The sequence below is a fragment of the Lutjanus erythropterus genome, chromosome 9, assembly GCF_056507025.1.
Source record: "Lutjanus erythropterus isolate fLutEry1 chromosome 9, fLutEry1.hap2, whole genome shotgun sequence".
NCBI lineage: Eukaryota > Metazoa > Chordata > Actinopteri > Lutjaniformes > Lutjanidae > Lutjanus > Lutjanus erythropterus.
The window spans coordinates 5,085,727-5,374,084 of NC_139325.1; the positions used below are offsets into that span (position 1 = coordinate 5,085,727).

The 288,358-nt window shown below is 39.6% G+C and overlaps 1 protein-coding gene and 1 non-coding gene across 8 annotated transcripts; one reads left to right on the forward strand and one right to left on the reverse strand.

The window, feature by feature from the left end:
* Positions 1–2,235: 2,235 nt before the first annotated feature.
* On the forward strand, positions 2,236–239,891 carry adgrb1a (adhesion G protein-coupled receptor B1a). 7 transcript variants are annotated; one of them, XM_084725977.1, is made up of 32 exons: positions 2,236–2,793; positions 61,998–62,928; positions 121,568–121,726; positions 123,915–124,019; positions 126,408–126,575; positions 127,018–127,182; positions 129,983–130,147; positions 133,078–133,242; positions 133,386–133,487; positions 133,604–133,710; positions 134,035–134,229; positions 135,428–135,496; positions 139,638–139,746; positions 145,128–145,271; positions 154,778–154,853; positions 160,354–160,456; positions 160,569–160,612; positions 178,659–178,785; positions 196,986–197,089; positions 200,729–200,831; positions 201,793–201,943; positions 202,033–202,102; positions 202,418–202,484; positions 205,432–205,517; positions 208,272–208,352; positions 225,675–225,846; positions 227,326–227,421; positions 227,527–227,566; positions 230,144–230,805; positions 233,669–233,704; positions 233,943–234,101; positions 238,693–239,891. In XM_084725977.1, the coding sequence occupies exons 2-32, from the start codon at positions 62,208–62,210 to the stop codon at positions 238,885–238,887; spliced, it is 4,746 nt and encodes a 1,581-aa protein (XP_084582103.1). In that variant the 5' UTR covers positions 2,236–2,793; positions 61,998–62,207; the 3' UTR covers positions 238,888–239,891. The 7 variants fall into 7 exon arrangements, with proteins under 7 accessions (XP_084582103.1, XP_084582101.1, XP_084582102.1 ...); XM_084725975.1 differs by lacking the exon at positions 208,272–208,352 and adding an exon at positions 219,996–220,094; XM_084725976.1 differs by lacking the exon at positions 208,272–208,352 and adding an exon at positions 219,996–220,094 and having other exon boundaries at positions 126,411–126,575.
* A 40,293-nt stretch (positions 239,892–280,184) lies between these two features.
* On the reverse strand, positions 280,185–280,266 carry trnas-aga (transfer RNA serine (anticodon AGA)). The gene has a single exon. It is a non-coding gene; the product is annotated as a tRNA-Ser (tRNA).
* Positions 280,267–288,358: the final 8,092 nt, after the last annotated feature.

Genomic DNA, 288,358 nt, shown 5'->3' on the forward strand with positions numbered 1-288,358 from the left:
CCCTGTGGGAGGCAGAACATGATAAAGTGCCCTCTGGGGTGACCTTCAAGTGGAGAAAATGTGATGCAGGGACATATAGGCCACCCAGCTGTTAGAAAATTAGTTGGTCTCTATGAACCTTTAAATATTTAAAGACCCCCTCCAGTGAAAATCACATTTTTAATTTTAATTTAATTTGATTGTTAGCATGCCCATGTGGTGTTTTCCATGTGCTACAAGACATATCAAGAGCAAAATAAACAGTAATGTCAGGATCTCTGAGCATTTATTGTTTTGAAACTCCAGTGAGCAAGAGCAGTCTCAAAAAACAGATTCAGTCAGGCTGGGTATGTGACATCATAAACATAAGGAACCAATCCTATTAAATGAGAGAGTGGAGCTGTACATATCATAGGTGGCAATGCCCAGCCCACATAAGAAGCTAGATGTAGCTACTTACTGTGATAAGACAGCAAAACAGAGAAGAAGTTAGGTGCAGCTACTGAGGGGGAGGGGTGGGGTTAGTGAGTGTTGAATGTGTGGAGAGGGCAGGGACTATTTGCATATTCATGATCACTGAATACTAAGTGAAGATAAGGTATAGAGCTATATGTAAGCTATTTTAATAAGGTATTTAAACTTATTTTGTTTTACATATTATATAAAACAAAACATTATATATATCATATTTATTTAATTAGTATTTGCAGAGCATTCTATATTGTTTGAAACATGACTTGGGGTAGAATTTAAATTGATAGTCCCCTGTATGTTTTTTATTATAGAGATACTTTGAGTTCCCATGATAACATTATTTTAATCTAAACTGGTGCCCCACTGCATATAATTGGTGCCCATTTTATTTTATTCACCCCTGACCCTCAGGCAGCCTGAGTACACCCCTGCCTCTCAGCACCACCTCATTTCTCCAAGACATTTTGAACTTGCAACCAAAACAATCTCTTAAATTTTTTGAACATTTTTTTCTTCGATAATACATCCTATTTATGCTCCAGGATTTTACCCCAAGGAAATCCCTTTTATTTTCCATTCATTTCTTTGTCTAAAATCAATCAGACCTAAAGATATTTAGTCTAAAATTTCAGTCTCTGAAATCTACCATTAGTAATTTGCATTTGAAGGCAGTTATAATCTCCAAATTCTTACTGAGGACATGACTTCATATGTCTTTAGTAGTACACACAGCCCTGTATGACCCTATTTGACTGAATCTCCTCATTAGTGAGGTATGACTTTTACAATGAAGCACTGGCTGATGTTTCTCCCACACAAGCTGCTGCATCACTGAATGAGCCACGTTCCCTGAATGCCTTCCTATAACCTGTAAAACACCCCGTGTTGTGGCTATTTATTCTGAACGTTTCCCTCTTTGTGTGGTAAATGTAGGTGGTGCCACAGACCTGACACAACATCCAATTGACGCTGTTTGACTCCAGAAGAGGGGGCTGCTGGGTGAATTTTCTATTGAGAGGAACCCCCTCAGCTTTGAACACAATAAAGGCAGAATCTGGCAGGAAATTAGGCGATTTTGCCTTCAAAATAAAAGCTGTCCCAAGGGAGAAACCTCTATCTTTTTGGATGATGTTTCATTTCTGTTTTTTAGCACCACCATAAATAGAACAGAAACAAATGCTGTGCCAAAAAGTTAGAATTACACGTTTTATAAAACGTTAATTACAATTTTTGCAAAAGAGATGGGATATTTTGAACTACAGTTTGCCTGTGTGTACTGTATATCATACAGGTTTCTGTGATTATAAATACATAAATATGAAAGGTTTACTGCTAAAATATACAAAACACAACACAATACTTATTTACTTGTAATTTTTTTTTATTGGAATCATTAATCTTCACTTATACATATCCACTATTTTAAAATTTTCTGAGATTAACAGGCTTTTCAAAATGAAAAAGATAAAAAAAAAAAAAGGAACGATCTAAAATAAAAATAAAAATATGTAGATAAAATGTTTTAATTTGTTCTTCATTTTTAAATATTTTTCTGAATTATATCCTTGTATAAATGTGAATATGGTTAATTGGAAACTGATATTATTGTCCTTTCGAAATACTGTTTAATGAAGAGCTCCTCGAGTCTTCCAATTAATGTTTTTTATTTTGAAGGATCCAGTTGGAAGTCATTTTGGTGTAACTTGACTCTCTTGACAGTAGCGCGAGCCCCGGGCTTCCAAATAAGGAATCTGGCTGTTGCTGCGCGCGGACACACAGACAGACAGGACGCTCAGAGCCGCGAGCTGCGGACGGCGGCTTCCGAGATGCGCGCGAGCCCTCTTTGATTTGTCGCTCCGTTAAACGTTCACACACACCTGGAGGACTGTGTACCCGGAGGAGCAGGAGGATTTCAGACCTGGAGATTAACTTTTTGACACAAATGTGAGATTTTCTGGAATAACAAACACAACAACTGTTTTAAAAAGGAATTTCTATAAACGTTAATTAAAGAGGAGCGGTCCGGAGGACGTTTTCACCCTGGAACAATGTAAGAAAATAAGTCCGTGAATACATTCGGGATTTTCTGAACCCTCTTTACGCACTGGAAGCACAGTCGGAACTAACGGAACTCCTCTCCGAGTTTTCCCTCACCTTCTTCTCCCGCAAAACGGCACATTATCCTGCGCATGTAAGGCGGAATTCCCGTTGATAATTATGCGTTTTGTGGACTTATCCTAGGACTTATCTCCAGGCTTTTGGAATTGCTGAATGCCCCGTGAACGCACCGAGCTCTGACCACTGACAGCATGCGTCAAAGGGACCGCTAACTTACTCAGGGTAAATTCTCATTTTTATATGAATCATATTCACTCTCATTGACCCCTCACTGACACCTTCAAGTTTACAGCACACACATGTCATGAACGCAGCTTGTTGTGTTGCCTCTGCATGTTGTTTTGGAGAGGTGCGTGTCGATTTTTATCACTGTTAGTCGCCGGTTTGGGGCAAAATTTGCAAATAAATAAATAAACAAAAAGAGACAAGTACATTTTCTGGAGAGTTTTTCTGCTTGGTGTGGTCCCCCTCATCTCCAGGCTGAGGGGAGCAGCGCTGTCTGTATGTTCAAGTCTCACACACCCAAACGGTCTGTGCTCAGGGAGTCGCACCGCTGGTGGACAGTCGGGCTCCTCAGTCAGCCCCTGAGAATAGCAGGAGGCTCGCATCTCTGGGGAGGCAGTGTCGAACAAACTTAATTTAAAAATCATGTCATTTAATGAGCATTTGGGCGTTCGCGCAGGTTAAACATCAGCTAGAAAGCAATTTAAGACATTTTCAGAATGAATAAGCACGACTCTTTAAATCGGCACCGGTGAAACCCACCCAGCAGAATTTCTTCCACTAAATATATACATTTTAACTTTTTTTTTTCATGCGGTTCCTCACATTTATTGCTGCGGTTTTAATTTCATTTAGCACCTTTGTTTTTTTAACCCCTATAGATGATGAGATTTTTTTTTTTAAATATCAGCGGTTGTGCAACTCGTAGAATCCCCCTTCAAAGCAGCGTGTTGCTTTGGCAGTGGCCGTATTTAAATGCAATGTATTTTGAATAGAGTTTGCTGTTTGGGTTCTCCAGCCAGGAGAAAGCGCTGCGTATCTGGGCAAACCTGGTGCATGACTTACCGGAGTTTGCCATATTTTGATGAACTAAAGTCTACATATTTTTTATTTGAAGTGCGATGAAATTCAAATCTAGTGAAAGAAAACTTCACAGTAATAAAATGTTGTTTGTAACTGGGTATTTAAGGACTCTTTTTTTAAAAAACAAAAATTGTATCCACCAGCCTTTGCTTGAAGGTGCGACAAAGCTTATACAGTTTAAATATAGAATATGTTCTCCAGTGGTGTCTTAAGACATGATGATGAGGCGGGGTGAAATGATGCCCAGTGAGGAACCAGAGGCACGTAGCTGATGTCTTCGCAGTGGAGTAGGCAGATGAACGCTCTGAGCCTCTCGCTGTGGCGCACTTTCAGTCAGCTTGGTATCACTCACTGATGGCCAGCAGTCTTCTTCGCAACAAAATGGGTTGTCATTCACTGTCCCCTTCTGGTGCAAGGAGCCTCCCTCATCTCTGCCTGTGCTGCAGAGACACTCACTGATGTCCAATATGTGGCATCATGCTGCATGAGCACACACACACACAAAATGATGAGAGACAGAGACAGACAGGGGAGGCTGCTGTTTTTGACAAACTTTCAAGACAGTATTTTTATTAAAAGGTTATCTAGGGTTAGGCTGAGAAGCTGCTTCTGTGTGCATTTTCCTTGTCTGGTATGAAAAAAAAATATCCTTGACAGAATTAAATCCAACCTCAGACCTTTTCATGTTACCAGATCATACTATTGGGGGCGCTGTAAAAACACACAAGCCAGTCCCTTGGGTAAGTCAGGTTAAATTTCCATTTGCTTATGCGCTGTACCGATCATTGCTGATTTATTGCAGCGTAATATTGTTTTCTTTTACAAGGGGACAGAGCTGAAAATGCAGGGTCATACTGTCTATTTATATAAAAACATGCAATATCTCAACAGGTGACGATATTGTCTGTTAAAAAACACCCACTTTGATATAGGAATACTTGCCTGTCCACCGCCAATGAAGCAAAAGCAAATTTAAGATATCAGGAATGACTGATAGAGTGTGAAGGAGGTAGTTCCACCCTTTTCCCCTTTTACTGATTCATCCTCTGCAGGGGCGTAAATATAGAAAGTGTGGGCAGTGCGGTTGCACTGGCCCATGGGGTGGTGCTGGGGGCATGCAGATGGAGTAGGCCCTCCAACAAATGTTGAAAACGGGCCCTTGCAAGTGATTCAGATCACCGCCTTAGAAATAAAAGCCTGTGTTCAGAAAAGAACTTACATTAAACATAAAAGCAAACCCACCTCTGTCATTCTTTTCTTTCTTTTTTCATAGACAGTTATTGTCAACACTGGCACACTGCAATATCCCTAGTTTATTTATAGTTTATGTAGAATATGATTTTTTTATACAGTGCTACTGTGATATAAAAAAATGAAATATTAATACGTGATAATATCATGTAAATAATCCATCACCTCTTAAACACACTGTATGCTCTTTTCATATGAGCATACAGTCAGTTACAGGTATGGTTACAGACTCTCTCTTCACCTCCCTACACATATTTTCATATTTTGAGTGTTTTGATTTGCCAATACAAAAATACAAAATGCACAACTGGTATAATTTTTCCTTTTTTTTTTTTTTTTTTTTTTACAGATTATTATTTAATTCTTTGGCCAGTGAAAATCTGACATGATAAATAAACTATAAAAAGTACAAATGAATAATTTCTCATTTTCTTTGGTATTGTTTCATATACAGATATGCAGTGAAGATTGCTGGGTAATCTGCACGTTGACTTGTCCAATGTCAGGTCTCTATTTGATCATGTGATCATTTTGACTGTCGGGGCACTATCCATGGTCCTGAAAGAGGTGTCAGAAAATACTGATACACTTGAGTATCGCAGTACTACGTTTTGTGATACTGTATTTATTCTGACTGTACGGTGATATCATGATAAATGCAAAGATTTGTGGCAGTGGTTAAATTTTTTGTTGTGTTTAAACCCAGACCATTAAATAGCAGTGTTGTTAACTAGCTTCACTGTTAATCAGTTGATGATTTTCTGGATTAATCGATTAATACATGTTTAAGAATGTCAGAAAATGGTGAAAAATATCAATCAGTAATTCACAATGACATAATTAAATGTCTTGTTTCACTCACAACCCAAAGATATGAAGTTTACTGTAAAGAAACCAGAGAATTTGGTGAAATCAGGGAATTTTCTATTCTGAAAAAAATTACTCAATCAACAACTATTTTGATATTGATTAATCTGTTTAACTTAATAATTGAGAAATAATCAATTAATCATTGCAGCTCTAGTTCTGATTGCATAAAATACTTAGAATGCACTTAGAATAGAGAACAAACCACCATATGATTAAAATCTATGACAGTTTTCCTCAAATAAGATAAAGGTTTTCCCTTTGACCTCTCTGCTTTCCCACTACAATAGCCGAGGTAACTCATTTGACTGTAAAATCCAACATATTGTTGGTAAAATATAGACGTGTATATAAAAACCTCCATCAGAGGTTTTGTCTCCAGGCAACACAGCCGGACCTTCCCATCATATAAAACCCTGCAGCTCTACCTTTGACCTCTGTCACTGCGGCTTATGATGCCTGCAAAAACAAATATTGTTTGCATTCCCCAAAGTGTTGCGGTTGCGGTCCAGTGGTCTGAACTTATTTTTGACCTCTCATCAATATTAAAAAATGCTGAAAACAAGGCGTTTAACCCTCATCAACATTGTGTGTATTATATTAATGCCGGAAACCACAGAGAATTAACCCTACTTCTAACCCTGCCACAGACCTTTATAGTGTTTTGTTGCAAGAAAAGTACATTTTTTCACTAAACTCAGGCCTGACACAAGACTCTACGGAGAGTCAAGTGTGCAGGAGTTGTCTGCTCTCATGACAAAACATGCATTTCTGGGGCATGTGCCAGGTTTTCGGGGTCTGAGAGGCACCCCCTCAACCCCACCCCCCAGGTGCGGATATTAGCAGTCAACTGTTTTATCCACAAGAAAGAGAGCAGATAACAGAAATAGACTCAACAGTAGTGCCCTGACAGGCACGGCTGGCTCAGAGTCACAGGGATGAGACAAGCCGGCAATACAGCACAACACAGGCCTTTTCAGAGGCATCCATGCATGTTTTTTTTAACCTAGATGTCCTCCTTTGTTTCTGCGTCTTACATCCTCCTGCTGCCTCGGAAAATACCCGCGCCGTTGACTCACTCGCCTTTTTCTCTCCATCTTCTCGTCCTCTGATCGCTCCCCTCTCCGAACAAGGCCGCAGTGTCCAAGGCTGCGTGCCATCACAGAACCTCATATCTGAATTTGTGACATCAGAGGGAGGGAGAGGAGACAGTGAGGCGGGGGAAACAGAGGGAGTCATTGAAAGAGGGGAGATGAATAGATGGGTGACGAGGAGACAGTCAGCGGGACGATAGAAGATGGATTAAAGGCGAGATAGAGGGGGACTGTAGACACAGGGCTGTGTGACATAGACAGACAGAGCTATTCTGCTGCCGCCGAGCTCCGTGGATCGCTTTGTGTGTGACACCCACCATTCTCTGGACTAAACACACAGCAATCAGTCAGCACAGACAGGCAAGGCACACACACACACACTTTGAAACACTTTAAAGGTGAAACATGCCAACATCACATGTCCAGAAAGTTCTTAACGGCTCCTTGACAAGTGCTGTGGGGTAAATATCCTCGCCCGGAGCAACTTGGAGGTTGACCAGATCCTGCAACACCATTGGCTCTCCTAATTAGGGACTAAACAAGGAGCTTGGGAAGGGTGTTTAATGAGGCTTGGCCAATGTGCGGAGTGAGACAGGAACTTAGGCTGACAACCATGTAGCAGCCACAAAGCTTCACCACGAAGAGCCTCAATGGTTACATCCACCCCTCCGAGCCCTCGTGCTCAGTTCTGCATCACTGTGTAGCTGTTTAGTAATTGCTTTAAATGATCATTCATAGCCTATAATTCTTGTCTGATGCCAATATGAATTAATGTAGGTGTTGAAACAGACATGCAGAATACCTGTGACAATCTGGAGCCCCTAACTGCAAAGCTAGTCATCTCACTAGCACAGGGATTTTTTTTTCTTTTACTTTTAATGATGAATTTCAATCGGTGAAGAGTTCACCAACCAATACCAAGTCCATCAATCAAGCTGACAATGTCAGTTTCAGTCTGCTCTTTTCTCTTGTCACTGTAATTCTGTCCTCCCAAGAAAAACAGCAGCTTCAGTTATTTGCTGCAATACCCATATACAAGAACCCTTCATGCCAAAGAACCCTTCTGGCATCAGTTTTGCATGTGCCAGACTCCATGGTCAAGTTAACAGTAATATGTGTGCAAGGTCTAGGTGGACTGTCAAAATAAAGGTGCAGGAACTACTTGGTTAGGTTTAGGGAAAGATCATTATTTGGGTTAAAATAAGCATGTAAGTTATGTAGTAGACTAAAGTTAATTGTCATGTTTAATCTAGGGCTGCAATGTCAATGTCTTTTGGACACAATCTGACTGGCCAACCCCTGGTTTAAAAGCTAGTGCATGGAAGTATTTTGGCTGGGACCTGGACTGGAAGTAGCTCGTAGTCAAACAGAGAAAAAAGAAATCATGTATAGAAAACAAGACGCATTGATAATCATTTCCCTAACCTTTCCAGCTTGAGTCCCAAAAGAGAAATCTGATATCTGCCCACAACCGAAACTTTTCACATTATAGACAATCCTGCAAGTCGGTGATTAAATATTGGAAATGTCGGTCACAGCTAGCAAGATAATTTCAGCCATCACTAAAACTGACAAGTCATGTTAGCTAGCTAACAACACACCAGTGATCAACCAAAAGACACACAAAACAAAAACTTTCATGTAGCTTGGTGGAAGAGTGTAGCATGGGCCGAGGAAGAACGATAGATCAGGCATTTGGCCTTGGTAGACGTCTGTGCTCTCTGAGTGCCCTTCTAGTTTGTGATACTTCTGGGAGGCATCAACAAACGGTGTCATGTTGCCAATGGAAGCGTCCAGTCAGATGCTAACAAGGGTCATTTTTAACTGCAGTAGGAATTGGCATATTTTGTCGTTTACCTGAAAAGTTGAATTTATGCTTGGTCTCTTTATAAGAACTATACATTTGCTTTTAACAGATAACAGATAAAATATATATTTTACCTCTGTTTATTTCTTTGCTCATTCATGAATGAAATGGCAGCAGTCTTGAGAGCTGAAAATGTAGAAGAAACTGTGATCACTTAATCATTCTTGTTGCAGGAGGTATAAAAAAAACAGGCGAGGTGCTTCATGCTGCCTTTTGTCTGGAGACAACTGTCAAGAGAGCAGCCAAGCGTAAACTGAGTTTAATGCTCGCCGCATGACAAAGGCATAATAAGCATTAAAATAGAAATCCTGTGTACAGTAGATTGAACTCTAGATCAAACTGTACCATGTCGTAACTCAAATCACAACTGTAGAGATATACTTTGTGAATGTATGTGTTTAAAAAGAATATACTATATATACGGCATAACAAAAATCCAGAAGTCTTGTCTTGCACCAGCCTACAAAAATAAAATGACTTTATTGATCCTCCAGGCACTGAACCACCCACTGAAATAATTGATAACCCATTTCTGAACACTTCGCAGGCGACTGGCCAAAATGTAGAGACCCAGGGAGTGAGCTGAAACCATCATGAGTGGTATAATTAAGTCTCTTGTAAGGAAGCCATGTTGTGCAGCCCTGGTTATTGATTTACCTAAAGCAATTGACACAGAAGACCAGTGTGAACTAAGAAGGTTTCAAAGTATTAAGTTGTCTGAAGAAGCAGTCAATGGTGTCACCGCTACATGTCTGTTGTCAGAACTCATTAAAGTCACCTAAGTGTCCATCACATTGGCAATTAAAATTACATGCCTCATAATTTTTAAATTCTTGCTGTCTATAATATATGGTTAGAGGAGGAAGACTGAGTCTACAGCTAAAGTTGCTCTGATCAGGATTTTTGGGCCCATCACAGATCGCTTGAAGCCGTATCAGAAGATACTGATCGCAGGGTTTACATGAAGACTTCTATTAAGTAGAGCTACACAATTAATTGCAATATTATCGAAATCGTAATATGGCCAAGTGTGGTGTCCAAATCGCAGAACCAGAACCAAATCGCAATTGCCAGAAAAAGGAAAAAAACAGCATTATAATGAAGTACTGTACTGTTGAAAAGATGGCCTAAAATTCAGACCCCAACAAATATCACATCATCACAATTTTAATAATTTTTTTCTCAGTTTAAATTAAAATTGTAAGGCAGAAATGATCATTCCAACTAATTGTATCACATATCACAATCACAATTTCAGTCAAAATAATTGCAGTTGGACTTTTGTACCATACTGTGCAACCCTTATATTGAAAAAAAAAAACATGAAAATGATCACAGAAGAACTTTAGGACCTGTTGCACATGGATATGCTGACTTTGCTGATAATAATTTCACAATATTTCTTTTGATATAATTTTTTAAAATCATGGGATATTGAGAGACTCTCATCGTAGTATTTAATTGCATTACTATTTTGGTGCAAAAAGTAGCAGATAGCCCTCTGAGATTTCTGTGCCAAAAAAACAAAAAAAATCTACTGGCATTTTGCACTGACTGGTGTTAATGTCACACCATGCCGATGCCTATCTGATCGACTCTTCTGATTGGCCTTTATAGAGGTCACTAAGGCTAAGGTTAGGCAACTAAATAGGGAAAGGTTGGGCTGGAGGTGTACCACATGGATCTATACATGGTTCTCTTTAATTTATTATGTTTATTAATAACACTGATCATGATAGAGAAGACACCATCATGTACTGCTCAGCCAAAGTTACATATTAAACAAGTTCAGTCTCAGCTAAGCTGTCCTTGCATCATGACAAAAGAAAGTAAATGCTGTTCCCATGAAACAGGGACAGGCTCCTGCATAAAAGGCTAATTGTAACATCTCAAGGCAATAAAATTGAGCTTGCTTGCTTTGGTAAATACTTGAGCATTTTCACTAACAATTGTCCATTTTATCCTGCGTGTAGATAGTCTGGAAACTTTGTTAAATCAGACACAAGTACACCCCCTCCTCTCCTCGCTGTCTGAAATCCTCAGGCTCATTTTTTCACACAGTGCCCTGGGATTTGACACTGGTAGCAAATTTATGACACATCACTGTGATTTGTATGCTGTGGTTGGATGGTCATCTCTTTATATGCAGAGATCAATTCACCGCCTGACATTTATTTATAAGGCCATCCTAAGGTTGTCTCCATCTTACTTACGGTCTTTATGGCTCCAGTCTGTGGGCTTTTGTGGGTTTAAGGTCAAAAGACTCTTCTTTTCTCTTAAGTAAGATTTGAACTGAAATAGGAAAAGAAAAAAACATTAAGGTACACTGTAACAGGTATTCTCTTACAAAAAGATTTAGATCAAAAGAACAGGGCAGCACAGGGTAAATGCAAGTATAGCACTCTGGCTTGAAAGTGAAAAATTAACTTTTAGTTGCCCCTAAATTCTATCTTGCTTTATTTCTTTTTAAATTCTTGTGCGATACTGTGTATCATTGTGTCCTGCCCTTGTAATTGGGGGCTCATGTTGGGCAGATCTCACCTGTAAATGAGGTCGGAATCTCAGTGGAAACTTTCCTGGTTTTAGGCATTAGACTCTCTTTAAACATTTAAACCAGCTCCAAAAATAAACTTGTTCTCAGGCAAAGGTGGAGCCTTCGGGTGACTTTCAGTGTCTCTGGCCAAAAATATATGCTGGTCATAAATACTGGAGCCCTTTTGGAATAAACGGGTCATTCTTGTCATGAGTGTAGAAAGATTCTCCTTTTGTTCCTGTCAGACCAGGGCTAAAATCTCAGATGAAGACCTGCTATACTCTGTGTCCATTTGCGCCTTTGAAATGATGCCACTGGCAAAAATGTCAGTAAAGGTGTGTGGCTTTAGGAGCACATGTTGGTGGAACACTTACGTAGTAGCAGTTGCAGTATGTTAGGATCTGAGCTGCGCTGCTGTGAGTCAAGGTCTTCAATTAGCAGGATTCTCTTGCCTGTTTGCTATTTTTATCTTCATGTTAGCAAGTGTGTGAGAGAAGCAGAGGAAACACCTTCACACCTCAGTCTGCTCCTCTGGAAGCCTCGGAAGAAAAAGAGGAGGTGGAGCCAATGGATTAAACCACGTGAACACAGGCATATATATAGTTTAATGCCAATTATGGAACAACAGAGATCAAAACATATTTAACACCTTCTGTGATGCATTTGTCTGTGGAGCTTTTCCTCCAGATCACTTACTCCATACTGTGGTAGCTCTGTCTTCATGTTTTGCTATTACTTGTTGTTTCTGTTACAGAATTAATCATTGTCTGTCTGAGCTTTTTTCAAATTGTTTTTTTAATGATACAAAAAGTTTTGTAAAGGTTCTCACGTCCTTAAGAATAACAGGCACATGAAGCACATGAAGGAAAATGTAGTCTGTCAATACCAGTAACTGAAAGTTTCTCATTTTGATATGTGCAGGGATGGAAGTAACAAACTACAAATACTCAAGTTAGTGTAATTAAGTCGATTTTTGGCTACCTAAGTATACATTTCACTATGTAATCTACTTAGTTACTTTTAAAATCATATTTGAGCACTGAGTACAATTTGAAGTGATATCTAAACCTTTCATCTGTGTTTTTCTAGCCATTAATGCTATCTGATCACAAGTAACAAAAACAGGACATGAAGACAAAAAACATCCCCAAAATGCTGCAGCAGATACAGGTTTGTAGTGGTGACAGTTGTCACCAATCAGAACAGGAATTGGCTGATTGATCAGGTTTTTTGCGGGGGATATTGTTTTGATCTAAAAAACCTGATTTCATGGCAGCTTTTCTAAAAAGTTGTAATGCATGTTGCGATGTTTTTAGGAATTTTTTGCAATGAAACTGCAAGACTGAGTGAAAATTGCGAAAAGGATTTGAAAAATTCTAACAAAATATGTTTTATTGATCAATGCGCATGCTATTGGAGGCATTTCACAAAGAAGCCAAAATATATTTGGAGCTCAAACTCAAAACAGCACAAAATTATAAAAGTGCACATAGCATTGATGTCAATAACAGTGACAAACATTGCCCACCTGTGACAAATTAAAAAAATAAAAATACAAAAAATTATAAATAATTAAACAATAAGTGGGTTCATTGAGGCCGACACGTATGGGAGCTTCTATGATTGGTGAAATTCATGGGAAGCTAAAATGATTGGTCAAATTTGCAGGAACGTTGCGGTGATTGGACAAAAATTGCAGTCAAATTGAACTTGAGCAGTTAAAAAGTGTTAGGAAAAGTACAAAGTATGTTCTCAAAGTAAATATTTTAAGTAACATTACAGTAATATAACAGTATTTACACTTGAGTACAGATTTTCAGTACTCTTTCCACCACTGGATATGTGTAGTACAGTGTATTGTTTATATAGATTTAGTTTTGTGGTTATGCTACTTGCAAATTTGTGTGATGAATTCTGGAATTGTATCAACTTGAGCACAGGTTTGTGAGTACAAACAAATTTAAATGCATACAGTTTCTACGTGCAGAAAATAATGGACTTAGGAAGCTTAATGGAAATGACAAGTGAACCTGTGAGCCTTGGATCAAGGCCTAAAACCTAAAATACAAACTTAACACCACCCTGAAATTCTTGTTTTTCTGCCCTCCAGTGGTTTCAGTTCCCACCTTGCTGCAGTGATGTACAGGTGTACTCCAGGACACCATGACATCACTGTTGGGTGTGAGTATACTGATTATATACTGATATCAATGACTTACAGATAAAGTTCAGTTGCTTGTAGTTTGATCTGAAACTCAAACATACATTTAGCAGCATTTTCATTGGTCACACCTGAAGGAGGGTTTGCACTGTATTCGCAGGATGCACTGAGGAACTGTGAAAGACAATGGAATCAGATGATACCAGCTAATACTGTCTGCTTCATAATTATCATTACACCAGTCATGAGTTACAGTAGGGAGTGTTAAATTACACAAATTAAAACCTCTGTACTGCCAGCGATTGGCAAAAACAAACAAACAAAAAAAAAAGGCAGCCCATTGTTCTGAAAACTGTTAAAATAATAATATTGGACATTTGTGGTTTCACAGCTGGTTATTTCTTCAGTGATCCAAAAAAAAAAAAAAAAAAAAATCTAAATTCCAGCACACACCAGGATACTAGCATTGATACCATTTCATAAACACATTACATTAAAATCAAAAACTGGAATGAAGTACGTGTTTCAAATGTTGCCTCATCAGTTTAGCTCTGTGCTTGATTGCCATCAGTTGTGTCTTTAAATATTCAAGTGCTGATTAGCAGAGAATTCAACAGGTTCACATTCCACAGTATGAATGCACTTCAAAATGTCAATAACATGCAATAGCTACTATAATTCTACTGTACAAAACTGGATGTAAATACAACATTTCCATTTTTCAGAGCACAAAATCTGGCCATTCCATCTCCTAATAGTACAGCGGATGAGAAAACCCAGTATGCATACATTTCCATAAGATACCATATAAATATAGAGCCACCAAAATGCCTCCTGGCACAACCCCCCCACCCTTCCCCTCCCATTTAAGACAGATAAATTTAATATCTACTCAGTAAACAGTGTGCACTTCTTCCAACTTTTATGTATCGTAATGTATTATGTATTTTTATACCTTCTTTCATCTTATATATATTCTTTTACTTTTCTCTAGTAGTTTTTGATATGTATTTTATGACATACTTTGTGCTCCATGATATGTTATCTTATGGAAATGTAAACATGGCACAAAACCTCTGTAGTACTGGATAGCCAGATTTTGTACTCTGACATAATCTCATTATTTTATGGAAATATAAATGTGATATTTCTAATTTTGTACAGTGTAAATGTAGTTGCTCTTACTTGCTGCTGAATGAGAAGCTGTTGGGTTCTCTGTGATGACCAACACCTGATGATTTAATCACCCAGCTGATGGAAATCAAACACAAAGCAAATCTGATGAAGTAATGTTTGAAAAGCATAGTTTGCATCATTTCTTGTTTTTAATGTAATCTGTTATTAAAATTGTTGTGTCAGTTCTAGTATCACGGCAACTGCTGGAGTGCTTGCGCAGTTTGTACAGTTGTAGTTTACCCTGCAGCACCTGGCACCCAGGAAAGAAGCACTGCTGTCCATGGGGTATCTTTAGGGCTGTTGCAGTGTCCACAGTTTTTATTTGTTCTTACACTTCAAGTCCTGCGCATTGAATGAATCATGCATCAATTTTGCTGTCTGATGCAACTTAAAACATAAAGGTTTGCCATGTTTAATGCTGTTTGAATGTTTATTTTGTAGGTTAGCATGTTATGTGGCTAATGTGGCTAACAGGCCTGGGTGATGTTGGACTAATGCGATGATATTGAGGGACAATCAAGAGAAACTGTGAACATTAAGACTCATTTGAAGCCAACTAAATAATGAAAGTGGAAGGCCTGATGCAGGTAAATGTTTTTTTCTCATACTGCACTAAGGTTAGCTCAGCTAGTCTTAGCTTTGTTGTTATATGGAAGCCTGTTCTGCTGCACACTGGTGTGTTTTGTACTGCTGCTGTATGTAAATTCACTTGATAGACATGCCCTGAAGGTAATAATAGCAACAAGTGACAAAGAAATGGTCAAACAGCAGGAAGTAATTTTCTTTGCGACGTCGTGTAACTATGACTAGCACCCAACAGTTAGCCTGCTCAGACCATGAAGTTGCCCACTGTGTAGCATTTTGCATTTCTTCACCAAATTACTTCATTTATCACAAAGAAGTAATTTGCAAAAACAAACAAGAAAAGGTGCTAATACTGCATACTGTGCTGTTGAGCCAATCTAAATCACTGCAGGGGACATTCCTTCCCCACGACAACCAATCTTTTGTTGTTTTTCTTATGTCTTCATTTAGCCTTCAAGTGTTGAATTCAAATACATCTAACACATAGCCTTAAAATGTCTGTTTTGTTTCTTTAGCATACTGAGACCCTAAAGAAAGCGGTGTGATCTTGCGTGGGGAAAGGTATGCTGTGTTCAAATCTGTACACTTTGGCTGAGCGGTGACTTAAATTTCTCTCCACGACCACGTCGGCTCTTTCACTCTGACGTGCTGCGAGTTGATGAAATGCCACTGAAATTAGTCACACGCATGTAGGCATGTTCATGGCATCCCCCCCCCCCACGCACACACTCTACATAGACACCTTGCTTGAGAAATCACAGATGGTTCACTCTGCTTCCTCCACAGCTTTCTCAGCAGTGTCGTGACCCTCTTTCTGGCTGAAAATTTGAGTTCCTATTAACACTGTAATTTCTTGCACTTTTTTTTTCATAAAAACTCCTGGCACTTCATTAATTAATTCATTAAATAATCATAACTCCATGCATAGTGTAATAACCATTTCCAGAGGCATTTTGTTTTATAAATCAGCTCAGTGGTTCAGTTTGTCATGATGACCGTATGTGCATCGATCTGCACATATGTAGATTCATGCTGCATCCATTTGACAGCATTTTGTTTTTTTCAAATGCAGCCCTGCTGCTCTTTTTAGAGCATCTCAATAAAACAGACACAGGTAGCTTCACGGTGCAGGGTGAAATGATCTTTTCTTTATCCTGTGTGATGAGACTGAGGGGAATCTTTGATCTGGAGTGGCTAGATAATCATCCGTAGCTGAGCCCTGATTTCCATCTCTATTCAACTCTCCCCTGGAAGCTCCATAAGCAGCCATCAACACTGGAACTAATCAGGGTTATTACCACTCTCCCCACTGAACGGCACACTTCTCCAGATGTGGGAGAAGCAGCTCCACCGCTGCTGCTGCTGCCGCTGCTGATGCTCTTCATGTTGATGTTGTACAGCACTTTGATTCCGATCTGTTTGCTGATGCATCAGGCTGATAGTGGAATTTTATTAAACACAAAGTTGGAGCTCTTCTGACATATTTTAAGCACAATTTTATGAACATTTGTGTCAGAGTTCATTACAGTGAAATGTTGCCTTAAGAAGCTTCAAAAGCAGAGAAGAAGAATAAAAGAAATGAGATGCTATCATCTGGCCTTTTCTTAAACATGTATTATGTCCTTGGAGGGCTGAAGGTCACAAAATTACAAAAGTATTTTAAATTTCTAAGATTGCTATCTTACTCTTATACTGCATACTGTGAACTTTAGCACATTCTCCAGTGAATACTCTACCAACTCCTGCACAAAACTGTACAGCACTTTAATTTTAAAAAAACATATTGTACATAGTTTTCCATATTTTATTTTCAATTTTCTTTTTATGCCTCTCGACTTAGAGTGCTGGCTTTTTAATCTTTTTTCAAGAGGGTTGAATTAAAAATAAATACATGTTTCAGTCACATTATGATTTAGTGTTTGTGATATCCACCTGTCGTATTTGTGATTTGGCAGGGGAGACCTGGACAAACGAAAAGGAAAAGGTGACCCTCTCAACCGTGGTTCAGATCAGAGCTGTCTTTAGGGCTTTTGGGGCCAGTCCAAGTCCAGTCAGAGGTCTGTGGCACTCTGCCAAGTGGTCCATGAAAAGTTGATTTCTTTCTAAATCTGTATGTATTTGTCCAAAATCTTCATAGTCATATTCTAAAATAGTTCATAGATTACATTCTGATCGAACTATCTATAATTCTTAATAAATAGGCTTTTATATGATGTGTTTACACCACATGCATCACCCATTAATAGTGGAAACCGGCTCTGTCCACAGGGAAAATACATGAGGGGCCTCTGGCCCTTCAAATTTGAAACAAACATCCACTTGGACCAAAATATGAGCAGCTTAGATTTTGCTGGTTAAAGGTGAGTGACCCCACAAAACCCTGTTTTGTACATAACTGAAGATTTAATACGGTAATTTTAACACAGTTTCACACCGCTATCTCAAAGGATAAAATGATGAGGTGATGACATTTTATATTGAAAAGGTCAAAGGTCAACTTCTCTGTGACATCATAATGTTCAGCTCTCACTGGAAATTACTTACTATAATCACACTTGTCAATATAGTCAGATAATACACTGAATAAAATTCATCAAAGTCACTACATACATTATATAAGTCTGGACAGACATGGATGTAAACTGCCACTTGATTGGTTGGTGGTGGTGGACAACTTGTCTTATCTGTCTTGTAAGTTGTCCTTGGCTAAGAAAAAAAGAGCTTCTGCTTTAGGTCAGGTCAGATTTAAGTCACAAATCTGTCAAGACAAGTTTAAGTCAACTCTGGAGTCAGAGCAACGTTCAAATCAAGTCTTGGGGGCTGAAGTACAGTTCAAGTCAATTCTCAAGTTCTAATTTTTGTTACTCAACTTACTGGAGCCCTGTACTTTACTTTCTTAGGCATCATTAGCATAAGCATCAGCTGTTCTTCCTGTGTCTACCACACATGCAGTCAGACACACAACAAACAAACAAACAGCTCACCTCATTAAATTAACAATCGAGTACATACGGAGAAACAAACACAGAATGATATAAAATTAAATCTAAATCACAATAAATCACAATCCCTCAAGAAATCATAATAAACCTGATTTGTTTCATACATACCAGTAAATATTACCTCCCAGTAAACATAAATCACTGTTTGTATGACATTTTAAAGTGATTTATTTATCCATCCTACTCTTTCACACTTTTAATTCAAAGAAAATAGATACAAAAATACATTTGTCATTCTCGTCTCTTACATTTTATCTTACACAGTTTCTCTGGTTTACAAACACACCATGCTGTTTTAACTGAAGTTTGAATCAGACTTTAATATTCTCATGATAAATCTGTACTGACGATGTATCCCGCTCGACCATGGCTCTGTACATGACTGTTTTCTGCATCAAACTTGTTTTCTCTTCAGGTAGCATGAACCTTCTCTCTGTTGTGTGTTATGTTTGATAATTGTCTTGTGCAAAGCAAGCCAAGAGAAGAACCCTTCATATAATGTCTTTGGTGTAATTAGAACATTTCTGACAAAATATAACAAAGCATATATCAGATGCATACATATATATACATATATGACTCAGCATAAACCACAACATGCTGCTTTATTTTGAGCTTAATGTAATTTTAAAAAAAATTCCTTCATTGATGCACAACACCAAATCACCAAACAGCACAGGTGGAACCAAAGTCATTGTTTTGCAAGTCACCATGAAGTCTGAAGTCTTTGCATTCAAGTCCCAAGTCAAGTGTCATTCTTACTTTATTTTATAGTCCTGGGTCTCCCACATCTGTCTTGACTTTACTTCATGTCTTTGTTCTTTTCCCATCCTTTTTGATGAGCATTTGTTTTCACCCGTGTCTGATCAGCTCCTTGCTTATTTGGTCCTTGTATTTCTCTGTCTCTGTGTCAGTCCGTTGTGGCCCTTGTGTGTCGGCCCCTGTACTCCTGATCTCGCTGTCATTAGTTGAACTTTGGATTGTTTTTCATGGACTTTGTGTTCCTCATTTTGCCCTGTTTTGGTTTGTTTCGTGGACTCTGGTCTGCCTATATGTTAGCTTTTTGTTCATCCAGTGTCTTTGGTAAAAAACATTTGAGCAGTTTCTGCTTCGCCTGTCTGCATTTTTGGGTCCACCACTGCATTTTATTTTGACACACCATGATATTAAGTCTCAATTTTTAATATTGAGTTTTGAATGCAAGTCATAAAGCACTCTTCACCAAATGTAATGTTTTGTTGACCACTGCACATAATTTTCAACAAACAAAGTGGATCTGGAGTTGAGATTCAGGAAATGAAAGGAATGAATAAGTTTGTGGCACACTTTTTAAATAACATACCTTTTCGTTTTGGAGAGTTTGGAAAGGTATCAAGTATGTTCAAGTCGAAAGTGTTAAGTCCAACGAATCATTGGTGTTTAAGTCCAAGTCTTTTTTTTTTTTCTATTTTGTCATCATATTTGTGACTAGAGTCTGAATGACTGAGTGACTTTATTTAAAAGAAAACTTAAAAAGACAACAAACAAAACAAGAGTAACAATGTCTGAAAAGGAGCGTGTATACTTCTGCAAAACAGTAATCAAGGTGTGACTGAACTGAAGTATTTTGAACTTGTCTGGTCTCATAACTTTTACTGACATGCCCCTTCATCATTGTGCATATCAATGTGTTTACACTGGGGCTGCAACTAATGATTATTTTCAAGAGGGATTAAAATTTGTTGATTATTTTCTTTATTAAAATAGCGAAAAGTGCTGATCATCATTTTCCAAAGCCCAAGTCAATGTCCTCCAATGTATTTTTTCCAGAACACAAAAATATTCAGTTTACTGTCATAAGAATCACTGAATATCAAAAAAGTTATTGATTTATTTAATAACTGATTAATTGTTGCAGCTCAAGTTTAGACCTTAACAACTGATGATGTGAGAGGCATTGTCTCTTCTATTTGTTGAATATATTTCATGTCAGTATTGGTTCAGTTTTTAACTGATAACATACAGTTGCAGAGTTCTGGAGAGGTTGTATCCAGATGTCATGTGTTGACAGATGATCCACAGTTTAAGACGATGGTGAGGAGATAAAGTTTGTGTTGCAGTGAAGTGTTGATCAGCAGTGCTGATCTACTGTAATACAATACAGGCCATGTTCATTGTGCTTCTCTTGCAGTCAGACTCTCCCTAAACATCTGTTTGTGAGGGTCTAGCTGTCACTGTCACTGTCATAAAAAAAAAAAAAAGCTCAGGATTTCTCCGAACAGAGATCTGTATACCCACAACGCATCTGGTGGCAATTTGTCTTCCGTTAGATAAACGTCTTCTTAAACTTTTTGTCTTCGGGAAAAAAAAAGGAAAAACATGTGGCCCCGAAGTGCTGACTTTCCAATCTGCCGTTGTCAGCTGTGTTGTACAACAGCTCTGCTGAAGTGAAGCATTTATTTGTGACCCCTCCGTGTTCCACCTCATTACATCTACAATGTTGTTTTTCTCCACTTAGAGGACACTGCAGCTGGATACTGAGCTCGGCATATTTTGTCTACTTGAGCACTTGTTAATTTGCTGTTATGCTCTGTCGTGTGGAGCTAATGGTGGGCAAAGAAAGAAATTACAAAAAACAAGCAAGTGCAATTTGAGAGATCTTCATTTTACTTTTTCCTTAACAGAGCCCAACCGAAACTGGATTTTAGGGACTGATGCCAATATTAAGGAGTAAATAAATTCAACATTGATGCATTAGCTGATATTCTTTTCTTCAAGTTACTATAAATTATCATTTTAGAAATCCTAAAAATTCTGTATTTCTTAAAGTTGTTCACAGCAAGCTGTGGAATTGGTTATTATTTGGGTGCTTGAAAATTAAATGGTTGCAATTGAAAATATTACATTTATTAACCATTATTCACTTTCATGAGTTTACTCAACAATTAATTTTTTTCTGTTTGTAAAACTCAGTCAAGTTTTTCTCAGAAGAAAGGTAAATTAAACAATATTTTTTATTTGCAGATAATTATAAATGAATCAAACCCAAACACATAAAATGATGCCTGTAAAACTAATAAAAAAAATATCACTGTAAAAAAAAAAAAAAAAGAGTTACGAAAACTCAGAATATCAAAGCAGCTGTCTTCACTGTATTTTTTTTATAATTTTAAGTCAAATTGAAACACTTATGTTTTGAAATAAAATCAAAAAAGTTTTGATATCCTATAAACTTTTGTTGAGGTATTTTACATCTTTATTTTTTTAGATAAACTTCTTGCAATCCACTAGGAGAACCCAAATGCAGAACACAGACTCAAAAGGCAGAGTGACAACGAGGGGTTTTATGGCAAAATAGTGAGTGTGGCTGTAGGGGAGAAAGTCCAGGGGAAAGAGGCTGAGGGCAGAGGGCTGATGGCAGGGGAGCAGACGAGGCTGGAGGGGTTTGGCTGGCTGAAAGCGTGGCGGAAGGACGGGCAGGCAGGCGGTGATCCTGTGTCAGCAGAAAAAAACAGGGTAAGAATCCACATAAACTTCACTATTATATAGTGAATGTATATATAGATATTTTACTTCTTTCTCCTTTAGATAAACTTGAATCTTTGAGTTGTAGAACCCCTAACAATTGTGTATTTCAAAAACTGTTCACAGCGAGCTGTTGTTTCTAAAACTTTTCTAGGGTAAGTAAATTATCTCAAGAAAAGATTATAGGTCGGCAAAACTTTTAAAAAGTTTATTTCAAAACGTAAGAGTTTTTTTTTTTACAGTGTATATTTATTAAAAATGCGTTATATTCTGTAAAAAAAAACAAAACTAAAATATTGGCATATATTGGACCAATAAAGCTGTGATAGGCCAGAATTGGGCCGACCCATATATCTGTCTATTCCTCACCCAACTGGGAGCCCCCAAATACCTGACCACTCTTATATCATTTTCCCATTTACTTTTATATATTCTACTTTCTCCTCTTATTTCTTTTCTTCTACATCAACTTCTGCTCTTAAATTTCTCCTCGCAAATATCTCATCTCTCCTCCTCCTCTCCTGTCTTCTTAAATCTCTGCCCTCCTTTGTCTCACTTCTGCTCTCACCTCCTCCATCCTGCCCCTCACCCGTTTTCCTCTCCGATCCGTCCTGCTCTCCCTCTCTTTCATCATCTCTCCCCTCATCCTCTCGTGTGATCTCTTCTCAAATTTCATCTCCTGTGCTCTTTTCCGCTAAGCTCTGACGTTTTAACTCCGCTCTCCCATCCTCCCCTGACCTTTCATCCTCATCCTCATCCTCTCCTCTCCTCTCCTCTCCTCTCCTCTCCTCTCCTCTCCTCTCCTCTCCTGTACGTGATGGATGGCGTGGGTCAGTGTGCAGCCTCTGACAGTGATAGCCTCTGTCACTGTTCACAGTCTGTGGCTGTTAGTGTTATCTCTTCCCCCTCCCCAGCTTTATCGGCAGTCTTCTCAGGTCATTGACTCAAGTCTGCAGGAGAAGTGGGAGAGGAGGTTTTTTTTTGGTTGCTTCTGGCTCCTGAAGCAACAGGAGGCTTGATACTGACGGAGGGAACAGGCAGCCAGCGGTTATGGATTTAGACTCTGTTAAAAGCTGCTTGTTACAACATTATGCATGAAATTATCCACCATTTTCTCCGAACCTTTAACATAAACCCAATAGTATGCAAAAGTGGTGATATGATTTCAATAAAATATGCATGTATTTAAGAAACAAATGGTCAGGATTAATGTAAGAGTTTTTTTTTTTTTTGCTATGTGCTGATTTCCATCCAGTGGATTTGATTTTACCAGTGACATGACACTGCAGCTTTGGTTCATGATAGTAAATAGTAAACTATTTTAACAAACGGATCCATTTTACTTCACATACTTAAACATTTCCCTTAAAAAATAATGTATGGACTCATATTACATTATCCCTTTCAATAATCATGTATGACCCAGGACAAATCCTGCTGACCTTGTCTTTAACATAAAACAACACGTATCCTCATACTTTAAGGCAGAAATATCCTGTTCTCTGTTGAAACATGTTAATAGCTGCTTACTTCTACTGTGGCCTTGAAGGGTCAAAACTTAAACTCAAAATACAGCTACTGCTTGGAAGAGACATTGTGTGCCAGTAGAGGGCAGCACATATATCTATATTTTATTTATTGTTCACTATTGATAAGCACGAACAGCCAGATTAACCTTTTATTTATTTTGTTGTACATTTTATTTACATTTTATATACTTTCTTTATTAGCTGTGGTCAAGTCCAGGGATTTTAAAGGACAGTTTTCAAGTTTAATTTCATATGTGAAGAATGTTCATTTAAATGCTCACATTGTGCTGTATGCAGTTTTCAGGGGCTCTATTCATTATGGCCTAACATTTCATTATTTTATGGTGCCAACTTGAGTAGGAACAGCTGGAGTTTACATCAAAAAGTATTGAATTTTCTACTTTTATATTGAGTATAGCAAACCACAAAATCAATCAAACAAAAGTTGTAATAAATCATAATACTGGATCACAATACTTAGAATTATATTTGTAATACTTAAGAATTGCTATCATGGCAGTATTGAATCTGGAGGTATGAGTAGCCCAAACAGCAACCCAACCCTAAAATCACTTAGACAAATAAAATGCTCCTATTGGTAAATGAAATACAGTGGAAACTGCTCTCTGGAAACTGTTTATAGTCCATTTACAGTGTTAATTTTGGTCTATTTATAGACAATATATGGAAAACAATTTTAAAGCTATGGTAGGCTAATTCTATTTTTTTTTTTTTACTTCCATGAAACTTTGCTTTGTGGTAACTCGGGTCAGGTACCATTCACATTTGAACCTATATGACACCGATACCTCTACCTAGAATTCAGTACTCTGTACTTTAATCTAGCTGTAATTAAAAAAAATGTAATTTCTATCATAGAAAATAAATGATCCAAACCTCTCAATTTATTTTGAATAATTTGCTATTATTTAGAGCATTTTACACACCACACGAAATAAGATCCTTCCCTGTCCCCTCTCAAACCTGTTCCTTGAACCTGCAGCCTGTCAGTCTGTCACCAGGGCAACACTGTTGTTTATACTGCAGAAGAAACACCTAACATCCTCCCTGCACTTGTAACTGGCACTCTGTGGTATCAATGTAATTTGGTCAGTACCATTGAAAGTACTGTGTTCAGCACCCAATCCTGCTGCTAACCCATCTGCTTCTGCTGCTGCCTCCACGTGCGCCTTGAAATCACGATGGGAAAAGGAAAGTAATTTCCCCTCAATGAAAACGTAATCTCTCCGAAACTTATGACAAACTGCCAAGAATGAGCCAACAAGATGCAGCAGCAAAACTTGTCGCTCCTCAGGCTACCTGGTCTACTCAAACAACGTATTCTAGTGATGGAGGCAGAAATCGCCTGTGGTTGAAGTCGCCCTCGTCAAGTGGATTGATAATCACGGTCACGTAACACCCCCTTGAGCGGGCCCTCGGTGAGGGAGAAAGCATAAGAATTGGCAGCTACCCATGGAGAGGACAGTTTTCATAGGCTGGTCTGAGCAATTTAAAAAGAGAGAACACCATTTTTAAAAAATGCATGGAAGGCTGCCGACAGTGTTTGACACAGCTGTGACACATTTTGAAACAGTGAAACAACAGCTGTATGTTGTCTTTACTTTATATTCATGTGATGAATATGCAAATGTAAATTAGATGGTTATCTGCTTGACAAATAAAGAGAAAAAAAATATTACGGTAATAATCATCCGCTTACAGTGATCAGTTTGATCTCGACAGACTTGATCACCTTCATCCATATGTTGCTGTCATGCACATAAACTACAGCATGTGAGTAATTTTAAAGTAGTCTCATATTCACTGTATGTAATGGAGCGAAAAGGTCACATTGACTTTGCCTCAGCATCTTGCCTGTCGCTGGGGTGAGGCCAGATGTTTTCATGTTTGCCAGCCTGCAGGGTCTGACACTGAAATATGATCAAATAGATAAAATACTATAATTGATACATTACCTCTTAAATTTAAGCTTGTCCGGATGGAGATATATAGTAAACGACTAGATTAATTTGAAAAACGGCCAAACTTTTTTGGCCACTTGGGAGCAGCAGAGCCGTAGATATAGCATTGACATATTATCACCTTGTCAAGTTCATATGAGAAAGTATATGGGCCAAACAACGCATCAAATACTGCGGTTTCGTCAGTGCTTGAGCCGCTTTAAAGTATGACTTTGCAGTTATCAGTGTAGTGTTATTTCTGGAGGTGTCCTCTGGTGATTTGATATGTCATCAAAGTCAAGTGATGTAGTAAAAATAGTGAGAAAAACCGTCAGACTTCTGCACAGGATGCTGGGATTTGTGTCCCGTGTGAAACCACTTGTTGATCTGGACTTCTTTTAACAACGAAACTTAAGTACTTATATATGTTATGCTACATATGTACCTAACCTGCATGTTATGTTATATTTATAGACTTACAAACATCATGTGACAGTCATGGGCTTGCGTAGGTTATATTATGTATGAACTTGTATATAACATATGTGAACTTAGAGCCGTTACACTTTGTATGTTAATTTAGGTAAATCATATTATTACACAGTCTTACATAGGTATCCTGAAGTAGTTTTATTACCCAAATACATTATGATTTCATATGGTGTCAAAGTTAAATGATGTAGTATAAAGAATGAGAAAGTCTGCATATAGCTGGATGGGTACATACGTGAATGTATGTTATGTTACATACTTAAACTTACATGCATTTTGTACATAAACTTTTTACGTTATATTACATTACGTACGTGACCTTCTGTTTTTTACATTTCACACATGAACTTACATGTGTAACATTTCATAAGTGAACTTACTTAAGTATCCGAAAACTACCAAAGTAGTCTTGTTTCCCAAATGCATTATGATTCGATATGCCATCAAAGTCAAGGGATGTAAAGAGTGAGAAGGTTTGCATATGGTAGAGGATGGGGTGGGATGGTGAAAATACCCTTTTACACAAGAGACCGAGATTTGTGTTCATGTGAAGCCAATTGTCAATATTGACTTTCTTTAAGATTTAAGTTAAGCACTTATGTATGCTACATTACAAATGTACCTAACTAGGTTCTCAGTCAGCCAGGTCATGGTATTCATAGCAAAGGTTGTCGTAGGCACCTGGAATTGGTAGAGCTCTTGAAGACGTTTCACCTCTCATCCGAGAAGCTTCCTCAGTTCATTGAACTGAACTGAAGAACTGAAGAAGCTTCAGTCCAGTCCAGTCGCCTACGACAACCTTTCCTACAGACTAACTTATATATGTTACATTATGTTTATAGACTTATGTATGTTATGTTATACATGAACATCTCATGTATGTAAACTTACATAAGTATCCTAAAACTACCCAAGTAGTTTTGTTACCCAACCCCATCCAACTAGTTTTTATGCTGGTATTTTTAAAGTCTACCGAGATGTAGATGTAAATGACCAAGTTGCTGCATTTGACAAGTTGAGAGTGAGAACGTGTGACCACCTAATGATTTTTAGTCCATAATTCATTCACCTTTTAGCTCCGTTTTGGTCTCCAAGTCCTGAGGAAAAAATGTCTCACTCACCCCCCTCCCCCCCAGTATCTTCAGCGGCTAGTCTCTGACTGTGTCTGTCAAAAAACAGCTCCCTGCTGTTGGTGGTCATGGCATTGATGAGATTAGGCCAGAAAACCAAAACACTGAGCTAAAATAGGCTGAAAAGTGGACTGAGGCTGAGCTGAGGGGACCTGCAGAGAGAGTTCTCTGTGGGTATTTCATTATGAGTGCCATCAATAAGTTATGCCTTGCGACACTCACCACAGTTTTCTGATTTCCATTAGCACATGCTGTAATTTGCCAGTCTTGTTAGCGTTCCCACTGATTGGGTTGTCATTCTGTTTCAATAGCAATGTGGCAGCTGCTGCTGTATAAATCTGCATTTTACATTTACAGGTGAAAAGTGCTAATGGATCTGTTGAAAGAAGCCCTCTTTTTTTGAGCATAAAGGTTTAGAAGGTTATGTTGACACAGTGTCAGCAACATCGGGTCTGCTAGATCCCCAGGCAACACAGAGAGACCCAAGTTTCTGACTTTGTGTAGAGCTGAATACCACGCTGCCAATCGGGAGGCCATTTGAAACAGAGCCATTGTTTTGTTTTGGCTCAGGGTCAAAGAGTGAGCAGTGTACAAAAACTGACAACAGGCAAATACCAAATCAAGTGTCTCTTGCCCCAGCTCCCCCTCCCCGGTGTCTAATGAAGAAGCTAAACACGCTGGAAGTGATTTTTGTTGCTGGCCTTTAATTTGCACTCTCCACCATCTGCCCTCTCTGGAACCTCCGAAAGCTTTATCTCCGCCTGTGCTGGAAGGACAGATTAGACTTTCTGTCGATGAAGTTTGAGTTTCTGCAGCTGGCACTGTTTTCATTGTCTGCTCAGCCACTGCTCATGCTAACTACCCAAGTCTTCCATTTCTGCCAAACGAATGGGAAACTCAACATGCCTCACTTGCTGTGCACCCAGTGCTTTCTCTTAGTAAAGACCCCACAAACACCAAATGTTCAAACTTTTATGAACTAGCTAAACTTTTATTTCCATCAGTATGAGAGCAGCAAAACAGACATTAATTTAAATGAAAATGCCACAGCCCATTACTTTAATGTAGGGTTACACAGTGGAAATAAAATGTGGATGAAAATATCTGCTTTATAAGAATGTATAACCAAAATGTTTGCATGAGACGAATCAAAAGAAAGCTGAATGTAGAGACTAAATGTATTGTTGGGGGGGGGGCAGGTAGCTGCCACAGGCTCAGTGTGCAGTGATGAAGCGGGCCTGTCCATGTGTGTAATCAGCCATGTACACAGTGGCCAGCCACCAGGGATACACACACACCGTCTGTCTCTCACAGTGACACAGCACACACCCCCAATAACTTACTTAAGATGTTCATGTGCATCCTGTTTTATGAGTGTGTTTACAGTTATTAGTACATCATCATCAACCAAAACACACATGATAAAACCACAACCATAGCTAGAGGTTCACACACACACACACACACCTTCCTTCCCATAATACTAATTTATACTTTGTAAAAATGTCATTTCCCAACATGAAATCAAAAAGCCATTTCAAAGCTGTTTGTTGGCCTCAAAGAAGTCAAATTAACAGCATCATCAACATATTGTGCCTCAAAATACTGAACTTTTTGTACATGCAGGACTCCACAGACTAATTAGCTATAATAAGATATGCAGCATCCAGGTAGACTTTCAAAATAAAGCTTACAGAGAAACTTGTTTAGCTTTTTATGAGTTTTGGACATGTAGGAAAGGACAAAGTCATCATGGTAATAATTGTTATGTGACCTTTGTCAAGGTAACAATAATAACCATGTGGTTAACATTGTAGTTAAACCAAAGATAGTCTGGCTAAACTAGCTGTACTACAGAATTACAGCTTGGTGATTGGCTGGCTCTTGGGACAATGCATGATGTGATTTGTAGCTGACAGGGCAGGCACTTTCAAAAACACTCGGCAGCTGATTGGGTGAATCATCTAACACAAGCTAACTTGAACCAATCAGATTAACGCTTCCTGCTGTAGTCACACCTAAAACCACGCCCATAGCTGCCAGTAGTCCCTCCTGAGACGTTGACGGGCTGCATCACTTTTGGTGTGGACATAAATGGACAACTTGAAGCCTGGCTTCAAGATTATGGTTTGTGTTAAAATAAGAATGTTAGCTACTCAAGTTAACATACGTAATGTAAGCTAAACGTAACTTAACATACTGAATGTAAGTTAAAAAAGAAGTCAGTGTTTAGCAGTCTTTATACTTCACTTCACTTCACTGACTTATAGCAGGCAAATCAAACCATAATGCTAGAGTGTTGCCTCCAGACATGACACTAGAGGAGTACCTACAGCACCATATTTTGAAACATAGAGGCACTGACCAAGCAGCTGTATTTGACCTGTTAGGAGTGAGTTGCTCATCGCATTACAGCCATAGGGTTCATGTAGTCCCTCTCTTAGTTAAGCTAACTGGCTAGCCTAGTTAGGTTGCCTCATATCACTTTGAACACACAACATAGTTTCAGTGTGACATTTTAACGTTAGTGGTTACTGCAAAATTAAGCAAGAATTACCAATTAATGGGTGCAAATAAATACTGGCCTGGTTGAGATGAAAAATCAAGCCTCTTTTTTTTCATGCCATGTAGATCATTAACCCTGGAAAAGAACACTGCTCGCTGAGATTGGTTGAGAAATAAACATTACAGTGCTTTTTATCCGGAAAAAAATGTAGCTCCCCCATTTACATGTAATTATTCACAATCTTGTAATAGGACTTGTAATCCAAAGGCCAGTGCGGCATCTATGTATATGTCAATTGTCATATTGCCCAACCCTACGTGAGTTCTATGGGGATTAACGAAGTGCATTATGGGAAATGCTGGAAAGCCTTAATAGAGGCAGACATGGCAAGTTAATGATACATCATAAAGTCAATCATATCACTAAATTGCAAGAAATCCTGGAATGAATCACTCTGATGTACAGCAGTATAATGATCCGAGGGTGTATTCTCCTTGTTAAGCATCTTACAGATTGTTTTCTCTCTGTCAGTCTTAATCCTTACACAATGCATTATAAAAAGTGTGTGCCTGCCCCCGTACAGAAAAATGCATACATGCTTCAGGACAGGTTTAGTTGAATAACTCAGTGAGTTATGAGCATATGGCTGCAGTGACGTGAAATGCTCACAGGATGTGTGAGTTGTTTATGTTTATGTGGCCGATGGCTCCATATGGAGAGGGGGATATCATAAATCCATTACTCAGGGGGGTAGGGAGATGCTGTGTGGGCTCCGTGGCCCCTTCCCTCAGGGAATGATTGTAGAGGAACCACAGTAATAGTGGCTGGCATCGGGTAATTGTGCCCTAAAGGCATGTCATGTTTTTTCACTTCTGCACTGAGGAATCACACCAACACCCCACAGGCGTTTAAATGAGTGTGGCATGGACGACAACTGTGGGGGGATAGATAGAGGGAAGAGAGAAAGAGATGACAAAGATAGAAAAGAAAGAGATACTGAGCATCTCATGTCACGTTGGGTTTACAGGGAAACTTAGCTGAGGACTTAGGAGAAACATTCAGTTCAGCCTCCTAGTGGTAATTACAAGTAGGACATGTGGGGATTTTTCAGCTCTGAAGTCTGCAATTTGGCATTATGAACTGTGGGAACCCTGTCAGAGGATGTAATTTCCCCTGAGGATCGGGAGACATGTCCCCTGCACTTTTGAAAATCCACATTTTTACCCCATGTAGTTATTTTTACAGTTTTGCAGTTCCAGCTCGACTGCTAAAACGTCTGTGTGCAGTGTCATCTTACCGTCCAACAAATGTTCATACTACTAATAAAAAAAAAATCCTACTTGATTTACTTCAAATCATAAGTTATCTCAGGATGCTTTTAAAACAGAGAATGTCTAGAGTTTACTCTTTGCAAAGCCAGCGGTTCCCACCACGAGCAAGCACTGAGGTGACTGTGGTGAGGAAACTTCCTTTTGACAGGAAGAAACCTCAAGTAAATTTTTTATTATGTATATTAAACAAGGCTAAACTTTGTACAAAAAAATAAAATACATTTGCAGGTAAAGTCAACTTTGTTGCAGCATTTCTGTAGTCTTCACTTGAGAATAGCTCTTGTCATGGAGTGATGTCATCTTCTTAATTTTAAGCATTTCAAATGTCTATAATTCAAACCTACTTATTTATTCAACTCACATTTTCTAGCAAGTGTTTTTTTTTAATATTCTACTGAAAATATCAATTCAAACAGCTGACTATTTACTTTGGTAAAAAGAAAATTGTGTGTGCCCTCCACAAAAAAAAAGGGTCATGTATTCACTAAGTAGGTTAAGGTCAGGGTTTTCAACACGTGGATGGACGTGAAACTCTCTCAGTTGAATCATCACCTGATTTAGAATAATCTAAGAAAAGCCAAAGGTACAAGACCGTGCACATAAACGCATTAGAAGCTAAATCAACTACAAATCACATCATACAACTTTCAAAATAGTGAGTTGGAGCCACTGACTGTATATTTAATATATGATCTATGGTTGACATGAGTTGTTCTCCCCCTGTCCCCCCTCCTCACGCATAGCGAAGTTTGGTCTGGCTGTAGGAGCACCGTGAGAACGCAGGACATGCACAGCATCATACACTGACAATAATGTCTCACTGCCTGCCAAACTCCATTAACATATTGCTCAATTTAACGATTATAAACAACTACGCCTTCTACAGGATTGTAAATGATTTCTTATGATTGGTAAACAGACACTTACTCATTCGGTGAACATTCAGCATTAATTTGATCTCTAATTATTGTGAAACGGGTAAACTAAAGATGCTTTCAGCCTTGCAGAATAGAAATTTCCAAGGAGGACACTGGGGCTGGAACTTTGTCAGAGTGACCAATATTTCAACTTAACATGTCTGAGGCCAATTTATGAATTTAATTACAGTACATAACAGATTTCTCACCCAAATCATTACACATGCTGTGTGTCTCTGTGCTGTCGCTGAAGAACTACACTGCTTGGCATGAAAAAATGTATTTATTAACAATCAAATATTGCATATTTTGTTGCTGTGTGCTGATTTTATGAAACCTTGCCAGTTATATTAGGTAACGCTTTGAGTTGTACCTAATGACGCCTCTTAGCTATTCTAAAATCACTGACTTATTGCTTTATTGAAACACAATTAAAAACACATCAGCAGACAGGAGGGAGGCTGATTTGCTGTGGTTTGTGTTTGTACCAGTTAGTCGCAGTACAAGCTGCAGCAAGGAGATGACATCCTGCTCCTCCTTTTTTCCCCACATGTGACACGAGATGTATGAAGTGCATAAAAGTACAAAGATGGAATGAGGAACACACACTCTCTTACACAGACACACACACACACACAGATCAAATCCATCCCAGTCATTTATTCTTTTGTGCGTATGCGAGCCAGTCGCAATCTTGAGTCCACAGGTGCCAACCATAAATTTCCCCCCATTGATTTGTAGTATATATGGATTTTCTCCCCCGCCCTAAAGCCCCAGACTAAAATAAGCTTTGTTTGGCAGCTCATGCACTTGTAAATCTCTCTGTGACATTTTGATAGCGGGTGACACACTGGGGGGAGAGCAAATATCATTAGAATGGGACAGGATTAAAATCTGTCACTCAAAGAATCTATTATCGACCAAACCAGTGTAAGACGCTCGGAGCCAGCGCGGGTAGGAAGCTCAGACAGAGGAGGAGGAAAGGAGGGATGAAGTTTTAGGTAAAGAGAAGGAGGCGCTCGGGGGGCCGGGCCTGTCAGTCAGGACGTCCCCGGTAAACAGAGTGGTAAATATTTCAGCCGTCACGGCCGAGTGTAGGCAGCTGGTCCCCTTTGCATGGCAATGAGAGGAAAGGAGGAGAGCCCGTCTCAATGGAGCCCTTCAACCCTGGGAAACCTCCACACACACACTCACACACACACACACACACAGCTGAGTGACGACCACAGGACAGTGCAGGTCTGTGCTGCCTCGCTGGCTTCTGTCTTTATTCCCAGAGTCAGACTCCACTGCTGCTCCTTATCAAAGCACTCAAATATTGTCTAGTCAGTTTCAATTCAGCTCTTTTTCTGATACACAAATACATCAAGTGATTTCACTAGGACTACAACTAATGATTATTTTCATAGTTGATTAATAGGTCGATTATTTTCCCGATTAATCAATTAATTGTTGTTTGATTTATTGTGTCAGAAAATTGTGAAAAATGTCGATCAGTGTTTCCCAAAGCCTAAGATGATGTCCTGAAATGTTTTGAAGTGTTTTACTCACAACCCAGAAGTTCACAGCTCACTGTGACCTAAAACTCAAAGAGTCAAGTTTATCTAAAGAAGAAAAGTAAATTATCTCAACTAAAGATTGGAAGTCAGCAAAACTTTTTAAATTTTTATTTCAAAACTTCAGAGTTTGAGTTTGGCTCAAAACACAAAAATCTATTGCAGTGCATTGCCTTGAAATTTTAAGTCATCTAAACTACTGTTTTACAGTGTAAACTCAGAATATTTTACTGTTCTTAAAGAAAAATCAAAAACAATTATTCAATATAAAAATATTTGGCGATTAATTTAATTATGGATTAATGATCGATTAATCATTGCAGCTCTATTTCACGTCTGAATTTACATGTCCAATTGAGAAAGTATTTAAATCAGCCCACCAAATGTCAAAGTTCATGTAATGGAGAAAAACTTGGGAGTTGTGTTGTTTTGTCAAAAATGTCTGTGTCAGAATTGAGCTTTTGACCATTTTCTTCTGTGTCAGTGAATAAAAGCATGAGTTTGTCATCTTTTCTCAACCTATTCAACATCTTCTTTTGTGAATTATCTGAGGTCAACGTGACTGTAAGCTGTCAAATTAAGACTCAAGAGTCTTCATGTGTATTCGTTGGGTAGGGTAGGGTGCCGCTTTACTTTTAGGAATCGAGGGCTGTTTTCACATGCAGCTCCAACGTCTGGATTATTTTCATTAACTTTCATTAACTTCATATGTGGACATGAACTGTAACATTAAGTTACTGTCATTCACAAATGTTTTAATTTACACAGAGTACTATTGGTACTAGAGATAAAGGAAAGGTGTTAAAAGTTGAAATACTCACTTTTCTGACAACAGAGCAGCTGGAATAACTGTTTTTGTTTGCGTTCAAATGAATGCAGAATATTGAACATTGAATATAATACTAAGTGAGTAAGTGTCTGTTTACAAGTTGTGAAAAATCATTAATAATCTTGTAAATGGCGTAGATGTTTGTAATTAGCAAAATGTTAATGGAGTTTGGCAGGCAGAGAGACAGGAACTCATTATCCAGAGTGTTATTTCAGAGCAGTGGGCTTCTGTTTTCAGGATAACAGGCTGAACTTTACAACTTGACAGACAGCTGACAGTTATAAACAGCTGATCAACTTACAGTGGAGGACTTGTTGACGCTTGTTATGGTTGGTTCACACTACGTGCTTGAGCGGCATATGTGCAAAGCGTTACCTGTGTTTTTTTATTTCGATGTCCATATTAACAGGTTACAGTAACATATCACCTCTCACTACAGTTTCATTGTCTTCATCTGTAGAATATGTCAGGTCAGGCATGCTTAAAGGTTGTGCAACACTGACTACCACTAGATGTCGCACTAAAGCGACGTCCTAATACAGTAATTTTGCCTTGCATCTTAAAACACGCTTTGTTCAAACTCAACAGAACCAAAATATAAGTCTTAAAAACATCTTTTTTTAATGTTCCCACTTTAGTGATGGTTGTTTAACAGTGAAGACAACAACTCCCATGATCCCATTCAAAGTCTTTGATCATTGTTTTGATGGAGAAACCCCATACTGTGCATTTAAATGTAGAATCAGTAGGATTTGTCTGAGCTGTTCCTAAACACATCAGAACCCAGTTTGGGAAACACTGGAATCATCACATATTAATTGATTATTAAATTAATCATCAACTATTTTGATCATCAATTTAAAAAAATGTCAAAATTCTCTGATTCTTGGTCCTTAAAATGTGGATATTTTCTGGTTTCGTGGACTTTGGGAAACACTGATCGACATTTTTCACCTTTTTCTCAACCAAACAACTAATCAGTTAATCAAGAAAATGATCGACAGATTAAATATCGATTAATTGAAAATAATCATTACAGGAAAGACCTGAAAAAAGGTCCAAATATGTGGACCACACAGATGTCCATGTACTCCACATGTCTGGATCTATTCATCGAGTGACAAGATTTAGACAGGATTAATTAATCAAGAATCGAGCAAAACGACAAGAGCCGATGTTTGTGAAGTTAAGGGAACGGATCAGGACAGAAGTGCTAGTCTACTATGACAAGCATGTGTTTCTGAGTGTGTGTGTGTGTGTGTGTGTGTGTGTGTGTGTGTGTGTGTGTGTGTGTTTACATGGCTGCTAATTTAGTGCAGTCGCTGAACCTGCTTCCCAGGCCGTTAACGAGCTGATTGTGTGTGACAGGCTTCCTCCGCCGTCTATCAGTGAATTACAGTGATTCATCCCCAACCCAAAATAGACGGGAGCTTTTCGGAAACCCCAGGAACAACCTGTGAAATCTGATTTTAGTCCGTGAAGCCGTCTGAGGAGGAATTTAGCCAGAGTGTCTGCTCGCTCTCGACACATTTTTGTTCTCACAGCCTCTTTCATACGGTTCCGAGCGTTTTGACGTGTAATGGTGTGAAGGCACATTTTGAATCTCGCAGACTCACAAAGACACACAGTCTGTTGATTCCGCTATTAGTCTTTCTCTCACTCTCAGTGACTTCTTTTGCTCTCTGTTACAGAGTCTTTTGGTTAATGGCGTTCTGAAGGCCTCCACTGAGACACATGCTTTCAGAATCACACTGATGGTCGCTGGTATTTTAGAGCTGTTGCAGTCAGGTCATTCAAAATACTTCTAAAAACGTATCACTCACTTATCTTAACATGCATATTCCCTCCAGTGATCACAGTGCAGACTAAAATTAGAAAACCTCAGTACATAAAATGGTCTCATACTCTTGAAGTTTGGATTTTTAGACACTGTTAGATTTCCTTGGTCTGAGATCCCAGATGTCCTGAAGTCTTATTTACTTTGTCAGTGTACCCACTTTACCTCACCCTGCCTCGTCTGCTCCTGTCAACTTACTGTCTAATTATTTGTTGGTGGATTTTTTTTTTTCAGAGTGAGTTTTACCAGCTGCCAGAGCAGCCCGTTCTCACTCCTAACACATCAAATATGGCAGCTCAATGCGTTCTCATCCCAACTCATCACTTACAGAGGAAATATCACTGCTCCTCTGTGTCTGACACTGAGAAAAAAGGTGCCCTTTAGTGGTCAGAAATATGGTTTTAACACATAATTAAAAGCATGAAATGGCCTTTCAACATGTGAAAGGGTCACAGTTTGGTTAGGTTTAGGCACAAAAACTACTTGGTTAGGTAAGTCATGTGACAAAAGTCATGTGTCACTGAAGCAACTCACAACATGAAAATTACGTGACATGTAGCTCCTGTGTCACTCCAAGCTCGCAATACAAAAGTCATGTGACACACATAGCTACTGTGTCACTCCATGTTCATGAAACAAAAGTCATGTGACATACGTGGCTCCTGTGTCGCTCCATGTTTGCGACATAAAAGTGACGTGACATATGTGGCCCCTGTGTCACTCCATGAATGCGACACAAATGTCACGTGACACACATAACTCCTGTGTCACTCCATGCTGATGACATGGAAATCACGTGACATATGTAGCTCCTGTCTCGCTCTATGTTTGCGACACAAAAGTCATGTGACACTCATAGCTCCTGTGTCACTCCAAGCTTGTGTCATGAAATTCAAGTGACATATGTAGCTCATGTGTCACTCTATGTATGTGACATGAAAGTCACATGATGCACATATCATTGTACCTTACAGCTTTTAAGAACATTTTAGTTTCAGACGGGACATGATCTCTGGTTTCCTGTGTTTGTTTGAGCATCCATCCACTACACCTCCTCCATGTGTGGACTTAGTCTTAGTCTCTTTATACCGTGTCAGCCTGGGGCGTCTTATACAGCCACAGATGGGTTTACATTGAAGTTAGAGAGTTAGAGAGCTTCTTAGAGCATCATAGTTTGAAGTGTAGGATCACTAACCAAGCTGCTGTATGTAACCAGCTGGGAGTGAGAACATGTTGGCAAGAGCAGGGGTTTGATCTTGTTGCAACACAACCCTATCACCAGACAGAACACTGATATAATAGATGATTCTGCAAGAAAAACAACCCTGTCCATTGCCAATGTTTTTTCTTTCTACAATATCTGCACACGGCAGCTTGGGGATGGTTAAGCAAATAAACTATGGTTAAGCTTAAGGAAATATCATAGGACTAAAGGCCCTATTTTAATAACGCAAGTGCAACAACAAGTGCAGAGTGGGAGGTGTTTGGCGCACAAACTGTGTCAAAGGCTTTTCCAGGAAATCATGTTGAGTGGATGGTGCAGAGTGGCATGATGTGAGAGCACAGCTCCACAAATCTACAGCCAGAGGCAGATGATGTGGGTGTTTTTTAAACATTTAATTAGTAAAAGCATGTTAGAAACAAATGGGGCGGCAGTCGCTCAGGGACTTGGTTTTGGAACCGGAGGGTGGCTGGTTTGAGTCCAGCATGGACCAGTTAATATGGAGTGTGGACTGGTAGCTGGAAGGGTGCCCTTGAGCAAAGCACCTAACCCCTAACTCCTCTCCACACACTGACATCTCTCCACATCAATCATCATGTGTCGCCTATAGCTTTCTGTGTGTGCTCAGACCTGTGTGTGTGTGTGTAAAATTAGTAACAGAGTGGAAAAATGAATTTCCCCAAGGGGACAAATAAAGCAAGTGTTTCAAGAATAAAACATGGAAAGCTGAACTTTTTTCTTTAAGTTTGAAAGGAGGTCATGATGCACAGGATTAATGAGCTCTGGTAATCTGGCATTTACCATAAACAGCAACTTATAAACTAGCACTCAAGTTAGCCAGCTTTTTTACCGATAGTAGTCTTGCACATGATGCCCAAAATGTACAGTGGTAAATATGACATCTAAAATATCTAAAATAGAAATAACAGAGCTGTAGTGAATTACTAGTGATTATTTTTTATTCAATACTGATGTTTGCTGCAAAGATCTGAAATAAACTGTGACTTGCAAAAATGCCTTAAAGAGTGTTGAGTAACCTCGTAAGATGGTGACATCAAATGCCAACTGTTTTTTCCACAACCCAAAGATATTCAGCTTTCTGTCAGAAAGGAGTAATAAACCATAAAATAAAAAAAAAAATACTGAAAATAGTTTGGGATTAATTTAATAATCAATTAACTGTGCAGTGTTTATTTAAACTACTATTCAACTGAATGCAATTAAGACAAAAAAATAATTTAAAAAATGTAATGTATGTGTGTGTATTTCTGAAGGGTTGCATGTTTCAATTTGTGGATTTTCTATGTCTTTCTATGTCTACAGAAAAAAATAGCTTGTTCAGTAATATTTTCTTATTGGCAAAGACAGTGGCAGGGCAGATTAAGAAGTTATTAAGTGACATTTATGATCCGTTCTGTGTCAAAGCTGCAGTTATCACTGTGTACTCTGTGGCATTTGATGAAAGCACAGAAAAAAACGACAGTGCTCACCTGGCTGTAGCTGAGTCTGTGTCCAATGCACAGCTAACTAATGTAAATAAAAATGTATAGAAACTGACATTCACATTGTTTTTGTAGTATGACAAGTATGACAAAAATATGTTAGTAATGGAAACAAATAAGCAAGAAAATCAGAAATTCCGCACTTTCTTGCAGTACTTGAACACTGAAATAACACTGTCAGCGGCCCCAAGCCAAGAGACACATGGGCTAAAGATGGCCTATAAAGTTGCCCAACAATACTGGTGCTTTCACAGTTTGACATGATTCCACTGATCAACAGTTGGTGCAAAGGCACTGAAGAGGTTAGCAACATGCATGGATGTAAACAATGCAATATGTTCATTAGGCCTGCAGGAAGCACACAATGAATTGTGATGAGTAACAGCGTAAACATAAGTTTGTTTACAAAAACTCCACAGGGTACCTTTAATATTTATAGGGAGTATACTTTGTAATTTTTCAGTACTGATTAGATATCAGAGGATAATTCAGCAGAAAATAAGGAAGTGATGCAGAACACAGAGCCCAAGGTGACATCTTCAGACATCTTGTTTTAGACTTACAGTCTCAAACTGAAGGATATTCAGTCCTCATGCTAGAGAAACTGCAGTTAGGGGACAGTTTTGGTCGATAAATAATTAAATAAATGGATTAATCAACAATCAGAATCAGAAATACTAAAGTAATTAAATTGTTTCAGCAGCACTTACTGTAGTGGCTAAAATAAAATACAGTATAGCATGAATAGAATTATGATCATGAAATTAGAATTAACCCTAGAACAGCCAAGGTGGTCATTTTAACTGTTTTCAAATGAACATGTGCAATAACTGAATTAAAAAATACAATGCTGCTGGTATTTGACTTTTCCTAAAAGCATCTGCATTTTGTTTTAAAATGTTTTTTATGTAAATGAATGAAAAAGTGATCATTTTTACCCATTTCAGCCATATTGACCAAAACTGACACTGTTATATTGTCACTTTCGGCACAGTCGGAGATGCATCTTGGTTGCTTAGCAACAGCAGCATCATTGTATCTGTGTCAATAAAACTTCAAAAGTGGTCTCGAGATTCAATTTCCCGGCATTAAAATACAAATACATAATTAAATAGACTCAATACAAAATAAAGTAGGGGAGACCAGGGATGGTTGCAACACTTTTCATCTCAGCTCCTATAACTCACTGAATTTTTGTGTTAAAGCTCTCAAATTTTGAAACAAAGTACCGTTACTTATTATAAATAACAATGCCCTGACTATTTTGTGTTTTTTTTTTTTTTGTAGTCGTTTCCAGCCTTTTCCCATAGGCTGTGATTACTTGTTGTGATGGTTCTAGATGGAAATTGGTTATTATTGTTAATAATCTCATAGAATACATTTAATTGTTTCTTGCGCTGAGTAATTCTAAATTAATCAAAAATTTTAATTGGACCCCGATGTTTTTTTTATCCTTTTTAAAAAAGATAAACTAACAGAATAAATGCATTAAACTCTTAGTCTGGTATTTATCATGAGTGATAATAGAGTTTGGAAGTCAAAGGTCATGGCTTATGGTTTGTTCTAGTAGTTATGAAATTCTGGCACTTCTGGCGTTAAAAGCAGAAAATCTTTTATGAAGACCTTAGCTTCATCCCCAGCACCCATGCAGAGCTGAGTGCTGAGGTGCTGAGCTGTTGTCAGGATTATTGAGGCGTCTGTTAGAGTCTTTATCAGACGATGAGGCCATGTGTGGATGATGGGTAGCCACGTCATCCTCTGAGGTCGTTTTCACAAATGGCTATTATATTGAGTCATTGCTGCCCTTTATAGGCCTGTGTGTGAGTGTGTGTGTCATGCACACCCACTAACACTCACTTTGGATGCGTGTGTGTGCATACAGGCCTAATTGTGCATATGTTTGCACTGGGAAGTGATTAATTATATGCATTTGGCACAAACAGGCTTATCGTGTAATTCTCCCTCCATACGTTGTTAATGATGGTGTAATGGATAGAATCATTTTCATGCTGCTCCTCCACTCGACAGTACTTAACCTGCTGCTGGTCAGGAATCTGCTCTCTATTGATGTGGAAGCAGCCATGAAAAGGACACTTTACTTATGGAGATGCACAAGGAGGTTGTAAATGCAAATGGATTTTATATTGAATTAGAAAATCTGAATAGAAACAGCAACGTCGCTAAAAATGTCTTTAACAGAATAGAAAGGACTTCAGTTAAGGCAGAGATTCATTTGTTAAGAATTATTTTAAGAAATTCTAAACTGAAAAGCTGGCAGAGTTGTAGCAGGCAGCCAGAACTCCATTTTTAGATAATTTTGGACGGGCTGGAATTCTCCTGATTGAATCATTAGTACAAATAATGAGCCCCTACATCAAAAAATGTGCTTCACTTAAAACACATGGACATAAAATCATAGACAGATGTTTCAAGTTTGGATTACAGATCAATCATTATGGATCAATTTCACCACAGTGTTTTGTTACTGATCACATTTACTAAGAGCTCCATATATGCTGGACCATGATGTACAGATGGGTGACAAATTGAAAAGGGAAAAAAAAGGCATTAGGTCTTGGCATAGATTCTCAGCCTGGTTGACATTTCACTAGATTTTTCAGTCTGAAACTGTGTTCATTTAAGGCCATTTCTATTCAGGGAGGAGGGGGGCTCATTTTGTTTTTGGTCCGACCAATCAACAGCGACTGATTTTCACCTTACTGACATCATTTTCAGTTGATATAAAAGCTGCAGCTGTGATAGCTATGAGCAGTTAATGTAACACATTTTACGACCACAGAAATATGCAGATTTAAGAGCTGGTTTAGGCACAGCTGCTTCTACCTCTTCCACACTTGTTGCCAATTTTCTGACCTAAAAATTACATTTATAGAGCCTACAAATAAGAGCATTACATTTTGGAAGGAACATAATATAATAATTATAATTATTAACATGAGGAAATGCTTTTAACACCACAGAAAAGCCGCAAAATGTTCAGCATGAAGTCACTCAGTAGAGTGCAGATCCCCACCAGGCAACATATGGTGAAGCACCTGCTGCAATGTCACCACCCCTGACAGACACAATCAGCGGAGATTTGCAAAGTCACGCCAACATTAACATGACTGGAGCCATGGCTCTTGCTCCTACTTACAGTACAGAAGTTTTCCTCATTATCTTAACAAAAAATGCAATTTTGTGAGCATTAAGTTAGTTTATTGTGACTTTTTTTGCAATTAGCAGTTGACATGAGCCCCTGTGGATTTGTCACCCTTGACCTGTCCTTGCAGTTGTTGGGTCAACAGGAGGATTAAGATCAGCAGTGAACTGATCTTTCTTTCTCCCCAATTTGTATTTTGTTTGTCTTTTGTTCATTTTCTCTTTTAGTTAAGTCAACTTAACCCATCTTAATTAATTAATCATTAATCATGTGCTGTGTTCCCTCTGTTTAACCTTGAGCCAGACAGTGACACGGTGCATGGTTAGAATTTTTAGAGGACAGGTTTGAGTTCCTCCCAGTGTGTAGAGACACATGCACGGGTCCAGTTTTGCGAGCCTGCACCGAGACCTACCAGTACCAGACCCGACCTGTTACCTGACCTGTAAACACACATACAGTCACTCAGTTCAATCCACTTCAATATACTTTCCAATATTCCAAAGTGTTAATGATTCTGAGTAGTCCATATTAATTTAATTCAATAATGATATGTAAGAAATATGAAAAACACAGTTAATGAAAAAAAAGATTCATTCAGTATGTAACTTGTCAGTGAAGCAGTGTCTGTGCTTCTGCAGACAGCTAATACCTTTTGGCACTTTTTTGCAAGCAGCAAAGCCAGTGACAACGTTATCCTCAGCCTCTGATCACTCCAAATTACTCACAAATGTCCGACTCAGCCTTTGACAACACATTGTCCATACTTCGGCATTCTCCACTGACCTGTCTGCCTTTATGCCTATATAGCTCAGCAATACCCCATTATTTGGCAGGATGTTGGGTCAAAGGTTGTGTCACAGGCTTTCTGTTATAAGGTTGGTTTGTTTAGGACCCAAAATGCGGACAACACGGGAGAACCAGTTAAAAAAAAAAGTTTAATGAAATGAAACAAACGAAACAAAGGTTTACACAAACACAGGAGGGGAACATCCAGGGTCCAAAGAACCAAAAGAATCCACGAGAGGACAAAACTCAAAAAACAGTCCAAACACAGGAGGGTTACACATGAGACACAGGATGACAGGCATGGATAACAAACGAACCGACAAAACACAGGGACTAAATAGACCAACCAAATAAACCAAATTAGAGACAGGTGGACAGACAGGTGAAACCAATGATCATCAAAAAGAGCGGGAAAAGAACAAAGACAGGGAGTAAAGACGCATGAGGGAGGACCAGGACTACTCTTGGCACCTAATTAGGTTTGACATTCACTCATTCTTCAGAATTGGGACAAAACTGTATTTTCATGGTGTTTTGACTTTCAGTCTTTTATTATGCTGGAAAATATATTCCAAAAGATGAAACTCTTGGCTATTGAACCTTGTAACAGGCCAACATCCGAGAAGTTACAGTTTTTATTAAATGTAGACGTCAACTCCACCAGATGGGAAATCTGATGGTTGGTCAGAGTTCACTTAAAGCTAATCAAAATATACATTTTTAAACCGTAATTCTTATTTAGCTTTGATTTAGAAGGGCTAAAAAGTTGATATGTTATGGTTGAGATCTGATAGCAATATTATTTAATGAAAGTCGGGGAAATCTGGGACACAACGTTAAAGGGCCAACATTTTGATTAAAAAAAGAGATTTAAAAACAAAGATGATTATAATAGCACATTTTTATACCTATATTATCAGAGGGTATTGCTAGTTTTAGATTTTAAAGGTTTTTAACACATTTTTAAATGTTTTAAGTTGTGAATTCTTGTCTGGAACGAGGATGTTTTCTGCTCCTGAGCCGTTTAGAAATAAATAAAGCAAATCAAAACATTTCATGTACATTTCATGTGTATATACTTTCACTTCACCTTCACTTCACTTTCAGGAAAATTTTGTCTCTCACAATTGTCTTTTCTTTGTCTTAAGAGAAATAAATAAGATTCTTATTTTGAGCTCACTGAAGTCAACCACTGAGACGCATTTAAGATCTCATTTGAGACAACAAAGGTTTTCTTTAGATCTCACCGTTTAATCACTGATCTCAAGAGCTGATTATTTAAGACAAATTTAAGATCAGTGCAGTGAAACAAAAAAAGAACATTTCAGTTGGGCTCAAATTAGTCTTGGACTCACAAAGAAGCCAAATTTAAGAAGTATAAGAAAATGGTCAAAGTCAAAGTTAGGTCTTAAATTGATGTCTTGGAGACCCAGACTAGACAAACTTCCTTTCCTCTGGGTAGTTTTTTTGGCAGGACATGATTTGTCACAATTCTCAAGAATGATTATATTACCAGTGGATTTAAACATCAAAAATTCTGGACAATGGTTTTTATTTATGATTTCTCCAGGAAAAAGACATATTTTGTATTGTTTGTGATATATTATTGTTCTCAATGCACTGCTCATCCACTATTACTGAATTTCTATAAATTTACTATATGTTACACTGCCTCTTTGTTGGTTACCCGGCTAGTAACCCTGTACAGGACTCTGGTGTGAAGCTCTGCTGGAGGGATGAACAGCATTTTTCTAAACATATTTCCTCAGTTAGTGTTTTGATGATGGTGATGGTCTCCTATAGGTGCTGAGCTGGTGACTGTGCAGGCCGCAGCATCTGATTCACATCATTTTCATACTCATGAAAGCATTCAGTGAACCCTTTTTGAACTGTATGGAAGTATCTGCATTCATTACATTCCTCTGTTCTTTATTCAGGCTCTGCCACCTGTATGTCTGCATCTCTATAGAGTTGTATGGTTTAATTATCCAGAAAGGTCCCCTGTTGTGTCTCAAATATACACAGTAGGTCATCCTGGTGATGATAGATGCAGATGTTCCAATAATTGGAACATCTTTCACAGAGATTTATAATCAAGACTAATACATCCTTTGGCGAGCTGTGATGAAAACTGGCACTAAATGTAAATTGCGGCCTGTGGTGGGCTTAATATAATGGACTGTGGGAGCAGGCTGGTTAGAAAAACAGATCAGCGCGGCGCTCTAATACAAATCAATCCTAACAAATTCTTCAAATACCATTTCAGCCTCCCTTGTGGATGCAAATTTTGAACATCAGAGGAGAGAATAAAGCAACTGTCTTTAGTCCAGCTGATGCAAGCATGTTGAATTCCCATCATTTAGACTTTCAAAGGTTCGCATAAAATGTATTTTACAGTTGGATGGAACAGAGCAGAAATGACATTTGAAAGCAGCCAGTTGCATATGATGTCCTCTTTCAGTTTTAATCCCCTTCCCTTTGTGCAAACACATAGCTTTTCTGATTAACTCATTTTCATCTGAATGTGATCTGGCTTGATTTGATTTGCTTTCCAGAGCAATTGCCTTTCATATTAATGCGATTACGTCGTAGAACAAAGCGGCCATTATACAGAGACTTATGGCGCTAGTGGAAAAAAGGACCATCACATTGCCATCAGTAACATCCCTACTGAGAGATATGGGCATTAGGAGGGGGAGATAACACACACACACACACACGGAGGCACATGCATCATGACGCTAATCTTGTTTTGCTTTTTTCTTCTGGCTCGGGCGGAGCACCGCTGCGACCACAGCCACGAGTGTCTGGAGTGAGAATCCGACAAAGCCGAGGATCTGTTTGTCATTATCAGCCCATTAATGTGTTTGTAAAAGCACTTGCACTGTTTGCCCCGCATGTTGCAAGACCGTAATCTGAGGCTACACATGTCATAAATTCTCATCTCGGTCGAAATCCAATTAAGAGCGTATTTAACTCTGGATCCACTTCAGTACAGCCGCGGCCTGGTGTGTATAGAATAATTGCTCGGCGTGTTTTTTCTTTCATTTCAGAGTCAAGTACGGAGCAGCACAGCTGACGCTCCTACAGTACACACAGTCTGTACAGTAAACTAATAATAGACATGTTCAATTACACTCACGGTGCTTTACAGTCTCAAGTGTTACAGTGCTGTAAACAATGCTGACGCCTGTTTGCTGCCTGCGCCCGGCGCGCTGCGGGCTCTGACTGATACACACTGACTGCAGAGCGTTTCTTTTTTCTGCTCCACTAGCAGCCCAGCATGAGCATGACAGTGTCACTTTGTCAGTTGGTCTGTCTGTCCGACACTTTAGACTGGAGAAATATAACATGACAACAGACCACAGGCCAGACTGTCATGAAACTGTGCACATCATGCTCCCCGACTGAGGGTTCAGAATAACTTTGCTGGCCTCTTTGGTTTGTGTTGCACTCTCATCAGGTCCTCGACTAAAATTAAGGCCGCACAAATAATCACATTTTTATAGAAGTCGCAGTTTGTCCAAATTGCAGAATCAGAAGCAAATTGCAATTTTCTGAAAAAAAAAAATGTGTGAGAAAACAACATTAAAATGAGGTACTGTAGTGCTGCAGAGATGCCCTGTCTTAAAAATGTAGTTCTTCAGATGTAGGAAAACATGTTTGTTTGGTACAGACCCCAACAAATATCACATTATCACATTTTTTTTCCCCTTTCCCTTTGCGTCAAGTTCTCCAAAGGACGCAGAGCAGATATGTGTGATATCCACATGTCTATACTGGAGTCAGTCCATGCTGTCCAATATGCACTTATATAAAAACAGAATATACTGTGCATTTTTACATCCTAATATTAGCATCTGCCTCAAAAATCTAGTATCAGTCCAGTTCTACAATCATTCCACAGGCTGTTACAGGCAACAGTTCCTTCACACATCGACAATAAAAGTGATAAATGCATCTGTAAAGATATGTGTAAAGGTTTTTAAAATTCACTCCAACAGTTTTGTAACTTTAACTTTTGGAGGCGCTTTAACACTATATCTATTGAAAAACTGTATTTCGTGCTGACATTCAGTAAAATTTCTGTTCCATTCCCAAATTTTCCATTGTTCAGTATTTCATCCAAAATCTGCACTCCTGTAACAGTGAGTTAAACCTTGAGGATATGTTTAAAGCTTTTTAAAATTCATTCCAACACTTTGATATTGCGGCGATAAAAAACTTGGCTCGGCAGCTTTCGGAGGCACTTTTAACACCCTCTTTTAACACCAGTTGCATCTACCCATAACCTGTATTTTGAGTGCTATTACTGTTTCATTCTAAAATCTACAATTGTTCAGTATTTCAGCTGTATTGCCACATCAGTTAAAAGTGTAACAGCATGCAAAAACTTTTGTAGAATTTCGTTTTAGGAGCGTTATTGCCCCCTTAATGCAAGAGACAGGCTGTGTTGCAGATTTCAAGTCAATTCCTCCCACACTCACGCACACATACACACATCTGTAAAGCCTACAAGCATTTTTTTCTACTGATATAAGACTGAGGAGAAAAGTTATGGGGACAAACATATTCTTTGACATAAAACTGTTTTTTTTCACAATCCACTCCTGTTTAATACTTTATTCTAAGTCAGTTCTCATCAATTAAACATTCCCCACTTCCATTGTAAGACTTCCCATTGAGCTCTGTGGGAGCTGTAATGAAATGTGTATCCGAATAATGGTGAGCATGTTCGTGTGTGTGTGTGTGTGCGTGTGTGTGATGTCTTCCCTCTGCTTATTAGAAAGGCTTTGACATTTAGCATGGTAAACACATTCATCAGCAGAGACAGATGATTATCTGTTTAATTTTGGAGCCTTGCAAGACGTCGCAGGTTTTGTTGTTGCAGCCATCAGGGTGCAGCTGTATAGAAAAAGCGGCCGAGTGTTTGTGGAGAAAAAAAGACCCCGCCGCGTTTCCTCCGGCTTGTTTCTCCATTAACCCTCCAGCTCGGGGTCAATCCAGGATTCCATTCATGTATTTTGGAAGGGGAGGAAAATGGATGGGAGTGGGTGGATTCAAGACAATTGTCAAGAAGGAGAAATTTGCTTTGCAGGATTTACACTGAATCCAGAGCAGGGGTTACTACTGATGTGATGCATTCATACACACAAGACAAACCTTGAAAGAATCCACGGAAAATCATATTTTGAGTATCAAACACTTTCTGCCTGTGTTGTTTCTCCAGATAATTTTATCTTCCTATTCATTGGCCTCCCTTTGATATGTCTTGCGTTTCTACAAGTATTACAAGATATTACCATTTATTGTGATTCTTGTTTGTTTTTTTGAGAGTCAACAGAGGAAATTTATGCCTTTAAGACTGAGCACACATTTTACATTAGGCATGTGAAAATGGATCCACTTGTTAAAATATTTTTTGTGATATCAATGTTAATTTCCATTATCACATCAATAGGAATACCATTAAATGTTAGCATCAAGCTAGACTAATTAGATCTGAATTAGGGGTGCAACTAACGATTATTTTCATTTGATTAATCGATTAATCACCAATTATTTACATGATTAAATGTCCAGTGTGTTAGATTTGCAGGGATTTATTGGCAAAATATGGCAGATGTGCCGCTCGCCTATATTCTTAAGTAAGTTTTTATCCGTGGATAAGAACTGTTCTGTTTTTGTAACCTGACCTTGTTACCTCTTACCTACCATGTTACACTGTCTTGTTTCTATTGTAGCCCAGGACTGAAAAACCAAACAGGACCTTTCATGTTTTTGGAAGGGGAGGGTGAGGTGGGAGAGAGGTCCTTCAAATCTGTAAGGTCACCATTAGATACTACTAAATCCCACACACTGGTCCTTTAATCAGTGAATCATTTCATAACAAAGATGTGAAAAATGCCCAACACAATTTCTCAAGGCTCAGAGCATCTTCAAATTGCTTTGCTTTTGTCCAACCAACTGTCTAAAACCTGCTTCATTTACTGTCATAAATAACAAAGAAAAGCAGCAAATCCTTAAATCCAACAAGCTGGAACCAGGAAATGTTTGATATTGTTGCTAGAGACAATTAACTGATTATCAACCAATTGTTTAATTGATTAATTGTTGCAGCTCTAATCTATAGTCCACAAAGCACGGCACAGACTAACTTTTAATAATTTACTCTTATACCTGTTTGATTTGAATACTTTCCACACATCTAAAATTAGAATAGCATAAACTTGTTCAGCGTTAAGAGGGACATCTTTTTACCCTTAATATCAGTCTACATCTCAGTTTTGTGAAAGAAATATTATAGTAAAAACAATTGCATAACCCATATGAGGATGCATTCGTCAGGGTGTCCTGGTGGCCTTGTGTTTATGAATCATACAATACTCCAACACTCCCAGTTTGTGTGTCTACCTGAGGACCTTTAGTTGGCATATTTTTTTTTCTCCCTCTGCACGCCTCTACACTGTACGAACGTCTCTTTTTAAAAAAAAAAGCACTTATCAGACAAACAAAATTTTTGTTGGATGTCAATTTAATTTTATATAACTTTGAATGGATTTTTACAGAAGTGCTACGTTTTTGATGTTTACTGCGTATTTTAGCTCTCAGTCACAAGATAAATTGTTCTGATTTGTATAAAAAATACGAAATGAATACGTCACATCAAATTCCTGTAAAACTTCACCTTGCACACTTTGCACCGTTTTTTTTTTCTTTTTCAGTGCAGTGAGTGAATTGCAGTGATTTAGGCATCTTAAAAGCCAGAAGAATGAATGATTACCTGAATATTTTGCTCTTAGTTTGTAAAGGTTGCCAACCTCGTTAATTCAACTAAAGGTTAAAAGTGACACGGAAGCTGTTGTTTTTACAAACTGAGTCAGTATCGTCCTCAACCTCCGGTTCAGCACCGCAGCTAAACATCTGTAGATGTCCATTAGCTCAGCCTCTGTCTCTGCAGAAAGAATGTGACAAGAAGCAGGAGGTGACCTTCAGAAATCAATGGCTGTGTTCTTCAATACATTTATTGAAGAGGAAGGACATTTTAGATTTGGTAACCACTTACCAAGCTCCTCTTGCTGTAAAAGACTCGAGTTTACTTAATCTTCTGCACTCTTTCAATCTAAAGAAATGATATGAATGATGATGTTTTACAGCATTCATCTTATTTCATCTTTTCTTTGGATTTTCAAGTCTCCCTTTTTCACTGATGAACCAGCCCAGTCTCACATCACCAGGATACTTGTCTTGTGTTTTGGGTCACCTCTACATAAAAAGTACAAAGTGTATACAGGTGCACTTCCAGCAGGGGGTGTTAATGACGAGAGCAGTGGATGGATAGGGAGTTGGGCTTGGTTCCCAGACCCAACCAGCATTCAAGGTTGATTGTTTTAAGGAAGTAGGTTATGAGGTTTTCCCAAAACGTGCCAAACTGCAACCATCATTTGAAATGTTTTTCAGCAAATATTATTTTGAAAGTCTAACCTGACCTTTTAGATGGATTGGCACTAAACTGAATGCAGAATGAAAAAACATGTACTTTTGATCCCTATGCGATCTTAAACGTGACACTAGGGCTGGGTATCAGTACTTCATACTGACTGAAATAACCCTGTACCAAATGGCATTGAAACATGTTATCAAAATTGCGACATGGCTTTCTATAAAATAAAAACATCTTTATTTGGTACAGATTCCTGCAAAAACAAAATCACACCAAACATGTTTTTCAGTCAAAATTGTCACAATTAGATATTTTTTTCAAAATCGTTCAGCCCTAATGAACGATCTGTGGTGGAGGTTTAGGATTATTTCAGGAATGCTAACATTCACATGAGGGGTATAGAATGAAATAGAGAAAAGGAATCAAATGAAGTGGGTATGGGCCAGTAGAGGGTACTTTTATCAGTCTTTTAAATGATACCCAGCCCCGGTTAAACAGCAAGTGGTTGTTTTTTATTTGGTTATGTATCCTCTGCCTCATTCTAAGGTTAATATTGTTACATATTGTAGAGGGTTCAATAACAGTGGTTATGTGCTCATTCTGAAGACTAGTAATTTACTGGAAGACGTGATTTTGAAACAAAAAGGTCCCTATATGTCCCTCTTCCTATATCAGGCTAACCTACTGTGTGGAATGGACTCTTTCATCTTCTGTCATTCTTTTTTCTCTCATTTGTCCTCGTGTGTCTCTGATTGCTCACCTGAGCACTGCGCGTATGGACTGAATAGCCTCCATGATCAATGTCCAACGCCGCAAACTGCCGTAAGTGATGTCCCTGCCAAATTATTTTGCTTGTGAAAGAATTTGATGACACAGAGGAGCAATTTTACACAATATGTACTTCAGAGGAGAGGGAATCCGTCTGCATCTCACAGCCCCTTGGCTTTTTGCCTTGTAGTTTATACGGTGGAGTGTGGCAGCAGGTCCCCGTGTTGCTCTGCTAATCAGCCTGTAATCCCTGTGCTGCTGATGTGAGAAGTGATGCTCCATGCGACTCTATCATTTTCTCATCAGTGCTCTCTTTGTCTCTGTCTCTATCTCTCTCGTCCTCTACGTCTCTGTCTGAGGGACTGTTGCTTCTCTGTGATTGGGCCATTGTTCTGACTCGCTCACAGAGCCAGCCTGTTGGGCTTGTTTACATGGATTCATGCTTCTAGGCTGCTGGCTAATGCAACACCTTTGTTCTTTTAATTGCTTGCTGTTCCAGCCACAGGCTGAAAGGAATGAATAATTCCACAGCTACGGAATACTAAAATTTCCACCCAGTGAAGAACTTCCTCTCTCTGAATATGAATGTGCGCAGGCAGCTCACTATATAGAAGCTCAGTGAACAGGAACTGCTGTCCTGTGATCGGCTCATCACTCAAATTTTGGCATTGCTCATGTTTTTAAAAAATACTACCTGCATTAATATCAATAAATTTTGAAGACAATCATTTGGTAAACAAACAGGACATTCACAAGAGAATTCATGAGAGAATCGTCCGCTTCCACATGGAATTAAGGTCCAGTGTGTATGATTTATGGCTATTTATTAGCAGAATCTGGCAGCAATTTAATATAATATTCAAATATGTTTTCATTGGTGTACAATCACCTGAAAATAAGAATCGTTGTGTTTTCTTAACCCAAGAACAGTGGTTCCCAAACTTTTTCCTGACATGCCCAACTTCAGAAGCCGAAAAAGTTCACACATCTTCACTCATCAGTTATTATTAACCATTAACAACAATTGGAGATGCAACTGATAAAAAAGGGTTCAAGTTAAATTTTAGTGAAATAAAAGTTAGCCTTATTGTCTTAGCTATCTCCCCTACATAAATCATATTTATTCAGCTTAGGAACCACTGTCTTAGAATGAGCCCAGACTCAGGCTAATGTTAATGTATTTAACATGTAGTTTGACATTTTAGTTTGGCTCATCTCCAGAATTTATGACCTGTACTGCAGCCTGGCACAAGGGGGTGATCACAATGTTATTAGGTTGCATTCTGGGAAGTAAAAGATCCAGTGTTTTTGATGTGCGACCGTAGATTGCGTAATAATTGTCGGATGGCTCCGGGTATGAAAAGTGAAGCAACTGTCAACAGTTTCCTAATGAGTTTATCTTATGTCTCAATCTAGTCTTCTTCAATAGCATTATTTTGTAAACTATGGTCACATTTAGAGTCAAACAACCTATAAATCAGGTAATTTTGAAAAATAAAAATATGTATATGTTGCAATATGCAATTTTTTTGATTGATATTGCAACTGCGATATGATTTGCAGTACAGAAGGAAGTGATCATTTCTACATCATTATTCTCATTTTCACTGATAAATGATTTATTTTGCAGGGACCTGTACCAAACAAAGATGTTTTTTTAAGTCTGTAGAATATGACGTGTTGGAAAGCACATCTCTGCAGCACAAAATTTAATTAAATTTTGCTTTTAACAAATATTCCCCCTCCTGCAGTTTGAAAATTGCAGTAGGCCAAATTGCGACTTCACTAAAATTTGAATTAATCGTTCAGGGTGGCACAAGTGCTACCTTATGAATGACAAACTATTCTCAGTGAGTATATACAGCGCAGCACACCAGACTCACAAAACTCAGATCAAACTGTCAAACTAGAGGAGGGGTGCGCGACCTTTACTATCAAAAGAGCCATTTTTGGCCAAAAAAGGAAAGACCAATCTGTCTTGAGACACAGCTATTAAATTCTCTACCCTTCCTTTTTTTTTTTTTTTTTTTTTGCAGTTGGCATCCATAGGTAGCCAAGACGAGTGAAGCAAAATGTATAAGAAAAGGCACTGAGCCACAGACATAGATGCAGATTTTAGTTGATGAAATTAAAAAAAACTTTTCTTTATTATTTAGGATGTTGGCTACACATTTGTAAGGAGTGTAAGAAGACTTAGCCCAACAACAATGATGAATGAATATTAAAATAAAAATAATAATAATAATTTATTCATTTCTATATAAAGTCAAAGGGAGCCAAATGCGGCTCAGAAACATATTTAAGTAACTGTTTAGCTGTGATATGAGGAACTTTGTGACCAGGCATACAAAACTCTGGCTCTCTAAAACTCTAGCTTCAAGTCCACAACCCAGTGGTTGACGTCATGCTGGGTTCTACTTGAGAGTGACCCTCAGACCCTCAGTTATATGAAAATACTGAATCACTGAAGAACTCCTTAATTATCACCTAACTCAGGGACACAGAGTGAATAGGCTGGAGCAGCACACACTAAACCACTTATCACTGAATTACCTCGTTTTTTCCACAAACACAAAGCAACAGAAATAAATTAAAGATGCTAATTAGGCTCAAACTTTACACATAGCAATATGTGTGCCTTCAGATATGCCAGCCACCCTCGCTGAATTCTGTGCTTCATCAAACAAAAAAAAAAAAAAAAAGCCTGGCATCACCAGCTCTCAGTGTTATTCTGCAAGTTGAGAAAATCGTGCTGCCCTGATAGCCTTTCAAAAACCATGATACAAAATGTAACAGCAGAGATTCGGAGAGAATCGCATTGATTAATTGACAGAGAACATTGAGTTTAATCTCGGGGTCAGATTTCATTCAGCCGGTGGCCACTGTGCACCTCTGGCTCGAATCTCTTCTTTCACTGCCGTATCCTATTCTCCTCTGATGCAGAGTAGATGAAAGTATGTTAATAGCTGCTCTCCATCTGTTAGCTTCTCAAACATCATTGATCGATGGAGGACGGCGGGGGTGTCTGTGTGTTTCGGAGTTGGAGGTAGGGAGGTGGGGGGGGGCTGCTGCGCCCGGGGTTGGCAGAGAGGGGAGGCTTGACATGAACAGGAAGCTCCAATAGAGCGCTGCATATTGGGCGATCAGACTCCCTGGCGGCAGGTTAGGAGGAGGAGGAGGTGTGGTGTGTGTGTGGGGGGGGAGCTGGAGATAAATGAGGCGGAGCTGTCAATAAAGAGCAGCTCTTTATCCTCTGTTAAAGCTCTATTCATTTCATTACTGTCAGGCTCGTGTGGTGGAAGAGGCCGAGGTGGTTTTCCCCCCGGACGCGTTTTGGCGAGGGGTGAAGTTAGAGGGCTGCCAGGACGAGGCGGGGTGAAACAGGCCGGGGCAGAGTGACACGTGAGGCGGGAGGAGATAAAACTGAGGCACTGTAACACGCTGGGGAGTGATATTAGATACAGGGGATTTGCCAAAGCTTAGAGTTTGGAGAATTGGCACCCCTGAATTGAACAGGGGTTATTTCAGCCTCACAAAGGAGGAGTTCTGTTGTTGTGAGGGAACAGTTTTACTGTACCCCCCCACCCCAAGAGGACTGCAGAGCTGGATGGACTCCTGAGGGAGGGTGGATACTATCAGAGCCACACATATCAATTCAGTAACACACAAAAGTCACAGACTTGCTTAATTCAAAGTATTTACGAAGAGCTTTGGGTCTTTAAGTGACTCACTAAATGTTTCTACAAAACCTTGAGCTTTCTGGATGAAGCACACATTGTGATCATTGTTTCCTAAGCCTCTATGGCCTTTTACACTCACACAGTATATCCTCCATTATGGTGAAATACCTTAAAAAAAGAGGCATGACTCTAAAGAAACTAATTTGTGTTTTTATTTGTCACATGACTCTCAGGAGATCATGGTGATTTTCCTGTTTGCAGCCTTCATCACGTGATTCAGCTCCATTATCTCTCACCACAAATCTGGTCTGAAAACATCTGTTTCTGTTATTTTAATTGTTTAATGTACTTTATTTGATAATTAAGTTATGGAAAGCGGTATTTGTATTGGGTATTTAGGTTTATATGCTGTTCAACCAATATAAAATGCATTGATATATATTTTATTGAAACTTGTACGCACTGAATCAAAGGCGGCACCGTCTGTAAGCAAAGACACACAACTTTAAATAAGCATTCAAATGTAACACAGATGATCCAACACTGACATGTGACTCACTCTTGTTTTTCATATAAAGTTTGCTAAAATATGCTGACAGTCATTTATCTCCACAGGCTGTGCCACAATGGTAAATTTTAAAATGAAGAGGCAATTGAATATTTTACACAATAACAATAATATTGTTTTCATTCCTTACCATTATGGTACGGTGTTGCTCTAAGAAACTGCACCTTAAAGTTTACCCTGAAAAATTTCTTCAAATTATGATTATTTGGCTTATTTTATGGCACAGAAATACAAGAAAAATTGTACCCACTGGCATCATAATGTGTATCATAGAGGGCTAAACCCAAATGATGTTTTGCCCCTGGTCTTGGAGAACATCCACCTGATGTATGTGACCATGTCCATGTGGGTCTGCACGGATCATCTGCAGCTCAAGATTTATGACAGTGCACATGCAAACACTTAATGTATATTATAGTGTAAACAGGACCTGTTCTGTGTCTGTTTAAGTTGGTGACGCATTAAGGTTTATAATGTAATGTAATCTGCAAAAAAAAGAAAAGAAAAGAAAAAAAAAAAAAAATAAATAAATAAATAAATATATATATATATATAAATATATATATATATATATATATATATATATATATATATATATATTGCCATTGTTTGTGATAGATGTGATAGCACCATGAGTCACAATTTTAGTGGAAATGGTAATTTCTGCATTTGTTTTCACTGATGAAAATCTAAAAATGATGATGATATGAATTTTGCTGGGCTCTGGACTTAATAAGCACATTCCTTAATGTCTGGAGAATATCATTTGTAGGCCGCAGCATTTGTGTGGCACCATAATGCTTTATTTATAATAATATGTTGTGACACATTTTTCCTTTTTAAAAAACATTCAGCCTCTGAGATTTGGATATTGCACTTGGCCATATTGCAGTTTTGATGGACTCTTTTGTTATGATTATGATGTGGATCTGATTTAGGTGTTATGACTGATGAGACCAAATTGGACTGAGTGCGTTCCACACTTATTCAGTTGGTGTTGTTGGTCAGAATACAAAATGTGTTGTGTGTTGTGTTGAAAGATTCCAATCTTCTGCATTCTGATCAAGTCGCTGCATGTCATCCTCACAAAAGTTGTTATAACATGTTTGAATTTTGGGACTGGATGCAAAAAGCAATTTGCGAGCACTTGTCACATGCAGATTGCAGAAGAAAAAGCACTTCATTGGGGAAATTCATGTTTCTGATTACATACACATAGGTCTGAAATACACACACAGCCACACACAAGACCTACAGACATGCATAAGTGGAGACATGTCAGAAGGATGGGGCTGCCAAATGCTCAACATTCAAAGCACTTAGGGTTTCAGTGCCTTTACTCAAGGGCACATTGGCTTGGTTTAGAAGCTGGCCATCCTCTGGTTTCGGAGCCAAGTCCCTACAGACTGAGTTTCACAAGTGACCAGCAAAATGCAGATGAATTTATCCAAGATGCAAATATGGGAGGGAGGAAATTATCAAAGTAAAATCTTCAAAGTAAAAAGGATGTATGTAATATAAAGAGCAAGAAAGTCCACATAGAGAATATGTTGGAGTGGATGGGTAGGTCAAACAGGACATTTACCCAAGAGACCAGGATTTGGGTCCCTTGTGAAACTAATAATCAATGTTGATTGTTTTAATAACTCAAACTAGTAATTTTGGTGCCTAAATCTACCCAAGACCTTTATTTTCAAAGTGTAACAAGATGTTGCATATTCATCATTGCTAATTCGACAGCTGAGAACGATGGTGGATGATACAGTGCGTGCTGCGAGAGAAAAAAAAGAGAATTTGTGTACACAGGTAGATTAAAATTTGTGATTATTTCATGAAGCTCCAATAGAGACTGTTCAACAGTACATAGTGGGAAGAAAAAATGTGTCATCAGTGAGAATTCTTTTAGGAGCAGGAACAGTTAGGAATTTGTGTCTTTGCAGGATTTTGAATGCTGTGTAGTGACACAAAAGCCTACAGGTGATCCAGTGTGTTGTCTTCAGTGGTTTATGCTTCTCTTTTACTGTCTGGACTAAAACATTCCTGTATATTCATGAAAATTGTCCTTTTTTGTGAGGTGTCAGGTCTGTAGGTCCAAAAGTTTTAAAAAAGGCAGGTCACCCCAAAATCAGAAATACATATTAACAAAAATGCATACTTTAGGCAGCAGAATCTTCTTTCTTTCTACTAGAAAGAAAGTAGTTCCTACATAAAGCTGCTCACAACAAGGTCTATGGATTATCTTGCATGACTGGGTAATGTTTTTTGGAAAGAGATACTGCTTTTGAATTATTAAAATGCATGTATTGATAATTTGGGCTCCACAGGACTAGTGCCATTTGGTCCCATTATACTGGAGAGAAGGCAGACTTCTCTATGGCTGATATCTCCAAAAATCTGCAACTCACACCAGAAAAATTGAGATGGAAAAATAGCACTACAGGCCAGGGGGAAAAGTGAACTGTTCCTTCAACTTAAAGTAAAAGAAAAGATTGTCATACATGTGTAAACAAACCATTAAATGTAATTGTTGATAGGTGTAACTTAAAGAAACAACTACCAGAATATAGACCAAAAGGCATAAAGTTTTACATTTTTCCCACATATAAAAATAACAATCTATGTATTTACTGTTCTGATTTGAGATGTGTGAGGTTTTTGAGTTGTTTGAAGTGGCTTCCTGATTTATCATTAAAGAAAAAAAAGTCTTGTTGACAAGGCCAGATGCACAGTTTGATTAAAGTTTGCTTAATTAAGTTTGTTTGATGAGGACGCGTCATTCTGTAGAGACAATACAGTGCACTTTTCCCTAAAGGCATGCTTGAGAGTGATTTTCTGTTTTGGCTGTGTTTTATTGGTTCTGACGACCTGTCTTTATTGGTCTCTGACAACTTATCTTGAACTCCATCCCACTCCCACACCTCCCCACAAAAAACACACTCAGACACACAAACGTGATTATTCCAGACTTTCTTTCTGTCAGACCTGCAGATCATTGTGATTGATCAGTGGGTGGTTTTGCTATGCAAGTGTCCTTGGCCCACTGTGGCTGTCAGCTTCTTTCCATCTGAAATCTATAAGAAAGAGCTGGACAGGGATCCAGTGGTGCCTGTTGTCAAAGCTACCGCCACATTTGCCTCATTGTCATTTGATTTTGTGGCAAGGTGGAACTAATTTTAAGGGTTGTTTCAGCCAGGAGAACAGACTTATAGTCTGCCTGTGTTTTAGTGTCAATAGAACAAGATGCCAACGTTCTTCAAGAACTGGATTGTGGACTGCAAGTCCTCTGAACTCTGATTATTTGTAAGGTTACATGAGGCTGAAACTGAACTTCAGTTCAGTGGTGTCAATTGACGCTGATGGACTGTGTTTGGGTTCACAACCAGTTAGAGTTTTCACTATCTGGAGAGCTTGTGTAGTGTTCATGTTGCTGAACTCATGCCCCAGAGTCTTAGACTTGTGTGATCGCGTCCTCCGACCACTGTGGGGCGCTAAAGGATCGCGGCTTGTGACATTCACGTTACTTCGTGAGATCGCTAGTCTTGCCAGGCTTCAAGTTATCCATTTATGTCCACACCAAAAGTGGTGCAACCAGTCAGCATCCTAGGAGGGACTACTGGTGGTTTTAGGTGTGATGACAACGAGAAGCGTCCAAGGAAATGACTCGTCTTGAACAAACAATGGCGGCTCCTGAAAAAATTAGCATAGATACTGTGAAAGCATCAGTTATATCAGAACTGGAGAGTATTTCTTCATTGAAAGAAGAGCGAAGAATGGCACTGAAGGCTTTTCTCGACGCAAGATGTTTTCACTCTTCCCCTGACTGATCTGATAGGCCGAAGTTAACCCGTGTCAGACGTGATTGACAGATAGTTCATCCAGTCACAAGTGTTTTTTGAAAGTGCTTGCCTTTCAAACAGTTTCGAAGCACAACTTCCCAGATGGTTCTGTGTAACAAACCATCTGGCATGCCAGGTTAATTCACATGTGCTTATACAAAGCCCTCATTTCCCATCATGCATCACTCAGTATTTTGTTTTAAAATGTGTGTTATTTCTGTGTACTTTGCTGTGTTTTGGAGTGGAGGTTGCTGTCTGGTTCTCATTTTGCGCTAGGATGATCTATATTCATAATTCGAAGAAAATATTCAATTTGAATCTATACATGCATCTGTGATGACAGTCATCCAATGAGTGAATTACATCAGTATTGTCCTCTGATACAATACTGGATAGGATCCAACTCTATAAATAAATATTACTTGTTAGTCATAGGTGGCTGACTCACTTTTATGTGTTATGAATATTTGCTGGGGAGTCAGAGCCACCATTCTGCCACCACTAAATGACCCTTATTTTTTGACTCATTCATGTAAACAGCATGTTTTAAAGTAGCATATTTTAATTGATCAGTAGTACTTTTAGACTCCTGCACTGCAACATTTTTAGAATGTCGTAAGCTTTAGAATTGAATTGATGTTTTAGCCACTAGGGGGCAGCACAACAAGCTGTAAACACAGCACTGACATATTATAAATTATCTCTGTGTCTCTATATCTCATCATGCAGAACTTAACTGAATCATTAGTAAATGTGTAACTGGATGAGATCAAGGATGCTGTAGCTGTTAAAGTTGAATAGGTGGCCTGTTTTGACTGAATTAATGTCATTGTCAGGGACCAGGCTTCAGGATTTGGATGAAAAAACTGAGGTTTTTATTCACCACAAAAATGCAAAAACAATATAAATCAAAAATTAATAACTATACTCAATATAACATCAGTTAAAAAGGGGTGTTAACTGAAGAAAATGAGCTCACAAAATGACATACAAAAACAAATAACTAACTTAACCCAAAACCCCCCATGGCTTGGCAGCACATGGTTTAGTCCAGTGAGCTGGCTCCAGGATTTAAGAGTCCTCAGGCCTTGGCTCCGCCTTTTGCTACACCAGGAAGAGACCTCCCCCAACGCACAACTCAAAGACAAAGAAACAGATGATTAATGTAACAGAAAATTGCTTGTAAGTAACTGTGTGTCAGCTTAGAGTGTTAAAATATGTGCACTCCATTAAAACATGTAGGACTGAAACAAATAGAATCGTCTGAATCAACCAAACTGTGTGATGGGAATTGTTTGGGCGTAGCTGACTGCAAATGAAATTAACTTGTGTAGGTAGCAAACTAATACGGTGGGAGAGAGTGAATGGGATGATATTACCATGTGTGGCTGTGACCATTACAGTAATTGATAGTGGGAAAAACTAAATTCACATAGAAACAAACAAACTGTATCAGTTATGTCATGGCATGGAGTTCAACATTAATGTCTTTATGTCTTTCATGGGCAAGTTGGTCAAAAATGTACTTGTCCCAGTACAAACTGGCTTATTTATTTGGGGTGATGTCTTTAAAAGTCTTGTTTTGTCAGCCCATAACCAAAAATATCCACTTTAATATGATAATAAGCAGAGAAAGGCTGGAAATCTCCATGTGAGCGAGACTGAAAACATTTTCTGCCAGTTTTCCATGAATAATTCCTTTAACAATTAATCAATAATCAAAATAGTTTAACAGTTCAATTCTCTTTTGACCACTTGTCCAGTCAGGCAAGTGAGTGGCTACATTTACTATGCCAACATGGCTTTTTACTTGCCACAGGCAAGCGGGCAGGCCTTATTGTTGAGCCTCGGGGCAAATACCTGATTTGCTACTGGGACTTATATCAATCAGATGTTCTGTATTAATGTATTCCTGACCTCCACAAACTCCTCAGAGCGATATCTGGCTGCCAAACGCTCCACTAACTTTGCCAGCTAATTGCTGACTTTGCCTGTCTGCTGTGTAGGTAGCAGAGAGCAGGTTTATCTGACATTCTTCTGTGAAAACAGCTTGTTGCAACTAGAAAGGAAATGATTAACCAAAACAGGAAGGCTTTGGACTGTAAAACAAACAGCAATAACAATTTGACTCTAATACTCTGCAGACCTGAGAGGAGCTGCAGAGTTTGTGTTAATTGTGAGTTTATCATTATGAGTGACATCATCTAAAAACAAAAAATTAATGCAGCTTTAAATCAAATAAATATTGTATTTTAATGTTGCAGTTTGTAGCTTCTTTGTTCCGCGGAACTTCTCAATTTAGTTGTGGTATGCAATTGAATGTTACATTACACGCTGCTTCTCATTACATTGTGTTATTTTTCATTCAAACCTGCACTAAACATTCTGACAGACGTACTTGTAAATGTTCCTCAGCGCTGCCAACCAAGCAGCCTTTGTTTTCATACAATAACTTTTAACAACGGATGACAATTTGCCTTAAAAAAAGCACTCATTTCAAATCAATCAGTGCTTTCAGCTGAAACTATGCAATTGTAACTACAAGAGCAAACCAGAAGTGTGCATTTGAATGATTTTGTTTACCATTCTAAAACTATTTTCCACACCGTAGCTTTTCAATAAAGAAACATTGATTAGAACAACTTAAAAACGGCAAAGCCACTGAAGGGGAAACGGCTCTGCATATAATATATACATGTAATAGAGGAAATGGTAGAAACTAAAATATGTTGCTATCATCTTTTGAATATGTGCTTAAAAGCAAAAACCAGCTAATTGTTTGGCTTCAATAAGCATAAACAAAGAGGACTATTGATCACGATGTTGCTGTCTGTGGCTCATCCCTGACAAAGTGGAGTAATGAATGACTGCAGGTGTTGCCTTTTTTGTAATTAATAGTCTTATAATTGGACAAATTAATGAGCTGGCAGATGAAATATGGGAGCAGACATGTGAGGAAAACAGTTGTCTCTCAGGAAGAGACCAATCTGAACTCGTGTAATGAAGAAAAACTTAACTAAACCACCAGCTCTCTCCCTCCCTCCCTCCCTCCCTCCGTCTGCTTCTGTTCAACCTGTTGTTGTTCTCTGAGGCCCGAGTCGCTGCAGTCGCTCTCAGTTTACAGTGCAAACAGTAACAGCTGATAGAGATTTCTCCTCGCCGAGATAAATAGAATCAGTGTAATCCCGCTCCGTGTGATCAGATACGAAGTCTAATTCATATCTTGTCTCCTCCATTTCACAGGTTCTTGTGAATCTCGGGGTCGACTGATGCAGCCATGGGCCGATTGCTGGGTCTTTGAGAGCAACCTTCCTCCCCCTCCTCCTCCACTGCCACGTCCTCTCCCCCTCCGCCTCCTCCTCTTCTTCCTTTGCCCTTTACAGAAGGAAGTTGAGTCCTCTGAAGCCAGAGACCAGCCGTCAGCGTGTGACCCCTTCTCTTCATCTTCAAACCATGACAAGTGTCGTTTCTTGGATCTGTGGCCGAGCGAGGTGGCCTCTCCCTGTGCTGCTCCTGCTGCTGATAGACGGTTGGTGCCACGCAGCACCATCAGGCCCAGAGTCTGACTCCTGCTCTACCTTAGTCCAGAGCCGCTTCTTCGGCTTCTTTCTGTCTTCATCGGTGTTCCCCTCCATTCCGTGCTCCTGGACCTTGCAGAACCCCGACCCTCGGCGCTACACCATCTTCATAAAGGTCACCAAACCTACAGAGGACTGCGTGCCGTCGCAGTTCCGCACCTTCCAGTACGACTCCTTCCTGGAGACCACGCGTACCTACCTGGGCATGGAGAGCTTTAACGAGGTGGTGAGGCTGTGCGATACCTCCGCCCCGGTGGCCTTCCTGGAGGCCGGGAAGCAGTTCCTCCAAATGAGGAAGGGGCCTCCTCGGGCGGGCACGCCCCTCACCGAGGGCAACAGGGATTTCAAAACAGAGTTCCTGGTGGTGGGAAAGCGCAACCCCAGCATGGCAGCCTGTCAGATGCTGTGCCAGTGGCTGGAGGACTGTCTGGCCTCGAGCACGTCGAATAGGCCCTGCGGCATCATGCAGACACCGTGTTTGTGCTGGGAGCCGCCACCGCAGCTCAGCGAGGGGGATAGCTGTTATCACAATGGAGTTTACCTGGAAAACTGTTTACCCAGTGTGAAAGAGAGCGGAAAAGATGCAGAGATAAATGGTGAGTAGAGAGATTTACGGTTGTTTAACTTGAAAAAAGTTGTCTTCTAAAATCTTACTTGCAAAAAAAGTCATTGTTCATGTTCATCATTGTTGAGACTCTTGTAGAAATAAGCTGCTACCTAGAATCATAAAGGGTTCTTTGGCTTGTCCCCAAAAGAGAACCCTTTTTGGTTCCTGGTAGAACCTTTTATAGAGGTTTCACAATCCTTTCAGAGAGTTCCACCGAGAATCTAACATAAAAGACTCTACCTACCTACTTCTACAGACAACCCTTCCATTCTGTACTGGCTCTACCCAGAACCCTCTCTGGGGACTTTCCACTTTGTAAGCATACTAATAAGGGTTTTCTACTACTAGAACCCACCCAAGGAGGTTCTACTGACAACCTTTGTATATTCCAAGGGTTTCATCTTATTAGTACCCACCAAGGGGTTTCTACAGAGAACACTTTTTATATCATACTACAAAGAATCCTTGACAAAAGAGTTCTTCAAGCATCTCAACAATCCTTGAAGAACTATTTCTTCCTAAAATGGTTCTTTGGATGAAAAGGGGTTTTAATGGAACCCTCAGTCTTACAAAGAACCCCTGATGAATCTTGTGCTTCCTCACAAGCACATAGTTCTGGTTAAAACCTCAACTCCTCAGGAAGAATCCTTATTTGTGTGTACATCCACTGCACAGGTTCTAAAAGCCCTTTAGTTCGAAAAATGAACAATTCTGTTTTTCTGTAAGACAATAGGGAAAGACAAGCCCTGTTTTCAAGAAAAATAGATTTATTTTCGCTTTGTCTGACCTCAGAGGGTCACCCTCGGAGTTTAGCTTGCTCTCAGCAAAATGACAGAGAAATGGCATCTTCAGTAGCAATCAAGCCGTGAAAATGTGTATGATTTGTGAAAAGTGAGGATAATTGGGTGACATTGGCTCAAAAGCAAGTGGAGTGGTCTGGCTGAAGTAGAAGAGAGAAAGAGGCACAGAAAAGAGGCAAATGGAAGGTTTAGGGTTTCATCTGATGGAAGCGAGCTTGGTGACCTTGCGAGGTCGGCACCATATTCTGTCTGTTCTGCGGTCCGGAGAGGGACACTCGATCGGCCTCCAGGAAGCCTGTGGAAACAGAGGAGAATCGAGTGCTGATATTGGATAGCTCTAGGGATGCTCAGGACGGGTATGGGGGCTGGGGAAGAGATGTAAAGAGAGACAAAAGAGGAAGATAAAAGGAGAGAGGCAGAAATGCGGTTGGCTAAGGGCCTGTGGCTTGAAGTCTAATTGTTTGCTGCTTGATCCCAGCTCCCCTTCCCTTCCCTCGGCAGACAGGATGTGGCCTGACATCTCTATCCTGGCTTCGTCAGGACTATGGCCAGAGGGATGGAACATTTCTCGGCTCCCCTTTCTCCCCCTAACCTTTCCACCATCTATCTCTCCCTCCTTCCTCTTGCTACTCTCAGTCCGCTAATCAGCCTGTGGTCTTATTCTCTCGGTCCTCCTCCTCCTCCTCCTCCTCTGAGCCACCATCGCTGCCTCCCCATCTTTCCATCCCCGGGCTGATAGTGGGCTGATACTGAGCCAGTCGTGGGAAGCCAACCAAGCAGAGAAGATGTTGCGGTGGGTATCTCCTGCCTTATCCTCCTCCAGTCTCCAGAGCCGCTAATATCCCCTCGCCGCCCCGGCCTCCTCTCCGCTAGTTATCACACTTATGTAATCCCGCTTATGGTGCTCAACAGCGGGGTGTGGGCTGTTTGTGCCTCAAGGTGTGAAAAATAAAAAAGAAATATACCATCCAGTGTTGGCTTGTGTAGTGATAGGAAGAGAAGGACGCATTATAGCTTTTCTTCTCCCTCCGTGTGCTTCAACCCACACAGGCGAAGCATCTCCTAGATGATAATCCCAGGTTCAGAGTGAGCGATGGAACCCTGTGATGAGCTCAAATGGAATAGGCAGGCAGTCTGTGAATATTTGGCTGGATGGGCGACTGGATGGATTGAATTGGTGGATGAAGATAAAAAGAGGACGGGGAGACGTAATGGATTCTGTGTGGAAATAGGTCGGGCAGTTTTGGCAGCGAAGAGGGGAATAGAGAGGTGACAGTTGTGAGCGATGAATGAAGTGAAGACAATAGATACAGAGGCGAGAGTGGGAGGAGGGGGGGGTAAAGGAGAGTGAAGAGGCTGACAAGAGCTGAGAGGAGGAGTTGTTTGAGATGGACCGGACTTGATGAGGATAGATGGTTGCTGCTTGGGTTGGGCGATACCCAGCTGGACCCGTTTGGTCTCAATACCATCAGTAACAGAAGAGTTCATAGATTACAGGCTGTCTCCCAGCCTCCTTCACTCCCTCTCTGCAGCGGGGACTGGAGGTCCCGCCCAGCAGCAGATGGAGGGGTGAGACCTGCTGTCAGCACTCAAGCTCTGCTCTTGTCCAGCTCATCGGGGCTTGATGAGGAGTTTGGCTCATCATATGCAGTGTGGGAGTTCTGCCTTGTGGTCTCTGATATGGCCTAAAAGTCAGTGGAAATCTAACTTAGAAAGGAAGATATAATGACAATTTCTGAGCCCAGTATTTCTGGTCATACATCCATAGTCACAATTTACCTCCAGTGCCCGTGTTTGGTCACGCTGTGCCCTTTTTGTGTAGAAGGCAGTCCCTAAATGTCTATCCCTCAAGTTTCCCTAAAGTCAAAGTCGATGTTTAAGTGTTTATTTCACATATGTATCACTATACGCCATCCACACATGAGCATCTGTCAAGAAAATGTAATTTTGCAGGTATTATCAGGTTTTTTACTGGTATTTTAGAGTTTGTCATTTGCTGTAAAATGATTTGAAAATGTTGATGACTCATCCTGCACTCAGGGGGCCTATACTAAGAAACACTCCAGAGCCAAGTGTTTCATGTGGCTGGACCTCACTGTACACAACTTTATTCAACGATTTTGGGTGAAACTGGATCATATTTTATGGAGAAAATATTTTCTGTTTTTCCCTCTCAAATCCTCTGGCTCCTCAGCTTCAACACTCTGTGATTTAATTACAGTTTCCTGAGGAGCTTTAGCTTTAGCTTACTAGTTGCTAGCCAAGATATACTTGCTTTTAACTCTGTATTTGCAAACACATCATGGCTGCCTTGTGTGTCCTGCATCCATTTGGAGCAATGGTTGTGTGCACCCTAAGAAATTAACGCTACACATTAATGAACACAAACGTGTGGTTAAACAGCAAATAGATCTCTAGCCTTAGCTGCAATGGAACCAGGGTTAGCAAACTCCCTCTGAGCATTGCCATACCAGAATTTAACACAGCCTCAGACACCAACAGGGAATAAAGTACCAAGGGCATTTTCAGAAACTCCTGATGCAAAGATAGCTTTACTTGTTGCTAAAGTAGTTATCCACTAACTCCTGTTAGCTTGGTTAGCCGTGCAGCTACCTCACTCAATCCCAGTTTAGAGAGAAAAATCTCTCAAAAAATCCACCTTGGTACTGTATTCCATGTCATCAGACTGGATCTTGGAGGCTGTTTTGGTCCTGGTCTGGCTGTGTTCACTGGAAGCTCCAAGTCCGACAACAGTCAGGTAATAGAGCCATTCTCGTACATCCATAGACCACTATAGCTGCATGGTGGGAGCGCTATTAGCTATTATTACTAACTCCCTGCTTGTACGGGAAACACATAAGCTATAAGCACTCTGCTAGCCATTTAATGGGAACTTAAACGCTGGAATAAAAATATCAACATTCCCTAACCTGTACCATACTTTTCAACTGCAGATATTGCAGAAAGGAAGAACTGACATTTGAGTGAAAAACATATCATGGTAGAATATAATCCAGGGTAGTTTAGAATCACCCAATATCACCATTCTTCTCTGGCAACTGAATTGTTTTTTCTGTCATTATTTCATGTACCCTGTCATTTTCAGTCTACATCAAAGTTGCAGTTGAGGTGGAGAGGAGTCTTACAACGACTGGTACAGCCTGTAAATCTCTTTCTTATTTTCTGTTCTTTCAGTTATGGTAGGAATGTGGGGTAAACTAGACGTCCTGAAAAATTCAGGACATTTCTGAACTTCTGCCAAATCCCTTGAAGGCAAAAACAACTGAGGTGTAGTTACAGTAATATGCCACACAGAACATACTGTATATTTTGGAGCGCTGCTTAATTGCCATGAATAATTAATAACATAACAGAGACATGCTCAACAAGGTGCTGCATAGACCTCTTCAAATGATAGCATTGTAATATGTTTGCTTGGTTAGAGCCCACCCTGAGGAGCCAAGGGTCATCTAGACTGGGCATTGAACCTAGAACTTCTTAAACCATGGTATCTGGTCAGCTCAAGGAGTCAGGCCTGCTAGCGAGCATGCGTGCAGCTGTATTTCTGTGTTACAGTATTCTCGATGCATCTTCACTTGTTGAATAGACTCATAAATAACACATTTTCAATGGTGACATCAGCAGGTGGGGTCGGGGGGGTGAACGGCTAGATTAATATATTGACTTTCAGTCAACGTTGGCCAGTGACTGTGGTCGACCTCTGTCATGATAGATATGGCACAACTTGATTATCTGTTTTAACCTGTCAATGGTGTCATCAATAGGAAGAGCTTAACCTGCATTGATTCTAATGTGACCTTTTGATCAAATCTAAAGGATGAAAGACACCATATGTTTTCTAAGAGTTTTAGTCAATATCACTCTGGTGGCAATGAAGAGTCTCAGTAACCCTTGGTAGGTTGGGGGATGTAAATACAAATTCTATATTAAAAAATATATATTTTTTTAAAAATATCATTAAATTGATATGGTAATTAGAGAAGCAGGAGTCTGTGTTTGATATGTCCTCCCTGAGAACACAGCTCCTGTGCTGTGTGAGAAATCTTTAACCTTTAAGTTGAGAGGACTGGTGATTTCAGGGCTATTTTTGGACTGTTCTGACATTCAAACGGTCAAAGCTAAAGGTTTTGGGACTAAATATTGGCTGTTGGTAGCTTCCGTATAGAAATTTTGTCCATGAAAAATCAATTTTGAGAGTGTATGTGTGTGTGTACGTGTGTGATGTGGTGTGATTTGTGTCACGAAATGTGGTGTGGCACGGAGCAGGGGAAGGATTCATTTGTTAGCCGTCATAGGACAGCAGGGGAGGCAGTGAGTGATTAAAGGATGGATCAGAGAGATGCGAGGAGATGAGGAGGCACATGACTCAATCTGAACAAAAGAGGCACGATCGTGAGAGCTGTGAGAAGGCGCCAGAAATGACTGACGAAGTAAAGGTGAAGGAGGACGGATACAACCTACCCACAATGCCATGGGATCATTTGGGCTGTGTCCTTGGTTGCACATCAGGCACTCTCACTTTCAGCTTTGCAGTCATTTTCTAGTGTGGAATATTTAATAAAGCTTGGAAAATAACCAACAAGGACACAGTGACACAGACTAAAAGCACTCTGCACTGAGATACAGAGGGAAGGATCAGTCTTCAGCTGTTAGTAAAATATAAATTACTAGCGTTTAGTCTGTTAGCTAAACGCTAAAACATAATGGGTCAAGACTAGTAAAGCTTGACGTTTCCTTTCTGACTTCCCTTGAATCCTTGAGGGATGCAGAATCATTGGTATGTTTCTACGTTATGTTTAAAGCTATTTGTTAGCAGAGTTCAAGTGATTAGCAACGTGATAGCTGATAGTGAATGTTGCTTATAGTCCTCTAAGTAATGGATGAGGTGAGCATTCGTGTTTGTGAGACATTTGTTTTAATGGCTGTTTTCATTGAGAACGCTCTGTTCTGTACTGGACTCATTTCATGATTCATGTATTTTTTTTTTTTATATCTAGGTTTCAGAGCATGTTTGAAAGCATGGATGTGCAAATAAATGCCTGTAATGAAAAGAACACTTTGTCTTCCCAGTTTAAAGTGTTGGGAGCTCCACTCACGCTCCAACATTTTATTGTGCACTGGTCAGTTTTTCATGGAACCTTCACACAGAGTCTTTAATTGGTCAGCAGTCACTGGTAAGTCATGCATGTGAAGTAGACCAATGAAAAAGCCACTGAGCCTGGGTGATATGGAAGCATATATAGTGTTAATTGTTCTGTAGGTGAAGAAGGGCTTAAAACATTATGATGAAAGGATATGATGGATATTATCATGCTCTGTCAGGTCACTGAAGTTGTTGCAGCAGTTCTGAGGTTGATACCATTTATTACACGTATTTGGTGCAAAATTGAGGGACACCACATTCAAATTCATGTTGTGATTTGGCATCAAAAATTTTTGACATTTGGAGATTTCTGTGAGAATTGCACTTTGCGGTGATTGGATGGTGAAAAGTCCTCTGGCTCACTGCACGCTGGGATAAGACCCATGATGAGCAGATATAGAAAACGGTGGGCTGGAGGGACCCGTCTCTGCTGTCTGTCTGTTTGTGCCAATTGTGGTTCCTCAAGGGACTGTTTGCTATAGTTACTGGTGCTTGAACAAAGATGATCATGTCTAGTCTGCCTTTGACAGGAACTGCCAGCTCACCACACAGTATATCTATTTTTCTATCATCATGTTGGACCATGGGGAATATACCATTTCATGAAGCACTGAATATTCTATTTCTCTTTTTTTCTCTGAGCTCTCTGTTTGTTGCTTCCAGTTTAGTCAAATCCTGATTCAGGACAGTGACAGTGACACAGCTGCCAACAAGCTATGACCAGTTGGTGTATGTGTGTCTATGTGTGTGTATAAAGGTCCCTGTCATTGGTAGTTGGGTGTCAGGTCCAAGAGAGATGCACTGATAGCAACTAATATGTCTGCTGATACAATCGGTGAGCTTTGAGTACTGTCCCAATATGTGGAGTGTCACTGATACCTCAGCTTGACACACGCACACACACAGAAAAAAACACACAACTCAACAGAAGCATGGTTTCAACTTGAACTAACCCCAAATTAACAAAATATGGAATCATTAAATTAACTGACAGCTATTTTCATTATTGATTAATCAGTTTGACTAACTTTTTAAGAAAAAAATGTCCAAGGTCTCTGCTTCCAGCTCCTTAAATGTGAATATTATCTGGTTTCTTTAGTCCTTTATGACAGTAAACTGAATATCTTTGAGTTGTGGACAAAACAAAACATTTGAGGAAGTCATCCTGGGCTTTGGGAAACACTGGTCAACATGTTGACGTTTTATAGGCAAGAAACTATATATTGATTAATTGAGAAACTAGTCTTATGATTAATCGACTATCTAATCATTAGCTTCAGCCTTAAATGCAAGATAAAATGATATTTTGTGATCAAATATTGTATCATGTTCAATATAAAATGGTCCACCTGAATCAATTAAATTGTTGTTTTTGTTGAAACGTTTTCATAAACTCATTGAACCAAACCAGCTATTGTTATGTCAGGCTAGCATTAAGTCATGCTAACATTAGAAATTATATCAGACTAATATATCAGACTATAACAGAGGGCACCTTGTAGTACAATTCCCCATAAACACAAGAAACCCAAGAGGGAAGAACCCCAGAAGGACCCTTGTTATTCTGACATTTATGGATAAGTTTAATATTAGTTCTACCCTTGTGAGGGTCATATAGTTTTTCATTGTCAGTGTTTTATTGATATAAATGTGTTGGTTTGGACAAAATATTAGAATAACATAAGCATAAACTGTAGCCTTAAAGACACAATGGATCAAAAATCACTTTTCAAATTTTCATATTAGAATCCCTCTTCTTCCTCTTGACCGTTGGCTTGTGGGTCACGGTAGCTAGGAGAGTTCTATCTTAGTGGGAGGTGTGTGTTTGTTGTTAAAAATGTTGTTTATGTTTTCAAAAGAAGCCCACTTGAAGTCTAATATATGCATTTATTCATAATTTATGCATCACCCTCGTCCTCTTCCTCCTGATCTTACAAAACAGGTGAGGAGGTGTGGGTGGAGGCCAGCAGTCCTCCACAGCTTTGCATCTCCCTGTTTAGTGCTGTGTGAGCTAATCCACACTCATGTCTGAACCAAGACATCCAAGACATTTTGTTCTAAGTCCCACTCATAACTATAACTTGTCTGTTTATTCTATTTTACTCAGAAGTACGTCACACTGTGGCTGGAAGATTTCAAATCCCCTGGAACTTCAAAAGAAAGACTTTGCATAGTGTCCATGGTAAACCAACGCAGGTGGTTTTCCTTAAATTGCCTGATGAGACCTCTTCTCAGGCCTGTATGGGGGTGTGCAGACTGTGGCTGTATTCAGAACCACCTACTACACGGCCTACAGCAGGTACTGTAGTGTGAAACCATTTAATTGATGTGCTTTACAGTATACCAGGCCAGGCAGTTTCTGGTTTTGGAAAGTGGAATTAAACATTAGCATGCCTAAAAAAAAAAAAAAAAAAAAAAAAAAAAAAGAATTAAATGAGGATTTTCATGATTTTCCAAACCTGAGAGATGGGTAGATGATCAGATCAGAGATGTTTAGAGATGGTCAGATCACTGGAAGGAACCAGAGTCAGTGGTTTGTCATATTGCTTCACTGCAAGTCTGTGTGTTGGAGCTAAAGTTCATTCATTCATTGTCCGTAACCGCTTATTCTTGAAGGGTCACAGGGGGCTGGAGACTATCCCAGCTGACAATGGGTGAGAGACGGGGTTCACCCTGGGCAAGTCACCAGTTCATCACAGGGGGAGCTAAAGTTGGTTCTGCTAGTATTTCTCTTGCTCTGGAAGTCAGCCTCATCTTTGTTATCCTTGCTTCAGTCAAACTGGATGCATTTTCATGGAAATTGCTGACTGATGGTGTATTTGTTAATGGTAATGCCCATGTTTGGTCATACTGTGAAAATCTTTGACAACAGTTGCGTAATTTCAATTAAGTCCATCAAAATGCTATTACAGAATAACAGCAGTATGAAACTTAAATATACCTTACAGTTGTGGGTTTTTTCTGCAGTTGTTGCTGCATGAGGTGAGAGTACATTTTTGATTAGTATCAATTTTTGTAAATCTGCCAACACTCAAAATCTACCCAGTTGTCTTCTTGCCTCAGGAGTAAATTTAGTGATGAAATAACACACAAAATTTATACAAAAAAAAAAGTTCCATTAATTTGCAATTTTGCTATCTTATTTGCTATTTTTGGCATACCATTGATTTAGCTTGTGTTTGCACACTGCAGACCACATGCTACATTTTGGCCAAATCAGCAGGTACTGCTAGTATAGTATGCGGTTTCAAATGCAGCCTTAGTTTGATGAACATTTGCCTCACGCGCCTGTTAGCTTTGGGACACTTGTTATTGGTAGATGGTGACCTCATATGACTCCGGCATAGCTCCTTCACCTTAGCTAGCTCCTCCTCCACCTTCAAACTGAGTGGAGTTTAAATCAGAATTTTCTGAGGTCAGGTAAATGTCAGGCAAGTAAATCTGGCAACTGGTTTGCCTGATGGGGCAAGTGGTAAAAAAAAAAATATGAAACTAATCGTTCGTTTAAGTAATTTTTCATGTAAAATGGCAGAAAACAGCCCTGAAATGTGGAGATTTCCTGAGAATCTTTGAGTTTTAGACACAACAAGACATTTAAATACATCACCATCGACTTCAAAAAACTGTAATGGGCCTTTTTTGCTAGTTTATGCATGTTGGAGCCCTACATTAAACATGACAATTAACTTTAGTCTTTGTTGGAAAGTGACAGAAAATATTAATGTCATCGAACCACAACAAAACTCAGCAACAACAATCCATTATCATCTGGGCTTTACCCACTTGTCTTTATGCTGGCTTCAGACCAGCTGGATTCCCATTTTGCTGGTAGTTCTAAAACGGAGCGCTGTAATGAACTGACATTCAAACTGACTTTTTTTTTCCGTCTGAGCTGTAACTGTACTGCCTCCGCTGTGTCTGTCCAGCACAGTGTTGAGATACATCATTTCATGACTGTGATCATGGGCTAATCAGTGCTGTGTGACACACTGATTGTGATGGAGGGCATAAGAAATAATAAAAGACCAGACTGATACATGGTCTGAAAATGTGACAGAGGAAGGAGGAAATACTGCTAAACCTTCCTGACTTGCACTTTTTCCTGCCGTTGCTGGCAGCTGGCCGCGGTGAGGAAGATGAATGCGAGCGCTGCGTCTCTCCCTGCGAGCTTCTGCCTGGCTGGACCACATTGTTGCTAAACTAAGGGATTTCCAACCCGCCTCCATAAGGAGCACTGAGGAATCCTAAAGCAAGTCTAATGCATTAGCTCCTCTTCACACTCGCATGCGTGGATGCACGCACCTGCACGCACGCCCGCACGCACTGCATGCAGCGCCGGCGCGCACACACGGTGAAATGTCACACCAGAAAATGGCACATACACTGGTGCAACCACGCACTGCTCCCTCGTGACTGAGTGTGGGTGGCTGACTGAGGGAGAGAATAAAGCTGATTTGTGTGGTGTGTGTGTATGTGTGTGTGTGTGTGTGTGTGTGAGCAAGAGAACGAGGTGTGGTGATCACCACAGGGGGCGCTGTGTGGGCAGGAATGAAGTGAAGAGAGATGGCAGTGTGCTGGTGTAGAGGTCGCTCCTCCTGCAGGGAGCCTCGCAGCCTGTCTGGGAAGTTCTCATATGGAGTCGGTTCTTCTGGGATGGAGGCAGGAAAAACAATTAACATGTTCACCTCATTAATGAGCAGTGTAATCATCAGAGATCGTTGGCTGTGATTACAAGCATCACATTCATTTCTTCCCAAGTCAAATCAATCTGATACTTCTCACTGATGTATTTAAATAAATGTTAAATAACGATGAGAGAAGGTTTCTGGCATGTGCAATGTATCAAGTCCACTGCACCGTGGGTAAACTTTTTAAAAGGATGGAGCTGTGTTGAGCATTTGGCATCATTACTGCTTTACTGCTGTGCTTCCTGTTAAAAAAACTGATTGATTGGAATACAGGGCTGTTGTTATTAGCTGTTACACAGCAGAAGGTGACGGATGTGAGGATGAAACGGGCGAGCATCCAGCCTGTAGCCACACATGTGGGCTCACACCAGCAGAAGCTGCAGATAAGACTAAAGACACAGTCAGGCAACGATTTAGCCACAGTATATGCATCTATTTTCTATATGTCATGCTTTATTTTTTTCATTTTACATTTTAACTTAAAAGGATAGCTCTGTTCCAGTGTTTTAATAACTGTTTTGGAGGGAGGGGGGATGTTAGGCTGCAGGGAGGGGCTCTGGTCAGACAACAGAACCATCAGAGATCTTTGCAACATGACTGTGACTTGTTACTGACAGCCAGCATTACATAAAAGCATTTAAAGACTGTAAAATGAGATTAGAACTGTTTGTTCACAGTAATATTAGGCAAATTAGCCTTGCTAAGTGATAAATTAAGTAGGCTAGCCACATGCTGGCTAGTCTATACCGATATTACAGTGAATAAATACAGTTAACATCGACCGGATAGTGCAGCATCATAAAATACAGAGGGGAGAACAGGACATGGAAATAAATGTGTAACTTCAAAATAAAATTGAACTGAACATAACTGAACATATTGAACATAAATGTCTGAATTTTGACCTGATAGGACCCCCCGGGTCTCTCCATAGTCAGTGAATCACCTACGGTTGCAAGAAGTGCACTTCTGTGGACATGCAGGATGAGCAGCAAAATGTGTTTTCGATGCCTAAAATAATCAATATGAGTTAAAATGTACATTATATTTAGAATATTTTCACCACTTTATTTTGCTGTCAGTGATGGGGAAACACTGGTATATGACCCCAATGTTGGTCTCTACAAAGAAATCAAACTCCTTTAACAAAAATAGCTATTTTAGCTCTTGGATTACAGGAGTTGCTGGTCTACCGTTGCCTGTTTCCTGTACGCCTGTACCTCTCTCTGCTCCTCCAAACTGCCACATGCTGGTATATCACTGAAAAAAAATGCATAAGTTTTCTTATCATTCAATGACAAGATTTGCACCTACCCTGCCCAAAACATCACATCTCAGAAATGACATAAAACACTCTTTGACCTGATCAGATGTGTTTATTTAACATTCATTTCAGCTACAGCTGTTTCCAGCAGAACTTAAAGCAGCATAACAGCTACAGTATCATCTGCAGTATAAAGCTGCCAGAGGCGCTTGGTAGCATCTGTTTTTCACAAGGCTGTCTATGCTGATAAGACAACAAACATTTAGCAGAAAATTCTGCTCTTTAGCAGAACACTGATGCTAATATACACCTAATATACTCCTTTCAAATCCCAGACTTCATTGAGTATTAAGATATTTTCTCACTGTGATTTTTTTTCTCCTCACAAAATTGATGATATCTGCATCAAAATTCAAATCCAAACACCCAAACATAATGCACCATGCCAGAATCAGCTGAACTCACTCTTTTCAGTGACGGCAGTGCATAAATTATAGCATGTTTAGGAGAAAAGACCATAAATATGCATCATGTAAAAATTGTGTTTCACATTGTTAGAGTCAACTACAAGGCTTGTATCTTTCAGTTCTCATTCTTTCTGAGTTTGGTGGTGTTACTCTCTTGATTGGCCAATAAAGACAGTGAAACATCTCAGCGAGGCATTTCTTACACTGAAATAACAATTTTCATTTTAGTCAAAAACATAATCAGTCCCTGTGAAGTTTTAGGCATCAGAGAACTTTTTTTAATTACTCAAACTGATGAATTGATTATCCAAACAGTTGGTGATTAGGCAAAGGCAAGATCAGAAGATTGTTTTTATCCATGTATCCACATACAGATCCATTTTAATACCAGGTGTAAATGGGGGATGAATGTCCCGTATATATGGCAGAATTGACAAGTTGACACTGACTTTGAATAATGAACATTTAAAGTGCACTGACATGCCATTCGATATGGCCGTTTTGAGTAGCCTACAGCACTGGCGGTCTCAAGGAGGGGCGATCGCTCCCCTTGGTGGCCCCATGTTTGAAAACATTATGCATAAGTGCCCTCTTTGGTGCCCTTTTAGTGATCAAAAGTATTAAATTGCCTCTAGGGTGATAAAGTTCTCTCTTGGATGCCCTTAGAGTGACAAAATGTGACCAAGTGCCCTGTAGGGTGTCCTAATACTGGTAAAAAATGATAAAGTGCCCACTACAATGCCCATCCAGTGGAGGAAATATGATAAAGTGTCCTCTAAGGTGATCCTCCAGTGGAAAATTTGCCTTTTAGGGCGCCCTGCTCATGGAAAAAACATGATGAAGTGCCTTTTAGGGTGTCTTTCTAGTAAAAAACATGATAAGGAGCTCTCTAGGGTACCTCTCCAGTGGACAAAATGTGAAGTATTGCCTTTTAGGGTGCCTTCCAGTAACAAAATGTGATAAATTGTCCTCTAGGGAGCCCTTCCAGTGGATAAAATGTAATAAATTGCCTTTTATGGTGCCTTTCTAGTAAAGAAAACATGATAAAGTTCCCCCTTCCACTGGACAAAGCATAATGCAGTGCTATACAGGTTGGAACAGTCAGAACAGTTTCGCTACAAATGTATCGTGACTTTCTTTGCACTGGTGCCCCACCGTGTACAGGTGGTGTTCTTTAATTTTTTTTCACCCTTTTCCCCACAGACAGCCAGAGACTCATCCCTAAAATGCCAATATGGTACCTAGTTAGCGCCTAAGCCTGTATGCAAAGGCAATGAAAGTAAAGCCGAAGCAGCCTGAGGTTAAGGTTACAGAATTAGCTGTGAGCTGACACTCTGAGCCTCGACAGAAGTGAACAACTTAACATTTGAAAACTGTTGGAGGCAGTGACCTGGCTGCTCATGAAGTTTCTGGCCTTTGCCAGCTCCGCCTGTTCTCTGTCAGAGGACTCACTTGAACTGAAGCGAGCTGAGGGATGGTCTGTCTCCTTCCTCCGGGCTGCCCATCAATGGACGGCCTATCTCAGGTCCCCTCTCCACGCAAAGGCCCCGGGGTTTATTAAACATTCATGCTTTAATTAAGCAATTTTACCGCTGCTACTTACCGGGTGATGATAAAAGCACCGCTCCAGGATGAGCACGGCGAGCTGACAAATGTACGAGTGTGTGTGTGTGTGTGTGTGTGTGAGAGAGAGTGTCCTGCGCGAGAGGCCATTAATTTCCTGCCATAAAGAAAAGTGCGAGGATTAGAGAAAAGACAAGTTGGACTTTTTTTACCGGCCTCATCAGTCATGTGTGACTGCAGGAGAATGGTTGGCGGATGTGATAGGGATCCCTCTGTTTTCTGACAGGCACCTTGTCACTGTTTGCCTGCTCGCTGCTGCGCCGTCTCACCGTCCTCTTCTCTATTTTACACTTCATCACACACTTTTTTGGGGAGGAATCAGGGAGTCTGGGAGATTTGAAACCCTTTTTTTTCCCCCTCGGTAAAGTGCTCTATTACTGAGAGACTGCGTTGTGTCTTCGAAGGGTGAAATTGTGTGTGTGTGTGTGTGTGTGTGTGTGTGTGTGTGTGTGTGTGCGCGTGTGCGTGTGTTCATGTTGCCACTCTCCTTGGCTGTGAGGACATTTAAAGCTAGTCCGACTGTCGTTCTTCAGATTTGATGACTTGGACAATGAAGATGAATTACTCTGAGCACACTGAAACTTTACTGCTGCCGTGCACCGGAGCTGGATGGAAAAACTGTCAATATGTGTGTGTGTGTCTTGAGTGCGTGTGTGTGTGTGTGTTGTTGCATCTGCGTGCGTCTGTGTCCTTGTTAAGAGCAGGCGGTGGCTCTGCGGGACGGCTGTAAAGGCTGCTCTCCTTGGCGGTATCACCTGGAATGACACCCAGAGGTGACACACTGTCAGAACATGCTCACCCACACAAGACGCAGGACACACACCTACACACACACACACACACACACACACACACACACACACACACTCACAATAAGCTGAGCGGATCTTGGCCAAAGCCTGCCAGGTCCAAGAAAAGAACTCATTAGTGCAGACATGTTCCATGTGCTCTTCTAACAACTGACACACACACACAAGCAGAAAATATACAGACAACACACACCCATCAGACACATTAATGGATCAATGTCCCCAGCTAAAGTCTACCTTAAATCACAGTAAGGCTATTAAAATGAGATGTAATGGATGCATCTCACAGTTCAGGGTTCTGGCTGCTGTTTTTGAAAATTCTCTAATAATAGACCAATCACAGACAGCAAGATGTCTCTCTGAGGTGTGTCTGCAACAACAAGATATTTTTCCATCTAAACTATCAGCAGAGGTCAGTTTGTAGAACTTCAAATAAAGATTATTTTCATAATTGATAAATCCGCTGATTATTTTCATCTGTGATATTTAAAGAAAAAAATAGCTCCTAAGTGTTCCCTCTGTCCAACCAACAGTCTAAAACTCAAAGACTCTTCATATGCTGTCATAGATGACAAGATTACTGTCTCACAGGCCTGTGCTCTGGCACCTGTTTTCTTTTTTGGAAATTACCTGATAATTGGCCAATCACAGGCGGCGAGACGTCTCCGAGGTGTTTCTTACACAGCTGCATTAACGTAGCGCTAATGAGATCTTCTTCCATCTTAAACATCAGCAGACGTCAGGTTGTAGGGATGCAAATGAAGATCATTTTCATAATTCACTAAGCGGCTGATTATTTTCATGATGGACTGTTTGGTTTATGAAATGTAAAAAAAACAACAGCAAAAAATGAGTCCAAAGTGTCCAAAACAGCCCACAACTTAAATACTCTCGATTGAAGCAAATGTTTGACATTTTTGCTTTAAAAAATGAGTAATGACTAATTGTTTATGACAATATTGGGCAATTTATTTTCTTCATTAATAAGCTAACGTATTCGATCAGACTGAATCGAATATTAAATTCACATTATTTGTGCATGAGTTTATCACTGCACTGTTTTTTGAGTTATAAAATAAAATCACTGTGTAGAACTTGTAGTGCAGTATGTAGCATGCTGTGACTGTGTGTGTGTGTGTGTGTGTGTGTGTGTGTGTGTGTGTGATGATCAGCTCCTGACTGATTTTAAAATCCACCTGGGTCCTGTTCTTCGCACATGGGTAACCAGGGTGTTCAGATCTGAATGCTGATGACTTCACTTGAGTCTGGAACACTTGGTTCCTCAGAGCTGATTAAAGTACATTTGGAGCTGTTGTCAGAGCAACAAGCCCTTAAAAGAATACTTATCATACTTACCCATAGTCTGTGTGTAGTATCACCTACAGTAGTTTTACCTCACAGAACTCAGGAGTCGCTGGTCTACCACTGCCTCGATCAGTTGTGCGACTTTAGTGTTTAGAAGGGTTCGTTCAGAACCAGCAGTAAATGTGCAGGATCAAGGTGTTTTATGATCAACCCCATGTATTAATTCATTATTGAGAAATCGGAGGCTTATACATGATGAAATATAAAACGAAATAAAGTTTTGTAGGTTAAAAAAGAATCAAAGGTAGTTACCGCTGAGATACTGTCAGCAAAAAGACCAAAAATCAGCTTGATTCTGCCGGTAAAGGGACAGTTAATTTGGAATTTGTGGAATGTGGACACAAAAATTTTAATATATGAAATAATTAACTGCAGAACTCACTTTGCTTTGCTTTGCTCACTTTAGTATTTTGACTTCATTAAGGGTTCATTTTCATAGCAGGGCTGTAATTAACAGGCAAAAGTCAACATTCACTGGTCATATCTAATTATTTAAGAATGACCAAAGTGTGCAAACTGGAAACACTGTGGAGCACATGTGAGACTTAAAAGGATCCTTTTTAGGGGGGTTTTATGCCGTTGATAGGACAGCTGAAGTGAGGACGCAGAAGTGAGTGGGAGGAGACCCCACAGCCTTAGAACATGGGGCGCACGCTGTACCAGCTGACTCACCAGGGCGTCCCTAAAAGCATCATTTTAGCCTGATAACCACATATTAGCATAAATTACTCAGGCTCCATTTGTAGAACAGTCCTGTCTCTGCAGAGCCCTCTCTCTTTCTTATCATCCTGCATTGAGCCATAAGGTTTGGGATAAATGCAAACTTGTTTTTCAAGTAAACAAATTTATGGGAATATGTCTTAGTCACATCTTTGCACCACCGTTGCACACCACCCCGCATTTAAAAATTCGTTACGAGTTTATTGAACAATTAACGAGGTTCACATCCTCAGAAGCATGAAATTCATCAGCTAATTTCATCTTGTGTCAGATGGTCATAGAGCGATCCAAGGTCACAGAGTCAGCACAGACACTGAGATTCTGATTCTGGGGACAGTAAATATCCACAGTAAATTTAATGACAATCTGGCCACTAGTTTATAAGATTTCAGACCAAAGCTTTGGCACGTGGAACTCTTGTCCTCTAGAGAAAAGGTTAGGAGATCGTTCAAATCATTTGGAGCCAGTGAAGTCCTAAGAGACTGGACTGTTAGTTGTTGAGATATATCTGAGCATGATGGACGCACTTTATTCATTGCTTTTTAATTTATTGTAGATGGAAACCAAATATCCAACATCGCAGTTGATGCCTGAAGATTGTCTCAGGGCATTTTGGAAATCACTAAGTGAAAAATATATAGACAGGACCACTCTGTAGCGCAAAATAACACAAAAGAGGAGTATCCAAGCATTTATCCTTTACAGTAACATTTTGTACCTTTTCTCTGTGGTACATCAGGTGTGTGTGTGTTGGTCTTTTGTCATTCTTATCAGTAAGCTGTAATGCAGCGTGAGGCTAAGCTCATTGGTATTCACAGTGTCCACAGGCGATGAACACAGAGATGAGAAACAAACAAACCCCGTTGGTCAGTGTGTTTTTGAATATTTAGCTCCTCTGCTCCTCCTGCTTTTCTACGCTGCTGCTGCTGCGACTTCTCTGACACCGATCACTGCTGCTGGTCAACAGGCTGCTGAGACGTACACGCCCAGAAACATAAATGAAAAGCCGGTATCAGGCTGATGAGGCCACTAAATACACAGCTGGAGACACGCTGCTAATTCATAAGTTATTTGATATGATGTAACAACTGAAGCAACGGTTTGTAGATTTCAGGATCAGAGTTGTTGTGGAAGGCAGCATGATGAATTCACAGCTGTGATTCTGTGTCATCAATCAAATCTCAGGATATACTTTTAGCAAAGCTAACATCATGGCTCCAGAGAGAGCAGTATTAATCTGTTAGACCATCACTGTGGTCCTCATAAAATTGTCTTGACAATTATTGAATGGATTTACATTTATGGTTCCCAGATGAAGAATCCAGATCACTTTAGTGAAACCCTGACTTTTCCTATCGCACTACCAAAGTGTTCAAATATCTCGTAAAATATATCAACATCTCCTGAATGAATTACCATGAAAAATGTTTAAACATCCATGATTTTCCAGAGGATAATGACTTTCATCTCATCAACTCATCTGGTCAAATTTCTACATGGAGCTGCAAAGATTAATCGGTTAATGAGTTAACAAACAACTATTAAATTAATTGTAAATCTTTTGGTAATCAATTAATTGTTTTGACATATTTTAAGAAAATGTCCAAATTCACTGTTTTCAGCTTCTCAAATCTGAATATTTTCTGGTTTCTTTAGTCCTCTGAGACTGAAAGTAAGCAAAGTAAACTAAGTAAATTGAATATTTTAACTATTAATCAGTTAATCAAAAAAAATAATCTTCTGATTAATCAACTATGAAAATATTCATTAGTTGCAGCCCTAAATACAAGTCAAAAATTGATTTTTTGGTTATCTTTCTACATTTTTTGGACATTTCATAGATCAACTAACTAAACAATTAATTGAAAAAACTAATCAACATATTCATTGATAATGACATTAATCGTTTCTTAATCTATTTCTAAGTGGCCATGGAGAATTTTATGACCAAACGGCTGCAAAACTGAGGTTTTGTCACCACCTCAGGGTCTCACACAGGCCCACAAACTCCCCTTTAGTCTTTTTAACAGATGGTTTACATTGTGAAATGGTTGCAGTTCAAGTAGGCACAAAAATTACTTGGGTAGGTGTAGGACGAGACCATGTGTGGGGTTACGATAACTACATTACCTTATGTACATCATGTGAAGTCACTGAAGCGTCTCACAAGACAAAAGTCACATTACACAACTAACATGACACATGTTATGTTGTGTACTTTTACAGCTTGCAGGCTGAAAGTGACGTGATGCACAGAACGAAAGATATGTGCCTCAACATTTTCAATAAGGTTTTGGTTTTCACGTGGGACATGAAAGCCTGGTTTCCTGGGTGAAAGTCCTGTGTTAGTTTGAGCCATCCATCCACTCCACCTCCTTCGGAAGCAAACTTCTCCCTCTTCATACCTTGTCAAAAGCCCAGTGTGTCTCACATAGTCACAACTGAATTTACACTGGAGTCATCTGAAAGTCCAGTGCGTCTCTTTCACCGTGTCTGTATGAGTTGCAGAGGGTCGGTGACAGAAAGTCAGTTTATTACCAGTTGGGAATGAGAACATGCTGTATCTTCTCATCATCCAGAGCTGTACTTTATGGTTGGTGCTGATCAGTGCACATGCTAACATGCTACACTGAGATAGTGAACACGCAAAACATTACACCTGCTAAACACCAACATGTTCGCGTGCGTCTTACAAAAATATATCATGAATAACCTTAACGTCTGCATTTATTTATTACTGAGAAATAACACAACAAACCATGATTTTATAAAATATGTGAGATATGTTCATTATAAGATATCACAGCAACAATCATCTCAAATATCTATGCAGTAACTTTAACAGGACAGACAGGAGCAGTCACTTTCCCATCATGCCTAGTGCTGGACTGAGTAGTCTAAATTAGCAGTTTTATGTTCCAAAGTACTGATGTTATTTTTCTGAGTGTTTGTAAAGTGTCTGTTCAGACCACGGTGGTTTATGCTGGTAGCCTGATGGTCCTGTTTGTGTTGGTTTACAGTGTTTTATAGTGTTATCCATTAGTGAGGTGGCTGTTACATTAATTGACCCCAGCTGTATTTTACTACTGCTGCTTCCTGGCTCTCAGTCTGCGCTGTCTGCCACAATATGACTAATTACACTTATCAAACACGGGGAATTAGAAATAAATGGCTGCTGCTGACGCTGGTCCGCTGCAGCTGAAGGCCTGTTACCTTCTGCAGCTGAGGTAAATAAAGGCAAGGGTCACTGTTAGAGGAAAAACAGTGTGCATTTTACTGAGCCAACTGCTCATGGCTCATTTTAGGTCAGGACCCAGTTTGAGAAACACTGCAGATTCTTATACATAAATGCATCACTCATGAATATTTATTTCTAAATATTATATATTAAATATCCTAATTTAACAAGTCTCAATACCATATCAAACTCTGATACCAGAAGAACTTTAAGTTAAAAAGAAACCCAAATTTTATATGAACAAAAAATTCTGTAAACATCAGATTTATTATTTAATAAAGAACATTTTTCTAATTTTTATTTGATTTTAATATTCTGGACTTTTTATTGTGGCTATTATCATACCACACCATAAGTTTTGAGTATTGCTACATTCCTGCTATACATTAAGAACTGCTCTGTCATACTGCAGTATTAGGATAGAGTAGGAAATATAGTATTCCCAATATAATAATGATTATTATTATTGAAGAACTGGTATTGACTGTTGCATTGTTTTTGTTTTGCAATACATAATTCAAGCATTCACTGACAAAGACAATTCATGCTAGTTGTTTGCACATACACAGGTCACAGCTGCCTACTGTGGCACAAACAAAAAAAATGCTCTAAACGTCAGATATATTATTTAATAAAGAACATTTCAAGCCTTGTTTTTCTTTGTTGTTAATATCCGATAAATATATTGTGGACTTTAATTGTGGTTTATTATCTTACCATGAGTTTTTGGTATTTCTACATCCCTACTAAATACATTAAAAACTGCTCTGTCATACTGCAGCAACATCAGAAACAGAATCAGAAAGATGTTTGTTGGCATTATACTCAGGTAGAATATAATTATGAATGGCTTCTCTCCATGCATCAGAAAAATATACACATATTAAGATATAAATCAGAAATAAAAGCAGAAACAGACAAGCAGCAGTAATAGTTTTAAAAACGATTAAAGGTATGTACATTGTGCAGATCTTTGCATTTTGCAGGTTATTTAGAGCTATATTGAGTATTATTCAATAAATAGATGCAAGAACTACTATTTACAAATTGTGCAAATTGTGTGTGCAGATTCAGTCTCTGAGTGAGGGGTGTGTGTGTGTTAGTTAATATTAAGAAAGAGAAGGAAATATAGTATTCCCAATATAATAATGATTATTTTTTAAAACACTTTTTGTGCCATTTTGCCGTTAGTTAAAACAGGGAATGTTGTGTTTGTGTACAATCTTAATCACTTTTTACTCACCATTATTTTTACATCAGATGGAGCCATGCCTCTGTAATACTAGTCAAACTTAATTACAAAAAAAACAGTGGAACAAAATCATTATAAGCAATGTTCTGCATGTATCTTAACTCTCTCTGTGTAATGCAATGAGTTTGTAATCAACTTCTGCTCGTCTTTTCTTCTTCTTCGTTTAGATTGATTTATTTACTCTCATTTATTTCTCATCAAAGCATCACAACATGATTAGGGTGTGCCTTTTCACAGTTTCTCATTTACAGGCTTGATAGACTTCTTATCTTTTCATTGCTTTCATATCTGCTAAAGATTATTTTGCTCAATCTAATCTCAAACGAAAATTACAATTAATTATTTTCGGGCATTCCAAAGAACACATTCTTTTATTGCGGCTCCTACGCCCAGAGGCTCGACTGAGAGTAAATCTTTTTTCAGTCTGCTTCAGCTAAATCAAATCCTGCCCCCCCCCCTTCCAGATTTGAGCTCTTCTGTTCTCTCAGTGTAGTCTGGCAGAAAGATCACTGATGAATTATCTCTATCTGTGGTGTTAGCACTGTTGTTTTGTGCTAATGCTTCTGCTTTCAATTTCGGAGATAAATTTGGTTTTAATGCTTTGATAGTTTGATTGCTGAAGGTTAAAAACTATCCTTGGACGCAGCTCTGTGGCTGCTGACATCAGCCAAAATCCATCATCTGTGCTCAGTTCAGCTCAGAGGAGGAGGTCAATGAAAAGGAGGGTGAAATATGAGCTGAAGACGGGGAGCATCTTAAGGCACACATCCGGTCAAGGTAAAATTCTGGTACGGTTACTTAAGGAAAGTATGAATTCATGCTCTTCTAATGCTCAGGGTTTGGGGTTAATTCTCCTAAAATAAAGTGTGCCTCAAGGTTTGTGGGAACAGTTTGAGTTTTCCCGTAACAATAAATAACAGAACAGGCTCAATTAAAGCAGTCACATGCAGGCGTGTAAATGACTGTAAAAAGTGACTCAAAGAGTCAAAGAAACTACTTTCTTTCTGCAGTAGAATCCACCAGAACTACAACAGAATCTGCCCAAACTACTTTTTCTACTAGAAAGAGAGCACTTCCTACCTGAATCTGCTCGCGACAAGGAAATGGACACTGGTGTTTAATTTTACAAGTATATTTTTTGGTGCTTTGGGCGCCACAATCTGAGTACCATTTAGTCCCATTATGTTGAAGAAAAGGCAGAGATCTCTATGGCTCCAAAACTCTGCTTCAAAGATGTAATCCAAGGGACAGAAAAACTGGTACGGAAATCCCATTTCTCCCAGTCCTCTTACATTGTGTAGATTGCTTTGTAAATAATAATGAGTCTGTGGTAACTGGATTAAAGACATTATTATTTTTTTTTATTACAGAGAGAATAAGTGCTGAAAAAGGTACCTTTGGGTACTGGCACTAAATTACAGGTACCAGTACCGGAACAGTATCAATTCAAATGTGGTACCCAACAGCCCGGGGTCATTCCCAACTTGTTACAGACGATTTGTGACTGCCCCTCAGCAGTTCATACAGACATACATGGTGCCTGTTAGAAGCTGAAAGACATGCACTGGGCTTTTCAAGTGATTTTGATGTAAACCCATCCATGGCTGTATGAGACACACCGGGCTGTCAATATAAGATAACATAAGACCAGGGTTCATGTTCCATGTGAAACTGAAACATTATTAAAGGTTCTAAGGGAGATATTGTTATGTGCGTCATGTGACTTTAGTTTTGCAAGTCGCTTCACTGATGTGACGCAACACTTTTGTAGTAGACTGTACCCAGTCCTGCTCAGGACACCTTGACAAGTTGGGGGCCTCAAGATGAGGTATTAATATAGATGTTTACATTGTGCTTTAGTGGTTCATAGAGTATCATCAAACCATTCTTCAATTAATCAAACTAATTATGCCAAAGTCCCTTAGTCATCAAGTGCTTCTGAGGGTCTGTGGCCTCTGCAAGAGTGAGGTGATGCTGCACTGATCCAGTAGGTTACTATTTAAGACAGAATGCAGAGTGCAAAAAAACTGAGCTTTAATGCAGTGTGTTGTCTGTATACGTCTCAGCATGTTCATATTATAATCTCATCACACTTAAGTAACCATTTGTAACATCTCCCATCAGATAAAATGATCTCCTCATTGCATTGCATTTCCTTAATGGGTCTTTTTATTGTGACTTGGAGACCTTTGTCATAAGAGTCTGTCACTGCAGCTGACATCAACTATATAATACATTTGCCTTTCCCTCGGGTTTGTTGACTTGCGCTGTCTGATGCCAAAATCTAAAGTGTTGATTTCCTGCCACGAAACTGACAGAGGGAATTCTGTGCTTGCTTTTCATTTTCTATTTTGTAGCATTTTATATCATCCAGTGGAAAAAGATAATAGTTTGTTTGAAGAACGAAGACTGAAATCAAATACAAACACTCAAAGGCCATCATAGATGTGCTCAGTCTTCTGAGCTATTACATCGAAGTTTTTTGACTTACCATGCAGAAATGTATTGTTGCAGAACACGTTCAACCTCAAACAAAGTCAAAACTCTAATTTATAAAGTAGTTTAGCTACACACAGAGACAGGAGGGCTCATCATTGTGCATCATGGACCCACAATGACTCCAGACAACTGTGATTTAAAGCAGGTCAATCAGCATTTACAAGCCTGCGTGTGTCTGAAAGACTCCTCTAATAATCCCACTTATTTCATACATTTTAAAGGCTTACATTCAGTGCCATCACAGGTTCTGCTCTGAGGATCTGGCTCGGGACTTGTTGCAGATATTAAATTCCTCACAAATGAATGGAAATGTTCCACATGCAGGAGGATACAAAGCTTTGCATTGGTTTCAGATTCAGAGGTGTGAAGTCTAGCCAAATTTTTTCACACACCAGCCTCCAATTATTACTAAAAAGATTCTTATAAATATAGAAGAACTGTTTCCAGCATTTTCTTTATACCACTTTGGGGGTAGAGTAGGCTGGTTTTTGCTATTTTTATTGAGCACCGGTGACATTTTTAAAAAGCGCTTTTAGCACATTCCCACCTAATGAAGATGTAAATCTTTAAAAACAGGTCACCTTTTCAAAAGGTTCAGTAATTTCCTAAAACAGCTTCACACTGTAGCTAAAAATATGGCGCTCCAACAGGAGAAAATAGATGTTTAGACATTTTTTGAGAACTGTGTTCAGCTACAGATGACTACACATTTGGTAAGATAATGAGTATTTATGACATCAGGATGGTGAACATTGCAGCCATATATATGATAGTTTAACATCTAATTTGAAAACTATGGCCATTAGTGTGCTGCTATAACAGTGCCCACTCTTCTGGTTTCAGTATTTCCACCAGATTATTAGCCACAAGAGCATTAGTGAGGTCCAACTGTGATGCTGGGTGATAAGGCCCTGATCACAGTTGGTGTCCCAGCTCATCACAAAACTGCTGGATGGTGTAACAGAAAACGGACAAACACAAACTGTTGACAAAGAGTTGGAAGCATGGTATTGTCCAAAGAAGGAGTGTCAAACTCAATCATGTGCACAGAAAATTAAAGAATACATATTGTCACAGGAGGCAGTGTTTGGTGTCCAAGCAGGATGTGAGCGTTCAGATGCTTGTTACTTACTTAGTTGACAAGAAGCTCTTAAACACACAATAGCAACATTGTTTGCAAGTAAGACTTTGCCACCTGGGGATTCAAATCCTGGATCTGGTCTTCCACACACCTTCACACAAGCGGAGGTAAAACTGGGTTATTAAAACACTTACAACAGTTAAAATTCATTCATTCGTCCTTTCATTCATTCATTGTCTATAGCCACTTATTTTTAATGGGTCGCAGGAGGCTGGAGTCTATCCCAGCTGACATTGGGTGAGAGGCAGGGTTCACCCTGGACAAGTCACCAGTTGATCACAGGGCTGACACATAGTGACAGACAACCACTCACACTCACACTTATGAGCAATTTTCAAACATTTGGTGCAATCAAATGTTGTGCATACAGTACTAATTACAGTAAGACACTTTATGTCACTGTGGACTCATGGTTTAACTGATCTGACCACCATTTGAATCGTGAAATGTAGCATCCATACATGTAGTGCTGCTGTGGTGCAACTGTTTCATTAAGTGAAGAAATACCATATTTGTATTGCATCTTCTACAAATAATTATTTAAGCAGTTGAATATTGAGTATCACTAAAATGTGTGGCCCTGACCAAACAGAGCAGTCTTTGCAGAGAGAGGCATTTTTTTTCCAGCTGTTTTTCATATAGATAAGAAAACATGCAGACTGGCAGTCCCCAGGGCGAGAGACAGAGAGACACCACTTGTGTGTGGATTGACTGCTGCTTAATACTCTCAACAAACTATTCATGAAGTCAGATCACATGGTCAGTTATTAGTTGTCTAATGCAGTGTCTCTCAGCCCTGGTCCTCAGGGACCACTGTCCTGCATGTTTTAGATGTTTCTCTGCTCCAACACACTGATTCAAATGATCAGGTTGTTTTCAGGCTTCTGCAGAGGCTTGATGATGAGTGTGGAACAGGGACACATCTAAAACATGCAGGACAGTGAGCTCTGAGAACCAGGGTTGGGAAACACTGGTCTAATGTATGTGCTAACACAGGAGCAGTGCTTACATGACCTAAAATGAGACACAATTTAAGCGTGTGCCTTAATGACACGTGGCTGAGTTTATCCAAATCTGCATCCATGTATCATCAACTGATTTCTGCAGGGTATATTACGTTTTAAATGTTGTTGAGCAGCTTAAGCTTCACAGATGGTTTCTTTATTGTGTGTTGTATTGATATGAATGATTTATTAGAGAGGCTGCTTTCAGTTTCATTTCTGTGCACACAGTGATGTCACTGCAGCAAATATGTGACATTTAAGCTGCAAAACTAAGAACTGTAATAAACTGAACTTGCTCTAACTTGACAGGACAGAAGAAACTGTACAGTTGAAACTACATTAAATAATCAGTTGCACATCAGTGCCTCATGTGTAAATGTGCACACAGTGTCAATTTTGTTAGCATTTGAATGAAGTTAGAGAAACACAATATACAGTACATTGTTATGACCTGGCTCAAAATGGCCACAACAAATGAGAGACACAGCCTCGTAATGTTAAACAAAGGACTTTTTATTTAATCAAACTAAATTAAACCAAATTAAAAGGTAAAATATCTACATTATGGTATTGTGGAATGAATGGAAATGGCTGGTGGTGGTATTGAAGGGTTCAAAACACAACATAAGGTTACCTAAAACAGCATAACTAAACCAAAGCGAGGAGGTTTCTATGCAGAAAGAGACAGAGAGAGAGATGTTAGATGTTCTTAAAAACCCTGGAAGCACCAGGTGCCACTGGTCTTACCAATCTCCTGATCACCCTCTAGATGACAGGGGTCATTGCAAGTAGATGTTAATTGATTTTGCATATTTTGAAAAATGTGACAGACTTGCACGGTGAGGCAAACTTTTGTCACGACTCAGTGGATGTGCTGAAACTATCTCAGCAATTAGGGGTCCAATTATGGGTCCAAGCAGCTTCATTAACTATCCTCTGTGGAATACCCGAAGTTATCTAAAGGTGCACGTCTCGTCTGATGTTGCTCTCTGTGAGAAACTGTTTGTGTGGGTAGAGAGAATCTAGAAAACGTAAGAGGGTCTGGGAGCATGCTGACCTGGCGGTGTGAAAATAACCTTTTAAATGCTTATGTGTAATTAATTTTTTTAGGTCTGTGTTTTCATCTACTGTACTTCTCTTGACCTCCATAAAGCTCACAACACACAGTGCTTAGAAAGGAAGTGAGATGTAATACCTGAACTTGCATAATGTCTTAAATACATTTCAATTTGAACTCTTATGGCATTACAAAGAAATAAAGGGGGATGTAAGTTGATGCAAGTTATACATCTTATGTTACTTAGGCCTACTCCTGTAAGGCTTTCTATAACTCAGACAACAAATTATAGGCCAGTTGCTGCATGCAATATTCAAAATAATGAGAGCAACAGTAGGAATATCAATCAGCAATATGAACAATAACAATCAACAATACAATTAACTGCACAAATAAATGTCTGTTCATATTCCCACCTCAGGAGGTCTGTACATCCTCCGGGCCTTCCTATTTGCTTGAGCTACACACCTGGCATCTTTCTTTGCGATGAGTTCTCTGTCAGTGAGACGAGCCCTGCGAGATGTTTTGTTGTTCTTCATTACAGAGAACAGCTGCTCGCACAGGTACGTGCTAACAAACGCGCAGAGCACCCGGGGCGGCCCGAAGGTGGGGTTTGGACATAGTCTTCAGGATGAAATGAGACGGCTGGCCTGGTCCGATAAGACTGTACTCAGTCCTCGATGCACTGTTACAAGAGAGTTCTGTGACTACCATCTGCATGTTCACTGGAACGCTGTCCACCAGTAAATGGATTAAGTGGAAAACTCCTGGGGCTCAAAGTCAGCAAAACATAAAATATGAAGGGTAAAAAAAAAGTCTGCACTTCCTGGACTCAAGTGGTGCTAGGTAGGGACACAAGTACTCAAAAATCACGAAAAACTCCAAGGCACCCTCTTGATGTTAGACCCTATGACAAACAAACACATTAAATTTATATTGGTCTTCCACCAATAGGAATCTTCCACTTGGAGTTTTGGCCATGAGAGGGTGTGGACATAAATCCTCCAGCACATGGCGTTGTTTAACCCACAATATTCATCAAATCTGGATTAAAGAGCAACGTGGTTAATACAAACACTGGGAATCATTACGTGATACAAAAAACATAAATATTACAAAAACAGCAGTAAAATCTAGGTCCTCTTTTAGACCTGGATGTTTAGTAGCCTGTAATTTATACATCCAAACAGCAAGACAGGATTTGGTCAATGCAAAACACTTGTAAAGTGGATGGGTTACTGTTACAGAAGTCCAGATATTGTCTTGCCATGGTGTAGTTCACATCCCCTGTAGCAAATATGACGTTTGTTCAATTTCTTAACAAAAAAAAAAAAATCACATGGGAAAGCACTGCTAGTGAGCTCCTTTGTGATTGTTTGGCTGGATGGAAAGTGGCCCAAGTTGCATTTGATTTTCCCACAAACACAATTTGGTTTGAAAGGCTTTCAGAGCATCGTACATGTCTGTGATCACAGGCAGAGAACCAGTGAATTCAAAAGGTTTATTATGTACCACAAAAAAGCCAAGTCAAACAGCCACCTCTCATCTCAGAGTTCAGTTTCCGTAAAATGGCATATTTCCTTGAGCAAATAAAAAACCTTGTCCCGGCTCTGCCATTGCACCTCTGTCTCGTAGGGCACATCTTCTGAATATACCACTTCAAAAAAAAAAAAAAAAAAAGACTGAAACTGTTGGTGGTCCAACCTCCAGGACCAGATGAAGTTCGCCCAGAGGAAAATGGTGTTTCACACAATCGTCACTGCGATCTTCAATTGGGCTTAAATTAGTTTCGGGCAGAGCCGAGACAAAGGCTATTTCTCAGGAGCTGAATTTAATAATTATGAGAAAATGTAAAGAAAAGAAAATGGTCTGTCTCATGTTAGTCTTAAATTGAGCTCATTTATGTCTCAGACACACAGGCTAGACAAAGACAAGATCTTATTTTGAACTTTTCCTTTCCTGTGGGCAGTGTCTTTGTTTCCGTGCTCATCACATTATACTGTATGAACAGTATTTTACTATAAAGTGTCTACAGGTGCCATGGTATGCGCCACTGTCAGCAAACCGGAGCAGTTCTCCTCATGCATCTTTTCTCCAATCATTCCTACAGCTCATTCGCGTCACAGCACATCGCTGGTGCCCCATCCATCAGAGGTCCCATGAGTTTGTCCCAATGCATGTTATTTCTGTATTATTGCAATGAAACCTGACAATAAGCAGTTGTAAAAGGCCCACTTGTCATGGTTTTGTTTGGAGGTTGCGGTGTGCACGATCCAACTCAGGCAGCCCTGAGAGGAAATCTTTCAGCAGGGTAGAGAACACCATTAAGTCATTGCAGGCATCTTTTACCTCTATATTTTCTGGCATTTTGGCATTTTAGCTTCCTCACGTCACTTTGCAGCTGCGTTATCCTGTCGTTGTGGTCAGACAGGCTAGTCTCCATCTCTCTCAAAGTAGAAGCTTGATTTGCCAAAGTCAGCTGAAACGATTCAACTGAGCACTGGGTGGTTTCTAAGGAACTGTTCAGTAGAGCTGTGAGTTCACTGGTCATACTTTCTCTCAGCTTGCAAGCTCTTGCGCAAGTGTCTCTGTTGTCAGTGGGGATGAGGGATCCTCTGCCATGTTGCTGCAGACTTTCCACCTGCTTTCCCCACTTTACTCATTATAAGTAAAGTACTTTGTTCCACAGTAAAACCAAGTAATTGCCTTAAGACGAGGGCAGTGTGTGAAGGTAAATGCTATTTAATGGACACATTCTGCTGAAAGGATTTGGGGTTGGACAGTGTGCGTCTTCATCTTTTCTTGACTTGTCAGAACTGTTTTTTAAAAGGGGTAACCGAGGCAATGTCAAGCACAGAGCCCACACATTCTGCTGTTCATCGTCTGGTTGGTTTAGAAAGCAGAATTCCTGAGGTTTGTTGGGCAGGACATTGTGAATAATGTGGAAATAGGCACTGGAGCCTATAGACCCTTTTTGGGCTGACATCTTGGTTATGTCACATTGTTAGAGTCAAAATAAAGGAAAAACACAGAGTAGCAGGCCACATAACCAAGCTAAAATGTGTGGCCCAATTCATAATGGCTCAAAATTGAAGTTTTATCACATACCAGCTGCCAGTCAAAAACAAAAAAGAAAAAAAATGAAGACAACAGTTGTGAAAATGAGAAGATAAAAGCTGCAAGATGCTTGCAAGCCATGACAAAAATAAACAAAATAAACTCACAACATGTCAAGAAAGGAAATACTCGCACACTGATTTTCCTTATTAAACAGAAAAATATAACCAATCACCTTCTAAATTCCCAAGTTAAGACAAGCTTTATTTGCCTCATTAACTCTTTAAAACTCTTACACTCAACAGACAGGAACAAAATAAAACTCACCAAAACCTTCTTGTCCAGCACACACACACACACACACACACACACACACACACACACACACACACACACACACACACTACTAGCGTACGAACTAGCAGGAATAACAACAACCCTCCCACATCAAGCCTCTGCCAATCACAGGCGGGTATCTCACACAGATCACTGTCATAGGTGCTGGTATTGACTGACAGGCTTCACAGCTCCTAAAAGCACACAACTTCATCGGAAAAGAACACGTTCACTGACATTACGGAAAACTCAGTAACTTTCATAACAAACCTTTTAACTGTAGCTGAACATAACACATTCTTAACAGTGACAGAAACACACGTCACCCCATCCATTATAATGTTTAAATGTTTTTTTGTGTTTTTTGAATTTTTCTGCCTCCAGCTAAGCACCACCAACAAAAAATGTCAGTGTTCAATGACAGAAAAGGGGTCTATAGGCCTTTAACGTGATAGAAAATAATAGAAAGTCATCTCGCAGGCCAGAAAACATGGTGTCTTGAGTTTGTCACATGTGGTCTAAGCTTCACAATGTAAAATAGTTTGTATTTTTTTTATTTCCATTACTTATTATTTATTCACAAAAGTTTATTTTCATGAGTAGCAAAAAAGGGAATTACATCCTGATCTTGTTATACAATACAGTTTTGTAAAAGGATGAATAAATCTACCTTGCACAGTACAAATGAGCCCCATACACTACATGAACCACTCTTACAGACACATTCATTGTTCACATACAAAAGAGAAATGGTTCAATTCACCAATTTTCTCATATTTACATTTTTTTTCTGAAGTACTAATAAAAGAAGTGGTTCAGACTTATATGAATCACGCAGAAATGTTTTGCCTTTCTCCACTTGAGGAACAACACTTGTTAATAATTGTGAGTCATAACAGTTGTAGTTTGCCTTGTTCCAGATCTGCAAGTCGCTGCCCAGGTGAGCGCCCATTATAACCACCAACAGTGTACCATCAGTTGTAATGGAACGTATTCTGTAGCCCATCTGTCACGTCTCCTTGACCACCTCCTAACCAAGCCATGGATGTTTTTTCTTTGACTTGATATTTTGGCTTGACTATGAGCCCGTTCTTTCTTTCTTTCTCTCCTGGCCTTCACTCTTGTGGTAATATTTTATCATTTGTTTGGGTGTCCTGCTGTAATACCACCGCTGATGCTGCCAAATCTGTTTCTGTCTTTCCCTGCTGATTTCAGCCTGCAAAATATGATTTTCACAGTATGCAGTTTTTCTTTTTACTCTTTGGTAACACTTTTGTGAATGAAAGCTGCCCACAAATGGAGCGGAAAAAGGAAACCTTATGTAGTCATTTTGGAGCATCAGTAAGACGCTTAGGATCCAACATGCATTGGACAGTGGAGAAGTTTAATGCTCTGAAGAGAGTTCCACAGCTGGGGGTGTCTCACATTAATACAATACAAAACACATAGTCTGATGGTGTTGTGAAGTGATGTGGGATCATGGGAGTTGTTATCCTCATTTTGAAACAGCCACCATAGCTGATGACTTTGGCAAAAAATCAGGCTCATGGTTGAGGTGATTTATTAAGGTTTTATTCCTGTTAAGGCGTCAACACATGATCAGCAATAAAAACACTTTGTGCGGGCTGTCCCATTATCGCCCGACCAAGCGGCACTGCTACCCCCGGCATGGCGCACCTCTCGGATCTGCCGCTGACCGCTGCACTCAAAGTTCAAATTATTTGAACTTTGACCTTGTTTGCTGCTGACCTTTCAAAGAGCAACCAATGAGATGACAGCTGAATGTGACGATGCAGGAAGAAGAGACCACAGATGTGTCAAAGTGACACAAGCAGAGGAGACAGTGACTGATGGTCAAGTCTTGAAGGGAACCGCAGAAGATCTCGCCAGAGTGATCATTTTAACATCACAATGAAGGGACGACATAGAAAAATCTTGCAAGAACTTTGCAAATCAAGGGTTCCATTCCAGACATGACCTTAATTTCGTAAGTGTTTCAGGGTTCCCCAAACTCTGTAACACAACATTAAAAACAGACTATGATCTTGCCATTAAACACCTGACGAAATGTGAACAGTCAGGTTGGGTTATAAGATTTCTGAATCATATCATTTATGAACTTAGCTACATCCAGAGCTAAAGTTAGCTCAGCCGTTTGTATACCTGGCAGACAGGACGTAGCGGCTGTAGCGCTGTGCTTTGCCTCTTTGCACCCTACCTCGCAGTGAGTCTGGAACAAATTTCTTATCATGTGAAGGCCTCCTTTAATGTTTAGCCATGTGCGACAACCTCTTTCCTCACTCTCTGACCCTACATATCCTGTGTTTTCCCATAAGTTATAGCAACCAGCAATAGCTAGCAACGGCTTGCAGGGAACACACTGTTACCTTGAATAAACTATGAATTTCTCTGTGTTTTAACATTGTTGGAAAGATTTGGAATAATGTAAGCACACAACTCCACAAAATATAGAACATATATCTAGTGTTAATAGACATTTTAAGGCAGAAATGTTACATATTATAACTAGGTGTGGAAAAAAAACATTTTAGAATGAATTTTTTTTTCCTCGCCAATGTCACCTTAGTGTCTGCTCTTGGAGGGAATTGTGGGGTCTTTGTAAATAATATTATATAGTGTTGTCTAAACTTGCTCTACTTGAAATAGGGTTGAGAAATAGGTTCAGATTTTCCAACCAACCACTGTCAGCCCAGTTACTAGCGATGGACGATACATTCGTCTCTCCCTCCCACCTCCTCCTGAGTCTTACCTGGGAAATGTGTGAGAGAGGCGAGTTCACCACGTCCAGTAAACATAAACTTAAATATAAAGTTTTAAGAAATAGAAACAGAAAAATACAACCATATACCTTGTGAGTTCAGGTTCCTCTCTTTAAACAAACTAAGGTGAGTTTAATTAGCTTGTTAAGTCCTTGTAAAACACAGTTCATTCAAACTCGGCAGAAAAACACAACACAAAACAATCTTTGTTAGTCTTTCCACTCTTCCAGCAATCACCAACTCTGGTTTAGTCAAAACAAATCCTCAAGTCACTGTTTTAGATGTGAAAAGAGCCTGGATATACAGGCTGTTTACCTCTCACTCCTCACCCAGCTCAGTGCACTCTGCTCTGGCTGAGTGTGTGTGTACTAGAGCTGCAACTAATGAGTATTTTCATAGTCAATTAACTACCCAGCCCTAATGTGAAAGTGCTAGTAACTTTTGTTATTATTTGGTGCTATATGAGTACAATTCATTTAATTACTCATAAAACTAACTAAAATAACATAGAAAAAACATACAGGAAATGTGTTTAGTTTTAGTCTTTGTCAATTTTGCCAAACAACAAGCATGAAGAGGTGTCAGTGCATAAGCAGGAATGTCTGCATGACTGAGAGTCAACTGCCTTTACAAAGTTTGTTTGTGTTGTAATACTTATTCTGAATGTCTTCAGTCATGACCCTGACAAATACCCTCCACATTATAATGACATAAATAAAATGAAATGAAAAAATAAAAACTACTACCGAACTGTAACTCTGCTTACAAAGCTTGTCCAGCAAACCTAATAGAAAATTTCACTGCTTTCGAACTTAGGCGCCAAACCATCAAAGACAGGTGCGTGAGTGTGTGTGTGTGGGTGCCAATATATATTTGTCCATATGTACCCTGACATGTGTAAAGAACATGTGGAACTACAAACGTCTAACTTTATCAGGAGGGCGGTTCATAGCTGTGCCCACCCAAGTGTAGGTGGGTGCTGTGAACCGTGTGTATGAATCTCCACATCTACATACATCACCCACAGTGACCTGCGAGGCTCTTCCTTCACGGCCCAACCCCCCAGCAGCCCCCTGCCACCTCCTCATCCTCCTGCCTCTCTGTTTCTCTCACTCTGTGTCTCTGTCTCTGAGTCACAATGCAGTCACCATCCCACACTGTGTGGGGAGACAAGGGCTTCTGATGTATGAGAGTGTTATAAAGCGTGGGAAGAGTAAACCGCATTGCTCAGAGATCTGTACGTGTGTGTGCGCTCTCGCATCTGTTTGTATGTGTGCCAGTGGATCCGAGGCTTACAGGTTAGCGATCCCTGGACGCCTCTGAATATATTTCATATACTGTAGCATGCCGTATGGGTTTTAAATGGAGCAGTTAAATGCGCTCCCAAAGTAACTTTGAGAAACACTGAGAAGAAAAACAATGACGCATTCATCATCTGCGGAGTGAATGAAGAAGCAGCAGAGAACTAAGGACACACCAGAGCACAGCGGGGGCGATTTTCAGTCTTAATAGCCATGTGGGGGAAGGTTGAGGGGGTGGGGAATCCACTCAAGTCCATGGAGGAAATAGACACAGAGACTCTGGCAGTTCCCATAGGAACACTTAAGCCTGATGCCCGGCGCATTGGGGGCACTGAGAGGAAGACAACCTGTAAACAACATCCAGCTGAAGTGAAAGTACTTCTCAGCAGCTCTTTACTGCTGAGGAAATCAACAGAGACACACAAAAACAATGCTGAACGCGGAGCACGGCACCAAAATAATTGCACCGACAAGCAAACAAACACGTGCAACCATGCGCCGGCACGCGCCATCTCTCTCCGAGCACGCAGGCTTTATCAGCGCTCGTCTCCACTGAAGATGGATGTGTGTTGAGAGGGACAAAAACCAGTAAAAAGCCCCACTTCTGTGAGCTGTCAGTCAGGCTGGAGAAAAAGTAAGAAAAGCATCTGATCCCTGCGGTGAAAGACCTTTTGAGCCTTTTCTTATCGTTCCCTCTGAAATGGGGCATCCATCTTCGGAATTGAAATGTCTGGTTGGCTGACCTGCACCTGAAACCAAAGAGCGGCCCGCATGATATGTATTTATAGACAATGGGTTTGGGCAGAGTGTTTCACAGATGGGGCTGCCGCGGAGGGTGAGGGGTGTAATGGTGTGTGCTCCTCGGCTGATAGGGTTAAAGAGATGGCACAGCATTACGCTGAATCAACAATCAGAAGGAGCGTGTGGGGTTAATAGTCCGATTGGTTTTATATTTTCACAGCATGGATTTGACTGATGCATGGGTTTTAATATAGCCCCTTTCTGACACACACTTCAGTGAAAAGTGCTGGCAGTTTGACACGTCGGTCTCATATTTAAGTAGGCGTCTGAGTCACATTTCTGTAAAAATCAAAACAGCAATCTGACTGGGTCGGACCGCAGAACATTTCTGAAACACTTTCAGCATGACTCGACTTTGAATTGAATGCCATCGTATTATCACAGAGACCAAAGCAGCAGGTGGCTTTGTGCTGACAGATATAGCTGAACGTCTTATTCTGCCTTTTCAAGAGCACTGTCTTACTGAACATTTCTCGTTTAAATCATTTCTTATCCGCAAAGAAAATGAAATCACCTTAACAAATGACAAAAAAAATGTTTCTGGATTAAAAAAAAATGTTCACAAAGCATGCCTCAAAGGGCTCTATGTATAGTAAAAACAGCAGTAAACACAAAAATGCATGAGATAAACAATTGGAAATCATCTTCAAACCATCAGGCTCCCTGTGATTTCAAATTTCATTCATGACCACAGATTACAAAAATAAATATCCAGCAAGATCTTTTACGTACAGAAAGGGGTGAACCCCAGTGTACTTCTGAACTAGGTCCATGGCCTTCTGATGTCCCTGAAAGGATGGCCTGCCTGACCTCATGTTGGATCTTATTTGGCAGGGAACGCTGTCTGTTCATGACCCATTCAAAAGGAGTCTTTACACATTTTTTTCTGTTGAGTTTGAATGAAGTGTGTTTTCCAAGGAGTTAACGAGCCATGTAAGGTCGTCTTAGTTCGGTAAAAGAGAGAAACTTGAATTCAGAAGGTGAACAGTTGTATTTCTCCATTTGAAATGGAAAATAAGTGTGAGAACATGTAATTTGTAGACATTTTGTGAGTTCATTTTGTCTACTGGACGTAGTGAGTGCATGCAACATGCATAACATAGTGAATTTGCCACCCAGCTGAGACTGGAAAGGATGGGATGAAGATATCGACAATTGCTGGGCTGTCCATGATTGTTTGGAAAATTTTAACATATCACCCAACTCTAGCTGGAACAATACATTTATGTCCTGATTCTATACTATCACAATACCTGGTTGTCAATTTATATTTATTGTGATTTTACAAGTACTGCAATTCAATATTACAATTTATTATTTATTTTCATTTCCCCTTTTTAACATTAGACCATGAGAAAAAGTTAGATCATACACTTTGAGTGTTTGTATATCATGTTCCATATTCCAAAAACACAGCAGCATCGAGCTAAAGGGATAAGTACTCGTCATTTCTAGATATATTTAAAAAATCAATTCAGAAATTTAGAAATGGACTTTTTTTTAAGTGAATAGTTTTTTTTCCTCCCTCCCCTAGAAAAAAGCTCTAGTATCAACTTCTCCAGGAACATAATGGGAAACAGTCCATGCACCGTCCATTTTGCAGCACTTCCTTGTTGTTCTTGTATCCTGCAGCACTGGTACTCAGAGCCTTTGCTCAGGCTGCAAGCAAATCAGATTTGTTTCTCAAATTAGATCTTAAATACAGACTTTCCACCCTGTTATTTGCAAGTTATCAGATCATGTTTGTGTGTTCTCACATCACCAACATATCTGCATTGCTGGGTTGCTGTGGTAACTATGTAGGCGTCAGTAACTACGTACACAGGTGACGCTTGTTCCGGTAGGTTCCATCCTGCTTTGCCTGCACAGAAGCCTCCGCCCCAAAGTGCCAGCAGACAATTCATCTCAGCATCTGTCCACAGACTGTTGTTCTCTGTGTTATCTTCCATACAGCTCTGCTAGTAGCTGCATGAATTCTGTTCAGCTGCTCTGATGCACTTCCATGAGTCTGGATGTGGCGTCTTGTGCCATGTTGAGAGCCAGAGCCAGAGCAGCTGGACTTCGCATTTCAAATCACCTCCAAATGTGGCTTGGATTAGATTTGCAAATTACATTTTCCTTTTTTTTCTTTTTTTTGCCGTGCAGATTTTCTAAAATCAATCTCAATACAATAAAGATAGGCCAAAAAAGGATTTGGGCTGGCAATGTAAAACAAGAGCCATCAGTAGTTTTTTGAGCAAATTTTGGCAAATTCTGAAATCCTGGATGTGGATGCTTGAATATGGCTGTGCAGCATCTATATCATTTGGTCAAGATTTACAATAAACAGCACGTAAAAACATGGAATTCATACATCACAGCCTAATGTCGTATAGAATACATCCACCCATCTGCTTATCTGAAGCCAGGTTGTGGTGGCAGCCGGCTAAAAAAACGACACATGGTCAGCAGTAACTGGCAACCAACTAAGTGGGACTGCTATCCTTGGTAGGGCGCACTGCTCAACTCTGTTTTTATTTGAACTTTTACCTTGTTTGCTGCTGACCTTATAAAGCGCAACCAATGAGATAATTGGTTTCAGAATTCTCCAAACTCTATAGCACAACATTAAAGCACACCACAGTCTTGCTGGTAAACGTAATGCATGGCGAAATGTCAACCGTCAGATCAGTCTTTGAGATTCGTGAATCATACAGTTTATGAACTAAGCTAAATCCCATGCTAAAGTTAGCGTAGCCGCTTGTATACCAGGCAGACCCTTTCTTATCATATGAAGGCCCCTTCAGCGAGGTATTCCAAACATCCCTCAGCTCCTTCAGCTCCTCCAAGGGGATCCTGGAGGATCCTGTTCCCAGGCCATATACATATGAGTACATAATCCCTCGAGTCACTTCTGGATGGTGACATCCTAATCAGATGCCCAAACCACCTCAGCTGGCCCCTTTCAACACGACGGAGCAGCGGCTGTACTCCAAGCTCCCTCTGGATGTCTGAGCTCCTCACCCTATCTCTGAGGCTGAGCCCAGACGCCCTACAGAGGTCACTCGGCCGCTTGTATCCACGATTTTATTCTTTCAGACACTACCAAAAGCTCATGACCTCCGGGTTAGGGTTGGACGGTAGCGCAGCTCAGCTCCCTCTTCACCACGGTTGAATATAACGCCCCACATTACCGTTGACACCCCTGCAATCTGTCTGTCCATTCTACACTGAGGGGGCAAAAGCATCCCTCACAGTTATGGACATTAATTAAGGCTTTAAAAGTAAAATAAGTTTTAGACTCCATTATTGATGTCGACTGTACTACTGTGAACACTCTACTTCCTTTATGTCATTGCTTTCCAACTCATTACTGTCAACCTGCGGTGTCACCACTCCTTCCCAGCTGCCAAATTTTGCACCTCTTGCTGTAAAAGTGGAGTCTTGCCTTTACAGATCATTTGTATTGTGGACACTTATGCTTCAAAGCCCAAAATCTATTACCTCCACTGTTGCATATTCCATGTCTGAGGCATATGTGTGTTGATATTCAGCTGATGTTCCTCCCTGATTTCAGCTAGTCACTGTGTTATGATATTATTTGAATATGTCTGACCAGAGAAATGATTCCAGTGTGGTGGGAGGATTCTGTGTTAAACCTGAAATGAAAGCTGCCTCATCCTGCCTGAAGGAACTGTTAACCTGCCTAAAAGAATTTCAGCGTTCAATGGAGAGATTTAGTGTCCCATGATGTTCTAAATGCTGTTTCACAAGCTTTTTTTTCCTGCCTGACAGGAATAAAATAGTGCAGGAAACTGGCTGAGAACTTGTCATCTTTTTATGTGTTGTCTGGAGCATTTCCACTCTGTTAGACAGGAGAGGGAGGTATGTAACAAAGACTGTGGATTGGACATGGCATTTTATTGAAGGGCTGTATTTTCATAGTCCTGGCCACTGTTCCTATGGGTAATAAAAAGATTGTAGTCAATGTTATCAAGACTAATATTGTAGTTGTAATATTGCAGGGTTGATGGTCCAGTGTGATGTTGCTGTGAACTAATCACACCAGGGTTTCCCTGCCTTTCAAACTCAAAGGTTGGCCACATTAGTATTTTTGGCCAACGCCTTAACCTAAAGGCTTTTTTGTAACGTCAAAACTATTGTGCCTTTTATCAGAAACTGCTTGTGTGTGTTTTATACAAAGTGTGTGCACATTATGCACAGGTGCATAATGAGTGTGGAGGCAATGGTGCATTTGCATTTTCTGCTAGATCAAGGTAATCATGAGGCAAACTAATATGTATTTGTAATGAAAGCTAGGATAGTCTTAAGTTAATGATGGAAATAGGACTGGATATGGAACCTCAGACAACTCTTTTTGTGCATCTTGTACTTAGATGTACTAGATCATTTAGAAAATAGAAATGCACAGCGCAAATATTTCACCTGACCAATAGACCAATGTTGTTTGTATCCTGCAACACTTACTATGAATTTACGTATTACTTATTAATGAGTTATTAAACTAATTGTCTACTCTTTTGATAATTAATCAATCAATTTGAGTATTTCTTTTAAAAAAAAAGTCAAAATTCTCTGATTCCAGCTTGTTAAATGTGAATATTTTCTGGTTTCTTTACTCCTTTATGACAGTAACCTGAATATGTTTGGGTTGTGGGCAAACAAGACATTTGAGGACGTCATCCTGTGCTTAGGAAGATAATGATCAACATTGTTTTACCATTTAGTGTAATTTTATAAACCAAACAACCATTATCAAATTACTCGCCCTACTCCAGGGGTACTTTGTCCATTCAGTCCATTAAAAAGCGATGGCGATCCCTCAGTAATTAAACCTCCTGTCTATAAATTATCATTTGAATGACACAAAACCAAAGTTCTTCATTTTATAAAGGAGGTCAATTGCAGTTTTTTTTTAAATAGCTTCCATGTCATGTGACCCAGTGACTCCAAATCAGTACTGACTTGTGTTACTACACTGGATAATTTTATTTAAGCATCAGTCTATGTGTGCTTTAGTCTGTTTTCTCTACAGTTTTTTTTTTTTTTTTTTTGCCAAAACAAAAAGGAACATCATGATTCTTATTTTATTTTTTTCACATAAGTGTAGGGCACTCTATAGGTGCAAAAACACTGTGTACACTGTGCATGCCATGCAAATTCTCCAACCTTTGCCACATTTGTGTTAAAAAAGTCCAGGGAAAAGCAGATCAACTGTCTCTATTTTGATCACCATTTGTGTCCAATAGGCAACCTTGTATACTTTGATCCAGCAGTAGTAGAAAACCGGTCAGTTATAGCTTCAGTTACTACATTACTTTATACTGTTTCACAAGGTTCAGTTTCCTCCATTATAGTGAATTTCTGACATTGAAATACACTCTGCTCTTTGTGGTCTTTCGAGTGGACAGCCTGTTTAATCAAATTCCATTCTAAAAGCATTTTTTTTTTACGGCACAGCCATATTTTTTCACTATAAAAACTTAAATTACACCATCACTAAGACTGTTTTCTTATTCACTTCTATCTACAGGCGCAGTTGGCACACACGTCATTTACTCAGTAACATCACTGACTAACTCGTGATGAAGTGTTTGCCACAGGCACACAATAATGACTGGCTGGGACCCACAGTTCGCCCATCATCCTCTCTTTTAAAATGCCCCGAAGCCACAGAGCTCTTCTTTTACTGTCCTTCGCTCTTTGGGGAAGTAAAGAAAATCATAAACTGGGTTTTAAACTGAGTGCCATAGTGTATGTAATTTGGCAGGGGAGCTCAACAAGTTAATTTCAGGAAGTAAAAGAAGCAACCGGTCTTATTGTCGGGCTGCTTGTTTCTTCTTGCGTCAAACTTCAATGTCACCTTCTTCCCACACCTCTGCAATTATTTTTGCAATTACAGTGTTACCATAGGGATTATGTTTTGATTTTTTGAATTTCATTAGATAGGGATGATGGAATGTAGCATAGTTCCAATACAGAGTATGAAACTGAAGTACTATACAGAGAATTTATAGCTATTGTTAATTTGCAACTTGTCCCTAGTTTGGCATGTACAACATAAAAAAAATACAGCTTCCAGTATCACAAAGGCACTACAGATATGGAAAATACAACAACATACACACAACAGGCAGCAGTGCTGGGTAGATCTGGAGTGAGCGGCTGAATCTCACTGTCTAATTGTACCCTGTATAACTGTACATGTCACAATAAAGATGACCTTTACCTATAATTTAAAGTACAATTAGATAAAATGGGTGCAGCTCTGGTTTGCTTTTAGCCAGCACTTAACCTTTGTTGTAAAGAATTTTATACGCAGAAATGATTTGATTTTAATCTGTAATGTGTTCCAGAGTTGACAGCCACTTATGGAGGTAGCTGATTGTCTTTATTTAGATCTACAGTGTGGTGTTTTATAGTTCACCATTCACCATGCTGCTAGTCACTGTCTCGTCGTTGTCTGAAAAGAGCCTCTGGGGCGAGATGATTTCAAAACTGTATCGGAGTGATGGCCAAAATTCTACAAAAAATAGGTCCCAATTTGTAATAAACCAGAATTATCCTTCATTTCAAAATTAGTCTGGCATTCTGACTCAATTACATAAACAGTCCTGCCACCCAAAATACTCATCAGTGTATATATATCAAATGTGGATTAATCTGCTAGTGGAAATAGTCCCCAGTAGTCCCTCCTGCTTGAGTAAGATTTGTGAACGACTACAGTGTCCAGCTGTTATTAAATTACTGGTTCTATTTATATAGTTTTTTAATGAAACCTGTTTTTAAAGGAGAGATCTGTAATATATTTACTACGGCTGCTATGTATGGGAAACAAAAAAAAGTCATACATACATATTTTGACCCAAATTGCAATTGAGATATGCAGGAATGGTCATTTTTGCATTACTATTTCCATTTTTGCTGGGAAAAAATAATAATTTGTGATGTTGTGGTATTTGTTGGGGTCTGTACCAAACATACATGGTGTCTTTCATCTGGAAGACTTGTAGAACAGGACATCTCTGCAGCACTACAGTTCATTTAGTTTCCTTTCTGTTCCTAAGATTTGAATATTGCAATTCTGGTTATTATCAAGATATTTCGATAATATTGATTGAAGTGTGCAGCCTTAATATTGATTGTGATAAATCATAAAATGACCATGATATGTAACCAGAGATCAAGGAAGCATGTTAAAATACTCACTACTCACTACATGATGTACCCACTAGAAATTCTATTCCGGGCCGGAATAACATTTTGTTTGCCTGTTTCACATTAACCAGAGTTCAAATTAATGCCGAATTTTTGCTGAATGACTAAATGTCTGTTTACAAGTCATAAGAAATCATTAAGAATCTTGTAGAAGGAGTAGATTTTTATAACAGTTAAACTGAGCAAAATGTTAATGGGGTTTGGCAGGCAGTGAGATAAGCAGCCACTTAACTCATCATCCAGAGTGTGTATTTTCAGAGCAGTGGGCTTTTGTTTTCAGGATAACAGGCTTCACTTTACATTGACAGACGACTGACAGTTATAAACAGCTGATCAACTTACAGTGGAGGACTCATCGTTGCTTGTAATTGTCAATTTACGATGTTACGCGCGTCTTGTGCTCCTGCTGTGTTCCTGCAGCCAGCCCGAGCTCGAGCCTGAGGGGAGGAGGGGACACGGAGAAATAACTCACTTCAACCATAAATTGTATATTAAATAGGATCTCAACCTGTTTAATATAGCATCTGTGGCTCCAACTTACTGTTTGGACTGCAGGACTCATTTTTCCGTGTACAATTTGCTACATATTGCCCCTTTAAATGTACATCTTCTGTAAGAGCTGATTGGTTTGGGGCTGAGAGCCAGTGACAGACAGATACATTGTCAGATTTGTTGTGTAATGGATTTGTTGACAACACAAATATTGAATAAGAAAAGACAACTCTTCCACAATGACACTCCTGGTCCACATTTTCCGTTTTGTTCCAATTTATTTGGCATGAAAATCTGGCAGCTTTAATCTAGAAACGCTGAAAAAAGCAACAGCATGAAACGAGCGCCTCTAATGAACTGAAGGTGAGACAGAGAATCAGGTGTTACATCCAGAGGCACAATCGTGGCGTGATGTGTTGGCGACTGCTTGCTTAATGTCACCAACGACCTGACAGGAGAAGCTGATTGGGCGCTGGGTGCTCAGTGGCGGGTTCACCCACAGGTTAAGCTTCCCGCTCCACAGGAGGCGACAGATCAATGAGACACAGTTGTGTAGAGGTGCTTTTGTTTTTTTATTTATTATTTTATTTATTTATCTGTTATATGAAGATACATTTCTCACATATTTTCAACATATTTTCTTCCAGAAATATCATATTCTGAATATTATCTCTCAGTGCTGAAAATAAAATGACAGAACAATAATCTTTTGTGCAGACACTCACATGTGAGCATTTTCATTGATGCGGGATTCTAACGTTCTCTTCAGTTTGGTATAAGCCTGCGTTTTTTTCCTCTCTTTTCATTTCCCCCTCTCCTCTTATCTGTCCTAACATTTTTCCCTCTTTCTGTTCCTGTCTCCCTTCATCTCCCTCTGCCCTCCCCCCCTCTCTTTTCACCGCCTGTTATCTCCACCATGCAGTTGACTGCTTCTGTCCTCTGGGTGTCAGCACTCGCCTTATCCTTCATTCAGCCATTCAGCCTTGTGTGAACCGATCGCCCCGTTTCTGCCTGCATTTCATGTTTTCATGATTATTTCCTTCACTCCTCTTGTCTCTGTCTTTATTACATTCTTCCTCACCCTCCTCTCCTCTCTCCGTCCTCCCTGGCTGCCTGCTTGCCGTCACAATAGTTGTCAACTCCAACATCATATTTCAGCAGTCCGTTTCTCCAGGTCTTGACGCACACACTTTCTCAATCAATAAATCTGCAGTAACCTTACCTATAAGAGCTCTGTGTGTGTGTGCTTCGGTGTGTGTGATTCAGAATGGGTGGGGTGTTGTTAGTGGCAGCTATTGATGATTTCAAAGCTGCAGAAACTGGAGCTGTAACAGGAGATGCCCATCCACTCATCCCACCGCTCCAAATAGGTGGTGAAGGTGACTTTCAGGAAGTTCATTACAGACACACACATACACACACACACAAAATGCACCATGCACATGCATGCACCCACGCTGAAAAATAAAAAAGATATGCTGAATTTACTTGATTTCATTATGTCAAGTGGTTGTACAAAATAAATCCAGTTTTTTTATGTTGACTGCACTTGTATTAATTTTTAAAATATTTTTAGAGCAACTATTTTGAGTAAAATGTACTTTGTTTTTTATGTTTTACATACTAAATTGCATAGATTATATGATTCAAAACAATTTAATTCTTTAACGCTACACATAAGCCAACATCGTGAATGCACCAACACAAAAACAGAATTTACTTACTTTTATTATGTCAAGTTGTTGCATGAAATAAATGTATATAAATCCAAATATATTTTTAACATTGAGTGTACTTATTTTCAGTAGTTTCAGTTTAAATATATTTATACTTTTCGCTCAACTATTCTCAGTTATTTTCTTTTTAAAACTGGGTATACTTAACTGAATTACATTCATTCAAAGCATTTCATGTTTCAATTTTACATGTTAAAAGTAAATTTGATTTATTTTCTTGTCTTAGTTTCTTAACTTTCCAAAAATGTACAGTTCAGACAAATAAAGCAAACCACAAGCACACAAACTGAATAAAACAAACGTGATGTTGATTTCACTATTATCATGTAAAACATGGAATGTAACATGAAATAAATATCTAAATCCAGATACATGTTGAATGTACTCACATTTTTTAATTTGACTGTATGTATTATTTATCAGTTCAGATTACATATATTCATAATTTTGGCTAAACTGTATTGAGTACAGTTTACTCTATTTTTTACTTTAAATTAAGTAAATGGATTTAAAACATTTAATAGTTGAATTCTACACACTACAATTAAGTTTAACGCTACTTAAATATTTTAGCTATCATAAGTATTTCAATCAGTTTTTAATATTCAGACAAATAAAGCAAACCACATGCATGCACTCACACCAAAAAAACAAAAAAAAAACAAAACAAAAAAAAAAACAGTTATGCTGAATTTACTTAATTGTATTATTTCAAGTGGCAGCATGGAAAAAAAATGTATCTAAATCCAAATACGTTATTTAAGTTGAGTGTATTTATAATTTTTAATTCAGTTCAGAATAAATATAATTTAACTACTGTAGAATTAAGTTTACTCTAAAATTTTGTACATTCAAAACATTTTAATGGTTTAATTATACTCACTAAAATTAAGTTGAACCTAATTAACTGTTCTTAGATTGTATCCTATTCGTTAAATTTAATATTCAGACAAATAAATTAATAACCAAATATTTTTAACTGTTACATTATTTTCATGATGAAGATTTTTGCCCCCCAGACAAGTCATGTGTCACTCAGTTTAGCCCGTTTGTGAGTTGTTTAACATCTTATAATGAAATGTACCAGCAGTTATAGCTTTTTTTTTTAAGTACCACTATTAACAGAAAAAGCGACAATGCACTGATACCATTCATAACAAAAGAAAACAGAAACTTACCTAAACCTTCTGACGATAGAAAACAGCACTGAGGACTTGATGGTGAAATTACAATACACTTAGTCTACATTGAAAGAACAGATTGAGTGAATATAATATCAACATTTTTCATGAAATATTCCACAAAATCCTTTGTACAGCTTTAAATATTCACAGCAGTGGTTAATACTATAGTCCACCACTGGCTTTGTTCTCCAGGATTGTCATGTCAAGGTGCAGTAAGGGAACGTGATAATGTCTAATGAGGCAATGTTGTCGTGCAGCAGTGAAGTGTGAGGCCATGCACACACGCGTAACTGAAGGAGAATCTGAGTGTGTTTTTGAAAAAAGCTGAAGGTCAAAGTAAAGCAGGGATTTTGGGAGGTGAAGGAGGAAGGATGAGTCTAAGGATTATCGAGGTGACTCGGACTCTGCAGCCGCTCCCGCTACCAGGGGTGTTCTGACAAAAGACCCCCTTCTGAATTATTGAGAACATAATAAAATGCCCTTGCAGAGGGAGAAAGAAAGACAACACTGCGTTACCCTCCTCCCATTTCTCCCCTCCTCCCTGGTGTCTGATTATTGGGCAGGAAAGAAATAAAAAAAAGTTCATAGTCTTGTCATTACGTCTTTTTTTTCCCCCCTGCAGAAGAATGAATCTTATCTGTAAATGGACCCACCCCCCTCTTTTTCTCTCGCCTTGCCAAAGCCTTCATTTGACAGAAGGAGCTTCTGTCCTTTGCTCTAAACTGCAGTTAATCTTCCTCTGTATTCATAAAGCATATTTGTTCACAATAAAGCCAGAATGATTCAGGAGAGCAGCTGAAGGTTATTCTGCTGCATCACACTCACTTTAGTCCCTGAAACACCGGGATTGCAGAAGAAGATGCATTTGGTTCACATCTGCATCTGCTCTTACTAAAATTAAGTTGAATCTATTTAACTGTTCTTAGCTTCTAGTCTCTTAACTTTCATTAAATTTAATATTCAGACAAATATATTAACAGAAGAAGATGCAGAAGAAGATGCATTTGGTTCACATCTGTGATGTCTGAATGGAAAATCAAATGGGGCAATATTACTGCAATCACATTGTACAACATTGATTTGTACAAGCTGATTTAATCGACTTTTGTTTACAAATTTGGTATACATAGCAAAAGTACTTATCAGAATTTTAATTATGATTTTAACAATGAACTCATTCAGAGAGATCAACCAGTGCTCAGCAGGGTCAAACAATAGTTAAAAAAAAACACAAGATACAGAACAATTCAGATGTGCTAAAGCAGGGTTACTCAAAGTTCTATTTAGTAAAGGTCCATGTCTGAATTTTCTATAAGGTCAGGGGTCGGGAAGAATGTGAGCACAGTGACATAAATAAAGGTCAATAAGTTGCCCAAAATGTAACAAAAACTTTCCAAACTCTGCAGCCCGTTATGTAACTTCAGGTTAAGGCTGATTTAATTCTAAATATTTTTTTTAGTCCACAAAACACTGCTGGAGTTTCACAGGAAAACAGCGTTGCAGAATCTCCCAGACAAATGAAGTTAATGGGGACCAGTTGTCAAACAGAAAAAATGCAACAACAAAAAACAAATTTCCTAAAGCCCCAACATACCACCCAAGCTAAGGAAGATTCAGGCTACAAACATGGTGTGAATGACGTCTTTCAAGTCAACTTGGCATGTTGGGGCTTTGGGAGACTTGGATTACACCAGATTGAGCAGTTTGGAGGACTGGTCGCCATTCACTTCCATTGTTTTGGAGATTCTGTAACGCTGTTTTCCTGTGAAACTCCAGCAGTGTTTTGTGGACTAAAAAACTAAACCTGATCTTCAATCAGCATGAAGAAGAGCAGATAATTACTGAATTTTCATTTCTGGGAGAACTATCCCTTTAAGTAGCTTGTAGTGGGTCAAAGTACACAACTCCTGATCAAAGTTACTCGACTTATTTTAAGATTCTTGTGTTTCGATCAGTTTAAACCATTTAGAGATACAATCAATACAGGATGTTTTCCTAAATGAAATCAGGAAACAGGTTTCTCTAATTCCAAAAATCCTAAACTGAGATAAGATAGAATCTCAGATTTAGAAGGTTTCTGTTCTTTAACTTCCAGTCACAGTATTACATCAATAAATACCCACAAACTGCACACAACAGCTGGTAGATGTACTAATCTTCCAGTTATACATGTCAAAGCTCCAGTGATATCTTAGTATCAGTTTGACTTTTTGATTGACACCACTCTTGATCCACTGGGAGCTTCCATGTCCTGTCCACAACCCACAACAGCCAACAAGGGTCTGCATTGAAATGAAGTGCCTGCTTTTCTTCTCTTGTGTACAGACAGAGTTAGTTGGAACAGATTGTACAGATGACTGGTGCTTCATATAGCCAATGAAAACCTGAAAATTACAATATGCAGTTTTAATGTGCGGTGTGAAGCTAGAACAGGGAAATTATGGAAATTGTAATAGTTTGCTGTGAGCTGCTTTTTATTTTCCACGCTGGCACTTGTTTTGACTCTTTTATATGTGCAAAGTTTAGTTTCAATGAGGGAAAAAGCACTATAAAGTGTTTATCCTTCAGTTACTCTGAAGCAGGTGGTCTTTTTTAGAAAACACTGAGACATACCCTGAGAAAAAGGTGAAGTATTCATTTTCTGTGTTGTTGTTGTTATCGTGTTTAAACTGGGGACGAGGTAAAACTAAATGCTGTGGTTCTATTTTGATTTCTAGCTAAAAATTCACAGCTTTAGGCCATCTGCAGGCATCTGTATGTAAAAACAAATATATAAAATATATTATATTAATATAAAGTGGTCTGTTGTCACTGTCAGGTGCAAACCTTTTTATTTTGTTTTTTCAGGAAATGAAAGTCATTTTAAAATAACTAAATCTGTAAGCCTTCTGCCAGAAAGGATTTCTGGCATATATGATAAAATATCATGCAGAAATAAAACCCTTCTACTTCAGTTTGTTCAAACTTGTATTACTCAGTGCCAGTAGCACAAGTAATTCTGACTGTCGGGGGGGAAAAATGTCAGTGATGACTTTCAAGAGAGATCAAAATGCATGTATGTTGTCCAAATGGTTCATGGGTGTGGCTGGAATCTGTGTTTCAGGCTCATTTTACAGGAATGGGAGGAGGTTTTAATGAGATGTGTCAGCATCAGGTACGAGCATGCCCATTGGTCAGGCTGAATGTATACATCTCCCTGTCCATCCCTGGAATCCCTCTCTCCTCTTCATTAACTTTCTTCTTTTTTTTTTTTATTGCAAACTTGCTCGAGGCATTAAAGCTGTAAAATTTGCACGTCATTGGATGACGGTGGCTGCCCGTTGTCATGGTTATGACATTATGCTTCTGGTGACTGGACAGCCGTGAATGCACACAAAGGCAGCTCTCTGCGCTGTGAAATGGGAAAGAATGTGCTTGCATTTTACCTTTTTGTGTTCATAATAACCAGGGTGGATCCTGTGTGAGTAGGAACTGAAGTCAAGGTTTTCCCTCAAATGTTTTTTGTCAGAATTCTCAAATATAACATTACAGAACAGTAATCCAACTAATCACTAAAATATGTGAGACATTTGGTATATTGAAATTAACAGTACACATGGCCTGACAGGATTCTTTAATTTCTGTCATATCTATACACTGTTACAATCCCAGATGTTTATAATAAACGTGGCCAAAGTATGTAGTAATAATGAGGTAAAGATGTAAAAGTAACCCTGGTGAGCATAAAGGCCTCAGATTTCTTTGAGTACAAGGTTTCATTGCAGAGTTCTTTATTGATCCACTGCTCCAGGCCCAGTGCACAGACAGCAGAGGGACGCGCCCATCGCCCCGCTTTATTTGTACCAACCAGGAAACTGACCTGGATCATATTTTATGGGAAGTTTTCTTCCGTTTTCCTCTGATGTCGTCTGGCTGAATATTTACAGGGTTTTTTGATGGACAGATAGCTTTATGTGTTGCAGAAGTGAGCGCTAAGTGCTGCTAACTGTAACGTAGCTGCTTGTAGCTAATTAGCAATGCCATTAGCAGTCCTGTTAGCTGACTCTCCAAGCTCGGCCCTCCCACCCAGGCCTGAAAACCTCCTCCTCCATGCAGCAGGCTACAGTTAGCAGCCTAGCAGTTACTTTGGCAACAAGTAGAGCTTTGTCTCCATTAGAAAACTTTACAAATCAGTTGTTTTTTCTACAAAATATAATCCAGTTTCACCAAAATCAGTGAATAAAGGTAGAACATTGTGTTTTTGCACAGTAATCAGTGATGTCTGGCCTCATCAAATTCAGTGCCCGGTATAGACTTGAGCACGCTGACAAGAGGAATAAGCAATCATTTTTTCCAGTGGCCACCCATGGTATTGCAGCGAAAAACTCCCCAGTGGCCCAAAAGACATTTTTCCTATAAGCCACTTTTGTAAAAGAGACGTCTGTAAAGCTGTTGACAGGAAACCTCAAGTATGACTCTATTTTGATTCATAAGACTTTTCTAAACCCAAAAAAGGATTTAAAAATCTGTGACATCATCAGAATGTAAAGTCAGCTCAACTTTTTTGTCTATACAGCAGCTGAGCAATTGGACTGAACATTTTTGCATCTGGAGTATGATACAGGCACAGACACAACCCATGTACTGGGCACTAGCCTTCGACAGGTTTACGGAAGTTGGCCAATCAGAAGAAGGTGGGCTTTTAGTGAGGGGGGACTTAAAGAGACAGCAGGTAAAGCTCATTTCAGACAGAAGATGTACAAAGAGCTAGTATATGATAAATAAAGAGTTTTTTAACTGTGAATCAGGAGTTCCAAGATAAAAATACAGAGCTGGAAAAAACAAGGGGCAAAAAAAAGATTAAGTGCAAAACCAGACAGTCTTTTCTTTTTTTTTTACTTCTTAAAAAAGAAAGAAGAGTTAAACTATTAAACTATTTTGATAATCAATTCATTGTTAAAGTAATTTTTCATGCAAAGTGGCAGAAAATACTGTTTTCAGTCCCTAAAATATGGAGATTTTAAGCTTTTCTTCATTTATTACCATATTAAATTCTGACAAAACAAGGCATTTTAAGACATCACCTGGGGGCGGCTGTGACTCAGTGGGTAGAGCGGGGTCATCCACTAATCAGAAGATCGGCGGTTTGATCCCCTGGCTCCCTGGAGTCTGCATGTCAAAGTATCCTCCGGCAAGATGCTGAACCCCAAATTGCCCCCCGAAGGCGCAGCCACCGGTGTGTGAGTGTGTGAGAATGGCTAGTTTCTGAGGAGCAGAGGCACCTTACGCCACTGCTTCTGCCATTTAGTGTCTGAATAGGAGAATGTGACGTGTTGTAAAGTGCTCTGAGTGATCGGAAGGCTAGAAAAGCGCTATGTAAATGCATTCCAGTCCATTTACCTCGAACTTTGAAAAACTGGGATGGACATTTTTCTTTATTTTCTGACATTTTATAGACGTTGCAACCCCAGATTAAACATAGCAATTAACTTTAGTCTTTGCTGTTATTTGATTACCTCTAATAAATAAAGCAATTTGTATGGGGACAAGTAACACCTGACTTTGGGCAAGTTGTCTTCTGACTCACTTTAAGATGAAATCCTGTCACGTCAAACGTAGATGGGAGGAGGGACAAGTGGACCAGCTGGAAGTTAGCTTTTTGCTCAAGTCAAACCATGTCACTGACTCTTCTGACATTATTATGGATCAGTGGCTGAAATGTGACTCATGTACAGAGGCCAATTATGAACAAAGCATCGCTGTCAGGTGGAAACTTTACCTTTTACCTTTCACCCTTTACCTTTAACAAGTATTTAACAAATCAAAAGAAAAAAAAAAAAAACCTTCATCCATAACTCCACTGGATCCTCAAACTGTTGGAGAGACATTCACACCACACGCTGGAACAGCGTGTGACGGCACTGTCGCCATACTGCTGCAGCTCGCACACACTGTGGCGTCCATCACAGGCTGCGTTTCTGCTGCGTGGCAGCTGCTGAAAGTTCTCTAGAGTTTGCAGGAGAGTCTGAAGAGTAGAAAATGTCTGTTTTCTGAATACATTCAGAGAGGGAGTGACTGAGGGATAAGAGAAAATAGAGAAAGAAAAAAAAAACACTGCCCTGCGTCCAGTTTTTTTCATGTCTGTGACATACTGTACAGACGCTGAGAACTCTGTGCATCACATGGAAAAAAAGGCGAGCATCTGAATCTCTAGATGAAGCGTGGTGAGAGCAGCGCCTGACATGTGCGAGTCACGCCGCTGAGGCGGGCCGTGTGGACGCTCTAAGCTGTTAATATGGGCGCCGAAATGAAAACCAACAGGTCACGCCACACACAACGTGCTGCTCCAATGTGTAGCGTGAACAAGACGTAACTCCACTGTGCCTCCATCTTGAAGGAAGTGCCGCACACGTGGGAGAAGTTATCCCTCAGAGCACTGAGCCAGAAATCCTTTCTGGCAGAAGGCTTACAGATTTAGTTATTTTAAAATGACTTTCATTTCCTGAAAAAAACAAAATAAAAAGGTTTGCACCTGACAGTGACAACAGACCACTTTATTTACAGCAACAGTCCACTGCCTCTTCATCCACCTCAGTCACATGTTGCTTGGGTCTCCATAACAACATGCACAGAGAGATCAGGATGCATCATAGCTCATTGATATGTTGACTTATTGATAAGTTTCAATAACTGATCGCAGCCTCATGATTGCACTGAGAGCTGGAATAACCACGTCAATGGTGCGGCGAGCTGCTGTGTGTTTGTGTTGCTGTGTTGCAGTGTTGGTCTCTGCACTGGACTGTTTATGCGCTGATTGAGTGTGGTCACAGAAACATGAGCAAATCCAATTTCACAGCCATAAGTAAACTCTCGGGCCACACTCGGTCGGTCCGCTGACAACAAACAGATATTGACTGTGATCACTGGTGCCTGCTAATTTCATTTCTGAAGGGAAAGGAAATCGTTTACACATTTGGACTTTTTTAACTGGAATCTGTCTCTTTCAATCCATACACTTTGACTCATCACAGCGACATGGTGAGATTACTCACAGCTGTGGAGGAATCACAAATGTGTGTGTGTGTGTTTGCACGCTGATTCGTATGACTGAATCAAGTGCCCTCCACATGGTGCCCTCCCCTCATCGCGGCCCTCACCCCAAAGGAAATTGACTTGCGAGTAATTAAAAATGTGTGTGTCTGGATGTTGGCCAACTTCATGTTCTATTCATGCAGATTAATACATATTTGTCGTCGCCTGTGGGGGCTGAAAGGCATCTGTCTGTTCCATTAAACATTCATGAGCGTGCAGGACACACAGAGACTGAGCCGTTCTGCAGCGCCTCCTCATATCAGCTCACATCTTAATGGAGCGCATTAAATCAGTATGGCCAAACTGGGAATTTCACAATGACAGCGGCATTCATCACACCTCTGTTTTAACGGAAAAACCTCCCCTCTGATCACCTGTCAGTGTCAGATATCAGCCTGTGGCGTTCAGTGCAGTTACTTTTTTGGACTCACTTTACCTCTACTAGTCTCATCTACAGTTGTTCCATTAATAATTTTCATGTGATTTTGCATATCAGGTTTTGTTGCTGGATGACTGCAGTGAAGAATACTGATGTCCTGAGAGGCAAGTGAGGGAAAAAGAAACCTGGTGATCCATTTGTAAGTCTTTAAGTGTGCAGGATAGGGGTTACTGCATGCTGTACAGATTGTAAAACCCCCTGAGGCAAATTGTGATTTGTGAATTTTGGCTATGTAAGTATAAATTTACTTGACTTTACCAAGATAATGTCTTTAAAGCTCTGATCACAAGGGACTAGTATTATCAAGGGAACTCGTGATTTAGAAATTACCAGTCTGTGTTTAATGCACGGGAAAAGCAATATCTGTGTGTATATTTTACTTGAATTTACAGGCATGATCGCCAGGGGCCAGTATTTCAATATTTTTAATCCAGGTCAGAATTATCCGGATGGGATTAAATCTCAAATTTGGGCATTTCACAACCAAGGACCAGTATTTCAGATCTTTTAATCTGGATTATAATTATCCAGATTTTGTAATCCCTTTTTTTTGCTATCTGAGACCAAACTGATCTTGTTGGATTCGTCCTGGTTTTTCAGTCAGATAGAATCCTTCTGATCCAGATACCACAAGATCAGGATTGCAGAATCTAGATCTGCAGTCTTGGATCGGCCTCCATCTGTCGGTCAAAGTAACATGTCATTAACGCAGACGTGAAAATGTTGAGGAGTGCATTATTATCACTAATTAAATGTCTCGCTGGATTAAACCACAACAAAACAAAACTGTAATGTAACTGTTTTGTCAGCATACGTTTTATTGTAAAATAATGATTCACTAGAGCGTCTCTCATTGAGCGTCCAGCTGGTCCATCTGGTTGCAGTGCTGCCAGTGGTAGGTCAGAGTCCTCTACTCAGGGCTTTGACCGCAGTGAGGAACTCTGCATCCTTTCACAGTATCATGAAGCCTGATACAGATGAGAATCATGGTGCACTTTCAGAGGAAGAAATGTGAATCCCTTGTACTTACACCTACCACCAACTACAGCTTGGGGATTTTTTGGTGTTCTAATTGAAAATATTGGTTTATTGTTTCATTTAGGCTGCCCTGTGATGAACTGGCGACTTGTCCAGGGTGTTCCCCGCCTCTCGCCTAATGTCAGCTGGGATAGACTCCAGCCCCATGCAACTCTTCGGGAATAAGCGGTTACAGAAAATGGATGAATGAATGTTTCATTTAGGCTTTTTTTTGGTGGGATGTGTCTTACTTAAATATGCAAGGAGAATGATAAATTATATCCAATGAGCCCTATTTATATTATATTTCAAAACCAGGATATGTGATCCCGATCTAGACTGGGATATTGATTTGGTTATCCAATCCTACCCAGAATCCAGATCAAACTCCAAAGGATAGTTTTGATGCTAAAAATCAGGATTGTCTTGATCCTGCTGGGAAGGTGGATTCAGCGTGGATTCAAGGTGGACGAGGAGACATGTAGGGCTCATGGGATGTAATTTATAATAATTTTATTAATTTCTTAGAAAGTAAAGTGACACAGATCATGCCAAAAATGTAACAATTAACCAGTAAACCAATATTTTCAATTAGAACACCAAAGAAAGTCCAAGGTGAAAAGAATGAGTAGATGCAAAAACATACAAGTTTTACTTAACTTTTTTTTTTCATGTTGAAACAAAACAAAATTGCTACATGAAAAACAGTCTTTCTCTAAGTTCCTTTTAAAAAAAAAAAAAAGAAAAGAAAAGAAAAAGAAAAATGACCCTGACAAAAACATTTGTGAGTGTTGGTTGTTGTAAAACTCATTTTGGCCACAAGAGGCTTAAGTGCACCACTAACCCATGTTGGGTAACAACATGGGTTAACCTTTTCATTTTGAGGCCCACCTAGTTCTGCCTGAGAAAAGGTGCCCCTGCCAACCCAGCCCCACCACACACACACACACACACACACACACACACACACACACACACACACACACACACACACACACACAAAGAAAATAAGTGATTCATTGCAAAGCTTTGTCAAAAACTAACATAACTTATAATTATTTCCATTCTTAAAAGCCCTTACCTTTAGTAAATGTCTCTTCTGTAGTAGAAGCTTGACATTTTCTCTCTTAACAACCACACAGAGTAGCTTATACACACTCATCCTTACCACAGAGCTCAAAAAGTCACAGAAATACCACAGTATTTTTGAGTGAAGACAAAAAAAAGTATAATTTTAAACTGTTACTTATATAAACTTTTGTATAAATTGTGATTTTAGTTAAAGGGCAAATCTAATTTTGATAACCTCTGAGCAGACAAAGTCATGGGGACCCTCTGTGATTTTTGTGATAGTGATTTTGTGTCTTTTCCCAGGTGTGTTTTAAGTGTTTCCATGCAGTTTAAACACAGGCTACAGATGTGTTAGCCAGTTAGCAAGTACTGTTACACAACTAAAAAAAAATTCACCTTCCCTGCCCATTTTCACATTCATAAACACAGGAGAGAAAACAATTTAGATCAGACTTAGAAAATGGATCATCTCAGAGCTTCTACAGAAGAACCAACTAGTTTTTGGACATCAGGACATGATAGATGGAGGCTGTGTCTCTTATCACTGCTGCACTGTGGTCACTAAGGTAGAGCAATTTGTATCTGTGCCTCCACTGTTATAGATTTCTCCCTGTATGACTAATGAATACTATTCATCTAATATTGAAAGAAAGTTGAGAGAGAACATCCAGGTAGGTGTTAGCTGACTGTTTTACATGAAGAGCAGCCAATCGAAATGTGCGATGTATATATTAGGGATGTAATGTAAAACTGTCTGTATCTGTGTCTGTTTATGTCATAAAAATGGTTTCCTAAAGGTGTAGGTCAACAAAATATACAAAATACATCCAATCAAACCTTCCAAAAAAAAAAATTAAATAGGCCTAAAGAAAATGTCTAAATAAACACCATGTTACTGTTAATGGCCTGAGTGGGAGTCAATAGTAAAGCAAAGGAACCTTTTCTTTCTAGTTACTGTAAAGGTTAGTGTTAAGATTAGTGGTCAGATTACAAGTCAGAATTGCACTGAGCCATATTGCATAAGTCACAGTTTCACTGGTTGTGTATTTAATGTGAGGAGGCCCAGATGAAAATGAACAGGGCTTGAAGTGTCTGTGATGACAAATGAGAAAGCTTTTGAGAAATGGGCCAGAATAGCTCATGGGGCTCTATCGCATTCTGATGTGAAAAAAAAAAAAAAAAAAGGAAAACATTGACAGAAATCTAAAAAGCACCCATGGCTCATTAGTATTCCTTTTTGAGACAACCCCTAACTAACAGCTCTTCAGTTTCTGTCTTCTGTCAAGTCACAGTGCAGCCCTCAGTCTCTGATCATGTTTTAAAGATACTACCTGCACAACATTAGTTAAGCTAACCTCGTCTAGCAAACATCACATCAGCATCACCTTCACATGACAACAGTGTTCATGCCACACTAAACTGTCTCTCTATATAGTCTCTTTATTGTCTGTGCATTTCAAAGCATCAGCAGCAAAAGAGCAGCCAAACTGTGCAGATCTATTTTTCAGTAATATTGTCTTGTGGCAGGAAATGTACAGTTTGCCCAAGAATTAATACTGAAGGAAAGTTCAAGAAGTTCCCATGTCTTGCTTCCCAGCTGCTGGCTAAAGATGGGAGAGTCTGTGGGATTATACAAACCGTAGAGTTTTCTCCAGAGCCACAGAGCAGCTCTCTTTTCTCTGCACAGGTCATATAATGTGGATAAAATAACTTTTAAGTAACTGTTTTTACACCTGTCAGGTGCAGCTGGGTCACAAAGTGCACGGAGCTGGTGCCGACAGCAGTACAGGTTTTAAATAAGAGCATTTCTGTTGTGGTGGATGTGCAAGTGAAAAACCTGACTGACTCGTTCACGGTCAATAGGGGTTTATCCTATCCTATCCTGATCAACAACTCTTGAGGACATGTCAAACATATGGAAGACTACGTAGCACTGAGTCAGCCTGTTTCTGTGGTCAGGATTTTTTTTTTTTTTTTTTGGGCGAGTCTGAAATCATGGCTAGATGAGCCATATGTATCTGTACACTATAGCATTAGCATTTAGCATTAGCGGTGCGAGTGATAAGTTGGCTGGTTCCCCTCTATCTCTGGAAGCATCTCGCTAGTGCTAAGTTTTGATATGTCCTCGAAGTCTGGAGGAGATGTGACAGATGGAAGGATGGATGACAAATAAGCCATCTTACTGTTTTCATAATTTACACCTGTACATATTATTTTTACTGTATTTTTATGTTTATATTTTTTCATTTCTTATGCTCTATTTTTAACTGTTGTCTAATTTGTATGAATGCACTGACAGGATTGTTTAATTTTGTGGTACACTGTGCAGAGACAATAACAGAAATTTTATGTCAGCTTCTTTTTACATGAAGTACATGAGTAACATAACATACATAGTTATGTTATGTAAAAAAAATAAACAGTTTTCTAACTTATATTAAGTTAGAAAACTTTATTTTTTCATGATTTTGAAAAAAGAATTTTATATAATTTATGTACTACAATTTTATATACTTATGTACTATACAATACTTATATTATTGCTTTACACAGACTTTAATCCTGTGGAGTGTTATAATGTAGAATTTCTTGATATAAAAGTATGCCTGCATAATGGGAGCTTCGACACATCTATTGGCACTATTTTGCTCAGTTACAACCTTTACACTCAACTGAACTGAACCAGTGTACACAATAGAGAAGAAAGAAGTTGAAGCTATAAAAAAATGTTTCTTCACACAGGCTGCTCTCTTTGGCAGCTCTCCAAATCTTTTTAGCTTTATATGCTTCTCTGTGGGATGAGGAAAGCTGCCAACACAATCAGATGATCTCAAAAACACACGGTAGTACATTTGAAAAACAATGCTTTTGTTCTTAGGTGCTGAGAAATAAACTTACGCCTCACCTTGAGTGACTTTTTAAATTTCTATTTCAAATTTCAGCGTGATCCGCAGACATCGCACCCTCTGATCAAGGCTTGACAATAATGCATTGCTTTATAAATGACCGCTGCTGTTTGCGTGTGTGTCTGTAGGTGGCTGGAGTGTGTGGGGTCAGTGGGCACAGTGCAGCAGCGAGTGCGGAGGCGGGATTCAAACCCGGACTCGGACCTGTCAGTCACCTCCGGAGGAGTCGTACCTGTGCGAGGGTGTGGTGGAGGAGGGCCGGCCCTGCAACTCGCAGCCCTGCTCGGGTGAGCTCCTCATCCTCTGTGTGTTTTTCTTGTCTTCATCTTTCAGTACATCCGCATTTGTCAGTGAGTGGGCTTTTTTACGCTTTGTGGTTAAATATGAGTGCGTGGTGTGGGCAAAGTGAATGTTTACGGCTACTTTTCGTTTCCTTTCTCACATCTTGTCCGTCTGCTCGTGTGTCCATCCTCTATAAGTCAGTGCTTTGACTTAAGGAGTGCATGTTGGAAAGGGGACTTTGATCGATGAAAAATGGTCATGACAAGGACATGGTCAACCGCTTTCAAGACCAACTTACACTCACAAATAGCTAAAAGGACAAAGAACATCAACATCTAGAAGAGATTTACCAAGAAGTGCTTTCACTGAATTGTTTCACTGTTTAAATCTTTCTTCATTTGTACAGAACTAGCAGTACATTTCTGTCCAGCCTGTTCTCACTCCCAGCTCATCAAATACAGCAGCCTGGTCAGTGCCCCTGTGCTTCAAACTATGATGCTGTAGTTACCCCTCTAGTGTCATTTCTGCAGGCAGCTCCCGAGCATTGTTTGGCATGTGGTGGATTCACAAGACTAAGGCTTGTGTATTGCTCTCAATGCACTACTTATATGCCACCACATATTCATACATCTGCATAGGTTTAGCTATGTACAATAATCAGAAGTCCAATATCAGCTACACTGTTTTTATAGCAATCTTACTGTTTTAGTAAGTTATCTTTACTACAATAAACTTACTGTTACTGTTTTCATAGTTTACACCTGTACACATTTTTAATACATTTTTATGTTTATATGTGTTTATTTCTTATTCTCTATTTTTAAACTGTTGTCTGATTTGTGTGGATGCACTGAGAAGATTGGGAATTAATTTCTTTGTTAACTACATAATGATGAATACATTTTTAACTTACATAATGTGCCTACGTTGTAAGTTACATAATTATAAGTTATGTACCATATGTAAATCCCATAACATATGTAAGTCATGTTACATAATTTAACTTAACATATGTTACCTATGTAAGTTATGTATGTTATGCACATTAAAACAATAATAATAGACATAGTTTGATGATGTTGTGAAGTAAGTTTTGTTACATATTAAAAATTTCTGTTATGTACATTAACTTATGTAAGTTATATTACATAAGTTAACTGAAGTACATTATTTAAGTAACTCACAAATATTAAAACAACAGAGTTACAACATAGTTTTGATGACCTCGGGAAGTAGTGTGGGATGATGGGAACTGTTATCTTCACTGTTTAATAAACACTATTGCCAATGGAAAAACTGACATGACTCAAACAGAAATCCTGTTCACAGACAAAGTTATGAATTAGAGTTTTCTTGAAGTTATGTTCAGTTCTTCTGTCCTGATTTTCTGAGGTATCCAATGTATTTCTTGTCTTCCCAGAAGTTATGGCAATTATCAGCCAGTAAAAATGCACTGTTATTTTGAATAAATTACGTATTTCTCTGGGTTGGACCATTGCTGGAAACATTTGGGATAATGTAAGTATGCAACTCAACCAAATATATATATACATAATACGTGTATAAACCTTAAATACAGAAATATTACATATTATAGCTTTAACTTATGCAACTATTATGCTTTTTTTTAAACCCTAACCAAGATCACTTCCTAACCCTTACCAACTTTTGTTGCTTAAATCTAACTAAGTAGGTGCCTTTATTTTGAAAGTCTATGTGGGTGTTGTGTATTTAATATTTGCTAACTTGACTGCAGAGCCCTGCACATGCAAAAGTGACAGTAGCAGGGGTACATAGAACGTCATACTTTGAATCTGAGGACCACTGACCAAGCTGTTGTATTAGAGGAGTTGGGGGTGAGAACATGTTGGTTTTAACAAATAGCTCAATTAGCAGATTGTCGTTACAGCAGATGTGTTAGTGTTTTTTTTCCAGTTACTCATATCATCAGAGGCTTTTGAGGACTCATATAAACATTGTTATAAGACAGGTGACCACATAAAATGAGCACTGCACACATTTACAGCACATGAATACCGACAGCACAACAAAAGTCCCAAGTTTGGCTGATGCTGTTCTGGGTGACCAATCACGTCACGGTTGTGTCCCAAATATAAGCCAAATATAATGACCGACCTCTGGTTGCTAACCCCCGCCCCCTCCTCCCCCCCGGCCTTGCCTCACCCCCTTTAGGCAAAGGTCGCCATCTCTCTCGCAGCCAATCGCTTCGCTCGGTGGACAGCCGCAAGCGTGATGACGTAGACAAGCCCCGCAGTGGACAGCAGAGCCCTCAGACAGGTAAGACAACGGGACGCAGAGGGATCCCATGCATCAGTCACTGTGGCAGCTTGGGTGACCACCACACTTGTACAATATATACATATTACAACCACAAAGTAGACAGTTGCACTTACTTATAATGTACACATCTATCAAAATCTCCCAAAGTAGAGCCTCGTCCGCAATGGACTAATTCCAACATGGACCCTGAATCAACATAGTGAAAATGTATTTATGTGAGGTCATAACAGGACACTGTGCCCTGTCTGTAAAACACTACAACAAATGGAGTTCTCCCTCTCTGTTAAAGTGATACTCCACCCAAAATCAGATGTAGCAAGTACTCAATCCTCTGTAGGCTTGAAGAAATTGTTCAACAACTTGGGACCTATGCTTGCTTGCTGCTTTACCTTTCCAAGAGTTACATACCAGTCTGCTGTTTGTGTCTGAGGTATGGAGCTAGACTATGTGCTTAGCCTAGCTTAGCACAATGACCAGGAAGAAAGAGTTAATCTAGCTCTGTCCAAGGGACAAAATTACATCTACCAACACCTCTAAAGCTTAGTGATGAAAATCTCTCATTCTTTAATCCATGTATGTGTTGCCATATATAGTTGTTGGTATCCATCAACATATTTTTGAGCTTATTTTGAGGTATTACATTAGAAAAGGTTGAGGAAATACCAAAATAATAAAAAAAAATACTGGCTGTGTTTTTTTTTGTTGAGATGGAAACCTTTTTTAATAATAATAATTTTTAATAATAATTTTATTTTTTTTATTTTTTTTGATTAAGTTCTGACATAGCGAACGTTTAACTCACATGATGATCAGCTGTTTCCGCTCTTCCCATTGCTCCCATGGCTCTATAATGCATCCATCCATACATGTTTTCCACAATTTGGGATTCAACTGCAACTGGGAATCTTTGAATTACGATCATGTTGCGCCTTCTTCTTCTGCAATGGTATAATGGTTTTCCAAGTGGAGAATTGGTGCCACCTCCTCTTACCAATGCTTAATAATGGCATAACAGTAGTGGATGGAAACAATTTTAAGTAAGAAAATACAACTGAATTCTTAAGATCATTTTTTCAATACATTTGGATGGAAACAGTTAAAGACTACAGGAAGTCACTGCACCTGGCTCTTGTTCACCAAGGAACAATTACAATATGTAACAGCCCACTAATCCAGAAAGCGTGATTTTACTTTTTTTTTTTCCATAAATACATATTCAAGAGATGAGACCCATGCTAATTAGTGAGCCACAGAGGTGCTGGTTGGTGCATTTTTAAGTCAGGCAAGCTCTTACGCTCTTATGCAAAGCCAAGCGACTTCTGCTCAGTACTTATCGATCTTATCATCCAAGTCTCAGAAAAGAAAGCAAACACGCGTTTTCCCCAAAATGTTGAACTATTAGTTCATAAGGTGGTGTTTATGGTTAGTTTCTTGAAAGTGACAAGATGCCGTGATCAGCTTGGATTCATGTCAGCGTTTAGGCATATTTAACAAAACAAGCAAATGGATGTGCAGAGAAGAAGTGGACCATATTGCAGGAGTGGCTTTTTTGGACATTTCTGATATGAAAACATGCAACTATTCATGGTAACTGATATGAATCTAAACTGACTACAGCCAGTGCTGTTGAGGAAGTCCCAACCTTTCAAGCCTACAGAGGATGCAGGTTTGATACAAAAAGATTTTGTGCGAAGTATCACTTTAATTTGCTGATCGATTCCCCACATCCTGTTTAGTTCTCTTCTCCCTGCTTCCCCAGCTGTGACTGCTCAATTTTCCCTTATTGGTCAAACGACCTATCAAATCAGCAGTCATGGCTACTGAAAATATGACTGACATATCCTAAGCCAGTGGCATTCACTTCCCCTGGAAGTCAATGCAAAGGATATGACATCAGAGCCCCACAGACGAAGAAGGACAAGCAGAACAGAAGCTGGGGTCCATTTCAGGGGCCACCTCCTCCGAAGAATGTGAAGTAGGACAGAACATTAGATAGGCTGGACCTACAGTTCCTTTCCAAATGAGATGGTCTAAGAGGATTTAGGCCTTTTTTCAGCTTCCTGTTATTGTCGTTTCAAGTGATCATCGAGCAACAGTTTATTTATACTGAAGCACCTCAAAGACCACCAGTTACGTCTGCAAAAGAAAGCCTCATTGATCAGCCACATTTGGAGGAACATTTGGAGTGGGAAATAATAGGTCTTTGAAGAAGGTGGTCCCTTAAAATGTGGCCCAGATAGAACCTACCCTTGATCACACCACAACCCTTCCTCTTTTGGCCACAGAGGCTGCATCCTGCATGGTAATTAGTTATGGCCCTCTCCTTTCCTTTTCCTCCTTTTTCTCCCTCTATCCTCCTGTCCTTTACCTACCCTCCCTCCTCAGTAGACTCAACTTCAGGTGAGGAGTGGTCAGCGTGGAGTGTGTGTTCTGCCACATGTGGGGAGGGCTGGCAGAGTCGCACTCGTTTCTGTGTGTCCTCCTCCTACAGCACCCAGTGTAGTGGGCCACTGCGAGAGCAGAGACCTTGCAACAACTCTGCTGTTTGTCCAGGTAAGCCCCCTCCCCCCATCCTCCCCTCTACTGCCACCTTCCTGCGCTCGCCAAGCCCTCTCCTGGACCCTGCCTCACCCATACAAGACCCACGTGACTCCCCTCCTCAACTTAGCAAATCCATAGCCCCTGGGATGATCTCTACCCTCACCTTACAGAAAGGGCTTTGCCAACAGTTTAGAATGATTTCCACTATAATAACAGAGATTTAATGGTGTTCCCAGGCTCTCCTACATGCAGACAGGCAGGGAGACTCCTCATCTTGGAAAGCAATATTATCACAGGCTGATGGATCAGCATAGAAGATCCCAGTAAAGCAGAGGAACTTATATTAGTCAATACAGTTTGGTGTTTCAGTGAAGTTCTCCTGTGTTGTTTTGGTGTGTTAAGAGGGCTTGTGTTTGTCTGTCTATAAATCATACCCTAGCTGCTCTGATTGCAGTGCACGGCGCTTGGGATGAGTGGTCACCATGGAGTTTGTGTTCATCGACCTGTGGACGAGGTTACAGGTCCCGAACACGAACCTGCACGCCCCCTCAGTTTGGGGGAGATCCATGTGAGGGCCCAGAGAAACAGACTAAATTCTGCAACATAGCTGTCTGTCCAGGTAAGGAACACACTAATAATCATAAAAACAATAACCCAGATTTTTCACCAGGGCTAAAAGGATTCTTAGAAACTTCTTGGTCCCAGGTCTTCACACTGGCACAACCCTGGCACATTCCAAAGTGGGTCTCTAGAAGCTATAAGAAGGCAACCAGACTTGTTTGAGGTACTTGCAGTTGTGTCAGCTCTCATCCAAAGTCAGAACTAAAGAAGCCTTTCTGGGAAAGTTGTGCAATGTCCTCAAGAACCTCAAGCAAGCCAAATTGCTTTTGCTTGCCCTGTTCTGAAGCAGACTTAGCCCGAAGTCTGCATTGTTGGTTTGCATTATTCATGTGTTCCAACGGACTAGACTCACAAGTTCGTCTCTAAATGCTTCACTCAACTGACTGCGAATGAGGACAATTTCCTAGCTTTCATTGTTAAAACTGGGTAAAATGGCATTGGAGAACCACTCCCAATTCTGATGAAGGGCAGGCCCTCTTATTGGGGCATTGACATGCAGAAGTCATGTGTTAATTACTGAGAAGCATTGGGTGTTATCATTTCCAGTAAGGTTTATCCTTGAAAAGAATTTAGGCATGTACATTTAAGGGTGGCTATATTTACCACCATTCCTCACCATTTAGAGACCCGAGACAATCGGTGGGCAGGTAGATTATTTGGTATTGCGAGACTACCAACAGACATTTAACCCAGTGCCACGAGAAGTGCAGGATGAACTGTATAGCCTTGGGCTTAGATATTAAACCTGGTGTGTCTGTGCAAAGGGGCAAAAGTATCCTAAGGTCAACTGTCAGTCCAAGGCTCAGGATAAGCAGTGTGAAAAACCCATGATGTTGCTATCCAATTGCACCCACAAGACAATGTGCAAAACAATGGCTCAGTACATATACAGTAAAAAGCAATACTGAAAGAAGCCAGTATGCTTTAAATAAGATGACTGTTGGATCTTATACCTCACACCCTCATCCCAGGTACCTTTGTATTGGGAACTGTGTCCAACAATTGTTCTAACTTACAAAAAAACCAACAATCTTACAACAAAAAAAATCACGCCCACTTCACGCAGAAATTAGCCAAATGTGGGGAGGTGAGAAGAAGGTAGGATTCAACATCTATCTGAAGCTCTGTTTTTAGATTCTATAAGCAAGAAATATACTTAACATATCCATATGGCCACATGACTTTAATCTCCCTGTGTCCTCAAGCTTCCGACTGCTCGGTGCAGCCGAAAATGTATGACTGTGGGGACGATACACACAGGGCAGAATGTGCTGACAAACATGTTCGTGTCTGCAGACACCTGATATAGAATTAAAAAAAAGGTTTGTGTCTATGTCTGCAGACACGTAAACCAGAATTTCACACAGCTATTTTTATGTTTGCAACCCTGTGAACACCTGGAATGCATTTGAGAAGATTCTTGACATCCTCCTACATGTGTAGTGGCAAGGTTTATGGCTTGCCTTTGATTGTAACCATGTAACCAACACTTTGACTTTGTTTAAGTACCTGTTTTAAAGCTAATTGAGCCCTTGAAGCTGGTCCATATACGTTATGACAGCATATCATAAACAAGATACTAGAGATGTCATTTTTTTACTTCCTATTACTGATTCTGAATTCAATATTTTGCATATTACCAATACCGAGTACTGATATGATACCACTGTTACCATACCGATGCCACTAACCCTTGTTGTCTGGTCTGGTTCAGGACTTTGCTTGAAAGCAGAAGGATCCCATTTCATTTTTTATAACACCTCGTATAGCACCCAGTTGTTGGCAAAAATGTTGGAAGGAAGAAGCTAACCAGACCCATATATTATTTTCTTGTCTGGTTCTGTAGCCATATCAGGCTGAAAGAAGTAAAGTTATGGACAACATTTTTCAGTGCACACTTCATTCAGGGCCTGAGCAATTGTTACTTGGTAGAATACTAAGTAACAATTGCTCTTTTTCAATGGTCTGATAGATATCTTTTTAAGAGTAGCAGCACTTAAGGAAATAACAAAAAAGCTGGTTCAAACCAGAAATGCCACAACTGAGTTAGTGGAAGGTCACAATTAATAAAATCTACAAAGGGAGAAAAGAAATCACAGCATTAGGAGTTGAACTAAAATTTTTGATGTGAAATGGACAAGGTTAAAAAATAAATACTGTATTTGACAGCATTCCCTGAGCCTAACCCATTCTATTTTACTCAAATGTTCATTTTATTTTATTTTATTTTATTACTATTTTTTTCTGTTTTCTGTCATACACATTACTTAACCAGATGTATTATGGGGTGTGATGGGGTGAGAGGGATATTCAGTAGCTAAAAAGTTGTTTGATACTGTTTTGATATCTGTTTCTGTACTTATGTGAAGTAACTACTATAAAGGACAACAAACTGATAAATAAAGAGTATATAAAACAAGAAGGATTCCATTTAGAGACCTATGAATTATGTGATATTGTGGATAGATACTCTATGATACGTGATCCAGTATTTCAGGCTGTATCAGAGACATTTCTGACACTGGTATGGTATTGGAACAACCCTACAAAATACTGCAGTATGTAGTGTATATCAGCACATGCATGTCTTGGTCAGTATTACAAATACACAAATAATACGAGAAGTTTTCCAAGTTGAAGTATTCGGCAATGAGCACATAGATTTGGAAAGTGTAGTCATGAAACTCAACTCTTTACTTTATTATTAAGTATTTTAATTTGCATATGACCCATAAAACACCAAACAGCTAAATATTTTTCTTGTATTGTCTTGTCTGTCTGCCCCTGTCCATCCTCAGTGGATGGAGTGTGGAATGAGTGGTCCAGCTGGAGCTCCTGCTCAGCCTCCTGCTCTAACGGGACCATGCAGAGAACCAGGGAGTGTAACGGGCCCTCGTACGGGGGCTCTGAGTGCAGAGGAGAGTGGCTGGAGACTGTCGACTGCTTCCTCGGGGAGTGCCCAGGTGTGAAAGAGACAGGGCCGCAGCCAGAAAAAAAAGAAAATATTTACTGTGCTTCAGAAGTCTATTCCTTGCTCTTTCACAGCGGATTTATGAGAAGTCCAAGAGATATCTCATATAAACTTGGAATTTACTATAGTCATAAATTAAATTAAACCTCTAAGGATGGATTTAACTCGCTGGACACTTTGTTGCAGCGGCACCTTCCTGTTTCTATTGCATGATTCAGTTCAGTACTTAATAATTCACCCTGAGAGCATCAACATAATCAAACTCCTTCAAACAAACTACTGGTACAGAGTGATGCCTTGATGCATGTCTCAGCTTCATCTATGACTTTTTTTTGTGCATGTGTAATTCAGCTGTGAGGGAACATTTAAAAAAGATGCCAGGTGAGACAGATCAATAACAACAAGAGCAGTGACTCTCCCTGCTGCTATTTCTTACACAACATAAAAGAAGGATGATACTGGAATAGAAAAAAAAAACAACAAAAAAGGACCAAAGATTATTTTGTGTTTCAGCTGCAGGAAAACATTTAGACAGATTTACATTTAAATAGCTAAGATTAAAAAGGAATGATGCAGATATTGTGAGGGTATACAACTCCCCATGTTTGTTATTTACCTTAACATGAAGAAAGTTAAGTACATTAATGCAAAGCTTATTACCATTCATAGAGAAATAACAAACCAAAAGGAAAAAAAAGCATGGATAGAAAACAATTCTAACAATCAACTGAGAATCCTTCTGCACAGACTAAAACAAACCACAAATCATACATAGCCAAACAGATGACTGTACAAACAATGAATGTGAAATCTGGGAAATTTCAAATGCATTCGAAGTCCTGGTGTTGGTCCATGGTGCTGAGAGTCTGTGTGTTGGCACAACCTGATGACAAATGTACAGAAGCCCTGGGTAGAAAAAAAAATCTGATGCAAGTCTGATCTTTATTGTTTTCTTTCTTATGTTTATGATTTAAGAACGGGAAAAGTTTTTGCCAGCATTATTTCTCTAAGTTCATCTTTTTTTTAATGTATGAAACAGGTGGGGAAAATATGTTGTCAGTTGAAAAACAAAGTTTTGTCAGGATCATTTTCTAAAAATATTCAGGGCATAAGAATGTTCATTTCTTCTTTAAGGTCCAGCGTGTTTAACTTATGGTGATTTATTGGCAGAATATGACAGACAGGGAATATAGTAAGTAAGTATTTTTTCATTAGTAAATAACAGGGTTCTGCAACCTGAGGCTCCAGAACCACGTGTGGCTCTTCAGCTCCTCTCCAGTGGCTCCCTGTGACTTTGGCAAAAAAATATGTTTCATGTTTCATTGTTGTAGGTCTATGAAAAAGTTGAGACCGCTCAAATTTTCAAGCCAACATACTGTATACATAGTACATCAGTTCTGAGCCCAAGTTAAATTCTTCAGTTTTGAAAAAGTTTTACCAACTACTGATCTTTTGTTAAGATAATTTACTTTTCTTCTTTAGATAAATTTAAATATTTGAATTTTAGAAACCCCAAAATGTTGTATTTAAAAATTATAGTGTAAACCATTTAATTTTAAGGCAACAAAATAGTAACAAATCAGGTTCACAGTTAACTGTGACTAAATTTTGAAAAACAATGTTTTTGAGTTTCTCTAACTTTAACTTTTACTATAATTTTATCTAAAGAAGAATAGTAAATTATCTCAACTAAAGGTCAGCAGAAAGTTTGTAAAGGTTTGAGGCACAAAACTCAAAAATCTATTGCAGTATGTTGTACAGTGAAATTTAAAAAAGTGTTCATATTTCATCAACTAAAATATCAAAGACTGTGTCTGTGGCTCGATGTCTTTTCCTCTAAATTGTGATGGTGGCTCGTCTTCTTGAGCCTCCATAAGCTATGGCTGCCTAAAAAAAGTCTTCAGGGAAAAGAGAGAATTTAATAGTTGTGACTCCAGACAGATTTTCTTTCCCCCTTTTTGGGCCAAAAATGTCTCTTTTGATCATAAAGGTTGCAGATCCCTGGTATATAACCACCTGAAAATAAGAATTGTTGTGTTTTTGTTATCTTAGAATGAGCCCTTTATATCTACAGAGGGACTGGGTGCTCTGTTATGGAGGCCACCATGTTGGCATGTTTCTACAGTAGCCCAGGACAGACAAACCAAACACTGGCTCCCATACATACTTGGAAAGGGGTTGTGACACAAAGTGTTTGTAATCTGCAAGCTCACAGCTAGGTGCCACTAAATTCTACACACTGGTCTTTTAAGTCATAATTTCAGTTTGATTGAAGACAGGGTACATCAATATAAAGCATGGATTTTAAGCAGTGAATCCTGAAAATCAAACCTAAGGGCAACAACACCATGACAAAAGTATCAATTCAAGCACAGAAACCTTTAAAAAAATATAAAACAATTTAAGAGGATGAGGAATGAGAAAACTTATGATTCATTTCATGTGGACTATGTGGTGATCAGCATCATAAGCAGGGCTCTCTCAGGTCCTCTGTACATACGTCACAGTCATTACTCAGTACCTTTTCGGTACAGTCCCAATGTGGCCATAGCACAAAGAGAAAACTTTACTTGTTCCTACATGGTTATGTTGCCTGTCAGTGGTGATTTCATGCAGCTGTTTTTCACCACACTCCTTCATACTGTTTCATCGTGGATTAAATTAATGAATGTGTTTGTCTGCTTTCGACTGGCACCAGTTTTCATTAATTTCAGAATGCTATGAATTATCAATGAATTGCATTAAGCAAGTCTCAGGTCTCTGCCGGTTCGTTTGAACGCTCTGGGGACATAAAAACAAAACATGTCAATTTTAAAAATCAAAAACAGAACATTGTGTTTTGAAAGCTGCAGTAATGTGTGTGTGTGTGTGTGTGTGTGTGTGTGTGTGTTTAACGCTCTCATGTTGTGTCCTGTCTGTCAGTGGATGGAAAGTGGCAGCCGTGGTCTTTGTGGTCCGGCTGTTCGAAAACATGTGGAGGGGGGAGCCAGCAGAGAAACAGGATTTGTTATGGGCCCTTTTTCGGAGGGCAACCTTGTCCTGGAGAACGAGAGGAGGTCCGGCGCTGTAATGAAAAGAGGTGTCCAGGTCAGTGGTTGCTTTGTCAGCAATATTTCATCACTGACGGACACCTGAGCTTAGAAATGTGTTTTTTTTTTTAATTTTGTAAGTGCTTCAAAGCTTTTACATTTGCATTTACTCATATGCATTTACTCTCCTTTCATGATCAGAACCTCATGAAATATGCAGCGAGGACAACTTCTCCAATGTTGTATGGAAGATGACTCCAGCCGGGGATACAGCAGCAGTGCGCTGTCCTCCCAACGCCATGGGTGAGCTCAGATCTTACCATCCAGAGGACTCCAGTGTCCACTTTCAATTTGAACAGATGGATTAGAAACACAATTTTGCGATATGGAACGCTTGTTGTGTATGTGTCTGCATGCAGGGCTGATCCTGCGTCGCTGCACCCTGGATGAGGAGGGCATCGCCTACTGGGAGAATCCCACATATATGAAATGCATTTCCAACGACTATCGCAGCATACAAACTTTGGTGAGCATCAAGAAGTTTTTTCTTTTCCTCTCCTGAAAACCTTAAAGTTAAATGACCATATAAACACATTGATTGTGGCTTTTCAAATGTGCCTGTCGGGGCATAAAGGTGTGCAAATAGATTTTAACATTATTCTGCAGGATATTGGGTCAGACCCTGTAGGCACTGTTATATTATCAATGCCTTCGCAACATAAAGCAAAGCTAAAGGAAAGACTCAGGGCCAGAATGTTTCAGACATTGGTTATGAAAGAAAAAAAAATAGTTTCTGCCAAAAGCTGTTGAAAAATGTGAAAAATCTAACAGAGGCCAATTTCCCTGTCAGACTCGGGAATACTTGTCCAAAGCACAGCGTGGCCTCGTGGGTGATGGCGTTTCAGAGGTGATGGCCAAGCTGAAGGTGACGTCCAGCGACGGGACCAGCTACAGCGGCGATCTGCTGGCCATCGTGGACGTGCTGAAAAACATGACGGAGATCTTTAGGAGGGAGTACTACAGACCCAGCAGTGCAGACATGAGGGTGAGTAGATATTTGAGTGTACTAGCAGTGTGCTGATGTTTCAAATGCTGTTTAACCACGACAATGTTACATTGAGGGTGAAAACAATGATACATAACGATATTATCTAGCAAGAACTGGTCAAGTTTAGAAGAATTAAGGTCAAAAGCACAAAATGTTTAAATTCCAGGTGTTAGCCTGATCCTATTAAACAGGGCTCTTCAATGACCCCTTAGCTGATAGAGCGAGATGAGTAGGGACCACTACTACATATATTGCACCGAATATTTTCAGGTCATCTCTCATTTATTCTTTATCATCATCATCATCATCATCATCATTATGATTTGAGTGAAAGTGGATCATATTTTATGGAGCAAATATTTTCCCTCTGATGTCCTCTGGCTGCTCAACTTCAGCTCTCTGTGATTTTATTCGTTTCCTGATGGCTTTAGCTGACTTGTTGCTAAAGTAGCCGATGGTAACTTTTGACTGCTGTTAGCAGGCAGTGGAACCAGGCTCATAGTCTCCCAAAGACATGGCCTCCGAGGAGAATACAAGGAAAACTGAAATATCTGATGGAAAGATGGCTCTACTTGTTGCTATGGTAGCTAAACACTAACTGCTGTTAGCTCAGTTAGCTGTGACTCAGCCCCGGGGTGCCAGGAGCCAAACTTTGCAAGAAAACCACCTTGGTATTGTATTCCCATCAGTCTCTGCGGCTGTCAGCCATGTTTACTGGGCGTTCTCAGTCCACAAAGAGTGGGCTAAAAGGACATTCAGCACTACTGGTTACTTACACCAATCAAAACCTGTGACAAGTCCCTCACTAACAATAAGCAATCCTCTAGCTTCTTGGGAACTTAAATGTCACTTCTTAACCCAGCTGGTCACCACAGTTTTTAGGAAAAATGAATCAAACAAGAGGAAATAGTGCATTTGCTGGGGACTATTTTCAGCTGTGGATTAACACACATTTGATGCTCTGGTGAGTTCTTCTGCTCACAGGTTGGTGTATGTGGGATTGAGTCAAAATAAACTAGGGTGTGTTTGTGGTAATGAAGGAACATTTGAGTGGCTCATCAATGTGTTTTTTATAGTTTTTGGAGAACAATGGAGCTCCGTGGCACAGAGGGGTCTTTTCATGGGATTCGTTGACAAGAAGAAACATTCAGACCATTACCAGCTTTATCTCAAACCTTTTTTCTTTGTTTTCCAGAACTTTGTGCAGTCAGTCAGCAATCTGTTGATGGAGGAGAACAGAGAGAGATGGGAGGAAGCACAACTGGTTAGTATCACGCTCTCTTACTCAAGCAGCATTCACTTTGTCGTCAGCTCATCTGTAATTACCTCTTTTCTAGAACTTAGCGTACAGTAATAATAACAACCCTGAAGCTGCAGAACTGACGAGTTCGACACTGTGACAAAGACGCAGGTGGACAAACAGCCCACCTGTGTCTTTTCAGACTGACAGAGGTAGGAGAGGAGAGGAGAACTGCAGCAGGACAGAAATAACTATAGCTAATGAGTAACCGAGTCGACGCAAACACCTACTCATCCATCTGCTGCACTCATCAGCTTGTGCATCGCTATCTCTGCTTCCGTCCAGCCACCCGCCCTTTTTCTCAAGAGTGTCAGCATCCAGGCATCAGAACAATGCCAAATAAACCAACCTGCTCTCTTTAAAATGAGTCTAAAAATGCAAATAACACACTTAGTGCACATGAAGTAAGATGGTTGCTCTCCCACTTTGAAAGGAAAAGGAGTTATTACTTTCATTACTGTGTTCAACTGCAGAATGCTAAGAGCTTTTTTGGGTATAAACGCAAACGTTCCATCACTGTGGAGCATTTCTCATTGTGGCTGTAATATTTGATCTTTTTGAATGTATATGTTTGAGCTTCTAGCAGGCAGAGGTGTCCCTTTAGTTCTCCATGGTAAAATCAATATTAACTTGTGGGGATTTGAAGGTTATTTTAGGGCATTTATCACAGCAGGCACAATGTCTGCTTTTAATGTTAAGTTTTGAAAAGAAAGGCATTTCATCAAAACGTCAAACTCTCACTCTGTAGACCTTTATCAGGGCCAACGATTGATTACCAGCCAGGTAAATGTGCCCCAGGGGACCACAAGGGACTCTAAGTTAACCATAGGGCAATTACAGTTGTTTGTGGTAAATTGATTAGTAGTGGATATGTTTAATAATGTATGTACCATTAAAGTGGTTATTTAATCTTATGTAGGTCAAACTTGTAGATTGGCCCTGGACTAAAATCTATTTTAAAGGAAAAATGTGTAGCATTTGCGCATGCAGAAAAAGTTCTGCAGTTCAAATAGCAAGTCGTAGCCATAGACTATAAGTTAAAATCCCATATGATCCTCCCCAGACTTGGGGAAGCTCAGGCAGGCTGCAGGAGCACAGCAGGAGTGCAAGGCATGCACATCAACATAAACTGAGAATAACAAATGTTGTAAGTTGATCAACTGTTTATAACTGTCAGTTGCCTGTCTACGCAAAGTTCAGCCGATTATCTTGAAAACAAAAGCCCACTGCTCTGACTCACTCTGGACTTTGAGTTAAGTGACTGCCTGCCAAACACCATTATATTATGCTCAGTTTAACCGTGACAAACACCTACTCCTTCTACAAAATTACTAATGATTTCTTACAACTCATAAACAGACACTTACTCATATGGCGAACATTCAGCATTATTTTGACCTGATCAACCTGAAACAGGCAAATAAAAACAGTCATTCCGACCTGAAATAGAAATTTCAAAGGGCGACTGCACAGCTGTAGCATCCTAACACCTTTCCTTGATCTCTGATGATATATTGTGGTAATTTCATGATTGACTACAGTTAATATATTACATATTTTTCCCTTCCCCTTCCCTTTTTCTCTCAGTTTATATTGTGCTTACATCTATCTTGTTAATTAAATTAATTAAAATGTATGCCAATGCATACTCAGTATACAGAGTTGCAGAAAGGGGGTCAAAAGTGAGTAATCTGGCCCTGATTAGGACAAGTCTTTAAAAAAGCAGAATAAAAAAAGCTCATAAACGAGCAAATAAAGAATGTAGTTAGAGTGTTAGGTCTCTGCAGCTTGATTTTTTTTTATGCTAGGCTTTATGGAAATAACTGGAGGAGCAGTGGCAGCCAAGAAGGTAGGACAAACCCATTCAGTATTCTAAAACACAAGAGGGTGCTTCGGGAAATGGTCTGCAATAATGCAGCAATAGATTCTAAAATGGGATTTAAAAAGAGACACCCTCACACAGCCCTTTAAAGAGCAACTTAACATCCTGTTTTAGCTTGAACAACCCCACCTTCACATATTACAGTGTAAAAGTTATTCAGCGTAGAAGCAGTACTCCATATATAACTGTAGCAGCACTATTATTGGATGACTGACAGAGACTGTATAGTATGTAGTATCTGGATACCTAACAGTCTGTGGCAGTCAGGTCGAGTGAAATAGAATTTGACAAGCATGAGTTGAGAATTTTTCCACTAAGATTTTATTGTCTTGAGACTTTAAATCAAACACTACAGACTGGGACTAGAATCAATTCATCGTATAATAAAGTGACTGTACTTATCAGTTATCAGAAGTGGGACCAAGTCATTGTTTTACAAGTCACAAGTCTCAAGTCTTTGCACTTGAGTCCTAAGTCAAGTTCCAAGTGAAGACAGGCTTGTCCCAAGTCCTTAACTAGACTTTGAGTCTTAAAGAAGTCATAATTTAACAGTGGGTTTTCATGGACATTGATTTACAATATGACTTAGCTTTTAAGCTAATCTTAGCTAAGCATTAACGCACCAACAATGTTAATATTAGCCTCCACCTAACATTCTTTGTGCTTCTTCAAAAGTCAAACAAAGTCTATAATTTTTGACCCGCACATTGTGCATACTGCAATTCATGGTTGGTTTATCCAGCGACTCCTGCTCCTTTATCAACCAAGAAGAGTAAGAACAAGTAACCCCCAATTTCCACTAGGCATGGCTGCGCTGCGTTACGGCTGCACCACAGCAGTCGGAGTGATTCGTGGCAGTTTTAGACAATGTTTATGATTCCACCAGAAGTGCCACGGCGTGTTTCAGACCCGTCCAAGAGGCGGCTCGACACTCCACTCCACGGAGAATATGCACCAAGTCTATTTTTGAGGGATGCCACGTCAATTAGCACAAAGCAGATCGAATGGGCAGAAAGTCAGACACAGAAAAGGCAGGAAGAATCTGCTTAATTTTCAAAATAAAAGACCCCCTACAGACTCACAATCATAAAGACAGAAAAGAAACTATTTAATCACATAGCCTGCTTATCCATGGTAAAGGCATGAAGAGAAAAGAAAGAGGACTTTATCAACAAAATCTGAGCAAGTAAACAATGATCAGGTGGGCAAAACAGTCCTCTGCTGAAACACTTCTGAAACACAGCAGGTTGGGCTTACAGATGTGCGGAGGATGGGTCAGAACCGTGGCACAGACCTGGTGTAATTTCCTGGTAAGACCTGCTCTTGTATGACTCCATCCTGGTACTAAAGCACACAGGCATCATAGCTTCAGCATCTAACGTTAGCTTTTGGAGAGACAAAGTCATGACGTCAATCACTTGACTTGACAACAGTTTTGCAACAAACTGCGACTTTCTTGACTTGTAAAATGACCTCTTAAATTGACAGTCATCATACGTGTGATTTGTGGCAGAATTCAAACAGAACCAAAAATGATTTGTCCCTCGCCATCGACTAGAGTTCATATTTTTTCTGAAGGTTAGGTCCCATGATGTTCCACCAGAAGGGGTGGGACATCACCTCTAAGTTGAGTTGAAAGTCTTTTTTTGATTTTGTCAAGGTGAATGTAATGTCATCAGATTTGTGACTGAAGTCCAAGCTGTGTGACTTGAGTTCACACCTGTCATTTATGAACTTAAAATTTGCGCATTTCTATAGTTAATGTACCCTTTTAAGCAAACATACTTGGATATTTTGTTGCCTCAGCTGACCCTAAACTTGATTAGTTGAATTTGCTCAACTTGTATATGCAGCTCGTACATGTGAGGTGTCTTTTTGAATATTAAGTAATCCTGTCATAGCGGAGGAACACAGTTATCACCTTAATATGGTTATGTGTTGCTTATTCCTGAGTTTCAGAGTTTATTCCTAGAGTTAAAAAAGTGTGACTGAGAAGCTTTAGAGTTAATTTCATATTCTGTCATCATCAAAATGAAGCGTAAGACTGTGATGCACAAAATTAATGTTGTGTGGGAGATGAGAAATGAACAAACGGGATGGTGTGCCAGTGTTTCAGCTTTTCTATTAAAGGGCTTTTGTGTGTCAAGTGTTTTAACAGCAGTTGAAAATATTCACCCCAAGTCCATAATTTTTTTTCTTTCATTCTGCTTTCATGCTTCTCAGCTGGGGCCGAACATCAAAGAGCTGTTCCGTCTGGTGGAGGACTTTGTGGATGTCATCGGCCTGAGGATGAAAGACTTCCAAGACACGTATGAAGTCACCGATAACCTAGGTCAGCCTTATCTCTGTCCAGGAGATCTCTGTCGCCATCTCTGTGTATCAAAACAAACACCTTTATCACAGCGTTTGTTCCTCTGAAGATTCATCTTCATAACTACAATGACAGTACATGAAAGTGAGGACAGGGGAGGTGACCTGAGGTGAAACAGACACCTCCTGTGCCTTCAATCTCAATTTTACATCCATGCACAGAGCTCATTCATACTATCAGCTGACTTTAGGTTGTCACAAATATATATATATCAGTATCAGTACTTATAGATATGATAATCAGGGTCGTCTCTGAACTGATCTGAATGTGTAAAATTAGTCTGTGCTAGTTTAATCTTTAATCCGGTACACTGTACAAAAGAAAATAGTTGATAAAACTCCAAATTTCAAGGCAACGGACTGTGATAGATTTTAGAGTTTTTGAACCCAACTCATATTCGCAAGTTCTGACAAAGTTTTACCAACTACTGATCTGTTGTTGAGATCATTTTCTTCTTTAGGCAAACATAAAGCTTTGAATTTTAGAAATTCAAACCATTGTACTAAAAAGGGAGTAAATTCCTTGAAGTGAAGTAAATGTTAAAATTTTAATATTTTCAATTAAAACTATTTAAGTTTTCAGGCAAAAAAAAAGACAAATGAGGTTCACAGCTCACTGTGACCATTTTTTCGTTTTTTGTTTTAGTTTCTCAAATATTCAAGTCTATCTAAAGAAGAAAAGTTTGCAGAAGAGTTTGAGCTTAAAACTCAAAAATCTTCTGCAGTGCATCATCTCAACCAGACAAATGGATTATACATGTTCATTATAGTTTTTTTTTTTCTCATCTCAACTTCATATATTTTTGTTATTTAATTTCCCAGAAGTTTTTACAGTGTGTCTCACTCAGTACATATATTATTGACAAGGATTCCTCATTTGGTCTTGAATGTACCTGAAGTCCTAGAAGGTTTATTGCAATTAACAATTAGTTTTTTTGATAAGATAATTACTTGTGCGCACAAAATATATATAAAATATTTGTGGATGTTAATGCCCCTGTGCATCAAACAGGCCACAAATGAGTGACATGATTAGGGATAATACACATTATCAGATTTTGTTAAACTCTCAAATATTGATACCAGTATGTGCATAAAAAATCCAGTTGTTGTAAATAACAAGCTTTTAAAAGATTTCATGTATTTTATTTTACAAAAAACAAACAAACAAAAAACTCTCATGGGTGATTTGTTCTTGAATGTATGAAATCCCTAAAGGTAAGGGTTTTTTATTTATTTATTTTTTAAACTGCAATTAAGAATTAACCTTTTTGCCACAAGATAATTTGTGCACACCAGATATATGTAAAATATTTGGGACTTTAGTGTGTCCAATGGACGCCATCCATCCATACAGGCTCCCTATGAATGACAAAATTAAGAATGACTCTCAAATATAGATGCCTGTATCCACTTCAAAGACCTAGTTGTGGCCGGGCATGAATTCACTGTTAATGTCTTCACAACTTTAAATGTCATTTATTTTGCAAAAAAGGGGAAAAAAAACCCATGAGCCAACATGGAAACCTTAATAAACAAAAAATACATTTAATGTAATGTAAAAACACTTAAGAAAATGATCCTGAGAAAAAAAAAGAAAACTTTTTTCACCTCTTATTACAGTTGATCAGACTTGAAAAAACTGAAATTCACAACTTTTCTATTACTGTCTCTTGTCCTTATCAAGTAAGAAATATATATTATGGCTGTAAGTAGTACAGCTAGTATATGTATGGTATCCGTAGTAACAGGCATCATTAAGTATTTGAAAGGACCTGGATTAGTTCAGATTGTGTCCTTCATTTTTTTTCTCCTGTTTTGCAGGTTTGAATTTGTTGTGAATCCCTCTGTTTCAAATAATTGTATTACTGTATCGAGGCAGAGCAAAAGCTCTCTTTCTGTAGCATTTTGTTTGTGTTCCTCTGTATTTACATCGGGACAAACAAACCCGTGGTAAATATTAGCTCTCCCCAGGGCAGCAGGTCTTTACATGCATCTCATGGGACTCTAAATCCACATTCACAAGTGCCTCCTGCCTCCTCCCGCCACCCAGTGACTGTAAATGCTGTGTTTTTCTCAAACAGGGGAAAGATAATGTAGTATATAGTCATCACACAGGATCTGCTGCACTGTGCGACCCGCAGATAAAAAAGGAGGCAGAGTTTGAGTTGAGTCAAGGGAGAGTATGTGGGAATTGAGGCCAGATGAGAGGTCCTGTTTATAGCCGTGCCACCTCGCTGTCTGGAGCCAAATAGCCGCCCACACCAGCAGTGTATGCCTCCCCTGGGGCGACTGACCTCCTCTTCCCTCCCACACCTCAAACATAAGCCGAGCCACGCAGGAGCGCTCCATCATCTGCCAACTTATAGTTAAATCAGAGTTCTTCAAGTTGTATAGAATGAGGGAATTCACCAGACTTGAACTCTAACTGCTAAGTGGTTTTATTATCTTCTATTCTGACAACTTAGCTATTCTTTTGTTTGAAATGAGTAAGTAAGAAATTAATTCTCCTTAGATTACAGGCAGTAAGATCTTTTTTTACTTACTTTTAAAGGTCTTTAAAGGTGAACTGCTTCACTGACATGAAATATAAGACTACGCAGAGCACACACACAGGCGTTCATGCATCAAAACACCTACGCCCATTGTCTTATGTGTTAGCCCACACCTTGATGCATGTTATCTACACAAGAAAGAAAGAAAGAAAGAAAGAAAGAAAGAAAGAAAGAAAGAAGATGTTCCCTCTAAGCTCCAGGCTTACTGTGTGAGCTGATATGATTAAAATGTGTTTGGTGTATCTGACATGATAAGGGCTATAAGGGTCCTGTTTTATTGCCTGACTTTGAGCCCCTTTCTTAAAGGGACAGTCCTTATTATTTGAAGTAGGTTTCTATGAGGTACTTATCCATAGTCAGTGTATAACCAACAGTAAAATGTTTTTTTAGCCACATAAAAAAGTCAATATGTGACAGGAAACCATAACAAGGGAATGGATGTTTTTCAGCCGATACCAATAACCAATAATTACCTGCTTCTCATGGCTGATACTGACAAGACAACTGATAATTTCACATTTTTGTATTTTATAAAGAAGATCATAGTTCATGCTCAGATATAGTGTGTAAAGATGGAGGATTTAATATTCCACAGCCCCGACTGAACCAAGACATCGCAATGACACCAAAAACAAAGCACAGCTCTGACTGAAATGTTTTTAGTTTTTTTCATTAAAACTCATCAAAACCTCAACTTTTATAGAGCGTTGTGCCAAAGAATTCAAATTTAATGGTTTGATAATCTGCCAAATCTGTCAAAAGATATCAGTAAAGCTGATATGTACGCTGATACTGATACAGATGGACCAGGACCTCATACAACCCCACCTCAAATAACCTGAACTATCCCTTTAAGAAGGATCCTTATGTCAATATTGAGTTTTAGCACATTTCCTTATATTTTTCTCATTCCTTAATATATTTTTATCACACTACCACACAGCTAATCCGGGGGAGGTACAGCAGTATGCCAGCATAGGAAACTGAACACACTGTACAGAGAGTGGGAGGAATGGGTGGTTAATAGGGACCCGCCAGGCCATGCTGACATTTATAACACAGACACATTTTCTATATATATATAAAAAAAAAAGTAGGCTACACAGATTTTACTCCTAACTTAATTTTGTAGCAGTTTTACTTGGAGAAATTGTTTTCAATATTAATTAGTATACAGGATCACTGCTCAAGTCAGGGTCATATATACAGGCCAGAATCACAGGCTTTACAGTCTTAACATCATATGGGATACTTAATTGATTGAAGAAAAAGTTGGTTTGAAGTCTTGAGTATATTTCCATAATAACAATTCTTGATTTAATGAGCAAAACTCCAAGTTAAAGTTTAGTAAAAAAACAAATTGTTGTGTATCACTGGACAGTTTATTTTCATCAGAACTGTGTGGGTGTGGTGTAATAGATTGACAGTGGCCTGGCAACGTAAGCGAGCAACCCACCACAACAAACTTTGCTGCCCAAGTCCCCACGACCGTTCTGTTTCAGATGTTGTTACATTCTGATTGGTGCGAGGACGTTCGTGACAAGTGACCGCCCACTTTAAACGAGAGAGAAGAGAGCAGAGGAAAACACAAATACTGAAACGTGAAATAACAAAGCTGCTCGAACTCTGACAAACAACTTTGTGTGCATGTAAGAGGCATCAATGGAGATAATGCATTTTTTTGTGTGAAGAAACCAGCAAAGGAAAGATCCTTCTAACAAGATGGATAGACAACAGGTGCAGTCTGTAGACAGCAGGTGGAAGTCAATGGGCCTCGTGCATTTATGTTTTCTTATTGTTTGCTCAAATTTGTTCTTAAAGCAGTACGAGTGGAAATGTGAAACTCCTGCATGGGATTCATGAAACATGCACTGACAGACGAAACTGTTCAGAGTATGTTGATGAATCATGTTTGATCTTAAATTTGCAATATGCAGTTAGCATATGGCACATGTTAAATCCAGAATCAGTAAAAGTAAAAGTAAAAACAGGGAAAATGATCCATTCATCCATCCTTTTTCTTTCACTTATAAGCCGTCTGATCAGGGTGGCAGCAGGCTAAGCAGGGCATTCCAGACGTCCTTTTCCCCAGCAACACTTTCCAGCTCCTCTTAGGGGATCCCGAGGCATCCCCAGGCCAGAGATTTGTAATCCCTCCAGCGAGTTCTGGGTCTACCTAAGAACAAACAGGGAATGCAAAAATGTTGATGAAATCCACAAAATTGTTCGCATAGCACAATTTAACATCAAATCTGTTTGTATGAATGATTCATGCATGAGGCCCAGTGTTTTTGCAAGTCACACATAAATCTCAAGTCTTGGTGTTCAAACTGACAAGCTCTAAGTCCAAAACTTTGCATTCCATGCCCTAAACAAGTCAGAATTTAACAGTGGTATTAAACTAACTTAGTTTGGTAATTATTTTAATATTAGCCTTGACTCACTGATCTTTGTGCAAATGTAAGTGTTGAGGAACTTTGGAAGTTGTTGCGTCCCATCTGCAGTTTTGGACCCACACATTTTACATACTGAAGTATGTCTTTTTTTGACCACCTCATAGTTTTTGCATGTGAACGAAATGATCTTTGGTGTAATTTTTTCCAACTGGAGGCCGAGTCTGACTCGAGTCCAAGTCATGTGATGTAAGTCCACACCTCTAGTGGACAGAAATAGCAAAAGTAGAATTACAACCACAGAGAAAAAGAATGCAAATATCAATTAAATAATGGGATAAGAAGTAAATTTGAAACAAGTGAAAGTCTCAGTCATAATCATTTCTCTGTTACAGTTATGAGCATTCACAAGCGTCCAGTGATGGGTCACGCAGACATCAGCTTCCCTATGAAGGGATGGAGGGGCATGGTGGACTGGGCCCGCAACTCCGAGGACAGAGTCACAATCCCCAAGAACATCCTGTCTACTGGCAAACCAGGTGAGAGCTGAGAAGCACCTCACAAACACACACCTCTCACATCTGCATCCCAACTGAGTGACAACAGGTTGCTCTGTGGGCATAAATTCACGTAATGTTTGACAAAATAATGAGTCTCCTGGAAAATTTATGAATTTATTTATTTAGAGCAAAACATTTTCCCCAAATACTGATTACAGCGGGCCTGTCTGCCTTCTGTCTGAGAATTCAAGAATGCATGTGCTTGAACATGTGGTGTGTGTGTGTGTGTGTGTGTGTGTGTGTGTGTGTGTGTGTTTGGTTGGGAGGGGGCCGTCGAGACAAAAAAGGCAGAAATGGGGAACAGCGGTTGATTTATAAAACAGTGTTTACTGCCATTAATCTGCAAAGCAAAGCACCCGCTCAGACAAATGCACGCAGAGGTTTTTGTATTTAATATTGAAAATAAAACATGGAGGAGAATAACAAAATCATTTCTCATCACCCGCTGCTCAGCGGCTGTACAACAAAAAGGCACATTGTCTTCAATAAGGCCAGAGTACATTTCATTAAATGTTAATGCAAAGCCCATTTACTTAATAATTTGACAGTCCCAAAGCATACTTATCTGTTGCTTACAGACAAAGAGAATTATACAACTTATAATGCAGAGTTACAGCAGGGACAAACTGACAATATAAGAAGCAGAATGTGTGTGTGAAGTGTTGAATATGAGGATTTACACTTCTGTTCCATTTTATGTCATTGCAAATAGAATAGCTGTGTTTTTGTGATCAGAGTTTGGTCTCTTTGGTCTCTGCTAACCTCTGATAATCATCTGTCATTACATTATTCAAGATATTTGTTCATAAACTACAATATGCATTGATTAATAAATAAAATCTTTGATTCAAAGTTCAAAGCACATGGTGCAATGGATTTAATTCATTCAAGGTGTGTCCAAGTCTACTTTTTCCGTCTTGCGCCAGTCCTGCCCCTGGATAGAGGTGGGATACTCCTATCAGCAGTGCCCTGATTAATTCATGGGGGAGTTTAGGCCGAACATGCAATAAACCAATCAGAAAGTCAGCTCTCATCACCTTTAACAAGCATTTGCACCAGGAGCAATGCCACCTGTGCCACCAGCACACATGCTTTGTGCCAGGTATAAGCGCCCGAGAAGTGCCAGAATTCCTTAACTACCAGAACAGCCATACTGTAAGCAGTTTAGATTAATCTAGAATTACTCTGATTAGTTTGGTTATTAAAATAGCATGTTAATTATCTTATAAAATAGATCATTAACATGTTATTTTAATAACTAAATTAATTTTTATATAAATAATAACACATTTCCACGTCGAACCATCACAACAAATCATCATAGCCCATAGGGAAAAGGCTGGAAACAAGTATGGTAATGTTACTTTAAATAAGGTTACTTTACTTTAACACAGCTTTACCACATAAAATCAGAGAGTTAGAGGTGCTAAGTGTTACAACCATCCCTGGTCTCCCCTATTTCATTTTACATGAGTCTAATGAATTCATTATTTGTATTTTAATATTGAGAAATTGGAAATTGAGACCGCCTGCAAAGTTTTATAGACAGAGTCAGATGCATCTCCAGCTGTGCAAAGAGTAACAACATAACAGTGGTGATTTCCGTGTGGTCAATATAACTGTTTATGGCTGGAGTAGGTACACATGATGACATTGTCTTTGCCTTTTGTGTAATAAAAAATATATATGAAAATACAGACACTTCTAGGAAAAGTCAGGTACCAGCAGCACTGTATCTTTCAACTGAACAAAGTTATTGCAGATATACATTTGAAATTGGTCAAACCACCTTGGCTGTTCAAGCGTTAAAAGGTATGCTAAATGCATTTGTATTAGAGCAGTGGCAGAAATCTCAGAGCCAAGTCCCAAAACCTCAGAGAGTAAAGTATAAGAAAAATGTTAATATTGGGGAACCCACTACTGAAATGACTCAGCAGTGTTACATGCCTGGAGGCTGGAGTGACTGGAGGACGGGTGAATTCAGCTTTAATGCAGAGGCGAGGGTTCATTTCCTGTGTCATACTAACTGATCATTGACTTAAAAGAAATATTGAACTATGTGTGTTCTAGTTGTCTTACCTGGAGTTTTTCCTCATGATCCAATATCAGTATTCACTTTGATGAGTTGGGAGGAATATTTGTTTTTTTTTATTTGTGATTAAGAACATCACCAGCTGGGTTCGACTCCTCACCACAGGCAGGTGTTAGGTACACAGTTTTCAGTAGCAGTAGGGTTATTTGTCAGTCGGGACGTCTTCGACCATTAAAGACAGCCCTGTGCTGCTAGCATGCTAATGAGGCCGTCACTCCTAATCAGGAGTCAACAGGAGCCAATCAGGAGCAATTAGCGACAATTTCCTCCCCAGCTGGGAGATGTGTCTCCACGGTGGCAATGTCACACCAGCAGCCAGCCCTCTTTATGCACACAGCTTGGACGTGCTCACATGGATTAAAATGGCACTCTGATGCCTTGTTTACGCTGATTGATCGGTCCCTTCTCATGTCTCCCTCAATTTTTCATAAAAGGACAAAAAACAAAAACAGAGAGAAATAGGTTTTGTTTCATGCCTCTGAACATGAAATGAAACAGTGTTTGGGGACTACAGAAAGAAAATGATGTCCCTCCTTTTTGCAGCGTGCAAACATGCTATAATTGATTAATTAACTTACTGCAAAACAGAAAATGAATTAATCAGGTTCAACTAAATATATAAATTATGTACAATTTTATTTAAAGCACAAATATAAAAACGTTAACTTCATAAGATAAAAATGATCAACATCATATTTGTGATTTTCTAGTAGCTGCAGCGCCCTAAGTTGTAATTTAGTTGCCAACGCTATGAGGCATATAACATATAATGCAGTTTAGGGTAAAGGGGCATCTAGAGGGCATCTAGAAGTTTGATTCAGTTGTGTAATCCATCACAGTAAACATCAAGTCTGCATTAAGTTCCTTTCACACTGTGTTGCCATGCAGCGTGTCTGATAATAGATTTTCATATGTTGTATAAAAATGAATAGATTACAAACCAGTGGATGCCTTTACAAATGCAGTAAAAACCACATTCATATTTCTGAAACACAGCATTGTTTACAGCCATCCTACTTGCTTGCAGTCTTCTTTTTCACTGTCTTTGTTTGGGCATTGCAGCAAGTCTTGTGTCAGACCCTAGAACTCTGTATCATGTCGTGTGTGTACTTCTTTGTGTGTGTGCACGAAATGGGAACCCCCTCATATAAAAACAGCTTGATAGCACTAATAAGGACTTTTACACTGCACATTTAGCCCTTGGCCAAGAGTTAACCCTGGCATATCTTGGCCCCCTTTCACACACACATTGTTAACACAGGGTAAAACCAAAGCCTAGAGCTGTATGATTCACTCTGCACTTCTCACTGTCCTATTGGTCGGTGCAGCAGTTGATGTGGAAAATTCTGTGATTGCTCCTTTGATCTTTTAGCCTTGTTTCACCCTGGCATCTTTTAGCCCTGCAATTTTCAAGGGATAACCCACAAACTCGGGGCTAACTCTGCTAGCTCGGAGCTAGCTCTAGGCTAAAGTCAGGGTTAGCCCACTTTTTGAATGCACCAGGATTGTGCCAGTGAGAAAGCTCTCCTTGCGTGAGGCTAACAGCTCTATTAGACTGGGGCTAAGTGCAGTGTGAAAAGCCAGATACAGGTCTGAGAGCCTGTTTTACACCAAGTGCAAATCCACACAAAGCAGAGCACAGTGCAATACAGCTGTCGTTGCTAGTTTCCGACTGACACAGTGAAAGTTAATCCACCACTGACCACCTATTAAAGGGTGCATTATTCAGATAGTAAAAAACACCTACAGGGACAACAGGCATACCTGGCTTTTAAAGGGAAAGGGAGATGACACTGAATGGTTCAATGCATGTTACACTCAAAATACACCTATGAATAATTAAGAGACTAAAGACTACCTCTTTGCATCTTGCTTACTTTGTGCACACATTACAGGGCTCAGCAATAAGGGTTGTCCACTTGCCTGATGCAAGTAAAATGCTGTCGGACTAGTAAATCTGGCAATTCACTTGTCCAACCTGGCAAGTTGTAAAATATCATTTAACTATTAAAATATTTTGATAATTGATTAATAAATTAAGTCATTTTTCATGCAAAATACCAGGCTCCCAGTTATGAAGATTTTTCTCAGTTTATTATATTAAACTGAATATCTTTTGGGCTTAAGACTGACAAAATTAGAAATTTAAAGGCATCATTTTGGACATATTTCATTTTTTTCTGACATTTTTTAGATGTTGCAGCCTGAGGTTAAATATGACAATTAACTTTTGTTTTTTGATAACTGCTAATAAATAAAAGTTTGTGCAAGTAAAAACTGACTTTGAACAAGTAGATTTCTGACCCACTTGCTCAACCGGGCAGTTGGAAACGAAAAAGAAAAACATGCCCTCAGTGCACTTGGACCATGTGCTTAAGACCAGAGGGTATAGATAATCTAAACAGGGCCCTAAAACTCCACAGGGGACCTTTAAAGGGGTTGAACTGTGGGGCACACTTGGCATGCTCCTCAGTAAGCAGGAAGCAGCAGTCACCAAGGACACCTTGCTTCCCCAGATGCTGTTATATCACCTGCTGTTTCCGTGCACGTCCATAAAGATTAAAATCAAATAAACAGAGCATTATTTTACATGCACATGCAACGATACAAGTCAAATTAATTTGGAAACACTGCAATATTTTCCATCTTTTTAGCTTGAACTTCACTTTACATTCTGTTGTTGTTGCTTAAAAACTCCATTAAAAGGCAGCGTGATGAAAATACAGCAAAAGTTCGTGCAGATGATCAAAATAATGTCTGACAGTAGCAAGACGGAAGTTAAATTTGTATGATGTTTACTCCGGCCTTGGCATGTGTCTTGCTGTTCGGAGGTAATGGAGTATATTAGGTAAGCACAAGTGCATGCTCACTGTTAAAGGGTTTTTCTAGTCCACTTCCTCTCACCACTAACTGGTTGAGAAGAGCCCCCAAACTGACAAACCCTCCTTTCAGACTGAGGTGTGGTGAAGCAGGAATTAGACTGAGCCGTAGAATGTTTTTCAGAGTTTATGTTTGTGTCATATTATGTGAGTAAAGAAGCTTATGCATGGCTATATGCATGTGAATATTCACACTCCAACACATGCAAACAAATGTTCAGTACATACATCATGCAAACAAATATACATGGACAGATACTTGGCTATGAAGTGTTTCCGTTCTTGCACACAGACATATGACTTATTGAATCACCGGTTAAAGTCCCGCCAGGCTTGTTCTTGTTGGGCACAGACAATCTGGCTGAGCATATTGGATGGGGCAGCCAAAGAGTGGATGAGCAGGACACATAATACTTCACACACACACATAAGCACACACGTCTTGCTCGGTTCACCCCTGATGCCCATGGGAGCTCAGCTGTTGCCTGGGAGCTACAGCTTCTGCCTGCTGCCTGGCACACTACTACGTGCTCTCAGGCTGCCATGTAGTGTGGCGGAGCAGAGGAGCTGGATGTCTTCAGATGGCCCGGCAGATGGAGTTGTGTTTTTTTCGCCTTTGACACCGCAGCCGGAAAGAGAAGGCTCCTCCTCGCCCCGGGCCTGTCTGTTCCTTCATGTAGTCCAGCAGTCAAGTTTTGACAAATTTCTTCCGATGCTGGCGCCACTCTGTCGTCCCTTGACTGCAGCAGGGGGAGCTCACCCACAGAGAGCTGCAGCCATGTGTGGAGATGCACACATTAGTATCAACCAATAGATAGTACTAATGTTGGATGTGTAGGTCTTGTGTGATTGGCTGATCTACATTTCAATAGATAGCCAGATCACATGGACGACCTGAGGGTAAAATGATTCAGACCCAAAGCCCTGACAACTTTAGACTGTCACATCTTACACTCTTTTTGAAGGGAAAAAATAGTTTGAAAAAACAAGAAAATGTATTCACAACCTTTACAAACTATTTCAGAGTCATACTGTAATGCAAATCATGAACACAATGATCTGAACACCAGTGAAACACTGTACTCTGATCAGAGATTCGGCATCCTTTTCAGTTCACCCCCAAATCATAAATACATATTTTCCCTCTTATCTGCAGTCGCATCGGCAAAAAAGTCAATTTGAAAAACTCAACAGCAATGTCTCTTTGGAACTACTTTTTTTCTACTGAACTACACCAGGCATCCGTATTACACGCAGAAGGAAGTGTGCATCTACTCATGGACGAGAGGTTACAGCCACACATGCTGACCTTAAGACTAGGGAGAATTTCGAAATCAAAGCAGAGGTCAGGGGTTGAGTTTCATAGAATTTGTTTCTTCCATTCTGGAGACTTTTAAAGAATGAATTTAAAGAAATAAGTGCGCTTTTTTTGCACACAGATGCCTGCTGATGACCTTCAATTGATTAGTATTAGCTGTAAAACACAATGGGACCGCAGCATTTTGCTGCACCCGGTCCAGTTTCAAATATGATGTATCAACAACTGACAAAATGAATATTTTACAAATATTTTTCTATGGGTATGAATATGAAGGTATGCCTTTCCTGGACATCTAAATATGTTTGAGCTTGTTTTTTAAGCCTAGTACCCTCCATTTCTCTCTCTGAGGAGGAAGAGGCACCAATGTATTTGAGGAGGTGAAAAAAGTGTGAAAAATGGTTAGAAATTATCAGGAATATTGAGAAGGTTGGCAAATATGGTTACAGCTCAACCAACGAGGTCAGCATTAATGTTTACATCCTGCCCTGTCACGAGTTTGTTGATCATGTGTACACGATTCTGCATCATGATGCCGTTGGCCTACAGCTGTTATTTTCAAAACTACTTTACTTGAGTACTGCACCTCCATCCAAATTTCCACTGGTTCCAAATGTCTCGGTGACCCCAATCTTTCTTCTGCTTACACTAAACTCCTTGAATCATACCTCTTTTCAGAAATAGCCATTCATTGTTTTCCATCTGTAATTGTCTTGCAGTTGCAGCGCACATTGTGCTTCTTAGTTTTAGTGATTCACGAGGGATTTACAGGAAAAGATTCATGCACACACTGGATGTGATAATGAAGACTGAAGAGGACAGTTGGTGTTGGCGTATTTAGATCATGAGTTGGGTGCATGACACTGTTGATTGTCCTCTTCAGTCTTCATTATGAATCCTCTGGGGCCACAATATGTTTGGCTGTGCTGCAAACCAAACCATATACTCAAGTTGCTCGCAAGCCACTCAAGCTTTGTTCGCTGCTCCTTGCAGTTGATATATGTTAAAGGCCCAATGTTATGTGCCAAGGCAATTTTGTTTATTGGCATCAATATTAGGCCCTTTATAGAGCAAGATAAAGAGAAAAGACTGAATATGCTCCAGAACGGGTGTGAACAGTGGAGGCTGATGCTACCCATTCTGTTTACAGCATATATACAGGTTTGTTTACCCATGTTTGTCGGCATGTATAGTTCATGCTTACATATGTCCCACTCAGCCCATACTTTTTGGGCTGCACATGGACTGTGTAGATAGTAGATGCAGATCGGGTGAGAACCTCAATCATCCGTGAGGAACTCAGAGTAGAGCTGCTGCTCCTTTGTGTAGAAAGGAGCCAGTTGAGGTGGTTCAGGCATCTCATAAGGATGCCACCTGATCACCTCCCCTAGGGACGCCCAGCTGGGAGGAGGCCATGGGGCAGACTGAGGACTAGGTGGAGGGATTATATCTCCAGCCTGGCCTGGGAACGCCTCAGGGATCCCCCAGTCAGAGCTGGTTAATATAGCCGGAGAAAGGGAAGTCTGGGGTCCCCTGCTGGAACTGTTACCTCTGTGACCTGACTTTGGGTAAGCGGTTGAAGATGGATGGATATACAACAATATATACAACAGTGGTACAGATAATAGTGTAAAACAACAGTAATGCTGAAGATGGGGGACAAGTGTGTCAGTATGCGTGTATATGTTGGTTTAAATGCACAGTACAAATAAATAAATGATGGTGTAATGATGCCAACAACTCCACTGTCACCTCAAGATATCTGACTGAAAATGGGTTCCATACGTACCCAAGATACTTTCCCTTTTTATGCTAATCCCATGCAAAATTACATAAATTGGGTATATTGGTCCTAAATGGTTACTATAACCATTTCATTGTAGTAATACTGTTTTTGAAACTGATCATGATAGTGGTTATAACCAAAACATTAACCTTCTGAATAGCCACATCTTCCTCAGGGACATGTAGGCTCTGATATGGATGTGTCTCAGATGTGTCAAGCAGCAAAACAAGAAGACGGACCCAAAAATGCAAGGAGGAAAAGCATGGGCATTTCAAATGATTATATGTGCTCAAAATCAAAACACTAAGTCGAAAAGGCTTATGGATGGCAGGCAGGCACTGTTTTGTAAAAATACAAAAAGCACACAGGGAGATGCTACGAGGATGCTAGGATACTTAACACTAAGGATGAAGACAAACTGGCAACTAAAGGAGGGAAACATGCAGACTAAATACACAGGGAGGCTGATCAGGGACAGGGAAAACTCATCAGTGATCCAAAAAGGAGGGAAAAACGACAAAGACAGGAAGTAAAGCAAACAAAGACACATGAGGGGAAACTCATATGATCTGATCTGAGGTCCAGGAAACTCTGGGATTGTAACTATTAAAATATTCCTTTTGGTGTTACTACATGCACACAACAGTGATTCTCAAATACTACCATCAATCAACAAGTAAAAACACATTAGAGCGGGGTGAAGGTCTGATTTAGTTCTGGGGCCCATATATGAGAATTTAAAAATGTTGTAAATAGTGGTAACAATGATCCTATTACTGCAGTAGTATACAATATATGATAGCGATATATGATGTAATCATATTCCTTATTTTTGGGGGGACAACTGGGAGCTCCTAGGAAAGTTGGACCAGAGTTTGACAAGTACATATAGATGCTCAGACTTTTCTTTAGTTTCTTTTTTTCCTGCACTGCTGAAGTGAATTTTAGTCTAGCATTGTTTTGTTTTGTTTTGTTCTGTTCTGTTTTTTTGTCCCAGGGTGAGGACGGTGTCAGGATGTGCTGCTACTATCTGCCACTGTGGAGATTATGGAAATTAGCAGTGTCAGTTGTGCGTGCATGAATCTGTGTGTGAGAGTGTGAGAGAGAGTGTGTGTGTGACTGTAAAGCAGTGTAAGAGACAGTGTTTATAGCTGACTAGTCATGTAGGCCAGTTCCAGTGTAAAGAGCTCTTGGGGGCTGGAGGAGTGGAGGCAGCATGGCTGACCTGCATTCTCCTCTGTAGCAGGCCACACTGCTAACAGAGACTCAACCATTCATTCTCTCCCAACACTAGTCTAAACACTCCTGTCTCTCTCTCTCTGTGTGTGTGTGTGTGTGTGTGTGTGTGTGTGTGTGTGTGTGTGTGTGTGTGTGTGTGTGTGTGCACCTCTGTCTCTTCCCCCAACACAGACACAGACGAGTCCTCGATGTTTGTGACCGGCATCGTTTTGTACAGAAACCTGGGCAGCATTCTGACTCTGCAGAGGTAAGACTACTGACTGCTTTACAACTGACAGATTAGAAGCTTTGTTGATTGTTAACTGGCCGTGAAATCCCATCATTATCAGGGTTCCCTCTGGTCATTAAACTCTAAACCAGGGGGATTTATAAAGGTGAATTCAGACATGGAAGACATGGTATTTGATGAATGTGTTTACAAGAATGTAACCAAATATATTTTATGGTTTGATTCAGAGCACACAAGCAGGAATTCTTTATATGAATGTGACAGAATGTATGTGACTTCTTCGAGCAACAAGGCTCAACACTAAGTATCTTTCTCCAGGATGGCTTACTGTATCTTTAAGGTCTCCAGCTTTTTACCGAAGCTTTCAACGGACACTGTTTGGTCATGGAGATTGAAACAATGATTGAGCAGACCATAAAAGTTTTGGAAAAAGCTAGTAAATGGTTGCCTTGTGAGGGAGCTTGCCAGGCTTTGAGCTATCCGTTTATCTCCGCACCAAAAGCAGTGCAGCTGGTCAGCATCATAGCAAGGTCTACTGGCAGCTAAGGGCATAGTTTTAGATGTGATAATAGTGACAAGCTTTGATCTGATTGGTTGAAGTTCATCCAATCACCTGCCAGGTGTTTTTTGAAAGTGCCTGCCCTTTTCCAAACAGTTTCTAAGGATGCCTTCCCAGGTCATAATTCATTTTGGAGTTGCAGGGTTATCAAACATCTGCAGCAACTGCAGCTGATGGCTACAGTAAAGCATGTGTTAATTACACACAGTTCTAATGCTTTTGCCAAGGCTAGCTTGGGTTATCCAATTTAGTCTCAGTTTCACAAATTAGCACCAACTAACACCTTCACTGTAATGTATTAAACAACAGAACATTCACTTTTATGTCTGCCTGCATCTCATAAGTGTTTGGCAGTGCTGTTGCTGTTTGCCTCCATGGATTTCAATCTGCAAAACCACAAGTTGTCGAGCAACCTCATGTCAGGCTGTGATTAGCCTACATTCAGTTTGAAATCTGACTCCTGCTACTACACAAACATCAGCATGATAGAATCATCATTGTGAGCATGTTAGCATGCTGAGATTAGCACTTGGCTCACAGCACTACTTTGCCTAAGTACAGCCTCCCAGAGCTGCTAGCATAGCTGTGGACGTTGATATATCCGTTCCAAGACAATTACCGGTTGTGCCTTCAAGCTGACACAGAGTTTAGTATAAGTATATGGAAGCTGGAGAGACAGATAGAGAAACAGAGTGGTAGATGGAAAAACAAATGGACAGTCCTCCAAACTAGACAACAAAATATTTTGTTTGTAATTACCTTCCAAAACAAGCCGTATAAGCGATTGAGTGCCCCCGTGAGAAGGACAACATTGTTTGTCAGTGCCTTCCAAAGCCATTACAAATCACTGGTACAAATACAGTCATTAGTGTAAGTGTTTTCTCATCAGCCTCCACTATGGTTAAGGTCTGGTAAACTTAAGGCACAAGCAGACTTTGTTAGGGTAAAATCATGTTGAAAGAAATAAACATTTTCTGTTGTGAGGAAAGCGGAAGCAAACTTAAAAGTACAGCACGTAAGATTTAAAACCAGAATTCCTGAAAATTTCTTCAAATTATGTTTACTTTGTCTGTTTTATGACAAAAATTACAAAACAAATTGGTACCAACTGGTATCCTATTGCATACCATAGAGGGTTAGAGCAGTGTTTCCCAATCCTGGTCCTCAAAGCTCACTGTCCTGCATATTTTAGATGTTTCTCTGCTCCAACACACCTGATTCAAATGATCTGGGCCCTGTTTCCCAGAGCCTTCGTAGCACTACGTGCATCGTAAGTTGTATTTTAAGGTCTCCCTTAAGGTTGTCCCAACTCTGGGAAACAGCCCGTAACCTTAAGGGAGACCTTAAAATACAACTTACGATGCACGTAGTGCTACGAAGGCTCTGGGAAACGGGGTCCAGGTTGTTATCAGGCTTCTACAGAGGTTTGATGATGAGCTGATCATCTGAATCAGGTGTGTTGGAGCAGGGAAACATCTAAAACATGCAGGGCGGTGAGCTCTGAGGACCAGGGTTGGGAAACACTGGGTTAGTTACTTCAACACATCCACTGAGAAAGACTTTGGTGCCCTTGTTGATGGAACAAACATCCAACTGGTTTGTTTCGAGTGTCGTCACATAGATCACAAACCAAATGACAACAATACTGTTTACAACATCCTACACACTGAAATATAGCCACTGATGCTGCGGAACGGTTGATCCATATTCCAGGTTCTACTACAAAACCGTGCTGGGTGTTATGGATCGTCACAGCAGAGTCAGAGCGTTTTACATCAGTGCTGCAGCGAGCGTTTCCAGCTAAATGAAAACAGGGATTTGATGCAGAAACAGCAGCACACTAGCAGTGGGTGGCCTCATGTATGTCTTTTATCTCCGTGAGTAAAGGGATTTCTGGGAGGAAGTTGCTGCTCGCATGATGATTAACATACATTTTAACACAGCTGTGTATCTGTGTGTGTGCGGATAGTGGAATGCATGCACGTTTCTGTGAGTAGCAGCCTGTTATCTGTGGCTGCGGCGGCTGTGGTAAGGAGCTCTCCATTATGGTAATGCGGTGAAAGCACATAATGAACTGGTACCGTACGGAAACAGTGAAATGAAGCGGACCCTCACTCTCTCCAGTCCTCCCACATGTTTGCTCTGAATCTTTCGATTGCCGCTGCTCCCCACGTTTCCCAGCTCCTCTACTTTTCTACTTTTCATCCTTGTCTTCTCTCCTTTTCTACATCTGACCCCCCCCCCCAACTCAAGGAAAAGGAGATGAGTTTGAGGCAAGAGACTAGGTGACACAAACATTTAAGTTGACTGATTGTGTTTTGGAATGGTGAGAGGGCGATTGTGCATAGAGGATACAGTGTGAGGAACTGGAAAACAGAACATGGGCTGTTGAACATGTTTGGCCGACTGGAAGCTCTTGGTGTCAGTACTTCCAGCAGCAATTCACTTTTTTTCTGATTGTCTCATTCCACATGATTGATAGTACCTATGAAAAGCAGAAATTGCAATGCATACTAAACAGGCAGGAGAATATAGAACAGAATGCCCCCAAAATTTTCAAAGATAAGCTACTAAATGACAATGTGGACTGCTTCAGATGCAAGAAAAAAAGTCTTTAGGGTTTATTTGTTTTCTCTGAGGCAGAGCAGGAAGATCGTGAGCTCATCAGAGGCACATGAGTCAGCCATGTGTTACATATATTACATTGTTGATTAAGCAATTGAAGCTCATGTGATTTTGATGCTTATGTAGAAGCAGAATGTACATGAACTGTTACTATTTAAAGGAACAGTTCAGCCCCAAATCAAAACTACATTTTTTTTTCCTGGCCTGCAGTGCTGTTCATCCATCTAGACAGTTTTGGTGTGAGTTGCAGAGATAGGTGGTTGGAGATATTAGCCGTATAGATGTCTGCCTTCTCTCCAATATAATTGGGGCTAAGTGGCACTTGGCTTGTGGTGCTCAAAGTCCCAAAAAGATACACTTGATCAATTCAAAAGTTCAATTCGGTATTTTTCTCCAAAAATCATGACTTTGTTGCACAAGATAATCCCCAGACCTTGTTGTGAACAATCTCATGTAGGAACTGCTTTCTTTCTGAAGTAGAATCTGTACTTCTGTACTACTTCAGAATCTACCTGAACTAGTCTTGGGTGGTATCTATTATTTCATACCTTCCTGACATTTCACCAGGGAATACAGTACTGTATATCAGCGTTTCCAAACCCTGGTCCTCAAGGCACACCGTCCTGCATATTTTAGATGTTTTCCTGCTCCAACACACCTGATTCAAATGATCAGGTTGTTTTCAGGCTTCTTCAGAGGCTTGATGATGAACTGATCATTTGAATCAGGTGTGTTGGAGCAGGGAAACATCTAAAACATGCAGGACAGGGTTGAGAAACACTGCTGTATATGACAATATCTATGTGAAAAAAACTTTTTATCTAATATGCATTTGTCTTAGACAAGTCTTGCTGAGTTTAATGCTTGTGGCCCATAGAGTAATAAATAAATAGGAAAAAAGTCCCCTTATTCCATAGAATCTTGCTGAAGGACCTGATAACACTTGTTGCTGTCGATACCAACACATCATTTGCCTGAACTGAGAGTTTATACATATCAAGTATATTATATGGCTTTTGTAGTTTAAAAAAAATATATACAAAATAAAGTTATATGTGGCAATATTTTCATGATTCCATATCTAGTCATATTTAATTAATTAGCTAGGATATAGAACAGACATGACAAGCCAATTATGTCTTTTCTACTGCCAAATAATTCTGCTTTTGGCCAGGTTTACCATTTGTAATACATTAATTTTTATTTTGTATTTTTTTTTATTAAAAAAACAGTTGCAGCTTGTACAAAGTATTAAATCATACTGTCATGATTTTATATACCCTGGTATATCATAATACCATAGTACTGCTCAAGCCTAACCTAAACTACTTCCTACATGAAACTGCTCACAACAAGATGTGTGGATAATCTTGAGTAACTGGGTCATGATTTTTGGAAAGAGAAACTGATTTTGAAATTTTCAAATGTATGTTTTTTGGTGCTTTGAGCACCACAAGCCGAGTGCCATTTAGCTTCATTATATTGGAGCGAAGTCAGACATCTCTACAGCTGATATTTCAAAAACTCTGCAACTCACACCAAAACTATCTAGATGGATAAATAACTGAATGAATAAATGAACTGTCGCTTTAAAGTGGCTCTGATGAAATGCTTTTGCATTTTGTGACAGGTGTGCAACCTTTATTAAACTAAGGGTAATGTCAATTTGTCCTTTAGAATTTCACTTGTGGGACATGTGGCCTTTTATAGGACTGTCCATGGCAGCCTGTTCTTACTCCCAGTGCATCAAACACAGCAGCTCAGTCAGTGTCCCCGTGTTTCAGACTGTGACGCTGTAGCTACGCCTCAAACATCATTTCAGGAAGTGCTGCCTTACCATTCTATTTTAATGTGGCCTCAAAGTCAGGAGACCAGGGTTCATGTACAGTATGGAAACAATAGTTAAGGTTGACTTCTTAATTAAATAATGTTCAAAAGTTGCATTATATATGATAACTTAAATGAGGAACATACTTATTTCAACCCAAACCACAATCTTTGCCTAAACTTAACCAAGTAGCTTTGTTGCCTAAACCTAACCAAGTTTTTGTGACATGTTGACATTTTTGGCTTAGAGTCAAAAGTTTCAACAATTTTTGGACGGTTTGCCTTCAGATTTGGTACAGACATGGTCCCCACATGATGATGCTGGGGAATACCAGCAGGTCAAAGTTTTAACTTATCCACAGAAACATTCAACATTCAAGGTTCTCTAACAAAGGGTACCTTAATGACTTGGGCGATCCTCTGATTTTTCTTTTGTTTAGTGCAAATATTAGCATGTTGACACTTTAAATGAAGATTAGCCACTGATGTTTTTCTCTCTCCCTTTAGAAACAGCACAGTCCTGAACTCCAAGGTTTTGTCAGTGACCATCAAGCCCACCCCTGCTTCCCTCTCTGCTCCAGTCGTAGTTGAGTTCTCTCACCTGTACAACGTGAGTGACTTTTGTCTTAAAGCAATGCAGATATCAATCTACTGTGATATTATCTGTGTTGCTGGTACTCTTTCATGATGATCATGTTTTTTTTATGTTCCTCATCCATTAGGGAACCACCAACCAGACCTGTATATCCTGGGACGAGAGCGACAGGTAAGATCCACTGCATTGTTGACATGTCATCTCATAAATGAACCTGCTAATGTGTGGGCCTTGTTTGACATGACTCTTTGTAAGCTGATGATGAATGTTGGACCCAGCGTTTTGGTAGCTCGCCAAGTACCAGGATATTTCAGCATCTGCGGTACATTGTTTTTAGCTATCTTTTGACCTTTCGATCCAAAGCAAAATACTGTAATAAAGTCAGCCAGAATTTTTACATCTTCCCAAGAGGAAAAACTTCAGCTCATTTTGTGCCTTTAGGTGCCACCATTAAACCAAATGTTACATTTGTAGACAGACATAAAATCTAACTGGCATATTGCCATTCACTTTGCTGAGTTCATACTCATCAGAACACAGACCCTTTTAACTTCTGTGACCTAATGGACATTCTAGCTCTGTTTTTCAGGACTAACACATTTACAAAAATAACAAAATGTCACTGAAAGTGCATTCCTGTCCATATTTTGGACATTTTCAATTTGCATTGAAATGCTCAAATTTTGAAAAAAAAGTCAAAATATCAAATTATACTTTAGATGGAAAGGTTGGTGGATAAATTAAATGGAAGTGCAACATAATTTAATGGAAACAAGGTTAGAAAATAAATCACGACATACTGAAGCCTCCGCTCCACTGTCTGGTGATAGCAGACAATCAGAGATCTCCCTGCCTACTGATCATATGGACCAACATGTTCTCATCGCAGCGTGTCATATACCGACAAAATGTCACGGCACCTCCGCCTGATACTGAGGCAGATGGTACCATTTGGCTGCAGTATCTGATGCGGTCAGAAAGCTGTTTTTAATGTGTGATTAACACTGTGAAAGGGTTGCAGATTGGTCTGGTTTAAGCACAAAAACTCCATGGTTAGGTTTAGGATTAAACCATTTTTGGGGTTACCATGTCTACAAAAGTCAGTGTTCCTAGTATCTCATCCACACATCCACACATATACATTCTGCTAAAAGGGAAATAAACACTCTACCTTTGCATTTCTTTAAACCAATCACAAATGTCTTGGGCAGCGCTAAGCCCAGGATGCAGGGATGGTGGTGCTGCAAAACAGTGTTCATACCATTAGTGCCCCAGACGCTAATTTGACGTTTTCAGCGTGTGGGTTGCAACTTAAGACTTATACCCGCATTGTGCATCAAGTGAGCCAGACTACGTATCACTGAAGCAAATCACAACATGAATGTCACATGACATGTGTAACTCACACGTCAGTCCATGCTTGTAACACAAAAGTCATGTGACAAAAGTTGTGTCAGTAGTGAGCACCCCAGTATGAAGGGCCTCCTTGAAGGCTTTGAATTGGTTCTGTAATATAGTTTTTTATTTAAACTCTTTAATTGTTTCCACACAGTTTTAACAACAGAAGCTCTGAGATTTTCTATTGAGCCAAATATTTAAAGACCAAATGTGTGAATCCAGAAAGCGTCAGATCTGGGCAGAGCAATGAGGGGACCGTTCCATCCCTCAAATTAACTAAGAAAATTAAGAAAAGCAACTGTCGTATTTCCATCACATTTTTTGATCTCGTTGCATCCTCTTCTTCTGCAGTGGTTCTTAAACGGCACCCTACTGGACAACAGCTGCACAAACAGTTCATTTAGAGATGCACAACTCCTGATATTCACATAATCGTGGATGGCAGCATTCTGTTGTGTTGACATTCTGGAAAGTTAGGTAAAATTCGTGCTAGATTTGGCTGGAAACTTGACTTATATTGCTTTCAACCTTCGTATATCTTGTCATTTAATGAGCATCATAACCTTTAAGGAATACGAGCTGAGCTTCAGAGCTCTTTTGATCACTTTCTTGGCAAAAGATATTCTAGGAGTAATATACATCATCTATTCAAATGATCTTGTATTGAGTTAACGCCACCAGAGACAAGCAGTCAAACTGCTTCATCCTGGCACCCGGAGCTGACACAGAGAGGTCCAGATACCATTTGTAATTATTCAGCAGCAGCAGCGCATAAGGTGGTTCCCCTCCAAGTGGATGTTTTAGAGACACCATTTTTCCCTGTGAAAGTTCCCGGGCTGTCCACGAGGTTTTTTTTTTTTTATCTTGACAAAGTCAGTGCACTGCTCCCCAGTGAAAGGTGCTGAGTGTGTTGGACAGCTCCACAGCTCTTGTCTGGGAAAACGCTAACCCCACGCTATCACTGCTACGACACTGATGCAGCATGTGGAAAATTAAAAGTGTCGCTCAGAGCCTTCCTACCCAACCCCACCCCCCACACCGCCCAATCCCGGCCCACGCACGCACATCAGCATGTACGATAGAGAGCAGCTCAGAGTCTACTGAGAGACGGAGATGGAGAGGGAGAGTGGCAAGCATGACAGTAGGATAGAAAAGGAGTAAAAAAAATACATATTTAACAGTTCGGTTTTACTGCCTCTGTGGCGAGAATCAAAGCACTGCTCATTTGCTCCTCGATCTTAAGTGCCCTATTTGTTTAAGACAAGAAAATGGTGCGAGCATGTTAGAGCGTGAGCGCGGAGCGAGGAAACGACAGAGGGAGAGGAAGTAAGAGGCAAACATTTTGCAGCCTATTGCGATGCTGGTTTGTACATTTGCATTTAGATGGGTGCGAACACTTGTGTTACAGAGAGGGAGAGCAGAACATTCATGGCCTCAGTCAAGGGATTAAAAGAAGTTTGGCTCGGCAAATACAGACCTGGAGCAAGACAGAGATGAAACATAGAGACGGAGGTGATTTCGGGGGAAAAAGGGGGAAATTGAAAAGATGTTAATATGACAGCCTGCCCTAACAATAAAAAAGTAAAACTGTAGCTGAAAAGTGATGGTGGACTGCACAGTCGCTCATACTTACTGCCACCAGTGGTCTTATGTTAAATTTTGAACTACGATAAACTCTCGAATGGAGGCATTTACCTTAACTGCAGATAGAAGCAGGCCTTTATCTGAAGGCTTATATTAAACATGCACAGTTCTGTTCAATAAATAATCGCAACTGTTTCTACATTGCTGTTTTTTCTGCCCATGAAACTCAATACTACAGTTCTAGCACAATTATATACATGAAAATGTTAAATGTATTTCTTTTATCTTCAAATTTAAAAGTCCTGTGTTTTGACCCTTTGAGGTTGTTGTAGCTGCTCAGTGTTGCACGTTGAAGCCAGAGTAATAGATTGAGTCAGCAATCTAAAAGCGTGAGCACATATGTAGTATTATGTATGACATCGATCTGTTTTTTTTAAAGGACGACTGCATCTGCATCCTTTTCTGGATGTTTCAAATGGAAACGCTCACCCAGCTGCTGATGCCAGCAGAGAGTATAGTGAGCGTCAGTTTAGCCGTTACTCTGGTGACACGCTGCCCCCTGTTTGTTTGGAGTTAACTTTGACAGGTGGACATATTTTACATGCTGCTCCTTCAACCTCTAGCAACGTCATCGTGCAGAAAACCTATGTCACATCAAGTGGGAACAAGTTTTTGGAATGTCTTGGGGAAACAAAGTCATTTTGACCCACAGCCCAATGTGTATTGACCAGAATCTGAATGTTCTGATCTGTATGCATGAGGAACACTACTGGAAAGCTACAGCTACATCTCAAAAAAAAACCTCAAAAACCCCAAAACGAATGTAGTCACCCTTTTAGGTCAACATGACCGTGATCACTATGATCATTTCTGTTCACACGTCAATGAGAATTCCCATTATGTGTCAGCGCTGATACTGCAATCAAAAAATGGATTCAGGAATCACACAAAAAAGAATGACAACACTTGAGAGAATCGTTTTTTTTCCTCCCACCCCTAAAAAACTATATAACAAAAGTGATTTGAATCCAGTAGTTGAAACTTAAAGCAGAAGATTGATGAGTTATTACTTTGAAAGTGTACATTATACTGAATTTAGCAAATTGACCATGACTATAGAGGGAGTCACAGTGCCTTGCTTTTTTTTTTCTACCCAGCCATATTTTTTTATTTGCCATATTATTGAAGTTCATATGATTACAACTGGTTGCTTGAATACTGAATACTGAAAGTTTATGGCACATATTGTATCAAAAACAATTTTGAACGCACTTTGAATGCAAATGTTAGCATGACGCATGATTAAAAGTTGTATGTCCTGATAATGATGAGCTGGGTCACCTCTGGGGTGTCACCACCATCAGAAAGAACAACACAGCAGGCGAGACAATGACAGAAACATATCAAGGACAAAGAATCTAATCTCCTTGTGTTTGGATGGGGTTGAGGGGGGGTGGGTGGAGACATGTCCTATGCAAAATTAAAATCCATCTTGGACAGCAGCTATGATTAATGAGTTAATATTTGGGAGAGAAATTGGAATCTGAGGAGGCGTCCTTGTCATGTTGATAAGAGCTGTGAAACAGCCCAGGCCGTCACCAGCACCACGCTTTAATCTCCTGAAATCAATAATGAGAACATCAGCAGCTTCTTTCTGTCTGTCTCACTCTCACTCACACTGACATTATTACTTAGTTTTGTTTACAGTATGTCTTACCTGATGTACTATAAATACTTGAACTGATGTGATTCGGCGTCAGTCTGCTGTCGCCCTGCAAAGAGAGAGTGCAGCCTGAGAGATTATCTGACAACATAAGTGTTTAGTGAATTGTCCTGTTGGGCAACTTTCCCATTTGGCTTTGTGGCAGCTTGTTATAAAGAGTTTTAATAGAAACTTTTGAGGCATTTTATGCCTTGAACTGAGGGAAGAGAGAGAGATGGAGAACAACGTGCAAACTTAAAGTCTTACCTGGGATTTACACCAGGTGCGCTTGCGCCGCAGAACGACTGCGCCGCGGTTTTGCGCCGTCATGCACACTACTTCAATTTACACCAGCAGCATTTCAGAAGCGTTTCAGCAGCGGAGCATTTTGCCCGTCTGATTATGTTCTGTTCTGTTCTGATTATGTTATCTGATTTTGTTGATTAAGTCCTCTTTCCTTGCTCTTTGTGCTTCTACCATGGAAAAAGCAGGCTACTTAGTTAAACAGTTTATTTTCTGTCTGTCTTTATGATCGCAAGTCTGCATGGGGTCTTTTATTTTGAAAATCAACCGGATTCTCCCCTGTTTTCCGTGCCTGACTTCCTGCCCATTCGACCAGCTCTGTGCCAATTGACACGCCATCCATCAAAAATAGACTTGCTGCGTATTCTCCGCGGAGCGGAGTGCCGAGCCGCTTCTGAGACGCTGCTGAGACGCACCGCGGCGCTTCTGGTGTAAAATACAGCATTGACTAGAATGGGTCCTATTTCCCTGCGTGCCGCGACGCAGCCGTTCCGCGGTGCAGCCGCACCTCGTGTAAATGCAGGGTTAGAACGCAGTTTATTTTCAGTGCGTCAAACCTCCAGGTCAGTGGTTTTCAAACATATTGCACCCACACTAAAAGGCAAGCCAAAATCTCAAGGCACACTTATACTCATATCAATGCAAAATAGCCTCAGTAATTAACCCAACCAATGGAGGTAACAATTAGTGTACTAGCCAATTAGGATGCGGGTAGGACAATAAAATTAGGTGTCAATCAACGGCAAAATCTGGAGTTCCAACCTGGGGTCCAGGCCCTGCTTAGGGGGGTGCCAGAAACCACAGTCTGCTCTGAGGTCATTAAAATGAGATTTTCATGTTAACTAATATCACAATTTATACAAAGTCTGTACACAAAATTATTCAAAAAAGATACATTTCTTTGCCCTCAATGTACTTTGTAGGTTACTTAATAGACCACAGCTCTGGGACCTCTTACACTCAGTGATAATGAATCATTACTGTTCTATTGGTCAGGATGAGTGTGTATAAGTTGGGTTGGTAAAAAAAAAAATAATAATAATAATTGTTAGATATATACTAATAAAAGTAAAGGTTCTGTTTTGATCAAACCAGAGTTGGTGATCTTTGAAACAGTGGGGAGACTCACAAAGACGGATTTATTTTGTTTCGGTCGAGTTTGAAAGAAACGTGTTTTACAGTGAGTTCACAAGGTAGAAGAGAGAAACTTTTATTTCATTATTAGAATTTATTTTGTTTATTTCATTGCTATCCAGTGAAAACCAAAATGGCAATTTCTCAGGAGGTAAAATAACTTTGGATGATCCAGTGGCTTTGTTGGTTTGTCTGACTTAAAAAAAAACAGGAGAATGACCTCAGCTTACAAAGAAAACCTCCCTCCTAAAGTTTTATCAAAAGAATTCCTAAATCAAAATCACCAAATTTGGAGGTAAGTGGTTTTCATCAGGCAGGGATGATTAATTAGACTACAAAAGCTAAGAGAGTTTATGAAACGTAGCTAACTTGCAACTTAAACACATCTCCCAGCTAAGACTACGGGGGCAGGCCTGGACTGTAGTATGGGACCATTGTCTCTTGAGGTACTACAGGACAAGATAGAAAAGAGCTAGCTAATTAGCATGCTAACTTGCTAACTAGATGTCTGGGCACAACATTAGAACAGTTATTTCCTTACATTCTGTTGATAATTTTGGTTGTTTTTCAGCATTTTAAACTAATATTCTTACACATTGTTTCAAGTTATATGAATGTGGCGTGGGATGAGACATTACGCAACTAGAAACTATTGCATGCTGATGTCCTATTCTTTAATGTAGCCTATTCATGACGATCTAATCTTAAACTAAATTCATATATTGTTGGTGTTGTGGGCTGTCCTCGCTGTCTTTCAAGCTAGACTTCTTTGCTGTGGTTGAAAAATAAATTACAGATGTGGATCATCTGTAATACTCCTCTTGCCAAGCCAGTATACTGATAAGAAATGGCTGTGTACTAAAGGAAAGGAATTAATATTTTTGTCTGTCTGTATACAGTTCCATTAATCACTCTTATCTAATGTTGCAGAGCAGCCCTGAATGATTTTGACTAAAAAAAACAAAACAGGTCAGCTTTGTGCGTTATTAACAAATTTCACCACATCTTCCCTTCACACGCTGCTGTCAGAGCTGCTCACAGACAACAGCCCTGCAATATTGCATAACTTCTGTCTGCGCTCAAAAGCTTCAAAACCAGATCCGGGTGGTTCTATGTACGTAAGAGAACATAAATCAAACTACATGACTCTGAAGAGTCAGTGCAGGGCAGGTCAAAAGAGATCTTTTCAAACTGATTCAGAGAAGTGTTGTCTGAACATTGTTTACCAGACTGCAGACACTAACTAGCCCTGCTTCTGATCATACCAATCAACCTCGCTGTCTCAGTTAGTTTACAGAGTCAGCGCTGATGTTGAGGAGCTGCCTCAATTCATCAAAGACGGCGGAGCTGACCGCGGTGGACTTTTAATCAATTACCGCAATACAATTATAGAAGAGGAGGTGAAGTTCGCCGGGCAGGGGCCATGTTTGTTTACAAGTACCTCTGAATAGAAAGAGGCTGCATTACAGGCACCAGACTGCACACATTCTGATCAATTTATATTCCGAGCACGCAGATCCGTCCTAACTCACACACCACCAGCTGTTTTAGAGCACAGGACAATGATGAATATCCAGGAAATGTTACCCTGCATCGGACAGAACGCCATGCGCCAGAGTTTTAATTTCTGAGAAGTTTTTCCGATGTGTTGAGTTGTGACCCAGCTGAGTGATGTGCTTTACTGATGCATCCTGTCATTTAGAAAGATGACACAGCATATCCACCTTTATTACAGCTGTGATCTGCTTTCTAAATATTATGCTTTCTAAAGAGTAGTGCTGGAGAACATTACTTAAAAACTTGGTACAAGATTACTGTCATTAAAAAGTAACTTGTTACCTCACAGTGTCACCTACCAAGAAGAATAATTTGTACAAACCCCATATCTAAAAAAGTTGGGAAACTGTATAAAACGAAAAGAGAAACAGAATGCAATGATCTGCAAATTCTTTTTGACCTATATTTGATATTTAATTTAATGTTCAAAATCATGAACTTCATTATTTTTTGTAAATATGCACTTATTCTGAATTTGATGTCTGCAACATTTCAAAAAAGTTGGGACAGGAGCAACAAAAGACTGGGAGAGTTGTGGAATGCTCCTGTGTGGATCATTCCACAGGTTAGCAGCTTTATGATTGGATAATAAAGAGGCATCCTCGAAAAGGCTGTAATTCACAAGCATGTGAAAAACTGTGAGCAGATAGTTTCAGAACAATGTTTCTCAACACAAAAGTGTGGGGAATTTAGAGATTTCACCATCTACAATTCATGATATCATTAAAAGATTCAGAGAATCCAGAGACATCTCTGCACATAGTGGGAAAAGCTAAAACAAACACTGAATGCCTGTGACCTTCAGGCAGCACTGCATTAAAATCCAACATGACTGCATTGAGGAGATCACTACATGGGCTCAGGAACACTGAAACACTGAACACTGCAGACTTCTCATGAATGCTGAAAAGTGCATTCCGGTATGTCAGCGAGACAATCAAGACACATTGTGGGCGTGTTCCAACAGTGTGTCTTTGCAGTGAAAGAGTTCAGGTACTAGACTGACCTGCCTGCAGTCCGGACCTGTCTCCCATTGAAAAGAAACCTCGGTCTGTTGTGCACCTTAAGTCACATATCAAGCAAGAATGAGAAAGAATTTTACTTTCAATTAGTGTCCTCAGTTAACACTTACTAAGTGTTATGAAAGGAAAGGGCAGTGTATCACAGTGGTAAACATGCTCCTGCTCCAACTTCTTTGGAACATGTTGCAGGCATTACATTCAGAATGAGTGTATATTTACAAAAAAAAACAATTTCACAGGCTTTTCAACTAATGTTCTTTGTAGTTTACTCTTTCATAACGCAGCTAAACTTTCTCAAAATGTGTGTCAGGCAGTTGATTCCTCTGACAAGATACAAATGGCACATTGGGTGATGTTGAAGCAGCCACTTGAAGACAGTTTTGAAAAAGATTTTTTTCACACATCTATCTCCAGACTCAACCTGAGATACTATGGGCTGTCTGTCCTCAAATACAAAAACACACCTGATTCAAATGATCAGCTCGTCATCAAGCCTCTGCAGAAGCCTGATAACAACCTGGGCCCCGTTTCCCAGAGCCTTTGTAGTGCTATGTGCGTCGTAAGTTGTATCTTAAGGTCTCCCTTAAGCTTGCCAGAGTTGGAAAACAGCCCGGGAGACCTTAAAATACAACTTATGACACACATAGCGCTACGAAGGCTCTGGGAAACAGGGCCCTGATCATTTGAATCAGGTGTGTTGGAGCAGGGAAACATCTCAAACATGCAGGGCACTGAGCCTTGAGGACCAGTGTTGGGAAACACTGCTTTAAACAGAACTGAAGAAGCCGGTTGGATGAGAGGTGAAAAGTCTTTAAGAACTCTATCAAGTCCAGTTGCCTACTACAAACCTTGATACAAACTGCTTTAAACCTTTATTGATTTAGATCAGATCGTACCAGCATGAGTATTAATTGGTATTTTTACAGTAAAGATAATAGGAGGTCAACTGTATTTTCATTTATAAATGACATGCAACAAAGAGGTACTCCAACCACTTTAAAACAGACAGAAAAGAAAAAAAAGAGTCAAATTTGAGGCAGTGGAGGCTGACGTACACTGACTTAAATTCCCCATAGTATGTGGGTCAACTTTCAAAAACCCTGGATTCACAATTCCCATGATGCAACTTGACATGCCCCCAGTTTGTAACACAGGTTTGTGTTAGAAATGTGTCATCTACACATCTTCAAATCAGCGTGCATATTAAACAGTAATAAATAAAGCTGATGTCATTTTCAAACATTATTTGTACACCTGATGTCGTACAGTAACACGACCAGTAGACCTCCTTCCTATGGCTTTGCACATTAGAGCCCATGTTTCTATATTTCCTGTACTGGCAGACTGCTCTTCATCCACGTGGCCTGCTCTTGGCAGAGGACATTCTTCCATGCAGGGCTGCTGGACCAGCACCTAAATTATCCAATTAGACGGTGGGGCCAGACTGTCTGCAGGCCACCATGTGGCTCACAGAGAGCTCTAATCACGTCAGCCGCACACACAAACTGCACAGAGTCCTAATATATTGGATTTCTGTTAGAGGTGATGTGCTAATGTCAGCACTGAGTCACCTCATGGGGCTAACACACACACACACACACACACACACACACAACTAAGCAATCTGCAGACTATGTTTCTGTCTCTGAAGCGATGAGAGCTACGGATGTGTGAGGGTGTGATGGTGAAATATCATTGGCTGCTAAGATTGTTGCTGTGGTTGTGGTGTTGTAGCAGAACACAAATTAAAGGAGCAGCCCAACTAAACGAAAAAAAACAAAACAAAGCAAAAAGCAGTCTTCCGTACAGGTCATAGAGGGTTCACTGAATGATGTGATTGCTTGAATCAGATGCTCTTGACCTTCACAGCCACCACATCTCAAGCCAGCTGAACTGTGGGAGAGTTAAAGGGAATCTGTTTAAAAAGGAAGCTGTTCATCCCTCTGTTAGAGCTTCACACTCTCAGAGAATCTCTGACAGGGAGCATCAGGGGAGGAGCTCCTAAAAGTTGGCTTGCCACCCCGGCTGCCATCCTAGTTAGGACAGTTTAAGTTCAAAGTATATGAGTGAAACTTAATTAATTTCTACTTTAGATATTTCAGTTCAATGCTTTATTACTTATTAGAAATAAAATATCTAAAGTCGGGGGCTTTTCCAAGCAAATATTCATATATGTGATTGTTTGTAATTAAACTGACATATATTTTGCCACCCATTAAAGCCATATTTCTCTAGATCTGCCCCTGGAGAGCACTGAAGCTGTTCTGGAGCCTCGTGGTGTGATTTTACATCAAATGTGTCAGGTTTGGTGTAGAGCAGCAGGGATGCTCAACTTGCAGCCTGCGGGCCAAGTGTGACTCCCAATAAGGTGCTGTATGGCCCTAGACTCAAAATAAATGTATTCCCACTGGGATTTAAAAAAAAAGTTTATACATTAGTATATATTAAATAATGTCCCTTGGCTGTTACTTAGGAAGTTCCATATCAGCCTACACACACTAAAAGAGCTTCAATATTCTGTTCCCTCTGTCCCTGCTGGGCCGGTTATGATTTATGTTTATAAGTTTAACATTTGAGTGGCTGCATGATGGAAGATGTTCCAGCTGTGTTTAATGTTGTTAGAGACAGACAGATATATCAGTTGATCTATATCTTTGGTCCGATATTGGTTTAGCACCGGTATATCGTTAATATTGGTACTGGTCTATATGTTGTCCAACATTATTTATTTATTTATTTGTTTTACAGAAAATAAAGCAGGTGCCTCTTATTTTTTATTTTTCAGTTTTCTAGGTTGCATTTTTTGGTATAGGGGTTAGGGTTAGGTTTAGGTTAGGGTTATATAATACTTTTTTTATTGTCACACCAGTCACACCAGTTATATACTTGTATTTAAGTACAATCTGGGGTGTGGAAAATTTAATAAGTAAGTAAGTAACAGAATAATAAATAATAAGACACAGAAGAACAATAATAATAATAAAGACAGAGTTAGAAATATACAATGATAAGATGTGCATTTAAAAAATGAATATACAATATTGAAAAAATGAAAAAAATACTAACATATAAACATGTACACTAATATATAGCAGATCATGTTTTTTTTAATTCTTTATACTTATTAAAAGTACTAGTTAAATTTTGCCGTTTCAGTGCCCTGATGTTATTTTAGATTTTACTTATAAATAAAAAATATTGGCCAATTTATCTATCAGAATGCTTTGCTTGATAATTTAGTTAATAAGATAAATTAATAAGTAAGTTCATTTGAAAATCTGAAGAATCTGAAAGAAAGATGAGACTTTTTTTATTTTGTTTTCTTTTGTTTTCTTTTTTTCTTATGAAGTGGCCCCTGGCCATCTGACATTTTGTGAAAGTGGCCCCTGGACAAAACATCTCTGGTGTACAGGTCAGACCTCCTGCTCACTACATTCAGCTGCATTGTGTTCCAGCTGTGTCACGTCTCTGTCATGATCCCACTGAATGTCCACTGAAAGACATTCAGAGGTGGGAAGTCTTCAAATAATCTGTTCTTCAGCAGCCACTGTTTGGCACATCATCTTTTGCTGTTTTATTTCCAGGATATTAAAAATTAACGGAGGCTGTGATGCCTTTCTTTATGCATCTGTTCTTAATAATCTTCATAATAAGTTTTTAATTGTTTTCCAGAAAGTTTCCTGGAAAGAAGTTTGTAATTTGGCAGTAATTAGAAGAAAAACAGACAAGTTTCTGTGAGAACTGCTCCACTTAACCTGAGGTTAAACAAAAAATAATATGTTCATCATATGGTGAATCTATATGACTGTAAGACTTTAGGTAACTGTTGTTTAGCAGTTCACTGCAAAGAATGCATTGACAGTGCATCACATTCTTAGATTTTTGGCTGTAAAATAAAACTGTACTGCAGAAGCAGTGCACCATTCCTCCTCCTGCTTCACAGACTTTGGAAGAGAAGTTACATCGAGGAAACATGACTTGACTTTATGTGCTCAATGAAAAGTCGATATCCAGTCAAAGACATCATTACATATTCATTTAATAAATAGTTATTAATACAGTCATAGATTCATTTCAGTGTCAGAAAGCTGAGTTGGTCCAAGAAAGACAGAGGTGGTGAGTGAAGAAAGGAGCGTCTCCAGCAGTCATACTGGAGACGCAACATCATCCAACTGTGTCCAACTGCACAGGTTAAAGGGACAGTTCATCCCAACATCAAAATACATATCTTTATTTCTCCATGGCAACAGCCATTTCCAGAGGCAATATGATTTCAGGTTGTCCATTTCTTCAGACTTGGCACTTGGACTCAAGGATGAACTGATAAGATTTTAGTCATCAGAGGTTGAAATTCAACATCACTGTTACGTATATCCATCCATCCCCTTCTTGTGAACACAATATCTCAGTAACAACTTGAGGAATTGTTTTTCAAATTTGGCGACTCAGGGATTAACTGACTTTCTGACGGTTTTAGTGGTCAAACATCAAAGTTTAAAGGACACTGTGACCTCACACCCATCACATTCTCGTGAACATGATGTCTCAGGAGGAGGAACCTGGAGAGAATTTCATTACATCTGACACGAACGTCCACTTGGACTCCAGAATTAACTGATTACATATTTAGAGTCAAGGGTCAAAGGTTACTGTGACATAATTTCACACAAATATTGGATAAAATGATGAAGTGATGACATTTTATATCCAGCGGGTCAAAGGTCAGCTCCATTGTGACAAAATCTTCAGCTCTATCAGTCCTCTGTTCACCTCTTTAAAAATAGTCTGTGACTGAAGACAGCATGTTTCTACCTGTTCATTATTTACTGGAATCACACACGTATGTATAGTGACACTAAATACACTTTAAACCTATTAGAAATTAATTCAGAGTCTTTGCTACATATATCATACAGACATGGATGTAAACGATACAATGATTCTAGTTTGTTCTAGTTCTGGAGATATCAGCTGTAGAGATGTCCACCGTCTCTCCAATATAAAGGAACTAGATGGCACTTTGCTTGTTGTGCTCAAAATGCCTTTGAAAAACTCAAAAGCAGAGTCTCTATCAGAAATCATGACCTGGTTACTAAAGATAATCCACAGACTTTGTTGTGGGCAGGTTCATGTAGGAACTACTTTCTTTCCACTGAACTACTCCTGCCAACCGTATCACTGTGCAGAAGAAGTGCGCCTCTGTTCATGGAGGAGAGGCTCATGTTCATGACAGCGCTGGATGTAAACATTAATGGCACCCTCCTTGGCTGAGCTCTAACGTTAGCACCACAAGGCTAGTTAGCGCGGTGATACATCTGACAAGTTTGGTTCCATTATAATTGAGTGAAGGCAGACATCACTATAGCTGATATTTCCAAAAATCTGCAACTCACACCAAAACTATCCAGATGGATAAATAGTTCTACAGATCAGAGGAAAAATATAATTTTTGATTTTTGGGTGAACTTGCCCTTCAAATTGAACTTCATGCTGAAGTATAAACCTGCACTCTGTAGCTGCTGAAAAAGTGAGCCACTAAAAGACAGACACGATCCTTCCGCTCATGTTTTGAAGATCAACATGTGCTGACCGCTCACCTCCCACATTAACACTCTGTCGCACCTTTTCACAACTTCACTGCTAATTTAATAAACCACACCTGCATAAGAAATCCAGTCACAAACTGCCCCATTAACAGAAAACGAGAAGATGATGTTTATGCAGCAGCGAGTGCTCTGTAAAGAATGTATCATCATCTCAGTGATGATAATGATATGATGCAGAATACTCCCAGAAATCTTTGCATTTTAGCACCCGACACACTCTCATTAATCCAGTTATAGTCTAAAGTTAGGAAGGAAAAAAAGTTCTCTGAGTCAGACTTGTATAACAACAACATTTACATAAAACATGGAGTCCTTGCTTTATCCTTTATTTGATTAGTCTACGTGAGTCTATAGATTTCTCTGAGCTCTCAAAAAAAGCAGCATGGTGATTGACACTTCAAGTGCCTGCTATTGTCAGTGCCTGACAAATTAATTTGGATTCCATGGCCGGAGAACAAGTTTGAGTCAAAAACCGGCGTGCTGCTCAATCAAGTCGATGTAAATCCAAGTCAATCAAGTGGATGTAAATTTGTGCGAGGAGAATTGAAGTCTGTCGCCTGTTGCTGCCTGTTGTTAATTCATAACACTTGCTTGCTTTTTCATCAATTTGACTTATTTGCTTAATTTCTCTGTGCAGTGGAGCGGAGTGATGTAAGGCCGGCGTGTGTCAGCAGCCCAGTCAAATGGAGTTTTTCTGTCTAATTGAGAGTGGTGTCAAATTACCAAACCCTCCAGCTGCTTTCATTCACCAACAAAACATCTAATCAGCCCTCACACCACTGACCTTCTGTCTGCAAAGTGAACATTTTTTTATGTATTGCTGTGTGGCTTTCAGCTAGAGAGTGGTAATTTAAGCTTGATTGGTTGCGAGATAAACTGTGTCCGTCCATTAATAGCCGACTACACTATGCAGTAACTGTGATAGTGCATTAGTCATTATACAATGAATTTACAGTTTTATATAGGAAATAATGCATCGGTCAAACGTTTAACTATCAAAATAGATGAAATATTTGCAATGACAGAAATGAAACATACGAACAACAGGTCAAAATGATCATATATGAAGTTATCAGTTATTGTGCATGTAATATTTTCCAGTTAAAATGGTATGCAGTGGTAGTTCAGTTTGTGGAGCGTGCCTGAAAATCAAAAAATCAAAAACACATTATCTACCTAGACAGTTTTGGCTGTAGCTGTAGAGATGTCTGCCTTCTCTCTGGTACAATAAAAATAAATGGCACTCGGCTCGTGGTGCTCAAAATGCCAAAATAAATAAATAAATAAATAAATGTGAAAAACTCAGCAGCAATGTCTCTTTCCAAAAATCATAACCCAGTTTTTCAAGACAGTCCACACAGTTGGTCATGTAGGAACTGTTTTCTGTCTTCCGAACGACACCCGCCAAACTTACAGTAGACTCATGGAGGAGAGGTTATAGCTCAGCTGAGGAGGACGCCATTAATGTTTACATCCTGCGCAGTCACTAGCATGATGTGAGCACCACAAGATGTGTGCTATCTAGTTCTGTTAAACTGCAACTCACACCAAAACTACAGATGGATAAAACAGCACTACAGATAAGAGGGAAAATACTGTGGGTATTTTTGATTTTGGGCTTGACTGTCCCTTTAAGTCAAAATGTTTGACTTTTAGTATCACAATAATTCATGCCTTTGACTAATCCTAAAATAAACAATTATTATAATATTGTATAATTATTATATAATGCTGAATTATTACCTCAATTATGACTTCTTGTGAATCTAACTTTTTATAATGATTATTTTGAGCAGTAATGAGCTGCCACAGTGCCTTATTAGAACATTAAGTGGGATCAAACACTCCAGTTCTTGCATTCTAGTGAATATTTCTGCTCTAATTTGTGCCGTAGCTAGCTAAATGAAACCATGATAAGCTTTAATTATAAGTAGGCAATATTACCTTAAGATTATTTAGCAAACTAATAAACAGCATGTCATTATGTAAACTCACAAAATAAATCATTTAATAGCAGATTTTATCTTCATTGCTTGTGAGGCTGCATACTGTCAATGTGTACTTTTCCAGAGTTGTCGGAGTTGTCCAGAGAATTTCCTGAGTTGTTGCTGTGACTCAGGTTCACAGACAGTTAGATGGAGGATATGTCTCCACTTCCTCTTACTGTACAAAATACGAGCACTGCCATGTTGTGCTGGTGATGTCATATGGAGCCAGAGTGTCTGCTTACATGAAGGGGGTGGGGTTTTTCACCTATACTGCAGTCTTCCGTCAGGTGGCAATTTAGATGTTTTGGCTTCACTTTTGGGGAGCTCTCAAGTTTTCCATCTTTATATTATTGTCAATGGTTGGGTTCTAGCGGTTTGTCAAAATAAAAGTCAAATCCAACTGTTCTACAATATTAAGGGGGACGTGTCCCTTGTGTCCTCCCTGAGGTCTACACCTCTGTGAGTGCACCTTGTTAGCGAGCCAGCCAGAGGTGTTTCTAGAAGTGGGGTCTGAGGGGCACTGGCCAACTTCTGAAATCTGATTGGCCGCCCCAAGTGCCACCCCATTATCCTCAAATATGATTGGATATCTGTCCAGTGAGAAGGGGGATCTTGAAACCCACTATTTGAGGAGTATTTTTAAATATGCATTGCTTTCTTTTGTATGCAGGCTACTTTTAATTTTTTACAAAGTTACAAGGTGGCATTGATATAGAAGTCAGTGTGCCACTCAAGCCACCTCAGTCAAAATTATTATGCAGAGTATATTAAGGCAATCTGCTGACTGTCCCATCTGCAAACATGGCAGGGGCGGGGTTAATGACCTGTAGTGGAGCCAGCCACCAGGGGGTGATTGAGATATTTGGGCTTCACTTTTGCACAAATATGTATGCACGCAAACGTATGTTTGTGCGTGCACATTCTTCACACCACCCTCTGCAGAAGTCACTGCCCCACTTGGATCACCCCAGTCAAAAAACAAAACAAAACAAAACAAAACCTGGAAACGCCCCTGGAGCCAATATGTGCAATACTCTGGCCTGAAACTGGCAACCCTAAATGGAATGCAGCCATTATTAATGCAATTTTCTTTCTTTCTTTCCACTACAATATGATTTATAATCATTTGTCACCAGCTTTGATTGAGTGTTACCATGGAAACACAGCTTCTCACTGAGGGTGCATGTTTGTATTCAGGCTTTAAATGTTCTAACACAAAAAGTAAGGGTTCCTTTAATCAATGGAGCAGGTTGCCATGCTTGTAGCTCAGCATTCCCATAATTCATCAGCGCCACATCATAAGCTGTAGTGTAGCCTGTCACTTATATTTTAATAGGCTTACAACGGATTGAAAATTAGGCGCATTATAAAATAAATAAATAATAATAAATAATAAGGGTAACATAATTTCTAAATTATTTATAGTAATTATTTTTAGCAACTTACTATGCTGTAATTAATTACTACTGCTACGATAATAATAACAATAACAATAATAATAATAACGATGCTAATAATAATAATAATAATAATAATAATAATAATAATAATAATAATAATAATGTTTAATCTGTGGGTCTGTTAGCGGTGTGTCGGTAGAAAGTGTCCATGCAGGCAGGCAGAGACCTGCAGCAGCACGCCGCCTCGCAGCCTCCTCATCACCGCGTTCCCTCCGCTCTCTGCGCCTCCGCCTGCAGCCGGCGGAGCGGACATGTAAAGTGGATTAAATAGCCGCTGTAACGCGCTGGGATTTGAACCGCTTCCTCTTTTTTTTTTCCTCCTTTTTTTTTTTTGCTTTTTGCCGGCGCTGCCTGATATATTCACCGCATCGCTTCTGTCTCTGTGTGTGTGCGCGCGCGTATGTGTGTGTGTCTGTCTCTGCCTCTGTGTGTGTGTGTATGTGTGTGTTTTTCTCCCGTGCAGCTCCTCTCTGCTGGGATCCTGGTCTGCCAGGGGCTGCAAAGCCGTGCTAGTCGACTCATTCAGAACCAAATGCGTGTGTGACAGACTGTCCACCTTCGCCATTTTAGCACGGCTAAACCCCGAAATGGTAAGTCCGACCAGCTGCCTTCATGTTAAAGCTATCCGAGACGCTGCCGCTGTGCTTTTTTTGTGGGGGGGTTATGTGAATGCATCAGCTGTTTTTTTTTTCCTCTTGCAAAGGGCGTCATTGTCATTACATATCAACAGATCCTCCCTCTGCTCCCCCCTCACACACCTTCCTTCCTTCCCTCTCCTCTGTCTCGACATGCCAGAACCATGCTGCAAAACGGTAATGCCAAGGATGAGGATTTTTGGTGAATCAGTGAGGGGGTGGATGGTGGTGGGGAGGGGGGGTCTTTATTCATGGTGCACCTAGGCGCACAGGAAGGGCAGCAGTGTGCTAACCTGTGCGTTAAGATGGAGGTGATCAGATACTCACACATGACATGGTGAGTGATTTCACATCATGTTGCAGCTGATGGTGATCATACCTGCATGCATGCACCCTCCTCCTCCTCCCCTTCACCTTCACTATCCCCCATTGTTGTGCACATTAGCATATTTTAACATATTAAGGCTGTCAATGGTGTCTCCATGGTTACCACCAGGCCTCATGGAGAAGGTGCTGCATGGCAATCCAATCATCAGGAGGAAGGAGAAATTGCAATAAGAGCTACAGTACATGCAAAACACAGTTCCCTTCCAGCCTCCATTGTGGCTGCAGCTGGACACAGCAGAGCCAGCAGTGTGTGTGTGTGTGTGTGTGTGTGTGTGTGTGTGTGTGTGTATGTGTTAGAGTGCGTGGTAATGAAATGTCTGTTAAAATCACAGTGACTCAAATGTGGCCCAGTTTCTTTGTGGGGGGGGGGGGGGGGGGGGGGGGCAGTGTCTTTGTGGGGAATTTTCATTCAGTGCGATTAGTTATTATTAGACTGGAAATTGCCTTGGAAGCAGTTTGTTCACCAGTTGCCCTGGTAACAGCATGGGCACCCAGGCTTTCTTAAAGACATAGCAGGCAGCGTGCTGTTCATCCCGCTGCCTGCACGGGCCTAGAAGGGGAAAAGAAGGCAAGGCAAGGCCGGGGAGAGTGTGGATCAGCCCTGCACAGATGAAACAGCCTGGCTTTACCACCTCCAGTTGGGCATATTGCATTCCGTTTGTTCATGGCTGCGGTTGTGTTTGAAGCGGACGATGAAGAGGAGTGGATGTGAGCGAAGGTGCTGCAGCTTTGATGACTTCAGCTTTAAAATATGGCAGTCCTCATGCTCACAGGCTGCAGCCTCCATTTGTGCTTTGTGTGCTGAAATGATTAGTTCATCAATTCATTAGTCAGACAGAGAGTCAGTCAGTCACAGTTTAAAGGAATAGTTCAACATCTCAAAGCTGGAGTGAGCTTAACTTAGCCTGGAAAGACTGGAAGCAGGAGGAAACTGTTAGACTGGCTCCAACCAAAGTTGAATAATATGTCATCCAGAACTTTTAAAGCTCACAAACTGTTGTATGCTGTTTGTTTAAAGGAGAATTATGCAGCCACAGATGTCTCCTTTAATGTGGAATCAAAAACAAATGTAGAAATGTCAGTTTGGAGTTAAAGGCGGCGGTTTGTGCAGGTAGGTTGTTCCAATACCGATACCAGGAAATGCCTCTAATTCAGACTAAAATGCTGGATCAGGTATCGGGGAGTATGTAAGTCTCAGATATCATGTAATTTATTAGCTCCAAAATTGAATCCTGCTACTTCCCAGCAGCATCCTGTATACCAGGGTTAAATATACTGGCCTCAGATCAGATCAGCACTCTGTATCTGCTGAAATGTCAATATGCAAAGTTCAGTTATTCAAATCAGTATTGGGGAAAGAAAAAGAAAAGGTATCGGATTGTCTCTATGCGATGGATTTATTTCTTGGCAAAAAAAAAGTTTATCCATCTGTCTCCATCTTCTGTGCAACATCTCCAGCTGTAGCACAGGTGACCATGGTCGCTCTGTCAGTTTTTATATTGTTTCTTTTACATACTGATGATACCACAGCTGGCAGCATCCCCTAAAAACAAAATAAGTGATTGGAGTTAGTATTAGAGGTCTGCCAGGGCATCCAGCCCCTGCTTGGACCACTGTTTCTTAAAAATAGATCAGGCTTGGGATGGCCTTGAGCTCATTTAACTTCTCTCCTTTCACTAAGCCTATATATGGGCAGTCAGGCTGTATGAAATATTGTTATAGATTATATTAGATTATAGCATCAGGGAAAAGTTGGAGCATGGGGAGTTCCTAAAAGTTTGTAATGCTTTGGGTAAAGCTGCATTATGCCTTGTATCAGAGAGAGAGTTTAAAGCGATAATGGGTTCGGTCTCAGGCCAGGTTCAGGGCTCGGCCTGAAAAAATTGCAGACCTTGCTGGTCCAGGGCCGGGCTGGGGCTGGAGTTTTTGGCCCATGCAGAGCTCTTGTGTTACTTTGTACAATACAGTCAAACCGGTTGCTTCCTCTTGCCTCCAGATTCAGCCTCACACACAAAGGCACAGAGATGAGACTGCTATCAGTCCTGTCAGTTCACTATTGGAAAGGTGTCAGTTCTCAAAATGTTGAATTCTTTGAGTCAGCTGAAAATATTGGTTACAGCTGGTTAGTTGCTTCTTTTACTTGTACACCAACTAAATTTTTGGTGTTTCACTGTTGGACAGCCAAAGGTAGAGTATCCACTGTTGTACTTCTGATGTATGATTGATGTTTGGCATTATTTTTGATTTTGTAGACCTATTGATTAGTCTAGGGCTACAACTAACAATTATTTTTTTTTTATATCAATTAATCTGTCTTTCAGTTTCTCAGTTAATCGATTAGTTGTTTGGTCATTAAATGTCAGAAAATGTTGATCACTGCCCAAGATGTCATCCTCAAATATCTTGTTTTGTCCACAGCTCAGTGTTCAGTTTATTGTCATAAAAGACTGGAGAAACAGAAAATATTCTCATCTAACAAGAGAATTTTGACTTTTTTTTAAATGACTCAAACTGATCAATCACTTATCAGCCTGATTAATAATTGATTAATCACTGCAGCTCTAGATTAGCCCAATATTTGTGAAATGAATCAGTAGAACAATTAGAAACCAAAGCAGAACTTCTGTCCAGTTGCTCTTCTCTGTCCCAGAGTTCACTTGTGGGTGGGGGCTGAGCTGAGGCTGATGTGGGGGGGGGGGGTTGGTGTCACACCTTGACAAACTGCAAGCTGACACCCTGAGCAGCTTCACCAGCAGCACTGACAGCAGCAGGAGCATCAAACACTGCGAGTACACAACAAAGAATGGTGAGTTCCTAATGCAAGGACAAGAGAACAACATGCAGCCTTGATAATCAGCACCAGTCATGTTTCATTTGGATTTAATACTTTAATTATGGTGGACACTTTGGACTGTTTTCTGACATTTTATAGACCAAATCATGAATGAATTAATCAACCCATTAAGCTTAATGGATAATGAAAATAATTTGAATATGCCCCAAGTATATTTTATAATAGAAGAGAGGATATAATGCAGGACCAGCCTTAAGAGCCTCATCATTTCATCTGTTGCTGTGTTCAAGGAGTGCTTATTCCAACAAAACATTAGCTTGACTGCGATTTAAGATTATTTTCACTTTCAATTAGTCTGTCGATTACTTTCTCAATCAGCCATTTAATAGTCTGGTCCATAAGGACCCATTAAAAATTAGCCTAATTATTTTATTAACCTCTCAATTAATTAGCTGGTCTAAAGAATGTGAGAGAATAGCAAGAAAATGTTTCCTAAAGCACAGAATGAAGTCACATCCCTTTATTTATCCAACAACCATAAAGATTCAACATCTGATCACAGAATTGTAACATCAGAGAAGCTGGGCATAGATACTGTTTGACTTCAGTTATAAATTAATGATTATCAAAATAGTTGCTGCCTAATATTTTGTTCATTAGTTAATAAATGTTTCAGCTCTAGTTTAACTAAATGATTATGGTCATTAGGGTTAGTCTGGTTCTGCTTCTGAGTCGTTTTAAACCAGTGACGCCTCTAGAGAATGACGGTGCACCAGATCTGCTCAGTTTACAGATGACGTCTGCATTATGATTGGCTGTCTACTCACCCTCGTGCTGATTGGAGATTGGGTTTCGTTTTTTGGTCCATAAAATGCTGCGCGTGTTGCAGAATCTTCCAAACAATGGAAGTGAATAGTGACCAGTTTTCAAATGTAAGAAAACAACAGAATAAAAACATAAAATGCCTCCATACTGCTCCTCTGGTGTAATCCAAGTCTCCTCAAGCCCCAACATGCCAAGTTGACTTGAAAGACGTCATTTGGACCATTTTCAGCCTGAATCTTCACTGTAGATCCTTAGCTTGAAGCCATGTTCATGTGCACATGCACACTGTCTGAACTGGGTGTGTGTGGTGTGACGGCGAGCAAACTGCATGTTGGGACTTTAGGAGTCTTGGATTACACCACATGAGCAGTATGGAGGCATTTAATTTATTTTATTTATTTATTTATTTATTTATTTCAGTTGTTTTTTTGTTTTTTTTTCATTTCAAAACTGGTCACCATTCACTTCTATTGATTGGGAGATTCTGAAACAGTGTTGTCCTATGAAACTCCAGCAGTGTTTTGTGGACTGAAAAGCTGAACCTGACTTTCAGTCGGCACAGGGGAGAGTAGCTAATGAACAAATTTTCATTTTTGGGTGAACTATCCCTTTAACACATTAAGCTACATTTATGTCAACTCACTCAAAAAGCAGCCAAATTATTATTTCAACAGTTTATGACTGAACTCCTTCTGTTTTCTTACTGTTTGCAAAGTTAAAGCTTACAGGAGACTTTCTAAAATGTAAGATTAGTTGTGGAATCTTGAATCGTTTTATCAATATAACATTTGATTGACTATTCTCTGAGGTATTAGTTTGTTAGCTAACATCAGCAAATGTTGACTAGAAACTAATCGAATTAAATTATTCTGTTACAAAATCAATTGCTCAATGATTTTACATTAAAGTTAGAGCACTCAAATAAAATCAAGTTTGTGTCATGAGTTCTTGTTTGTCATCTGTACACTTTCAGACATCCTGCCAGTCATAATCATAATCATCAGAGTGTGTGTCATCTCTAAATGGAGGACCCTGAGCAGATCTGGCCCTCGAGCACACCTTGTACCTACATATAAAATCTTATTTTATTAGCTGATTTTTAGCCATGCAAGTCTTTTTGTTGTGCTGTCGGATGACCACTGTGGTCCTGACTGAAATGTCTCAAAATATATTGGATGTGCTGCCACGTAATTTCCTACAGGCATTCATGTCTGATTCCTGTGCTCAAGTGACGTTTCTTTGGTGAACTTTGTGGTTCTGAATGAAATGTCTTGACAGCTATTGAGTGGACTGCCATTATGTTTGGCACAGATATTTGTGATACCCTGTGGATTCATTTTCATAACTTTGGTAATCTCTAAAATTATCTTTAGCGCTGTGATAATGTCAAAATTTCATATTTACCATTTGTATTGTTGGCAAATGTTAGCATGCTAACATGCTGAACTAAGATAATGAAAATGATAAATATTATAATATGGACAAATGTGCAGTAAAAAGTTTATTTTTGTGTAAAATACCATTTTGAAGGAGAAATACATACATACAATTACTAATTTTGTTTCTTTTTCATCAGACTGCACCGTAAATACGTTGTATGGTGACATTAAAACATTACAAAAACATCTTAAAATGCACAAATAAGGTGAGAGAGACACTTATATTGATATACTGTTATTTTTTTCATATGAAATTATAAATAATTGTCAGACTTTTTCAATTAAAGTGAGTCCAACTTTGCTGTCATCCTTTCAAAATTGTTGATAATTCTACCAATTTATGATGAGTGATAATTTAATCTCCCTGATGCAAAACTCAACTTTTTAAAAACTTTTTAAGTTACTTTAACATTAAAAAAAGGTTTTATGTGTGTTTCATCATTAGATAAGACAAACAGTTGTTATTGCATCAAGAAGAAAGTGAGAGGTTTTTTATGTGAGAGGCATAATTACTATATTAAAGTTGTTTTTATTTAACTTTGAATATGTCAAAGACGAAATAAAATTTAATTTTAATGAAAACACCATCAATCATGTTTTATGAAACCAAATCAAAGCTTGTGCCTTATACTTTCTACAGAGGGTAGTAATTCAGTCACTCAGTCATTCAGTATGTTTCAATGATTTTTTTAATATAATGGCTGCATTTTTCAACTCTGTTGACTCCCTGTTCATTTTCTCACCATACTTCCATGCCTCTTTTTTCCCTCTCATTTCACTCTCTAAGTTCTTTGTGTCTCAGAAAGGGAAAAAACACATTTCATACTTATTTTTGTCAAACATTAGAAAACAGAAACAGAAAATATTTAAATTAATGTAATTTATCATCAGAGTTTGTTACTGTACAACAGTTACCATGGTCAAAATACATGACACTGGAATGGTCCCTCTTTTTTATTTCATAGATAATAACATTTGATATTTATCTTCACTGCAGAACTGGAAATAACCCAGATTTCATTTCAAAAATGGGCTCACCTTACTCCAACACCATGATCAGGAAAAACATGATCAGGAAAATTTTCAAGTTGTGTTTCAGTTAACAAATATTAGCATACTAACATGTTAAACCAGGATCCAACATTATTACTTTTTTTTAATTTTACTGGGCAAGTAGATTACTGATACACTTACCTGACCAAAGTCAATTTTTACTTGCCCCTGTACAAATTGTTTTATTTATTAGCAGTTATCAACTAACATCAAGACTGAAGTTAATTGTCATGTTAAGTTTATAAAATGTAGGAAAATAGTAAATAGATATTCAGTTTAATGTGATAATAAATGGAGCAAAGCAGGAAATCTCCAGATATGAGAAGATGAAAATATCCTTTTCTGCCATTTTTGCATAAAAAAAATTACATAGCATTTCATTTGCCCCGGGCCAGCGGGCAATCCTTGTTGATCCCTGATGGTTAAAACACAGGAAACTAGAATTGTCCCACTTTGTTGTGTCACAGATAATAACACTTAATTATAAATTGATTGCCAAACTTGCAATTGTCCCAGGTTTTCAGAAATGTGGTCTGATCAAAATTTCAAATTTCATAATACTGCCCTTCAAAGGAAGAAAGCTGCAACTTCCCAGAGTGCAGAACCCAGAAAAATTACTTTATGGTTTTCTTGTTGTTGAGCCAAAATAGTTGTAGGAATATAGTTGGATATGTGGAAGTTTTATCAGAATATTCTTTCTGCATATTAATCCTGGCATCTGATTTGACCTTTGTGTACCAAAAAATATTGGGTCATACCGAACCAAAAGGCACATTTTATCTGATCACTTTAACTTTAAAGACAGTATAAAAAAATAAAAAATATCAGCTTTATTCTGATAATGACATAAAATGATGTTGCACCTTTTACTGTCAGTCTTTACATTATTGTTATTGTCATTATTTATTTAAAACACATTACCGTATGCTTGTGATGTTCCAAGTAACTTTTAAAATCAAGTTATTTCAGTAGTTTTGGGATGTTTGTGAGCATTTGAAGCTGTTAATATTTATATTCTAATAAAATAAGATTGGAATATTACAAAAAAATGTAAGACTTAATATGCTGCAACAGAAAATAAAGGAAATACCATTAAATCTTTTCTGATAAAATATGACACTGATTGCTTAATTGTAATGCAATACTTTGTCACGTTGGATCATAGTCGTAGTGATGAGTCAGAGTTACCACTCTGTGCTCTTATTTTAATATTTTCCTACACTGTTGTTATATATAGTAGTATGTGCACATTGTTGACATATATCTTCATTTTCTTGCAGATATTTTACATGTTAGAATACAGTAACTGAAGGTACAGTGGTTTGCTGTGATTTTTGTACAGCTTTTTGGAGAAGTGCAATTACGACCCAAAATAAGACGGACAGATAAGACTTTTTACAGAAGATATGTCCACATGACAAAGGAAGTCTTTATTGTCAACTCAATGTTGACAAAAAAAATTATGCTTTTAGGGCAGAGTACTTAAATAAATTAGCTAACAAATGTTAGCATGCTAACATGCTAAATTAAGAGGATGATATAGGCTAAACATCAGTCATTGTAAACATGTTGCATATTAGTATTATCAATTATCTTACAGCGCTGCTGTTCTCACAGTCACAGCTTCACAGAGCTGCTAGCATGGCTGCAGACTTGCTAATAGTTGTGAGTGAAGCAGTGATGGGGTCCTTCAGTGAGCTGTTGTCCCTGCAGCCTGCCTCCACCTGTGCAGACGACAGCCTGTTCACAGCTCTGTTGCAGCCTGGAGGCTTCACACACCCTGAGGGAGGCTACATTTTGGCCGCTCCTGCTGCCAGAAATGGAGGAAGAGGCGACTCCTCTCCCTCCTCACTCTGCCGTCCCTTTTCCCCACATCCCATTATTCTGTGAGACAGCCATGGTTACCATGCTAATTATTCCTACTGCAACACATAGTAGCTCCTAAATGGTCGTGCCGCTGTGTCTGCAGCTAGCCTCCTACAGCCCCGGCATGATAAACACCCCCGACCTCCCTCTTCCTCTCCGTCTCCCCCCCCTCGCTCCTCTCGTCCTCCCTGTCCCTCTCTTCTCTACCCCTTTAGTCATTTCATCACACCATTTTTCATGCTCTGATGCTGCATTATATTTGAGCTCTCCGTCTCTCCCTCTGCTTACTCCATCATTTGCTCCCTTGCTGCCACCTCTTGTGTCCATTTTGCTCAGTCCAACTTCGCTGCAGGCTTTCAGAAGGAAAAAGCAGGACAAAAAAAATGCACTGCAGTCAAAGGCAAAAGCCCTAAAACCTGAGCCCAGTCCGCCACCACCACTACACCGGAGTGTGTGGAGGGGGAGAAGGATGAATGAACATGCTTGTGCTTGTATCATTTTGGATGTTGTAAGCCTGCGTAAGCCTTTTCTTCAGTTTGAATGTGCTGTCAGGAGCTTGTAGATGTAGTGACAAGCCTGTTTGGCCAATTACTCCAAATCTAAGAGGAACAAATAAAAAATCAGGACTGACTGATGTTGCAGGGCTCCAGGCCTCAGGAGTGTCAGAAGGGACATCGAAATGTCTATGGCTGTGTCCTGTGGGACTGCTGAAATGTAAAACTTGAGAAGACTGATACAACTGTCATGTCTGTATAGTAGTATAGTTGGAGCCAGCAGTCAGTTAGCTTAGCTTAGCCTAGCTTAGCTTAGCTTAAGACTGAAACAGGGCCACAGCTAACCTGGCTCTGCCCTAAGGTAAGAAAATTCACCAAATTAACACATTATGCTTCCTTTGTTGAATCCAGTGGTTCACTGGGAGAGAATAACAAATATTTTTGTCTTCTTTACTCCTCTCTGACAGTAAACTGAATATATTTGGGTTGTGAGTAAAACAAGACATTTGAGGACGTCATCTTGGGCTTTGGGAAACACTGATTTTCCATCATTTTTTGATGTTTTAAAATGATTAATCGAGAATGTAATCAATCGATTTATGGACTATGAAAATAATCGTTAGTTGTAGCTTTAATTTATTTAGAGGAAATAAAGAAATGATAGTTTGCTGATGCTATCATGCTGACCATTATTTCACTAAAATCAATTTTGAATGTTTTTGCATCAGTTGTCTCTTCAAATTTTAATGAAGATTGACAGTACCTGTGGGATGTGGGGGGCTGTGGACTTTTTTCAACTTCAAGAGGGGCATGCCAGAAAAAGTTTAGGAATCACAGGTTTAATTCATGCCAAAAGTGAAGCTTAACAAAGACAAGTCGTGGTTTTATTAGGGTTAGGTGTGGGACTTCTTTTTTCTCCCACAAGGATCCTGCACTGCTGTTTAGACCTGCATTTGAGTATTTATTTTTTTCTTTATGACATTAACCTAAATATATTTGAGTTGAGGACAAAACAAGACATTTGAGGGCCTCATCCTGTGCTTTGGAAAAAACTGATCAACATTTTTTTCACCATTTTCTGACATTTTGTGGACCAACCAACTATTAATCAATCATGCAAGAAAATAATTGACAGATTAATCAACTGTGAAAATAATTGTCAGTTGCAGCCCGACTGCTCTTCAACAAAAAGTAGTTCCAGTGTAGCTCCCACTAAAACCACGATGAAACCATGATTCCATTCAGTTCAAATAGAGTCTGGGTGCTGCTGTTGTGCATATTGGCTCCCTGGAAAGGTTCTGCTACACTAAATGGAACAGGCTCTTAAGTAGTAATGTCTGTGTTTATGCTACTATTACACATTAATAGGCTATGACTACCATGAAAAGGTCTAAAAGATGGTAAAAAAAAAAAAATACCACAATATTTGTCAGATTCAGTTCAGATCTTTCGAAATAGGGTTGTGTGACTTTTTCATAGTCAGCGTGCAGTAGATGATGGTCTGCATGTCCTTTCTGACGGGATAACTGCTGTTGTATAAGCCCTAGTATCTCCACCAGACTCCTTTAGCAAGAACAAACTTATAATTTCATCCTGCAGAAAACGGCAGTTGCTGATCTACTGCTGCCTCAGTCATCCAGTTTGTGTTATTGTGTGACCGTGGTGAATCTGAACCGACCCTGAAATGCAAAAGTCACAAAATAACAAACTGACAGATGAAGGCAGCGGTAGACCTGAAACTCTTGTTTTCTGCAAGGTAAAATGACTGTTTTGCCAACAGAGTCTGGTGTCTTTGAATGGCAACATTTGGCCTGTATAATGGCAGTTTCCTGTCATGAAAGGCTGTCTGAAAGTACGGTAAAGCACTGAAAATATTCTAAATATTATATAATACAAAACCAAATAGGTAATACGCTGACTACGGAAAAGTACCTCATACAACCCCACTTCAGATAATCCAAACTACCCCTTTAAGTGAATAAGCCAGAGTTTAATATTAAGCAGATAACTTATGTTTTATAGCATTTATCATTCTTGCTTTATTTACAACAAGCCACATAACTAAAGTCGGCAGCCTCACTTTTCTCTGATGACTTTTCGGATCAGTAGTTTTATCTTCCAGCCCATCCATTTTCATATCCACTCTGTGTAACTGATCGCAGTGCGACTTGTTTAAGCCATCATATTTGTTTGCAGTTATTATTGGCAGCAGCTTCATCTGATAGATTTCTGCAGGAGCTGACGTCCCGCGGTCCTCCTCAGCGGTGGGAGCTGGAGCGTCTCCGTCTCTGCTCATGTGGAATAATGCAGTCTGGTCACTCGATTTTGGAATGGTAGCTCTCCCGTTTGGACGCTGTGCGTGAGACATCCAGCCGAGCTCCGTCATTGGCTGAGGAGGAAGTAAAAGTTTGTCTGTCTCAGCAGACGCCTTTCCGTTCCACTGCACTCGTAATCTTTTCCTCCCCCCTCTGCTTTTAGAGAAGGAACTCGCTGCAGTGCAGATTAATCAGAGGGATTTAATTAACTTGGCCCCGGCACACACATCAAACCTGGAGACAAGGCAGGCTATAAACTCAGCCAATTATCTCCCGCTAGAAGGAGGGGGTGTATGTGTGTGTGTGTGGGGGGTGAAACTCCCTCATGTCCTGGTCCCCTCATGTCCACCCACCCTCCACCCCCTGCCCCCTAACCCCCCACCAACCGTAAAGCTTATTTCATTAAACTGTCCCCTCATTTCACCTCAGCTCTCTTCACCTGATCATAACACCACACCAGCATCAGGCATGGACTGTTGACCTGTACTCTATAAAAAACTTAATTTGTCCAAATACCTGCAGAACTAATGACTGTCCCATCAGCCTCAGCTGTAATTTGTGTTTAGAGCTAATAAGCAAATGTTAGCATGGTAAAGAGTATACCTGCTAAACATGGTCATGCTAGCATTGTTAACACGCTGATGGGAGAATTTTGTCCATTTTGAAGCAGGAATAAGTCACCATTATGGTCAGGCCAATGGACTATCCCATTGTCCATGATTTAAAGGTTGAATCAGTAAGATTTGTCCGGGCTGTCTGTAAACGCACCAGAAAGATGCCAGGATGTCAAATGCAGGGCTGTAGCTAACAAAAAATGACAATCAGTGTTTCCCAAAGCCAACGATGGCATCCTCAAATATCTTCTTTTTTCATCCACAACATGGCATGGTGACAGTCTACTGTCATAAAGGAGTGAAGAAACCAGGAAATGTTCATGTTAAAGAAGCTATAATCAGAAAATTTGACTTTTTTATGTTAAAAAATGACTCAAACCAGTGAATCGATTGCTTAAATAATTGACAATTAATTTAATAAATAATAATTCTATAAAGCCAGGTGATATCTTCAGATATCTTGTTTTGCCCACAACCCAAAAAATATTCAGTTTTTCTGTTAGAGAGGAGTAAAGAAACCAGTAAATATCTACTTTTCAGAAAATTACTTCAATTAGTCGTTCATCCAGAAAGTTGGCGATTAATTTAATAATCAATTAATAATCGATTCATTGTTGCAGCGCTTGTCAAATACCAACATTTTGGTTTGGTAAAACATCCCAAGCACCCCAAAATAATAAGAAAAAGAAGGAAATATGGGCAGAGAGTGTACAGATACAGACACCACCACACACTTCAGTTGGGTCATAAGTGATGACTGGAAGGGCTTATGGTTATATGAGTATATACATTTTTTTTTTTATGAAAATGTGGCGTAATGTACCTTTAAAGCTTTCTGTATTTGAGGTACTATGTCCCATCAGAGTTGCCGTAAGGCAGGAGTTGTGGGCCAAGTTAATTTTTTCACATGTGGGTGAGATAATAAAAAGCTGCTGTTGTTGCTGGTTGTTGCACATCACCATTTCATGTTTATTATTTCCTTATTAAACCTGCACAGTTATACAAACCCAAGATGCTCAGTAATGTGTTTCTTCTCTGCAGGGCGCTGTTAGTGTTCCCAACAACAACGATATCATTGTCCATTGCGATGGTTCACTGTGGACATCATCATATGTCAATTAGGCAGAAATCACCCAACCCTAGTCTGCATAACTGTAACTTGCAGTTTGATATAAAAGTAAGTGTGGGTTGTACCATTCAAGTTAGTCACAATGCAAAGCAAAGGTGGAACTCAAAATATACTAAATTAATTTTTTCTGAGCAGGTAGAAGTCATTCCTTATTTAATATTGCCAGAGCAGAACGCTGTTATAATCAGGCCTAGTGCCGTAAAATATAATTCAATAATTTAATAATGCAGTAGCCTCAAAGGCTAAATAACAACAGCATAAGTGTTTCAACATCAAACAATACATATATTAAAGGTCCAGTGTGTACGATTCACAGGGATTTATTGGCAGAATATGGTAGAAATGGAGAATATTCATAAGTATGTTTTCATTAGTGTATAATCACCTGAAAACAAGAATCACTGTGTTTCCATTAGCTTAGAACAGCGTCTCCCACCTGATTCAAATGAACAGATCATTATCAGGCCTCTGCAGGGGCTTGATGATGAGCCGATCATTTGAATCAGGTGTGTTGGTGCAGGGAAACATGTAAAACAGTGAGCCCTGAGGACCAGGACTAGGAGATGCAGCCTTAGTATGAGCTTTGTATATCTACAGAGGGAGCAGGTCCTGGTCAAATGATCAGTACTCCAAACTAAACAAAATATTTTGTCTGTAGAAAGTGTTTTCTCGTCAGCCACCACTATTGTTAAGGTCTGGTCAGTTTTAAGCAAAAGTGAGATTTTTTGGGGGAAAACTTATGATCATGGTTGAAAGATACAAACACTGACTATTGTTAAGAAAGGGGAAGTAAACTTAAAGGTCTAGTGTGTAAGATTTACAGGAAATTATATACAATATACAGAAGTATGTTTTCATCAGAGTAAAATTAGCTGAAAATAAGAATTGTTTTGTTAGGATGAGTTTGATCTTCTTCCATGGGGGTTGCCATGTTTCTACAGTAGTCCAGTACAGTACACTGCCTCTAGAGAGGGTCTTTTGTGTTTTTTGCATGGTTTTGCAGCCACTGTAGGTTCTCCTATATGCTTGGAAGGGGAGGGTGAGGCAAAATGTGACAAAATCCTACAGACCGGCCCTTTAAAGAGCAACTTAATCCTGTGTTGAAAAGTCAGTGTTTCGCCCCCCTGTCTGGTGAAAAGATTCAACAGCCAGCATCACGGATAGGCGCGGCGCTAAAAAGTTTTTGAATTTCTGAACAATTCTCTGTCAAAATTAGCAGGGGCAGGGGCCTTGGAAGCTCACTTTGGTGCGGCCTGTGAACTAAAGCTGAGTCCTTAGCAGCGGCCCCAGTTCACTTCTGCTCTGCAGCACTCTGCTGTGTGTTGTTCTCTCTGTCTTCGCCCCCTTCTCTTGTCTGTCTTCAGCTCTACTATGATAAAGGCCAAAAAAATCAAAACCAGCAGGGGTGCGCAGAAACAGCTGTTCTCAGCTTGACTGTCCTGTCGCTTCCCTGTCGCCTCCTCATGACAAACACCTCCATTGTTCTGAAACTACAGTCACATGTATCTCAGCTAATGATTTTGTTGTTTTTCTGTAGATGCATGAAACTTAAAGAGAAGGGGCAAAAATACAACTGAGGGGAGTAAGTCCCTTTAAGAGCCCTCGTGGTGCTGGGCCTGGTTATAACGATAAAAGACACTGATGACAGAGGTGGAGGAAAACTGTGTGTGATATGTAGGCAGGCACTGGTATTATGCTGTGCTGTTATTTGGAATAGAAAAGAGCAGACGAGCGATTTTAATTGAATTGTCTCTGGCATTGTTTGGTTGTTTGTTGTAACAGAAAGTGTAAAAGTGTTGATTTGAGCAGACTGTCTCTGATCTCTCCAGAGACTTCTGTTGAAGTTGTTATAATTACGCTTTAGTTTGATTACAGCCTTTTAATTGAGTTGATGTTAGATGACAAACACATGTTGCATCATGTTTCACCAAGGTCACGTGATAGCATACATACAGCAGTACACAATATACAGATGTCTCTCACCTTCTCTCACTTGTTAGCGGCTTCCTCAACCTCATTTCCTGGATGCTGCACAAGATGAGACATTAATTTTTGATTATGGTCGACTTAGTTGAGTTCTGTGACTGTCTGAAATGAAATGTTAGATATTGTCTTGATTATACAAGTAAAGAGAAGTGTTTTGTTGTGTGTTTGAGGCCTAATAGAGCCAGTAGTATTGGCCTGATATTGCATGAGCACAGCTATATATATGTCTGTATCAATACTGGCGTATAAGTTCTCTGATATTTCTTCTTATTGAACACAGTGTGTATTGTTTTTTCTTTAGTAATTAATTACTTTTATTCTTTAGCTTTATAGGCAGCATATCTGAACCATTTTTTTTATACTTCGTTGTTCTATTTTTGTTTTTCTAATATATAGTTATTTATGATTTTTAAAAATACCAGTGAATGTTAACTATGTCAGAACCTTGATGTAATTTTGGATTTTTTTTTTCATAAATTAGGGCTGCAATGATTAACACCAAACAACTAATTCAGTTATTTGAGAAAATAATCAATAATTAATAAGAATCATTAGGTGCAGCCGTAATATAAAAGAATATTTACTCATATATTAATGTCTGAACTTTTTTACTTCTTAACATCGATATCAGCATTGGCTCCAAAAATCCAGCATCACTTGGGTTCTTGTCCTTAAGAACTATCACATACACATGTATGTGTCTAGAATTTGGTAGAAGACACACTGCCCTGTGTTTTTTTTCCACCGAACACCTCTGTGGTGGCAGCCCTGCTCTGCCAGTGTAGAATGAAGAGCCTGTATCCTGTCTGTATCCTGCACTTGTTGGTATCAAAGACCTCTAAGGTTAGTCATGCCGGATCTTGGTGGTTAGGTGAGGTTTCATGCTACTTGGTCCATTGGTTTGCTTTCCTGTGCTTTATAGTTTTGCATATACATCACTTCAGTTTTCCCTGACTGATTATTTATCAGTGAGTTCTGAGGAGGACTTTCTTTTCTGTGAAGCTCTTCAAGACTTTATTGGGGATAAAGGGCTTTAGAATCAATTAACTTGAACTTTAAAATGCAGAGAAAAAAATCTCTTGAGTTAATGTGCTTTTATTCAGAGATCAGTGATGGCACACTGGCATATCACAAGCAGCAGAGGCGTGAACACACAGCCCTCCACGTCAGCCGTGCACCCTGCTGCAGCTGCTGCTGCCATGTTACAGCGTAGCCATGGCAACCAAGACAATGTCGGCTGGAGCTTGGGGATGGTGTTTGGCTGTCAGTCGTTAGGATAGGACAGAATATCAGGGCTATAACATGTGCATGTGTCTTATGTGAAAGCATCCATCACTAGGTGTGTGTGTGTGTGTGTGTGTGTGTGTGTGTTTCTGCTGATCTGTGGTATTGTGATTTATTCATGAATCACCTTGGAGTCACCTTGCTCTGCCAGCCTGCTGACTGCTCTCCAGCTGGAGATACCAGATACCTGCATATGGAGTGTGTGTGTGTGTGTGTGTGTGTGTGCACCCACCCAGTATTCTCCACTTAATTTTATTTTTGTCAGGTTAGAAAGCTATAGCAGTGAAATTGTTTGAGTTGAGTTCAGGGCTCCGTTAGACAGTGCTGGGCTCCTCTGGTGTGTGTCAGGGTGTGTGAAGTCGTACTGCTAACCTTTACATCTCCGCTCAGCAGCATAAACACTCTTCTGTACAGGCAGCCAACTGGGGCTACCTGCTCTAACTCACCGACTCCAATCATCTATCTATCAATCACATCATCAGTCTCTCAAACCGCATTGTCAAATGGACAATCTCTACACTGCCTGTGTTAATGTTCACATAACTACACAAAAGCCTAAGCTGGCAACACACAATGATGAGCAACAAGCCTACAGATATGTGTTTCCTTGATTTAATTAAGATATTTCAATACAGATTTCATGTTAATACCAGCTGGAATTATTAGATCGATGTGCTGATGACTGTAAGAATCTCAAATCTGTGGTAAGCATCACATGACTGAGGTTAATGCATCATCACAGCCCTAGGCGTTGGGCGCTTTTCCACTCTGACGTTCTTTCGACTCGAGGCGTTCAGGGTAGTCCTGTAAAAACATGAGGTATTCCATGCGTGCGTACGAGGTACCCAGGGAGCATTAGTGGCACACAAAACGCTTCCTGTCTATAGAAGAGTGTTTCCCAACCCTGGTCCTCAGGGCACACTGTCGTGCATGTTTTAGATGTTTCCCTGCTCCAACACACCTGATTCAAATGATCAACATGAAGACAGGTCAGGTGTGTTGGTGCAGGGAAACATCTAAAACATGCAGGACAGTGTGCCTTGAGGACCAGGGTTGGGAAACACTGCCCTAGAAAACAAGTATAAAGAGACTCATCTCACAGCCAATGCACTCTGTCTGATTGGGACTGAAGTAATTGTTACTGTGTGAGCACAGAAAGCACTGCAGCCAGGTTGTGGTGCATCATGGATCAGAACCTGAAGGTTCTGGTGCATCATGGATCAGAACCTGAAGGTTCTGGTGCATCATGGATCAGAACCTGAAGGTTCCCATTTGACTTTGTCTCTATATAAAACACCTTCAGAATCCTGCATTGATATGTGTTTCCTTGATTTAATTAAGTTATTTCAATACAGATTTCATGTTAATACCAGCTGGAATTTTGGGTGAAACGTTGAAGTGAACAAATCAACTTGGTGATTTTTTTTTTCTTGAATTAGCCCATGTCAGTGCCAGGGAGACTATGAGATATCAGCAGAAATTAAGATTTCTTCAAACATTTCTGAGATTAAAAATTAATTTAGTTTGATTAAATATAAAAGAACTTGTTGCCTTGTTTTAAGCTTGAGCTGCTGTGTCTGAGAACTTTTGCTGACTGAAAAGCATTAGAGAGACTGAAGTGATGGTAAGGAAAATGTTGTCCACTGCATTTGAACCATGAGTGACCCAGTTAGGAGGTGAGCTGTCAGCAATTCGAGCCAGCAGGGGACTTCTCTGCTTTTGTATTCATGTGCTGACAGCTCCTGTCAAAGTCGGTGCACTGCACAGATCTGCAAGACCCCGCCAAAGTTTCTCTCCAAATTTGTTTGCACTGAGCTTTTTCACTATGGCATTTCTATTTGTCATACTGTTGATATGGACTTTGTGACACTTGTGTCTTACTATTTGAAATTTCAGGTAAACAAATGAATCATGAGATGTGACCACAGCATCTTTTCACATTCTGTGTTCTCTTTCTTTTGTTTTACAGAACATGGATAAGACACAGCTCCCATCTGTGACACTGATCGTGGGCTGTGGAGTGTCTTCACTGACTTTGTTGCTACTCATCATCATCTATGTGTCTGTCTGGAGGTGAGATAGAGCATCTTGTTATGGGATCATTTAGCTTTGGGCTATGATTAATGCAAGGTGGAATCGATGAGTCAGTTCAGCAGTTGGGTGGATATTATACTGTACAGTGTACACTTGTATAGGGATCTGTCAGTTAACCTGAAACACAAGAGAGGATAGTGTTTCTAAGGGTTAGGTTATAGGGTCCTTTCACGCCTACCTCACTAGGTCCAGACTTTCATACTTTGAAGTTGATCTGATGTGAAGTTACTGGTGTCAAACCTCCCCCGGACTGCTGTCTGGTCCAAGCAGCAGAATACTGGTCAGATCTGGTCTCAGGTCAGATCAAACTGAACCATGGTTTGATTTCTTTCTAGTGTGAAAACATTTTTTTGTATAGTTTGGACTTTCAGACCAGTCACATGAAGTTCTGGCAGGCTACCATCAGAACTGGAAAAGGGGAAACAATGCAGACAAACAGTGTGAGCAGTTTTCACTCACGGGGAGAGTAAGTGACCATGGGTCTTATCTTACAGCTGATGCAAAGCAGTGCACAACGCAGTGCAACTGTCATGACTAGTTTCCAACTGACACAGTTGTCATTTTCATGTCCAGCGACCACGTGGTGCAGCAAATGTACTTGCGCCCATCTTTGTACCAATTTTTGTGTTGGTCTTCAAATTGCCATTTCCTGCTATTAAAACGGTGCATCATACAGATAGTAAGATGCGCTTACGTAGGCAGGTTCACAACAGGCTCTGCTTCTACAGAAGTTGGTCCATGGGTCATAAAAACTGACAATCTAACACTGTGAGTATTTATGCACAAGGCACAGCAGCAGTAATTTTGATTGATTGATTTCCTAAGTCTCCTCATGGTGACAGGAACGGTCAGCATCTATTGTTGACCTGCTGTCATAATTTGTTACACTAAACACAATGATGGACCCAAAAAGGCAGACAGGGAAGAGCTGCAGTTCAAAAAACTTTAATAACAAAAAAATGTTCAACAAAGTTGTGCACAAGACTGGCAGGTCTGAACCAAAGATGAATCCAACAAGCAAACAAATCCAACAAGGACAAAAGTGGAACACAGAAGTCCATGAAACAAATCTAAAGTCCAAAAATGAAACAGCAGTCTGAAACACTGGGGATGGCATGAAAAAAATAATCACTAAAACAGAGAAACAGGAGGACCAAGTGGAAAAGGAACTATTCAGGCACAGGTGAAACAAATTGTAATCAAAAAGAGTGGTCGCTTCTCGTACTTGCCGAATCTGTCATTTAGATAACAATGTGCCAGGTGCAGGCAAATCCAGTTTTTAAAGGGAACAAGAGATGACCCTCTACTTGGTTAAATTCTTGTTACACTCAAAACACACCTAAGATTTATTAACAGACTGATTACAATCCTTTTTTGCCTTGCATCTTACTTTGTACCCAGATTATATGCTGTTAAACTATCAAAAATGGAGTTGGACACGTACTAAATGCCCTTGCACCATGCACTTTAAACCACGCACTATAGATCTTCTAAGTGGGACCTGAACTCTTTATTTGACATCTGGTCTGACGACTTAAAAAGAGTCCACTGGCAAAATTCAGATGCTTTTCAGTTGTTTTCCAAAATGATAAAGGAGAGAGAAAGTCACTTGACCAGCTGCAAGCATAGGGGATGATGACAGGATGTAGGTATGTCATCTAGAGTTCTTAAGTGAGCTTGCAAAATTGCAAAGTGTAACCAAAACTGACTGCATCCAAAGTATTCATTGTCACAAAATGGTGAACCTTGGTTCAGTCCAAAGTGTGAAAGGCTGAGATTACACTGCTAGCAGGTGCCTGAAGAGAGGTTTCAGTATAAAACATATAGATCATGTAGCCCTCCTTTCATGTGTAACCTTGCTCCTCTGTGTGACTCTTCCCGCCTTCAACTGGAACTGGAGCATTCATGTGTGTGAAATGGGAAGTCAAGTACATAGTGTGCTGCCGTTAACCTCCTGAGACCAGCCTTGAGTCAGGAGACTCCTCTTTGTTCTCTTCTCTGCAGTTCAGAGCCTATGCCACAATAAAGGTTAAAAAAGTTCATGAAAGTTGTGAATGCTACAACAGTGGGTCACCACTCCATTCACAGACACCGGGTCTTAATTCTTGGATGCATAATGGCTCTTGAGTCCAGCTGAGACCAGCAGCATTTTCCTACATGATGACTAAGAGCTGTCTGACAGGACAGACTATTTGATGTGCAGAAATATGACTTTCGCTGGTGACACTTGAGCAGCAGAGAAAGTACTGACATTCAAATCTTCCTCTTTCAAACTCTCTTTTGTAGAAATGATGCAGTTCACTGACTTTTGGCTGCTGGTCCAGTTCATGCACTCAGAAATAAAGGTGCTAAATAGAATCATAAAGGGTTTTTGGCTTTTTGGTTCCCTGTATAACCTTTATAAAAGCTCCACTGGGCACCCGCTTAAGAGTTCTATCTAGAACACAATGTAAAGGGTTATACCTTGAACCATCTATGAAAAGTTTCACCCAGAACTCCCTACAAGAGTTTCTAGGAGAGTCCTAATATGGTACAGCGGATCCACCCAGAACTCTTTCTATGGGTTCTCTTCAGCAGCTCTCCATGTTCTAAGGGCTAACAAGAATCCAACCTTGGAGTTTTACCACAAACCCTTTTATAGTCCAAGCGTTTTATCTAGAGCCCTCCCAGGGATTCTACCACAAACCTTTTTACATTCCAGTGTTGTTATCTGGAACCCATCCAGGGGGTTCTGTTAGAAACTCCTTTATACTCCAAGGGTTTTATTTAGAACCCATCCAAGGGGTCCTTTCACAAAACCTTTAATATTGCAGTGGTTTTAACCAGAACTCATCAACGGGGTTATGATGAAAACCCTCTAATAACCGAATGATAATGTTAAGGATTTCATCAATCCTTGAAGAATTTTTTTTTTTTTTTTACAAAAAGGGTCCTTGAGGTGAAAATGGTTCTTAATGGAACCCTTGAAGAAACCATTCTTCAAAAAAAGGTTCTTTAGGAGAGAAGGGTTCTGGGTAAAGGATCGGCCCTTCAAGAAGAACCCTTTTGGAGCCCTTATTTCTGAGTGTTTGGCCTGATTGCTGGGTTCCAGACCTCAGAATCCCTCACATCTCCAGGCAGTTGAGATCAGCCTGATGTTGTCCTCATTGACTCTGGTGGTTTCTAATGTGCCTGAAAACACTGGCTGCGTCTTGACGGCCGTCGTTGCGGGTTAATAGATGTCAACTCATCAGACGTTTGCTCCGAGGAACGCCACATACTGGCAGCTGCATCTTGACTGCTACTTTGAGCCGTGTGACATGTTTGGGGTGTTCGGCGGGCATCAATTAACACAAATTATTTAAGGACAATCTGCAATGCAGCCAATGTGTGCTGAGCTTAAGGACGAGGACATCATGTTCCCACATAGCTTGTTAGTTACAGAGCTACATCCATGAAAAACAGAGACAGAAAAATGGCTACAAAAATGGTAATAAGCCTTTATAACATGGACACAGCTGCTCAGGGTGCAGAAATAATGGCTAAAGTCATGTACAGCTGAGGATATATATAGGTCCTTTGTACTAGAACCGGTTAAAACCGTGATGAAAGTTTTTCTTTTCTGTCATTTTCCTGCAGGTACATTCGGTCTGAGCGCTCCGTCATCCTCATTAATTTCTGCCTCTCCATCATCTCCTCCAACGCCCTTATTCTCATCGGACAGACACAAACACGGAATAAGGTAAGGACTAATCCCAAAACCAATGTACTGCTTTATCTATGAATCTGTTTACTCTTCATATTAACATTTCACCATTTACACTAAGTTGGTGAAAGAAGACAACATTTTATTGATGGTAAACATGTCAAATTTAGAAAAACAGTAAACAGTAACCAAGAGGTAAAAAAATCATATGGCAATTATTTTGACTGATATTGCGATTAGTGGGAATGCTCATTTTGCAGTACAATCTTAGTTTTTACTGAGAAAAAACAATCAAAACTGTGATGATGTGATATTTGTTGGGGTCTGTACCAAGCAAGCTTCCTCTCATCTGGAGAACAAGATTTTTAGGCCAGGGGATCTCTGCAGTACCACAGATTTGATTCTGGTTCTGTGATTTGGATAGTGCACTGTTGCCATTTTTTTTGCCATTTTGATAATATTGTAATAGACTGTGGAGCCCTTAGTAACCAGTATAGACTACTTTATTGTTGCCGGTCCCCAGAGTTCTTTAAAAATCTGCTGAATTTTGTGAGTTTTTTCGTTAGCAGAAACTTTAAAAACTTTGCAAAATGTAGTCTACAATAAATTCTTCATTATTTGGGCTTTCCTTTAAGTTTGGCAAGTTATTTCTTTCTTTGTGTAAAAAAACATTGTGTGCGTTTGTTCCAGTGTGTTGGCGGCTGGTGGGCCACCACTTAAAAACAATGCTTTTTGAAAACATGTTTATTTGCATACAGAGCAGGGAAGTGAAACAGCTCCAGCAAATTCTTAATCATTCGTGGTTTGTTGTGAATTCAGCATTAAATGCAAATCATTGAGTTGTTTTTCTAGACACAATTTTGTGTGCTTAGTGCTGTCTGCTTGCGATCAGATCAGAAAAACTTGATAAGATACAAGTATGACCACAGTGATGCAGTTTGCCTGATTCATGAACTTGTCTTCTCTGTCTTCTCCCTGTCTTCTCCTGCTGTTTCAGGTCCTGTGCACCCTGATTGCCGCATTTCTTCATTTCTTCTTCCTGTCCTCGTTCTGCTGGGTTCTGACGGAGGCGTGGCAGTCGTACATGGCGGTGACGGGCCGCCTGAGGAACCGCATCATACGCAAGCGCTTCCTGTGTCTCGGCTGGGGTGGGCCTCCTGTCTCTTTGTCCGTCATGCCGTCCATCTGATCGCTGTCATTTCTCTTGCGTTAATGTCCAGTTTCGTTCTCCTCCCAGGTCTCCCTGCGCTAGTGGTGGCGATCTCAGTGGGATTCACAAAGGCGAAGGGATACGGAACGCCAAGCTAGTAAGCATGCTTTCCTATCCATCCTCAGTTTTACTGTATATACCTCCTCTTTAAGTATTTATGCAGGGGTGTTACACATGGTTGGGGGTTTATGTCTGCAGCATAATTAACCTCTCTCTTCCTCTGTCTCATCTATCTTTTACCATCCTCACTCTTGTCTTGCATTCGCTCCTCTACCTTTCACCTCATTCCATCCCTCCTCTTTTACAACCCTTCATCTCTCCTCCCTCTCCCCTGCCCCGTTCCTCCATCATATCCGTTTCTCCTAATCATATCTCTCTTTATCGTCTGTATTTTCCTGCTCCTCTCTTGTAGCTGCTGGCTGTCTTTGGAAGGAGGTCTCCTCTATGCATTTGTTGGACCTGCTGCAGCTGTTGTCTTGGTATTTCCTCTTTCCTCTTTAGTCTGCCTGTGTTGATTTTGCCTTTAAAACCTCTGCACTCCTTCAAAAGTAGACCGTAGCAGGTGCTCCCATTGTGTGTTTTCATACAGTCACTTTAAAAAAAACAAAACATATTTAGTCTGCTTTTTGCATCTAGTGATCTTTAACAGAAAAAAGCATATTTAGTCTGTTTTTTCCATCCAGAGATTTATAATAGAAAAAGCCATATTTAGTCTGTTTTTTGTATACAGGGATTTATAATAATAAAAAAAGGATATTTAGTCTGCTTTTTTCCATCTAGGGATTTATAATAGGAGTAACAATAACAATCCTAGTAATAATGTAGAAATCGTGTCAAACTGTGTTTTCATTCAAAAGAAATTGTAAAATATATAGTAATAAAAAATATGGGGATTAAATAAAACAATATTAAAATGAGAACATATACTAAACATAGTCAGCAGTCGTTGTAAATAAAATTCTCTACAAATACGTCCTTGACAAATACATTTAAACGGTGGTGGTCACAGAGTTTGTGCATTTTAAAAACACTTCTTTTAGTGATCATTGTTAGATAATTAGAATAGAGTGGTTTGTTGTTGTGTCGTTAAATAATTATATAACAGTTTGCCTAAGAATAGTAGACAACAGTGAAGTTAATAGCCTGTGTCTCCTCCTTTTCCCCGTTTACTTTGCTTCTTCCTCCCCCCTCCTTGTTTATATCCTCTTTTCCATTCCTAGCTCTTTCTCTCCTTGTCTTTTCTTTTCTTGTCAACTTTCTCCTTTACTTCTTGTCCTCCCGTTTTCCTCATTAACTTCCTCATCCTTCTTTACCTTATTTAGTTCATCTTTTTCTTCCTTGGTTCTTTTTGCTTCACTGCCTCTATCTTTCCTTATTTACCTCCACCTTTTCTTCTCTCTCTCCTCCTTTTCTTGTTTGTTTTCTCGACTTTTTTGCCCCTCTTATCCTTCCTTACTGTTTTATTACCTGCCTCCATCTGTCCTTGTTTACTTCCTCCCTGGCTCTTCCTTTTTCTTATTGACCATCTCTTTTTTCTTTCTTACCTCTATTTGTTCCCCTTCCTCCACCTGCCATGGCTTGCTTCTCCTCTGCTGCCTTTACCTCACAATTTCCTTCCTTACTTCTTAATTTCCCTTACTTCCCTTTCCCTTTTCCTTATTTACCTTCTCTTTTCCTTCTTTAATTATTTTTCCTCCCTACCTCCTCATATCCTTGCTTGCTTCTTCCTTCCTGCTTTTTGATATCTGTTTTTTACGCCCCCTCCCCTACTCCTTTCTTTTCTTCTCTGCCTCCTGCTTTTCTTGCTTGCTTCCTCTTTGTTTCTTCATTTTCCTTATTTGCCCCCACTTTTCCTACTTTACCACTTTTTGCTCCCTGCTTCCACATTTCCTAGTTTACTTCCTCCCTGACTCTTCCTTTTCCTTATTTACCTCCTCTATTCCTTCCTTGCCTCTTTTACTTCCCTGCTTTCTTCCTATCCTGGCTTTCTTCCTCCTTCCTGCTTTTACCTCCCCCTTTCCTTTCATACTTTTTTTTTTCCTGCCTCCTTATTCTTTGCTTACTTCTTCCTTTCCTTCCTGCTTTTTCCTTTGCCTTACTCACCTCCTCTTTTACTTCCACTTGTCCTCGCTTATTCCTCCTCTCCATATTTGTTTATCCCTGCTGCCTACGGTCCTCATTTACTTCCTTTTTTACTTCCCTGCTTCCTGTTTTTCCTTATTTGCCACAGCTTTTCTTTTCTTATTTTATATTATTAAGCATTTCTTCAGTGTCACATTGTGTTTTTGTGTATCTGCTTACCTAATTACATTATCAAAAGTAACTAACTTTAGCACAAATATGAAAATAATAAGTAATTATAGGACCCTGTATGTTTTGCTTTACAACACAGACAACCACCATGGCAACCAGCATTTGGTCTTTTATACCATAGTGATGAAAAAACATGTATTAGGACACATTAAACATAATTATAGTCCATTTTAATCACCGTCTAAAATCACTGTTCAAGCTAATGTGCTCCCAAGTTGTACCAGCATAGAAGATAATGGACTCTGCAGCAGTTACATTCAGATTATATATCTGATGTTCTTATTAGAATGAATAAAGTATAATTAGGGTTCCACCTTCTTACAGATGCTGTTTAAATTAGAACTGCATTAACAATAAAAATCATGGAGAAATAAATTCATATAATAACCGTCACCTCAGTGCCTGTGATGCTGAACCTACGTCTGAGGTAAATCACAGACGTAAACCGCTGGCAGCTCACACGCTGCAGGGACACTCTGTACCTGTTTCACTAATCAAACCCATTAGATACACTTTCAGCGATTCACTTCCCGGTGCTTCTTCTCTACCTTCCCACCTACATGTGAACAGCTTGTTTTGGGTGTCCTCTTTGCACAGACTGCCTCACTAATAAAGAGCTGCTGCTCCACTTGGCACCCATGTACTGTAACCGGAGGCCCGGCCCACTCTGAGCAGCATCAGAGCGGCTCATACAAGAGATTTTTATAGACTGTGAATCCTAGGAGCAGTAAAAAAAAATTGTAGGAATTACCACAATCAAGGATACCCCCCTCCCCCCACCTTTGATTTCACACTGCTCATATTTTATGGATGACTTTTTTCTTTTTTTTTTTTATTTCTAGCACACTGTATTTATATGTTAGAAATCCATCCTTCCAACTATTTTTACCTCTCATGCTTCATTGGTGCCTTGTCACTAACATTTAAGAAGTCTAGTATTTACAGTGCACAGCCTACAGTAAGTACAGCTAGCGTGTGAGCAAGCATGCTGCCATCATCATCATCATCATCACCATCCATCATCATCATCATCAGAGTAGAGCTGCATGTTGTGAAGTAATTGAAGAAAGTGTCTTTGCTCTGCTTTAATCCTGTGCCTCTTCTCTTCGGCAGGTTAACATGGTTATTGGGATTCTCGTTTTTAACAAACTGGTGTCCAAAGACGGCATTACTGATATGAAACTAAAGGAGAGGGCGGGGTATGCCTTATACCACACATCCATTATACACAGCGACCTATAACCAGCCTCACGACTCAGCCAGGGGGGAGGGACTAGCGCAGTTATTGGCTCCCTGCCTCAATTTATCCTTGGCCATCATTTCAGAAATCAGACTGGCAAATTGGTCGAACATGACGCTTCATTTTTAACACCAGGAGGATGAGGAGGACAAGGAAAAAGATTAAGAAAAGCGACTGAATTAATCAAAAATAAGATAAGAGAGCAAAAGAAAATGTGGTCTCTCATATAGCTTTAGACTGTGATCAATGCTTCAGACTTAGAGCTAAACGGAGGAGAGAAAGATGTGGGGAAGGCTGTCTGGTTATTGGTCCTGCACAGACTGAGCAAGATGATGACTCATCTCATTGCTTTTCTTTTGAGTTTCAAATGTGTCGCATTTTCCTCCAGCTGCTCTTTGTTTGCAGGTGTTGCTATTGATGTAAATTTCTGTAAATCCATCTGTGTCCTTTTTTTCTCCTGTTTGGTTGTTTCTCTTAAAGGGAAGCAGGGTTTGCTTTTAAACTTTCAGACCTCACAAAAAAAAAAATCTATTCATTTTCCTACAACTTTGGTTTGATTTATTTGTAGCTCTGTCCATCAGTTCTTGTGGTAACACTGTACGTAAGACAATCACTGCTGAGGCTGCAAAACATGATGATAATGCAATCAGAAAAATCTAATCTAATCTAAATGCAGTGTTGTCATTACTAATAGAATTAATGGTCAGACCTACACAAATAAAAACAAATTCTAATACACCATAATTTTTCTTTAAAATCTTATAGAGTTAAGAGTTAACCTGACAAACCAGTTTTCTGATTTAAACTATGGGGCTTTTTTCTTGTTATTATTTTGTAAAAGGAACAGTCCAACATTTTAGAAGAAACATCAGTCTGCTTTGAGTCTTAGCTAAAATAAGACCAGAAGATCAATATAAAGTCTATACACTCTCAAATAAATGTGCTAACTTGAACTCTCAGTTTGTCCCCATAAGAGAACCCGTTTTGGGTCCTGGTAGAACCTTTTATAAAGGTTCCACTTAGAACCCTTTCAGCGAGTTCTACCTATAACCCGACATAAAGGATTATACCCAGAGCCATCTGTGAAAGGTTTCACCCAGAATTCCCTATAAGAGGTTCTACAGAAAACCCTTCTGTAGTTTAATGGTTCCTGTCAGAACACTCTCTGGCATTCTATTCAGATCATTTCCACCTTCTAAGGGTGCTAAAAAGAACTCAGTCAGGGGGTTCTACCAAGAATATTTTTATATTACAAGGGTTTCATAGAGAACACATTCAAGGGGATCTAGCGACATCCTTATTATAGTCCATGAGTTTTATCTAGAACAGACCCAAGGAGGTCTACAGAGAACCTTTTTATATAATGATTAAAAGAACCCTTCACAAAAGAGTTCTAGAAGGATCTCAGCAGTTCTTAAAGAACTGTACCTAGAACCATCTGTAAAAGGTTTCACCCAGAACCCCCATGAGAGGTTCTACAGAAAGCCCTTCTATGAGGTGATGGTTTCACCCAGAACCCTCTCTGGTAGTTCAGTCCATCATTTCCATCCTCTAAGGGTGCTAAAAACAACCCACCCATGGGGTACTGCTGAGAACCCTTTTATATTCCATGAGTTGTATCTAGAACCCTCACAGGGGTTTTTTACCAAGAACCCTTTTATATTCCAAAGGTTTTGTCTAGAACCCACTCAGGGTTCTTACTGAGAAACCTTTAATATAATAGTAAAAAACACCCTTGATGAAAGAATTCTTCAAGGATCTCAACAATCCTCAAAGAACTTCTTCACCCGCAAATGGTTTAGAGCAGAACCTGGGCCCCTTCAGGGAGAACCGTTTTGGAACCTTATTTTTAAGAGTGGAGCCTAGATTAACATGAAACCAGATAACAAAACAAACTGCTGACTTAGCTCTGTGACAGTTGTTTGCTATGTAAGCACACACATAGTGCAGTGACTTCATGCATGTTATTACAATAGCTGCATTTACATGGAGTCTAATTTTCCACTTATAATCAAAATAATATCCCAAACAGAATGAATATGCCTCATGTAACCACCTCAATCAGAAGAGACTGTGTCTTTGTCTCTGCACCAGAAGTCCAAAACTTAATTGTGTTCAGCTTCTGAAGCTTGAAACAAAATTAGCTGGCAGCCATACTGAGGAAGCTACGCTATGAAAACAACAGCACGATTGAAAGAGACACGGTAACAGTGGCCTGGTAAAGAAACACTGCTGCCAATGTTACGATGGTAGAGGACTGTCAGCCATCGACCAACCCTAGTTAGTATGACAACTGTGGAGTTGTTGAAAAGCTGTATTACATTATTCTAAACACTTCCCAGGATCTTCTCTGAAAGTGGTTTGGCAGCATACCAAAATCCAAAATGTTGGAGAGCTCCTTTTTAAACCATGTTTTTTTTTTGTAAAGGACACATTGAATATTTGGCACATTGTCACTGACTAGGCACCTTGAGTCTAAAAAAGTTCTAGAACTTTTGGTGTCAGCCTCAAAAAACAAATAGTTCAAAGCACAGAGCCCACATGCACCCTGCTCCCCTTTACCCCGCAGGCTGTTCTGTCTCCATTGGCATTGTTGGTGCATTCAAATGTTATTTTCTTTTCTCTCTCTGAAAATGTTTGCTTTCTTCAATGACCTCTCTGTTCTACTGTACTTGTTTTTGCTGTCTGAAATGTCATGTTTGCGTTTGCACAGAATCCCCTCTCTCTCACTCAGGGCTCTCCAATCAGGAACACATGAGTCTCAGAAGCCCCCTTCCATGTCATCAGTGATTGGGTAAAAAAATACCTGCCCGTCCCACCCTCTTCTTATTGTATGGCTACCAGCCCTGCCCATCACCAAACCTGCTGAATCCTCTAGCAAGCACCTCTGATTGGCTTACTCTTACTTCCTGCCTATTTACCTCACTATTTCACTATTGACCTCACAATTTATGCTGCCTCTTATTAGCTGGATAGAACATAACACATTACTGCCTCAGGCTCTGAGTGCTTATAGAGAAACTGACTGTTTCAGCAATAACACATACTAGTTGCAGTGCAGTAATATTAATATTTTCTATTTATGTGAATGGTGTGAGCATGTGTGTGCAAGGTTAGTGTGGTCATAATCTCTATAAGAAGCAAATGAATGCAGAATCTGTTGGCAAGGGATGAGATGTTGGTATCTGAAGCATTCTGGTTTCTGTTTGTAGTCCGTTTGTAGTCCATGTAGTATAGACCTATCATGTTTGAGCGGGGTTTGGTTTCATGTAGATAAGCAGTCCAGTGGAGAGCAAAAGAGGCGGAACACACTGACCAATATGCAACATCGTGTTGGTAATCGGTCTGTAAAGAATGAATGGAAGAGGAAGCTTTGGCCCATTATATGGATGTGCACTGGCAGCACTGGCAACACTGGGGGCCCTGCAGGGGTCTTGCAGTAAGCACTGGTTGTATTTGCTGCTTGAAATTTTTTAGCTTTTCTTCGGTTTAAATGTCACCTCGGACAGTTTTTCCCACAGTTCATTTCATGCAGTAAAACTCAAGTGAAGTGATTCAGTTACTAAAAAGGAAGCCAATAAAAGTACAGTTTAATTAGGGGCATCCACAGTAACTGTTAATCGCTTAACCACTGAGAATATTCTTTAACTTGTTGTGCGTGTTGACCTGTTGTTTAATTTGCACACACAAACTAACACTAAAGCTAACTGCTTTGCTAGCTGGTCATCGGAGGTAAAAAATGAAGCTTGGTATGGAAACGTTTCCTTCAGAAAGTCAACAAAGTCAAATGGAAATTGTAAGACGCTACTAATGGTTTAGTAGTAGTACCTGCACTATGCCGTACCACTTTAAGAACAAGCATCCGGCTGCCATGCCTGAATATGACTCGCAGCCAAAGACTACGTGGCTGCTAGCTGAAGCGAGAAAGTGTGATGCTGCGATACGCGCCAATCCCAGGGCATCACGCAGTTGATGTACCGAATGATTGAGACGGATAGCCTGCCAATCAGTGTAGGAGAGGGCGATGGATTCAAAGAGCTTGTTCGGTACCTCGAGCCTGAGTACGTTATGCCATCGACTGCTACTGTGACTGACTGCAGTGAAAAACATTTTGAGGAGAGGAAGGATGGGCCTGCTGGACACGTCTCACAAACAAAAGCTATATCTCAACTACCTGTCAGTTCATCGCGGCTGACTGGGAGATGCAGTCGAGCGTGCTTCCCACGCAGAGCCGGTCCCTCTGCCTGATGTGTGCTGGGCAAACACCTTGCAGAGAAGCTGACCAGTGCAGAAAATGAAAATTAACTGAAACTGACATCCCCAAATTGTACTGATATTTTTACACTTTGGAAGCAGTATGTCTGAGAAAATTATTTCAACTCAAGGTCTTCATCAGCAACTCAAACTTTCCTATGGATGCTTCAACTGGTTTTGTTATCGTGTTCACAAACAGCTGATTCAGTCTCTGGTTCAGGGTCCTTGCTTCATATTACTGTTCCTTACAGTAATACATATGTATATATGATGTCATGGTGATGTCACGCATCACTCTTCCACCCAGAAGGGCATTCATCCTGTCTTTAGGGTGTGGCAGAGATCTTAGGGAGTTGGAGCGTTGCATCCTTGTTACTTGAAAACTCTTGTTGATGTCTGGACAGGCCCAGCAGACTCCCACTCAGATCCTTTTGGATCAAAACTTGTCACGGCAGGATGCCCCTGTAGCTCAGTTGGTGGAGAGTGCGCCTCGTGTGCTGAGGCTGTCAGCCCTCTGCAGAAGCCACTGATTCGACTCCCGCCTGCAGACCAGTTGCTGCATGTCATCCCCACTCTCTCCACACCTTTTTTTGTCATATCTTCAGCTGTCACCTATCATATAAAAGCCCCAAAAATAATAAAAGTGCACCTTAAGTTAAGATTATTTTGTCTGGTAAGCATTATTTTATTTACCACTGTGTCAAACTCTTCCGTAGTTGCAGCCAGCTCAGTCTCAGCAAAAGCAAAAGTTTTGGAAGATGTGTTCACTTACTTCCCTCTGATTTTTCACAGCTGTCATGTCGCTTTTGAAACAGAATGACTAAGGCATTGTGGGTACGACAGTCCTGGCCATTTTACAAAACCAGCATTAATGAGAAAACTATGATGGGTGTCACTGAACAAGCCCAGGTATTAATATATTACCAGGCATACATCTATTCACATAAGCCACTTACCAGGTAGCAGAAGTATCCTTCTCGTCAGCCAAGTCCTGTTCTAGGAGGATCCCAAGGCATTCACACGAGGACATCCACGCGATACCAAGGATAATCCTCCAGTGTGTTATGAGTCTACCTCTGGGGTCTCCTCCCAGTTGGGCTTGCCTGGAACAACTCCACAGGAAGGCTTCCAGGAGGTATCCTGGTTAGATGCCCAATCATCTCAGCTGGCTCTTTGCTTTATTTGGACATCACATCCTATTTACGCAGCATCCAATAGGACAAATATGTCCAGTTTATATTTGTTCAGACAGAAACAGAGGTATACATAGACAAAGCAAGACAGTAAAAAAATAAAAATAAAATACCACCCTACATCCCAGCCCTTAGTTGGTCTGCTTTTTACAAGATGAATTAGTGTTTCATAGCATGTGTAGTATATGGGTAGCATACATATTTTAACATGTTCAGTATCTTAAAGAGGAAGGCTAATTAAAGAAGAACATGATGTGACTACAGAATTTTAGTTAGTTAGTGGTAGAGAGCATTTCTAAGCAATAGAAACTGTAGATACTTTTTTCAAAATATGACATGGCAGGTTGCCATGTAATGTAAAATTGTACCATCTAACAGAATTAGATTTTTCCCAGTTTAAGGAATAACATTTGACTGGTCTGCCAAGAGCATTCTGCTGTAGGCGTAGGCAATTTCCAGTGTAGGAGGACGCATCTACGGGCAAAGGACATGACATTCAATTTCTTTTTAGTAAACTCAAATTGGCAATGAATGGATATCTGTGCATAGGACCTCTGACATAATTTTGAAAAAGTTTTTCCAGAATCCTGTTAATTTTTAACATGACCAGAGAGTATGTGCAAGACGAGAGGGTGTAGAAGCACATCTATTGCAGGCCACGCTGGTGCCAAGAAAACATTTTTGCTGGTTTGGCTTGGCTGAAGTGCATTCTGTGAGGCACTTTTAATTGTATAAGACTGAGACAAGCACAAGAGGAGAGATAATTAACCTGTAATTTGGGTTTTGAAACTGGACTCCCTGTTCAGCCTTCCGCTCGTGTTTAATTTTGGCAATTTCAGGTAGGTCAGATCTGAGGATGTAGCTGTATAGCTTCGGTGTCAGCCCAGTCAGGGTTTCTGGTTTCTCTAAACTATTTGATGATTCATCAGGGGGCAGCTGAGGGAGTGTGGTGCGATGATCCTTAACAAAAGTGCGAGCCTGGAGATGGCAGAAAAAGTTATTTTGAGGCAGGATATATTTGCTGGTCAGACTTTCAAAGTCTGCAAATGTGCCATGTGCCTTCCAAAAACAGGTTTCTGAATGAGATGATACCTTTGTTATTCCGAAGCGTGTAGGCAGAGTCGAGTTTAGATGGTAAAAAAAAGATGGCTATTGCATAACGGTCCAACAGGACTGAGGTTGAGTATCTTGAAGTGTTTGTGGAACTGTGTCCATATTTGAGTGAGTTGAGAACGCAACTGTTTGATGAATAGTTTGCCGCTGCTGTAGGTGAAATAGTATTTTTGTACATTTGGTGCCCAGTAGTAAAACTACTTTATTAGGAAGGCCCAGTCCACCATCCCATCTTGCTGCTTGTAGAGCACTTTTTCTCATTCTTGTCACTTTGCCTGCCCATACAAATGGAGGAATAATTTTATCAAGCTGCCTGAAGAGTGATTTTGTCAGAAAGAGAAGAAGGCACTGGAAAAGAAACAGGAAAAGCATTCATTTTTATAGTTTTCACTCTACGGGACATTTTTGTAGGACTGTTTTCACTTCATTTAATAGTTTGTTGAAGTTGTTTTTATGAAGCACCTGAAATAAATGTCTCAACAGGCTTTTTTCAAAATGACAGAGCAGCTCTTCCACTCCGACCTCCCTTCAGGTGCCTGAACTCCTTGGTGTATCTCTGATGCTGAGCCCCTTGCATTAATTGGCACATTTGGGGAAATGTGTCCTGGTTGGGTCGCCAAAGGCAAACTAAGGACAATTCAAAAGCCTTTGTGGTTCACTTCTAACAGGGATGTCATTTTACTTGGAATAAGGTCATGGGAGCCAAACTTCCTGCAGAATATTCTGACGACTGCATCCACTGCCGTGGCCTCCAGTCAGAAACAACATGGGGCCACTACCATGTGGATTTACCCTCTGTAGCAGAGTCCTCTGTAGCAACTCCATGCAACATGTCTGGAGATCATCAGTAGACATCTGATGCACTCACTTCTTCCTAACTCTACACAACTATATATTTTTTTCGTTTTCAAACATGAATTCTTTTGCCCAAACCAGTGCTGCTCCACATCCTACAGGTAGTAGTAGAAGTGTTAGCTTTCTCATTGGTCATGGTCAGATTTGAGAATGCAGATGTGGACATGTTGCCACAAGGGATGTGCACGATTAGTCATGTAGGAGATTAAACATCACCACCCTCTCCTCAGAAACGTAGAAAACTGGTGCCTCTAAGATGTTAGCTGCCAAACAGTGGAGTTAACATTATGTTGTTTAATGTGCTGTTTTCATAATGCGTGGTACAAAGCGTCACACATTTCAGCAGTGTTTAAAATGCAATTTGGTTACTGAAGAATGTGTTTAACAGCTTCAAATGACTCTTAATACATGCAGTATTTTTTTCAGACAATGTTTAACATGATCAATTGTAAGCAGAGTGTTTTCTTACTTTCAGAATAGTCAAATGGTCTAAAATTATTTCTCTTTTAATCAACAGGGAAGTTACTCGCCATGGACATGCGAAGTTGTCACTCCAAAGTTGTCACATTCAGTAGCTTGGTTGGCGGCCCTATGCTTCGAACTATGCTGTAGATGCCCCTCTCTGTCATGCACAGGGCTCCACCATCAAGTTGACAGTGATTAATATGCAACATCTGGGTAGACTTTCAAAATAAAAGCACCAAAACTACTAAGTTAAGTTTATGAAAAAAATTACTTTGGCAGGGTTAGGAATAGATCATGCTTTGGGGTAAAATAAGTATGTTAAGTAAGTTACGTGTGCAAGCATGTAATGTAACGGTATGTAACATCTTAAAAAGAAGCCAGCAGTGACTACTGTTTTTTCAAGGGACACAAACCGCAGTCTCCTGGATGAAAGTCCTAGCTTTGACCCATCCATCCACCCCACCTCCTTCAAATGCAGACTTTCTTGTTCGCTATACTGCACCAACTGATTTCAATGGCACATTAATATAAGGTACAACATAACGCCAGAGGGGCACCTCCATATATGACCCTAGAGGGGTACCTACAGCATCATAGTTTAAAGCATAGTGGCACTGTCCAAGCTGCTGCATATGACGCCTCGGCAGTAAGAATAAGTTGATATGTTGAGGCTGCTCAGGCTTATTAGTTAATTGAATTTGATTTGACTGGTTTGAAATGACGTTCGGTTGTTTGTGTTGCTGACCTTGTGGTGATTAGACATCCTGTAGTCCTCTCTGTGGTGGACAAAAAAAAGGAACGTTTTTTTTTTTTTTTTTTTTTTTTCCCAACGTTTGGTGACCACCCTCTACCGACTCACCTCCCCAGCATGTGTTTCTCAAGGTTCAAATGCAAAACATGTTTAATGAAGCTAATTAATTTGTGCAGCATCTAATTAAGGGTGCAGCAGCATCTGCAGCAGGCAGGTCTGCTCACACCTCAGAGACGGGCCTCGCTGCTGAGTCTCCTTTACCACCAAAATTAGAGGTTAATTCACTGAGAAAATTAAAACAGACAGGAGAGGCATGAATATAAATCCAAGAAGCGCTGGAGTTTGTTCCTGCTTTACGCTCGCTTAAATGCTTTCAATCATCAAACTTGTGTATTTACAGGTTGTAACAGCAGGTTAATCAAACATTAAGCTTTTAGATGAAAAGGCTTTTGTAGCTTTAACCCTTTGATGCACAACATATGAACACCCCTTCTAATGCGCAACATGGGTCAAAAATGACCCACATTCATTTTCTATGTGTTTTCAGGCTGGGTGAGTGTTTCTTTGCTGTATTTTTTTAAAATCAATTTATTTTATTATTAAATGTCCCAATTATAATTTTAATATCTTGTTTTTGATTAGTATAAGGTCAATGCTTCCATTGTCTGTTTATTATTTTAGGAATAAAAATAGATTTTGGATTACTACACCACATGGGTCAAAAATGACCCATTTATCCAAGTGTGATTTTGAATTAAATTACTTCATACTATAACAATAATTTGCTTCAACTAATCACTTTAGCAATGCTTTGGGCCAAATAATCGTACATTTTATATTTGAAATGTGTTTATTTGTCGTACACAAACATGGACATTCTGTAGACACATACCTCTGATAACAGTTGAACAGTTGATATTTTAACCATTTTAACATCTGATTTGTGACCAAATAAAATATAACAACTGATCACAGTACATATTGAATAGTTTAACAATTGTAATCTTATTTGTGACCAAATACAATAAAACACAACTGATCACAGTTTTCATGATGCATTTACAGAAGCTTGTAACTCTCTGAAACCATCTAATGATGCACTGACTTCCTTGTAGAACCACTCTGCTACACAAAGCCTATAGAAACACCTATAAATCTTCAGCATAGAAATACAATCAAAAACAAAAAGGACAGCTGTTGTCATTTTCTGATGTAACTGTATTAAAATCACTGCATAAAATTAGATTGAAGATAACTGTAAGGAGTTCTCCAAGTCTGTTAAATAACTGAGATTTCTTTCTGTCTTCAGGAGCAGTATTTTTCTATTAATTATGTGGTATTTTTCACCCGGATAAAAACAATCCAACTTAAGCTACTTAACTTAACTTAAGCTAACTTTAAGCTACCTGGAATAATGAATAATTATAATAACATCTTGAGATTTAATTTTGTCTTTCTCCTGCCGTCACCATTACCGCTTTTTGTTTGAATGAAAGAGTCTGGACGTATTTCTGCTTTTACATCAGTCCCATTTGAGAGGAGCTACTGTGATTGGTTTCTTTCTGTGAGGAACACGTCATGTGACCAATTGCATTTAAGAAAAGAAGAAGCAGCTGACTTCAACGATGTGCTCAGTCAAAAAGTAACAACAACCTTCCTACAAATGTAGTGGACTCAAAAGTACAATATTTGTCTTTGAAATGTAGTGGAGTGAAAGTAATAAGTTTCCAAAAAAACAAATACTCAAGTAAAGTACAGATACATAAAAAATGTACTTAAGTACAGTACTCAAGTAAATGTACTTCACTACTGTCCACCACTGAACATAACACATCTGATTACAGTAGACTGCTAACAGCCATTTCAATTCTTACATCCCTCACAAATGACCACGATTTTCGATGAACAGCCATGATCTGAATATAGAAAAGCAAATGCACAAAATATTATCATCAGTATACAGAGACAAGCTTGATAGTGAGGCAGCCAGGGTTTATTATGATCTTGAGGCATTTCTAGTGACAGGATCTGTCAACTGTCGCACTAGTTTAGCTTTATTTTGGTGTCCTAGCTAAGATAGCTTGCTAGCTACAATATAATATGCTATAATACAATATAGCTAATTGTATTGAATATATTTTCCTCTCTGACAAGTAATGGACTTTTTCTCAAGGTAGCAGTTACTTTGACAAGTCTAACTAGCTAACTAATAGGCTAGTTATTTTTCTTTCTGAGATAAGTAGTCTAATGTACTTATTTAATAGACTGTATGACTAATTCTCAAGGTAACTTAAACCCTTATCAATTATCATATACTTATGTTTCACAAGTCATCAAATGTCAACATCTAACTAACAGTAGCCTATTGAAAATGTTTCCCTTTCTGACAAGAAATGGAGCTACTTAGTCTTCAAATTACCTTAAACATAATCAATAATTATGCAGAGTTATCACATCAAATTTCTTATCAGGTAAGATGATAATTATTGTAAAATAAGACTTACATGTTTCAGGTCTTCAAATAGTTCTCCACAGTGGGCTACAGTAAATACTGTATGTTACACAAATGTGGGTCATTTCTGACCCATGTGTGAAAACTTCATGAAGACTGACAAAAGCTATGCTTATTCATAAAGGAAGAACAGAACACTTAATATGATGATTTGTGCTAAATAAAACAATTAAAATTTACTGAATAGTTGGATTAATAAATGATGAAATACATAGATTATAAACATTCAGCATAGAAACACTCAGCCATACATGAAATAACATGGGAAATGGATATGGGTCATTTTAGACCCATGTTGCGCATTAGAGGGGTAGTGATATAAAAAGTGTTTTTATTCAAAATGTAAAAAAGAAAAATATACAAGAAGGATGAATTATGATCAAAAACAAGTTAATTGAGGAATACCTGGAATGCTGAGTAATAAAATTAATTAATTGCAAAGATACAGCAAATAAAAACTCAGTCGGGTCACTTTAGACCCATGTTGTGCATCAAAGGGTTAACAAGTACTTCCAGTCCCAGAGTTCCATTTGATGCAAAGCTTTGGAACATCTTGTAAAGCTTACAGAGGGTTTGTTTGACTTAGGGAGTCGATTCTACCGCATCAATTTGATGTTTGTCCATACTGGATATGTATTTATTTAGCTCCATGCACCTCACCCCACCTGACCAATCACCCACCCACCTTTCCCCTCTCGATTCTTAAGTCCAGGGAAATGGTGTAGTATTTCAAAAAGTCTTGATTGCTTTTTAATATCACTGCCTGCGGCCTACATTTAGCTGCTGTATTGCCCTTTTACTTGAAATTGAATTTCTTCCATTATGTGATTTTTAATCCAGACGTCCAGGGGCTACAGAAATCGATTCCCTTAGCTCTTCAGCTTTAATTGTTGTTTAGCAGGAGGCCATATGGTAACAGATTAGTTTGTTATTACTTGTCAATATCTCCAGCATTGTAGTCAGTCTTTGTCTAGCACCGACAGAGCAGAGATATACAGAGTTATAAATGGAATCCTGGTGGTTTTGGGGAGCTTTAGGAGCTTTCAGTGTTGGAAGGAAAAAATGTTACCATACCTGGAAGTCAGCTGTTGCTTTCTTATTTGGTGTATACTGCTTCTATCCTTTAGTGAGCTCATTAAGAGCAAAATCCAGCCAAATAACAGCTTTCAGTGATCATCATTAGATCCGTTTTTGTGATTAACTGGCCAGAGGCAGACGACGGGGCATCACAGTGAGATATTTCTAGCTCTATAGCTATGATGGATGCTACAGCGATCTAGAAAATCAATAGCAAACATCAGATTTCGGTGTCAGTCTTCACTTGAGGCCGACATGAGAAAGATGCAACGTTATCAAAGGTATCTGAGAATAAAAGTGAAATCACTTACTGGACAGAATTACAGTTGGATAGAAGTTGGGGGAGCTGCTACTTTATTTCCAGAGGTATTTTTCTTGGCTATGAGTTCCCATTTGGAAGTTATATTTTCAGTGTTCCTGGGTAGAAACCAACATGTTGAATATGACAGCTCACTCAGTGGCCCAATGCTTCAAACTGTGATTCTCTATAGCTTTCTAGCATTTATTTTGCACATGCGGGACTCTGCATTCAAGTTAGCATTAACACACATGCAACATCCAAGTAGACTTTCAAAATAAAGGTACAAAAACAGCTTGCTTGGGTTTAGGAAAATGTTATGATTTAGTTTTAAATAAATCCACTGGTTGTGTAAGTTAACGTATGCAAGGTCTCTTATGTATATTAAAAAACTTGACTTATGTGCTGTATGTAAGTTAACAAGAAGTCAACGTTAACTATTGGTCTCTTGGGTGAAAGTTTTGTTTGTTTTACCCATCCATCCACCACACATCCTCCACACGAAGACTTTCTCACTTCATACTACGTCATCTGACTTCAACAGTGTATCAAAACAATATTGTGATTTTATTGCAATTAATTGCCATGAATGTGTGGAACTTTTGCTAAAGCGAGGACACTGTTCACATGCGCAAAGTGGAACAGAGAAAATTTAAAATACTTGTTGTAGGTAAAACACTGCACCATAGTTGCACTCAACATTAGCAGTGCTCACAACACAGTATTGAACTCAGTGATAAGACTTGGGCAAGAAACAGGAGTATCCACAAACCCCCAGGTTAGTGAAGTTTATTTGGAAGCAAATTGTACATTGTGTAGATTCAGTCTAATCATCTGAGCACTCTGTTACAACTGTTTCTTGCTCTGTTGGAACTATTTTTTTTACGACATCACTGTGTTCAGAGATCTCAGCAATTACTTTAATGAGTACAGTGTTGTCACGACCAACAGAATCAATAAACAGGAGAACAAAGTAAAGCCACATCACTAGAAAATATATATTTTTATGTACACTGGCTTATATCTTAGACTTTTCATCAAAAAGACAGACATTTTTAATCACAGTCTTTTATCTTGATGATTGAACAACAGATCCAGTGCTCCAACTGTCTGTGTGCTACATGTAAAATGAAGGCCTCAGCTCTATGGGGAACGTCTGGTAGAAGGAAGGCAGACAGTTTATTAGCAGCTAAATTGCTTGTCATAATTTAACATCTGTAATATAATGAATGTATTGATGTTGTGTATTCTTTCATCAGCAACTGGGGCAGTATTTTTCCTTTGTGAACACTCACTGTAATGACTGATGGAACCAGTCGCTTGCACGTGTGTATGTGCTTTCATGAGAGTGTCTGTGTGTGTGTAAACGTACTCGGCATTGTTGGTAATAAGCAGTTAGTACAGAGTGAGATGACCATGGCTGAGGCACATCATCATAATCAGAGCGGCAGAGATGTAAATCCACGACAGGCAAGTAAAACACACAAAATTAGACATTCAGATGAGGCCTTTTTTTGTGTGTTACAAGCAGATAAATGTTTGAGTGGCTGAAATGCAGAAAGTCCAGAGAGGACTCTCAGTTCCTTTCAGGTCATAAAACCAGTCATCAGCCATCATGTGTCACATGAAATATCCTCCAATGGCTACATCTTGGCCCCACCTCCCCTGTCCCCAGAGTCACACGCGCACAACACACACACACACAGGTAAACCCAAACACGCGCACGCACGCACGCACGCACACAAACCTCCGAGCTGGACTGTAGCCCTGAGAGAGAGATTGTGCGAGAACACTGTGACTCACTGTTTGCGTGACTGTTTGCGCGCGCTCGTGTGCACACGCGCACCAGTGCGAGTCTGTGTGTAGGTGCATTTGTATCTGTTTGTGTATGTTACAGCGTGTTAATTTGACTTTGCAGTCAGATGACAGTGCCACTGTACAATATGACGCTCAAATGTGCCAAGTGCGGAGTTATCTCTTCGGCTGACGTTTCCACCACAGCTACCAGTAACGCCATGTTAGTCCCGCTAATTATTTTTCCTTAACTCTTCTTTACCTCTGTTCTCTCCTCTGCTGTTTGCCTCCCTTCTTCTCCCTCACTTGATTGGTTCTCTCTCCTTTATCCCTCTGTCATTATTCTTCTCCCTGACGCCCTGGCAGGGAGGATTTCACTCAATATGAGAGGCTCCTGAAGCTTATGTGCTGCTCCTGAAACAAACTGTCTGTTAACTGTATACATGTGAATAATTATGCATATGTGAAAGATGACTGGATGAGAGTGCGTGTGTGTGTTTGTCCCTTAAGAGATCATCAGAGTCAGAGGGCTTTACATGCAGAGAGGACAGCAATACACTTTTATTGTCTCAGCTTGTGTGTGTCCTGCTGTGATCGAGATGGATCATTTCCATTATTGTCAACCTGGGCCTTGATTTTCCACTTTTTGCTTTTTCTGATCAGAGTTATGGAAATGAATCGAGGAGTTATCTGCCTCTTCTTTAGCGAATAGTGTTGCTTTCTGCTACAATCCACACATACGCCCTCTAAATAGCTTCTCCATGTCTTTAAATAGCTGTGACTGAACAATTAATACACATCATTTCACTTCATAGTCTGTAATGTGACATTACTGACACTTCACACACATCAGACACATTTATTTTTATGGCAAGTGGTTGTGACTACTTGAGGGAGTAAAATGTGTTAAAAATATACAAAAATATGTGTAAAAAAGTTGACTCACCCACGTAGCACTGCAGCAGATATTTCTCTCAAGGCGTGGGCAATATGACAATAAATACTTGCTGTTTATTTTCCATGTTGACTACAAAGTCTCTTTCAAAATGATATGGGTAGATCTAAATACAATAGGCAGCACTTTTAAAGGAGCAATATGTAAGAACATTAAAAAATGGCTGAAATTATCTGCAGAATGAGAAGACATAACAATTCCGACTTTATGTCAAAGATGTTGCAGAAATATCTACTTAAGTTAGCATGCTAACCAGCTCACCCCAGCACATTCTGTCTCATAATATGTCTTTTTACATTGGGCAGAAGCTATGGCCTGATGTTATAGCTCAAGTATCCACCCCATACTTTCAGCTGGGAGATGTGTTTGTGCGGCGACTTCGCTAGGTTCCACAACTTCTCTTAGCTTTTTTTAATCTAGTAAATGTAGCAAATGAACTGACAAAATGTCAGGAAAATAAACGTTCTATTTTGCTTATTAAACAGAAGAATCGAACCATACACCTTCTGAATTTAAGTTTCTCTCATTTGCTGAACTAAGACGAGTTTAGTTGCTGTAACTCATAGTAAAACACACTTTATTCAAACTTGAACAAAATAAAACTTGCCGAGACAGTCTTGGTTAGTGTTTTCACAATTCCAACAGCCATTAACTCTAGTTTGGTTGACATAAACCCTTAATTCACTGAGTTAGATGTAAACATATTCTGGCTTTCTGCTGCCTCTCTGATTCCCAACCTCTCTACTGGACGCCCTGGAATCATAGTCCTGGTTAGAGCCTCTGTAAATTACCTTACTACTGTACTCTGTTGTCAAACTGGCCTCTGTCGGTGTTGGAGGTTGTGCTTGGACCCAGTCCACCTGTATTCATGTAGAGGCTGCCGAGCCCAGTTCTGTGGCCCACTCACACAGCTCTGGTTCTGCTGCCCATTCTGGCACTGCTCCCTGGTGGTATTCCCTGCTGGGTCTCCTTCATCCTGGGCCTGAAAACCTCCTCCTCCTGGCAGTCCAAAGCTCCTGTGCTAGAGGTGTAAACAGTCACCTAATAGGACCACGAACTGACAGCAGCTGAACTAACAAGTTAATGGCAGCTACTGTTAGCAGGTAGCAGTTAGGAGTGTGAATTCAACAAGTGGCCAAAATATTGTGATTCTTACATATTGCTCCTTTAAAAGCTCTAATTGTTTTTCCAGTCTTAACATTTTTAAATGTTCAAATAATGTTTCCTCTGGTTCTGTCATGTTCGTCTGACTTTTTTTGTCACCAGCTTTGTCACATCTCAATCTTTACTCTCAAATCTGTGAATTTTTAATCTCCTATGTAGCCTGCAGAGTATCTTCCTAAATAAAATAGGTTGGTCGTAAAACAACAGTCATCAAATAATATTTATTTTTGTCTCATTGTGGTCCACAAGTTTTACAATCACATGCCAACCTCTATTGTAAACACAAGATTTAATTAGTATTGTATTGATTTTTTTCTGTCAGGCCTGGCCAACATCAATGGATTACCCACCACTACACGTGTTATCACTCTTGTTTTATGCTTGCGTTGATATGTTTCACTAGTTTGTGCTGACAGGTGAAGACAGTGGAGTCAGCAAAGACGCTACAGCTAATTACCACTAAGACACCGACAGAGACTACAGTTTGTGTTCACTGAAATACCACAAATATGAACAGAGTTACTTTGATGTAGTTTAAATGCTCTATCCAATACCACATGGGTGTTTCTGTGTGGTTTTATTAAAGAGCAGCACTCCCTGCACATGCAGAAGCTCCACAGCTAAATTTGTCTGATCACAAACATGGAAAACAAGGTCCAGGCTGAAAATATTTTTGAATTATCCTTTAGCTAGGATTCAGCCCTTTTGAAGGCAGCACTGATATGTTGTGCCAGTTTTTCAGCATCTTTAACTCTGACCAGTTTCATACCAGGACTATCGTTGAGTATGTCCTGTAGAGTGTTACTGTGGGCAGGGTGGAAAAGCCTCTGAAACAGAATTCACATAATGAGACACTTTTCAAAGAAGGTCAATGAAAATAATGGCCAACATCAGCATTTAACTGTATTCTTCCAGTCCAATTTAATACCAGAGGTGGAAAATAATGAAGCACTTTTAATTAAGTTGTGTGGAGTTTTCATAACGCTACTGTGTTTTTGGTTTTCCATTTAGACTTTGTTCTCTTACTGAACTACATTTTAGAGGGACATTTAAAGATTTTTTTTATGTGGAAACATTTACTTTCTATGCAGAATATCTAATTAAATGCAAATCAGGTAATGAGCTTAAGAAAATTTGATGCATTGAGAGCGTTGGAGCAAAACAGTCAGAAAAATGGACAGTGGCTTATAATAATTAAAATTCCTTTAAAACCATCAAAGTAAGTCGTTAGCTTCAAAGGCTTTTTTATACAAATGTATCTGCAGTAATATTATCTTGATAGACAGCAAATAACAATTATCATTATTTCCCCTGCATTCATTTTCTATTAGTTTGACATGCGATTGTGTCGTCAAGGCTTAATTAGTAATGTCTTACAGAAAACGTGTGCTCACCTGCCTTATACGTACATATTTTCTGACACTTTAATGTGAGGTGAATGCAGCAGGAGAGCCACACGTCCTTGCAGTTAATTTGTCCCTTCAGAGAGAACAACAGCAGCAGTAAATTGTGCTGTCAGACGAGCTACAACAATAGTACCATAAATTTTCAAATAGTGGATGTAATCTCAACAAAAAACAGGCCTTTATTTGAAAGAGGGATATAATTAGAGACAGGCATCTGTATATAATTACATTTGTCTTAAATGTATTACTAAGGAAAAAAAACAAAAAAAGAAAAAAAAAAAACAGCACTAATTCTAATAATGACAAAAAACAGACTGAGTTTTAAACAGAATGCTGTTCTCACTCAATGAAAATCAGCACTTCCTGTGAAGATTTTAAACTTTAAACAGCACTCTGGCAGCTCAAGGACCATAATCCCTCTCTGTCTGGGCTTTTAAGGTGAAACACCTGTGGGAAGTGTCACTGACAGCCACTTAAGGACATTGTCTCACATGCAAATGTGGGTGAGCCAGCTGCCAAACTAATATTGGCGGTGCAAGATGGAGCCAACAGAGGTCAAACGCGCACACTTCGTTGATAATGCGAATTCACTGGGTTCACCGAAGATGTGAATTCGCTTTGACACCAAAAGCAAATGTTTTATTCGCCTCTTCAAATGCTTAATTTGTGAAATACTATTTTCCCAGGATGGCAAAGGCTTACCTTATGAGACCGCCAGATCTCATGATCTTGCGGGAATCCATCTCGCCAGGTTTCAAGTTATTCATTTGTGTCTACACCAAAAGTGATGCAGCCAGTCAGCATCCTAGGAGGGACTACTGGCAGCTACTGGTTTTAGGTGTGACCACAGAGAGAAGCGTCCATGTAAGCGACTTGTCTCAAACAAACAAAGAGGTTAGCTTAGATACTGTGCTAGCATCAGTTATATCAGAACTAGAGAGTATGAAAGAAGTGCAAAAAACATCACGGAAGGCTTTTGTCCATGGAAAAGATATTTTCTCTTTTCTCCCAACTGGCTTCGGCAAGAGTTCAATCTGGTTGTTTGAAGTCGGGCTGTCCAATTTTGAAAGTGCCTGCCCTTTTCCAAACAGTTTCTAAGGACAACCTCCCAGATGGTTCTGTGTAACAAACAATCCAGTGTGTCAGGTTAGGCAAAGGCATGACCCTTCTCACTCTGTCCCTGATTGGCTCAACCAGATCCTTAATCTAACCAATCTCAGGCCTCGTGCCTGAACATAATAACCCCAACCAGCGTAGACAACGAGTACTAGACAGTCAAAGGCAGATTAAGGTGAGTAATGATTTTGCCACCCTGGGAAGAAGAAAAATTGCAGTCAGGAGGCGGAGTCAAAGCAACAGATGATATAATTTGTACTGATATAATTAGTGCTATAGAAATGTATATTATGCTAAATGTATCATTATTGCAAACATTTGAAAGTATTGTTACATGTAGAATAGAACTTTTCCACCTCTGGAATATTCTCTTACCAAACAGATGTTATAACCAATAGAATAGATTAAGAAAAATCATCTGAATGAAAGATCATTTTCTGAAACTCACATTGAGAGTTCTTATTGTTCTTGTTTTATTCCTGATGTGTACGTCACAACAAATGGAATGAGTCAGAAAAACACAAGAACAGCAAAGTGGGAGCAAAAATCTGGACAGCGGGAATGACACTTCTCCAGACTCTCTTTCTCTCTATCTTTCTCTGTCTGTCCTCCTCCGCTCTGCCTCTTCTGTTTGTCTTTGCATTCTGTTTCAGCCTCATTACACTCGTTTTTTCCCCACTGCTCACCCTCGCTCCTCCCTCTCTTTCCTGTGGCACTAGATCCTCTATGGTTTGACTGAGCCATCTTAAACATACATGCATGTAATATATGTGAATTATGAACATATATATCTGCAGATAATGGATGTATGTTTTTGTTTGTGATAGTAACATAATTATATGTTGTGATGTTATGTATTTATGCATGAGTAGAGTTGAAGCTGCTAACACTATGCTAACAGCGTGGGCAGTTATCAAGGGCAAGTAGATTGGTTTAAGATGGCGTTAAGCATTACATTCTTTACTTTTTGATGTTTTTAAGGAAAATAAATGCAATTTATCTCTTTGAATTGTTTTGTATGGAAGCCTGCCTTAGATAATCAAAGCTAATGACAAATATGAAATGTCTTACAGCATAATTGTCAGGAAACATTTGTAGTCTTGCCCTCTGTGTCATGTTGACTAGTGTTGTCCTTGACTGCGGTTCCCCTCCCGTCCTGCAGGGCGTCACTGTGGAGCTCCTGTGTGGTTTTGCCCCTCTTGGCCCTCACATGGATGTCAGCCGTCCTCGCCATCACCGACCGGCGCTCCGCACTCTTCCAGATCCTCTTTGCTGTCTTTGATTCACTGGAAGGCTTCGTTATTGTCATGGTGCACTGCATCCTGCGCAGAGAGGTACATCACATGACCACTGACTTTACAGATGTACTTCCTGGTTGTTTTTATTCTTAAACATGATGTATGGCTCATGTTTATATGGGACATAATGGGAACATGACAAAGGGACCTGTGTTCCCAGGGTGTGTTCCCTCATACAAGATTTGTACATGTTAAGGTTCCCATCTACACACAGCAGTGGACAGTGAATAGATATACCGTACATGTGAGGGACAAAAGCACTTGATTAGAGTTAAAGGAATATCATGGTTTGGGTTAAAATGACCACTTTCTATAGATCTTTCGCAAGTCTAGGTTCCCACATAGAAACAATGTGGGAACTTAGAACCCTGGGAACACCATAGAATCTAGATGGGAACCTTAGACGTGCATAACTCTTGGTAACCCAAACTTATGACATGACCTGAGGATGTAAGAACTTCAGAACTTTGGACCCTGGAACAGATGTATGTGTCATTATGATCTGCCTAGAGTTAAGACTACAAAACACATGGTTAGGGTTAAGGACAGATCATGGATTGGATTAAAATGATCACTCCCACAAGATATTTCACAGACCTGGCCATCCTATCTGGAAAAGACTGGGGAATGCGGTATCATGGGAACATAGGACCCTGGGAACATGGTTCAAGATTTGTACATGTTAAGGAGAGATCTTGGTTTGGGTTAAAATTATCACTATTGTGGGTGTGAGGTTCCCATCTAGACACAATCTGACTATATATACTACTATATATATGTATATACATATTTATTTATTTTTTTATTTACTTTATTTATTTTTTTAAATTAAATATGTTTGCTTGTTTACCAAAGGGCTGTTTTATCTTTGCTAATATTTATTTGGATATTTGTTAGTGTATATTTTCATTCAGATATTCAGACAAAATTACGTTTCTGGGAAAAAAAAAAAAAAAAAAAAAGGCCCCCTGCAGTAACACACTAACAGTGTGGACCTGAACCTGTAAAAAACCCAGACAGAAAGTTGGTGATAACTTGGCTCACCTGTATTCCCTCCAAAAGATTTCTTGAATTCCTGGACGTGGATTCTGGAGATTGTAGTCATTTTAATTCATAAGGTAAAAACCCACAAGCTAACGGGGTGAAACACAATTTCAGGGACGCACAGTATATTAGAAAAATAATCAATAATAAATACAGTTTTCATTGATATATATTTGTAATTACATAGATTTATCTACTTATTTATCTATTTATTTATTATTATATTACAAATGTGTTGCATTTAACCTGAAAATGTGCTTTGAGGACATCACAAAAAAGAGCCATAAAAAGGGTAATTAGAATTTTTAAAAAATCCATTATTTTGTTTAATTTTATAAAGAGGAGCTCAAAAACATTTTATTTATTTTAAGTGACATATTAAGACTAATTTAACAGGGACAGAAAAGTCACTAATGGCCAGTGATGACTCACTACTAAGTCCCTGATCTGTGCTCTCATGGTTTGCCACAGGTTCAGGAGGCAGTAAAGTGCCGTGTGGTGGACCGCCAGGAGGACGCTAATGGAGATTCAGGAGGATCTTTCCAGAACGGGCACGCTCAGCTCATGGTATGAATATGATAGATGTTTGTTATTTCCACCTCTCAGGATGTATTATTAAATATTGGCAGCGTGTGCACACTTACTACAATATTTATTGCTTTCTGTCCTCAGACTGACTTTGAGAAAGACGTGGATATGGCTTGCAGATCAGGTAAGCTCCGGGTTGAGCGCGCTTGATTTTGTGTTTGCGTGTGTGTTTGATTTGACTTTGGGGACTGCTGCCGCCGAACAGCTACAGATGTCTCTTTGTGCCACCTCTCTCTGTATTTTGACTGCTTCAAATTCCTCAGCGTTGTCGGAACAGATGTGAGGCATGTTCCCCCTCAGTTCTGCACTTGTGTCTTACAATCAACATCACAGCAGCCCCCCCCCTCCCTCGCCAAGGAGCTGTTTTGACAAGAGATACAGCACATTACGGCTGCATAACGCAGTTTATCCCGGGCTGATGGGAGTGGGATGAACGTGTGCTGAGCAGTTATATGCAGATAAATAGGGCTGTCTGACTCTCTCCTACACTGCCGCTGTATAATTAAGTCCCTCCCGACAGTGCTGCATCAGATAGTGGCTCTGCTCTGATATCTGCTGGGAGTGAAAAATCTGATTATCTCTTGAGACAGGATATCAAGAAAAGCATCTGGAGCAGAAAAGCTATTGAGACGGCGACAAGCCCAATCGAAAAAAGACAGAAAAGAACAGAGAGAGATGATTGTTTTTTTCTTTGTATATGTCAAGTAGGAGGAGGGAGCACAAAGAGCGACTGGAAGATATTTAGTGTTGCGTATCGAGCGTTGGCTGCAGTTGTTTACCAGCCTGGACATGAGGATATGTGGCGTTCCATAATCCAACAGCTGTATGGTAAAATGAGGTCGGGTCAAGAGGTCAACACAGGTGTGATGTCAGCAGTGTCCTCTCAGTTTACACAGTCTAACAAACAAAACTTTCTAGACGAGTCTTTTTGGAAGATCTACTGTTGACTGATTTGTTTGTGCCTGAAAGGTCAATAAGACCACCCTCATAAATGATTTATAATTAGGTTATTAATTAGGTTTTATATTAATAAAGTATTATAAACAATTGTTATTAGGTTATTGATGAGCTTTGACTTCTGACCTTTGACCTCTGACCGCCAAAATCCAATCCAGTCCAAAGTTTCAAGGTGTTCTTGAGTGATCATGTTCACAAGAATGAGATAACTTGAAAACATAATGCCTGTGGCCTTCCAAATGTCAAGGCATAAAAATCACAAAAACACAAAAAGTTTTTTCAAGGTTTTTTTAAAATTCATTCACAGAGGTCCTTCAGCATACAGTTCTGAATGTACGGCAAAAAATCTTGGCCGATTGGTCCAGAAGAATGAAAGATTAGCTGTGGACAAAGATGCATGATGTGATCTGTTGATCACACACACTCACACACTCACTTGTGCACGCATGGAAGTGATCACATAATCCCCTCCCAGTTTACACCTGGCAGGAAAAATTATAAACTAATAAATGACCAAATTAATGAAGGCTATTTATATTTTGACACCAGTGTATCTTTTCTTTTTCTGCTTTGAGTCCGTCCCATCACTCAGCCAGTGTTTACTTCTAAAGTTGTTCAAAATACATGATGGTTCATAACTATAGAGCTGGATGGGACTGCCTCAACAAGACTTGAATTATAATAGAGGGTTGCTTCAGCACATGTCCAGCCCAGGGCCAGATTATATACTGAGGAAAGATGGCAGCTACTGTAGGGCCCCTGATCCCAGGGGCCCCAAAACCTCCAAGTTTCCTCTGTGAAAATTTGCTGTGCAGAATAACAGTATCAACAAAGCTAACTGCTGCATCCTTCATTATGAAATCATAGCTTGTTAAAAAGCCTTGTATCAAAATATAGTTTTAAACCTTGTATATTCTAAACATGTGGAGCTGAAACTAATTATTATTAGCAATTAATCTGCAGATTATTTTCCAGTTTAATTGGTTAATCATTTGGTTGATAAAATGTGAAGAGTGAAAAATGTCTGAAGATGTTCACAATATGAAACAAAACAGAGAAAAGAAGGAAATTACCATATTTGACAGATAGAAAACAACATTTTCAGACTTATTTACATTAGAAATTACTTTTAATGTTTTATTGACCATCACAATAGTTGGCACTTATTTTTTGTGTTTGCAGCTCTGCATATTCTAACTAATTTGTTTGCTTGACAGAAATACAGTACATGTAATGTGAATGAAAGGCACAACTTATTTTTGACCCTGGGAAGCTGTTGTTGGAAAAAAATCTTCAGGTCTTTCAAAACAAACTTTTCTTAATGTTCAAAAACAACTTTAAAAAAAACAGAGAAAACACACTGAGTCCAGCAGAGTTCAGTGCAATAAAAGGTTTATTGCAGTTCAAGTGCAGATACAGCAAATCGAGGGCCAGTCCATGGAGTGTGCATTGAAACAAGCCCTCAGGAGCCTTCATCCTCCTGTTGTGGAGTGTATGCTAGTTTTCAGAGGCTATTCAGTGTTTCACAATTTCAGGAATTTGACACCATTATTGCTGTGTCATTCATTAGCTCCCCCTACCAATCCCCAGTATTTCTGGGATTCCCTTGATAAACAGGGCCTTTTATACCATATTGACCTGATAAATAGAGCAAAAAATATTTCCTCAGAGCCCAAGCACGTAAATCTGGCTGTGATCCAACTCTTCATCTCAGACTGCTTCTCTGTGTCTTTTCTGTCTCCAGGCACAGTGAAGCGCTCCTCTCTCCAGGGGGAGGAGAAGGCCTCCTCTGGCACCCTCACCCTACAGAAGGGTTCCAACTTTAACACCATGCCAGCCAGCATGGCCAAGGTTCACCTGCAGAACGTGGCCGACTACACCAGCCACACTCTGACACTGCGCAGGGAGAAGGGCGCCGCCAAGGGAATCAGCACAGAGCTGCCGGGCGCCAAATCCATCTACATCTGCGACGGGGAGCTCTTCAAGCAGCTGGATGGAGAGTTGCCTCGAGGGAACGGCGAGGGCAGCAGCGCAGAGGGTGCGGGCAAAGGCCCGGGGTACGTCATTCTACCCACAAACAACACGGGTACCCTGAAGCCGGCCAAGGGGAAAGAGGAGCAGACAGCCAAGTATAACATCAGCATCGAGCAGCTGCCTCAGACCAGGCTCATCCACCTGGCTAACCCCGTCAGCGGAGAGCCGGTGCCCGGCTTCGGGCTGAAGAGCCTGCCTGCTGACCAGATCAGTGTGTCATGCTCTGACAGAGACTCACCTGCACACAACCTGCAGAATGTGCCCAGAGACTCCCAGGTGGCCAACAGCATGTGTGAAGGGGGCGATTCAGGAAACTCCGGTGTGATGTCCAAGAGTGAGACCGTCTCCACACTGTCCATGAGCTCACTGGAGGTAAGACCTGAAATATGATCAGCATAGTGTCCTCATAGAAATGCATTATCAGCCTCATACTTCATACTGAGATATGCATGTAAAGTTGTGTTTTGCACTACTGACCATAAACTCTCAAAGACCAGGCCTTTATTTGAAACTGGCTAGTATTAAGTGTCACTGTTCTCTGAACTGCTTTGTTGTGATGTTTTTTTTTTTTTCTTTAATTGTAAATTCAACACTTTGACCTCGTTTACCTGTCTGTTAGATAAATTCAGAATAATATAATGCATTTCCACAGCAGTATTTCCATCAGAGCAACAACAGTCATGCCATACTGACCAATTTTGCCGATCTTAGTTTCTCTTTTTAACAGAAATTAGTTCTTGATTAATGACCAAGAGTGTGCACTCTGTAGAGTGCAGATCTCTGCAGCTCTCATGAGTCTGTGGTCTTGTGAGGGGGGAACAGGCAGCACAGGGCAGCCTGTGTGTCCAGTGCTGAAATTGAAGCAGTTGTTGATTCCTTTCTGCCGGTTAAGAGAAGTGAAGAGTCAACAGTCAGCAGTCTGTATAAAATAGAGCAGTCAAAAGATATGTTTTTCAAAGATTTTGAATCGCCATAACCACAAGAGGTCCTTGAGAATAAATTCATAAATTTGCACAAATAATATTAGCCTGACGGGTGTAACAGTATGTGAGATTAGCTGTGGACAGATACACACACTGACACATGCATGATCCCATCCAAGCTCATGCCTTGCAGAGATAATTAACTCCAATCACTTCTAATTTTCTGTTTTTTTATTTCTAGGGCTGCTCAGCTTTTATCAGTGAAACTCAACACCCCTGCATAGATGTTACATGTTAATGGGCCTTATAGGTCATAATCTCTGTCTTTTCTTGAAGGCTTTTAATGTGAAACATGTACAGGAAGTGGTGAGTTTCAATAACAGCATTGAAAAAGAAGTCAAAATAGAAGTTATTTGAATAAATCAGTGAATAAAAACAGTATTTCTGTTAACGGGTAACTCTTACCTGTGCTATTTTCTGTTTTTTTCATTACCATCATTCATTACCAAAACGTTGGTAAGTGTGCCAATGCACTCCCCTCCCCTTACTCAAATGTGCTATAAGGCATTCTGGAGTCCCAGGTCATCAAATACCAATGCTTCAGGTTGGCCAGGTCTTCATAGCTACCAACACAGTTTCTTCCACAGAATTTGGCTACTTTTTGTTGCTGCAGGATGTTTCTTTTTTCGTCAGCTATTCTGCATACAAATTAATTTAATAATCTATAAGTACACATCCATATTTGAAATGAAATAATTTATTTCTACCTAAATCCTACAAACTGACTTTAGATCAGCACATATACCCACAAAAACACACAAATACAATGTTCCTGTACTCTCTGCCTGCTGACCAGTTTTGATCAATCAAATTTGGCAACCCTGTTAATATGTAGCGACTCCATCATGCAGAAACCTATCAGGTCATGTGAGAAATCATTTTTGGAAGTGCCTGGGAAAATAGCGTTTTGATGCTAAAGCATACAAACTTCAACCAAAATCTGAGTGTTCAGATTTAAGTACATAGGGAGCAGTGCAGAGAGGCTACAGAGTGATATAAAAACAGCAAAAAACAAAACAAAACATAGGCCTAATGGACCCACCCTTAAAGAGTAAGTCAGATCAGCAGAGTGGTGAGTATGACATGACTGATGACTCTTGCTCTCCTGATCAAATCAGTGCTGTGGAAATGGACATGTTACTGAATTTACTGTGAGAGCCATTATTGTTCCCTGACGATGAGTATTACCTGAATTAGCCCTTATTTGTTCATGTCATTGCTATTATTTGAACACTGGCTTTTGTTTGAGGTGGTATCATTGTGGTGAACATCACTTTCTTCTCATCATCTCCTCTTTATGATCTCTCTCAATACAGGCACATTAGACTTTCACTCTGAACTAGCATTAGCTTGTGTGTTTCCTCTCTGATCCATGTATCAATGTGAATGGTGTCACATGTTTGCTGTTTTGTTGATCATCTATTATTTTGCATGGACTACAGCCACTCATGCAGCTATCGTTAAAAGTGATATAGGATAGTCTTTTCCCCCCAGAATCATCTGTTTAGCATGTATCATGCTACAGGTTATGTTTGACCAACGCAGCATTAATGCACTCTCTACAGATCAGCAGTGATTAACAGATACTCAACATGGGAGCCACACATTAATAAGCTGAATAGTAATTCATGAGAGTAAATAAAAGAATCATTAATTAGGTCTCCCCAGGGCAGCTACATTTCCTGCATGCTTTGGTCATCCCCTCTCTGATGCTAAAATAAGGCCCCTGATTTCATTCATAGCAAACACTACATCACAAAAAGTCTTTTCTGGCCCCGTGTAAGGACAGCATCTTTAAAAAGGTTAGTTTTCACTCAGCTCCCAGTGCAGACAGCAGTGGCAGGATGAGACGACACAGTGATCAGCACACAGCGGCCTGGACATCTGCCTGCTGGTGTCTTTTCACTCCGGGGCAAAACACACTTCCATAATGCCGTGCGAGGCGGCAGCTGCCACGGCAACCAGAGCACAGCCTGAAGGTCAGGTTTTTCCTTCGCCACTCCGTGATGGAGGACTCAAAGGTCATTCGGTCACAATCTGTTAACTGCAAACTTGTGCCAACAGGGTCAGAATGACCAGCAGCAAAAACCTTGTTTCCTCCCTCATGACTCACTGCTCTCCTCTGGGTCCCAGAAACACCCTTTCTTTTCTTCACTGGCTGATGTGGTTAACAAACACTTGAGCGTTTGTCTGCTCACAAGGCACACAATATCAAGACACATCTTTAATCTCCCTGTCTCATCTCCCCCCAGAGACGAAAATCACGCTATGCAGAGCTTGACTTTGAGGTAATTTTAGTCTCTTTGATTCCTACACAGCTTTTTAGACTTAGACCAAAAGGCTGATATGTCTCCTAGTTAGCTATTCAGACCTCTAGATGTTTGCATACATTTATCAGATTTATTCAAAGTTGGGGTGTGACTGTAGTGTTGAGATTGGAGACATTAAATGTGACGGGGGTAAAGTAGGATTGATGGTAGCCTTGTGCTGTTTACCGTATACGTAACGTGCAATATTCCTGTGTAGAAGATTATGCACACCCGGAAACGCCACCAGGACATGTTTCAGGACCTGAACAGGAAGATTCACAGTGCAGACAAGGATAGAGAATCTCCACCTGTTGACGCCAAAGCTGCCAAAAGATGGAGTGTGTCCTCTGCCAGCAGCGACAAGACCAACATGAGTGTAAAGAGTTCAACTTTATTCTGTTCTGCCCCCCTCTCCTCCCCTATATCTAATGTTGTTCTCCTTTTCTCTTATCATTAGCACAAATCACCACACTTGAGTGGAGTTGCCTGTTTAATTAAAAGTCTAGCCATTTTAAAAATTGCTTTTTTTTATCTGCGTACAATGTCAGTACAAGAGGAAATTAGCTGTGATGGCATCAAGGGACACAATTGTGGGTGGGCATACAAACTACAACTACAGACTTAGTCAAGTATACATTAGCCGTATTGCCATCAACGTATTTTGATGCATATTTCTAGCTATGGTATTAGGAAAGGTTGGAGGAAACTTTCTCACTTTTGCAAAAAAAATTTTATGCTTTTGCCTTTTTCAAAATAATTAATTTGCTGAATGGGAGATGGAAACACTTTTTCTGAGTAAGCTCTGAAATAGCGAACATTTAACTTGCATGGCTGATGAGCTGTTTCTGCTCCGACAGTCTCCTCACTGCTCCCATGGCTCTACATCCATGATCGCTCCACATGGATCTGATGGAGCCCTCCTCACATTAAGAAATGAAAATTTGACTTTTTTGAACATTTGAGGTTTGTCTAGTGCTCTTTTAATTATGTCATCTTGTTGTGCCCTCTTCTTCTTGAGAATTGGTGCCAACTAGCTTGGCATTACCAGAGAAATTTGCAAACACAGATTAGTCTGGAACCTCTCAGTTCATTTTTAATTTCCAAGAGTCCAAGTTAAATGCCTCTGGACGCAATTGGATAGACCTACAACCAATCAGAGCAACGAAATGTGGCCTACAATCAGTCAGATCAACAAAAATTGGCAAACAACCAATCAGACCAACAAAATGTGGGCTACAACTAATCAGACCAACAAAAAATGGCAAACAACCAATCATTCCAACGAAACATGACCTACAACCAATGAGACCAATGAAATGTCGCCTATAAACCAATCAGACCAATTAACTCTAAATTTGGTACATTTGCGATACATTTGGATGGAAACATGGCTATTGTCACTCCAAATGTGACACATATTTCAGGGTTCTCTCAATTTCTAACTCAAGGTCTCAATTATAACTTGTTTCAACTTGACAAGGCCTCATGAATGTCAGTCGCTTCTAAAACCCTTTTTGCTGAGCTGGCAGCCTTGGCTGTAGCTAAGTATAGAATAAGTAGAGTTGTTAATATTTAGAAATTTCTCTTCTCTCTCTCTGACTGCACCAATTAATACATCTAAGCATGTCATTTGTTTCAAGTAGATATGCCATACCCAACGGAAAGAGCAAAAGAGACAGCATTAGGTCAGTAATGGATGAAATAAAGTAAAATTATAGCTGAGGACTACTGGTCAGACGGTAGGACAGTTCTACAGCTTCCCTCTATTTAGCATATTAGAATTGTGAAGTGGGAAACAGACTGGAAATTCCCATTTAAAAACTTCATTTAATGATATTCTGAATGTCCTGAACTTATAAATGCAATTCTCCAGGACATTTAATTTATATAGACATATTTTATGCCCATTAGTTTAAAGTATTTCAACTTATCTTTGGTATGGTGAACAGCTGTAAATGTTACGATACCCAATAACCTTGCTGCAGAGATGAAGCCAGCCAAGCAAATCGGAGAATTAAAGAATCTAGACCTATTTTTTTCCAACACAGTTGTTCATCTTATTGATGATTAAGAGGTTCATGTTCATCTGAGCTTTAAGAATCTCCAACTGTCAGTCAGCTAACATTGTTTTTGAGTTAATAGGCCAATATCCTCACACTTTTGACTTTACAGCTCATGATGTGTCGAAATTCAAGACATTATTGCTATACAAGCTAAACAATGACTCCCAAGTTTCTGTTTCTCCCACTAAACAATGGAAACTAGTTTGGGACTGGATTGGCTGGGAACTATAGTCTCTATACAAAGTCACCACCAGCAGGTACAAAAGAGAATCCATGTTGGCTTTGTAGCTGCAGTCATTCCATGGCAGCAGATGATTTCCATCTCCTTCTGCTGCGAAAGCCCTTGATCTCCATTTATTTCACAGCTTTGGAGTCAGGTCTTCTCTGGCACAAGTCCAGCCTCCCAGATCAAGGATGCTGTTTGACGCTAATAGCTTCAGAACCCAATCAGATACGTGTGATGGCCCTGCAGAATCACACAGCATTAGCTTCTTTCCAGCAAAACAGACATTTTGATGTAACGATCATTCAAGTGGAAGAGGCAGAGGGATCAACATCCCCACTATGAGTGCAAGATGTGTTTTGAGGATGTGCCTCAGCCAAAATCATTTGCATGCCAATCCTCATTAATATTTCTAGCTTATCCAGCTGTTTGTGCACATACCCACTTTGGATCAAGTTTACATCCTTTTGATAAGGTTTGTCAAAAGAGGTTTTAAAGAAACAGTTTGACGTTTCAGAAAATATAAGTGTTTGCTTTCTTCCCAAGAGTTAGATAAGACAGGAGGTGGTTAGCTTAGCTTAGCTTAATATGCAGACTGGAACAAGAGAAATTTTACTTCTGCACCCTGATGTTGTTCTTGTATTCTTGTAAAACCAAAAGTTCTTTGTTTTTTAAATAACTTCATAATTTCTGTTTGTGGACAGATTAAACAAATGAGAGACAGTGAGTTAATTAGTGAGCTTTAGAAGTTATGGTAGACATATTTTTGGAACTTTGGACTAAGCCAGGATGCCTTTTCCCCTTGTTGTCTGTACGCTAATTTGAGCAAATTACAATTACTCCACCAACACACTGAAATGGAAACTTCGACCTGGACCCTATATTTTGTTTTTGTGGCTAAGTGACTAATGGGAACAACAGTTTTTGAAATTGGTCCAGTATTGAGTGAGACGTCTGCAGCCAGCAGAAGTAAAACTTAGCTGACATGTAATCTCTCTATGCAACTGCGCTGTCAATGTACATTAACTAAAAGTGCTTATTTTGCTGCTGACAGGCTCAGATTGTTTTTTTGAAGTGTCTGACATTATGGAAAGGATTCATACAGAGACAGAGCTTTCTGTTAAAGATTAAGATCCTTTTTGTTAAACCTGAAACAGCCAATTTATTGCTGTGTTCAAAACAGCCAGAATCCATTGACAAAACAGTAACTGTACCTCTGTTGTGTACTGCTGCCTTGATCAGTTTTTAAACTATCAATCACTGCCATGAGTTTTTGCATGTATCAAAATTTCCTAATACAGTGTTTTGGGGATTCATACATTATCACAAAACATACTCAATATTTTCAATATTTCTTTATACCCCTAATTGGTTACAGCTGTTATCAATCACTAATCAGGCCTGGAGTTTAAAAGCACAGAGTTACAAGCACCATGCTAGTAACATGCAGACTAATATCTGCTGACCCTGACTTGCGTGTGCCGGGTTCAGCAGTCGTGCACCTTTTACGGAGACAAGGTGTGTTCGTGTTTTTCTTTGGGCAATTTGCTAGTCTCCTTGGTAGAAGCACCGTTCATCCGTAGAACTAAAATGATTGTTTTTGTCAATGGAGTCTGGTCATTTTGAACATAGAAATGTTATGTCTTTTTTCTGGTTAAACAAAAAGGATCTTAAAAAAGAGGTCTGTGTTTGTAGGGATCCTTTCCATAATGTTGTCAGACACTCAGAAACAAGCACTTTTATTAGACTTACTTTAATGATGCAGTTACACTAATGGATTATGGTAAAGTTCCCTTATGCCTCTGGCATCTGTAAAGATCTCACCCAATACTGGATCAGTTTCAAAGATTTTTGTCTCCATTACAGTGTAAAAATGAAAAAGTTGAAAAGTAGATTTTTGAGTTTTGAGCCTAACTCAAATTCTTAAATTTTAAAAAAGATTTACCAACTATGAATCTTTTCTTCTCGAGATAAACTTAGCATCCCTTAGCAAAGTTTATTGCAGTACATTGCCTCGAAATTTTCTTTTCTTTTTTTTTTTTTTGTAGTGTGAAGGCATTTACACTGAAAAACATGGAAAAGTAGGTTTCAGGTTGAAAAATGCTAAAGTTACCTTTTAATGCACAGCCATAAATTGGCAATGAATATTCTTTTTTAAGTCTTGGCAAGAAACCAAATAAGCTCATTTTCTGAAATGCCAAACTATTCCTTTAACGAATGTAGAAGATCAATAAGGCAGATATATCAAAGACAGTGTGAGGTAAAGTAGGTTCACCTAAACCAGTGTTTCCCAACCCTGGTCCTCAGGGACCCCTGTCCTGCATGTTTTAGATGTTTCCCTGCTCCAACAGACCTGATTCAAACGATCAGTTCATCATCAAGCCTCTGCAGAAGCCTGATAACAACCTGGGTCCCATTTCTCAGAGTCTTTGTAGCGCTACATGCGTCGTAAGTTGTATTTTAAGGTAGCGCTACGAAGGCTCTGGGAAACGGGGCCCTGATCGCTTGTATCAGGTGTGTTGGAGCAGAGGGACATCCAAAACATGCAGGGCAGTGTGCCTTGAGGACCAGGGTTGGGAAACACTGACCTAAACAAGTCACTATATAACTTCTGAAATACATCCCATATTTTACAACTATGTCGGAAAACAAGCCTTTTCCCCTCTGTCCTCTGCCATCAGGACAAGCAGCAGACTCCGAGTAAGAGGGCGTGGGAGGGCATCAGGAAGACCCACTCCCCTCCATCCTGGGTGAGGAAGGACCTGGAGACGGTGGCGGCCTCCCCTCTGGAAATGCAGACGGTGGAGTGGGAGAAAAACAGCGCCACCATCCCTCTGGTGGGCCAGGAGATCATGGACCTGCAGACGGAGGTGTGACACCAGACTCGGGCCACTCGCACACCTACGAATTCATTTATTTTTTTCCAAACAAGCAGACACACCACACACACACTGCCCTGCTCTGTACTTCTTAACTCCAAGGCTGGATGAAACCCCACGGTGAGAGAACGTGAAGGGGGGTGAGGAGGAAGGCGAGGAGGAGAGAGAAGCGTCAGAATATCAGAAATCAATCCAACCGATTATAAAGAGAGAACGGGAACATGGTGTCTCTTTCTATGTTGTTTCATTTGATGTTTGGACGGTGTTTTTGTCTGCTAAATACTGGTCATCTTCTTGTAAATGGTCTTGGATACCACGCTGGGAGACAGATCGCCAAAGTAGCAGATTCAGCTACTATATGTGCATCATATAGTCATGTAATAAACCGCATAGCAAAGGTAATCATGCGATGTTTACCCCTGAATTAAATGCAATGTAATAATCATGATTATGTCTCTTTTTTTTCACTGTTGCGAGTATCGTTGCATCACTGTTCTGCTCTCTCTTTCTCCTGATGAACGCTCGAGACTCCCCTGGACTTTTTATCTTTATCAACCTCAAAAAGGGAAAATGAACAAGGGTTTGACTGCCAGACATACACCCAATGTGCCCCCACAATGCCATTCCCTCCCCCCCTTACAATACAACTCACCCCAGATCCTGTCAGCTCCGGCAACCCCGCGATTCCTGGAGGGGCGAGGTCAGCCCCGCGGCAACAGGCGAAAGGGAGGGATGGGGGATATATATTTAAAAAAAAAAAAAAAAAAAGAAAAAGAAAAGCCAAAATGGTGTGTTGCCTTCTCATCGACGGACACCTCAGAGACGCCACAGAGCGGGCCGCGCGCTCCGAACGGCCCCCTCGACCTCGATGCCGCCCGCGGAGGGACAACATGGACGTCAGTGTCAGCACGTCCTGAAGGAGCCACGTTCAACAGACACACGCTGTTTGGGTCAGTTTCTCCATGTACAAGCAGGCTTGATACAGCAAATGCAACATATGATGAAGGAAAACGGTACTTGTGTGTGTATGTATGTGTGTGTCGAGTAATGGAAGACGAGTAAATGATTAAATCTATAAATATATTATGGTATATGATGACGGTTCATCAGCGGGACGGTGGTTGCACACAGAGAAAGCACAAGGCTCATTTGGAGTCCTGATGTACAGCATTGTAATTATTTCAACAGAGTTCTACAGAATGGATTTTAGCCTATAAATATCTTTCTTACTGTGCTTGGGGATAGTTGTTATCATTATTATTAATATGAACATGAATATTCTGATACTGATCCTCCCATCCCCCTCCCCCCTCCCACTGTCCTCTCAAGGTACTGGACTATACGAGTGTTCTGTATCGCAATGTAACAGTGTGTGTTTTGATATCACCGCCAGTCACTCCCTCAGATCTGTATTTGTCGAAAAAACCCTGACCTCGGACCTCGGGACCCCCCTGATCTGCACCCCGACCTGCCCCGCCGCACACGCCCCCTCTCACCCCCCCCCCCCCTCCCACTCCCCTTTTTAATTTACTGGGGTCGCCTCTTTGTTAATGTACAGTTTTCAGAGCACAAAATGAATGTGTCTTATTTCTAATAAAAGCATATAAGCATATAATAAAACTACATTAGTCCTCTTATTTTCTCACATTTTATTACATGTAATAAATGACATATCATCATGATGCATGCAGCCTGATTCAGAGGCCGGCCATGTTGGCGGTACTGCAGATTTATTGATTATGAATTGATTATTAAATTTATCACCAGCTATTTTGATAAACAATCAGTTTGAAAAATTATTCTAAGAAAAAAGTCAAAATTCCAGCTTCTTAAATGTGAATATTTTCTGGTTTCTTTACTCCTTTCTGACACTAAACTGAATATCTTTGAGTTGTGGACAAAGCAAGACATTTGTGGACATCATCTTGAGTTTCAGGAAACACTGATTTATATTCTTCACCATTTTCCAACATTTTAAAATGAACTACTATTAATCAGTTAATCGAGGAAATAATCGATTAATCAAGCATAAAAATAATCATTAGGTGCAGCCCTACTGTAAACAACACACAGCTTGCCACTGTTCCTGAGTATTTGCTGCCTTCAAATGTGGTCACGTTTTCTGTGTTCACGAGTTTGTCCCTCTACTGTGGTATTCACAACCTTGTTAGTGAAAACTGTTTGAAAGCGCAGGGTTCACAAGTTATGTACCCAACTTACAATGCAGTGTTTTATTCGTACATGAGTTCCATTTGAAGGCAGCAACTGTCGCTAAAAACAGTCAGTCTCGGTGTACCATTTAATATAAGAAAGAATAACAAACTAGTTTCTCATCAGTTGACTTTTTTAATAATTTTTTTTTACCTTGCGAGATCATGTGAGAATCTGTCTTTCCAGGCTGCAAGTTATCTGGTTCAGATAGATTGTAAAGTAGTTCCAGTAGATTGTACTGCAAAAAGAAAGTAGTTCCTCCATGAAACTGCTTACAACAAGAAGTATAGATTATCTCAAGAAACAAGGTCATCATTTTTGGAAAAAGGCGTTACTGTTGAGTTTTTCAAATGTATTTTTTCTTTGAGCACCACACGACTAGTGCCATCTAGTTACATTATATCAGAGAGAAGGCAGACATCTCTACAGCCGATATCTCCAAAACTCTGAAACTCACACCAAAAATATCTAGATGAATAAATAACACTACAGGCCAGAGGGAAATATAGGTATTTTTGATTTTGGGGTGAACTGTCCCTTTAACCTTGTGTCAACCACAGACCTTATTTCAGGCAAATTGTGAAAAATGTGTTGACTTTCAAACGAGGGAACTGAAGTGCTAACATGCTAACTCATTTATGGTTTTTAGGACTCCTGCACCACTCATTAAAGTCAGACTATTTCACTTAAGCTCAACAGTGACCACTGTGGCTGCAAGTAGCAATTACAGGATAAGTACACTGCTGCTTTGTCACTCTGTGTACTATGTCATATATGCCCTACCCTTTCTGACAGAAAGATTTCTTACAGAAAGTATGGAAGGCAAACTTTTCCCATGTGCCAAGGTTGCCAGGCAACCACTGAAAACTACCTATGTTATTGTAAAGGGACAGTGCAATTTACCATAGTTATAATACAGAGTATTAAACTGATGTGTTTATAGTTTTTGCTAATTTTCAACTCTTGTCCCTAGTTAGTCTTTTCCATATAGACCTACAGTGTTATTTACATGTTCAGCTAAGCTACACTATTTGTCTCCGAGGTCCACTGCTGCAGAGGCGTGACACTGAATTCAATCTTCTCCTGTCACTCAGAAAAAAAGTGAAAGCTTTCTATGTGAAGCTGCTAGCCTGAGTTCATACTGAGACATATGGACCAAAGTCTTTACAGCTACACACTTACATTTCACTGTTATCATCCTGCACTTTCAGCTAAGAGCTTCAGGTCCAGATCTGACCAAAAGTCTGTTCAAGGAAAACAAAACCGCGTTACTGAAATGACCGGATTTGAAAGCCAAGAGTCAAACAATTTGCACTGAGTCAGGACCTACTGTGGCTGTCATTACTGTCATGATCATAAAGTGCACCGCTCACAAATGACAGAGTGATGGAGACTTAGAGTGGTAGTGCTGTCAAGGCCGTCATCCACACTAATTCACAGCTCAGCTCCTGCCCTGCTTTTATTGTGGCTCTGACACTACTCTGAATGAGATATATGTGTCTATAAAGACACATCTTTATGTATGTATGTATATATACAGATAGATAGACAAGGTTGTACTTTAATCAAGCTAAAAACCACTTTAAAGTTAGGATTATTTGAAGTGGGCTTATATGAAGTACTTATCCATAGTCAGTATATTACCTACAGCTGAAGGGGGTTGACACACACCCAGTGCTGCTGTGGACATGATCGGCAGCAGAACTTACTTTAGCCATCTAAAAAAATTAATATCAGTTTAAGTGTACACCATATTCAGAATAATTTCACCACTTTACCTTGACAGTGGACAATGTTTTCTGACAGGAAACTGCTGTTATAAGAAGAGGCTTTCTGTCTGAAAGCAAGGTAAAACAGTGAAAATATTCCAAGTATAGTGTACACTTTAACTGATATTGGGTTTTACGTGTCTAAAATACGTTGCTGCTGACCCTGTCCACAGCAGTACAGTGTTTAGCTTCCTACACCAGTTCTCCTGCTGCTTCTCCAAACTGGGGCATGTCGACCAACATCTACTGTTGGTAATACACTGACGATCGATAAGTATCTCATAAAACCACACTTACAAGCATCCAAACTATTCCTTTAACATGACCAAAGCCTTGATTCCATTCGGTACAATGTGGTTTTGATCTGTCCTCCACACAGCCCCATGTTTTTATGATTGGAATCTGCACAGGCTTTTATTTTGTAAGTGTCTTACTTCCTGCCTGGCTCAATCTGCTCTGTGCAGCTTGATGTGGCTTCCATCAAATGGACTTGGCATGTTTTCTCTGCGGGGCAGAGCAGAGAGCCACTTCTGGGATGCACCGAGGCTCTTCTGCTGGAGTCCCAGGCATCATCTAGAAAGGCTGTGATAAGCTACAGGGGCCCAGTGACTTCAGTTACTGTAACTACATCTTTCTCCATCTTTTCTCCAGCAGCAGCAGCAGTTTAAAACTGAAGTGTTAAAGATGAAAACTACTTTTTAAAGTTTTTTTTTTTTTTTTTTAATATCCAAAATCTTTCCAGTCACTACACAGTTAGGAAGATTTTTTTTGTTGTATAGCACCCATTCTTGAGAACTGGAACAAATCCTGTCCTACCACAACAACAACAACAAAAATTTAAAACGTCATAAATACCAACACTCTAATTCCAACTTTTTGGTGAAAATATATTCTTTACAGATTTATAAATATGAAATATGTGTAGTTTATGAAATGCTTTGGTTTTCTTCATTTTCTAAAGTTTTCTAGACTTGCTCTCTACCAGAAAACAGCCTTGTCCTGGACAAACATTCACAACTCAAACAATTTAAAAATGTAATAAAAGCCTTCAAAGTCTAAAACTAACAATAGCTACTGATAATATAAGTAGAAGGTGCTATTATAATCATCTTTGTTTTAAAATATTTTTTTAATGAAAATATTTAAATCAAAACCATGATTTAATCAGGCATAAAAAAGGGTTAGCTATATCCTAAGGACCCCTGTCTCACAAATTCATTCAATAATATTTCTATCAGATGTGTCTCAACCACTAAATCACTAAGAGATTGGCCTGTTTCAATGTTTAATAGCCAAGAGTTTGATATTTTAAAATATATTTTTCAGCATAATTGAAGATTAAGAATCAAAACCTCATCAAAACACAGTTTTGTCCTAAATCTCAAGGACGGCAACATGCAGTCACATTCAGTCTCTGCATTTAAGCCATCCTAGTATCAGAAGCAGTGGGGAGCAGACACGTGGTGCCCGGGGACTAACTCCAGTTCATAGCCACTGCCTTGGTCAGGGGTACTAAGTGGAGAATTGATGGTGGGGGGGAGAAACATAACACAGTAATGTAACCAAACTTTAAACCACAGAGTCCCACGTTGCAAACTAGCAAAAAGCTGAGCATTATCTCCCTGATAGCACGCTGAGTCAGTTGTCATTTGTTAGTTTCTGTGACACCAGCAGCTCAGTGGAGGCTGTAAAGTCACAGGTCAGAGCGCTTCTCTCCCCATGAGACTGCAGCTGAAATACTAATGAGCTGCACACCACAGCTAAAACCTTACAACACTGTTTCAATATGAATGCTGTTTCAGAGACATTCCAACAGGAACAACAACACGATCTGAAAGTATTCTATTTTTTAATGCAATGATGTGGTAAAGCTTTGTCATCAGTGCACTGGCACAGCTGGAACTGCATGTCTACACTTGCAATTTCTGGCCTGGTGTATGATTAGAAATGGCCGTCTATAAATGCGTCTGTAATGGCCTGAGAATTGCTTCCCATCCCTCAGCTGAAAACCAATCTGGACAACAGGATGGTGGCAGACTGCTAATAAAGATTTAAGCAGCAATAACTTGTCAGGCAAATAAACGCCAGATTTCAATAATACATCACTGACACAGAGCTGTAGTTCACACAAGCAACACTACACGAGCATCAGTTCAGCAAATTACCTCAAGTAAGAACACCCGCAATCACAGACATCTATTGTGATGATGAAGGTGATAAATTGTTCAGTGTTGGTGACATTCAGTCCCTTTAATTCCACAGAAAATATTAAATACTAAATCATGTGACAGCTCCGTTATTGGTAGAGCCATTGCAGCAATCAATAAACTGATAAATCAATCAACTGAAATGATCAGTCTGATGAGATCTGGTCACTCTGGGGCTGGACAGGAAGCAGCTGTTGACTAATTATAACATTTATTCTTTATTTATATCAGCTGCCACTGATGTACAGTTACTCCTCCTGGGATCCACGTACAGCAAAATATAACCAGAACCAGATAAAACAAGACATTTAACATGTAAAAAGTCTCAATAGGAACATGTTCAAGACAAGTTAAAGTCAAGTAAAAACATCACATCCCACCAAAATGTACATTACATGTAGTAATGAGTAAATGAGCTGCTGTTCTTAAGAGCAACTTATCATTTAGACTATAACAATGACAATATCTCATTGTCTCAAAGCATCTTTTTTATTTTAATGGAAAAACATGATTTAAATTCATAAACATCTCTGCAGCGATGGATACAAGTGTATTTAGACATCTCAAAATGTCTTGAGAAAAATATTCTACTATGTTGCCACGATGTGAGAACATCTATTTAGCAGTTGAGTTAAATTCTAACACTGAATCGTGCAGTTAAATTTTTTTGGATGGCGATGTAAAGTGTACATTAACACAACAATAGAATGCTGAGTTGTGAGTTGTTGTAGGTCAGTGGTTCCCAAAGTGGGAGTCTGGCAAGGATGACCAGGAAAAAAAATGTACAGTCAAAGTTAAATGAATATGAATTATGGAGAGAAAATACACGTTTTTTATCAGTTGCTTCCCTAAGTATTGTTAATGATTGATTAGAAAATGTGGGGTGAGCATGAACTTTTTTTCAGTTTCTGAACACAGGCCTGCCAGAAAGAGTTTGGCGACCACTGCTATATGCACTAAATACAAGCTGTGTCTGATTTCAATGCATGGTGCAACATTGTTGGCAGACAAAACATACTGTATTATTTAATGCCAACATTTTAAAAATAGTTTCTTTCCATGGTGTCTGAGCATTGCAAGCTAACACTGAAAACAAACATCGATTGGTGAACTCTAGTGTTGGAATAAGTTGCAAAGGTCGGATGTGACCCACACACATCCACCATCCACCCACCACACCCTAACGTTCCAGCTTACTACATAATGTGTAAATAACTTCCTGCTTTGGCACTGAACACTGGAACTGAACAGAATCAACATCAACATCATTCTGATGGATACTGGGCTACAACTATGAAGGTTTCAGAAGTGACAAAATTAAGCACACAAAATGGAATATAAGCAGAAATGCTTGTGAAAAGGAGATTAGCAAAAAACTAAAACTTGTGTACTAACTAGAAAAAACAAATTAGTGTGCAGTACAGACAGTCGACAACCTTTCCCAGCTTTTCCCTTTCAATGATGCATCTTGACTATGAGAGGGGATTTTGGCAAAGATATAGGAAATGAAAGCCAACAGAGGTTTTCAAATGCTGATTTGATAATGTGGTATTTGTTTTTTTGTTTTTGTTTTTTTGCAAAGGGGAAACTTGCCTAAAAGGCACACAATCAAATGACTGCAAACATGAAACAAGGAGAGCAACTCCACGTCAAACAGTCTGTTTCAGTGTGCAGTGCCAAGCCTCTTCAATTTAAGTACAAATAACTTTCTACTTTAAAGTAACATGCAGCACAAGTCAAAGTCCAATCTTGTGCGCAGGTGATACGCCAAACTTCCCATTAACTTGGGAGAGCAGATGTGTCCAAACACCTCGCATAAAAAATGTAAGGTGAGGTTAAAAAAAGGGACAACATACGTAACATTTCGTACATGACTTCTAGCACTTCTGTCTCTCAACATATATTATGTACATGTTTGAACAAAAACCACAATCCTTTCCTAACCTCAACCGAGAAGTTCTGTTGCTTTAAGCGAACCAAACTACACCTGATTCTGGATCTGCGCTCCATAGTTAGTGGGAAAGGTTGGGTCACCTGCACACAAAACTGACTTGACAAAATTGACAAAAAGACTGTGGTGCATGCACTGCACTGTTTAAAAGTGTAAAGTGTTATTTATCAGGTTGGCAATGCCGTGAAGAGCAGCTATTGATTTCATGATGTGCGCATGGCATGAGTGGTTTTGCAGCTGGATACAGCAGAGAAGTTATGTAGAATCAGTAAACATACTTTAATAATCTCCTTCACTTCATTGTTTATTTTAACAGATTGAAATACACACATGTATGGACATTTAGTTTATTATAGAGGTGATGGAGTGATGTGGCTGCAACACAGTTGTGGCCTGAGCGTTTAGAGGTTCGGTTTGGGGCTTTGCAGCAAAGGCCCATTTTGAGGCACATTTATTTAGTTGAGCATTTTAATTTAATAGCAGCTCAGTTCAATTTAGCTGAAAATTATGACCCCAAAGGAAAACATTGTGAACATCTGTTTTATCTAATAAAGTTTTCAATCTCTTCATCTCACTTCAGTTATGTTTATTGCAGCAAAACAAGATTTGAACAGGCAGACTGATCAACTGACCCCCCCCCCCAACCCAAAAAAAAAAAAAACTCTCAACACCATCTCATGAACTGAAAATTGATTTTATCATCCATGTACCAAAAATGCAACATCCATTTGCAACATATAATTTATTTAATCATTAATATTAATAATATAGTTAGCACTTTTCTTTGTGGAGTGGAGCACATTTCCTCTGTGCCTGCATGGCTTTGCTCCAGGTCAGAGGTCTGCAACCTTTACTATCAAAAGATACATTTTTGGCCAAAAAGAAAACATAAATCTCTCTGGAGCCACAATTCAATTTTCTAGTTTTCTTCAAGCCACTAGCAAAATTCAGAGGAAAAGGCACTGAGCCGTAGACCTAAGCCAGGGGTCGGCAACCTTTGCTCTGAAAGAATTAAAAAAAAAAAAAAAAGAAAAAAAGAAAAATCTGTCTGAAGCCACAAATATTAAATTCTCTTTTTTACTCTGACACTTTTCTTCTTTTGGATTTTACATATCTAGCCTAGGGAGAGTCAAAATTAGCCACTGTCAATTGTGCACATTTTAGTCGATGTAATACTAAAACTTTTTTAAATTTGATGTAAGGGCTACACATTTTTACAACTAGAGAATTTAAGAAACACTTTAGGCCTACGGCATAAATGAAAATGCCGAGGAAGAAAGAAGAAAATGTGACAAAAAATTTTGATCTGTGTGACAAAATGTTTTTTGTCAAAGCTGCAGGGAGCTACTGGAGAAGAGCTAAAGAGCCAAATGTGGCTCTGGACACACAGGTTGCAGACCCCTGACTGAGACTGTGACACACATTTTGTTTGACAAAATATTAAAACATTTTTTAATTAAATGTATAGGCTACACATTTACATTTTTTAAAAAAGACTTGTTATTAATTTCTCTGTAATGTTTTGTGAAATCCACAGGGAGCCACTGGAGAGGTGCAAAAGAGCCACAGGTTGCAGACCCCTGCTCCGGGTGTTTCAGTTTCCCTCATCATCAAAAACAGGTATACCACAGTTGTCTTGTCAGTACTTCTGACCAAAGTGATGGTTTAGAACTAGAACTGGTCCCTGGGCTGCTCACTGCTCCTGATACCAGGGTAGATTAAAGACAGAGACTGAATCTGACTGTATAATTGTCCTAATAACTGTTAAAGATCAATACTTGGCATCTGTGCACTGATACAACATTGCTACGTCAAACATTGCAGTACTTCGCTGCACAATAGCGCAACATTCAGAGTGTGTACCATGATACATAACAATGCATCACATCAAAGGCATTAATATCACACACTGAGACAGCTTTAGACACTTCTTTGAAGGATTTTAGAGAGATGATGCTGTGCAGCTCTATGAAAAAAAAACAACAACAAAAAAAACAATGAAACAGTAGCTGTGGATGACTAAAGATGTCATCTCATGTCTTCGTGTCTGACATGCTGGGAAATGAGGCCGGTTTGACCTTTGGAGATTTCACAGCACTTTGTTTGGAACACTAACGCCTGTCATGACGGCTGTGTCAAACACACCCACGTATTCTTTTAGCGCTCATGAACTCCTGACTCATGGTGTAATAACTGTTTGAACTGCGATGACTTCACTTGGTTTCCCTCACTTCGGAGGCTCATTTTTCGGCCATGGCGCCTTCAGTGGCGCGGTGATGTAGCGTGAGGGAAAAGTGGCCTGTAACATCATTAGTCTCCATCCAGACACATTAACCTCACGCCGTTAATTAGACCATCAACAGGCATTAGCCTCCACTTGTGCCCTGTCCTACAAAGGCCTGACAATGGCCATTAATGGACTGGCACTCTGATGACATTTCCTGACACTTGTCGCTGATCTCTTCAGTTAGTCGACGTGGCTCTGCGGCTGCAGGCGGCGGAGGGGAAGAAAGAGCAGGAGGCTGATGACCAGCAGCAGCTGCACACTCCACCACCCAGCTGAACCTTCACACAGGCTGCTGCCATCCACGTACCAAATGAGCTGTTCAGAGGGCTGTGACTTCATGAGCCTTAACAACATGAGTCCTTCAGATCATGGAAAAAAGTTTTTTTTTAATAAAGTATTATTATTATTATTTTCTTTTAATCAAACGTTTTACTCTGCAGTGCAGAACCATGTGATAACTGAGTGTTAAAAAGCAACTGCTTTAAAAGTTGTCATTTTCATCTCCACCAGGTGAAATCTTGCAGACTTGCAGCAATTTTCAGTTGTGTCACGGTACGTGTCCATATGGACGCTTCTAGATGCGAGAGGCGGCACCGCTTCCCAACTTTGGACACTTGATGTTGGTGTGTCACTGGGCAGCATCACAGTAAACCAGAAACCAGAGTAGCAACATAAATTACAATTAATATGGAACAAATAAACCATCATGATGGGTTTTCCAAGCTTTAGAAACAAAGGTAGCCAACTTCTAAACATTAGAGTTAAACAACTGCTTCATTCTGTCATCATCAGAGCACCAGAACATTCCCAGCTGCACCTCTGGTGACGGGCGAGGACTAACTTTCCTTCACCATTGCTGAGGACTGGTGTGAGGAGCCACTTCCTTCACTGAAGTAAGGAGACACTTTTTCGGAGGCTTGAGCACAGAGCGGGACCCCTGAGGGTGAGTAACCCGCTTCACGGTCACTATCAGCGGCCATCATCTTATCAGTGGGCTTATCAGCACACACCATCAATAATCAGGCCTGAAACTGGGTTAAATTAAAGTACTTTAGCTAGCATTTTTATTTTGTTTATCAGGGTGTGGGCCCACAAATATTGTGTGAGTATTTTTGTATGGTTGAATATTGCTGAGTAACAGTTGAGTGTGGTTTAAAGTGTGTCTTTCATGCACATCTGCTATATTGAGTAACATGAGGTTCACTGACACTTCAAGTGTTTGATATGTGTTAAAGCACATCTGCAGTAGTTTTCTTAGTAGTGCAGTGAAATTGAGTAAAGTGGCAAACTCAGAGAGGAGGTGGTGTATTTGTTCATTGGATATTTGGCTGTAAGGTAAATTGTTATATTTTACTGTTATATTTTTGTAGACCTGCTTTTCCTTTTGATATTTTAAAACTTTAATAATGTTTCCTGGTTATTAAATTGCATTATTCAGAGATTTCAAGTTACTTATATATTAAAGTTGCTCATCTTGAGTTTAAAGGTGCTAACAGAGACTTTAGCTCAGTTGGTAGGGCGTGTGCATCATGTGTTGAGGCTGTCAGTCCTCTGCAGTAGCTGCTGGTTCGATTCCCGCCTGCAGCATATTTGCTGCGTGTCAGCCCTTCTCTCTTTCTGCCTTTCGTGTCATATCTAAAAATAAAGGCAAAAAGCCCAAAAAATAACCTAAAAAAAAGTGTTTGTAGTGAGATTAAAGGTAAACTACCCATAAGGACATTAAAGGTAGTCATAACAAGTTTAAAGGCACATATGACTGAGACCACACAACAATTTGATTCTTTATTCTTTAACAAAGTAGACAGACACACACTCAATACACATCAGAAGTATACAGTGAAGTAATTTTACTCTATTGAGAGTAGGTAAATGAATCTAAGGGGCTCTTCAGACCAGAACAGTGTTACACGTGTAATTTAATATTTTTATTTTTAGAATTTTGCATAAGTAGATGATGTGAGTATTTCTTCCACTACTGGGATTAATTTACAAGTAAATAGAAATAATTGTGATCAGTACAATGTATTAAGTCATTGCTAAGGTAAAAATACAAACATTGGTCTAACATTGGCTCTTCATAATGCGACATATTTCTGATGGCAGCACAGTGCTAACAAAGACAACAGGTTAGTTTGTGAACGTGGTGAGAAACTGTCTGCTGCCTGTTTGTAGTCTGTGACACTGAAGGGACCAGTGATAAAGAATAACCCCCCCGACACTCAACTGTTGTCCACTTCTCTTTGCTCTGTTTGGATCAACCGTTTCTCACCTGACCACGTGCCTTCAGTGTCCTCCCCTGTCCTCCCCTGTCCTCCTCTGTCCTCCCACACCTGTGGCTCATCACTAATCACCTCTGATCTGCCGCCTACCTGCACAGCTGCTCCTCATCTCCAATTAGTGTCTTTGTGCAGCTCCCAGCAATGTGTTTCCCCGCTTTAAAAACTTGTTTCTAATATTCTTCTGAGTAGTTTGCCTGATTTGATCTGTCTGCCTGATGCTAACTTTAAAGCATAGATCCACTTAAAAAAAAACAAACAAAAAAAAACGTTTCATATCAATACTGATATGCTCAAGTGTATACTGAAAGAATTTTTGATTGCTAGAATTGTTCCTCCTGCCCGCACTGGTTGTGAAGAGACACTTTATGACGCAAATCCAATGTTTTAGATGAAGCGCAAAATTCACATTCCTCTTTCATTGTAAACAAACATTCTACATTCAGCCAGAGATCATATCAGGCTTCAGTTAAAGCAAGTTGATATCTTCCAGACTTAAAGTCTTATAAGGACCAAATTCCCTCTTTGTGTTACTGCGCCTCCACTGCAGTTAATGGGGTCAGTCCCATGTTCTCTATATGGCACATGGTGAGAACATAGGCTGTGTTCGGAACCATATACCTACTATTACATACTTCCATACCCATACTATCCATACTCCATACTGCATACCCAATCCATCAGACAGTATGCAAAGCGTTTACACTACAGCGTACTGCATGATAACCCACAATGCATTGCACTCCTACCCGAGCCGAAATCGAAAGGCTGAAGCTGATTTCACTTTAGCTCTAAACTCCTTAAATATATAACTTTATCGAGATTTTTTTAAAAATCAGGTGAGAAAGTGGCCGTTTAGATCCCGAGTGTGCCGTTTATTTGTCCAAATACCAACCGTTTACAATTTCGTTCGGACGAATTCGGCGAAATTTAAGCTAGCCGCAGTGAGCAACGCACTTCCGGTTATATTCACAAAATAAAACACCCCTTTCCCTTTCTCATACCAAAAGACCATGGTAATAAATAGTGCTTTTACTTTGAAAACAAGAAGCGAACCAACCCGCAATATATCCTGCTTGACACCGCCGTTTGGACTGATCTCGTCCCGTTAATGGAATTTGACCAGTCATGATGCCTTACCGGCGGAGAGTCTTGTCGGCTATGAGACGAAGATCGGCCCGCCGTCTTTGGTACATCATGGTCACTATCGACTTGGGCTTGTTGTCAGATGTAAGTTGTATGTAATGTAAATCCAATGAGAAATCGCTAACATAACATACCTCCAAGCATAAAAATTGGAGGGAAAATTATATCTAACCTTACTCAGCTTGGTAATATTACATAATTAAGAAACAAAGTCATTGAGTTTATTAAAACGAATAAATAATAAATAACAAAATGACCAATCATGTGTAACAAATTTATAATAAAATCTTTACAGGTGGCTTCAAGACCATACTTCAGGGTGAATCCCCATGTTCCTCTTCTGCGCCTCTATTTTAATGGAGGTGATACCAGGAAGGACTTCCGTGTGTCCCGGGAGTCTCTGGAGAGCCTGATCCAGCTTGTCTGCAACAAGGACCATGGATGGGCAAAGTCCTTTCAGGTCCTGGTCTTTGTATATTGGCTGTTGGCCTGTGGAACGTCCTACCGGGTTGTGTCAGAGGCTTTTGACATTCCCCGCACCACATGCCATGACATGATCCACGGGGTCAGCAGACTCATTCAGGGGGTGTTCAGGAGGCTCATCCGCTTCCCTGATATGCAGGAGCTGGAGGAGATTGGTGCTGGATTCCAGCAGCTGGCTGGTTGTCCGGCTTTCTCCAGAGTGGCAGGGAGCATCGATGGGTGCCATGTCCGCATTGTCCCACCTGGGAGGTTTGCGGGGGACTATTTTAACAGGAAGCTGTTCCACTCAATCCAGTTTCAGGCCATCTGTGACCACAAGGGCCATTTTCTGGATGTGGTGGTGGGCTTCCCTGGCTGTGTGCATGATGCCAGGGTCCTGAGGAGCAGCCCTTTTTATGTGCACCAGCTGTACCCACCTCCTGGATGGTACCTGATTGGGGATGGCGGATACCCATGCTTCAGGGAACCTGTCCGTAATGCCGTGGAGGGCAGGTACAATGCCAGGCTGTTCAGGGCACGGTGTGTGGTGGAGAGGGCATTTGGAGTCCTGAAGACGAGGTGGCGCTCCATTTTCCTCAAGGCACTGGAGGTGAAGGTGGAGTTTGTGCCTGAGGTCATCACTGCCTGCCTCTTCCTGCACAACCTCTGCATCGCCACTGGGGACATTTCACACCAGGTTCTTGTTCTGCAAGAACATGATTATTGTTAATACAGGGAGTTTTGTTTGTTCTGTCTCTGAAAAATGTTCTAATAGTTGTTGTTATTGTTTTTTTCAACCCTGTTGTAAATAGTTAGTGCCTCTTAAAAATCCAACCCCTCGTCCAAGTCGTAAGAGGTGGAAACAGCTAAAGTACAGGATTGCCAGGCAGGGCGAAGTATGGTGGGTGGTTCAGTCACCCTGGCCGATACAGTAACCAAGAAGGCCTGTCTGGATCTACCTGGAAATACGCTGGCAAACGGGGGCTCTGGTAAATGTGCAATAGAACACTGCCTTTTGGTGAATCTACTGAAACATATAAAACAAATATTCTGTTTGTATCTGTCAAATCTTCTACATCTATATAAATTGTTAATATTTGAGTTTTTGCTTTTTTTAATTCAATTAATATTTTGTTTTTTATTATTATTTGCCTTTGTCTCTTTCTGCATTGTAATTGTGCAATTTTCTCTGTGTGGGATAAAGTTCTCTTATTATTATTATCAACATCAGGGAAACCAGTCACCTGCTTACAAAAAAACACTGGTTGCATGAATGTATGAAACTTGAGACATGATAGCAACTGTTTACCACAATTATAGAATTAAAATACTTTTCTATTTAAATGTATAGTTAAAATGTATAATTAATCTGTCTACAAAGGTTCTTATTCATCCAGGTCATGGCTATCCAAAGCTGTCACTACTCACTCTGCTTTAACTTCTACATCCCCATACTGTTTTTAAGTTTTTGAAAGGTGTAAATGTAATACTGGCACTGTAAAATATTATGTGATATGATCAAATCTTATCATTCCATTCTAAGTAATCACAGGAACATGATGTAAGGCAAAGTTTGGTTTGTTGGGTGATCACCCTATTATTTTTGTCAGCACCAGTCATTTTCTTTTCAGTCACTCATATCATGTACACATTTATGTATAAAATAACAACAAACACACACTGACACTCGAAACTTTCTTTATCTAAACGTTTAATTGAACCCCAAGCGTCACGTTTCCCCCGGGAGATGCCTGACGTTGATGCTTGGGGGGGGGGGAGGGAGGAGAAGACACTGCTGCAGGGGGTGCCACAGATGAGGTGATGAGGACAGGGGGGGTTATTGATGGCCTGTCCCCCAACACCTCATCCATGGCACCAAACCACCTCCAATTGGCAGCAGTGGGTTCTCCCCCCTCCGTGCTCACCCCTGTGCGAGAAGCCTTCAGTTCCTATAATACACATACAACATGCACAGCACACACACATACACGGTCATGGTTCTGATCATGATTCAAATGCTTAACTTTTCAATTATAGTCAAATACTCATCACCATCCTGTTCATCTAAGTTGTTTACATTGACACTTTTATTATTCAACTCACTTTTTACTTTTGTTTTAGATACTCCCACTTCTTTTTAACGAACGGAGCCTCCACCTTTCCCACTAAATCATGGTCCTTGATGAAGGTTCTGTACAAGCAAAATATTTTTGGACATTTGTTGGCTCTACACAGCTACAACATCTTCTGCCCTTAAACCCTGCCCTTACACATATCCACTTACTTAAAAAAAACTTACTCAAAACCCTGAACCACGGCAATGCGCCTCCCAGTGAAGAGGGCCTCATTCACCCCCCTCCACCTAATGTCTTCATCAGTCCCTTGAAGAAACAAACATACCAATAACGTTGAGATATGCAAACTAACTTGGGATCTAGGTTAAACATTAACCAGGTTAATAAGTATTTCTACATCACAAGTCCTCGTTCTTGGCAAACTGTATTATATTAGCTGATATCGTTGTTTCTACTGTTAACGTTATGTGGCTAACGCTAACCGGCGGGAGTGATAACACAACGTACCGTTACATCTAACAGCCAAAACAAATGATTGATAACATATACGTCTTCATCTGATATGTCTAAATATTACTCAACCACATACGAGCCGTCAAATTGGTAAAATACTTAGCAATTTACTCACATTTGTATGCTTCTTTTTTTTTTTCCTGTCCTGTTCGCGGTGACATCACGTCGCGTTGCATCCTGGGTAATTTGACTGTGAGTAGTAAGCTCATGATGCATACTCAACATTTCTGGCGAATGCAGTATGCATCCAGGAACTTCTTGCATACTCAAAAATCGCGTACTGCCAGTGTAGACACACTGCATACTCAAAGAGTTAGTATGAGTAGTAGGTAAGTATGCGGTTTCGAACACAGCCATACACTCACCAGCCACTTCATTAGGTTCACCTGTTCCACTGCTTGTCAACGCAAATATCTAATCAGCCAATCACATGGCAACAACTCAATGCATTTAGGCATGTAGACATGGTCAAGTCGACCTGCTAAAGTTCAAACTGAGCATCAGAATGGGGAAAAAAGGTGATTTAAGTGACTTTGAACATGACATAGTTGTTGTTGTCAGACAGGATTGTCTGAGTCTTTCAGAAACTGCTGATCTACTGGGATTTTCACACACAACCATCTCTAGGGTTTACAGAGAATGGTCTGAAAAAGAGAACATATCAAGTGAGCAGCAGTTCTCTGGGTGGAAATGCCTTGTTGATGCCAGAGGAGAATGACCAGACTGGGTTGAGATGATTGAAAAGCAACAGTAACTCAAATAACCACTTGTTACAACCAAGTTATGTAGAAGACCATCTCTGAACACACAACATGTCGAACCTTAAAGCAGATTGGCTACAGCAGCAGAAGACCACACCGGGTGTCACTCCTGTCAGCTAAGAACAGGAAACTGAGGCTACAATTCACACGGGCTCTACAAAATTGGACAATAAAAGATTGTAAAAAAGGTGGTCTGGTCTGATGAGTCTCGATTTCTGCTGCAACATTCAGATGGTAGGGTCAGAATTTGGCGTAAACATCATGAAAGCATGGGTCCATCCTGCCTTTTATCAATGGTTAAGGCTGCTGGTGGTGTAATGGTGTGGGGGATATTTTCTTGGCTCACTTTGGGCCCCTTAGTGCCAGTTGAGCATCATTTAAACACCACAGCCTACCTGAGTATTGTTGCTGACCATGTCCATCCCTTTATAACCACAGTGTACCCATCTTCTGATGGCTACTTCCAGCAGGATAATGCAACATGCCACAAAGCTCAAACCATCTCAAACTGGTTCCTTGAAACTGATGATGAGTTCACTGTACTCCAGTGGTCTCCACAGTCACCAGATCTCAATCCAATAGAGCACCTTTGGGATGTGTTGAAATGGGAGATTAGCATCATGGATGTGCAGCCGACAAATCTGCAGCAACTGTGTGATGCTGTCATGTCAATATGGACGAAAATCTGAGGAATCTATGCCACGAAGACTTAAGGCAGGTCTGAAGGCAAATGGGGGTCCAACCTGGTACTACCAAGGTGTACCTAATGAAGTGGCCGGTGGGTGCAGTACAGTGAACATAGGACCTTGGGAACACAGAACCCTGTGAACATAGAATCTTGGGAACCTAAGATCTTGGGAATATAGGATGGGAGGATCATAGGATGCTGGTAACACTGAACCCTGGAGTCATAGATATGCTTCTTAGTTCAACAAAGAAACTCTGTGGAAACAAAAGCGTGGAATTTGGCACGAAATAACTGGCTAACCCAGACTGTCGAACCTTTATATCAGCTACAGCTTAATTTGAAGAGCAGTTTTTTACCACAACAGGGACTGTCCATCACTTACTTTTGAGTCTCACTGTGAAGGGAACGCTTCATAATCAGTATGGACAGAACGAGCATCCGAGACTGTTTCGATGTATATATGATCATATCAGTTTTGTAAGACCTGGACAAATGTGATCCTATTCTTTGAATTGAATTTTTGCAGAGTGCCTTGTTTTGGCTCTTACTCTGTTGTATGTTATTAACATGTAGGCCTAACTGTTACTGACAGCCCATGTAACATTATGTTTGCAAACAAGGAAAACACATGCCACATGTCTACTGAAGAAACACATAGGATTAGATATCTGCAGTGATATAGACTTAATTTAATTCAGAAGTGACTGGGTAAATACAGAATTTAATAAGTAAAATGATTTATCAGCCGGAGGGGAACTTTAGAAGAGATTCAACAACATGCGCAGCAGTGAGTCACATCTGTTTGTGTTCATTCCCTGGAAATCTGAACAAAATACTTTTTTTTTTCCATCCAGATCATCAGTTTGTGTCCTCAAACTGCAATTACACCATCAGGCAGCTGTCACTCTCCAACTCCACAGCCAGACACACAGTTCTACAAGAGCGAATCCTGACAAAGTGTTGTTTGAGAAGTGTGTGTGTCCATGCACCGGACCTGAACATGCGGTTACACACTGAGCTGTCTTGGCTTAGTAGTCTCAAGGGAAAAGTTATTAAAATTCAGGGCTCTGGTCGTCCTGATTTAAGTGGAAAAGACATGAGACGCCTCTGAGTCATTCTGTTTGTTTGGTCCTCACAGTTCCAGTGACCAGCACATTCACAGACCAGTTGATTGTTTATCTCTCACGAGCCTGAATGCTACAGCACAAATGGATTTTTTAGACAATACCGCTCCTCTAACTGTGAGTCATCGCTCTGTGTTGTGTGTGTTTTTCCCATTTCAACATGACAATGCCCCTTACTCATTCTTGAGAATCGGTACAAAACTGTATTTTGAAGGGGGGTTTATTATTTATTCTTCAATTATGCTGGAAAATAAATTTTAAAAGATAAGATCAAACTCTTGGCTATTAAACAGTTTAATTGGGCAACCTCCTGTAATTAAATGTAGACGTCTTACAGAGTTGACAAAATGTCTCCTTTTTTCATTTCACAGCATAGTCATAGTGAGCAGCCATTTTAATTTTTTAAAGTGTCTCAGAGTTCTCTTAATGTTAATCAAAATACACATTTTTAAACCATAATTCTTATTTAGCTTTGATTTAGAAGGACTACAGAGTTGACATGTTATGGTTGAGACACATAATAAAATATTATCATTGAATTTGTCAAAAAATACAAAGTTTGATGACCAGTGCTTGAGCAGTATTCCCGCTTTTTTTTAAACCAGGAAGTGAGACAGGGGTCCAATGGGTGTAGCTGACCCTTTTTATGCCTGATTAAATCACATTTTTGTACAAATCTGATGTAAATTGGGACACAACTTTAAAGGGCCCAAATTTTCATTAAAAAAAATAAATTAATAATAAAGATTATTGCAATAACATTTTTACACCTATGTTATCAGTAGGTGTTATTAGTGTTTTATTTTGAAGGCTTTTAGCACATTTTTAAATTGTTTTAACTTCTGAATTCTCGTCAGGAACTGGTATTTTCTGGCATGGAGCAAGTACAGAAATAAAAAATAACAAAAGCTTTTCATAAATTATATATATCCTTAAAGAAGTTTTCATTAAAATTGGAATTTAAGTGTTGATATTATTAATTCTGAAAGTTTTTCTTTTTTTGGTAGAACATGATTTTTTTCCAGAATTGGTGCCCTGTGCACAAAGCCAGCTCCACAAAGAAATGTTTTTCTGAACTTGACTTGCCTCCACAGAGCCCTGACCCCAACCCCATCCAACACCTCAGAGATGAACTGGAGTGCTGACTGTGAGTCAAAGCTTATCACCAAACTACACGCTCTTATGGCTGAATGGTAGCAAATCTGAGCAGACAAGACCCAAAATCTGCTGGAAAACCTGAAACTAGCATCCTGGAGGCTGCTGTTGCAGCACCTCGGTGCCTAATAATGCTGTCAAATATGGGCTGAATGAAGATGTGTCCACATACTCTACATCATGTAGTCAAAGTGGTCAAATGTTATCTCATTTGAGATGATAGAATTAACCAGTGTGTAGCAGGAAAAAAGCCCACATTTCTAAAGTCTCTAAATCTGTCCCGAAAAGAGTGCGGACACATCAAAATAACACACACACACACACACACACACACACACACACACACACACACACACACACACACACACACACACACATTCATGTGGCCTCACAGACATATTCCAGCTAACTAATTGGAGCAGACACCCAACAAATAACATCAGCTGCAGACATGAACATGTCACCAAATGTATTATAGCTGCTCTGCGGTTTTGGCTTGAGAACAAGACTTTTAGCTTTCAGAACGGAAATGTGTTGTGATGCCGCTTGCACCCTCGCTAGCTCACAGCACTGTCCACATCGGACAGTTTAAAATATAGATTTAATACACATATGAAAATGTCTACGTGCACCACAGCAATTAATGATGCTTTCACATTCTACATTTGCACAGTCTTAGCCCTTGCCTATCCTTAACCCTGGGCTAAGAGTTAACCTTGAGCTAACTTAGCCCCTTTTCACACACACATTGTTAAGCCAGGGTTAAGCTAAGCACAGGGCTATATGATTCACACTGGTATTGTACTATCCTTGGGTTACATGTATGTTGGTGCACCAACTGATGTGAACAATTTAGAGTGTTGTGTCACAAGTCCTCTGCTCTTTCAGCCCTGTTTGACACTGCCACATTTTAGCCATGGGTTTAGTTGATTTCCACAAACTCAGGGCTAATCCTGCTCTGGAGGAGGGCCAGCAAACCCCAGGCTAAAGTCAGGGCTGGCCCACTTTGGAATGTTAAAGCATTGTGCCAGTGTGAAAGCTTTCCTAGCCTAGGGCCAACAGCTCCCTCAGCCTGGGGCTAAGTGCAGTGTGCAAATAAAAAAATTCCCATGTTACTGCATTTTTGTTTCCGCCTTAGATTGAACTGTGACAATTATGGCTCACTTTAGACAAAAATCATATTTACAGTTAATTAAAAGGGGAAAAATAATAGTGAACTGTGACAGGACATGACCTTCGGTCTCCTGCATCAAAGTCAGAGGAGCCTCCACAGCCGTACTGTCAGCTTCACTATGTATAGGTCTCACTATGAGTTGTGAGCCATCACTGTGCTGCCCGTGTAGACAGCTGTATTGATCAAAACTGAAGCGTGTCAGTTGTCACAGATGCCGAGACAACTCTGAAAACTGTCACAACAGCACGACACATCCTGTCCACTGGAAGCAGCTACATCGCAGCTTCAATGTGAGTTTTCCAAGGAAAAAAAAAATCTTCAAGCAGTCTGAACCTGAGCAGCCACATTCTGTGATATTCTGCCCTCTCTGAGCTTCTGTTGCCAATTTGTTTCCTAGTCTCACTCTCTAGTCTTTACATCGTAAGTAATATAAAAACCCTTTTCAAAGTTTGCAGGGAAACAGACCAGCTTCAGTTACCAGCAAAAACTACAACTGGATGGATTCTTAGGTTATATTCAGACTGATTCTACAGGCATGAATATGGTTTTGCAGATGTACTTCTCATGTACAGATGGAGCCAAAAACATGCCGCTGGGGACGTCAGTTGTCCCTCAGAGAGGGAGTGTTGGGAAGGTTACTACTATTACTAGTTATCCTGGTAAAAATTTCACTTTAATTACATTAACAGTACATTTGATGACTTTCTGATTACTCTTTTCACAAATGTTTGAACCTGCGCAATAAAGCTGAAAAATCTTACAAACATCAAATTAAATCAGGCAGGTAAACCTCACAGCTTTATTGTGGTTACATGAACTTACCTGCAGATGTTCCCATTTGCATCTTATACAAACAAATAAGCTTCACATTGTACTGTGATGTTACAGGGTTAATCTCTGCTTTCATATGGAAATATGAAATATGAAGTCTGCTTCATGCACTGAATGCAGTTACAACTGCAGATTGGGCAGGCTGGGTCATAAAAATTAACATTCTGCTTAATAGTAGTGGATGGTAAAGGGGGTGTGTCTCCTCAGAGAGAGAAGGTGTGTGTGCCTTTGATTCTTCTTTGATTATTTAATTCTCTTTCCTCTGCAGGGTTTCCTCTGTCCTGTCAAGTTATTAACCACAGTTTTTAGTTTTTCCGCCTGAGTGCCCCACATATTTGCTGCAGCAACATTACCATGCGCATGGAAACAAAACTGAAACCAGTTAAACTAACATTTTAATGCCTTTCCTCATAATCTGTGATGTAAAAAAGTCAGATTTTCACACAGTCAGAGAAATGAAAAGTGTGCACCCTCCTAGTTTAGTTATAAAATCAGTGGACCTGTGGAGCCTCCCTTCCAAGGCTGCAGCCGCTGTCCAGCATCACCTGCGTTGCATGCTCCGCACTCCTTTTACTCGTTCGAGAATTAAGGATTTATTTGGATCAAAGCAGAGTTGGTGATTGTTAGGACAGCGAAAAGACGATGTTTTTGGTCAATTTTATTTTGTTTCTGCAAAGTCTGAATGAAGCTGAAAAGCAGTCTGGCGAGTTTGGTGAGGGTAATTAAACAGCTGTTTCTAGTTAAACAAACCTTATCTTCCTCTTTAAAATCAGGTCTCTCACTGTCATGATCCGTTTCAGAATGTTCCCAGACATTAACAATAACAGTCTGAGTGTGTCAGTGGTGAAATGCTTAACTGGAAGAACCTCAATCGACTATGCGGGCTCTGACTGATGATTTGAATCTCCAGCTATCAGGGGGCAGCCCTTTATTACAGTAAGGAGTCACTGAGTGATGTGTTACTACCCAACACTTCTCTTGAGATATTTATGGAGCCTACAGTGACCTGGGATGTTACAGGAATAATTTTTCAGACCCACTTCTCAGCCACTTTGCAGTGATTGTGATGGAGCCGGTAATCTCAGAGCCCATGTTGTTATTTATTCGACAGACGCATCTCCGTCACTATTAATTTGCCACATCTAAAAAACAGGCTTGCTGCAGCTGGACGGGGACAGACAGTGAAAACAATGACTGGAGGCAGCATATTGCATGTTGAAGGAAGAATTAAATGAGCATAAGCCCCCTGGCTTTATGTCCTAGGTCATCTGTTAATTTTTCATGGGTGCCTCACTAATTCATGAGGACATCTGTTTTTGCAGCTTCCATTTTATGAGTCCCATGTTCGTCAGTTATGAGCGACTCCAGCTGCAAACTGATTAGACAGGACCTCTGATGGAAACTCGAGCAGAGGGAAAACTTTGCACAAACACAACAAACACATAGACACATGCCGGCATATGTTGGCATGTTGCTATAAACTGTGAAACTAAAAGTTTTAAGTCAAACTAGAGCTCCCTAGAGGCTGTACTGTTCTACAGCCTGCTAAAATGTAACATGAATAACACATGGATGGTTTTAGAGTAGGTAGAATGTGTCTTTAGGGTGGTTCGCCCCACTACAGGAAAGGTCATGGGGTCAAAAAAGCAGAAGGTTTGTCCCCAGCATCCACTCTGTGCATAACAAGCGAATTCATTCAGATATCCATGATTCATCATAGGGTAACACTTTTACATTTTTAGCCTCCGAGTTAAAGCAGCTTTCCTATTGGGAGGCACCTCTTGATACCTTTGGCAAAAGAGTATAAAAACCATTTAGTCCAGATGCAGCTGAATTATTTAAGCTGAAATTAGAATTTTGTGGCTTCTGTTGTTACTATTTTCAGCATTGCCACCACCATGAGGTTGACATTTATGGTTTTCAGTGGAATATCTAAACAACTTTTAGATGGGCTCCCGTGAACTTTGGTTCAGACAATTAAAGTTGCCCGCAGGAGGCAGAGTAATCACTTTGATGATCCTCTGTCTTGTCAGCTAATGCCATTATCAGGTCAAATCGCCTTTTGTCCAATACTTTAGTTTATGACTAAATGCCTCCAAAACTAATGAAATTCCCATCAGTCTCAGCTACAAATTGTCCATTATTTTCATGAAAGTCAACGCAACTTTCAAAGTACTGACAGCAAACGTTGTATAAAGAGCGACTAAGTCTAGGTAGGGACGGGAAGGAGGTTGGGGTGGATTGGGGGGTCAAACACAGGACTTTCACACAGCAGACTAAGCCTAGCCCTGTCAATAGTCAGTGTTGATTGTTTTAAGGTAGTTATCTGAACCTGAAGCCTGATCTTTTCCTAACCTAAGCAGATAGTTTTGTTTCCAAAACGTAACCAAACTGTGACCTGAATTATTGTTGACCACATTCGCTTGAATGTCGTACTGAGGGTCACAAGAAAAGGAAAATTCTTGTCCATGTACAGAAATGTAGCAGTTTAATTTCTCATGACTAATTCATGTCACTGCGGTGACCCGGCTTAAGATGGCACATCTCTGGAAAGTTATCATGGGGACAGCTATTTTATCCTTCATCACGACATTTGTGAGGTAAATGGTAGAAATACTCGAATCCTGGTTCAACTTTTTTTTTTTTTTCGCTAGCCTTGTATTGTTTTGCAGGATCCCTTGTGATGGCATGCCCACTGCACTAACTGACAAGCTCAGTTCAAATGAATTATAGGAGTTCTTCATGCCGGGCTAAAGTCAGTCCAAATGTGGCCTTAGTCTTGTTTTTAACCAAATCACAATCTTTCGCTAACTTCAAGCAAGTATTAAAGTTGCATACCTCTAACTACTGATCAAACACCATATTTTCTTTTTTTTTCTAGATTTGTAGTTGCCATGCACAGCTAATGTGGAAAGATAGAATTAAAACTCATCCTTGAACGTTTAAAAAAGCTGTCATTGAACAGAGTCAGGAGTTTGGCTTAATAAAGATATTCTTGTCTGGCTCTAGACACTTATTGCTACTTGTCTTACCCGGCACATCTCAGGTCACTTTATATATACACTGACAGCCACAACATTAAAACCACCGACAGGCAAAGTGAATAACCTTGATCATCTCATTACAATGGCACCTGTCAAGGGGTGGGATATATATGGCAGCAAGAGAACAGTCAGCTCTTGAAGTTGATGTGTTGGGAGCAGGAAAAAAAAGTGAGCAACATGAAGATCTGAGCAACTTTTACAAGGACCAAACTGTGATATCTAGAAGACTGAGTCAGAGCAGAGATGTAGTACATAGTAACGACACTGACTGCTTTGGCCTGCTGCTACAATACATCAACATCACTGCCATGTTGGTTCCGCCTGTCAACAAATACATGTAAATTGTTGAGTGTTTTTTTCTGGATAAAAAGCATTATAACATTTAAATTTCTCAACTAAATTTCATAACTCGTGTTATGTTCAAGATCTACATGATCTACATGAAGTAGCTAAGAAAGTTTTCTTTTTTTTAACTTACCCATGTAGATCATGATCACAACTCATTGAAAATGGCTGAGAAATGTAAAGGTTCCCCCATTTACATGTATTTGCTCACATGCTAGTCTCAACTGAACCTATATGGCGACATTGCTGGTGACATTGATGTAAGGTGAAAAGGCCAACGTGGGGTTTATCTATGTTTAGGGGTCAGAGCATCTCCAAAACAGCAGGTCTTTTAGGGTGTTCCTGGTATGCATTGGTTAGTACTTCCCAATAGTGGTCTAAGGAAAGACAACCAATGAATCTGTGACGGGGTAATGGACACGATGCAAGAAGGTGGCCTCTCAATCTGATCCAGCATCAGTACGATGTGCTGGAGCAAGAAGTTGTATCCATGGAGACCCCTCCTTACAGCTTACAGGACTTATAGGATCTGCTGCTAACGTTTTGGTGCCAGATACCACTGGACCTCTTCAGAGGTCTTGAAGTCAATGACTTGATGGATCCAAGTTGTTTTGGTGGCAAAAGGGGGACCTACACTATATTACAATACTAGGCATATAGTGTGAATGTTGTGGCTAATCGGTGTGTATAGGTACTCCACTTAAACTCACAGGGGATGTTGGAAGATTGGGATGTTGCTGTTCATGGTCAGTGCCTTTCCCCTTATGTCATGAGGGCAACTCTCCATCCCCATTAGCATCTTTGTGTCCTGTAACTGATAGAGAGCAGCATAAACCTAGATCCAGGCTTCAAACCATTTCTTCAAAACCTGTGTAAGATTTCACAGATGCTGTCTTTATTGTTCTGTCTTTATTGACAGTCAAAATTCAATTGCCCCTAAACCTAACCTTCTAACCCTAAAAGAAAAAAAAAGATCTGTTGGAATTAATTCCCCCTTTTGACATGAAAGTAATCAAATTTGTAGAAAAAAATCAAAATGTGAGCTATGTGCAGTTTCAGTCCTATACGGGTCCAACGCACACACACATACACACATTCACTTGTACATTGACACCCTTATCCATGTCCAGGCTGACAGTGTGGCTGGGTTATTATAGCAGGGGGAGATAAGGCGGTCAGACAGGCTGGATGCAGGCCTGCGCTATAATAGCCACGAGCTTATCTCTGCAACAGCGCTCCCAATGACAGAGAACAGCTCGAACCAGCAGCGGACCTGCTGCCATTGTCTCCTTTTAATTTCTTCAACAGCAGCCTTTTTAATCCCCAAACACACTGATACATGAGGTGTGGGAGGAAACTACATATTCTGCCTAATAACGCAGAGCAGTTTTGCCTCGTGTGTGTTGATGTGTTTGTTCTGGTTGGTTCTCTTCATTGTTTACCAGTGTTAATAAGGGGGAGGCTCAATAATGTAATGTAGAAACACTGGCTGTGTTCACTCCACATGAGGAGACTAATTACTGTAAATCTAATCTGCAGGAGAGGCCTATATCCAATTACATGGAAATAAAGGCTCAGTGTGTTTCTGCTGTGCTGTTAGTCTGATTGTGCATGAATGGACATATACGCTCTGTTTCTCCCTATATATCTGTGTGTGTGCATTTATCCCCAGGCACATTCCCGGGTTAGACCTACATGTGTGTTCATCAAACAGAATCAATAAGATACAGCTGAAAATAGCAGAATCTGTCTTTGCCGATATGACCCGACCGACAATCCTCCACCATCGTCTAGATTCAAACAAAGGAAATAATGAAAAGAAGGAAATCAACAAATATTTGTTGTAGAGGCAGAAGGACGGCAGAGCATGTAGCCCTGGAGCTCTAAAGACATCAGCAAGGAAATCATATCTTACATGAGCTGTTATTACAGCACAGCAGCGTCTGTATCTTGTATCTTGAACTTGATTCAGCCATACAGATACAAAGACCACACTGAATATTACTGCCAGTGATCTCATACACTGATGTATGGAAGTCAATTGTTGTCATGTGATGAAAAAACACAGTATGTTAGTCATTATAATGAAAAACTTTATCGACATAATGAGTTAGAATATGACTTGTGGTGGACTTGCAGATACAAACCATTACGTATACACAAATCACACACTGTTCGTAGGGCACCAAGTGCTCGAGGGGGCACCAAAACGGCCCAATCGTGGATACAGGAAGAATTATAAAAACCATCAATTAATTAATTTGCAGCAGAGTGCAAGAGAGAGTTCAGAACGGCTGACAAAGTAATCATGCAAATATGGACAGAAGTGTTGACTTGATTTAAAAAACTTTCTTTGAACATGAGGCCTAATGTTTCTCTATTATTCTGTGGTTTATCAGTGAAGTGTATGAATAACACTGAGAAACAGACAGCGATCCATTGTGCTTGTTTCCACAGTCTGTATGTATGGAAGCCTTTTTCTGTGATGGGGAGAAAAGAGATCCTAGTAATAATGTATCTCATAATATTAATCTAGTATCTCAGAATAAGAAATTAGTATCTCAAAATAATAACTTGGAATTGCAAAATATTGAGTAGATGCCGGGGCAATTGTAACATTATTGATATTTTCACTTATAACTCACACTTTTGATATGAGAAACATGACCGTCTTTAATACAACTGATATATTTTCCCTAATAAGAATAAGACTACAAAATGAATGCTGCCCCATATTAACCCACTGTATCTGAAGTAAACCACGCCTTGAAGTAATCGCATTACTGCTGTAGTATCAAGTAATGTTACTTACCTGTTACTTAGATTAGATAACTATTCTAGTGGTAACTAGATTTTAATTATTTGAATTGCGTTAATAGACATATTTATATTTTTTATTGAACTATTTTCATTTTCTAATGGCCAACAGTGGTCCTGCACTGACTTATTATCGTGAGAAAACTTCTCATTATTTTGAGTCATAATTTTGATAGTTTCTTATCATTTTATCTGACTCAGTATCTCAAAATAATATAATAATTCTATTCTAACTCATTATCCTGAGACAATAAGTCATTATTCTGAGAAGGTTTCTCATTTTATATTCTTTTTTCATTAAATTGGCTGATATGTTCTTCCATAACAATGAACGCTTCAGCAGATAAAATTATTTGTGTCTTCATAGTGTTAGTGATGTGGGGGTTCTCAGGTCAAACTGTACTGTGCAAATGACATGTAGAAAACAGATGACATCACTGTCAACATCTGCCATTATCTGTGCTTCCTCTGTGCCCTTTTCTTCAGACAGATTTATAGCAGTGCACAGAGGCTGTGTGGGTGTTCTCCATATACCGTAGCTGACGAGTAGCTCCTCAAAAATTGCACTACACATCTGGGCTACAGCAGCTGCAGAGATACACAGACATTCATCCATTCAGGCTGTTGTGTTTCAGATGCCGGTGACAATTTTATCATAAAGAACATTAAGCAAGTTGAATAAAGGCTGAGAACCAGAGTGACTCAGGAGCTTGGTCGACTTGGTGAAGACTGGAGTCAGCAGTTCTACCTACATACATACAGTACATCACTGTTAAGTAACAGAGTTATAGTGTGGGTACTTTGTGTTTAATTCATGGGGACTTTCTGTTGATTTTAAGAATGGTTTATAACTTTTTCTTAGCTGAGGCAGAGCAGAATTTATAGTTGAGAGGATTAAATGTAACAGTAGATAAAGTTTCATACCACAGCCTACCAGTGTCAGAGTCAGGGACCAGATACATACACAACCACAGACACACATCTCACTTTCAACAATGTAAAAACACACATGTAAAAACATATGCATTTTCAGAATGAACTTTACTTTAATTAACTGCTTTTGACATTTGATGATCATTATGATTGACATATAAGTTTATGGTTTATCGTATTAGTGTAGTCTTCCAAAATAAATTGAAATCAGTAGTTACCTGCAAAATGAATTACTAAAAAAAACTTGTAACAGATATTACTCTCAATGAAATGTGTTTCATGATAATACAAATAAAAACATTGATTTGTGAATAGATACGTAGTGTTTCTGTGTGCAGTTGTCTTCATAAGTTGCCTGATCCCCAGGGCTTGTGTTTAAAGGGACAGTTCATTGTAAAATCAAAACATATTTGATATCGACTTTTCCTCTTACCTGAAGTGCCATTTATCCATCTAGATAGTTTCCGTGTCAGTTGTGTCAGTTTTGGAGATGTTGGCTATAGTGATATCTGCGTTCTCTGTAATATAATGCTACAAAATTGCATTCGGTGCCAAAAAATACACATTTGAAAAATTCAAAACCAGTGCCTCTTTCCTAAAATCACAACCTGGTTACTCAAGATAATCCACACACATTATTGTAACAGTTTCATGTAGGAACTACTTTCTTTCTGCAGTAGAATCTCTTACATGAAACTGCTCACAAGGTCTGTGGATTATCTTGAGTAACTGGGTCATGATTGGGTATAGCTAGTTACAGTAATTAGCTAGCAAAACGGAGAAAAAGCAAGATGTACTACTTAGGGATAGTGTTGGAGGTTTAGGGTGTGTGGAGAGGGCAGGGACTATTTGCATATTCATGAATTCCCACACACAAAATTAAGGAGAGTTCTATGTGAGCTATTTTAACAAGTTATTTGAATTTATTTTCATGATCTTTTTCTAAACCTAACCAAATAGTTTTTGGGCCTTTATCTTGAAAGATTACCTGGATGTTGCGTATTTATTATTGCTGATTTCACTGCTCCAGCCCTGCAGTGAGTTGTTTCCCCAACCCCACCCCTTCCTCCCCAGACACGGCAGAGGCAGACAGGCTGCAGGAGCGCTGCAGGAGCGCAGGATGTACACAACTTAATACATAAATTGATAGTAACAAGTGACAACAAGGTTTTCACTGTAAGCCGATCAGCTGTTTATGACTGGCAGTTGTAAAGTTATGTCTGTTATCCTGAAAACAAAAGTCCACTGCTCTGAAAATACACACTCTGGACAATGAGATAAGTGGCTGCCTGTCTCCCTGCCTGCCAAACTCTAATTTAACAGTCACAAACATCTACGCCTTCTACAAAATGATTAATGATTTCTTACAACACAATTACTCATTCAGCTAAAATTTGGCTTTAATTTGAACTGTGATTAATGTGAAATAGTCATACAAAACAATTATTCTGAAAAGAGGACACTTCAAGGACTTTTGTCAAGTAAAGCGAGTATTTCAACTGATGAAAATGAGGGTTAATTTATCATCTATTACAGTAAATATGTTGCAGATTTCTCCTTTAAACAACTTGTTTGCTGGATGTTTATTTTTCAGAAAAAAATCTTATTTTGTTTAAGTTGATTGATTTGTACTTCACACCAGTACAGTGTCTTAATATTTACTGCTGTTGCATAAAGAAGAGTGTGAAGCATTAAAACAGACTGTGGATTTGCACTGTAACCCCGTGGCCTCGGTCCCACCTCCCCAGCTTCAAGCCCTCCACTGCACACCAGTGACAGTAAAAGTCAGCCATGAGAAGAATTGTGTGTTTTGAGGATTTTTTTTTTTTTTTTTTTACCCAGCATTCAAGTGTTTATGACATTAGCCGCCACCAACAGCCGCTAAACCTGCCACTGATCCGACAAACAAACTCTGATTTACAGCCTGTCACTCCAGCACTCTGACTGAGAAATGTTCCCAGCAGGGGCTGGACGCAAACCTTTCCACATTGATCTGTGTCTGCCCACAGTCAATGATTAATGTTGCTGTCAGGAACCAACTGACACGCACAAACACACACACACACATACATACACTTACCCACTGCTTTTCTTTAAAATGTTAAAAGAGCTGGTTCCACTCCTGGGAGCAAAACACAACTTTTCTTTCGATAAAAACAGAGAAAATGGTATGCTAATAGGAGAACACAATGTGCTTTCATCCACACCTGAATCCTGTTTTTTATTTATTTCTTTTTTTTCAGTCAGGTCTCCTCGCCTCGCAGCATGGCCCAAGAGTCTCACTATGCCGCAGCTGAAAGAAGTTGCACAGCAGCACAGGCCCGCTCTGCAGACGCTTCTCTCAGATAACTTCTAATGGGTATTATTGCTTGCATAATTGGAAAACTCATTAAAAATAAATCAACAATAGTGCTTAGCTCTACAGTCATAATAGCTCAGCCATCAGTTGCCTGTTCATTCGAGACACGATGGCTGTAGAGAAATAGAAAAGTTTAGCCGGCTAAATAAAAGCATGTCACAGTCATGAAAAATGAGCAATCCTCTTTAGCAGGGCATGTTCAGGAAATTACAAGAAACTGGTGGCATTGAGACTGCACTATACTATCAGTCCTGAGAGGCACTCCAAGCCATGATTGTTTTTCTTAACCTCCACAAATGGGTTTGCCATTGATTCGATCAAAGATTAATTAGAATTCATATAAACTCACTTTTAGGTCGTCACTTTTTATAGAGGCCAAAAGATTGCAGTTCAAGTGGCCCGCGTTAAAGACAAGAGGTAAACCCTCTCGCTAATTACCTGTCCGTTGCTCCCATATCGGGCACGTCGCCGTCCATACAGATGTGCGTCTTCGCCGGGGGTTTTAAAGGAGGGCCGGGCCTTGGAGAATGAGCTGTGCCAGAAAAGCTTTCATGGTAATAATGCTGATTAGAAATCACAGAAATGATATGAGTCACTGGGCTTCTGTGCTGGCTGAGTGAAGATGACTCTTGTTCCCCATAATGAGATCCAAACGACCCCCGGCTATTCCCAGAACTCTGTGCTCTTCTCAGGCTTCTGAGGTCTCCAGCTGATGAATTCAAGTGCTCCCTCATGGCCCAGCTCTCATTGTACAGCATGTTCAGAAAAATACTAAATACTAAGAGTACAAGTCAAATCAATGTACGATATTGAGAACGAAAATGGATACATGCCTTTTGATTGATATGAATGACTGAATTACTGCTTACTTGAAGGAATAATTTAACAATATAGGACATCCGCTTTTTCCCTCTCAGGATTCCCAGATCAAAAATACGTATTTTGCTCCGGCCTGTAGTGCCATTTATCTATCTACTTTTTCTTGGTCTGAGTTGCAGAGTTTTGGAGATGTTGGCAGTAGAGATGTCTGCCTTCTCTCCAACAAGATGGCATGAGTCCTGGGGAAAAAAAAAAGGAAAATTTTAAAACCAGTGTCATGACCCTGGTACTCATGATAATGCACAAACCTTGCTGTGAGCAGTTTCATGAAGGAAATACTTTTTTCCATTCGAACAAAAGTAGTTTTGGTAGATTCTACTGCGAAAAGAGAGGGATGAGTTTTTAAAATATGATAATGATGATAAAAATATGAGTATGATTTTGGCACTTTGAGAACCACAGGTCTAGTGCCATCAGTAGTCTGTTAAAGCCCCAACTTGTCAAGTTGACTTGAAAGACGTCATTTGCACCATGTTTTAAGCCTGAGTCTTCACTGTAGATCCTTAGCTTGGAGCCACATTCACGTGCACATGCACACTGTCTGAACGGGGTGTGTGTGGTGTCACGGTGTGTGAATATCATGCTGGGGCTTTAGGAGACTTGGATTACACCAGATGAGCAGTATGGAGGCATTTTATTTTATTTCTTTCCTGTTTTTTCACATTTGAAAAATTGTTACCGTTCACTTCCATTGTTTGGGAGATTCTGCAATGCTGTTTTCCTGTGAAACTCCAGCACGAGGATGAGTTTACTTTAGTTCACTTTAAGAAGAATGAGGCCAGAGTTGACTCTATACAGTTTGGCGTGCAGCACAATCTTCCTCTATCATCATTAGTTACTTTAATTATGTTTTAAATAAGCAATCTATTACCATATTGCCACATTTTACCAGATTTCCACCACTGCAAGAACTACCATCACCTGCACCTCTCATCAGAGGAGAGGTGCAGCTGAATTGCAAAAAGAAAAAATTACATATAGTACGCACTTGTCAGACCATGAGCCCTGGTCCACTTTTGATTTGAAGTTTGTGAGATTCTGTAACTCATGTGCTACATATTTTTTCAGTTAAAGATCAATAGTCGAGACAACTCAATATTTCAAAAGAAATATAGTTGCTGCAATAGTTGTTTGAGTTTTGAGCCCAACCCATATTCTTGAGCCTTGTAATAAACTAACCAACCTGTAATCATTAGTTGAGATAATTACATTTCTTCTTTATATAAACTTGAACCTTTGAGTTTTAGAAACTTAAAAAAAAATTATGTATTTCAAAAACTGGTCACATTGACTGGTGAACCTGACTTGTCACTATTTTGGCACCTGAAAATTAATCAGTTTAATTGAAAATAACCAAATAACCATCATTTATTTTCACTTGAATTAATTTACTCACTGATTTTCTTTTAAATACAACTTTTTGGGGTTTCAGAAACTCAAAGATTTAAGTTTATCCAAAGAAGCAAAGTGAATTATCTCAATAAAAGATTTGTAGCTGGTGAAAGTTTTTCTTAACTTGAGTTCGAGTTGCAGTACGTCACCTTGAAGGTTTGATTTTTACAGCATATACCTACCACAATGATAAATGAAAATTAAAATGTTACAAAAAAATAACTTGTTCGTTTCAATCTAATTTTTTTTGCAAAAGCCACAGGGAGCCACTGGAGAACGGCTAAAGAGCTGCATACAGCTCCTGAACCACAGATAGCAGACCCTCAGTCTAAGGTCAGGAAAACACAACAGTTCTTATTTTCAGGACATTATACACCAATGAAAACATGCTTATGAATTTCAGATTCTTTTTCTGCCATCTTCTGTCAATAACCCCTAAATCCTACACACTGGACCTTTACACACAGACATGAGGCTGACAGCAAATCCCAAATTGTTGAACTATTATTTCAGTGATCTGTTTATTAATATGTAATAGTCCTGTACACATAGTGACCAGCCCACAGAGAATTGTGGCTTATTTTGGTTTTATGACCATCAGACTCTGCTCTTTTCAACCCTGTTTTCAACCACAGCAGGCAGCTCTTCAGTAAAGAAGCTCACTGTACACTATCAAACAGCAGACAGATACAACTGGAAACCAGCTGGCGGACATAGTGGAGCATTTAGCTGCTAAAGAGGAAGATATTTACCTCATGAGGTGGTGGAGGCCAAAATAGAGCTAGGAGGAAAGTGAATACGGTGTGGTAATAATTCAGAGGTCGTGTTTTCAGCGTTTTGTTCTGCCCATAAGCTGTAATGTGTCAGATATTTTTTTCACGTACGTCACCATACAGACAGGTGTATTAAAAGCATATTAACTGGGAAGCATTAGATAGCAGCATTAGTGAGCATTTCTTTGTGTTCACACTGGGCGGGGACTGAAACGTCAGTGTGGATCCATATCTGTCCATATAGAACTCTCCTCTTCACTCAGCCTTTACTGCTCCTACAGATGCTCAGTGTAATACGTAATGCTGCTGTTAGGATGCTATTCATCTCCCTGTTTTCACTCATCCATCACATCTTTAAAAAAAATATAATTTCCTGTCTTCCTGCCAGCCTGTCGTCTGATACAAAGACCACCAGACAGGCAAATCTGCCACAGATCAGATGGGTGGACTCGCATTCAGGCTGCAGTAATGTGTTTTTGATAAAATGTCCATTCTATTCTCTATTCATCCATTTTCCTTTTCTCATTCAGGATCAAGGGGGGGCTGGAGCTTATCCCAGAATGCACTGAGGGAAGGTTAGAGAAACCAGTTCCTGGTCTTTCAAGGGGTGAAGTCATGTACAAGTACTTTCCCTCTCAGTAATTCAGAGTCCCATGTTCACTACAGCTGTGGGAGGAAACTGGACCAAGAACATGCTGACAAGCACAATTTAGTCCTTAAAACCATAGTTCACCCAGAAATGAAATTTCACTCAATATCTCCTCACCCCTGTGCTGATGTGAGGATGGGTGAAGATCAGAAAACACTCCTGGAGCTTCAGCGGAAAACAGCATTGCAGCCAAATCCAGTACAATTGAAGTGAATGGTGACCAGTTTTAAAATGTAAAAAAAGAACACAAAAAACCCCACAAAGTGTCTCCATACTGCTTGTATGGCTGCAGCGCTGTTTTCCACTGAAGCTCCAGGAGTGTTTTGTGAACTGGAGATCTTCACCCATCCTCACATCAGCACGGAGGTGAGGAGATATTGAGTGAAAATTTATTTTTTCGTGAACTATCACTTTAAATGTTTTCACTTTTTAAAATCCTATCCAATGAATAGCTTATTTTTTGATCATATTCTACAGGGTTCATAAGCAGCATGGAAAAGTGTGGAAAAAGAAAAGAGTGTGTTAAATTATTTGTGTTTCCAGGAACTATTCTGTTTTCTAAAATATAAAGTTCAGAATTTCTAAAACACATTTCTACACAGTATTTTTCATGGCAGTGTTGTCAAAGTAACAGTCCAACATTATATGAGAAAAATGTAGGCTCTGCCTCAGCCTCACACTATAATGTTAAATTACATATATATATATATATATATATATATATTATTATTATTATGTTACATTTAAAATGGCCTCAAACACTTTTTTTTTGCCACTGAGCAATTAAACAAGCTAATGATAGAAGCCCCAGTAATGATTCTTAATTACAAAAAGTTCTCAACAATAAGGCTTGTATATATATTGTATACATTAAAATATATTGATAATCAATTAATCATTGTGATTATTTTTTATGCAAAATGGCAGACTATGTTGTTTTCAGCCTCTCATATATGGGTATTTCCCTTTTTTCTTAAGTTATTTTTTGATTATTAAGTTATTTACAGGCTGTGTAACACACAAGAACCCAAATTCTCCTTTAAAATAATATACTACATGTATAAAATCAGGCAGGCAAAAATCAGATTGTTGCGAAGAATAATATGGTTTTGTTTATTCAGTATGTTAGGAGAAAATAAAACAAGTAGAGGTTGCAGCGGTTAGTTCCTCTTTGGGGAGACAGATTTGTGGAACGTTGTCCAACTTTCTGCACAGGTCACTGCAGCCACAACGGTTAAAATGCAAGCTTTCTGAGGGCTGGCTTGACAATCCCAAATACAAAATATAGCCTGTTAGTTAAGGATTCCTAGCAACAAAAGAAAGCAAGGTGTTTTTGTGATGGAAAATATGCAGGAAGCCTGATTCTAGTGTCTCATCAAAGTCTCACCAAGTCAGTTTGTCTTTTAAAGTGGGGATTTCTGCTTCTATTTATCTGCAACTGAACAGCAGAGCTCCACTGGTTTATTTTCTTACCCTGCCACTGTGATGTGGAAGTGTACCCCAGGACACGTCCAAACACTGTCACATTACTGTTGAGTGTATTAAAGGTGCAGCAGAGCACACTTCTGACCACACCTGAACTCATGATTTAATCAGGAGTAAAAAAAAAAAGCTTTTTTAAACTTTTTTTTACTCTTAAACAAACTGTTATTTTCAGACAAGAATCTCCACTTTGTCTGTGAATTTGCATTTATTTGTCAGGAGTACTGTCTCATTAATCATAAATCTGATAGGGAAATAAATGTATATGGAAAATTAAAATAAATCTTTGTCAGTGCTTTTTGCACTTTTTAGATTCTAGAAATTGAAGTACATGATTTAACCATTAGTTGATTGATTATTTTTTCTCTAAGGCTACGTTCACCCTGCAAGCCAAAAAATAAATCTGGTGATCCATTTTCAGATGAAGTCTGATATAATTTGTTTTCTCTCCTGTTTATGATGTTAAAAAAATGAGTTTGCTGGGATAATCTTTCAGAGTTCTTTCATTTTGTTCCCCTTTATGAAACAGGTGATAAAAAAGTTTTGGCTGGTATTTCTTTTTTCAGGATAATTCTTCAAAGTGTTTGTTGTTGTAATACTCACTTTGGCCAATATTAGATTCCTGTGAACTGCTCACAATCCTGAAAAAAAAAAAACCAGCAACACGTTATAGAACATCACACGCAGTACACTGTCCTACAGAAGTAAACATGAAGCCCATTGAGATGCATGTATGGTTTCATTTATAAGTTGACATGTAATGTAAGTTAGGTAATTTATGAGCAGATGATAACGAGGAGGAGGAGAAACAGAGCCAGATTTTTAATTATGGATTTTTGTGGAGCAGTGCTTGTTACTTCTGCACGGAGGTGTGTGTGGGTGTGGAGTCAGAGCCAGGCGGGATCATCAAAGAAACAGATTTCATCCAAAATTTCAGGATGTCAGGGGCTACTTTTAAACACATCTACTCTACTGCACATGTAGCTAAAATTTTATCTTGAATACTTCATCAAGAAGGATCCTCTGGTTGGCTGTTAGTGCATCTTCGACTGTTGTCCACCCATATTAAGATGTTTTGATCCCTGTGTAATGAAGGGAAAGAGATACCTGTGCAGCTTTGTTTTGGTGCTTCGGTTCATTCGCATTTGCAGATTTAAAGCAGCACATATCTGTTTCTATAATCTCTAAAGGACACTATTCACTATGTAATAATATTTCTTCCAGATTGATGACATGTTGTGGACATGGATCATAGCTGTAATCACATCTGATGGACATGTCTCACAATGTTATCCACCATTTTGGATTGACAACCTAATATTTCACCTCGTTTCTCTCACTCTATCATCAGGGAAAGAAAGAAAAATTGCAGTGTATATAGGGGTCTAATCCTGTCCTTCAGGCACTGCATTTAGTTGTACTAAGGCTCTTAAGAAAATGTACATGTAAGCTCTGTTGCAGGGCTCAACAATAAGCATTTCACTTGCCCACGATAAGTAAAATGCCATGTCAGGCAAGTAATTCTGGCACCTCATTTGCCCAACTGGGCAAAAAGAATGAAACTCCTGCACTATTTTTTATAATCAGTTAATTGTTAAAGACATTTTTCATGCAAAATGGCAGAAAAGGCTGTTTTCAGCCTCTGATTTATTATTATAATCAACTGAGTATCTTTGGGTTTCATACTGACAAAACAAAATCATGCTGGACTTGCACTTTGAAAAATCAGAATGTACATGTTTCACTCTTTTCTGACATTTTATAGACATTGCAGATTAAATATAACAATTAACTTGAGTCTTTGTTATTAAATAACTGCCAATAAAACAGTTTGTATAGGGGTGAGTAAAGTTTGACTTTCTGACTTGTCAGATCATGCAAGTGACAAAAAGATGATACCCTGTGTTGTGAAATGATTGTCCATAAAACTATTCAGTTTTGTTGTCACAGATCAGCTCAAACTATTGACAGTCTGCTATGCCTAAGACATATGTATATGTACAAGACAGACCTAGACATAGTTTTGAAGAAAATTCTACCTAAATTCTGCCTACGCAGGTAAAAACTCAGCTGTCTCTGATCTACTGAGCAAGAAATATTCAACACTAAAGCTTAGTTGTACTGGTTGTGTGTGTTGAAATGTGGACCAACTTTTCAAACAATCTACCTTTTATGTTGCTTCAGAAATGTTATGGCCATGAATCAAACCCAGGTCAAGTGCTTGGAAGGCAGTTATGCTCACCACAATACCACCGCCATCACTGTGATAACTGGATGAATTCCACTGTGCAGTCAGCTGTTTTTGGAGAAGAGGGGGTAGATTTTTAAGATGCCATTAAATTAAAACCCTGTACTGTCTTTAATTAGTCTGACTCACTCGATGCAGTCTGAGTATAAGCTTGACACTGGTCGAATTGTTTCAGTCTGGCATCGCTGCCTCCGCGATCTGAGTCCTCTGAGCTGCAACCTACACAATGAACATGGCAAAATTGGAGCCTGAGATGATTGTAGTATGTACACAAACAAGCTAACTGTTACCTTTTCTTCAGTCAAACTCATGCTTTGTTTTGCACATAGTGGCTGTCAGTAGACAACATGTTCTTTCTGGATCTCACTGCTTAAAACAGTCCAAGGTTGTTGGCAGGGTTCATACCTGCACAGAGAGACCCCAGTGGATTTCAAGTCCATCGCCTTAACCACCAAAGATGACAACGTCATTGTTAAGGATGTCATCTTGGGATTTGGAGTTTTGGTATTTAATCGCCTATTCTTCAAGCTGGTCTTGAGTCTGGTGGTATGGCAGTCGATACTTCTGTATCTCTTGCCAGAAGACAGCAGTAGGGTGAACTAGCTGTTACATGGGAGAAACCTGTTTCACTGGCCCCATGTGGGCTCGACAGTGGTGGCTCCCCTTCTTTTGTTCTTTTTGGCAGACCCACCAGTATTTGGTTAGTTTGGGAGGGGGTTTAATTTAGTTAGGTTTTCTTAGTTTTTTTTTTGTCTTTGAGATGGTCATTGTTTGTCTCTTTTTTTAAATAAAAAGCATGTTTTTTTGCACCTCTTGGCCTTGTTTGATTGTGTTCGGTCTCTTTGATACGAGCTAACTTAGGGGATCATAACAATAGCACTAGTCATGTTCTGTTTGGCTTTAATGACAAGCTATAGAATCCCCCTGTCCAAGGCTGTGCACATCACATGCCAGTTTGTGACATCTCCAGTCAGGATGCTCTCAATTGCTCCTCTGTAGTTTCCTACAGGAAAAAATACCATTTGAGTCTTCTTGACCAAGTATCCATGGCAGGTTCTCTGTGATGTTGATTCTCAGAAACCTAAAACTTTTCACCTGCTCCACTGATTTAGACAGAGGTGTGCGTCTTTGCCTCTTTTATCTGAAAGTCAACAATCAGCTCTTTGTTTTTGCTGATGTTTAGCAGTAGGTTATTTTTGTGCACCACTCTGGAATGATTTCCTCTTGATATGAAGTCTAATCATTGTTTGATGATGATGGTGTCATTCACTACAGTTCTCCAGATAGCTCTCCAAAACGATAAAAGTAACAGTCAGTGTCCAACCGATCTGTTCCCACAAATGGTCTTTTCAGTCTCTGTTATCATAGTTTCTGACGACAGACAGGACAGAACAAGCTCCTGCACTTTCTTTGGTGCCAGGATGACAAATTGCCCATTGAATGTGACGGTGCCAACACCCATGCCTTTGTGAAAATTCCAGAGATTTTTCATGGTAGGAGCAGCCACACAAAATAGGCGGAGCACTCTGTAAAACGACACTGGCGCTCAATAAGAAATACTACATGATATGGACACGGCCCCTTAATGACTCCAGCAATCAGTAGTCATCAGATTGACATGAGCAGAGGTGTGAACTGGCGTACAATCTGTCTGGGAATAGAAATCAGGACAGCTTTATACACAGCTGATCAGTTGGTAATGACCAGGTTTTTACAACCCAGCATATACAACTTGAAGGCAATCGTTGTCAGCAGGATTTGAACCTGCGCGGGGAGACCCCAATGGATTTCTAGTCCATCGCCTTAACCACTCGGCCATGACAACTTGCTCATCGTTAATCAATAGGGGTCAAAATGGACATACCTTGGTCATGTTTGCTGAACACCGACCTCCTGATAAAGACAACGTAAAAAACTTATACTAACTGAGCAGTTTGATTGCAACACGAAACACATTTTTTCCTCTCAAATAATCATTGGGTCAAGAAAAAACATGGGTATGACATAGGGTCCATATTAAACTCATGAATATCAACAACTTCTAACTATTCCACTGATAGTAACTGCTACATTTTGATTTTCACTTCACATTGTTGTGGACAGGTTTTCTTTGCACCTTTTAAATTTCTGATAAGAAACTGAGTGGAAAGACAGGAATTCGAAAATCATCTCTGAATGGAAAAAAAAAGTTTTGGCTAAACTTGGCTAAGAGGTTGGTGTTTAAAAGCAAAATGCGATGAAGTGCAATGGAGACAGACAAATGTCTTTCAAACATCCTGAAGCTGCTTACTTAAAAAATATCAGATCTGTGAGGAGCAATGAAGAGACTGCAGCATTTTTTGTTTTCTGGTGTTCTGGTGTTCAATATGGATATTCAACTATTTGTTCTGTTTTTTCATATAGACTATCAGGCAAATATAGTTTCTGTCATTTTTGGGAGTTCTTATCATGCTGTTTGCTCAAGTGTTCATTTTTCTGAGCAGTTTGGTTTTAATTAAGAGATTTGACTGTATAAAAATGGGGTTTTATACCATGATTGACAGCTGAGCTCAGCCAGCTGTGTGTGGGCGGGAGCTTGATACCACAGCTCCAACACTGGTCACTACTGTACAGACTTTTGCTTGAAATTATGTCACCAGCACAAGATGGCAGCGGTCATATCTGGGATATTTTGGCTTCAATTTTGTACAGTGGGTGGAAGTGAAGACATGTCATCCATCTTCAATTACGATCACAATTTCACTTAGCAGATGCTTTTATACAAAGTGTCGTACATCTGGGAGCTGATACAACACAAGCAAGGATCTAGTCAGGAGAGAATAACATGACTAAGCATCATGAAGAAAAGTTCAAGTTGGATAGGACATTATTATTGCTTTCTTATGGATATCTTAGGCAAGTGCAAAGGTGTTCACAAAAGAACTGGGTCTTCAGTCTTTTCTTCGCCAATTGAACATAGTTAGGTAGCTCAGTCCGCCATCGGGGAGCCACATTGGTTCTGTCCTGCCAGCTGATCCTTTCACATAAAAGTCAGTTTGGCTCTGACCTTTGCAGGTGGATCAGAGGTGGAACAAAAATTCCCCCCATTGCATAATTAACTTTAATGCAACTAGTGAGGCAGAATGACAACACAACAGTCACTTTACAGGCCGAGCAAAGAAGGTTTCAGTCAGTTGAGGGTCTCTGACTAATGATTAACATCTTTGACTTTCACTGGGCAGCCCAAGAGTTTCCTACATCAGTATTTGAGGTTTTCATTTACTTTAGTCATCTTGTTGTGCCTTCTTCTTCTGCAGTGGTATATTGGCATCACTTACTGCTTATCTTGATGAATGAACTTCTAATAATCACATAACATTAGTGGATTGAAATAAACATTTATTTCCATTTGCTTTTGCAGATTTTTCTCAAAATCATTTTGTGATATGATCGGATGGAAACACGGCATCTGAGGCCACTGTGCCAAGCACAATTTTTCAACTGACACTAATATTAATATTGTCATTAAATTCTATAAAACAAAGAATAAAAAAGGAAAAGGTGGTTGAATAATGTTGCAATGTTTTTGCTCTTTTTGCTCCTCTCAATCTCCTGCAGGACTAAAATTGTCCCTGGGGGATTCTGAAATATTGTTTTCCCCCACTAAATATGATTTTCAGGATTTATACAAATTAATCACCATTAGTCACCTCATCTTTATGAATTACTTTTATTTACCAGAGATAAGAAATATGACAGATAGCACATTCTTAGAATGCAGGGTCTTACTGGGTAATATGGCCTAAAATGAGGTGTAATATATTTAAATCACACACATTAGATTTTTAATGTCTATTAACTCCTGTAGTGTGCCATAAATCTTAATTGCAGGAAACTGGCTATGGAGGCTACACATGATAGCTGCTTGGACCATCATTAGTCTTAATGGAGACAGTAAAGACATTTGTGTGTGTGTGTGTGTGTGTGTGTGTGTGTGTGTGTGTGTGTGTGTGTGTGTGTGTGTGTGTGTTATGTGCACAGCCACATAGGTTAAAGTCTGTAAATTAATAGTTGTTGCATTTATATAATGACTGTTGCTGTTTACATGCTGATTATGAATTTGGGTTGGTGGCACTGCCATGACAAGATGAACAGGACCTTACGGCATACTGGCTCAGTTCTAACATGTTGGTGTCAGGTATTTTTTTTCTGAATACATTTTGTGAGTAAAAAACAAGTTTCAGTAAGACACATGCTTTTCCCCTCAGACACAACTTGTTTTACCTGCATGCAGTTCCATTGTCTTCTAGTCACTGAGCAGGTCTACTGGTGCATGTGGGAGACCAGTGCCTTGCTCAAACGCAGACTGACGGCAGTTGCAGAAGGAGAAAGTTGCACTCAGTTTCCTCCTTCACATTTCCTCCGCTGGTTTGATGTTATGAGCAACAGTTTTCCCATTAACATTCCACCTGACTCATGTTGTGGTGCAAACAGTCAGTATCCCAGGAGGGACTACTGGCAGCTACCGGCATGGTTTTAGGTGTGACGACAGCAAGAAGCGTCCATGGAAGCGATTCTTTTCGAATAAACAATGGCGGCTAGCGTAGGTGAGGTTAGCATAGGTTCTGTGATAGCCTCAGTTATATCAGAACTGGAGAGTATTTCTTCATTGAAAGAAGAGCAAAGAACGACACTGAAGGCTTTTCTCCATGGAAAAGATGTTTTTGCTCTTCTCCTGACTGGCATGAGTTTGATCTGATTGGTTGAAGTTAGCTCATGTTAGCTGTGGTGGATAGATGGTTGGCTGCCAAATGCTGTTTGAAAGTACCTGCCCTTCTCCGAACAGTTTCTAAGGACAATTTCCCAGATGGTTTTGGGGTAACAGGTTATTCAGTCCTGTAGCCCTGCAATAAATCCTGCCTTTTTGAAGCTCATAATGTACAGTTTTGTGCGATGAATATTATCAGTGTTTTTGTACATTGATAGTGTCCTCCTTAGCTAAGCTGTAACCTTTCACCCATGAGAAGATGCACGCTTCCTTCTGAGCAGTGAGACAGTTGGTTGGTGTAGTTCAGTAGAAAGAAAAAAGTTCCTACATGAAACTGCTCACAACAAGGTCTGTGGGTTGTTTTTTTTTTTCTTTGCTTTGAGCGTCACAAGCTGAGTGTCATCTAGTTCCAATATATTAACTATTTTCCCACCAGCATTTTTTGTTTAAAAAGTTGCCAGCCAGTGCCAGCATTTTTGACAACATTCACTGATTTTTCAACACCCACAGAATATTCTGTTCTACGAATATGAAAACATGGACTATATCAAAAGGAAGAACAGTTGTGATAGTTTCAGGCACAAAAAAAATGTTTTCTAGCTTTATTTATTCTTTTTTTAAAAAGCACTTGAATGTAGGTTGGTTGTATTAAAAAATCCACTTTTCAGACAAAAAAGCATTTTTGTGAAAGAGACATTTTTTAGCAGAATATCAACTTCATGTTTTTATTTATTGGTATTTTTTTTTCACTTCATATTACATGTGAGACATCACTGTCAGCAGTGTGGCTAACGTAGCTTTGTGTGTCCCCCACCTCCAGCTGAAACACTGTCTGAGAGGCCCAGGGGCTGCGGTGCAAGTAAACATCCTCACCATGGAGGTCTGGGGACTGTGGTGCGAGGAGCCTCGCTCTTTGCCTGGGTCACGGTGCTCTCTGTTCCGCAGATCTGCAGCTGAGCGCCGATGCAGTTCGTGCCACATAACGTTGTCTTCCTCTGCTGCTGCTGAATTCCAGCAGTTCTTTTCTTCTGCCTTGACTGAAAATTTTTTGTCAGATGAACTGTCACAGCGTCCCCCACTGCCTGGCAGTGAAAACAGTGGTTGACTGAGAATGGCAGGCAGGGAAAGAGTTACAGAGATGGCAGCCAGTATCTCATAGATTGGTCATGTCACAACAGCTGTCCTTTTAAAAGGCTTTCTAGCAGAGTCTCTTACAAATGCTACAGGGAATCTTGTGTATTAGTACAAGATGCTGAGTTTAATGTTGGGAAACCACACACTTGGTGTAAATTGTCAGAAAAGCATGAGATGTGCCACCTGTTATCTAATCAAACACTTGAAACTTATCTGAATAGTGGAGAAATGTAACAGAAATATGATGGCTGATTTCTACTGCTGTATCTTTTGATGAAAACACAATAGGCTCATAGCAGCACATAGAGATGCTGAACCTGCTGGCAATCATAAAAATAACAGCTCTGTAGACATTTGAGCTCTGTTGTCTGGCTTCTGGATTAAAGCTGAAGCACCAACACAGCATTTCTGTCTACAAAATTTTGAGCTGTTTATTAGTGAAAAAAACATGTCAGACTTTGATTCTACAGCAACTTTCCAGACCTTGAAACAATAAAAAAGCCAACGCTGGTGATTCCCAACACATTATTACCCCTGATATCAGTGTGCTGCAGATAACTGTAGCGTATTGATTGTGAATCTCCTCCCCTAACCTGCAATCAAACCCGTGGTGTGTGTGTTGGGAGATCAATGACAACCATGGCAGAACCCTCCCTCGGGGACTCTGTAGAGGTCAGTACTGATGTGGGTGGTTGGTAGAGGAGATAATCTCTCAGTTTCCCCCCACAGGGTGTTTGTGTATATGTGTGTGTGTATGTGTGTGTGTAGCAGCTGATGGGATTCAGTCGGTCAGTTACAGGGTAGCTGTATAGCCACTGAGAATCTTCTCTCTTGTTATTCCCTGTGGCTGTGACACTGCAGTTTGTTGTTGTGTGACAGAGATGAGATGATGTTCGTCCATTAGATCCGGTGTCAGGTGTGTGTCTGTAATGTAGCTTCTGTGCTCACATGTAAAAATCTCCTCACGCCGCCTCCACACCAAATGTTCAGCTTTTTAAAGCTGCATAATTCTATTTTTTTATGTAACAAGCCATTCTGGTTCAACAACAACCTCTTTGACCAAATTTCATTGGGTTTTCCTTTTTCATTCATCATGGAGGACAAAATAAAATAACTGAAACACCTAACTTTATTAGAACAATAAACCTGTTAAGATCAAGGGGGTTCCTTAATACAGATATACAACAAAAATAATAAGAAAAAAAATGCAGAACATAAAGAAAGCACATATACACTCACACATACTCAAACATAAGCTCTGCTGGCCCACCCACTCCCACTCCCACACCCTCTGTTTACCCTCAATACATACAGGAAATGTTCTCATGCCCATAGTAAACTATATACTTACATTTATAATTTACATGCACCGACAAAATAAATTCCAAAACTTAAATACATTTAGAAACAAAAGCAGCTTGTTTGAAGATGAGTACAAAGAGATGCCTTAAAGACATGAAAGGAGGTAATGGATCTATTTCAGGGGTGGACAATTATTTTTCCTGGGGGGCTGTATAAGAAATTGATCAGGCTGCTGTGGGCCAGACACAAATGATATAAGGTCCTAATAATGACCAAATCTATAATCATGAAATGGTCAGAAGTGTTCTATATAGGGCTCTTCTACTGTTGGTCACCCTTACTGAATTGTCATGTGATGAACTGAGGGTTAATATTTTGTTGGCAGTATCCAAAGCTTGACATTTTACAGTGAACCATGCATGATGCATGATTGTAGCAGCAAACGTAGAGGAAGAACATAAACAACATGGATGTACAGAACTGAGTGAGTAAAGTTACAGTTTAATATAAAAGATACAGTTCATTATCGTTTCCAATGAACACTGCACTGGCCCCTTTCAAAATAAAAGTCTGATAATGGTTTATTGTTAAACGAAATGCTATTGACTGTTTTTGAAAGATTTTTAATGTTTGTTATTTTCATGATGGCCTTGTGGTCCACATGAAACCTTTCAGCGGGTAACATACAACCCCCGGGCTGCATTTTGCCCAGGACTGATCTAAGTGAACTGGGCAGGTTGTTCCAGTCAGATACTTTTAATTTAAACACGTCACCCAGTTTCTTTAGAAACTCTGGGAATACAAAGGAAAGAATACTGCATGTCTTAGAAGATAAAGTGACTTGTATATAGTTAACATTTGTTTCAAATAAGATGTATAGTTAGAGAACATACATATACATATATATGTATATTTAAATTGCAGCTAGTGAAAATATCCTCTAGAATTTCTTGTTGACTTAGTTAAAGTTGATTAATTAACAACTCATAGATAAAACAATGATGACACCTTAATAAATTTACAGTGACTATTATAATCCACATTCACAGGGCAAAGAATTGTTTCTGACATATTCTGATAAACTAATAAATAAAGTATTTGCACAATCAGAGTTTTTTCCTGACCTGTAGGGTGATGTAATTGATAGAGAAATAATCTTCTGAACAGCATCAAAGTCAACATTTGTATTAATTATTGTAAGCTTATACATAAACATTTTTTTTCTCACTTTTCATTTCACATTACATTTGTTGTGTAACTTAATTACATATAGTTAGAACCCAACACTCCTAGTAGGTAAGCACTGTTTTTAGCCTTGCAGTTGCTGATGATTCGCAGCCCCAACTGACTGTCTAAGAGGAGTCAGCAGCCAGTATAGGTTATATGTGTTTTATATAGGTTGAGAAAATGAGAATATATACTCAGGAGAACCTAACATGCATAATGGTGTGATATGCCCTGGCCAAAACTTTCAAATAAAATGCAATCATACCTTATAACACAAGTAAATTGTTCTTCAACCTCTATTTAAAATTCTTATGATCCAATGTATCACTTTACCTACACCTTACCCCTGCCCTCCCATCCATCTTGTTGAACCCCTCTTACCTCCTCTCAGTGGTCAGAACTCATACTTCCTTTAGGCTATAAAATCCAAAATCGTAGCTTTTATGTTATTATAATACCCTTTTTTTTTGTATTCATTTTTGGACGATACAGGTGATCCAGTAATGAACATATTGCAGGTTGCTACATAACCCTGTTTTAAAATGTTGGATAAATATATGAGTTAACTTATATCAACCAGTCAACTACTGTATGCAGATGTGTCACATACAATACACAACACAAAAACATAAATAAATAGAACTATGCATTATATTAGTCTCATATGAGTACAAGCATGCCTACAAACATATATAACCTTGGCATATCTTGTGTCAGTTGCAGAATTCATAGTATTCCATGCAAATCCAGAAAACCAAAATAATAATAAAAAAAATAAAATAAAATAATATACATGTACATTCACACTGACATACATAGTTATATGTTAATACATCAATACACATTCACATCCCTAATCTCTGCACCCTGTGGCTACAACTGTTCAATAATAATCTGAGGCTACATCTTTATTTTTTCATACATCTCCCTCTGAAGGTGTACAAACAACATCATGATGATTCTGTTCTTCTGGCCACACTCATAGTAAAGCTAAAAATATTTGTCTTGTGGTTGACGCCAGAGGAAATGGTTCAACCCCTTGGCAGCGTGAATATGCTCATCAAATTTCATGGCAATTTGCATGTTTGATTATGACGTATCTTCTGTGCGAGAGTGACATTTTGGCCCAAGGGTAAAACAGCAGGAGGGCTCATGGAGTGTCGAACGTGGATCATCTTAATAGAAATCTATTTATTATTTCTGTGTGCATAGACATAAAAAATCTGGCACTAGAGCGGTTCTCTACCCATGGACCACAAACTGGTATGAGGCCATGCAACAATTCACATTTAACAAATGTACAATATTTGATTTATTTCATTAATTCTTGAGAATTGCGACAAACCATGTCCCACCAAAAACACAAAAAATATTAATATCAACACTATAATTCAAATTTTTTGGTGAATATTTATTCTTTAAGGATTTACATATATATGAATTGTATGTAATGTATGAAATATTTTGGTTTGCTTTCCTTTTTTTAATTTCTAAACTAAACTTCTGA

Coding starts and splice junctions, on each gene's coding strand:
- adgrb1a (XM_084725975.1), top strand. CDS start 62,208: ATGACAAGTGTCGTTTCTTGGATCTGTGGCCGAGCGAGGTGGCCTCTC. Junction 135,497..139,637: donor GATGGGAGGAAGCACAACTG/GTTAGTATCACG, acceptor CATGCTTCTCAG/CTGGGGCCGAACATCAAAGA. Junction 197,090..200,728: donor ATCTATGTGTCTGTCTGGAG/GTGAGATAGAGC, acceptor ATTTTCCTGCAG/GTACATTCGGTCTGAGCGCT.